The sequence below is a fragment of the Zonotrichia leucophrys genome, chromosome 1A (genome assembly GCF_028769735.1).
Source record: "Zonotrichia leucophrys gambelii isolate GWCS_2022_RI chromosome 1A, RI_Zleu_2.0, whole genome shotgun sequence".
Lineage (NCBI taxonomy): Eukaryota > Metazoa > Chordata > Aves > Passeriformes > Passerellidae > Zonotrichia > Zonotrichia leucophrys.
In genome coordinates this window covers 44,353,733-44,642,090 of record NC_088170.1, presented here as the reverse complement: position 1 = coordinate 44,642,090, position 288,358 = coordinate 44,353,733, and the positions used below count along the sequence as shown (strand labels likewise).

At 38.1% G+C, this 288,358-nt stretch overlaps 5 protein-coding genes and 1 long non-coding RNA gene across 47 annotated transcripts in view; 4 read left to right on the top strand and 2 right to left on the bottom strand.

The window, feature by feature from the left end:
• Positions 1 to 8,884, bottom strand: part of DNAJB9 (DnaJ heat shock protein family (Hsp40) member B9) — a 9,284-nt gene extending 400 nt beyond the window's left edge. Inside the window, exons 1-4 of one of the 3 annotated variants that reach the window (XM_064702636.1) lie at positions 8,816 to 8,878; positions 5,472 to 5,539; positions 4,913 to 5,140; positions 1 to 3,146 (exon numbers count right to left, since the gene is read on the bottom strand). The exon at positions 1 to 3,146 is cut by the window's left edge and continues 400 nt beyond it. In XM_064702636.1, coding sequence (XP_064558706.1) covers positions 2,716 to 3,146; positions 4,913 to 5,129 — 648 coding nt within the window. In that variant the 5' untranslated portion in view covers positions 5,130 to 5,140; positions 5,472 to 5,539; positions 8,816 to 8,878 and the 3' untranslated portion in view covers positions 1 to 2,715. Of the gene's footprint in view, positions 3,147 to 4,912; positions 5,141 to 5,471; positions 5,543 to 8,815 lie in introns of all 3 variants that reach the window. The other 2 variants (XM_064702635.1, XM_064702637.1) reach the window with 2 other exon arrangements.
• Positions 8,885 to 9,033: 149 nt separating this feature from the next.
• THAP5 (THAP domain containing 5) lies at positions 9,034 to 15,257 on the top strand. The gene is made up of 3 exons (XM_064702634.1): positions 9,034 to 9,216; positions 13,020 to 13,209; positions 13,841 to 15,257. The coding sequence occupies exons 1-3, from the start codon at positions 9,134 to 9,136 to the stop codon at positions 14,774 to 14,776; spliced, it is 1,209 nt and encodes a 402-aa protein (XP_064558704.1). The 5' UTR covers positions 9,034 to 9,133; the 3' UTR covers positions 14,777 to 15,257.
• Positions 15,258 to 32,657: 17,400 nt separating this feature from the next.
• LOC135457709 (uncharacterized) lies at positions 32,658 to 38,314 on the top strand. Its single transcript, XR_010442758.1, has 3 exons — positions 32,658 to 32,795; positions 36,857 to 36,944; positions 37,594 to 38,314. It is a non-coding gene; the product is annotated as an uncharacterized LOC135457709 (long non-coding RNA).
• Positions 38,315 to 65,915: 27,601 nt separating this feature from the next.
• Positions 65,916 to 69,198, bottom strand: LOC135457700 (arg8-vasotocin receptor-like). Its single transcript, XM_064732414.1, has 2 exons — positions 68,083 to 69,198; positions 65,916 to 67,023 (listed from the first exon to the last, which is right to left on the bottom strand). Exons 1-2 carry the CDS (start codon positions 68,996 to 68,998, stop codon positions 66,824 to 66,826), a joined length of 1,116 nt encoding a protein of 371 aa, XP_064588484.1. The 5' UTR covers positions 68,999 to 69,198; the 3' UTR covers positions 65,916 to 66,823.
• A 12,620-nt stretch (positions 69,199 to 81,818) lies between these two features.
• Positions 81,819 to 118,813, top strand: PNPLA8 (patatin like phospholipase domain containing 8). 2 transcript variants are annotated; one of them, XM_064702631.1, is made up of 10 exons: positions 81,819 to 82,034; positions 83,083 to 84,284; positions 85,187 to 85,336; positions 86,550 to 86,701; positions 87,437 to 87,531; positions 90,891 to 91,062; positions 95,760 to 95,817; positions 97,982 to 98,176; positions 115,912 to 116,107; positions 117,952 to 118,813. In XM_064702631.1, the coding sequence occupies exons 2-10, from the start codon at positions 83,175 to 83,177 to the stop codon at positions 118,224 to 118,226; spliced, it is 2,403 nt and encodes an 800-aa protein (XP_064558701.1). In that variant the 5' UTR covers positions 81,819 to 82,034; positions 83,083 to 83,174; the 3' UTR covers positions 118,227 to 118,813. The 2 variants fall into 2 exon arrangements, with proteins under 2 accessions (XP_064558701.1, XP_064558702.1); XM_064702632.1 differs by lacking the exon at positions 81,819 to 82,034 and adding an exon at positions 82,181 to 82,387.
• Positions 118,814 to 135,597: 16,784 nt separating this feature from the next.
• Positions 135,598 to 281,627, top strand: NRCAM (neuronal cell adhesion molecule). 39 transcript variants are annotated; one of them, XM_064702611.1, is made up of 35 exons: positions 135,607 to 135,745; positions 181,444 to 181,539; positions 201,131 to 201,240; positions 214,023 to 214,211; positions 216,584 to 216,601; positions 218,572 to 218,677; positions 221,501 to 221,697; positions 222,600 to 222,722; positions 223,096 to 223,266; positions 223,707 to 223,763; positions 225,745 to 225,856; positions 227,779 to 227,963; positions 229,420 to 229,551; positions 237,292 to 237,435; positions 238,445 to 238,556; positions 238,884 to 239,050; positions 239,142 to 239,289; positions 239,849 to 239,973; positions 241,237 to 241,266; positions 242,624 to 242,725; positions 245,544 to 245,741; positions 245,854 to 245,924; positions 246,869 to 247,094; positions 247,386 to 247,501; positions 250,967 to 251,171; positions 251,331 to 251,453; positions 252,493 to 252,669; positions 253,749 to 253,784; positions 261,106 to 261,171; positions 261,691 to 261,816; positions 262,852 to 263,004; positions 266,475 to 266,606; positions 269,705 to 269,783; positions 278,674 to 278,685; positions 279,248 to 281,627. In XM_064702611.1, the coding sequence occupies exons 4-35, from the start codon at positions 214,121 to 214,123 to the stop codon at positions 279,483 to 279,485; spliced, it is 3,978 nt and encodes a 1,325-aa protein (XP_064558681.1). In that variant the 5' UTR covers positions 135,607 to 135,745; positions 181,444 to 181,539; positions 201,131 to 201,240; positions 214,023 to 214,120; the 3' UTR covers positions 279,486 to 281,627. The 39 variants fall into 39 exon arrangements, with proteins under 39 accessions (XP_064558665.1, XP_064558669.1, XP_064558672.1 ...); XM_064702591.1 differs by lacking the exons at positions 278,674 to 278,685; positions 279,248 to 281,627 and adding an exon at positions 271,554 to 274,415 and having other exon boundaries at positions 135,599 to 135,745; XM_064702592.1 differs by lacking the exons at positions 278,674 to 278,685; positions 279,248 to 281,627 and adding an exon at positions 271,554 to 274,415 and having other exon boundaries at positions 135,599 to 135,745; positions 201,084 to 201,240.
• Positions 281,628 to 288,358: the final 6,731 nt, after the last annotated feature.

The following is a 288,358-nucleotide window of genomic DNA, read 5'->3' as shown; positions in this document are numbered from 1 at the left end:
GCAAGCTTGTGTTCTGAGGGCCATGAAAGTGAAGACTATTGGCTGAGGAAAGCCTGCCCGAATTTCCCCAGCTAAGGCCTATTCCAAGTAAACCCATCAACCAGAGGGACAGCCATACACTGGTTTCTGCGGATTTGACCTTGGATCAACAACAAAAACAACCAGCAGGTGACTTGGAGAAGCCCATAGAAATAATAGACAGCATTTGTGTTTTTCCCATGACAAGTAATTAAGAGAAATAATATGAAAGCAAGTTAAATTAGACTAGGCAGAAGTTTTTTTAAGGTGGATAAGCTATAAAAACAGCAACATTACTGGTTTTCTTATCAGTTTCATACTTACTTACACTTTAAAGAGATCAGGAAAACACGTACACTTTGTACTAAGTTTGGAGCATTCTTAAAAGAGGGGAAACTAGTCCAGAAGCAGCCAGGACCCTTATTTTCACCCTTAAGTTTAGCCTGAAAGATTGTGGACTTTTATAGTCACTTAAATGACTTGAGTTTTGGGGGTGAAATGTGTTTCGTACAATTGATAGTGTTCGTTTTAGCTTTCACTCCCTTTAATTCAGAGTTCAGGAAGGGACCTAAGTGAATTGCTCATACTACTATTTCCTTTTTTTTTTTTTTAATTAAGAAAATATTCACTCAACTAAGAAAGGCATTAATATTTTACCTGTGCATCCCACTTCTAGAGTTGCCTCCCACCAAAGGACATTCACAAATACTCTCATGTTTAATACTTAATCTTTGTGAGAGAAAGTAATTCATAACTTCAAGTTAACAATTTGTTCACTTGGATGCCCATATGATATAAACTGGGCAGATAGTTTGATTCATGCACAGGACTAATGGAGTATGTAAAGAAAATAAATGCAGAAATCTACAGAAAAGTACAACTTTTGCTTGACTCATATATTAATTGTACAGAAGAAACAAAAATCTCTACTTACACAGAAAAGGGTGAAAAAAACAAACACACTCAATCCAGCACTTTTCTTACTGTAAGAATATTGCACATTCCGATAATGTTGCACAAATTACTGGCTTTTAATAAAAGACCATATATGAGGTATTAGTCTATTAATAAATAAAGAAGAACACGGAAAAGGAAAAGCACTTAATATAGCGCAACAATCCATTCCAAGGATTAGGAAATGAAAACAAGTGATAATATGTACACTGGAGGGGAAGGCCAAAGTTCCTTAACAAATAGGCAGCTTTCAATATCTATCCAAGAAGCAAAGGGTTAAACCTCTTAATAAAGATTTTAAGAAGTCAAAGCCTATTTAGAACACTGCTAGTTAAAATGCTTATTTTGCTCATGCAATCAACCTGAAAGGTAAACTCTTACTTCCCAGTTCTAAATGGACAACCAATTTAACAAACTGAACCTGTATGACTAGTCAAACAGAAGACACTAGTTAAACTAAGCTACAACAGAACTCTTTGATTGACATCAGCTGAAGTATTTGGGGATTTTGTTGTGCAGCATTTTCTGGTGGTTTTTTCTTCCTTTTTAGTTTTAAGTAGTTCATACTGGTTGTGAGTTTCCATGGTGCTAAAATCAATACCCATTAGTGCTGCCCTTATTAGAAGTTTCCAGCCCCACAAGGCATTGGACGAATACAAGGATTGTAATCTTCAGTTTTACTCTGCAGTTAGGCTAAGAATTTACCTCTCAAATCACAACACTGAAAAAATTCCTGCTGACAGGTAACAAATCTGCCAATCTAAACACTGTAGCTTTTACTAAGGCCCTTTCAGGAACACCATGAATCTGTAGACAAGCTTACCCTATTGAAGTTCCTAAGATCTCAGAGGGATATTTTAGTTCCAGAAAGTGAGTTACAAAAAGTACATGGCACACACATGGAAATATAGTAAGAATAAAACAAGAGTGTTTTGGGTGTGCCCTTCCAAATCTTGCCAGAGAGATATTTGTGTTGTGGAAGGAGGGGAAAAAAAAAACCACAACAAAAACTTTGTGTGCACACAAACTTACATACATGAATATCCCTGTGTCCCCTAAATAAGTCAAGGGTTATTCAAATCCTAAGATCATTTCAGGCCAATTCAGAAATGAAACTAATTCCCACATCACTCACAGTCTTCACATATTCCCTTGCTATTTTCCAACTTCAAAAAGCAAGGTTTTTACTAATACTTTTGCAATGCTAGAGAGAGTAACAAAGACCCAGGGAAGTTATATTTCTGCTGCTATTTTGTGTAAATTATGTAATTTGCACAGTAAATCTGTATCAGGTAAAAGCTGCAAGTGCAAAATTGGAAAGAAATTATTAAAAAAAAAGCAGCACATCAAAATTAAAGTATCTCCTCCGCTTCAATCCACACACAAGTAATTCAATCAGTCCTGAACTGGCTTACATGAAAAAAATTATATTACATTTCTGAAATGAAAAATATATATCTTGTGTTCAAATTCAGGGAAAGTGTTTACTAATCTGAAATATATATATAATTTTTTCTGTCACATGAGATTATTTCTCTCCCATTCTAAGTAGTTGTTGACACATTTACTTCCCAACAGCATGTTGTTTCTATTCTGAAGATTAATTTCATCTACAACTTCTTTATAGCAGTTTAAGTGTTTTTTAGAAAATACAGTTCAGAGAATTTCTTCCATGTTAGCACAAAACCAAAAAAGATTATGAAGATGTTGAGTAAAGAAGAAAAGTTTAGAAGAAAGGAAACATTATTGTCCAGAGCAGTCGGTGTATGTGGTAACCATGTTTCCTCGTCTCTGAGTGACAGTCCTGCAGTGCTTGCTGGATCCATGAAACCTGGCATCAGTTCGCACCGCGTGTCTGTGTGCATTTTCAAAGTCACTGAAGGAAAACATTTTTTCCATATTTTCAAACACATCATCAAACAGTCCACCTCCAAAAGAAAACTCTTGGAAAGAACGTCTTTGCCGGTTATGAGCCTCCCGATGGCCTCGGAAGTGATTTTCAAAGTGCTTTTTAGACCGCGAGTTTTGACTAAACAGGTCAAAGTCTTTGAAGAGATCATCAAAGTTGAAATTAAATGACTGATGGAATGGACTTCCACTACTTCCTCTTCCTCCATGACGACCAAGCTGATCATATTCTCTTCGTTTATTCTCATCTGACAATGTTTCGTATGCTATTTATGTTTAAAAAAAAAGAAGTTACAGTTCATTTCCATTCAAAACACCAGAAAAAAAGAAAACCTTGCACAAACACAAAGAACAGCAGCTTTCTCTCCCACTCTTCCTGAACCGAAGAAATTTTAAACAAGACTTTCATTCAATGCTCAAGCCTGATCAAGAGCTCTACATTTACTTACCTTTCTCCAAACCAAAATAAACTGCATCAAAATAGTTACTTACAATAACAAACACAGCTATATTATGAGGATAGGTTACATATAATACAACAGAGTTTAACTACCAATACATATTGGCATTTAGATTTGAAACAAAATAACAGTGAGAGGCGGTGATCAGAAAGCCTGAAGGAGGAAGGATGAGTCAGATGTTCTAAGGACCTGCTGCACTCCTATCACAGAAACACAGGGCAACATCGGCAAAGCTACTTGCCAGTCAGCAAGTTCCAGATACACCAGTTACAAGCAACAACATAAAAACTGAGGAAATAAAGAAAATTAATTTCACCATGTGTCAATTCTCCATTTTTCATAAGTTCACACAAGTTCAGCAATAAACCTAGATTTCACGACTGGATATACCCAAAATGAAATTAAGAGTTCCCTCCAATCTTTGGTTTAGAACTACAGCTACTGGTATTCCAAGGCAGAAACTCTGATAGAAAATACACCCATTCTGATAAGAAAATATTTTAAAAACTCATTTTCTTACCTGTCAAAGACTTTCAATTATTCTATATAATTCAATATTTAGGAGTTCCTACTTCCTCCTGTAGTAGGTGCTAACAACTGCAGTGAGTATCTAACGGGGCTGTCACTCCCTTTCATTATATCACTAACCACTTTTCTTTCAAAACAACTCTTCTGCAGACAAGAAGGTAAAAGCCAGATATCCCATTTAGCTTAGTTAAGGGAACTACACAAATAGACAGATGTTATACCTGAGTCTACAGGGAACAGAAGTGGGTATACCTTATTTTTCAGCAAGTCTTTATGCTCTTGATTATCCCCTTGCACCATTTTATCACACAATACTTTTAAGTGCTATATTTGTAGGATCACAGATAGTTCAAGTTAGATGTGACCTCAGTCTCTACTCTAACCTCCTGCTCAAAGTAGGGTCAGTTATGAGATCAGACTAGGTCAGTCAGCACTTTACCCAATCATTCCTCAAAAGTGCCAAGGCTGGAGACTGCACAACCTCTCTAGGTAATGTGTCCTAACACTGGCCTGTAGAACAGAATCACAGAATTGTTAAGACTGGAAAAGAACTCCAACATCCTCAAATCCAAACATCATCCTCAAGGTGAAAAAGTTTCTCCCTATAACCACTTGAACCTCTTGCACCTGTTGTCTATCGTATTTCCACCATGACCCACTGAAGCGCCCTGCTGTGTGTTTTCTAATAATCTCCCCACAGTTACTGCAAGGTTGCTGCTAGGCCCTCCTGAAGCCCTGGTAGTAATCCTGAGCCACATCTTATGAAACAGACCCTAGAGCTAAAGCTGTCCTACTACCAAGTATTTTTGTGAGAAGAATATGCTAAAAGCCATATAAGCAGAAATGCATAAACTGCGTAAAAGGCCTTCCTATGTGCAAGAACACAGAAACAACTCAGATTTTGATGCTTGATATCTGACAGCAGTTAAGTGGAATTCAGAAAAAAAAAATGCTTTATACCTCTTATCCGGTAAAAACAAAATGCACTTGGGTTATAGATAAAAGACACGTATCAAATTATGACCATAGATAGTATATATTACCTTCAGCAATTTCTCTAAATTTCGCTTCTGCTCCAGGACTCTTATTTTTGTCAGGGTGGTATTTCATAGCCAGCTTGTGAAATGCCTTCTTAATCTGGCGGTCAGATGCGTTTTTTGGAACTCCTAAGATATCATAATAGCTCTCTGTAGCCAGAATTAATTCCGTTATCATTAAAATGCAGAGAGCAAATGTGAAGACCGATTGTGTAGTGGCCATTTCTCCAGTTCCTAAAAAGAAAAGGAAATATACTTGAAGAACAAGTTGTTTTACATTCCACAACAAGTTAGTTACAGCTGTAGGCTGGCAGAGGAAGACCAGCGTGTTACAGGAGTCAGTGCCAGACTTGTAAGCACACTGCTTTACACCTGTCAAACTCCATTACACAATTTTCACATTCACAAAACACGTAAGGAAAATACTGCAAAGCGACATTTCATGTACAGAACAACCACTTTAGCGTTTGTCTTTGTTTTACATTTCACTGATCGTTGTCATACAAAGTTGCAAAAGTAAATACACAGCACATTTCATTGCATCTAACATTTCACACTGCCATACCTGAACTAGCTGTACATTAATCTTGAGTTCTAGGACCCCAAACAGAGTAGCTCCGACCAGTAGTGACCCTGCTGGAAGAGCAAGTGACTGATTAGCTGGTGCAACAACAGGAGCATGAAAATACAACTGGCCTGGAGATGACTGTGAGGTGCAGGAACACAAGACTATCAGACACTCGTGCTCAGCTTCAGTTTGTTTAACCCACCTAAGGTGAACATGATAAAGAGCAACTCATTCACTTCCAGAGTTCAGCCAAGTAAAGCACGCTTTCCTCTATTTAACAACAGGCTGGCTTAGCTCATCTGCATATCAGATTGCTTTATAAAGGAAAACACCTACCATATCTTTGATACCAAAGAATTCATCTGATAAACAGCACTGCATAGAAAGGTTTGCATATGAAACCCTCAGTGTAAGAACTGAAAGCAAAAAAAGGTCTTTTATACAAGACAAGTATCTTCAACAATAATTAAAAGCTGTAATTCTTTTTCAACAACTCATCTGTCAAAAAAATATATTTTGAAACAAATATATGAGAACTTAGGGGAAAACTGTGGCATATGTAATGACTTAAAGAAAGTTCCACATAGCCACATGATGTCTCATGATTTCCATGAAGGACAGAGTGAGCTGTTCCTACTAGAAGATGAGGACAGACAATATGCCTGTGCATATTACATTTAAAACACAGAGTGCAGAAGGGCAAACACAGAGTGCATTCAAAGACAGAATGCTGGCTGAGACCTGACCAGAAGGATGTACAACAAGACCCTGAACATTCCAGATGTATCATGTCTCCCCCACCAGATTACACTGATTTAAATGTACTGTAAGAACAACTCAGAGACGATTGCTGTTACTTTCCTGAAAGCTGAATAAACAAACTTACAGTCTGAGCACCATTAAAGTCAGAAAACTTTTTTTAGCCAGCATGGGACCCAAAATTTGTCAGGCAGAATTCAAAACCTTTGAATACCTAATACATATGAAAATGAAACATTTATGTGAAAGTCAACTCCCTCTAAACAAAATAAAAAAGCAAGAACCAAAACTGGAAAAAAGAATACCATTTCCAACAGGCAAGTCAGGGGGCTAAAATGAATGCTGTGAGACAAGAGCAAAACGCCTGCAAGATTAATCTACCCATGCCCTCTTAAGCATTTATTTGGCCAGCAGCCTGAATGATATCAAGTGTTAAGGGGCAGCAGTTGAAACAAATTGTATTTTGATCAGTGCACTTAGATACCAAATGGATAGTTTGTTCCAGTATTCTCCATGCACAATATCAGACATATTTTTAGTACCAAGTTTTCCCACATACCTTCTCTCACCACTTCACTAACCTGAAATTTTATGACTTGGGCACTAAGAACCACACGCATGTACATCCTTCCATGCTTTAAGGGCTTTCTTCCTGTTTGTGCTTTAGAGATGCAGACTTATGTGTTCATCTCACACACGTGATTGTTTTAATTTACTTCATTAGCCCACACCTGCATCATGTTTGCATAATCACTGCTGCACTCTCCTAAGGTCCACCATCCTGCTTCTGCTACTGAACACTGAAAAGAGCTAAAAGGAACAGCTCACGTCCTCCTTAAGAAAGAGCATACCCCTCTTTCATAACTCATGAGAGCTGGAGATCATCAAGTTAGTCCTTCAGGTTTTCTGCTCTGGCTCACCATCTCGACTTGTATTAATTCTGACAACAAAACACACCTGAATTTTTCTTTTCTTACAGCTCTTTACATTAGGAGTTCTGTAATGAAGTTCTTTGCTATATTTGACTTCTACAGCATAGTAAAAAACGGGACTTAAGTTACACAATTTTTTAAACTAGCAAACACAGATTTAATGCTGCCCTTGAACAAATCAATCAAACTCAAATTTAAGAATAAGATGTAAATAAAAACCAAATACAAATAAAACTCCAGTATAAGGAGCATTTTAAACTTCACAGGGTTATCAGAGAGGGCAAGTCTTATATTTAGATACTGTCAATTATTCAATTTACTTTTTAGAAAACACTTATTTTATCTGCTGTTAGTATCTTAGCGTTGCTACTGCCAACGACTTCAGCCTTGCCACTCCAAACTATTTTTACAATCTCTTTCAAAATAAAGTCTCTTAAATACTTTTTTTGCTTACATCTCTTCATCCTGTGTTTCTCAATCAAAAAGGGACATGTAAGTTGCACTTTCTAGGTCATACACTGCAGCTACTTAAAGCACATTCCAGAATTCAATGAATTCTGTACACATTAAGCTCAGGCAATAATGAACCCTTCTAATAATTATCTACGTACTTGATTTAAGTAAATATATCAATGAAGTAAGAGATCTTATGCCATATAATAATTATTTAATTCTGTGGGGTGAGCAGCTACAGATCTCAACTACTATTCACTTTTGCATAAAAAGTGCACTGTCTAATGTTTATCCAAAGTACTGCAGAGGCAATAACAATGGGTTCTTCATTAGTTTATCAACATTTATCAACACCTGCACAATTACGCAAAGTTTGAGGATGATGTACCTAGAATAAAACCTGTCAGATTCAGAAAAGAAGCTACTTCATCTTGCAAAGCAAATATCCTATTCCATCCTTCTTTGAAAGTAGTTAACCAAAATCTTAGATAAATGCTTATATTCAAAGTCTCACGTACTCAGAAAACACGGAGCATCACTAGAGTTCTGCTACTGCTTTCATTACAGAATTGCGATACACTAACCTGTGGAATGCTCACGTTCTGCAATTATTTCTGCAAGCAATTTTCTAATAGTAATAAAGTTACCGAGGTCTTCCCTCGGCTCTCCTACCACGACTAATGTGATGAGTAAGCAAGTCTTCCAGTTCTCAAGCAGCTACGGGCAAGTCTGTCAAACGGAGGGGCTCATACTTGTCTTGGTCTCTCCTATACTGACTCGAAAGCAAATAGAGAAGAAGGTTCCTGAATCTTGCCCTGGAGCACAGGGAAACGAAGGAATCGACCTGACACCACCCTGCCTATGCAGACCCCAGAAGTCCTCGGTGGAGCCGGACCGCACCATCGGGTGGGGCCAGGCCAGAGCTGGGCAGCCGCTAACAGCCACATTCAGCGACGCTGTCCCACTCCAGTGCAGCCAGGCTGGGAAACACCAGGGCAGCGCAGCCCGGGGAGGCCTAAATTCCAAACGAAAGCTCCGCACGGCGCCTCAGCGGCCCCGCTCTGCGCTCCCCCGCTGCCCCCAAGCTTCCCAGCGCCCCCCTCCCGACTCGTCTGCGTTCGCCTTCACTCCACCCACTTCAGCAACCTTCCATGTTCTCGCAGCCCTCACCCAGCGGCCCTTCCCCGCCGTGCTCACCTCAGCGCCAGCTCCGCGTCCCCGCCGCCCCTCAGCGCCACCGCCGTCGTTCCCGCCCGCCCGCGCCCGGCGCTCGCGCAGTCCAGCCCCCCGCCGTTCCTACACGAAGCGCTGCGCCATTGGTCGCTGGGGCGCACGTGACGCGGTGCACGCGGCAGGTCGCAACCTCGGCGCCGCCGCCACCCGCCGCTGGGGGCGCTGTGGGGAGGCGGCACCGCCCCCGGCCTGCCCAGCTCGGCCCGGCCCGGCCCGGCCCGGCCCGGCCCGGCCCGGCCCAACTCAGCTCGGCTGGGCTCGGCCCGGCCCGGGGTTGCCGCCATGCCGCGGTACTGCGCCGCCACCCGCTGCAAGAACCGCGGCGGCCAGAGCGCCAAGGACAAGCGCAAGCTCAGCTTCTACCCGTGAGTGGGCGCGGAGTGGGGCAGGGCCTGGGCGAGCGCTGGCCGTGGCGGCGGTAGGGAGCCCCACCGCGGAAGTCAATGGCCGAAAGACTCATTGCCACGGGTGGACCACGCTGGTGGTCGCCTTGGAACCCCGCCTGCTCCCGGGGGGCTGGAGGGAAAGGACGCTGACCCCTGGGGGAAGGGAAGGTGTAGGAATAAAGAGCGGACCGCTGAGGTGCAATTGCACGCACCGTCCCTCGCACAGGACAGACGGACAGACGGAACTTGGGGGAGGGGGCGATGGCACGGCAGCGTCTGAGGACTCTGGAATAGGTGCAGAGGGTCCGTGAAGTGAAGAGCAAGGAGATTCGACTGAAAAATAGAACTTGCACTTCTGACTCTCTTTCGCTGCTGCCTCTGTGGAAGCGATGTTCCAGCAGGGCAGTCACTAGGGGAGGCTTGATGGTGAAATGCCTTGTGTATTACGGTTTATATGCCAGGAGAAGGGCCCGGAAGAGTGAGCTAGTAAACATAAAATTATTCCTTAACATCAAACTTTGCCACTAGAATTACTACCTTACCTGTGCTGTGAACAGAGGCGTTGCTGGTTGTTTGGAAGCAGCTGAGTTAGCTGGAATTTAGCTGCTTCGGTTGCCAAAACCAGTTTATGGTGGCTCATTGTGCTGTGCAGACTCTGCATGGAGCAGTCGCCATCCCAGGCCTGCAGTAACCTCTGTCCTGTTGTGGTTACGTGGCTGTCTCTTCCCAGGATGGTGAGTTATAAACAGTATTTGACAATCCTGAGAGAAGCACAGTGCAGGTAACTACATATTAATGTATTTGTGTAGAATAAAAGTATGGACCTGTTTGTCGCTTAACCGAACTTAAGCAAAATTTGAAAAATAAATTTCACAATTAGCCTCAAAATCTGTTTTGGTAAAATTTATACCCCAAACTAGGTTTCCTTTCAGTGTCTGATTAGTCATAGTTATTCCAATATCAGGAAGGCTGTGTGGGAAGACCTACAGGAAGACTACTTTGAAAGAAATTTTATTTTAGATTGAAGGAAAGCTTATTTCCCTGGCACATTTCTAACATGGAATGCATCATAAAACAATGAGGAAAATAATTTATTTTCCCTTATGCTTTAGAGAGCATGCATGTCATGTCGATAATCAAAACAAGTTTGAGCACTGAGACATGTACACATACATATTCAAATGTATGGCATCAGTATGGAGATGGTTGCCAAAACTTAGCTGGTTTATCTAGCCTTTGAGTTGTGCTCCATTCTGAGTTTCATGATCCTGTAGAAGGGGTGCTGAGATTTGATTTATAGATTGCTCTTGCCTTATACTAGTGACTGCTGCTGACATGAATTGCAAGTTTTATTCCCTTGCCTCTTACCGCCACTGAAGTCCTCTGCTGCTCTGTGGCTGGGGTCTGAGCCCCTTCCAAACCCTTTGTCACCTAATCTCAACTGGCCTGACTGCTCTTCTTTGTTTTATTTCTTCACATCTTTGACTTGTGTAGTGATGGCAGCTGCTAAATAAATTCTGTCCACTTCCTCTTTCCAGTTCCCCTTTTTTTGTGTCTTGTTTATGCTAGAGAACAGATTCTGTTGATTAGTGAGGAGTTGAAGCATGAGCAGATTTTAGCAAAGTTGCCTTTAAGCTAAAATAACTTTCACTATCAGACCCTTCTCTTGCTACAGATTATTTTATTTTCCATCTGAAGCTGGTTGAGTCTGGGTAGAACAGTGGGTCCTGTGTTGTGAGGGTAACTGCAGTGGGAGCAAGTGCTCTCAAGGCCTGCTTGGAGAGGGTGTGAGTCATGACATGACCTTCAATGAAAGGAAGCCATCGTCTTCCTGGGAGACTTTTCTGGGCCTCTGTAGTGACAGCCAGGCTAAGCTGTGTTACCGAGGAGCATGCTCTGTCATACCTGCAGTGCTGGCACTGGGTGTACATGATCTAAGCAGACAGGATTTGAAAAGCCTGAACCTTTAACTTGTTCTTCAGAGGTTACTGTGTTCTTATTCCTTGCATTATTCCTTGCATTCCTGCAGATACGCAGAGCTGGGTGCATCAAATGCCTGCTCTGTTTCCTTGGTAATTTGAAGACTTACAGGGCAAGAAATTCAAAAGATTGGGGAAGGGGTAAAGACATGCACCTTTGTGCTGTGAATTTCAGCACTCTTTCTCTCAAAATCACCTGAGTTTGCAGTTTTGGAACACAGGGCCTGTGTAAGAGTCTGCTGCTATGTGTGGCTTTTGGAGGAAACCTGCAGCTTCTGGGATTTTAGAGTGGGATAACAGAAGAAAAAATTTTTGCTTTGTAATTATTGTTGCTCACGATGCTCAGGAATATTGATTTCTAAACAGTAGTCACTTCACAGTGCTCAGAATTCAATTTATAGTTTGAATGACACTTATGTATCATATGTGGTTATATGCTAGAGTTAAAGTAAAATTGATATACACCAGAGAAACATTTCAAGTACATTTCAAATACCCTGATACCTGACTGAGAAGAGGTGAGAGACAAGAGTGGTCTGAATGTTCATGTTCCTGTTACCATCACTTCTTGACTGTGCATGCATCATAATAAGCTTTTAATTTCCCTTTCATTTGTGTATTGCCTGTCATTAAGTAAATTACATGTTGTCACACATGTCATACATTTTAATTTAGTTCTCTTTCTGATGTCTGACCATTTGCATGTATTTTTAAAGTCAATTTTTTTTTTAATGAGGGTGTATACTCATAATTTGCCTTTTCAGGTAGGTTAGATGATTGAAAAGTTAATTCTAAACTATAAAATATGATGTGGGCTCCTAACATTATGAGAAAGTTTAATTGCTGAAACACAAAATATAGAAATGCTTTGCATTTGCTTGCATTTACTTTTTGAACAAAATTTCAAACCTGTATTGGAAATATTTACGTTGCCAGATTATCTGATAATCCAGAGAGGAGCATGTATTAGGAGGTACTCTGTTAAACAGAAATTACTAGTTGTGTCTAGAAAGACAAATAAGCCTGAGAAATACTATTAATAAAATGAGGACCAGTCTTAACTTTGTTTAAATTATGTCTCAGTATTTCACCTCCCTTCAGCAGAACTGCTTTCTGAGCAAGTGTTGCAGGATCAAGCCTTTCAAAACATCTTGGCCATGGATTCTGAAATCCTTAGCTACTAGAAATCAGAAATTCTGCTTCTGAATTCCAGAGCAAATACCCAACTAGAAATAATGTATATAATGATTGGATTAACATGTACATGACATCCAGATAAGCATTTAATACTTAAAATTTTTGAAAAAAATTTATTGTAATCTTTTCTAAAGGAAGGCTACCTTCTAATATTCTTATTTAAAACAAAGAAAGACAACAATAACAGGGGGTTTTGTATATTTTCTTGTTTGTCTTTTTGGCTGCTTTAAAAAGATTCTTTTTGATGATGGAGAGAGATGGGAAGACTGACTTGGTGATCAGAATCCCATTTTATTGTGGGGTACAAGCACTTATATACTGTTTTAGGGAGACTAGTAATGTATACTACAATGATTAGGTAAGAATCACATGCACAAACTTATGCATATAGCAACATCTCTTGCTTGCAGAGTTTAATAGGATTTTCTTTTTCCGGTAAACCTGTCTGATTAAATCTTCTTTCTAGATCTAATTTCTTTCTAGATCTAATTTCTTCTATCTAGATCTAATTTTCAAAGTTCCATTTGCTTTAGCAAGGCATTTTGTCTATCAATTCTCTTATGTTAATAAGGTCCAAAGTACTCTCTGTCTCGTGCTCCCCAACAGATTCCCACTTCATGACAAAGAGAGACTGGAGAAGTGGTTGCGGAACATGAAGCGGGATTCCTGGACTCCAAGCAAGCACCAGCTCCTCTGCAGTGACCATTTCACCCCCGATTCCCTGGACGTGCGGTGGGGAATACGCTACTTGAAAAGCACCGCTGTGCCAACCATTTTCTCTTCCCCAGATGATGAGGTCATCTATTTCTGTCCTTTTTTTTTGTTTTGTAGTATGAAGCTAACCAACTGTTGATGTTATGCACATTGTCTAATCTGTCAGATAATTATATTTTATTTAAAAAAATAGAATTCCTGTCCATCAGTACAGTTTGTCAACACAAAGCATGTGTATGTGATTCCATAATGTAAAGGAAGAACAACTTCCCCTAGTTTGATTGGAGGTTCAATATCTTTTTTTAACTGGAGATTGCAGAAGCATTTACTATGGAAAATGTTAAATTTCTTATGAGAATAATTACTGTATCTCATATCCAAATTCCCTAGTTTGAAAGAATCCCACAATAAATCAAATAAAAAACTCCACAGTAAAAAAAAACAAAAAAAAACAACCAAAACTAGAAACCCAAACACTACCATTGCTTTTACAGCTTTAAAATAGTATTTTTAAATGTAGAGCCTGAAGCAAAGTTGTGAAAGATGCTTACATGAATTCTTGGGCCTCTGATGTAATTTTTAAGCAGTGCTCATCTAAGTTAGTCCTTTTGCAATATAGTGCTATGAAATGAGATCTGCATATTTTTTTAATACTCCGTGATTTTTTTTATAAGGTGATGATTTTCTTGTTTGGTTTTTTTTGTCTCCTCTAGGAAAAAGATTCTTCTCAAAACAGTTCACAGCAGGTACAGAAAAAAGACCAGGAAGAAACAAATGTTGTGTCAGAGAAAGAGTCTGTACCACTTGAACCTTGTACACCAAAGAAAAATTCTATAATTGCACAAAATGTAGAGGAAAAAGCAGAAGTGGTTTGCTCAACTGCACTGAGTGAACCTTTACAAATTCAAAACTTGAACCTTCCACATGAAGGTGGCTTTCAGGCAGACCATGTCATCCTTGACAGTTCATCTAGGCAGTACCTACATCAGCCTAATCCTATTCTAATGACAGCAGCAGTCCAGGGCATGGAGGCTACCGGTGTTCATACTTCTATAGAGGATTCAGGGGGTTGTACAGCTACAGTCCTGCAATTTACAGACTCTGACTGCTTGAATTCATCTCTGAAACTGGACAGTGCTTTAGGGTTGGTTACTGAATATGCAGTTGAGAATTCTGTCCCTCACGTGGTCTGTTCTGAAGTGCAGACAAGTGAAGATGCAGTTTTACTGAGTACAGTCACACAAACTATTGAACAGTTCAGTGGAACTGAAGAGTCTGTCATTGCTATTATTATGCCAGCTGAGAGTCCTGAAGAGCCTGAAACAGTAAATACTTCTTGTCTGCCTGTTAAGGAAGAGTTTCTTGACACAGAGGAGACAGAAGTGATTGGATATGATGGAAATGAAATACTGCAGACTGAGCATTCATACTGCAGACAAGACATAGACAGAGATCACCTTTGGCAAAAAATTTCAAAACTCCACTCTAAGATAACTTTACTTGAAATGCAAGAGGTAAAAACTTTGGGGAGACTCAGGTCCTTGGAAGCTCTTATTAGACAATTGAAGCAAGAAAACCTGCTTTCTGAAGAAAAGCTGAAGTTGGTAGAAAACTACTTTACAACACTTGAAGTGACTGTGATACAGTAAAGGCTTTCAGTTGATGGTTCCCAAATATCTTTTTAACCTCTTTGACTGTACTTTTGGACAAATTAACTTTTTTCCAGTTGTGGTGTTTTAAACATCTAATGAAAATCATGTGAATAGCATTCTTTAAAATGTTACATCAAACAAAGCTAAGTGGTAGAATGTTGTCTGTACAACATGACTGGCAAGTAAAATTAAAAAAACAACCCAAATTGGGCAAAGTTTCCTTAAATGTGTGAATCAAGTCAGTAAAAGATAATTTAACCCTTTCTTAGCTGCAGGCTTCTCTGAAACATGCAATGCCTGCATTGGGGACAGCAGTAGAATGGACAGAATAAGCATACAGGATGAACAATTATGTATGTACATTGTCATATGCATTGTCCAGTGAGGTCAAAATTGCTCTTTAGTTTTCTGTTCCTATAACAATTCTTCTGATAGTTTTTTGTATGCTTTGATTTTATTAAAATTGTTTCTGCATAAAGGGTGTTTTCTTTCCTTTGTTTCTAGAAACAAATTCTTATGAGAAAAAATTCTCATAAGAATACGGTTCCACTGGACAGGCCCATCTCTTTTTTAATTTTTTTTTTGTTATGATTCAGCTCAAGTGGAAAGCAATCTTAATCACAGATGTATTTGCTAGTTAGTAAAAGGGAAAGCTCTATTTAGTGAGTGCTGTCTGCACTGATCCTGTTCCAGCCTACAGCTTGGTAATGCAGATACCCTTAATAATACACTGAAGGAAACAATGTTTTGCAGAGCAGGTTGCTAGTGAAAGTAGCAGAATTTTACTTTGCAAGAAACAGAATTACAAAACTAGAAATTTACTCCCTTTTCCCGATTTTATTAACTATTTCTGGGGCATGGGTTGTCACTATAGTAGACAGATACCATAATTCATTTCAAGGAAAATCATTTGCTTAAATACCTTCTGCTTATTCTGTCTGTGTGCCTTGCTGTATGTTCTAGTACAGTGAAAAAGTCCTAGATTGTCTGGTTACTGACTTGGCATCGTAGCTGTGCTGGGTGATCCTTGTTACACCCCTTCCAGCTGTACTCTTGTAGTGTATTATATTCTACAACCATTAGACTGCTTGAGAATAGTTTTCGTTATTCAAAATGGTGTCATCCCCACCACCTTAAGTTCAGTCTAGGATTGAAGCAAATGGTTCCTTTTCAATATTATTTATATTGTCTTTTACACACTTTATAAACTGTTCATAAGGAATTGAGAATCAGTTCACACTAGCTACAAAGCTGTACTCCAACTACATAATAAGTTCCAATTTCAAAATTTTTGAGACTTGGGGTATCTTGAAGTGCAGAAGTTGGGCTGCTAAAGCACAGTGCTGTAGGAGGTTAGTCTGCATTAGTAACCCCTGGATTAGGCTTGCTTTGTCCTGCAACTCCTTAACTTCTTTCAGCTTGAAGCACAGGCTGTTCTTGGTAAAATTGCCAAAGGACAAAGGTCCCTTACAATATGGTGAGTTATTTACCATGTCTCTGACTCACTCATTTTGCCCTCCCTGGAACAAGAGAACATTCCTGTTCTGCCTTGTGTGCTATGAAATCACAAGGGGTATCCTGTGTACTGTGGAAACATTGCTGCTATTTCTGATCCCGTCTCGGGAACATTGTCCAGGTGGTGTCTCTGAACTGCACATTTTGTAATGTTTTACAAAGTAAGAGATCTTTCTAAGTGATTTACAAAATGCTATATGAAACTCCTAAATTATTTGGCAATTTTAGAAGTCTCATGAATATACTACAAACCCTTTGCTAATGCTGTATATTTTAAGACTGACAACTCATTTCAAAAGTTTACTGTAGTCATTAAATGGCAGGGAGAACTCAGACATGGCAAAAGAGTTGCAATACCATGAGCTCTTGTCTCAGCAAAGCTCTATTCCCACCAAAATTTGTGGGGTTTAACATGGGATTTTTATTGCTGATATACTTCTGCTTTTACTAGTGGCTTACAATATTAAAATTGAGAATACTGTTCATGGCATAGATTTCTTTAAACATGGGGGGAAATCAAAAATGCCCAATTTCCCTTTCTTTTATGGAGTTTCTTGAGTTGACTTTGGCTGGATGCCAAGTGCCCACTAAGCTATTCTATCTCTCTCAGCTGGACAGAGGAGAGAAAACAAGATGGAAAACAACTCATAGGTTGAGATAAGGCAGTTTACTAAAGCAAAAGCAAATGTTGACAGACACACAAGCAAAGAGAGAGAAAAAGAAGGGTTAACTCTCTGCTTCATATTGGCAATGACATTCAGCCACTTCCCAGGAAGCAGTGCTTCAGCACGCATAGGGGTTGCTCCAAAAGACAAATACTGTGAATAACAAATTCCTCCCCTTCTCTTCCTTCCCTTAGCTTTTATATGTGAGCTGACACCATATGGTATGGAATATCCCTTTGGACTACTTGGGTCAGCTGTCCTGGTTGTGTCCCATCCTGGGATCATGCCCACCCCTGGCCAGGAACCCGGGGAGACTGTGCTGATGCTGTGCCAGCTCTGCTCACTGCAGCCAAAACACTGCTGTGTTACCAGCACCTTTGCAACTACCAGTGCACAGTGCAGCACTGTGAGGGCTGCTCTGGAGAAATGAACTTTGTCTCAGTCCTAGATTATAGGCAGAAAAACTCAGTAACTCAACAAGCCTCTCACCAGGTCTACAGATTTCCTTTCAGAGTGTGTTTTGGACCAATGGGCCCAGAGTGGATAAATTCATTTAAAAGTATTCAGCATTGCAGTTGGCTGTTGCTGCTGGCAGGGAGGAATGTCTGGGTCCTTTGCTTCAGTTATACGCTAACCCTGAATTTATTTTATTTATGTGGGCTAATTATTACAGGTAAGGAGAAATAGCATAAACTCCTCTGAATTAGATGCTACATGTGCAGTGCAATTTCAGTGTTTCCTAACCATAGAGCGCAGCCCTGCACACACACAATTTTATTTCACTAAGCGTTATGGGCACTTGTGCTATATGTTACTCCTTAGGATCCAGTGGAAACTGCTTCTGTACAATTGCAGCTCTGCATCTGAGTAGTGCACTGAGTCATTACTCCTTTTGTAATGAATTGGGCTTATCTTGATCCAAGTCAAATGTGAACATTTATCTTTTCAATAAATATTCATTTACATCAAATTTTTAAAAAATCTTTTGACTTTCCACTTCCACTGATGTAAGTAATTACTTCAACAGTACATATTTAACAGATGCAATCTGTTTTCTTAAGTCACCTGTTGAATTGTTCAGCTCTATTTCTTTTCCACTGGCTACTGTAGTAGTTTGGCATTTGCTTTCTCCTGGGTCTTTATTTAAATCCCACCAGTTTTATTAAATATACCTACAAAAAGTGGCATTCTGTCTGGAATAAACTGGTGCCCATTTACCATGATTTTCTGTCTTCTGAATTCATCGCTCTCATTATGTGAAATTTATCTCTAATTCTGAATGCAGGGACAGCTACAGGGGATTTTTGATTCCTCTCAGACTAACAGCTGTCCAGAGTTTCTCTTTTGTGCTTTCTTGCATCAGAAGAGCAAATATTGACTGCACTCTTGCATACATCACAAGCATTCCTTAGAAGTCTGTCTAGATCCCTCATTCAATGTCTTTGATCTTTTTTCGCTTTTTTTACCACAGTGAATTTGTAATTATTCCACTTAAATCACTTGCCACTTAAACTCTGTCTGCCTGCCGATGACAAGTGGTGAATTAATTTCATTTTTTACTTGCTTGCATGTATAGCTTTTGCTTTCCCTGTTAAACTGTCTTTATAATCAACCCACAAATCCTCTCACTTTTATTCTTCTGATTCTCTCTCCCCATCCCACCAGGAAGAGTGTGCAAGTGGCAGCACGAGGCTTGCTTAGGTTCTGACTGAGGTTTAACAGTGACACACACTTTGTTCCTGATTGCTTTATGCACGACTCGATGCCTCCTCTTCCTGGATGATGCCACCGAGCTGCAGGTTAATGTCATACACACAAATCCATGTCCTGCACTTCAGCAGATCCAGTGCTGCCTCAGCAAAGCTCTAGGACAGCTTAGCAGCCTTTCCCTGTCACTGAGAGATGGTCCATCTCCCAGGGACACCACCACACACACAGGGACCCATCACACACCCAGGGATCCATCACACACCCAGAGGACCCCATCATACACCCAAGGACCCCATCACACACCCAGGGACCCATCATACACCCAGGGACCCCATCACACTCCCAGGGACCCCGTCACACACCCAGGGACTCCATCACACACGCAGGGATCCCATCACATCACTAGGCCAGGGCTCATGCTGGCAGAATTGTCTGCACTCTGTGGATTCCTACTGCCATAATTACTTAATTATGCCAATGGCAGTGGTAAGAGACTGCTTGGCAGAATGTTATTTCTAAACCCACTGAAAAAGTGCTGAAATTTCTTTGCTCTTAGACTTTTTAACGCATTAAAGTCTTACTCATAATGACAGTAGAGCAATGAGATCCAGAACTTGCTTTTGTGAGAGATTGCAGCTGCACAGTAATAGGCTCCACAAAAGACCCACCTCCTTTCTGGGCAGTCCAGGAGACAATGCGAGCAGCAGAAGGAGTTTTTTAACCACCCAGGCAGAACTGGACAAATTCCACATCCAACCTTGAGGAAAGGCATAAGACATAGGTGAATGACTTGGTTCCTTTCCATGGATTCCACAGGCAGGAAGCCTCTTGCTGTGTAGTAAGGCTGGAGCAGAACCAGCAGCTGCACACTGGGACCTGGTGAGACACTCAGGGAAACAGGAGGAAGGAGTGGGCTTTGCATTGGCACTGGCAAAGGTGCTCCTGTGGGACATCTCTGCACCACTGCAGCACCAGCTGTGGGTGCCGTCCCCCTCGTTGTGTTGCCAATGCCAGGCACAGCTCAAAGCTGCAGAGAAAACCAAGTAATGCACTGGATGTCATGATCTGCCAGCACCAAGGCAAGAGGGGAAAGAAACAGAGGAAGGGGAAAGGGCAAATTACATGCTCATGAATTACTTTAAAAGGAGCTTAGATTTGGACAAAATATATATTATCCTTTGTTCGTTTATGAGACAATTTTCTGGCTTGATAACATTAAATTTTTGCAACCTCAAGCAGATTTCTGTGAATGCTTTAGAATTTTATTCCCACTTACAAAAAATCACTGCTCTATTTTGTCCTTTACTAGAACCAGTGTAATGGATTTCTAATTTACCAGAATATTTACTGCTGCCAAGATATGAGTTTCAGCCAAAAGATTTTCCACAAAGAAAACAGTAAGAGCAAAGCATCTAAATAGATGTTTCCCAGTAAGCATATCTCTTGGCATTGTTGAATATTATGGGGTACATTGCAAAAAGTCTATCAGTGTTTAAATATCTTCCTTTTCTGTAAAGGATTTACACTTCTGATGGCATAAGAGCATTTTAGAAGCCTTTTTCATAGCTATTCAGAAAGGTTGAACCGTGGAGATGCCTAGGGAATGTATGTACATTTCTATATAAAAATAATATTTATTGCATATAACTAAAGCAGCAGTGCTCCCTCTAAACAGCAGGTGGTGCTACGGGATCACTCTGTGGACGTGGGAAAAAAAAGTATTTTATTTTATTCTGTTTGTGATTAAACATCCGCAAACAGATTAACTATGCGGGGTTTGGAGTTTTTTTCCTTATTTCAGATGCATGTTTAAATTTCAAATGTATCTTTAATAAGGAAAGGTAGCATATGAACAGAACAGTGTGACATTCTCTTCAATCTTACAGAAATAAACCTTCAGACAAGAGGAAACTAATTTATATTCTGAACAGAAAACATTAAATTCGAGAGCCTTCTGCTCAAATGAATGGCAAAAAAAGAAATGTATTCACTGTCCTTACGTGGAGCATGATTGCATTCCTCATTTGTTGAAGTGGGTCAGTGATTACTGTTCGAATCCCACAAACAGTTTAGTGTTGCTTATTTGCATATAAATCAGGATAATAGTGTGAATGTTTAATCACATCCTTCATCAGGGGTGTCTGGTTTGCTGCTCAAGTACTGCAGCCATGCTTTTGAGACTGGGAAGATGTGTGCTCAACAGTTCATGTGTGGCATCATCCCCTCTGAATATTGCTGAGAATATACAATTTGAGATGATCAGAATAGGGGAGTGTTGGTCGTACACATTCAAGTAAGTTTCTTCCTTTTTTCATTGTTACTTTCAAAAGCTTAACAAATATTTGGGCATTACAGTAAAGGTTAGAAGTACACATGTGATTTTCTGAATGAAAGGAATGGGGCAGCAGCAGGAGCACTGCAAAACCAGAGAGTGAAGGGATATGTGTCATGGCAACCCCTGCCTTCAAAAGCATAAATGATCCTCAAGGCTGGTGGGGCCACGTGTTGCAGCTTTTCTGAGTCCTCAGCAAGTGGTGGTCAGCCCCTCCACCACAACCTCCTGAAAGAAATCTTCTCACCTGAATCTGTATGTCTCCACCATGAGCTGCACCACAATTAAGTGATATTTTATATGAAGAAAAAGAAATTAACTACGTAAATGTCTGTTCGTCTACTGAATATTGCCGGGGGATGATCTAGACAGATATTTCAGATTTAGATAGATATATCTATTTTATAATTACCTAATATAATATAAATACCTAAGTTCCCTAATATAGATCTCACCTGTTTCCAAATGTAAATTACTTTTAGTTCTCAGACAGGGACTAGTTAGAAAGACTGAAGTCTAACATGAAGGAGATGGGCATGACAGTCCTTCAAAATTGTGCCTCAAGTTTCCTGTACAGCCAGTGATAAGATGGAGATCTTTGAAAAGTCTAGAAGGGATTTTGCTCAGATATTTCTTTTGTACAGATACAATCCTTTTTTTTTCCCTTAAAATTCTGAAGGACACCTCTATCTCTGTAAGAAATTTGTAGGAAAGTAGGAAAACTGATTCACCAGGGGCTGCCTTAGTCAAAGTATGTCGAAGGCAGAAGTCTTGGTGCTACAAAACATCCTCACAAGGTGCACATCAGTTATGAGAGCTCTGCCCTCCTCCATTAATAGCACAAACTGGTTGCAGTGTGATGCATTTGACCTCTGACAGCCCCTTGGGCCTGAAAACAAACTTGTTGCTGCTCCAGCTGCTCTCTGGAGTGCACAAACACCACGAGGGGTCCTTTTCAGCCGTGCCTGCTTGGGTGAGCACATTATAGAGCACAAACACCAGCAGTCTGACCTTTGTTCTGAGCCAGTAGACTAAGAAACCACTAGGCTTTAGGAGCTCTCAGTGACAAGAATAGCTACTGATTGGAGATAATAAAGACATGAGAGGGATAGTTTCACAGCAACCAAAATATATAAAGCCCTTTAGATCCTATACTTTGCAGCATCTCTTATTAATCTTACATCAAATTTCTTTATTCAGTGTTTTATGTGGTGAGAAGTCCTGTACCACGTAAAGCTGGCTCTAGCTGGAGGGAGTTACAGACTATCTCCTTTTTAATATGTCCTCCTTTTGTTTTGGCTAGACTAGAGTTAATTTTTCTCTTAGTAGCTGGTATTGTGCTGCTGAGACTGTAGTCATTTTTTGGATTCACCATGAATGATACTGTTGATATTATTACATTGATAATATAATAATGTTGAATATTGAATAATGTTGATAATACAGTGATGTTTTAATTGATGCGAAGCACTGCTTCACAGTCAAGGCGTTTCCAGTTTCCCATGTTCTGCTAGGGAGGAATTGTGCAAGAAGCTGGAAAATTTGAACTATTTCAACTGTTCTTATCTCAACCCACAGGTTTTACCTTTCCTTTTTTTCCCAGTTATCTCTCCCATCCCGCAGGGAGCCAAGGGAGGGAGCGAGCAGCTTCATGGTGCTTAGCTGCTGGCTGGGGTTAAGCCATGGCATGGAGTGACAGCCCCATATTGCCTCAGTGCCCACTGACAGACTATGAATACTCTCAGAGCACGGAATTAACCTCCCCAGGGCTGGCTCCAGCACACTGACAGACTGTTTGCAGGAAATGGTGACTGTTCTGCTGCTGACAGATAAGGATGAGTACAACTCATGGCTCTTTTCAAGCCAGAGCCCCAGCCAACATGTATAGAAAGGCATCCCCACCTCACTGGCAGTGCAGCAGCCCCTCTCTGAGCTGCAGCTCTCTCTGAAGCCCCTTAACAAGGTGGGGAATCTCTCCCAAGGAGCTCAGCCCCGCACCTGGCACAGAAACACTGCGTTTTCCCGCTGTGAGGAAAGCACACATTGAAGGTTTGGCTGGCTCAGAGGACACCTGCTTTGACCTGAATCACAGCTCAGGCCTCCAGCAGGGACTTTACAAAGAAGCAAAACCTGGACTGTTGCTGGCTTATGTTCCTTTATTTCCTCCCCCTTGCTGTAGTGAAAGAGGAACCAATAATCTGAAGCTCTGAGACTTACTGGGGTAGGAAATGCTGCAAGGAAAAAAAAAATACAGATAATGAGCACAAAACTACATTTTATTTTTGAACATTACTAGAATCAATAAAAAATAATCCCAAATAGATTTTTACTTAAAAATATAATAGACACTGACATTATCTGAGACTTGCTACAGAAATATGAGCTCAGCCAGTTTCATTTGAAATGACTAATTTCACAGCTTTTAAACATAAATCGCCGTAATGATATCACAGTCATAAATCCAAATGAAATTGTATTTTACATCTTTCACATTAAAACCGTAAATTTGCTTCTTCAAGCATCCATTTTGTGAGATTTCAATAAATTTTATTCTGTATTTAACATCGGAAATGAATTTACAGCTTTTACAATGGAGTCTGGTGTGCACTGAAGGATTGCAGACATTCTTTGTTTACCTTTATTTATTGGTTTTGTTCACCTTTTGCACCAATCTCATTTCAGGACTTCAAGAACACAACATCCTATTGCAAAATCCCTCACCAGGCTGCCAGGAGCCTGCTGCTTGTAACAGGCACTGCTTACAGCCAACATCTCTTTGTCTGACCACAAGCTCACATGTTAAATTTGTGGGGTGCAGATATGCCCATGGCTTCTTGCACTGAAATCCTCAGCTTCCTTTGACTGCACCCTACCTGGTAAGGTCAATTTTCTTCCACCAGCAAATGTAAATATGTTAGGTGTATTCTTTTCCAATGAGTAGGACAGCTTTTTAACCTACTTTATTCAAAATTAACTCTCCATTATGTCTGAAAGGATTTTGCTTTTAATAATCTGTCACTGTGGGGGTCTGCAGCTTCAGCTCCCTCATTGTTGAGAGCAGATAATATATGGAAATGGAAGAAAAAAGGCAGACTACAAACACAGCTATGGAGCTTTTCTAGTTATTTGATCTGTTTCTTCAATAAATACAGATTTTTAAAATTTGCCATCAGCAGCTGCATAGATAATATAATAGTGGAAATCATTGATCTAATCCCCAGAATAAGAGACATAAAAGATGGAAAGCTTTTGGGAGTCACTGTGACAACTGCCTGTTCCAAACACCTGCAGGTTTTTTAAATTTTGTAATTACTCACCACAGGAAAAAAAAATCTGACAGTTAAAAAAATATTGCACATTTCCCAAATGATGTTTTAGCCAGAAATGAAAGTTTTGCTTTGGCTTTTAAATAAGTATGCTTAAGAACAATTTAAAGTATGAGGTTTTAACATAAGCTTAATTGGAGATGAAGTGATGCTGTGAGTGTCATGCATTGGTATGAACACAGTGCTGAAGTGAAGGTAACTGGCACAGAGGCAGAAGAATTCTACTCTATCATACACACATGCACACCCCAAAAACTCTCAAGATACTGTAGTCACTTCATAAAGCAAAAAGATATTGTAATAATGTTGCCAAAACAAGTCCCAGACGCACTACTATTTTCTCCCTGTAAGCATGAAAACCCATACATTCTTGGTTCTCAACGTTTATTGTAAAAAATGCATTTTATTGTTTATACAACAAGTTTTTAACAATAGAACATGGAGCAGTAATGAAATATTATATGACAGAATAATATGTCCTGCCTTTTCATTCAGGACTGTTTCTAAAATTGCAGTATTTGATATCAGTATTTTATATTTGACGGGATCAATAACCTTCTGGGAAATACCCCTTACTGCTTTCTAATGAGCATGTGGATGGATTTTGAAACGGAAAGTTTATCTGTTATCAAGTTATCTTCCTGAAAAGCTGTAAATGGGAATGAACAATTTTAAATGAATGCTGACACCTGCACAACAACCATGTTTCTGCAGTTCTCCAGAGAAAATGCAGAAGCAAATAACATTTCAGAGCTGCAGGGATGTTAAAAGCATTGAACGACTGTTCATTCTGATTTTCTTCCCAAAAGGTTTATGATTTTCAAGGGATATGATTAAGACCATAAACAAAAGTAGAGTCATGAATTTTAAAAATTTGAATCAATCCTGATGTTCTTTGTTCTCCACACAGACCATTTCCTGTCCTTTGCAGCAAAAGTCAATTTCTGTTATGAAGGAAATTCCCGGAGCCAGGTTCAGGGAAGGCAGCTCTGTCTTAGATCCCCAAGCAATGTGAAGACTCACCAGAGACCTGGTCAGATGTAGGACACTTCTCACTGAAGTTGCTAAATGCATGGCTCTCTAACATGTCCCACAAATTTCCACTGCACTTTCCCCCAGCCCCCTTTCTCAGGGCAAGATGTAGGTAATTCCAAACATATAGCTTTTCATGTTGCTGCACTTTGCTCAAGTATTTCTCTTCCTTAAGAAGAAGATAAAGACTAAAGGTTGCATTTTCAAAGTATGTAGGTGTTACACATTGGGCTGCCTTTACAAATCATGCCACTAATCTTTTCTATTCTCTGCAGCTCCAAGTTGCTTGGCCAGAGGCAGGAAGTGCTGTGCCACAGCTGGCAGTGTGTGCCAGTGTCCTGGAGCCACAGCACACAGCCCAGGCACACCTCTACCTCACAAGCAGCCCTCCAAAGGGACAGCAGTAGCTGCCAAGAGGAGGTGACACAACTTATACAGACTCAGGTCTGGGAAGATGCTACAAATGCTGGAAGAGAGAGCTGATAGCTGTGTCACCTGGAGTGGTGTAATAACAAAGCACTCAGGCACTATACTCATTAAATAAATGCTGACCTGAAATAACAGAAGAACCGGCCTCAACATACTCAGTGCTTCCTCTGAAATGCTACTCCTTCTTCCCCCTCAAATATGTCAGAGCCTGCACAAAATGAAATTCCCAGTGAAGTCAGGATGCCCAGAGCTGCCTCCCAGCCAGCTGTGATCCTTTCTTCTTGCAAAGGGTTTCAGAGCAACCCCAGTGAAGGACAAATATTTGCTCTCTGTCCAGTCTATTGTCACATCTGATGTTGAAAAAGGTCACTGTACGGTAGCTCCCAAAGGAAAAAATGCAAACCTTCCCTTCCAGAGTGAAAACATTTAAAACACCAAACTAGTAACCTACCACAAATACCATAAGCAAAATGCAGCTCTATAAGAACAGGAATCCTGGCAAAGATGACCCTCATGCCTTTTTATCATTTGCAAGCTACATTATTCCTTTATTGCCAACTGCTTACTTTTAGAGCAGCTTCACCAAATCACACATACAACATGCCTTAGGCATCACACTTTGTCTTTATTCAAAACTCCTAAGGGGTCAATATTGTTCTTCTAAATGTTATATTAGTAATAAATACTCAGATGGTTTAATTTCATGAATATCATGTTTCTGTTTTAATATTTGATGCAAAGGGCAACAATGCTCTTAAAACTGATTAAAAGCTTTGTAACTAAAAACATTGGATTTTGATTTGAGCCAAAACATAAATCTAATATGAAAAACAGAAGAGAAGAGGAACTAACTTATGATCCTGAAGGGACTGTGAAACATGCTATAAAAATACTTTTAAAGGGTTTGAGAGAGTGAGGGCCAAACTAACACAAAATGTCAAACTTTGACCCACACTCCATCTCCCATGACTCATCACAACTACAATATGACTGCCCACTGGCTAAATTTCCATCACTATTATGAAGGGAGGACAGCTCAGGGGTGGTGGACCCTGCAAACACAGCCAGTTCTGAACCTAATAGAAGAATGAACTAAAAAGTAAAAGAAAGATGATTTTACCACCCCTATTGTATAGCTCTAGAACCAGACAAGGATGTGAATGGCCATGGGAAAGCTGAGAAAAGACTCTGCATCTTCCAAGCTCTAGACCTAGTTAAGTATCCACGCACAAATTACAAAACCAGAAAATCCCAAAAATATGGATTCTAGCAGGGCTCTGGAGGTCACTTACTGTGGTTCCCTCTCCCAGCAGCCCCTCCCAGCACTGAAACAATGGAATTGTCCAAGCTGGGCAGCTCCCTGCCAGGAGCAGGGGGAGGGAGCACAAGGGTCCTGGTCCTTGTTCCCACAGCACCACCCTGAAACACTCTTCTTTCTGCCAACAAACACTGCCTGAAACAAACGGAAAGTGCTCCCAGTTATAACTTCTGATGATAATACCGGCTCAAAGATGTGCTTGTGTTCACACAGGAATCTACAGACCGGGCAGACATTGTTCTCTGGTGGAAGCCTTTTAAATTACTTTTGTAATAGTAGTAGTAGGAGTAGAAGTAGTAGTTTTTCCTTTGGTTTTGCTACTGGTGAAAATTTGTCATCAAGGGAGAAAAAAAGATATGGAACAAGAATTACAATGATTCCTATCCATGTCCCAATTATACTCTAAAGCTGCAAAAATGCCATTTTTATTTTAAGATTGCATGCAGAGCTCTGTTTCTGCTGAATAGGAAGTGAATCATCATGATGCAAAACACCAGAAAAAATGGAGACAATGCACTGTACTATACCTTCTCCAGTCAGGGGGAAATGCAAAGAGAAAATGTACTCTAGTCTTTGACACAGCTTCTCAGAAGTACAGCATATACTTTGGTGCTAACAGTTTATTTTTGCTAACACATAGATACTTTCTAATATTTCTGCAATTCTTTTATCATCCTTCCCATTGCCATATTTAGCAGGAAATAGTAGGGGAAAGGCTGGAAAACAAGGGGGCAGCAGAGCCTCTTTCAGGCTTTGAAATTACAATGGCATTGGAGACACCCAGGATGATTAAGGGAAATCCAGGAACATCCATTTGAATCAGTGGCAGTGGAACAGCATAATCCCTCCACACTAAGCTCTGCTTTGTTTTCAGATTGTGCTGCTGATCCTAATGAGAAATATCAATGGGAGAGTAAAAAGGGGCCTGGATATCAGTTTATATTCTTTGGAATAAACAGGGCCATTCCTACTTTTGATAGCATCCCCCAGGGCTGCCAGTTGCCTCTAAACTCTGCTTTTATTGGCCAGTGTCTGAAATCAGTCTCAGAAGTCAATCACCAAAATTGTCACCAATCATTTATATCAGTATATATGTATATATATTTCTGTACAAGTTTAAGTTTGTTTCCTTACAGGTTAAAATACCAAGGAGTATAAAATCAGAAAGCCAACCTGTGAGTGCCATTTTACAGGCTTTATTATGGATTTTGACATTCTCCTATGATTCGAGGCAGTCTCAGCATATTCTGATTAAAAGTGAGAAAATATGTTCTTAGGGAAGAAAAGTGTCAGATCCTTTCCCCAGGGAAGTTGAACTAATTGGCACACTGTTTGCCCAGGAATGCCTGAAATGTAACAGAGAACTTAAATTATAAAGAAATATCTTGTAATTGATAAATCCTCTTATTTCCCATATGCCGTTCCAGTTATTTCACTGGGTCACACACTCACAACTATTAATAACTTTGAGCACTTGATTCTAAAGCAAACCTCTGCTTTTAGCAGCATGGCAATTACAATATGCAAACTGTCTCACTTGACAGCCTGAGCTGCCCTTGCACAGTCTGGTAGGCTGCAGACAGACACTATTTTCCGCACAAAGAGCCTTTCTGCTTGAGCAGCTCCCATCAGACATCACCACCAGCAGCACACCACGATATCCAAGTGAGCAGCTGCCACTCTCATCAACGCAGCATGGTAATACCCAAGCATAAGGAGCAGAGAGGAGCTTACAACCTCCAGCAGGCCAGGGGATCTGTACCAGGCTGATGTGGCTAGGCTTTGGCTTCTGACAATTTGCAGACCCCTGGGAGATGGTGTTTCAGTGGGCACTAATTATATGCTCTCTTTTGGTTGAATTTTCACTGAGAACAAACTACCTTGCAGATGTCTTGGCCCCTTGTGTAAAATTTCATTTATTTTCTAGTGTTTTTCTCTATTCTTTGCCATTGCCATTTAAGTGTAAATAAAGTTTATACTATGAAGAGAGGTACCTAGGGAGTGCCCTGTTATTTTCTTCACCATCTCAAAATGCTTTCCTAGGATCAACTAGGAGTAGCTGACTTGCTAAGACTTACCACTACTACATTTTCAGCTAATCTTCTTACTTGGTTACCCCAGCTGTCGTCATACTGAATGGGATTTAATTTTTGTAGCAACTTGCTTATCTTTGAAGTCAGTGTTATGCCTTCATAAAATCCTTTGTGTGCCAAAGATTAGAGGAGCCATTCTTTAGCATGCTTAGCTTTTGCAGCTCCTGTAGGCAACCTAGAGAGTCCTATAAAATCACTCTATCTAGAAACATGTTAATTCTGATTTGAGAATCAAACATGATGTTCAGAAGCCCAGCTTAGCCAAAAAGGAAATCAAAACAGTTTTGGACACTGCTGAAAGCAACCAATATTTTTTAGAACTTAGGGGAAATGAAGATCACTTTTGACTACCTGAACCAACGTTATTCTGGTCTCATTCTACAGTTTTAACTAATTTGTTTTCTCATTGTTCCAAAAAAACCCCACTACATTCACTCCACTACCTTCTGCATTATGGGTGGTACCCTTGTTTTAGTCTAACAGACATGCTGGAAGACTAAAATATAAACAAGAGTTTTTGGAATATATTTCCATTCTAACATCTAAAGGCAGATTTGTTATTGAAAGAGTTACTTTATTTATCAACCTGGCTTACAACCAACCAGTTTCATGGCTGCTAATCAGACTAGAGCAGCTGCCACCTTCAGAAGAACATGTGTGTGCCAAGATGTCTGCTGACTGCTTTGTAATTTCCCATTACAGCTCCACAGGCTGCTGAGTCCTTCCTCTTGCATCTGAATCTCATGACCAAAGAATAACAACTTTCGAAAATGAGAATTTGTAGATCTAAAGTGCTATCCACTTTTTAAAAATTGTGGTTTATAGCATTTTATTAGATTTTGCATTAATTCCAGCACCCAAGTTTTCCCCACCCCTGAAAAGCCCCAGCACTTGCTGGCAGCAGAATATGCCTAGCAGAGGCCAGAGAGGGATCCATCTGTACATGGAAAGGAGAAGACCACTCATTGAGACCTGCTCCAGCTGGTGCAATAGGCCATATGGGTTTTTTCCACATGGGTCAAGATTTGCTTTTTGTGTTTAATCTGGTGTCACAGGCATCTTTTCATAAAAATCCTTTCTTTAGGATTTTCCCTTCTGGGAAGCTGTGGCCTCAGCAACAAAGTGTAAGCAATGGTTATCTGCTGCTGTGGAATGCAACAGGTGGATCCGTGATTGGTCTCCTGTGGATGTTTGGATTTGCTGACCACTCACGGCAGAGCTGGGTCTCACTCTCTGCTGAGACACAGAACTTTGTTATTCATTCCTTTTCTATTCTTAGCTTAGCTATCTTCTGAGAACTTTCCGTCTATTTCTTTTTAGTATAGTCATAATGTAATATATATCATAAAATAATAAAATATTGCCTTCTGAACATGAGGTCAACATTCTGGCCCCTCTCTTCATCCTGCAACCCTTGTGACCACTGTGACAATCTGGACCATTTCTTTTGTTATTTGGAAAAGTAGTGGCTGCTCAGATTTTATGTTGGCCATGGAGATACATATTGAATTGGTTGAAAACTCTGCAGTGTAGGACAGGTTTCTATCTTACAGGTGTCACACCATCCAGACATCAGTAACAACAAAACACATATTAGAGGGTAAGATTTAGTGACATTTTTCCATTAAATTTTCTGTTGAGCAGGCATTCCTCTCCATAGCTTACAAATGTTTGAACTCATCAGATGCAGGGCATCATGCAAGGAGGTAGAACTTTTTTAGAACTGGGAGTTTCATGAGACTTGGCCAGAGGACACTGTGGGTACAAGTAGTCAACTTGGCTCAGGAGGAGTCGGATGATGAGGTGGAAAGGCACCATCTGGGCACTTTCTACTGCTTGGACTCATTCAGTAAGCAAAATACATCCAGAAAGGTAGGAAGTGTCATCTGCATTTGCCATGGTCTTGTGCTTTTGACCCTTGTTGAGACAAAATGGCAGGCTAAGTGGACCTCTGGCCTGAGCTGCTACAATCATCTGGTGTTCTGACACTGACTTATGGTAATTATTTTAGTACCCTGTAAGTTATTATTCAAATGTAGGGAACCTAAAAGACCTCTGCATACATTGAAGTTAATAATTATTAATAATGCATTGTTCAATACATTTAAGGATTACTCCAATAGGACTATTTGTGACAATGCATGCAACCTTTAAAAGAATATTTGTAGGACAAAACTTGGGGGCATGTCTTCCATGCTTTTTAATGAGAACAACTCACTTGCTTTATCTGTAAGTATGACAGCAATACTGAAGATGCTTTGTTAAGGAGCCATAAAACACAGCTTTATTTTTCACAGGAATAAAAATTTTGTCTTGTATGCTTTGGAATATGGAAAAAAGTGTTGTGTGCATAGCGTTAAACCCATTGTATTGTCATAAAGTCTTCAAGCTGGCAAAACAATTATCACACAAAACTTGAATCAAAAACAGGCAGAGGAAAAAAAATGGTGCCATGAAACTGAACAGTAATAAGCTCATAACTGTGTAGTGTGCTTCATCACTTTCCATGGAAGTTTAACACACAACCATTAGGACTAAGGTTTTCTGTCTCTCACAGGATACACCCTTGTCAATTTTCCATGTATATTTTACTTGAAGGAAGCAAACTTAGTGAAGTAGCATTTGAAGTTTGCTACAGTCACTTGTAAATTCCAAGTTGTGTTTTCACTTACTTTTGCTGATACAGCCTATGATGAAATAGGAACATATCAAAGACTACTAGCTAAACAAAATATTTTCTGTGATAACATTCAATTTCCTGAGGACAAAAGCTTATCTTTTCTTTAAAACAGGGCTAATATAGACCATAAAAGAGTAACTGTCAGGGAACAATATAGCCCCTAAAATCTACTTTAGCAAAAACTGACAATAGTCTTGAAGATCAATTGCAGATATAAAGAAAATAAAATAATTCTCATAAAATTGGGAATACTGCCTTCTTTTGCCTTATAACCCCAATCCACAAAACCAACCAGAAAAGTGTGCACCACTGGGCATTATTTGACCACCCACTCCCACCACAGCCAGCCATGCTGGGCATTGAGGCAAGTGGCAGAGTGACAGGTTCCCTCCAGACCCTTCCCCATTCCTGAGTGGCTTCATCGTGCCAGTACAACCTTCAGCATCTTTCAGAGCAAATTCCCCTGCTCCCTCCCCTGGGGGCCTCTCCATGGATCCATCAGCTGCAGGATGTGGTCCCACAAGGGAGTGTAGCTCTAGGTCACACAGTGCCCAGGCAGCAGATCCTCTGAGCCCCCTGCCTTTTTACTCTCAGCATTCCTCGGCTGCTGTTTGTGTAGGGGGATAAAATATAAGAAAATAAAGATAGTGTAGAAAGTAATCTCACCCCTAAGGAGTTGCAGCTTGGCCAATTAGCAAAGATTAGGAACAGGCCTGATGTTAACAGGCCACAGCTGTAACCAATGAAAAGAAGAGTGCTATAGAAGAGTGGGATGGCTGGTTGAGAAAGGAATTGGAGTCAGTTGGCTGCTTTGTGAAGAAGAAAGAGTCAGTGCTCTGAGGAGAAGCCCATGAGAAACACCTACAGGAAGCTATGAAACTTCTGTGATAGGAGCCAACAGAATGGAACTCCTACAGTAAGTTGACAGCATGTTTGTGTCTCTCTCATACTTGCTTGTACTTTTTTTTTTCATTCTTTACCTTAATATTGCGTTTTGAAGAGTCTTACAAAATTGGAACAGCATAAATAAAGTCAATGGGCTTTTTCTTTATTATTCCCTTCATTTTTCTGTCTGATTGCTCAGAAGCAGTTTTTGCTGCATGAAGGAAAGGATTGTACTTTTGCTTTGCATCTAAATATCTCATCCTTAAATTTTTAGTCATTGGTTTATACAACATTAAATGTTCTTTGAGATTCTTTTTGAATAATTTACTTTGGCCATAATATATATTCTTTTCATGTAATTTACTGTGTTCTCATATTTAGAAGTATTTTTCAGCTTTGAGGTGGGTCTTCATTTCAAGCTGTTGAAACTGTATCTTACCTAAATGAGATATAGGCCAAAGATTGCAGTTTCAAGGAACACTTTTTTTGATGCTCTGAAGTGATGACAGGTGCTAAGCAGGTGCTCTCTTTGATCTAACATTCTTGGCACTTCCTTAGCGTCAAGTTAAAATAAGAAAGTTACTCTTTGCTCAGTAATTAAACAGTAACAGTTACCACCCAAGTGATTGACAAACTAGATTTATTTGGCAAAACAGAAAGTAAGGTAAGCAGGTAAAATTGCTTTACAGGCTCAATTGCAAAAAAAAACCACTACAGAAAACTGCTTTCTGCTACTTGTCCCACATGCATTAGGGGAAACACACTGTTGGTTGCATTTCTGGAGGTAGAGAGGATTGTGCTGAATATATAGTTGAGTCTTTAAAGGTTTTATATTCCATAGAAAACCTTTCTAACAAGGTCCTAAATGCATTGTGCCAAGTAGCAGCTCTTTTGTCAGTCATGCAAAACTGACTGCATTTTGCAAGAAGGAAGATGTCCCACCATCTGGGAGCTCCCCCATTAACAAGGACTGATGATAAATGATGGAATGTGGCCTGGTGAGCTCTTCCAACAGCTCCCTCAGTGCCCTTGAGTGAATCCTATCTGGCCCCATAGACTTGTGAGTGCCTAAGTGGCAGAGCAGGTTGGCACTTTGTTCTGAATTGCAGGGGGCCTGTTCTGCTCCCTGTCTACCAGTTCAGGGGGCTGAATTTCCCTGAGGAAATTCATTTTTTCTGTTAAAGACAGAGGCAAAGACATGAAGTGCCTCAACATTTTCTTTGCCCTTTGTAGTAATGTTCCCTTTCACATCCGGTAAAGGATGGAGATTTTCCTTAGCTCTCCTTTTAATAAAAACACTTTCTATTATCTTTCAGAGCAGTGGCCAGATTGTTGAGCTTTTGCTTTTCCGATTTTCTATCTATGTAATCTAGCTACATCCTTGTACTCTTCCTGAGTTGCCTGACCCTTCTTCCAAAGGTCATAAACCCTCTTTTTTAATCTGAGTTTCAGGAAAAATTCCCTGTTCAGCCAGGCTGATCTTCTGAACCGATGGTTCATCTTTTAGCACATAGGGGTGGCCTGCTCCTGCACCTTTAAGATTTCCTTCTGAATGTATGTCCCGGCTTCCTGGACTCCTTTGTTGTTAAGGACTGTTTCCCAAGGGAGTCTCTACAGCAGTGCCCTGAACAGGCCAAAGTCCTCCTTCTAAAAGCCCCAAGTAGACAGGTTTTTGACCCTTTTCCTTACTTCACCAAGAATCAAAACTCAATCTTTTAATGATTTCTACATCCAAGAAGGCCTCTGACCACCACACCTCCCACCACCACTTCTCTGTTTATAAAGAGCAGGTCTAGTGGGGCTCAGTTACCAGATATGTCAGAAGTTCTCTTCCACACACTTCAGGAACCTCCCAGGCTGCCTCCTCTCTGCTGTGTTGAGTTTCAGTTTTGTGAAATATCAGCCAGCAGTTTATAAAACACTTCATCTACTCCTTTGTCATGGTTGCGTGGTCTGTAACAGACTGCATGATGTCTGCCTTGTTAGGCTTCCCCCAGTCCTTACCTAAAACAATTACCCTTCTTCTTTCTGAACAGCCATGGTTATAATGTGTGGAAGTGACTGACTTGCTCTGGGCAAACCCCTGGATGACCTTCACTGCCATTTCCCCAGCCCTCAAGTGTCAGAGATTCATATCTATTCCCATACCTGGGGTGATGAGGGAAGCTGAGAGGGCATTACTATGGCAAAAGTGATTTGATTGTGACTATTTGAATCTTTTAGACCTAGAGGAGTCATATAGCAGCAGACCAGGGCCAAAGGCAGCAGAAGGAAGCAGTGGGTAAAATTTACTTTATCTCATGCATTAGTTTGTTTGCTTGCCTGCAGTTTTTAAAAATGTTAGCTAGTGGTTTTAACATGGAAACTCGTGGCTGTTAGAAACTTAAAAAATACAAAACATATTCTTGATAAACAGCCATAAATTATCTTTAGCTGGAGTAGTGTGAAGAAGCATGGGAACCAGCTGGTTCTGCCCAGCCTGCCTATGCTCTGTTTGGGAAGCTGCCAAGGAAAGGGAACTGAGCAATATTACGAATTACCAAAATTGAGTTCCTCACTCAGAGGTTCCAGACTTTTAAAGTGCACTCCAATGTCCTTTCTTTGATGCTCAAAAATATAAGGGATAAGCCAATGGGGAAAAATGCAACAGAAGATTTACAGCTGTCTTCATGTGTGAGTTGCTTTCCTACTTTTATTTTCCACCGTTTTTGTCTTTTAAGCCAAAAAAAAGAGGACTAGATCTTCTAGTTTAAGACCCTACATGTTACGGTTTGATAAAACTACTCATTCTGCCAGAAGGAGAGTGTGGGTGTAATCAGAGTGAGCAGCAAATCTCTGCAAAGGAGATTTCCTTTTTTCCCACCAGTCTTGTGTTTCTGGGACACAGTTTAGCAGCTGGACATGTGGGTGCAGCATTCACCTTGGGAGTTCCAATATTTGATTTGCATACATCTGTACACAGACTGATTTTGGCAAGGAAGACACATATTAGAACAAGGAAAAAAGCTGGTTCACAACATCTTCAGTGTATGGTAATCTGGTTTGCAATTTTTTTGGTTCCTACTCACAAATTTTTAACATCCTTGTAATCAATTCCAAGGGTTCTGCTTTTAAGACAGATAGAGAATGCCTTTTTATTAACTCAGTGCATTTGAACGGGTGGTTGTGGTTTTTTTATAAGAGTTTTCTCTAATGCTTTACCTTGCAAAAATATCTGCTGCTGCTATTTAGTCATCTGATAAAATGAAATTCTGATCTTTGCACCCTCATGTCTGTAATGCTCTAGGGCAAATGAGAACTAAGTACAGAGTTCTCCCACCAAACAGGGCTTGGCAAGATATTGTTCCTTATCCTGTGGCAGCACAGGGACAGTATTTTGCATCAAAAGGAGGCAAAGGTAGCTATGTCATGTGCCCTGGTGTTCTGTTTGACAATTTGTCATCAAAACAAATTGCTGCAAAGCATTTTATATATAAAAACATTGGAAGAGATTTGTATCCAGGCAACAGTTGTAAGCTACTAGATAAACTGCCTATTACTCATTGCTTGTAAATTAGTTCCAGCTAATTTCTCCTAGCAAACAAGGGCTGCACAGACCTGATAAAGGGAATTGATTAAAGCATGTTTTAGGAAAGCTGACAAAACATTGTTTTACCAGATTCTGGCCCTAATTTTCCTGTGCATTATGAATCTGAGGAGGAACCCCATGTGGTATTCTTAACAGTGCTGCAAATTCTGACCATAGCAGAGCTGCTGATGAGGTCCCATGTTTCTTGTCTGTAGATGGAAATGCTGCCTGTTAATTGCACCCTTAAAAATTATAATGATAATATTAAAAAAAAGGATAAACCAGATGAAAGAGAATCCCAATAGAACAGAAGTAATAAGGTGAGTACAGACCCCCTTAGCTGTAGGAATGTGCCCCAGTGACTCTAAAAGTCACTGCTAGATATCAGAATTATGAGAGCAGAGTTGAGGATTTTATTAGAAACTGAGCACAGCTATCTCTAGCTTCAGTACATGGTTTGTGGCAGATGTCTCCAGAGGACAGAGATAACCCACAGCAATTTAGAAACACTGTTCTGTTTGCAGGCCAGTTGCTGGATGTGGTCACATCTCTAATGGGAGTAAAATGAAATAGCAGCTGTTCCTCAGTTCTGAGACAAATGCTACAGTGCAGGTATACACCTAAACCCTCTGATTACCCCCAAACAAAGCAGTTATGTAAGCATTACATAGAGACCAATATTAATGTACTATCATATTATTAGATCTGATTATTATTAACACATTGATAGATCTTTATAGCTATATAGTAATTATCTGTATGATAATTACTAATAGTATTACCCTATAAAAATAGTATTTCTATTAAGCTAGTATATAAATGTGTGCATTATATAAATATATTTATAAATATAAAATATTTACTATATTACATTTATAACCTATAATAATTATAATATATTTATAATATTACATACGTAATAATGTACTAATTATATTATATTTATAACATATAATTAATATAATATTATATTTATTACATATGTAATAAAAAATGTCCCAATATTGCTATCACACATACAATTTAATATATTGGCTTGGCCCTTTGCTGGGTTGTGGTAAGCACCTCAAGTGTTTGAGAAGCACTTAGCTGGCCGAAGACAGAACTGGGCCAAAGTCTGTGCAAACACTTTAGCAGATGGTGAGCACATACCAGAGCTCAGCCCTGGCCCTGTTAATGTCCTAATGCACACAAAGCCTATAATTCCTTCAGCCTGAAACAAATGCCTTATAAAAGACAGATCTTGGCTTTAATCCTCCAGGATCAGTATGGCTTTCAGGACACAGCTGCCAGGAGAGCAGGAGGAAGCGCTGCTTGGACTCGTGGCTCTGGAGAGGGAGGCAGGCTCAAGGCTTTTCCAAGTGACCCCATATTGCAGTTCTGGGGCAGGACTGGCATGGAAGGTGCCAGAGGTGAAGCACAGGTCATGGCCTGCACCTCCTGGCCAGGGTCAGCCAGGCTGAGGATGCTCACTCCTCCCCTAAGGCTGGAACACAATCACTGCCTCTTTGGGCAGGGCAGATCAGCCCTCTGAGAGCAGCTTGTCTGGAGACCTGCACAATTAGTGTTTTAAAGGAAGGCGCAGGGATCTGTGCAGCAGGCAGCCAACAGCTGGAAATCAGAATCCTCTTGTCTGCAGCTGGTGAATATGCATTTGAGGCTGATAGAATTTCAGAATATGCAAGAAGGAGCAACCGAGTGCTTCTGCATGTGTTCAGCTTCTTTATTTTTCTCTCCTGAGTTTAGATACTTTCATGTATTAGCTCTGTAGGAAAACTTTTCTTTTTATATTGAAAAATGATAATTTGTAGACACTTTTGATTAAAAAAAAAAACCAAAGCCTTCATGACAAAAAATCCACTTCAATTCACATGAAAATGAACTTATGAAGGATGGCAAGAATAAGGGTTTTTAAAGTACTGGAAATATATTGAAGCCTTTTCTTCCCTCTTGAATTAATATACCATAATATTCACAATGAAGTCTAAGAGTGCATTTTTTCTCTATTTAAAAACATTTTCCCGTTGCAATTATTCAGGTATAATTCATTTAGATTTAATCTCTATTTATAAACCCAGATAAAAATTGTAATGTGGGAAGTGTTATATTTATAGTAAGCTATTAAAATACCGAAAAAATTATTCACTCACAGAGACATGCTGCATCTCACAATAGCTCTGACTGTAATTAGGGCCTTTTAACATCTGATTTTTAAAAGCTTTCTTTTCTTTTAACCCTTCAAGGTGTTACACATTTTTGTCTCCTACTAGTTCCATACAAGACTGTAATAGAAAAATATCTTCATTTTTACAGAGGCACTTTCAAACATATACCAGAATCTGAATCAAAAATATACATCAGACAAACCAAATCATTCCTGAACCTGAATTGATTTCTATGTTCCAGGCCAATATTCTCAGTTATGAAAAAATATTTACATCTAAGTCCTGAAGTTAAAACTATTTCCAATGGCTCTAGGAATTTTGGATGAAGTGTTAAGGAAAAAAAAAAAAAAAACACAAGAATAAATTCTCTATATAGTTTGTTTCACCCTTTTGGGTTTTTTTGGCTCAGTGAACACAGGTATGGCAGAACCTATCCACCTGTCTCCTTCCTTAATACCACTGGTGGTTGATATAGACAAGAACGCCACTGAGCTATTGCTCATGGGGAGCTGTATTCTAGAAGGGGGGACTAACAACACAAACTGGCAGAGAAACCCAGGTTTTAAAAGCAAGATGCATAATTCACCTTCTAATCAGTGACACAGCAGTGTAATGTTTCTTGAAGGTCCAAAGAGCAATAGCAAAATCCTCATTTCTTCCATCAGTTTTAAAGACAAGAATGCCCTCCCAGCTGCAGGCTACTCTTTTAAAGTGAGTTTGGATCTTTTTCCTAGTTGGAAGGGCATATTAGAAATACCCCTCCTAACTTGCTACCTCTCCAAGCCTTTGAGACTGATTTTCCTGTTCTATATATTTTAGCTAATGTATATGTAGGGACGTCTTTATCAGAAACTTTGACTCAGTTCACTAGTTTGCCATGGATGATCAATTTCCCTATCCTGATTCCTATCCTAAGAGCTAGATTTGCCAAAGAAGGGGGAGAAGGTAAAAATAACTACTTTGTTAAATAAGCTGTAATAGTTGTTTCACTAAATAAGATGCATTGTGCTTTGGAAGAAATATTTTTCCTGCTCTCACATTCTTTTGTTTCAGTTCTTTCCACTCTGCTTAGACACCAGCTGTGTTTTCTTCCTTTGTTATGGACTATTTTTATTGAGATCTTTAGTTTACCATTCTTATCCGGCAATGTATCTGTAGGGCTTCTATGGCAGCTATTAAGCTGCTTTAGAAAATCCCTTCCCTTAAGCCTCTTCACAAAAATAAAACAAGTGACATTTATATAGATGGATGCTGGAGTTTTCCCCTCAAATTTTCCTTGGGAGGTGAAAAAAAATTTCATCTGTATTCTGATAGGAACAAAAGAAAGGTGGCTATAGGTGTGGGCTTTAATCACCAAACCACTCTCCAGAGAATAGTCAGGGCTGTTGATTTCATGTGCAAAAAAGAAGTCTTTTTACTAGAAACTTCTTATCCCTAAGTCTGCCAATGTACATTTAAGGAGCATAATTTTTGATTTCAAAACAAATTAAAGATGGCAGGCTTTGAGGAGGAGGCGAAGAAGCTGAGGAGGAGTGTTAGCACAATTGACCCTCAAATTCATATTTCAGGATTTTCAGGGACCCACTCTGTACTTTGTGTATTGTGACATTCTAACCTCCATTTGCCATTCTTTTTATATTTCTGATTTCAACAAGTGCACCAAGAAACACCTCTACAAAAATGCTGGTTTTAGCCTTTGCAACATTCTTGTCAGTCTGGTAATAAATAACACACTAAAGCACAGGCTGCAGTATTTAAAACATTTCAGGAGAGCCGTGTACCACAGTGAGGGAGTTTGCAGTCAGCTACAGGTCCTGAGTCAGGCTGGCATCCTCCTCATGCTTGAAAAGTGGAGAAAAAGGAAACATTGAAGCTGATATCTGGCTCATCATTGTTTATGAAGAAAATCCTACAAGATTTCCAGTCTTGGGATATGGTTATGGGGTGTGCAAGCTGCTGTGCAATCACATTGAGCCTTAGTTTGAAGGTTTCAGTCAGGAAGATCCAAGACAGAAGTGAATGCTGGAGGCTGGCTGGGCAGGAGCCCTCTTTACTTATCTTCTTAGCCAGACTTTTCCCAGATCCCTGAAGCATCTATCGCTTTAGAGTTGACAGGGAAAATACCTCTAGATTGAGTAGTCCTAATCTTCTGTTTGGCACCTTCAAATGAATACAGAAAAGGAGTTAAGCACAACCTCAGTGGAAAGCTGTACTTTTAAAAGACTTTTAGAAGGCATTCAGGTGAATTAAGGACATTAACTACACTTCTCTTCAGTCTTTGGCTGTTAGTAATCACTGAATCCATGATCAGGGGTGTCAGGCATATGATCTAACAGGAATAAAAGCAAGATAGTTTGCTCATTCTGGCCTTCCACTCAGGGAACTTTCTGCATAAATGAGGAATAGTGAACAATTCTAGAACACAATTGAAGAAGATTTCAAGATTTGCGTTTTGGTTTGTGTGGGCCTTGGCACATGTCCTTTGCAGTCTACTGGGTGCAGAGGTGCCTCATACCAGCTCTCTGTGGTTCAGGTTTCTTCAACCACCTAACTCATAGAAAGGTCTGCAACATCCTTCAGTGGGTCTTGCTCTTACCTGTAATTCCCCATGTTAAAATGAGTTCTTGTTTTGCTTACTTAGCAGAATAACTCAAGTGCATTTATATGGCCACAAAAAATTAACTGGACAAAAAAAACCAGTCATCCCTGCTGAGATCAAGTATAAAAATTACACACCCAAAGTCCAGAGAACCTCTTAGTTATATATGATTTCTTCCAGACATCCTTCTGAATAATTGTCATATCTTGATACTTTCCACATTTAAAAACAATCATAGCAGAATTAATCATACCATCTGGTTTAGATGATAAAAACCTTTTTAGATTAGAACATTTGCCATCTAATGGAGCCTAAAAGACCTAACTATGAGACAGTTGTTGTCAGAATGGCACCAAAGTTTACCAAGAGTTGATGCAAATGTGAAAACAAGATGATGTGTGTTGAACAGGTCAAATCCTTTGGTACCTGTGAATGAAGTCACATCCTTCCATCCATCCTGAGCAACAACAGGAGCAGATGAACTCAAATGAATTACTGCTCCTAAGGTGCACTTCAGCACAGGACAGGATCGATCCCTCTGCCTCTGTGGAGCTGGCTTGAGCTTTCTCCCAAGTACAGATTTGCCTCTCACAACACATTTTGCCCATTGAATTTTGACCAGTGGCATACTCATACTCCTTTGTAGATGCCACCCTGTTCTGAAACACAAGAGATGATGTTAGCTCCCAAGGAGTGCTGCTGGCTCTTCACTTTAACTTCAGTCTGTGAGTCCCAAATGCTTCTAACCAGATCTACTGCATTTACCTTCCTGTATATCAACGCTCTTGTAAAAATAGCTTCTAATGATACTGCTGCCTCCCTTTTACTTTCCTTAGTTGTGTGCAAGAATAAGAGGGAAAGAAAGAAAGAAGTGGTTGTTTGTCTCTTTGTCCAGCTCCTCTAGACACAACCTTTTAAAATCCCTTAGAAATCCCTCATACTCAAGTGGCTACATTCTTTCCTGCATTCAGCCCTAGAACTAATTTGTCCAAAATATGATTTATTTTTGGGAAAGAATGTTGTAAAAATTATACACCATATTCTCACATCCTTACTTCAAACTCTTTGTTCAGACCATTGCGATGGTCTTCTACAGCAAAACAGGTTTATTTTAATTCCTGCCCTCATTTACTGCCAACTGGTTGCAGCTATCTGAGAAGGATCTGAACCCCACTGTATGTCATTGTGTATGAACAACAAAATGGCTCATTTACATCTAGATTCTGTCAGGGTGCCCTCCCTTCCCCCCTTCCTTCCTTGCCCCCTTCCTTCACTCCTTCCCCCCTTTATTTGTATAAAAAATTAGATTTTCAAAAATAAAAAAAAAGTCATGACTGCTTGGGAAAACACTGCTACTCAATTAAGGGAACAAATGAATGGTCTTTGGATCCAAAATACAAGAGGTATTATTTTAGTTACTCCATGGTATGCTCCTTACTGACATTATCCCACCAGATCTGAAGATCATGTTAGAAATCAGCAAGGCTCCCTGGCTGACATGAAAACAGCCAGCAGATCACACCCCACGGAAACTTTTACAATGGATTCTGCTGATGTTGATGGAGATGAGCAAGCAGGAGAGCTTCCAGTTTAGTTTTACTTCTTCTATCTTCAAAGTATTCATTGAAGCACATCTGTGTGTCTCTAAAAGCACCACAATGTTGGATGATGAGCCTGTTGCTAGGCTACTAACAACATGTCCTTTTATATGTCTAAAAATATATTTAACTCCTGTATTTAATGGTGGTGCTTCTTCTGTATTCTAAAGCATGCATGATTATTGCAGACCACCTTGAGGCTTCATGGAGATGAGTGTTTTAGTCCTTGTTATACAGCCCTGTTATTAAGATTGTTACAGATTCTGGGAGGAGGCATGAATGTTCCTGGCTCCTAATTCATACATGCTGTTCTTTCCTAGCAAGCACAAGAAATAGAAGTGGGAAGGACTTTAAAGGTCATATTACTTATCTCTCTGTATAACGCAGGATCAACTAAATAACTCCTGGCAGACATTTGTCAAACAAGAGTCTGCAAGTTTATAGAGATGGAAATTCCTTTACCTCCCTAGGCAACCTAATCCCATGTCTAAATATTCCCACTAGAAGGTATTTTCACAATAACCACCCTAAAGTTCTCTCACTGCTCTTAAATCCATTAATGCTTTTATTAAATGCATTCATGGGTGCTGTCTGACTAGACATACTGAAAAAAACATAGCCAACAAGAGCAAAATTAGATACCAGGTCTTTTTCAGACTACAAAAAGACAGTTATTTCTAATAAATAGAAAAAAGGCAGCTGCTGCTCCTGCTGCAGACTGAGATGCAAGTCTCTAAAACAGTTTAAAGGGGGAAGCTTCCATATGTTCAGCATTCTGTATCTGGTTTCTTCTCTTACTGATGGAAAGAAACACCACAGGAGAGATCTGATATGAGTTGGGGGCATTATTGAGGGAGGTCAATGTGGAAGCCATGGTGAAAATTACTGCAGCTTTATTTACCCACTTGCTGCACATAAGTACAAGTGAATAGAAGACTAACTCCTTACAAAGTCAAGGCCTTGGCTATTATGGGCTAGAGAACCAAGTCTTTGACAATAGAAGTGGATAATGAAAAGGATCTCACAGTATGAGTAAAAGGGCAGATTTTCCCTACCACAACAAGGAAAACTGCAACAACCAGCTTCAAAGGATGCCTGCACAAAAACACAGGCACATGCAGGAGATGGATTTCCAACACTACCACTGTGAATAACACATTTTGAGCAGCTGAACCAGAAGAGGAAAGATCAGAAAATCAAGCAAAAAATAGACAAGTGGTAGTACTAATGAAGTCTGATGCTTTATAGATTTGTATCTAAGGCATGGATTCTCTACAGCCTCTCCATCAGGTCAGCAGGACAATGTCTCTCCGCTGTCAAGCTACTGACATGAAACATGTAAGACCCTATCTTTCTTTCAATAATTTGGTCAACCAAAAGTTATTTCCATGACAGACAGGGATATTTCACCTGCCCTGATCAGGAAGGATTCCAAAATCAGGTCGATATTAAGATTATTATTCTGATGCTAGCAATAAGCAGCACTTTGAAAATAGCACAATGAAATAGTATGGCATTTTAAATATTAATGAAAACCACAGACTCAAAACACATTAAAAGTGTTAAAATTAGTCCTTATTAATGAAAAGAAAAAATAAAAAAAAAGCAAACTACCAAGAAAATGGCACTGTCTAGCTCTTGGCAGAGTGTCAGTCCTACCCTGGGAAATGACAAAAGAAAGTGAGAGCTCATAGAGTGTCCAAAAAGAGAAGACCAAAAATACCATAAAAGAAATAAATGTGTTGGAAGATTTTAAGAGGTGAATGATCCTTTGATAGGGCTCACTCAGGTTTTTTTTTTTTTTTCTGTTTAAGAGTGGCTAGATGGAATCTATATGAGAAAAGGTTCAGGATTAATTGGGGGTTTTACTCAGAAAAGACATTTCTTCACAGGAAAAAGAAATAGAAAGCTCAAAGCAATGGCCTCTTCATTCTTGGTGTAGCACAGATCTCTCCAGGCTCACAACACTCACACTCCCCCATAGCTACACTTCCCAGGCTCTGTAATCCCTAAGTAATCAAAGCCCCTTCTGTTTGTTCACTAATTGTCCACCACACAGGTCTCAGAGATGTGAGATTACAGCCCCCACTGGAAGGACAATGGGATAGAGTGTGGATCCTCTTTAGTACACACTCACTGAACCGTGCACATTTATTTTTCATCACTTTCAGCAGTGACTTATCGCTGGAATAGATCAGGTATGTCAATGTTGTCTCTAATAAAGTCTTGTGTTAGTTGGAAAATGATGTCTTGCTGAAAGGGGCTATTTCTGGAGCCAGAATCTGCTACAAAGGGTGCAGGTGTGGCTGATGATGACACAGCCTTGTAACATCACCTGGAAGGTTTGAACTGCACTCAGTCAGGCATATCATGAGCAGCACTCCCAGATACCCATTCTTCCCAGTACTGACCAGTAACAAACAGCTGGAGTTTGGGAGAAAAGTGGTATTTTCAAATTCCACAGCTGTTTCTAAACTGAGAGTGCTTTTTCTCTTGTAAAACACACCAGACAGACTTTAAAACATTATCAGTTATTATTTTTGAATGATGCCACTGCAAAATAATGTCAAGTTTCATATGCACAAAGATTTAGTAGGGCGGTTCACATCTGGTGCTGTACATCAATTACAAGAATGCAAGTTACTTCTCAGATAGAATAAAATCAGGATGATGGAAGCAGGGTTGAGGGAGGAGGAAAGGGAAAGCACAAGGGGGGAAGACAGAAAGAGAGGGAGAAGAAGTGTGAGGAAGGAAGGAAACAAGCTGTACATGGAGGCAGAGAGGAAAAGCAGCAACAGTCCTCTGGATTCTCTCTTCAGTGCAGCAGGTAGCAACACTCAAAATGTCTGGAAGGATGATTTCCATCACACTTTTCCCCTTGGTACTTTCCATTGTGCTTGGTTCAAAGCTCCTGTTACTTGTCTCAGTTTATGATGATGTTGGTACTGATTGGAGCATGTTAATTAAGGGTAAGTAATGCATAACCATTGTCTGTTAAGTTCATATGCACAAATATCATTGCATAATATTTCTCCCATCTTTATACAATACTATTGTCCTTGCTGTGATCTGTGTCTGCTTTTTCTCTGCTATAAACAAAATCTGCAAAGTGAGAAGACATGGACAGAGGGAAGAGGGAGAAAAAGGAGCAGATCTCAGGCTGGTGGCAGCCACCTCCCATGGGAACCCAGCCTAACAACCATACAGAGGTCTCCAGGCACCAATTTCTGTTCACAGACAGCAGAATAACACATGGGGAAATACTGCCACAGTGACTATGGAAAAACAGTGCCCTGGCATTTCTGAGGAGATATTGTATCAGTAAATCTGAGATACAAAGCAGTGCTGGGATACCAACCATCTCCAAATCAGAACAGGATTAGCAGAGAAAAGGTTGATTTTCAGTTTCTTCTGTGAGAAAGATTAGGAGCGAGAACATAACCCTGGAATACAAATATACAAAACAATATAAAGTGAACAAACAGTCTCTCCTTCTCTGATAGCAAAAAGAAGAAAAAAAGAAAAGGAAAAAAACAAGCAAAAAGTAATAATAAATGAACTTGCCAGCATACACCTGTGGAGTGATGCAGATTAAATATTGTCTATGAGAAGAAATCATTAATATTTATAAAGAAGCTCAGCAGCAGCTGCCAAAGGATGAAGGGAAATGTTCAGGAAATTTCACACTGGAAATAAAAAAAGTAAGGGTTATAAGAATGGCAAGTTTGCATATGAAAGCAAAATACATCGATTTACTGAAGGTCTTGTGATATATGTTCCTCCACTGGCCCAGTATTCCTGCACTGTGAGTGAGCAGACATTATTTTGAATAAACTATTGCACTGAGATGTGACAGGTTTGGTGACTTGGGAAATCATTCCTGGGAATCTTTAGTGAACTCCTGCAGAATATATCAGGTAGTTCAACTAAAATACAATCAAAATGAGTCCACAGACAAATCTTTCAAAAGAAAAATTACTTGGGCAGGTAAAAAAATGTGCAAAATTGTCCCCTCTTTCCTACAGAACTGCTTCTTGTAACAGACAGAGTTGATGAGCACTCAGATGAGACTCCCACAAGATATGAAGCAGAAGGAATGTTCTCCTCTATAAATTGTTCCATGCAGTAAATTTTATATATAGAAGTTTTATAAACTGAAAATACTGAAAAGATTTTGCTGTATAAAATGCAGTGGAAAAAAGATTGTTCTGGTGTTAAAGTCTGTAAAAGTCACAAAGAAAAAGCAGCTGACAAAAAAGCTGAAGAAGGGGTCACTTCCTCTTTGCGAACATTTTACTGCACTTGAGTGTCAGGGTCCTTTTATTAATGAAAAATTAAATTAATGCATTTATTAATGAAAAATTAATTTCTATGTTTCTAGAAGGCTATAATTTTTCCTAGAAAAACTTTTCATTTCCATTTAAACATGTCTTAGCAATAAAAAGGCACAAGTCATACATGGGCATTCCACCCTGGAAACAAATTAAGCCTGACAGAAAAAAATGCTTTTGTGTAGCTGGACATTTTTCCTGCCTTACCTCCTGTGCTGATACTGTCTGCTTCAGGCACCTGTGTTCTGTCCAAGAACCACGTTCTCACCTTGCTCTGTAGCCATGTTTTGCCCCCAGCATATCCCGCTCCAGACACAGACCTCAGGCTCTCCCAGCTGCACACCACTGCATCCAGAAAGGGAAAAATACTGCCAGGGACATCAGAGTAAACTCCTCATTCTCCCTCAGCAGTGATGAACACTATCAAAACTTGTATCAGAGAGGAATAATACAGGGCTCTTCTCAAATCATATTGTTTTCTGAGCTAGGGCCAACTGAAATCTGAATTAAATGGATTAATGTTACAAGAAGTACAATAAAAAATTAGTTGCTGTGAAAGTGATGTCTCCTTCAGAAAAATTTCAAGGCAAAGATAATTTTCATGTCTGACTAAAATGACTGTTTTGGGTGGCACAGTTCTTTTTTTTCTGAGACACCATGAAGAATGCTATAAACTCTATAGAAATAAATAGATGCAGATGCAGGACAAATGTGCAACTAAGAAATATTAATATAATTAAGCTTTTTTCTCCACAAACAAATGGCATCAGACATGGGTTTTAATTGCAGTATTTTTAAGCAGATGGGATTGATTTGTTTCCCTATAGTGCACACACCTGACATAATTGAAAATAAAAATGTAATACCACTTTGACTTTCCAAGGTCCCCAGCAAATAGCACCCAGTGTCTTGACACCAGGATGTATAAATTGTTGTATTGATGGCACAGTGTCAGAGGTAAAGTAACATCTTAGATTTTGGAAGATCCAAAGTCATAAACCAGGAAAATACTGAGCCATCATTGACAGGCGTGAATTTGAAAATATTTATACATCTTTTCAGGGTGAAATACACCCAAGCAGAGATGCATTTGATCCTTTTGTTACAGATCCTAAGTTCCAATAGTCTTCATTAAATTTCATTTCCCCACCTATAAGGACATTTTCAAATAAAAGCACATACATTCAGGTCATACATACATCCTGTCAGTATCAATGAATACTTTATTGATAAACCCTCCTGCGCCATGGAAAAATACTCCAGTCTCAGTGTCTTGGAATTGACTATATTTGACCAGAAAGAATTTCTCCAAAAGAGTTTACAATAATTAATATCTCAATAGTGATGATTTGGCAATTAATTTTTGAATCTACTAAATCTTGCTATGAAATCTTTGCTAGAGCAATAATAATTGAACTAAATTTAAATGGCAGATCTACAGCTGATAACAGAAAATATTAGAAAAATAAAACAAAAGAAAACAAACATTAGTAGAGCCAGAAAATCATCAGACTGTGAATGTATTTTTTGGAGACTATGCTTACATTTGGCTAGGTAGTGATGAGAATAATCTCGACACAAATTGCAAAACTGAGAAGGAACATCTCATCTGGATATAGTCCCTTACATACAATGACAGTCATTTTATTCCACTAAACACATATACACACAGACATGAAGGCTAGACTACAAGAGCTTTAGGGCTTCAAAATTAAATGAATGAATGGACTAGCTAATCTGCATAATCATAATGCACACCATGACACACATATTGGTAGACAATGTAGAAGTCTGTATCTTTCCTGTGCCTATAAAAGGAATTAAATTCAATGTATGATTGCTACTATTTTTTTCTGAGATCTCTGTGTCATTTGACACATAGAGTTCAAAAGCTTACTGTTTGATGATCAGCTTAAAGCTTGAGGTGTTACACACCAATCAAACTTTGCATTGAACATGGGAATTCTTCATAGACTTCCTCTGTAGTATTTGTCTTTCCAGTATGTGAGCATTGTTTGCATATAATTGCCTTTTCACAGCATCCTGTTGAGATAGTGGGTGTTAGAAGCCCTCCTTTAGAGATGTGGAGCTGAGGCACAAGGAGAAAAAGAGGAGAAATAGGCACTAATTTTCAAAGCCTAGTTTGAGTTGCCTGAGTTTTTGAAGTATTTACCATTTTGCAAAAAGTTTTGTCTATAAACCATGCAACACAATACTTATGCTGCAGCACAAAAAGAAGGGCAGATGTTTTTACCCATAACCTTTTGATGTTATTTCAGATTATCTGAACTTAGACCTTAAAGTGTAATAAGATAAGAACTAAAACCACTTGCAGTGGCAAGTGAGTGTAAAGATCTGAATGTCGATCAGAAATGCCCAAAGTGGCCTGTGCTGCTGAGGAAGGCATGATCACATTGTGTGCTATTTGGAGTTTTCCAAAAGTCGTAAATCTCTTGGCTAAATATATCCAAATATAGTTTTGTGCTGTGTTTTCCACTGTGTCCTAGTGGGAAATGATTAAGGAATAAAAGGCTGCCTGGGAGCTGTATTTTACTCCACTGTTTTCCTGCAGAACTTTCAGGGAGAGATCTCAGCCATAGCCTCACTAAGGACTGCTGAGGAAGCAAGATAAGTCTACAGTGATGCATATTCCTATGTGAAGAGCCAAAGCCTTGCATTTTATCTGATTTCCTAGTCCTAATTAATCACTAAACAGCAAATCCTCTACAACAATCTACAACACTTAAAACATCAGTAGGTGGTGTTCATCATTATTTTAAATTCTGCACAACAGCCTAATAATAATAATAATGGTAGTCAGAAATAAAATTATAGTTATTGGTTAAATGGTTGACTGCAAAACTTTAATTATACAAGAAGAATTTTCTGTCCTTTTGAGATAAACTCTCGGTATAAAAATGAACAACTTGTGTGGTTTCTTTTATTCTCAATGGCTTCTAATGAAATGTTTTTAAGAAGGATACTCAATTCAAATTCAAATAGACTTTAGTGTTCATCATTGCCTATAAGACAGGAAATATTTTCAGATTATAACTGTAGTTGCAGTTTCTAGTTAAATTCTGAAACATTTTATATCATATCTATGCAGTTCATGTCAGTGCCACAGGCTAATAAATAGTGTATTTTGGGGTGTTCATTGCTTTTGGGCAAGCTTTAGTCATTCAATTTCTAGTTAAACATAAGAAATTAACTTTTTCTGCTATTCATCACCCATGCAACAGAGGTATTTATGGAATGTTTTAAGGAAGATTTTTTTCACACATGGGAGGTACTCTTATGGATGTTCTACTCAAAACCAAAGAATAATTGTTCGGAGATATGGAAATCGAGGGCAGATTTGGGCTGCACTGACCACAATGTGAACCCTGGAGCAAGTGAGAATGCTAACAGAGTAACAAGTGCAAGAGGTAGGAAAGATGTAGCCAGACTCTTACAGAAGGTATTCAGTGATAAGATGGGAGGCATGGGCCACAAGTTAAAATAAGGCAAATTTTGAGTAGATAGACAGAAATATTTTTAACTCTGAAGGTAGTCAAACACTGTAACAGATGGGCCAGGTATTTTGTGGAACCTCTGTCCGTGGTCCTGAGCAGCCCAGGATAGGTTGGACCCAGACTGGGTTTGGGAGGAGACCAGATGATTTCCAGGAGGTGATTCCAGACTAAATTATTCTAAAAAACTGTGACCCTGGACTTCAGGATTAATGGAGTTATGCTTGTTCAGGGAAGTGTTAAAATGGTTGTCCTGGGAGCCTGTTCTCACAGGCAAAAATGCCCAGGGGAGCTGGTTGATGTGAAGAACAATTTCCATGATGTGGTAGAGCAATTAATCCTGGCTTGCAAGAAAATGGTTAGACAGAGGAGGAAACTAGCTAGCCTAAATTCCTAATTGAGATAAATAATTACCAGACTGATGACCAGACAGAGGCAAATGCCACACATATCTTCAAAAAACCTCAAGAAAGAAAGAGAATTTGGAGAATGATATGCTGGTCAACCTATCCATAACTCCAGGATGATTCTAGAGTAAATTGACATGGAAGTCATTCTACATGAGATAGTCTCAAATTAGCTATGAGAGCTGAGAGGTGAAAGAAAGGAAAATTATTATTCCCTGGAAACCGAGGCACCAAGTGACTAATGATTTCTTCATTTTTAACTTCTTAAGGGTTGTGGATGTTTAGTTCCCACCAATTTAAATAGAAGCTGGCTTTAAAAGCATGAGAAAAAGCTCTGTAAACCCTACCCTGATGGGATTCCAAAAAGCCTCCTTGAAATTCAATGTATCTATTTTTTATAAGCATTTGATGTAGCATTTACATATGTGCCTGTGCCATATCTGTCTGTGCACTCTCTGGCTTTCCTCAAGCAGCCTGCACATCATATTTTTGCCTGAGTTGGATTTATTTGTACTGCTCTGTAGAATATCACATAATCCATTTGCAGAACAGTGTGTAAATGTTTTGGGCAATATACAGGCTGAACAGTTTATCCTTATATACTTTTCCAGACACGGACCCTGTTAACCATTCAGAGTGCTCTATTGACTTAATTTTCTAAATGTCATTGTCAGCTGTTTTAGATTCATAGGACACCACAGGCCAAATTTCCACACAATTTCAGGGCCAATGGTCCCTGGGAAATTTGCTCTTGTTGGGTATGGCTACTGTCCAGACTGGAGGTATAAGCAGGCTCCAGACTCCACAGTCACCCATTAGCCTTGGGCAATCCCAGAAATACTGAATGCCAAAGCTCTACCCACTCAGCCACTGTTCCTCACACACCCATGCATAGATAGGAGACTTCAAGTAGACATGCACAAAATAGACCTAAAATCACAAGAAGGTTTGCCTTTTTGGTTATCCAATCTCCCAGCTTCACTCTTTCCTCTCAGTCAAGCCTGCAATCCACACAAGACATTACTGCCTGGAGTATGACTCACATCTGTTTCCACCAAAACCCCAGTGGAGATTTCTTAAACACTGACAGTGAAATGAAGTGAGCATCTTCATGGTGCGTGCTTAGATTAAATGAAAGGTAGGTTATGAAAAGACATCCATTAGAAGGCTCCTCTGGAGATGTTTTGAGCTTACGATCTAAGGCTTAGACTAAGAATTACAATGAAGACAAGAATATGGTAAAAGGCAGTCAAAAGACAAAGACCGACAAAAGAATCTGATTGTAAATAGGTTGACTTTAAGCTAGTAAATTGAAGAACCTGTGGGTGGAAGGAACAAAGAAAAATAAGTAGCAGAGGCAGCCTCATTTTCCTAAACAAGCCTTGGCTGACTGAGTGAGAGGGATATGACTGGGTGGACTTGGCAGTACTAGGTTAGACATTGGACTGGATGATCTTGAAGGTACTTTGCCATATAAAAGGATTCTATGATTCTGTGTAAATCACCAAAGCCATTTTTTTTATGTTTAAATGCAATAAAGGTTTAAAATACTTATCATCCCTCCTTTGTTCACAATTCTATCCCAAAGAAACAAAGTCAAGGACAAGGAATGATCTGTCACTTGCTTGTCAAAAGGATATAGCCATCTCAGTATCGCTCCTCCATTTGTAAAAATTTAGCCTACTTGTCAATCAGTGATAAATGAGTCCTCTTCTAAGGCTATCTGCCCCCATAACAGAAAATAAATGTTCTCTGTCTCTCTCTCCTGTCATGTCTTTTCTCACCAAACATTTAATCTTATCCAGACAAAAAGCTCACTTTTATCATCCACAGTATTTTTTCTCACTCAGGGTTTATGTGGATCCCTCAAGGTAGCATGCATACCAATCCCTTACCCATCTTGCTGTTATTTTGTGCAATATCGAGACACCTTTTAAAAGAATTATATCCCTCTGTGTGTGTAGCAGAGAAGTAATACAGGGCAGCTCTAGATAACTATATTAGTCAGCTAACCTGCCTTTTCTGTCTGAACAGTTAACAGAAAGGTGATTTCTCTGGAGATGACCTCCAAAGATTCGAGATTGTCTCCTGCTCCTTCCCTCTATTGTGCCCCTAACTGCATACAAACCCTCCCAGCTAGGACTCCTGTGCCACCTCTTCCACAGGGCTGGTGCACCCTCACCAGCCTGATTCTCCAGCCATCCTGGCGTGGTCATTTGTCCATGTTGTGGATGCAAGGACACCAGTGTGGAGATAGGAAGGGTGAGGAGAGTGTGGCGTCCTTATCCCCTCACCTCAGTCAGATGTGTCTGGGTTCATACCCAAACTGAAGGCTGGAGCCAAAATCAGAACCCCCAGATTCAAGAGCAGAGCTGTGGCCTAAATTAGATATTGGCTTCCAAAATGCATGCCAAGCAGCATGAATTTTTTTGTGGCCATATTCAGGCAATCAGGCACAAAGAGTAACTCCAGAGAGTTGAATGTTTTCACTTTATTCACTAAACTTCCAATCTAGGAGTAGGGAAGTAGCAGGCCAGCAGTAGTGATGAACTAGCTGTGAGAATGCATCCAGACCAATCATCCCATCCTGAAAAATCCTTGCTGACAAAACCCAGAAAAAAATAGAAATGGCATAAATTGCAATCTGAGAACAAAATAAAACAAAAGGCTTTATAGAGCTGAAGGATCTGTAAACAATTTTCCACTACATTGTCAGAACTTTGCAGTATACTAATAAATAATTCATGTAACTCTAGTTCAAATGCAAAAGTAAAGAATAAGTCATGATGTAGTCCATTACAGCAGGAAGCTTCTTAACAGTTTTTGTATTGGTATAACTTAAATGTGCTTGGGAAATATAACAAGCAAATATTATGGTTTTAATAAGTGAAAAAATAGACTATATAAACTTCCTTAAATTCTCCATAAGTAGATCTTGCCCAGTTACAAAAACAGGGATTTGAGTTCAAAATAAAATGGAAAAAGTTTATAATCTCTGCTGCTCACTCCCCTAGACAAGTCCCTGAGCAACTTGAACTAATTGTACTTATCCTGAGCAGGGATTTGGACTCTATTTTTTCCAAGGTCTTTTCCAACCTAAATAATTGTATGCTTCATGATACAATATCCTCCTCATTTAAAGTCAGTATAAATCCTTGGTTTTTCATGGGCATGTTCCTCATAAAGGAGCAGTGTCCAGTACAAGATGAACAAATTTCTGGAGGAAATGATGGCATGTTGCAATGCAGCACTTACCTCTCAGTGATGTGCCTGTTCATCAAACCATGACGTTTCCCAGGGGATGCCTTTCCTGTGGGAGGAACATCAAGCCATTTTCTTTATTATAATATGAAGTGTCTGTGTGCTAAAAATTACAAGGATCCTCAGTTCATACAGCTAGCAAGTCACTCGGTATAAAAAATTTCAAAACATGAAGGCATTATTTATGCCCAGAGGCTTTTCTATATTGTTCTTCCATAAGAGATTTATGATTCAGCGATTGCCTGGTTATTAAGTTCTTGCTCATTTGCATTTGAAGTCCAAGAAGTTTAACTTCAGTATTCTTTTTTACACAATGCAGGTTTTAATAGCTATTCAGAAGGACAGTACACCTTGCAGAAATATCCTTTGGAAGCTGAAGTGGCTGTAACAGTACAAAGGAGGCACAAAAACTGACACAGACCTATAGTTCTAGAGGGGCTACAATGCTATCTATATTTGCAGAGTACCCACTCAGCTCTAGTATTTTCAAGAGCTGGTCCAAGGTTTGGGGTGTGACTACCCAGACAGTGATCTGACATGATTTTGAAATCTGTGCATACCCAGTTCTTTCGTGTTTGGTAACACATTGGGCCAACTGTTTTCTCAGATACAGAATTGAGTAACTAAAGCATTTTTTAAAATAGGACATTGAAAATAATATTGAGATCAATTCAAAGCAGAAAGACTCTTCCAATTTATTGAAAAATTAAATTGACTAATCATGTTTAATTTTTTAGGTGAATCCTTATTTATTTTTTTTTATAAATTGATAGCCTTTCCATGAAAACTGACCATTTTGTCATAGTTCATTTTTTTTCTTATGCTTCTTTAGCTGAAGCTTTTCAAACAACTTTTCACTCAACCTGAATGAAATTCTCCAACTGATTTAATTGTCTCAGATAAAGCCAGCAGAAAAAATCCATATTAAACTTCTCTTAGAGTGTAAATGAGGAATTTCCAGGGACTCCTCTAAATTCCTTTATTATGACACCTACAAATATTTGAAAAAGTCAATACTTCACACACATTTCTCTGACAATGCTAAAGGAAAGTTAAAAGTAATCCATATCTCAAATCTGAGGAATAACCAGGTATGGAGGATGGAAGGCAGCTGCTCTCATGCCTACTCAAACCTGCCCATTTTCCTCAAGCAATCACATGCTAGACCAGGAATCCACAGCAAATATTCAGCCCTGCTACTGACCTTGTTTGGACAGTTGCTCTGACTCCATCTGCAGCCAAGCCTCAGGGTCTCTACCTCCACACTGGCCAGTGTCTGAGCTAACTTGTGATTTCCACCATTATTTCTTTCCATCTTTATCTCTCCTTGGTGGTGGAAATGGGATGAATATCACTAGCCATCTACTGCATTGCTACCAAAAAAATCTAACCCATTCACAAATTTAGGGGTAAAACTACTTTGCACAATTCACTTTCTTCAAACAAAGATCAAAGAAAAGCCTTCAATGTGTAATTGGATACTTACTGCTTTGAGAAGCCTCTGCTCATCTAATTGCCATTCCATAAGAAAAGTATGGCATGCTTAATGAATACTTTTACTTAACACCCAGTTCCTTTGATATAGGCTGGCTTGTTAGGATATTAAAATTACATCTGAGACAACTTTACTAGTTCCATACTCTTCAAACTTAGTAGTTCCCATTTAAGAACAATTTATAGAAGAACTAATGTTTTTGATATATTATGTTTCTCAGAATAAGCCACCAATCTGCTTTTACAATAGACATAAATAAATAATGAGATTTACATGAAAAATTGTATTTGAAATTATGAAGCTACGTTGAACTTCAAGTGTATTCACTGATATTCCTTGGCCCCTTTCTGTTTATTCTCCATGATTATTGTATTCACATTTTTATAGAATATTTTAAAGGCTCTTACTCCTTTTCCCCTGTCTCATTTCATTTTTTCCTATCCATTTCAATCTTACTGTTTTCATATTCAGCTAGACAAACAGAAGGACCTCTAAGAATATACTATAACTGATTTGTATTTAAAATGATATCTGTGAATTAATCTCTGTTCTTCAATAAACAAGCTGTTCTTTTAGACTTACACTTCAAAGGCTGCCTTTTCTAAAAAGACACCTATCTTGGCCTCTTCCTCTAACTACACCACTATGGGTATCTAAAATACATATTTTATATTGCATTGCATTGTCACTTGAAGATCCAGAGCTGTGAGTAGCTGATGAAGGCAGAAAAGATTTCACTCATTTACTTGCTAGAATTAATTTTAGGTAATGTTATTTGTGAGGTATGGTTTTGTATCTGGGCTGAAACTGCTGAAGGACAGAACAGCTGGAAGGCTCTGTGTTCAATAGCTCATGCATAGAGTGAAAAGCAAACAAACTATGTTAAGAAAATAGTCACACTTTCAGATTACTGTCTGACTGAAAAGAGTCCTTAATTTCTATATTTGGCCACCTACTAATGTGGTATTTAGTATTAAAAATGTGAATATGATGTGGAAGGAATGGTTTATCTGTTTGTAAGCACTCAGTATAATCATATTTAATGGACTGTTTCAAACGTCTTTTTTCATAGTGTATATGATAAGGGGACAATGAAAAGAATAACTGGTTTGTATAATAATCTCTCCCTGTCTCAAAAACACATTAGTGTGGACCAGAAATCTACTTATATGGCCACATATCTCTTGCAGAAGAAGAAAATGTATATCACCTCTTGCTCCAGATATTATGTAGAGAATGCCAGGGACCTGAGCAGCCCCTGAGGACAATTCACAAGGGTTTTTTCAGACCTTTGCAATACATTGAATCCTAATGTTTTCATCCAGACCTAAGATTAGGAGACCCAAAAGATGGCAGGCTGTTGTCACTCACTAGATACTCATTGGCTCTGACATTATGATTTAGTCATTGAAACTTCATTTTTGAACAGAACACTATGAAACTTCAGAAAAAATTCCCAAGACTTAGGAAAAAAAAGGTACCAGCTGTTCAAGTAGCAATCAACTTCAAACCACAGACATTTAAAAAAAAGTAATATAAACAGCTTAAATTTTGAATTGTTCTTCTGCCAAGGGGAAAGCTGTAAACTTTAATAGTTATTATGTAATTTGTAGATGTTCTCACGGGCGTAGGAAAAAATTGGCACAAAAGCTTTCGCAATTGTGTCATACAAATTGGCATTGTTCACTGACCCTCAAACCTATATTTTCATCTCTCTTATAGTTTTGCTGTTCTGTAGCATATCTGCTGCACAAAAGCTTGGCTAGTGGCTGCCTGCTGGCTGCCATCTGTTCTTCCTTAAATGTATCTGCTTGCTATTGAGGCAGGCTGCAAATGTGCCACTCACGCTGCAACCCAACAACTGCCAGCACACGTGGATGTGGTTGTGCTAATGTCACATAGCATGGAACTGGCTCCTAAACATCATTCTGCATGTGACACATTAAAGTATTTGAAAACATTGTTTTAAAGCTTACTCAAGGACAAATAGTCCTATTTTCCCCAGAGACCACAAAGGAAACCACAGATTTCCACATAATGCACCCTTTGGCCAAAACATGCTTTAATACAGACAAATGAGACAAAGTTTTGTTTATAGGGATGTTGTATGATTGAGCAATCATCATGTTTGCACATTACTGTATTTTTATTCTTGTAGTAAGTGGTTTAGTCCTAAATAGCCTAAGACATGAAAAAGCTTTTTAAGTACCTTCTCCTGAACGGCAATTTCTCCTGAATGGCAATTTTGCTAAGTGGAGGATTTGTTTGTTTCTATGTCTAAATGTGCATATGCACCGGGTTTCGATCCTTGGATTTGATAATTTTTTTAAAATCAAACCATTTTTCTGATTTATCATGTTCATTACATGAAATACATTAAGCACATTCATATGTGGATGATCTTTCTGAGTGAGCAGTATGTCTGGGGGTGGCCAGGTTTGCTGTCAGGACTTGTGACCCTGCAGAGAGCCCACACTCCACCAGTCTGCTCCTGGAGGACTGACTTGGGAAGGGATCCTCACTGGAGCAGTTTGTGAAAACTGCAGCTCAAGGAAAGGACTCACACTGGAGAGCTTCCTGAAGGACTGTCTCCTGTGGCAGGGACCCCATGCTGCAGCAGGGAAACACTTGTGAAGAGTCCTCCCCATGAGCAGGAAAGAGCAGCAGAGACAATGTGTGATGGACTGACCACAACCCCCATTTCCCTGCCCCCTGTCCTGCTTGCAGGGAGGAGGGAGACAATCCGGGTGTGAGGCTGAGCCTGGGAAGAAAGGAAGAAAGGAGGGAAAAAGGTGGGGCTTAGGATTTGGGTTTTTTTCTCATTACCCTTCTCTGATTTTGATTGGCATAGCACTGAATTAATTCCCCAAGCCGAGTCTGTTTTCCCCATGACAGTAAATGGTGAGTGATCTCTCCTTGTCTTTATCCCTACCCACAAGCCTTTCTATTTTCCCTCCCTTTTCCAGCCGAGGAGGAGATAGAGTGAAGTCTAAATATTTTTGCCACTAATGAAAATTCTTCTAAACACTTACATTGCCTTTGACACCAGAGAACTGAGACACTTTAAAATAACTTGAATTAATAAAATGAACATATTAATTTTGAGAGTTCTGGAGCAATTTGTGAAGAGCTGAATTTAAAGAAACAGAGCTCAAAATAATTTTCAGAAAAGAATTTTCACAATTATTTCTTTTTCATTTTTTCTATTTTATTATTACAAGGTGAATAAAAATTGAAAAAAATGTGAAATTATACAGTGCCAAAAATTAACTAGGAAGGTAAGGGATATTTATACACTACCAAATTATGACACTTTCTAGCCACTTAGCATACTAACAATATGTTTTTATAACATTCAGTGTTAGAGAAATGTTGAAGCTTCTACAAAAACTGCTTGCACAATTCCTTTCCCTTACAGATGCAAAGTGTTCATGAATAATTTGAATACAATTCAGTTCTGAGACTTTTGTCTGAATCAACTCCACATTTCCCTCCAGGACAAAATTGCATTTATAAACTTGTAATTGATTTCTTAACCTGAAGGCAGAGAAAATATTTCATCTTCAGAGCACAGTTAAAAAAAAAAAAAATCAGAGTATTACAAGATGCAGTTTGCATCAAATCACAAGATTAAATTTTACCATATAAACATATCTATATCTGGCATGGATATTTTTATTGTAAAATTATGGACTTACCTTAGAAATTGATCTATAAAACAACATTCTATAGCTTTCTATGGATAGTCCTTTTGTGCCTCCAGTTATTTTACAGATGGTGCACATAAAATATTGTATTTATTTTAAATATCAAAGTCTCAAGATAATTCTTTGTCTTCTATCAATGATTTAATTCTATCTTGCAGCCTTGGCACAGTGTAAAATTCAATAGGATTGGACTAATTTTACATTTATGATATTCCTCTCATCTGCTTTAATTTACAGGAAAGAATCTTTATTAAAGGAAAATCTGAAGCTACTGAATTAATAAGTTAGCTACTCAGTCTGGTTTCTTAATTTCAGTAACTGAAAGTCTAATTTTTAAGTGTCCCTCAGGTAATTAATACAAAATTCAGCTCTTCATGGTCCTTGCTTAAATTGCAAGTAAGATGAGTTCCACTGTCTCATTCTTAGCAGAGCAAAACCTCTATCACACCTTAATTCCCTTCTCTTGAAGAATCATTTGGGAGCAATGCCAGAAGTATCAGACTAAGGTGTCATTGAAGTAAAAGGAGTCAAAAGATGAAGATATTTACACACCTATATGTTTTTAAGTTGCAGAGATGCAACTATGTGCTGTGTCTTCCTTTTATGCTCATGGAATAAATAAGAGGTGAAGGTGTTTGGCCACAAAGCACCTCTGCCCTCTGAACTCCTGAAACAGGCAGGGGCACCCCAGCAGGACTTGTCCACAATGATGTCAGCTTTCACACACTGATTGCTTGTTTTGGTGTGTTCATGTCCAGCTGGATGCTCAATGCATTGTTTCATGACACAAAAAAAGCCCAGGAAGCAGCTATGGATGTGCCTGTGCTAGTGCCTTCAGTATGGACATGCACCTGAGCTGCTCCTTGGGCACTTTGCCTGTTTGTGTTCATATCTCCATGGGCAGATAACCTTGTTAATAACACAAATGGTCCAGTTCTGGTCATCTCTTTGTCACCACTGTTCACAATATAAACACAGAGTGCTTCACTCTTACAGTATGCAACATTAGCTCATGAGCACTCCTAGTGCCATCTTACTCCTGCTTGGGGAGCATTTGGGAGGGAAATTTCCTATAAACTGTGTGCAGAACATGCTGGGGATGCTTCATCCATGATGCACAGGAGCAGCTGCAGAGCAGTCCTGTGTCAGATCTGTGGCATTAGCCTGGTGTGTTATGCACATGCATGCTAGCATTCCAGCAGGAGGGAGGAACAGTCTCTTTTCCAAGGTAACAAGTGACAGGAACAGACTAAATGGCCTCAAGTTGTGTCAGGGGTGGCTTAGATTAGATATTAGGAAAAAGCTTCTTCACTGGAAGAGTCGTCAGGCATTGGAAGAGGCTGTGAATGGCAGCGGTGGAATTATCACCCCTGGAAGGGTTTAAAAGGCATTTGGATGTGGCACTTGAGAATAAGGTTTACTGGTGAACATGGTGGTGCTGGATTAATGTTTGAAGTTGATGATTGTGCTGCCTTTTCCAACCTTAATGATTCCATGGGTCTATGAGCCCAGAGCTCACATGTAAGGATCATACAATCCAGCATTAATTCTTTGTGTGAAGGCAAACAAAACAAACACAAATGCTACAATAATGTTTTTAACCTCATCTTTCACAGCAAAGATTTTTGATGCATTGAACTCGAGATTTGGTACAGTGGCTGAGCTAAAAATTAACTTCTTTTCTGAGGTTTTTCTCTTATATTTTTTGGGAAGAGATAGTTAAAGATAAACACATATCATCTCAGAACATGAGTCTTGTCAAGAAAGGATCAAAAATATGAATCATATTCCCAGCAGACTGCAATTTGTATTAAATGTATCAATAGGCAGTGCATTCAAATCATGACTCTGCTTGCCAGAAGGCTTGTATTCTCCATGAAAAAGTACAATTTTTCCCATCAGTAAGTCAAAAGCTGGAGCTACTCAGCATGAAATCACTTGAGGTCAAACATCTATTAAACACATTTAGACATGGGCAAATATTTCCAATGCACTGTGATAGCTAGCAGATAATTTACTCCTAGTATCTCTTCAAAGGTAGTGATAGAGACAATAACTGAACTCATGAATAAGGTAAGGAATACAAGAAGAGCATCTGAAAGCAAAAATTTTGGTTTAGTATCCAAGTAAATGTATAAACATGAAACAAATTTTTAACATTTTGTACCGAAATTCATCTCAAAGTAGTTTCATGGAATTCAATGCACAGCAATAATATTGGAACTAAAAAAATTATTTCTTGGGTCTTAGTATTTATTACTACACCTATTGTCTTGACAAGTGGCATGTAAGGAGATGTCTTTTTAGTTATATCCACCTCCCCAGCCATAATTTCCAGAGTTCTTCAAGTTAAAATGTTTTTGTTTGGCCTTTTTTAAAGTTCTTCCCCAGATGGCAATGTAATGTTTCCTCCAAATTCCTACTGTTTCCTGCATTACCACAGAATTCAGAAGATTTGTAGCTAAAGTCCAGATAACACACAATTTTAACGATTTTGGTATACTTCAGTATGGATGCAAGAAACACAAATTCAAAATGCTAAAGACCGTTCAAAGTGTGAGCCATGATATAAAAAAGCTCCTGATGAATACAATAGCACTTGGTTTGCTCTGTATCTCTAAGAAAAGATTTGGATGGAAAGGCAAGAAGTCTTTGCTTAGAGTTTCATTGCCCCCAAAGTTCATTATGGAGATGGACGATATAGCTCAGTTAAACTAGTTGCTACAACCTACTGGCAGAAAGCAAATGCTTTGGTCTCCTGCACTGGCAGAAAAGGAGGCACGAGGGAACGGGTATGGCTGCCTAGTTTCACTCAAAGTCTGTTTTTTCTTTGGCTCCTAAAGAGTGAAGTGCAAATTAATAACAGTTTTTGGAGGGGTTGTAAAAATGCCCAGAATCTGCCCCCTTAATGAGAAGACCTTCAGAAAGTCCTCAAGTGGTAATTGCAGGAGTGTCATATAAGCTCAGGGAAAAGACAGCTTCTGTCCTTTTGTTTCAGAGAGGCAAAGTGGAGATAACCTTTGCTACCTTAGCAAGAGATTAAGGCAGGTAGTTTGGGAAGTATTTTGCAGATCATGAAGTTCTGCTGGGGACCAGGAGAGCAGAGAGGGACCTGTTTCTGGGCACAAGTAGGGCTGAAGAGGTACAGTTTGGAATGGCAGTCAGAGTTTTCATCTGGTAGGATAGATTACATCAGTTTCTATTTGTGATTTTCTAATAGCATGATTTCCTTTTAATTCAAATCTATATGGATCAGCTATGGATCATCATAAATAGATCCTCAGTAGAATATAAATTTTTTGTGGCTGCATTACTACAAGTAACACAATTCCTATTTGAACTGTTTTCAATCTTGTTTTACAGCTGTATGAAAAATCTGTTTCATAATCATGGATGTTTCCTGTAGATAGCCAGGGCATTGAGGCCCAAATCTCTATCTTATGAAGCCAGAAAACAACTTTCTTTCTTTTTTGTTTTTCTACTCTAAAGAATCCAACGCAAAATGAATTTTCCTAAATGAACTGATTAGCTGGGTTATCCCGTTCTGCCTTTGCTAGTTCATGACACCCTTAAGCCAAAAGTAGCTAACACTCACAACCTCTTGAGGACCCTTTTGTCCTGGTCTTGTGTTTGACACTAGAGATTACAGCCATGTTTGGCTCACAGAATAAACCCTGCCAGCTCCAATTTGTGTCTCCATATCACTCTGCCAGTCCTCCCCCAACAACGCAGACACAGCAGCAGTTTATTCCACTCAATAACTCTTTCCCTTGTGAGAATTAAATTATCAAAGTGAAATTTTCAGGAAATTATTTGGGTACCATCTTTATAATTCCTCAGCATTATTTCACTGCAAGATTAAAAAGATTATCTTGCACCACTTCTGTCTTCAGTATTCACCATTTACAAGAATGTGAACTGGGACTGGCTATGAAAATACATAAGCAGTTCTGTAGAATAAAAGAATGATCAAAATATTCTGATAATAATGTAAAACATGTTGGGATTTTCTTTTCATTCTACTAGGTTGTTTTTGTAGTTTCTTTTTCCTATAATAAATCTATACAGAACCAATAGATTACATTGTCTTTCATTCTTCTTATCTGCACCACAAAGCATAAACTACTAATTTTTAAGCAAGAATCTAATTCCTTTTAGTGAACTGTGCCTTTCTCAAGTAGTAACAAAATCATGGAAAATAAAAAAAAATCCCCACCCAGATAACCAGAAAGCATGTCACAGTGCCAGCATCAACAACATAGTCATTCATTTCAGGACTGGGAACATTAGGGGTTTTTTTACTCAGAATTTATTTGTGTGAGAAAACAGAACCTAGGCTTTGATGAGAAAGGCTTTCATCTGATAATTGGATTTTTTCCATTTTTATGGGCCTCCACAGTGCTCCTAGGGACTCATATGTTTGAGTTAGTGACTCTCCCATATGGATTAAAAACCTTGGCCAGACTACACTGTTGTGCCAAAGTCAACCCTCTCTCTTAATGAGATACTGCAATACCTGCTGGAAATCTAAGTGCAGTGAATTGAAAAATATATAGTTCAGACGAAAACTCAAAAAAAGTAGAGCAAGGGCACAAGATGTTCAAACAACAGCTTCCAAGAGCATTGATGGATAAATTTTCTAAGAGAAAAATTTTATTTTAATTTTAAATTACTTTTTTTTTTCCAAGAAATAAGAGAAGTTCTGAAAGGTGCACATTATAAGGATTTTTAAACATAAAAAGGGAAAGGAAAAAAATTTACCGAAATGAATTTCTCATCATTTGAAAATGAGTTTTGATGGAAAAACAGTGGACCTGAACAAAACTCCCCACTGAGACTGTTAGTCCATGCTACCCACGGGGTAGGCAGGGCAGGGCATGTGGAATGAGGACATACATCTGGAAAATGAAGCCCACTTCATTTTCCTAAGAGAAATACCTGGAATACCTGTGTTGAAATATCTCCTGAGAGACTGAAACTACAAGTATCCATAGCCTGTAGTTTGCACTATAGTGCAACCTATAGTTTTCTTTTTAGAAGCAGGACTGATGTCAGAGGAAGAAAAATGAAAAAATCAGAAAGAAAACACTTGAGAGACAAAAATATAAGTGCTTTGAACATTACAGATAGTGAAAAATCACCGTTGAACTTAAGAAATTCTGATATTTCATTCACTGCCTGATTAAAATATCTGAGATAGGGGCAGTTAACATTTCTCTCAGACTTTTAATGAACACATTGAGGTACTGTTATTTGCAAAATCCAACTCCACCAAATTATTTATAGAGCTGGCAACAAATATATCAGCAATGCAGAAATGTAAATAGTAGAATTTATACCTTTAACATTCTACCAGAGATCAGATCAGGTGGTGTCAAAGGGCACAATGACTCCACCGTAGCATCTGAACAGAAGTCTGTGGCTTCCACCAGTTCTGGATCTGGATGACTGCACACAATCTGAATGCCTGTTTTCTTTGTGAATTAGTGCCTTTTGAGGAGCTTTGCTGCCAATACAGTCGTGAGTGACACGGGTGATTCCTTGAAGCATTTCTGTTTTCAGTTCCTTTCAAGTCTGCTTATTATGCTGTGTAACTAACTACAATCAAAGGAAACGGAAAAAAAAAAAAACAAAAATCCTACCATTAACCATTGGATTAAGTCAAAAGGGAAAACTTCACTAAGAGCTAATTGACTGAAAGTCTTAGGAAGTCAGTGAGTGGCTGTATCAATATCCTATCAATAGAATGGATTGTATCTTGGATATTCTTACCCCGGATAAGGACATTCACCTGAGTTACAGATTTGCTCTAACAGGAAACTTTTTGTGGGGTAGAATTATTAACCACTAATTGAAGGGAGAATGGAAAAAAAAAACCAGTAAGAAAAATCTACCAGTTGTAATTATAGTAAGACCTTCATACAAACCCATTCTTGCTCTGGTACTACTTTCACCCACCTTCTTCCTCTTCCTAACAGATAGAGACCTGTACTTGTCAGCTGAGCTGGGGCATTGCTTTTCCCATTATAAGGAACAGCAATATTTGGTTCTTGCCCTTATCTGGTCTAATTATACAGAGGATAGAAATCATAATATATGCAGTCATTTCAGAATAAATTAACCTGAAGCATTACTATTCACCGCACAGCAGAATTTCTCACTATGTAGTCAGTATTTAGCTAAAATCAATATTTCTTTGACTACAATTTAAAGACCATTAAAACCCCACAATTTTATAGCTTTTCTACTGAAATTTGAGACTGCTAGCACTCAGAGAACTGAAATGTGATGAAACACAGTATAATGCAAACAGCTTACATGTCACCAGATGTAAGTGCCACAGAGACCCTGCAGATCCATTCTCACCTGAAAGAGCCTTGCCGATATTTCTTCCATATTCCTCTGATCAGATTGCAGACATTGAAAGGAAATAAATAGCTACCTGCATATAACACCCACAAACCAGCAAACAAATGGCATTTGAAATAAAGATATGCAGATTTATTTTTACAGCAAAGGGAAATATTTGAATTTGAACCTAAAGGGATACTAAGGAATAAAATAATAATTGGTTCTCTGTCAATAAATCTCATGCTAGAACAAATGGGTCTGAATGCCAAATGAAAGCGTCTCTCTTAGCACCCACTTTTATTTAGAGTATGTATATGTGTGTGTATGGGGTGTGTGTAGGTGTCCAGTTAACTGCTTACACATCAGGAAATGCATGGAAAATCAAATCCCATGGAGTGAAGCCAAAAAACCTGAACTGCCGTTATGCTGCTGATACCTGAAATCCACAACGGAATTTGAAACTGAAGTAGGGGTTCAATGTCACAAGCACACCAATTTTTATTTTTTTTAATTATATTAAGCTGCTTGGCATTTTATAAATGTACATAAAGAGTTAATTTAAACCAGGTGCTAGTAAGAGCTGGCAAAAGCTTTTTCTGACTTTGTGCTGCCTTCTCAAGATTTGTGATTGTCCCTCAATCACACCAGAATGATGAACAATTCATGGTTCAATCTGAAAACATATTCAAGGTTAATTAGATCAGGTTTCTTTTTAATTACGTTTCAATTTGTTGAACCAGTTAGTAATAAAATTTTACTTCTTAGAAATCCAGAATCACAGAGGGGGAAGTACTTTAGAACAAAAAATATCTAAGATACTTTTATGTATATTTGTCAGTCTTTACAGGAATTCATTCTTATAAGACAGTGGCGATTGAAGCACTGAGTCAGGCTTGCACAACACAGAAACTTCCTGAATATGCTACAGAACTGCAGAGAAATATATTTTTACAACAAAAACCAATTTTTCAGCTTCCTTATCCACAAAATAAGGGGTGATGGTAAAATATCACTATGTCTTGTGAACACAGGGAATGTAACAAGACAACAACAAGCCCTCAGCATTTATGCAGAAGTGCTGTTCTCCTCAGGGTCTCTGTCTGCGAGATGAATGCTGCCTGTGAACACGGATTCCTCTTGAGCCGAGGTATTCTCCAGCTGCTTGCTTGTGCAATGTGGAATCTGGCCACAGAAATACATGTAAATCCATGGGTTGGCACAACTATTTAAATTGCCAAGGAGCATTATAATGGTGAATGCTGAACCTAGAAGAAAGCAGTTAAAGGAATGAGAGACTAAATAAAGCACTCTTATAAATATAAGTCACATTTTCACAGTCTGCTGCTTTCTGCTGTATCTATTATTATGCTAAAACCAATCTAATATTTAGGAAATTCCCATATCAATGCAATTTGAAATTGCTGAAGGTATAAAGCACACTTTATTGTATGCATTCAGAGTTAAATAGTTTCATATAGCTCTTTTTTGATGCAGTTGCATTAATTTTAAAAGTAATTACTAAGCTGTTAAACAGATACAAGTAAATACAGGTATATATTTTGACATAAATGTATGTAGAATAAGACTCAAATTCACACTGACAGGAGGAATTCTTAAAACAAAGTTCAGAAACTACTGTTTTTATCAGGCAGGACTATTATATTTTTATCTCTTTTTTTTCCTCTTTATTTAGACTAGGTGATTTTAAAGTCACATATAGAGTCTGCCTTTCACAAAGAGGCAATAGTATAAATTTGACAAGCCCATTCTTGTTTACAACATGGTGTTTGATAACTCTCTCAGGCTTGCTTTTTTGCTTTATAAACAGATGGTTGAAAACTTTTGGCTGTTTCATAGTTTACTACAGAGATTTCATCAATATGATTTCAATAGTAAAAAAATAAGATGTCTTATAATTCCACTGTTCTACCCAGTAAATAAGAAACAATTTTATTACTTTGTATAGTCAATTGCTCCTTTTCACCTCAAGAACCCAAAATACTGCTATTATACCTAAAACCTCTAAAAGTCTGAGGCTTTGCTGAAGCACATGATACTTTTCCCCATGCTGTTCATGAATCTTTAAAATGTTAATTACTCCAGACACACACTCAAAGCAGACGCATGATGTTTTGATCACATAACACAAGAAGCTCCCTGTACCTAATTAAATATAGGAGATAATCAATCCAGGTATTTCTTTTTATTCCTCCTCAAATGACCACACGTAACCTTTACACAAAAGCAAAATGCAAACATAAAGCACTCGAGAGCAGCGTGCCAGCCTGCTCTGCAGCTGTGGCTGAGGAGGGAGAGCATCTTACCTTCGGTCAGGATGCTGGGGAACCACACAGACCACAGCTGGGCAATGAAGAAAGGTGACCAACACAGAACATAGGCAACAACTGTCACCACTGTCATTTTTACAGTCTTGATCATAGCCTTTGAAATACAGTTCACACTGCTTGCTCGGGATGGCAGGACTTGATTCTGATTTGTTGCTTCACATTCATTCTGTTTTTTCACGTTTATATTTCTTCTGATTATTTTGCAAATCTTGACCTGGCATGTGATAAGGATTGCTGAGGGAATGAAGAATATAACTACAAAAATCCAAGTCACATATGCCCTTGGCCCCCAGGGCTGAATAAATTCACCCCAACATTCAAAGACACCTGGAGATATTTCAGTCTTAGAAAAGATAAATACCTGTGGTAGGCTAAGAATCAGTGCTATAGACCAGCTGCTGCAAATGGGGAAGTTCCAGAGAGCTCTCTTCTTTTGGAAAGTGACCATAGGGTAGCAAACAGCTTGATATCTGTCCACTGTCATGACCACTATCATATAAGTAGAGGCAAACATGCCCAGCAATTGTAGATACTTGATAATTCTGCACAAGAAATCTGGCCCTATGAAAACATCTGTAATATCCCAAATGAGCTGAGGTAGCACTTGGAAAAAGGCTACCACTAAGTCAGCAATGCTGAGGTGAAGCATGAACACATACATCCTAGACAGCTTCTTTCTTCTTCGCCACAGCACGAGTATGAGAATGAAATTGCCCACAGACGCTGTCAGAAATATGACCCCCAGCACAGCAATCTCTACTTGAGCTAATTGCTCATCTCTTTCTGGTCTTCCAATAGGATCTGACTGATTTGTCAAACTCAGGAATCTGTGAGGAGGAGGACTCTCGGTCTGATGTGTGTTATCCTGCACAGGAAATGAAAAATTCTTCATGATGCACAGAAGCTACTCACGGTAGCTGCCACTTGCGACTGAGGTTGACAGCAGTGAAGCACTGGCTGGCAAACAGACCAGCCTGGGTTCCAGTTTCAGGGTATCTTCGAGCAAATCTTCCTGCTCATGCGAACTAAAGCAGTGGGACTTGGATCGTGGTAAGATTCTGCCTCTTGCTGGCATGCCAAAAGGCTTTATATAGGCTCCAGCAGACAGAGCCTTATGTAACTGCAGAGCCCTCGGGTAGGCTGCAGGGACAGCAGCCAATGGCAGAGCGAGCCACACAATTGGGGGAAGATATAAATAAAAGGCAAACTTCAGAGGCTCAATGTGATTCAATTACTCACTTCAGTCAAAACCCGAACTTGTAAATAGCTGTGGCCAGACTCGCACTCAAATGCCCTTACTCGGGAGAGTTCTTGCAAAAATCTGTCTACGCAAAGCAGAGGAGCACCCTTTAGCAGAAGTGGGAGGAAGGTTTATACGTAGATAAAATTGGATCCCTGAGCACATCATAACAGCAATCTCCAGGCTCCTGGGGCATGACCACATCCTAAATGCAGCACAGAGAAAGAAAGGCATTTTTCCATAGCCTTTTTTTCCTTCTTCTCTCTTTTGGAGTCACCTGGTCCTAAAATAAAACGAAAAATATTTGTACTGCCCTAAAAATAATATTTTTATTTCAAAACATGGTCAAGACTTAGAGTTTTTTTCTCAGCAAAATGAAAAATAACACATGTGAAATAAATTACTTGTAATAGGACTGTGAGTCTACTGAGAATTTAATAAAAAAAAGTGAAAATTCAGTGGCAAATCCAACTAAGGAAAAGGTCTCTATGATGAAACAATACACAAAGGTCTCTATACTATTATAGTGCTAAAGTCTGTGAGATCATGTTTCAGTATCTAAACCTTTTCATTTTTGTAAATGTAAATTGAATTATGAACACAGGAAATTCATTGTTCTCCAACATTCCCATATGATTTTGCATAAAGTTTATGGCAGATAAGAATAGAAAATTTAAACTGATTTCTTTTTTTTTTTATCTCTCAGCCTGTCCTCTTAATCATAAAAGAGAGAGATTAAATAAAATTGATCAGTTTAATATGAAAAATAACAGATATTTGTATGCAATCTTACTTGAAGCTATGGCACGCATATCCTTCTGGTTACAGTCAGGACGCTGGTAGTTTGAAGTCTTTCTCAGCAGGAAACCAGTAAGGTGAAAAGCAATATCCATGCTGCATATATAGTACATAACACCAAACCTAAGCTGATTAATCACTGTGATCACAGTTATGTTAGAAGACCAGCTCAGGAAGCTCACAGACAGACTACCACTTCTATGCCACTAAAGGTTTTCATGTACCAACAGTAGTGGAGGGCAAAATTCATAAAGAGGATGCTGAGGTAGACTACAAAAGTTTGGAAAACCTACATGACCTGTTTGCTCTCCCTCTTTCCCCCTTATCTGCCACCAGGCAATGGATGTTAATAGCTCATGAAAGGGTAAGACTGTGAGAACATACAACAGAGAAGCTGAACAATCTCAGGAAGCTTTTCCACTGACAGCAGCTGTAAGTATCCATTATCTAGACTTGGCTGAACACTGCTGCAGCTGCCTGAGTCTACAAAAGCTTTTCTCTAAGACTGTGTTGCAAAGAGTAAGAATCACAACAACTTAATCTAATATACCTGATTTTTTTCCCTAAATTAAGGCCTATTTGTAGGAAACTTGGATTCCTGAAGTTGTTTCCTTTTAGTTTTCCCTCTCAGTTTGGAATCTAGCTCAATTAGCGGGAAATAGGCTTAGCAAGACCATAAGGGAAAAAATGGGTTTGCCTTAACCCTCACTCTCCCTTCACCCAGCAACTTGCAGAAGAGTAACTGAATTGACCACAAACAATAAACCCCTGGAAATGCTGCTGATAGCAAAAAACTGCTCTGGAGAGCAGCTGGGCTGATCTCTATCCTTCAAGGGAGACTAATTTTAAGGTGTGTGCTTCAAAATCATTTACCTTGACCATCTTCACTTCACAACTTAACAAAAAGGCAAGGGGGATCTTTATTCTTCCAGCAAGATATGATGTAAACACATTCATCTCAGCAGAGCTAGAATTAAGTGGGTTGAGACAGGAACATGTTGAACAGAATTTTAAGTTCGGGATCAGGCATGGAAGATAAACATAAATTTATATTTCATTATTATATTTCAATATCAAGAAATTATATGCAAGAAGCCCAGTATATGCAACCAAAGACAATTCTGGGATAGTGTTGGAAGACTAACCAGAATATCATAGTTATTTGTATGATTTTTCACAACACATAAGGTATGGATAGACATATTTCAGGCAAATATGTTTTTTCAGCTATGCCTAGAATGGTCCAACAAGATCCCTGGGAACACACAACTCTTCCTCAGTCTACACACGCACACAGCACACAGTGTCTGGGCAACAGCCCAGGTGTTGGATCCAGATGTGGACACAAGCTAAAGGGCAAGCACACTGTGAAACAAGTAACCTTCTCTATGTTTATTAAAAGGGTGGTGGCCCTTCTTGTAAAAATTGTCCTAGTGATGTAAGACTCTATTCCATCTTGCATATAATCAGTACAATATGTGTTAATGGTTTCATAGCTTTATGATTGTTCCCTTTCAATCTTGTTCATCCATGCAAGCAGATAGTCATGAAAATGTTAAATTGAAATTTAATCCACTCTGGGAATATAACTTGCTGAAAAAAGAAAATTAAGATAACCGGTGAAAATGGTTAAGCAGTCTTAGCTGTTCATTTATGCCAATATTTTCCTCCCATTGCCCAGCTTTGCTTCATTGCAAACTGTATCTGTCCAAGTTAAATTCTTTTCCTAAATTATTTTAATTAACTTCTACTGAACTTCTCAGGGTGGACTGTCATCTAATGTTTGTTAGTTAGCTAGAGATTCAGCTCACAGATTAGGACTCCAATTTAGCTATCTGATCTGAATTTCAGAATCACACAGCTGCTCAAGGCAGGGACAACACTGAATTGAGACCACTCCACCCAGGGTTTGTCCAGTCAGGTCTTGAAGACCACCAAGAGCTTAGAACCCCAAACCTCCCTGGGTAACTGGTTACAAATGCTAATTTCCATTGTGAAAAAGCTTTCCTTACCCTCCCCTTATTCAGGCCACCTTCTCTCATTCTTCTGGCATGACTTAAGTAAAAACCTGGCTTGGACCTCTTGCCAGCATCCTCCTAGGCACTGCATGGGCACTGTTAGTGCCTCTGAAGCTGTCTCTCCTCCAGGCAGACCAAGCTACACTGAGAGCATTGTGGAAAATGTATTCAGGGAGTTAGTGATCTTGAACAGTACATGTCTGTTCTACTGAGCCTTGTACTTAAAGCCTGTGCTGACAGTGGTGAATATTTTGAATTAGATAACATCCCAGCCTGATTGTTTGCCACACAAAAGAAAAGGCTCCACATTGTGGGAAGAAGGTGGAACCCCTCCACAGATGGCATCTGTGCAGGGGAAGATCCATGTAATGTCTCTCAGATACTGCACAAAAACAGAGGTCCCAGCATTGGAAGGGACCTAAGATTTCCTCACTACCCATATTTCAGGGGTTTACCCTACCTTAAGAAAACAGCTATTTTATTATCCTCTTTATTCTTGCACCCCCTGGTGCAGAGTACAAGCCCAGCTCACTCAGCCTCCCCCACTAGGCTACATCTTCCAGCCCTCTGATCATCTTCACAGTGCAATGCTGAGCTCACTCATGCTCATCAACACCTCTCCTGGGCAGGGGCTCCAGAGGAAATATTCCACATGTGGTGAGTGGGGTGTGCTGAGCTGGTGGGGAACAAACACTTCCCCTGACCTATAAATTCCACATGACCTGTGTGTGTGTCAAGTCCCATCACAATCTTTGCCTTCCAAAAACTGCATGAATTGCAGTGCATTGCAGATTATTTTTGCCAAGTCAGGTGAGGAATATATGTGGAAGCAGGAATATATGCATTTTAGGGTTAAATGCCTTTGACCAGTTTCTAAAACTCAGGAACTGTTTAATTTTTGACAGACATTACTTATTAAATACAACTTGTGAAGGAAGAGGTCTGCAGTCTTTTACTTTGAAATGGATAAGCAAGTTCTAAAATGTTCATATTTAAGAAAAGATCAAGTGGAAAATATTGTGGTCTGCTTTTGATGTAAGAAACCCAGGTCTGCCTCTTTTCTCAGTAAGATTCTGCAGATGTGAAGAGCTAGTAGACTATCATTAGCACACTTGACAAGTCATGAAAACCAGCTAACTAAGAAAAACAAACTTTTGCATGATTTGCTACATATTTAGAGAATCTTAGAAAAATCAAAAAATATTTCCTTACTGCTGATGTGATTCGGTTTACTTTCAAACATTAAAATGTACAAAGAGCTTCCATAGGCCTTATAGGGAGAAAAGGACTAGACTGTGCAGTAAAAAACTCAGTTACCAAGAAGATGATAGAAACATTTACTTCTTAATACTTTTTTACATAAAATACTTACTTAGTAGTATATTCTGGGGTAGATAAAATGAGTTGCTATAGCATTGCATTCAAATTGCCCTATTGTTGTTATTTGAGGAGATGGATTAAGTAATGAAAATACATATCAGTAGCATAAAATTTTATGAGAACTGCTTCTGGGAGTAGTGCAATGGATAGCAAATGGATTCTTTCCTACAGGAGATAGTAACAGTTATGCATTAATGCTGTTCAATACTTAGCCTGTAGCACAGATGCATTTACAGCAAGGTAGGTCCATATTTTTCACTAATGTAATTCTGCTTATTTCCAGAACATGATGGATAACCTACTTTGCTGTAAGTCTTTTTTACTGAACTAAAATTATGTACACCTTAGTGATGCTGTACAATCTCCTACAGTTCTGGATTCTTAAAAAAAAATCCCACCATTAATATAGTAGTTATATTAATATACAAGGTTCTTTGGACCCAACTTAACAGTACACTTCAACCTTATATAGTTAAAAAGTTACATCTAAAGGCAATGTGCCTAGAGAAGACAGAGACAAATACATCACAGACATTATTACAGACAGCATATAATGAGTCATGCAGTGTAGGCAGCTACCAATGCCATTGTCACCACAAGGAGACACAAAATGACAAATAGCATCAATAACTTTATTCCTCAGAAAGAGTTAAGCTTTGATTCAGACAAAACCATTTCTGGTCAGGAAGGAGAGCTCTTAGTGAAGCCAAAAGATTATAGAAAATGTCAGGACAACCCGAAATCTCATCCATTTCCAGTCAAGATGAACTAGACACCACCCTTAACTTTTCCAATCAATATCATAATGAACACAGGACAATATTTTGTCCTGCTAGTGCTGTTTATACACCAGAAGGGAATTGTGCACATCTGTGTTTGGTGTACATGTGTTATGTGCGTGTAAACACTGCTCTCCTGCACACACGTGACCTGGATGTCTGCCACTTTATAAGAAACTCTGTTCATTTCCCAAATGAGTAAATTAACTGTGTATTTAAAGGAAGAGGGTATTGCTTTAGTAAGATTAAAGGCTACATCAAATCAGATGCAGGTCTATACAGCCTTAGAATGTAGGACTGCAACACATCAAACAACTATACTTACTGTTAGGCAATATTTTGGAACTAGACCTTTTTAAATTGAGTGCATCCTCCAGTAGGAATTAGCTACAGGAATGAAAGCCAGAGGGAAAAAAAATGTGTATGGGCCCCCTGTGACTTGTAACTAGGCACATCCCAGATGCTCACCACAAAACAGCACCACTAGCTACGCAGAGTACTACGTGCCTCTTTTTAATCCCTAGGGAGATTACGTCTGAAACAATAACTTTTAAACCTGTTTTAGTAAGAACTTTATTATTTGCTGTTGCTGGCCTCATTCACTAGGTAAGTTTCTGATTTTACAGCTGTTAATGACAGCAGTGAGTGAGGGTGCTACTGGGTCCAAAGCCTGGAACCAGTTTGCTTAATTCATGTTCTTATTATGGTGCTAGAATTATCTCCCACATCTGTAAGCCATTCTCTAAGTAATGCTTCTTTCCTATTGCTGCTGTAAAATTTCATGCAACTTTAATAAAGTGTTTGCCCATAGAGTACAGAGCTTTTACTCTTTCTCATACAACTTCCATCAGGCTATTTTAAGACAGAAATAAATCATTATAAATCAGTTATATAGGCTTCTGCCAAAAACTGTCTTTTTCATTTTCAGCATTCCAGACAGTCTGGGTTCTCTATTAGGATGTTAAATGGCCTGAGAGCTCACCTGCCACCAGGGTCGTGGAAAGCAACTGACAGAAAAGCAGCTTCACCAAGGCTAGTCAGAGTGAAGAAAAATGGACAAATATGTGTAACTTTAGGAGAAGAAACTATGATGAACTGGTTTTGATCAAGAATAACAATGCACTTTTTCCACAGATATGAAATTAAAAACATAGCTTTTTATTAAAGGAAAAAATGCTTTAATTTTTTTAGTACAACACAGAGAGGTCCAGAGCAAAGATCAACCACATCAATAATTTAATTAAAAGACAATGTAAATAAAAATGACAGTCAGTGTCTCCAGAAATACTCAGTAATCAGTTGCAAACACTATGGACAGTGAATTAACACCAGCAGACCTAAAGGGACCCTGCATTTTGATCTCCTTCCATTTATGCAAAAAAACCTTGGGTGACACTGTGGAGGGATAGAATGTAAGAGAATAGTGCAGAAGGTGTCTCACCCCTGAGGAGCTGCAGCTGCACCAATCACCAAAGATCAGGAACAGGCCTGCCCTTAACAGGCCACAGCTGTGTCCAATAAGAGGAGTGTTACAAAAGAGTGGGTTAGCTAGGTGAGGAGGGGGATTGAGTTTGTTGGCTGTGCTGTGAGGAAGAAGGGGTCAGTGCTGCAAGGAGTGCCCATGAGAAATCACCAAGAAGGTATGGAATGTTTGCAATAAGATGGCAACATGACACTTGCACAATCATACACTCAACCAGGTGCTGCAGTAACAAAATTCACATCTATCACTTTCTGAGTGATGAAAGGTGGCAGAATGACTCTTATGATAATCACAGGGGGCTGAAGAGGAATTCATAATATGACCTCTAACACAAGTCTGAATTTTAAATTCCAGGTAATCAACTACATTATTCATATCTAGTTTACAATAATTTGATTGGCATACTCTTATTTTGGCAGATAGATTTCTAGAATGCACAAAAGGGCAGAAACCATCCGCTATGAGCAGTGTAGACACAGGAAATCAAGCACTGAGGAAGAACGACAAGGTGGGATTTGGTGGCGTTTGTTGCAGTTCTAGTACTGTGTATGCACATCACAATTAGCTAGGAGAACTGACATTTTAGAGTAAGATTCAGAATCTTGGGGATTCTGACCCTTATGTTCTAGAGGTTGTATCTGGGAGAGGGAGGGGATAACGATACAAAATATTCACTGGCTTCTAGGTGAACTGTTTACATACTATTTGGCACACTATAATATTCTATGAAGAGAGTTGCTCCCTTAGCAAACTTGTTACTTATACATTGTCTAAGATTCAATGACAATAAGGAGCAAAGCAGCCTGATTACTTTGGGTAACTGAAGCAAGTCAATGATACTAAGCAGCTGCAATCTAAGTCTTACATCATTTGCTCTTTGGATTTACAGAAGACAATTTCACAATGATGTGACTACCTGGCAAGGACAGTTTTTTTTAAAGTTTCTCTCTTATTTGAGTTGCTTAACCCTATCTAAGGCTTCTGAAATTTTCAGCTTTTTGAAAAGAGCAAAATATTGAAGTGAAGTAACAGATAAAAAGCAATACGAAAATAATGCAGGAAAGTTCCACTTGATTATTTTCAGTGTTTGTGCCAAAAACCACATCCAAATGAAAGGTTGCAGAAAGATCCATTCTGTCACAACCACGTGTTCAGTCGTCTTAATTCTGATTACTTCGGGAGTTTTCAGTGAATGTTCATTCAAGCTGGCAATTAACTATTCAATATTCTATCCCTGAAAACAATGAAATATTTTCCCATTTTTGTCTGCCATCTAGTGTTAAGAGGCAGAATACTTGTGTTTGCAAAGCCTAAAATATTTGCTAGCACTACACACTTGCTAGCTTCTGTCCATGTCATATTATGCTGATGAAAAAACAAAACAGTGTTTCCTCTACACCATTATTAGTAGAATACTGCTCTACTAATATATGTTAACTTGTCACAGTGCCTTGAAATACTTGGGTTTTTTTTAAATGCACATTTTGTCCATTTGTTTGAGTCTCTTAGGTGATAGTTTTGTATTTTCAGAACACCATCCATAAGCAATATGACAAGTAAAAAGTAAATAATGCTATACATAAAAATGCTATTCATATAATATCTTTTTATCAAACATACAGTGAGAGTATGTGCAAAGCTATTTTCTCAAAACAAAAACTCCCTCATTTCATAGATCAAGACTGAGAATCCTAGACTGACAAATTTTAGAACCATTATTTCTGATAAATATCCAATTTTTATCCAACTGCCTCATAACCCATTATGACTTTCCCTCCAAGCAGCAGTCCAAGACAAACATACAGCTATGAATGTTAGAAACAATTAATGGCATTGAAAAGTATAGCATGCACATAAATGAACACAGGTAACTCACCTGAATTTTGACACCACAATACTTTGGCCATAACATGACAAAAATCACGTACACCAAACAACTCTCTTTCTTTAAAACAGGAAGATTCACCACAACTGATGTGTAACTTGATTTACAAGTTTTCATTCTACCTATAAAATCATGTAGTAACAGGTATAATGAGAAAATGTTTTGAAAGCCTTTGATTTTTTGGAATTTAGTAGCAGAGAAAGAATGTATTAAAATCAAACCACTCTGTGTTTTCCTAAACTGAATACAATCATGTTTTATGGGACCACTCTGAAAGAGCTTGAGTGCTGGGTATGCAACCTAGTAGAGATCAACAAAAACCAATCAATAATAACAACAGATTTCTCTCTTGATACTTCCAGGGAAAATACTGGAATGGAAGTATTTTTCAAATAGCCTATATACATCCTATTAAAATTTAAATATATTTCCAAATAATTTAAATGAGATTATATGTATATTAAATGAAAACAACTACAGAGGTAGCTCTGTCTGAATACCATATGTGAACTCTTCTCTCTTATCTAAAAACTAGGTATTCAGTCAAACACAATGAACTCATCTTTGACTACTAAGAGAGCTTATGAAATCTATCTTTTACATATATTTGAGATAATTTCTTCTTAATGTCATGACTACAGTAAAGAGAATACTAAATTGGCAAAACATTTGAGATGATGCAAAATTTGTGCCTGGGAATACATATATTTATCTTTTCCTGTCCAGTGTTTTTCAGTTCTTTTGTATTGTTTCATGGTTGTTTTGAGAAGCTGATGGATCACACACCTCTGAACATGCCAGATCAGACAGGTCTGCCCATCCTTGGGGAGAGCAATAACACATGGGTTTGTGATTGGGCCAGAAATGCAAAATCCTTGAATCTTTTCCTTAGTAATGGTGTGAATCAACACACCATTCATTGTACATATCCCAGTGGTGAGACAAATGTCTGAGCAGGCACAGGAGACAATTTTACAATGAGATTATGGGATAAAGTGTGACTGTTAAGAAAGGACGTACAGCTAAAAGGGATCAGTTGCCTCCTAGCTCAAATACCTTATTTGCCAGTCAAAGGGAGGCAGGATGTGCCCTGGCAGGATGAAGCTTATCATGTTCAAACTTCCTTCTTACTGAAGTTGTAGGTGTTGTTTTGCCTTAGCTTTTGTTGCTGTAAGAAAGCAAGCCACCCTGCTTAAAGCCAGCTCAGACTGTAGCTTCAGATGGGTGACTGCTTCTTAAGTCATCTGATGAGATGCAACTCGGTTCAGCACACTGGCAGACACACTAGAGCCCTGGGGCTTACAGGAGAGCAAACACACCCAGGGAAGCTGCTAAAGCTGACACTGCTACACATTCTAAAACTATCTGTACTGTGTTGCTCTCATAACAGCATTCAGGCTTTTACATGAAGTAACTCATACATCAAGAGGAAGTGAAACCTCCCTGCTTAGCTGCATCTGGCACCGAAGGCAGACCCCACTACTGTTTGAAGTATTTGGTTTAAAAATAAACTTAAGCATATATAATGAAATCCTGTGAAAAATTAAAGAAGGTTAGATGAATCTTGAAAACATAAGTACACCACCCCTAGATAATACAAGCGGATGTGCAGTAATCTACAAACAAGGCAGGCAGACCATACCAGCAGAACAGGACAGAAGGCAGCAACTCTGGAAACATTAATAGGGAACAGATAAGCACCTGGGTATGAACTGCCACTGTAATGTGCAAAAGGATCCTAATCATACATGGCTTGTGAGTAATTTGTGGCCACTGAGTGCTTCACCAAGGAAGCTACATGCCTTGAGTGTAAAATTGTCATTGCATTGGGTTAATGTGATAAGGTTTTGGTGGGGAAGAATGGGGAGTGGGACTACAGGGGGGGTTTCTGCAAAAAAGCATCAGAAGGTGCCCCTGTGTTGGAAGGTGTCCATTCCAGCAGGCTCCAAGATGAACCTGTCACTGGCCAAAGCTGGGCCCATCAGCAATGGTGGGGTGCTCCTGTGATAACATGTTAAGAAAGGGTAAAAGCTTCTGTGCAACAGCAGATGGAAGAGAGGGGTGAGAATATGTAAAGGGAACAACTTTGAAGGCATTTGGGTCAGTGAAGAAGGAGGGGAAGGATGTGCTCCAGGTGTTGGAGCACAGATTCCCCTGCAGGTCCACACCAGAGCAGGCAGGGGCCTATGACCCCATGGGAAACCTGCACTGGAGCAGGCTCTTGGCAGGACCTGTGGCTCCATGGAGACAGGAACCCACACAGGAGCAGGTCTGCTGTCAGAACCTGCAGGAGACCCACTCTGAGCAGTCTGTTCCTGAAGGACTGACCCTGTGGAAGGGACCCTTGCTGGAGCAGTTTGTGAAAATTGCAGCCCGTGGGAAAGACTAACACTGCAGAAACTTGTGGAAGACTGTCTCCTGTGGGAAGGACACCATGCTGGAGCAGGGGAAGAGTTGAGAAGTCTCCCACTGAGGAAGAAGGGGTGGCATAGACTATGTGTTGAACTGGCTGCAGAATCCATTCCTCATCCCCCTGCTCTGCTGTATGGGGATCAGGGAGAGAACCTGAGAGGGAAGTTGAGCTTGGAAGAAAGGGAGGAGTAGGAGGAAAGTTTTAAGACTTGATTTTTTTTTTTTCCTCATTACCCTACTCTGATTTGATTTGCAATAAATTCAACTAATTTCTCCACACTAAGTCTGTTCTGCCCATGATGGTAAATGGTGCGTGATCTCTCTCTGTCCTTATTTCAGTTCACAAACCTGTTCTATTTTCTCTCCCCTGACCAATTGAGGAAGCGTGTGACAGAGTGACTTTGGTGGGCACCTGGTATCCAGATAGGGATGTCCTGCTCTGGGAGATGTGACGAATTTAACCTGTGCAATTTATAAAAAAATACATGATAAAAATTACAATATGTAAGAAGTATAAATTTTCCTTTGAGGAATAAAATTCAAGGCAAGGAAATTAATTTACTTCTTTAGTTATGAGGAAGAACAGAAGCAGACAACTGGGATCTGAAATTGTGTGACATGACCTTCTTAACCCTGATGGTAAGGCCTCCATTGTCCCACCTGAGCACACAGTGCATCCATCCTCTCTTACAGTTGACACCTGAAGTTTTAGCAACTTCATTAAAGCTGTGTTTCAAGCAGGCCATGCAGGCAGGAATCTCAGGGCCTGCTGCTGCTCTGAAGTCCAGCTGGGGAAGACCAAGGTGCCCCCTAATGCTGTCCAACCCATGAAAAACATGCTGTCATTGCTGTCTAACCATTAAACAGGAGATTGGGGGGAGCATATTTCCAAGGCACCTGCACTGAGGAGCTACAAAGGCTGGCTAGGGACCCTTCTCTTCCCAGCCCCTTGCTCCCGGTGACTGCACAGGGTGCGGCATCAAGAGCCCAGCGCTGGCAGCAGCGTGGGGCACAACCTGATCTGCTGTGCCCGGCCTGAAAGGCTGTCCTGGGCTGCACCGAAAGCAGCGCGGGCAGCAGCACGAAGAGACGGGATTCTGCCCCTCTACTCCCACCTGCACCCAGCTCTGGAGCCCTCAACATTAGAAGGACATGGACATCCTAGAGCAAGCCCAGAAAAGGCCCATGAAGCTGGTAAGGCAACAGGAGCACCTCCCCTCAAAGGACAGGGTGAGAAAGTGCGGGCTGCTTTCTGGTTCTGTGGGGACCTCAAGTACCTGAAAGGGACTGACGGAAAAGGCAGAGAGAACAGAAACTATAGTGACAAGACAGTGAGAAATGGGCACAAATTGAAAGACGGGAAACTGAGGTTATATAGTAGGAAGAAATTCTTCCCTGTGAGGGTGGAAAGGCACCAGAACAGGTTGCCCAGGATGTGGATGCCCTGACAGTGGCAGTGCTCAAAGGGAGGCTGGACGGGGCTTTCAGTGGTCCGGGGCTCGGACATGGCTCCCCGTCAGTTCCACCCCCGCCCTCAGCAGCCCCGCCAGCGCCCGGCGCCGCCCCGCCCCGCCCTCCGCGTGCCGCGCCGCACGTCGCCACCCGCCCCGGCGCGCGCGCAGGCGCAGCAGCCCCGCCCCGGCCCCGACCTCGCGCTGCCCGGCCCCGCCCCGCCCCGAGAGCCGTCTCGCGTCACACGCGTCACCCCCTGAGCCCCCACGCGGCGGCGGCGGTCCGTGGGGCGCTGCCGCGCGCCCCAGCTGTTTCCGGCGCGCGGGGCGGCGCAGGCGCAGTGCCGCCCGCCGCGGGTGTTGTGGTGCCGGGCCCGGGCGCCTCCCGCCCCTCCGCCGGGGCGGCACCGCTCGCGAGGGCGCGGCCCCTGCCTGCCGTTCGGCCCGGGCAGAGGGGGGCGGCGGGAGCCGCTGTCCAGCAGGTACCGCCTCCGGCACGGGCCGCGCCGCGCCGCCACCGGGTCGGGCCGCGTCTCCAGCGAGTCGTGGGGCAAATGAGGACGGGGGGAGCGGGATGAGCGCGTGCCGGGCACGCGGGGCTCGCTCGCGTAACGGGAGGTGGGCCGGGGACAGCGGGGCCTGGACTCGGTGCTTGTTTACAACGCCGCTCTCGGCAGCGTTTCGGGGAAATGGCGCAAGGCAGGAACAGCGGCCGCGCCTGCCCCCGGGACAGGCGGCGCCCCCGTGCTTATATAGCCCGGGCCGGCCTGGGGCCCGCAGCCCGGCTGCGCGGCGGTCACCCGGCGGGACGGGCACGGCGTAGGCAGAGGAGACTGTAAGTAAGGGTGGTGCTGCCGGCGGGGCTTCGCCTCTGCTCTCACTGTGAAGTCGGCCTGCCCAGGAGTTGGCCTGCGTGCCTGCCTGGCATCCCTTCTCGGCATTTGTTACGGGCGCTGGAGGAGCCTGGGCTTGCTTTTCCGGCCGATAATGGTTTTGCTTCTGCGATATCAGCACAACTCTGGTGTGCTGTGTAAAACGCTGCTCCACCAGTTGCACCTTTCTTTGCAGAGTAAGGAGTATATCCTGCCCTTGGCTCTTAGGATGGGCACGTTTTGTTGAACTTTGATCAACACTTGGTGTCACTTCTCTCCTGTGAGGAATGCTGCTAAGGGGTGGTAATATAATGACATTTGAAACGTTGTGTCTGCATAAGATAATTTGCTGATGAAACTGCAATCAATTTTCTATATGTCATTAAGTACTTTTGAGAAGTGTCACATATTGCTCAAGATGAGTTTAAACTGTCCTTTAGGGAGTACTGTTTTAAAATGTTGGGGTGAGCTACCAAATGTCCTGAGCAGTGGATTTTCCCATGAGATTATTTTATTTGATTTGAATGTTTATCTGTCTTTGCCAAAAGAATACAGAAGCTTCATCTGTTTTAAACACCTCTGTGATTTTAGTTTAACTTGTTTCTGGTTTGGGGTCTCCATTGTTGGTTTTAATTTTTGTTTTGTTTTTTTTTTTCAGACAACACTACATTACGGGACTTACTTATTGACATATATTTTTTTGGAATGAAGTAGAAAGCAACGTAGAAAAGGTGCAATTATTTATAAGTTATGACAGTTCATTTATCCTTGGATGCATATTTATTCTTTTTGATTAACCCAAAAAGTCTTTGGTGGAAGCAGAGAAACAAATACCTGTGTTTCTGTAGACCTAAAGCCTGCTGGAGGACAAATCATGCTGCACACCTGAGAGTTTTTCATACAAGTCAGCCTTGGGCCAAAAGCAGAACATTTTGGTATAACAAGTACATTAGTAGCCATGAGTTTTTATACTACAGAGTTTCCAAACTTTTAACTTCTTCTTCTAAAGGACTTGCCAGGGTGAGCATTCGCATGTCACGAATTAAGAGTACGATAGAATCTGTTTCGAAGGCAGTGTCTGGCACTCACAGTGAGCTGGTGTCACGGATAGCTCGATTAAAGTCCCACTCAGGTACTTTGGGTAAAGCAAATAAAAGTAGTGCAGATGCAAATAACATCAGCACAAATCTAGAAAATGATAAGCAAGTTACAGATGTCAAAACTCAGGACGATTGCAACAGAGGCCCTGCAAAGAAATCCACTTGTGCAAGTGAAAACTTGGAATCTGTGTTAGTAGGTTCAAACGCCACTTGTCAAGATACCCCAGAAGTTTCAGCAGCTGCTAAAAGCCACCTTTTTCATGTAAGCTACTTTTCTACAAATTTTGGAGAGACTTACAACTTTGTCGCTGATCATATCAACTCTTACTTTAACAATTCTGTTATGGAGCATGGAAGAAAAAAGAATTCTTTATTACAGGACTCTGAAAGAGAGGAGAGGAATAAGCTTGATTCATCAGCAAATACTGTAACAAGCGAAGAAAAGAGAGTGAATTCAGCAGGCACTTTAGCTCCTGAAGCAGAGATCTTGGGTACTGAAAAGACAAATACTGCTCTCCCAGTTTCCACTAAAAAAAGTTTTACAGACTTTCTTTCATATCCCAGTAACAGCGTACAAGCTTTTGTCGACAGCTATATTGGTGGGTTGGTTCCAAAGTTAAGATCTGATACAAAAGTTGTTCCACCAGAAAAGACTAAACAGCAGGAACAAGAAGTGTCTGAGAAGAGTGATGAGGACAAAGCAAAAGAGACCAAGACTGCAGAAGAGAGGGAAAGGCATCTGTCTCTTCAGAGAGAAAAGGCAAGTCTTTGTTTTGTGTTAATTTATGTATTATTTCTGTGTGTATTTTATACAAGTGTGTATGTGTGCTACTCTAGTGTATATGTCTATATTTAAGCATAGACATGCACACATTTAATTATGTAAATCAATATATACCCATGTATATACTTACATACATATATACACATACTTCTACTTATATATAAGTATGTATGTGGTGTTCCTGCCCACAGCAGGGAGGTTGGAACTAGGTGACCTTTAAGGCCTCTTCCAACCCAAACTGTTCTCTGATTCATTCTGTGCACTTTTATAAATGAATACATACATAAAATGATATAGATTTTATCTATATGTATGCATACTATAGGTAAACTTACAAACATATATATGTACTTAAAAGTAGGTATAGATACATCTGTGTTTAAGTATTCAGTGTTTTATGCAGGTATAGATCTGTTTATGCAAGTTTATATATGAAGAGTGTCTAAGTATGTGTATATATACACACACCTGTGTGTGTGTGTGCTGTAGGTACATATATTTAGTTCATATATGCATAGAGTCCATAATTACAGACAGATCTAATTGTGGTATTTTTTGTAGTTATAGTAATTTTAAAGTTTATGGTTTGTTAATGGTTTAAATACAGAGAGTTGCCTTGAAAGTCCATCTGAATACATATTGACCTATTTGTTTGGGGTATTCTTGCTGTAAACTTGATTTTGTTTTCTACTAAATAAAGAATCATAATATTTTTGTTGACAATTTAAGCAGTGCTTACTTGGAACCTATAGGAGCTCTCTAGTACAACATGCTGTTCATTGCTTCTGAGAAATCTTAAAATAACACTTGGAAATTAGTCTTGACAAATTTTACACATTTCTCAGAGTAGTTTTATGTTGTCTGTTTGTCTTCTTTAGATCATTGCAAGAGTGAGTATTGATAACAGGACTCGAGCTTTAGTTCAAGCCCTGCGGAGATCTGCTAATCTAAAAGTCTGCATCAACAGGGTTGAAGAACTGACCTATCATCTTCTAGAATTTCCAGAGAGCAGAGGAGTTGCAATTAAGGTGCCAATAGTTTTTATACTTACATAAAAATCAATCTGACAAATGATTGATACAGAACAACATAAAACCTCCTTTTGTGCTTTTGTGGACTAGTCATATTTCCTGTTTGCAAGTATTGTAGTTTGAGTGTCTCTTTTTATAACTTTTTTAGCTGTTTGAAGCAGATGCATGTGCAAGCTACTGTGAGTTTAGCTAAAGGCTGTTAAGATTGCAATGTTTAATTTAGAAGCATACGGCATGGTCATGTGGATAGGAGGTATAGCTTTTTCCAGTGGTAGATAAAGGTCGTACACTGTGTCCCCTGTGGCAGTTGACCAAATGGCAATGTGCTGTACAGTTGATCTGTAAATGCACAGTACTTTCCATGCTTGTTTACATGCTTTCTTCCAAGAGAGGTGGCAGAAGAACTGTCAAATAAGTTAATGCAATCTAGTCCTACTTGTTTTCTTCCCTGCATTGAGAGGGCTGGAGGTGGGTGGTAGACTTCTAGAAGTACTAGCTAATTCACAGCATTTGTCAACTTTGTGTCTTTTTCCACAAGATGTGACAAACCTGTGACACAGATTGTAGAATTTCTGGAAGGTGTAGCCTTTGGTAATGGAGTGCAGGGCAGATGAATCATCTGGGCAGGGTGTAGGTCAGGCATTCACATAAATATATGTGAGTAACTTTATTATGGAAGAGTGTATTCACTACTCCCATTTTGATTGCAATGCTGTGTATCTTTGTGGCAATGTCCATTTAAAAAATACTCTGTGTGGGAACGCATTTTAGATTTTGTTTTGGTATTAGTGTACTTAGAAGGCATTTCTTGGTTTGAAGCAGTGCAGTACTTACTAAGCAAATCTGGGGTTTTGCCTGTACTTGGTGTGCCTCATACTCGAGTCTGCACTTGGCTGATGTGATAACAAGTCAATAAAACAAAACTGGTACATGTAGCGTTCCTAGCTATTAAAAATATTTACATAACATCTTGCTTGTTTAATTCTGATAGGTAGTAACTATAGCAGTGAGGTGTGTACAGCATAATATTGACATACTTTCTTTCCCTTGTTAGAGAAAAACATGGGTAAATACAGATTTGAAGACATTTTCTTCCAATTTTAACTGGTATATTACTTCTGTGCTTTAACGCTGTGCTAGTAAATTTAAGAATGCATTCTTTTGGTTTAAACATATAGTTAGAATGAAATATCCTTGTATTTATCAATAGGAAAAATTAATCTCATGCCTGTTGCGACTGAGACAGATTAATGATGAAAGTCTTCAGGCTGCTGTTAGAGAAACTTTAGCTCTGATTGGCTATACAGACCCTGTGAAAGGCTGGGGAATTCGAATCCTCACCATTGATGGAGGAGGAACAAGGTAAAACTTTGGGTTACTACATACTTGTAACCTTTTTCATACTGTAACTAGAAGTAAAATTCCAGTCTCTCCTTGATAGATAAATGCCCAAAGAGGCAATTTATGAGTTACCTTTCTGTCACATTTGACTATCTAAGGGATGGGTATTATTTTTCTATGCATTTCTGCTTGAATGGTGTTTGTTTTGGTGCTTATTTTGCCATACACAGTTATCTCACTCTATCCCAACAGAGTTCACACTGCTGCACTCCAGGTACTGTTTTGTGATAAAGAAACACAAATCTGATGGTCTCTAACTAATCTCTCCCATTATTTCAGATACATTGAATTGAGGCCAAGCAAACCTCATACTGGAAAATACTATGCCCCAAGGGGCATTATATAGCCTTGATGAGACCAAATTTAAGTGCTGTGTAGTGGGAATGCAACTAAAATCTGTCCTTAGTCTACATCCGCAGAAGTTGATCACCTCCCAAGCCTTTGCTGTAAAACAATATGGCTGTAACTGTTGAATACTATTTTTGGTACGCCTGAGTATGTCATTCATATTTATTATTCATCATTCTGTTTCAACTGTGTTCTGCTACTCTTTTATTTCCTGAAATACTCAGGATTCTTACTGTTGCAGTTATGCAATTATAATTAGTTATAATGAAGCTAAAGGTGATTGAAAAATTATTAGAGCTATGTAAGATAAGACTGCCATTGTATGTGAAGGGGAATTTTGTGTTTCAGGGGTTTAGTTGCACTTCAGACTCTACGGAAACTAGAAGAATTAACTGGAAAGCCGGTTCATCAACTTTTTGACTACATCTGTGGCGTAAGCACAGGTAATTATTAAGTCACAAGTTGGAGTTTTGCTATCAACATCTGAGAATAAATAGAGATTTTTCAGTTTCTGACTTAGAATGTAAGCTGAGAAAGTACATTTGTGATTTCCAGAGTCTTTTTGCTTCTGAAGAAGAACTTTGGGCAGTTCATGACAAACTTTTGGCTTTAAACTGATTTGTTATTTTTTCAATTTATGTGAAATCTTCAATTTGCACATAGAAACAGTTATCTTAGGTATTTATGGAGCTTTACAGACTGCTAAGGTAATAGTCCTCCAGAACTGGTGCTGAGTCAGTCATGTTTCCTTTATTAAGTTAACAGCAATGTTTCATCTTTATTAATTATCTGCCAGAAGGACAGAATGTGCCTGTAGCAAGATCTTGAGTGATCTAAATTAGAGGAAGTGGTCGATGCTGTGGTGTCCTCCCTTCATATGGGTCTGTACAGGCTGGAGAAATGGCTTGGCAGGTTCAGTAAAGCCAAAGGCTGTCAGGTGGGCTGACAGCCTAGAAACCAGCTTTGCAGGAAGGGACCTGGTCTTGTTTGGAACAGGTTGGTTGTGAATCATCACTGTACTCTAGAGCCAAGAAAGCTGACCACATTGACTTGCATGGTTGAGAACGTACCCAACAATTAAAGTATCTCTGTTTGGCCACAAAGGTCTTGTTATGGGCTCCTCTAGAAACCCTTAATCTTTTGGGTGTGTTTTTCTACTGGGTGCATCTGGCAGAGAGCCAGGGGGCTGGAGCTCATGACATGTAAAGGAGAGAGTGCAATAACCAGGTTTAATTGGCCTTCAGAAGGCTAAGGGTGGGCCTTTATCCTGGTTCAGCTAATGGGAAAATAAAGAGAAAATGGATCTAGAATAATTTTTAAGGTGTACAGGGGTAGGGGAAAAGCCAACAGACAAGTTGGAGTATGGGAAGTTATAATTAGATACGGGATTATGTTTTTCTTGCAGGGATGGTCAGATGCTGGAAAGAGTTGCCTGTTCAGACTTTGTAATCTCTGTCCATGGAGATGGCTGAGCAAGTCCTGAGTAACCTCTTCTAATTATACCTGTTGGGACAGGAGGTTGGACTAGATGATGTCTACAGGCCCCACCCAGACTTATTTACACTTGTGACTCAGTGATAAGTGACTCCTCCCTAGAAAGCAGGAGACTCCAAAGCATAAGTTTCTCCTTTAAAGACAGTAATCTCCTTCAGAAATTGTTAGACCAGTAGCAGCACAAGTATGTTTTTCTAACATAGGAGGTATGCTGTAGTTTACTAGCTCAGTTTCCTTTAGAAACTCACATTCTTCAATTTTTTTGTCATACTTATATTTGATCAGAAACTATATTAAACACAGATCACCCTGAGTAGATGAAGTATGTTTCAAGAGATTTGCTTAATAGACTGAAAATAGCAGAGGAGAGTGTTTAGGTCTCCTAGACAGAATCTGTTTGTAGCCACAATATAGTTCCCTGCTTTACATTTTTAATACTCTTCCAAATAAATTCTTCATTATTTAGTGTAGCAGTAAGTGGTTTCTTTGGAGGACGGTTTCCCTACAAAGCACTTCTCCAGTGTTGTCTTCAATGAATAAAGGTGTTTTACCTTGGATAGAAAGGCCTTGTGTTCTTAATTTACTCCCACTACTGTCACTAGAACTAACTTGGTTTTTAATTCTTCCTCAAATTTTGGAATTTCTGAATGACTGCTAGTAAGTACTTAGCATATTCTTTTAAATTTTATTTACGCAATTAAGCTTTTGTCTGCAGTTGTCCAGTTTGCAGTAATAAATGGAAAGACATGTCTGGGTGAGGCTGTGCGTGTCTGTCAGCACTGCTGGCAGTTCTGTTTGTATTGACAGTACATATGCCAATGGTCTTGCGGTTGAATGAATTGTGCTTTACAAGAGTGATGGATTAAATGGTAGGAAGGATGCTTCTTGTGCACTGCACTTCTCTTTTCTGCTGCAGTTTTTGTATTTCTTGCTATTGTTCAGCTGTTTTGCCTTTGAAGTTTGGAAATGCCCTTGCTGTGAATGCAGCGTCACTGTCTTTGTAGTTATCTTCCCCATGCTTCTCTTCACTGGAGGGTCAGAGGGTATAAATGCAGGCAGTCACAGAGAAAGATCATTGCAATGATCTGCATACTTTGAATCTGCTCACCAAAACAGCAAATGTATATTATTGCAGAACTGGTGCTGGAGAGTTTAGAAGAGAATGTGGCAGAGCATTTGCATGACTCAGGAAAATGGTGTTTCTCTGCTGTTAGGTGTTAAGTCTGCGTTGAATACAGGCATCTGGTGATTTGGCAATTGAGATTGTTTCTCTTGGTGAAACTTTGTGTCAAGTGTGATGAAACTTTGTGTCAAGTAGGCTCAGGTTGCCTTAAGGATGTGAGCTGCCTTTTAAGAAGCTGAGACCATCAATCCACTAAAGCTCAGCTCTCACAGTTGGTGGGCACTGTGAGAGAGAGTGAAAGAGGGCTTGGAAGTCATGTTTCTTTTAAAGCCTTCTGTTACTTCCTGCATGTAGTTTTTTTCTGCACATGCATTGTATTTTTACTCTTTCAAAAATTGGCACCTTTTAAAATTAATTTTATTCAAGCCTATGGCATTTATTTCCAGATAGAAATAATTAGGACACATGATTTTTTCAGATTCTTAATTACATGTTCTCACAGTATGGCACAACTAGATTTAAAGTTTTGTGTGTCCCTTTTAATTTAATATATTTGAGAATTGTAATAATGCATTAGTTGTATTTTTCCACAGTTCTTTTAAAGGTTTTTTGCAGCAATGCTTTTTGAGTGCTGTTATTTTGTTCTTGCAAGGGTAGGTCATAATTTTTGTTAGGGACACACTAGATGGCAGCATGTATGAAACTAATTATAAATGGTTGGAACCAAATGTAATCCAAACTACTGGAATCTCCTTTATTTTTGCAGAATTTTCTTAGAATATTTTTCTGTTGACTTAAGAGTTTGCATGGTAGCAAATAATGCTCCAAATAAATTTTTAGTACCACAGCAAAGATTTCTCTTACTCATTTCTCTTTCCAAGTAAAGTAGTAGATTTCATTAGCTTTCTGCCATATGCTTGTTGTAATCTGCAAAATGAAATAATACAATGTTTTAACTTCTCATATTTCTGTTTTTCAAAATTGACTTTTTCGGTATTGTGTATGTTCTTTTAAAACATGGTTTGTGATCTCTGAGCAGGAATTTAGTGAAATAAATGTCAGTTGGTCTTGCTGTTTCAAGACAGATATTCTGTTAACCTATGAACTGCATTAAGTGGTAATCCATCTTTGTAATCTTACTCCAGGATACGTTTTTGTAATATTGCAAAATATTTTTTTTTTCAGGAGCTATATTAGCTTTTATGTTGGGGTTGTTCCATATTCCCCTGGATGATTGTGAAGAGCTGTACCATAAGTTAGGATCAGATGTTTTTAAGCAGAATGTCATTGTTGGAACAGTCAAAATGGGCTGGAACCACGCCTTTTATGACAGTGATATATGGGAAAAAATGCTCAAGTAAGTAAAAGATAATCAGATAAAAAATAATTAGTGCAATGGCTGAGTGCATTTGATTTTGTTATTGCTTCACTGGTGTGCAGATTCTTAGAACAACTAGAAGGGATTAGCATATACACTCATTCTTTTGAAATAGCTGTTTTCATATTTACCAAGATGCTGGAAGCTTTTAATGTAATGATTTATGTTTCTGGGGAATAAAGTAAGCTTTACTGCACTGATTTCTGATTATATTCCTGTATGCTTGCCAGCTCTGCTAGATCTGACTCATTACAGATTTACTACAAATTTTACTAACCACCTGCTGTGCCCTTTTTAGTAAAGGAGATTGGTGAGAAATGAAATAATATGCTGTAGTAGAGATTTTTAATGTTTGCTGCTATGTTGGAGGCCTTTGTCCATTGCCCCTTTCTTTGAAAGGGAAATGAGCTGTAAGGGTTGCAATGAAAAATTATCTGCAGTGTCAGAGTTGCCTGTGAAGTGTATTCACTTGCATTGATGGCTATTCAGGAAAAGCCACTAGAAAGAATTATTATATTACAGGTTTTATTTCTTAGTTTTATTAATCTGTGTTTGTACTGATAGTTCAATTGTTTATCATTTTTAGCAAGCTAATTTCATAGCTTCCCAACCAGCATAAGTTGACCCTGCCACTGAAAGAACTGAACAGTCTTTTCTGAGAGACAATGTAAAATGGTAAAAGGTTCCTCCTAATAAGTAATAGCAAGTTCCTTTGGGAATGCAATTACTGTGTTTTATGGGATTAAAAGAGTTTTTATGACATAATAGTGGGACTACCAGTAGTGTCTGAATTTTAAGCTTCTTACTTCTTTGATGAAGTGGAGAAACAAGCTTCTAAGCACTTCTTCTCTGTGCTCTTGCGTATTTGTAGAAATAAATACATTTATCAAGCTAATATCATTTGCTTTTCTTCTCCAGTATCTAAAGGTGTTTTTTTTAGAAATTGGATTTTTCTCTGTGTTCCCTCATTTCATTGCCCACCCGATTAAATGAAGTCTTGTGAAAGTCACAATAACCTAATATGAAAGTACTTTACATGGCTTTAATTAAAATACTATTGTTTTTCTGCAGCTACATGTAGCACATGAGGGAGGTAAAGAACTCTACTCCTGTGCAATAGACAAAAGCAGGCAATTAATATATTATTCATGGAGTAAATTAAAAAATAAATTTGCTGATCAAAAATGACTTCTTGGTCACCCGCAATGCTGAGATGCTATACCTGCACAGCATCATTTTGTTGAAGGGATTCCTAGAGGCTTCCCTGTGGTGTGGGGATTTGTAGGGTTATATAGTATCTCTTTACAGCAATATTGAAGGTCAGGTCTAACATTGTTACAGCATGGGGAAACTGCTGTATGCTTTGTTTTGAATTTAAAAGCTTTACTTGTGCTGTGTGTGTTTTTGTAGTTTAAATGGTAACTTGTCAGCCTTGCTTAAAATAGAGACAATCCATTGACAGTGTACAGGCATGTAATGTATGTTTAGTCCTACCACAATATCAGTGGTGTTATTGTCTGTCAGAAGGTATTCTTGCTGAAAATAATTAAGTTGATGTTTCATTGGTCTAATGTTCTATGCATTCATGGGGTATATTATAACTTGCATTTCAGAAAATGAGAGCTAATTTTGGCTAACTGACATTTCATTCAGAGTACTTTAGGAAATTGGTTTCATATGTTCTATGTATGTCTGTTTTAACTCTTATGTATTTCTTGAGCAGCAATTTGAGGACTGGTTTTAATGATTTACATTATGCAGAAGATTTTACTTACAACATATCAGTATATATAATGCTATATTGAATGCATTTGTAAGAACCTGGCTTTTAGTTCCAAATTTTCTCTTTTCTTTTGACTGTTGTTGACATATAAAATTTTCTTCTTGCATGCTGTCTTAAGAAACTACTGGAGAAATTTGGTGAGCAGCTAGGAGTTTTCACAAGCTAGCTAAAATCTCATGTTGGTAATTTATAGTCTTGAGAAGCAGTCACTGTATGAAGTGTAGAATAAAAATTACGTGTTCTCCTTTGGTAGGAAAATGGATAATGCATGTGTTTGGGAATACAAGTAATAATACTTCAGTATTTGTTTTGCAGAGTGAAGTATAAATTGGCACTGCTCTCTAGTCACTAGATGGGTAACACATTCCATACCAGCACATGGTATGAAAGTCTCTTCTGTAGATTTGGTAAAGATGTCATAGTTTTCTGGTACTACTGTTGCTGTTAGAAGAGGGTGAAAGTTACAATTTTGCCTTTTGCACTGAGTGCTCTTTGTCCAAAATGTTTGCATCACTGCTGTAGCCCATTAGAATGTTTCTTCCAGCATATGGTTGACAATATGTTCTTCATAACAATATTGAAATAAGTGTTGCAATATTAGTGACTTGAAGCAATGAAAGAGCAATGTTTGTGAAAGAGACTCGTTGTTTTAAGTAGGTCATGTCTAGAGGACATAGGTCACAGACACAAAGTAGATAAATGGAAAAACAGGATGGCATAATAAGTGATGAGTGGAAAAATGTAAAATGCTTACAGGATTTAAAGTGACTTTAATATCAAAAGTGATTTGGGTTGTCACGGGCAGTTTAATGAAACATCTGTATGCTTGTGGTCAGACAAGATGATTCAGTGTGTGACAGTTGAGATTGAAAATACATAAAATACTATCGTGCCATTTCATTTACAATACAGTTTCATTTAAAGTATTATTTACAGTCCTACTTTCCCCATTTTAGAGAATATTTCTGTTGCAAGATAGGGGAAAAAGTAACCAGTGTCCTAAAGACAGCACATATTAAGTGTCTATTATTAACAAAAGCAAATGAGTTAAAAGTGGTAATTTGAGATAGTAAGGCATCTTGAGAATTACCAGTTTCTTGTTTTCTTTGAATGAAATAGGGGGACTATTCAGTAGTCCCCCTGGATAACAGGGGACTATTCACTTTCTTTTTTAACACAGTATGTGAATAAACTGTGGAATTACTTCTGCTGTGACTTCATAAAAGAATATTAAACAGTGAGACAAATACATTTATTTAATATGCAGTTACAGTATTAATGGTAGCAACAGAACTAAAGTATATGTGGAAGTGATAGTAAACTTTTCTCCTTAGACTGCAATGTCTGAAGTTGCACAGTAGTTGAAAGGATTTCTTGTACCTACTCTGGAGTATCACTTTCTGGCCTTCATAGAAAATAGGATGTGATAGTTACTCAGTTTGATGGTTCCCATAATTAAGCAGAGGATATTGCTTATGCATTTTTTTAATCTCTGCATTCAGGGTTTAGGAAAAATACTCAATACAGACATTGCAGAAATAAATGAAAGTGATGCAAATCAGTAGATGGCTTTGATATCTCACCTCTGTCAGTCCCATTTCTTTTATTCCTACTTCATGGTTCCGTGTGCCTTCATCTCCTTCTGTAATCAGTTAATGAGTGCAGATGTCACTCTTCCCCTTCTGGCTGGTGATTCTGAGACTAGAATCAAAGCAAAAACAAAACTGCTACAGGTACAAGAATTGTGTCAGCAGGAGTTTTCCATCGCAGGACTGGAACCTGTCCGCCTTCCTACCTCCCTGTCAAGGACACGTATGCAGCCATCCTTCAAGCACAAATAGCCACTAGAAGAGCAAATTGTCCTAATTGCACATACAGTCTACTGTCTGCATGGAGGACTGCTGCTATGGCAGCCTTTAAAGCTTCTTTTGTCTTCTGACCTGAGTAGATAGATAGAGATGTTGTTTTTAACAGTGGAAGTGCTACTCCCTCCTGTCATGGGTGCAAGCTGTAGATGAATGATCTTATAATAACAGCACATGGATTATCTTTACTTTAAAAGTGTGGCAGTATAGAAAACCATAATTGCAAAGTAAGACAGATGCACCACCAGTGTTTGGGAGGAAGAAAGCTTGCTGATTTAAAGGAAAGCCTGTTTGGAATAATTACTGGTGACCACCCACTCTCTATTATACCTTTATACCTTTATTGCAAGCAAATCAAAGTTGAAGTAGATGGTGAGGTGAGATCACTGACTAGTATGCAGATCTGCTCCAGTCTCCTCTACTGTGCAGAAGGACTATCTTCTAGTTAACAATGGGAATACTGACCCTGATATGATGAGAAATTACAGTGCTGACCATTAGCATGATTTATGAAAATGTATTCATGTGAACAAATATTAACTCAGAAAGGAATGGTAAATGCGTATTGGATTACTGTTATGGAAGACTATATGTAGATGTTTTAACTTTCTTCTAAATCTTATGGAATCACATCTTTCTCTCTGTAGCTTTTGTTTCTGTAACTACAGAAGAGTAATTTTTCATTACTGTAGAACCACTTAATAAGGATGTTGACTTTTTGATTTGTAAATGTGGTAAAGTATTTTGTCTAACTATGTAGTTGAGTAATCGTAATGATTTATGGTTAGGTATGTGAACTGAGTAATTTGAATCAAGACCTCTTCAGTCACTCTTCAGACTTACTTCCAGCAGGCTAGAAGGTTTGAAGTGTCAGTCCATTGAAGTCACTTGTATAAATGAGATTGTTAAATTGAAATACAAACATTGGTTCTTTTAAATGCAAAGGTCTCAGAAATAAAGGTGATAAATTGTTTGTCTTGTTCATGCTAAATTGATGGAGCATTTTCAATTTTTTACACTTTTTTTAGAGAAAAAATGGGCTCAAATCTTATGATTGAAACTGCAAGAAAGTCCAAATGTCCAAAGGTAAGTACAATTTTCTAAGGTAAATACTAATTGTATATTTCACAAGTACTCTTAAGAGTTCTGAGTAAATTCTACACCTAGAAGAACATTGGATAGACAGCATGAGTGTTGAAGTGCTCTTTAGGCTTCTATATGGGATAACCCATCCTTTTAAAGGATAAAAATTAATTAGGTTCTTAAATTTTGGCAGCAATTTCTGGTATTTTTATTACTTGTAGTTGGAATATATTGCAGAGATTTTAAAAAAACTTGTAAGCTTGGAAATACTGGGTCAACATTTTGGTGTTGTGCCCAGTTCATTTTTATCATGTAAAAATTCTAGCATCAGGAAATTCCGTCCTGTCAGCTGTGATCTGTGTTACTGTATTGGAAGAGGGCAGGGTTTCTTCTCACTTTGTTTGGAGTACCTGGTTTTCTCCATTCACATTCTTGGGCCCCAAGATCTCTTCCTGTCTGATGGAAAAGGCACTAAGTCATAGGAGGGGTGTTACATACAGCAGCATGAGAGTGAAAGATGAGAAGGCAAGGGTATTTTATTTTTGGTGAAGGATAGGGTGTGAAGAAAGAAGCGAAATATAATAGGATATATTTCAGAACAATCTGTAATTAACAGGTGTTTTGGTGTCATAGCACTATATTCAATGCTTTACTGTTAAATGGAAGATATTCCCATTTTTCTAAACATAGAAACGTGTGCCTTACTGACTGCGTTCCTAGTCCGTGTCTAAAACAAGGACATGAAAAGGCTGGTGTGGTATGTTGCTTTCTGAGAGAGCAGCTATCCTGTGTTGACTTGAAAGTTATCTTTGAACTGGGATCTTTGGCTTCCTTCCATGTTCTTCAGAAATAAAATGTGAATATAAATAGAGCTGAAACTAGCTGTTCCCACTAATCTCTTTAGAGTGCTGTCAGTGGTGGCACTCTTTACAAGGCACAGCAAAATCAAAATAAACCACAAAGTTCTGTGCTCTGCTGCTGCTAAATTCATTACAAGATGGGTTTTTCCAGAAGGTGCTGAGCACTTTGCAACATAGACTGCATCATGGAGTGTATATGGGTACTGTCAAAAATGAAAGCATCCTTTTAATAAGTTTTCTATTATATTTTCTGAAGTTTTTTTCTTACTGCTTCTGGTAGTGCTTAGAACTAAACCCTCCTTTTGAGAAAAACAGGAACCTTCCTCCATCAAATGATGGAGGGTGAATCAGGCAGTTTTGCTTTTGCATTGTAATGTAGAAGTTACACTTTTGTTTTCTATGAGGATGAATTTACATTGAATAAAATTATTTAAATTAAGTAGATGAAGAGTGAAGATGCATACAATGATATCACAGCATCAGCTGTGCTGTTGAGTAACGTTTCATGAAAACACCCTACTCTGTAAAACAGTAAACAAGATAGAATTGAGCACCCACTTGGCTGCTGCAGTGTTGTTCTGGCAGTGCCAGCCAGGCTGGCTGCATCACCTCTAAAGGTCTTGCACATTCTAACACTCATCCATCACTACATGTACTTTCTCCTTGTGATTAGATGTGTAAGATACATTCTTTTTGTTGTCATAGTTGGGTTTTTTTCAATGGAAATACCATTTTGGCTTTTCACTTAGATGAACATATGTGATTTTTGTTACTGACATTTTAGTATCCTTACAAAAAATCCTTGAAAGACTTTGATTCTTGTGCAGGAGAGATTCTTACTACAATTTTTTAACTCTGGTTGCAATATAAAGTAATCATTTTCTTGGAGAAAGAAATGGATTGACAGTTCTGACATTCATATTTAATGGCAGTGTTGTATTGCTGGTTACAGACTTCTGAGAATGAAATACTATTTCAAAAGGAAAAGTATTTAAAAATCACATAGTTGACACCTGCATTTTGTTTAAATATTGTAGATATTCGTAGAAACAGAATAACCAGTGGAAACAATTAATTGAAGGTTTAAAATAGCATTTTATTTAGGGATTTGGGTCTCTTGTTTGTGTTTTACTTTCCCTTTTAAAATTTGGCTAGACATTAAAAAATGTAAATAAATAATGAACCGAGTAAGATTCCAAAAGTGCATTAATGTAAACATTGAATTTCATATGGTGGGAAGCTTTCATTCTCATATTATGGTTTATTATCATCATATATAACTAATTTTTTTCCTCCTCATTTGCTAGGTAGCTGCAGTAAGCACCATTGTAAACAGAGGAACACCACTGAAAGCATTTGTGTTTAGAAACTACAACCATTTTCCTGGCATTAAGTCCCATTATATGGGAGGCTGTCAGTATAAGCTGTGGCAAGCAATTAGAGCATCATCTGCTGCACCAGGTTACTTCCAGGAATATGTTTTGGGCAGTGATCTTCATCAGGTGAGTTGAAATCTTCTCCTTGAGTAAATATTTTCCAGTTTTACACCTGAGAAAAAACATGGTCTGAATCTCTGAATCAAAACTAAGCATATGAGTTGGTAGTACAAAGGAAATCTAGGACAGATGGAGTAAGAAAAGATATTTTTAGCTTCTATAGCCTTTACAGAACTAGAAAGGCTTAAAAATCTTAGTCTTCTCAATATAAGCTGTTCTGCTATTCCTTTCTTTGTCTGGGAGAAAACCTTATATGAGTTGTAAATTGCCTCTGACTTCCTGCTTGCAAATGGTATTTTGGTGAGCATTATTTCACTAAATAGGTGGTGTAACTTAAAAATCTAACAGTATTGTAAAATGTGAAAAAAACTGATTATACACTTCAGCATTCTTTTTATTAGTGCACAAATTCAGTTTATGGTCTACTTTTTAATTCTTTCCATTGATAGCTTATTCAGCTTTACCCTAGTTCTGAGCTAGTAAGAAGAGTAAGAGATGCCACAGAAGTAAGATTAAACCGAGAGGACAACTGCAAAAGAAATTCCCTTGAGGATAAAGCAGTGTCTCCTATCATCACTGCATGCTGTTTTATTATATTACAGCCTCTCTTGGTGACCCTGATAAGTAAAGAACAAAGCAAATTAATTTCTTTAGTAGTTTTTTAACCATGGGGTTTTAGTCCTCCAGTGCCCCTGTATTATTCTGCAGTTCTTCAGGTTTTCAAAGAATACATCTTGCAATGCATACTAATTAAAAACTATTAGTATTTATTTTAATAAATACCCGATGCAGATCTGTGGCAGAAAAGACTACAAAGGGTGACTGAACCAGAGACCTTCAACAAAGAGAGCACAGGATTGACACTTAAGTTTAATGGAAGCATCTGTTGCATTTCTGTTGTATTAATTCATATGATGGCAGTAGTCTCAAATGCTGGAAAACAAGTAGCATGTTTTGAGTAATAAGATGTACCTGGATCACATACAGAATTTCTGATGGTGTCCATTAGAACACTGTGTAATATCCTTAGCATTGTAATGTTCTTGAGTAGTCCTGAAATTTAAAGGCTAACAGATAAATGAGTGTAAGATGAAATAGAAAAAAATTCATTAGATTAAGAGGCGGTAAAAAAACACCATGTGTACAAGTGAACAAACAGGTAGAATTTTATCTGAATAAAGACAGCATATTTCCATATTTTGATTCAACATTTATAAGGTGATGAAATAATTCAGCTATCTAAAAGCTGCATAGAAATTAAGGGGTGAAGGGGGAGGCCTCAGCTTCAGGCTCAGGAAGGGAGACTGAAGTTTCTTGCATTTTATTGTTTCCCTTTTTAGTTTAGGACACTCTTCCTCCCTCCCTCCCTTGACTGCCCCCCACAACCTTCCTGGTACAGTGCATCTTGTTAGCCTCAAAACATTTTAATCAACTACTATCTGAAATAAGCAAATAAGTTTTGACAGGTTTTTAGAACTAAAAGTGGAATAACACATCAGATTCCAAGCCAAAGCTCTGCTTGAAATCCTGAAGTGTGTTCATCTTCCATCTGGACAAGCAAAACTGGGAAGGGAGCTACCTTAGCCTTGGGAGCTGTTCCAAGCTGCTCCATAACTGATTGGATGGGTCAGTGTTAACCTATGTAAAGAAGTTTTCTTTCTCTTTCACCTTTCCCCCCTTTCTTTCCTTGAATTGAAAGTACTTGGAAATTGATCTGTGCTTTTACATGAAGGATAGTTAAATAAACAACATGATTTTACAACTTCTACACAGTGCTTTACACAGTTCTTCATCTTAACATAGTTTCTGAATTGCCAGACTTGTGTGAAATGCAGTAAGGCTGGTACTTATTTCATCTATTTCACTTTTACATCCAGTTTTCTGGACTAGGAAGTGTATAATTGGTGTCAATAGAGATCAGATTCAGTATTTTCAGACGCGCAGAACTGGAATGAAGTCTACTTATTTTTTTCCTTACTCAAGAGTCTTTGGACAAAGCCCTTCGGTCTGTCCTTACAAACCCTGTTTCCCAAGTTCACCATTCTTCTCTGTTTGATGTATTGTAATTATTGAAAGCTACTGCTTAGGATGTAATTCACCTTTCTCAGCCGTAAAGAACTAAATATGTTCTCAGTACTTAAGCCCTTTATTGTAGTAGAACAAGTTGCTAAATTTTTGGATTCAAACTTTTTCATATAATCTGAAAAATCTTTTTTCCCCAGCCAGGAATGTTTCAATATATTTGAGTTCTTATAGAAACCATCTTTCATGTCTGCCATGCTTTCTTTCCCCAGATTACATTTTTCATACCACTTTTCTTGCCACATCTCTTTTTCCATAATTATCTGATTTGTATGGGGGGTACGTGGATGTCCAAGTACCATGTACCAAGTTGCTACATGGCAAATGCTCCATAACTGTCTTCATGCAGCTTTCTAGCAGAGATTATAAATCCACTGCACACTCTGAAACAACCTTGAATTGCCTTGTTTTAACCCTGGGGTAAGAGCCTCTGTGCATGTAGCAGACTGCTACTTTTATTTTCCTGGAAATTAATGGTAGCTCATAGGAAAAAGCAAGATATTCAAAAGTATTACGTCTGCTGAAATAGTCAACATGAATTGAAAGAAATACATAAATAAATATAAATATATTTTAAATAAATATGTTTTGAAATAAATAGAATCCCAAATGCAGTCATATTCCTTCTTAAAATAGCTTTCTTACCAATATGTTAATATTGGTAACTCTTTGTTCTTATAGTTCATATCATAAATATGGGAATAGTAGATTCTTGTTAAGCTTCTTTATTCTGAAAATGCACTGCAAGTGTAATTTTAAGTTCCTTGGCCAGTAGTAAGTATGTAGTGTATATGGAAATTCTTGCTCTTTTCTGTATGTACACTGCCTAACAGATTGAACTGCTTTTGAACTACATAAATAAATGAAGCATAACATTGTTAGATGTTTTTGATAGTACTGTGATTTTTGAAAAGGGCATCAGCACAGTGTGCATTAAGTGTAAATAATGCTTTATGCCAAAGGCTTCAAAATTGCAGTATAGTGTCAGAAAGATGGTGTTTTAAGAATTTTTTCATTGACTGGGAACTTCCATTAATCATCATAATCTGCTTTCTGAACGTTAACTATGCTAGTTTCTTACTAGTTTATATATAGCCTTCCTCTGAAGTGTTAATGTTTCTAAACAATTCCAAGAACAGAGTTATCCAAAATGTATGTGAAAATTCAGAATACTAAGTACAGTATTTGTTTCCTAGCTTTCAAGTTTGTGACTCTTTAAGCATTATATAGAGACTGTGTTCCATGTTAGCTTTCAGTTGTGCCTTTAAATGAGAATGAGAAACACTCTAGCAGTTCATCTGGCTGAAGACTCTTCAAATGTGTGAAAATACTTATTTTGATAATGGAAATTTAGTGGATTTTTTAATAGTCATCCTGCATATTCATGTCTTATGTTATCTAGCTTTTATTAGAATCAGAGTCCTTTCACAAACTGGATGAAGTGGCTGAATGAGAGTTATGTATAGGGTTGAGATGAATTCTTAAAGTTCTTAGATATGACTCCAGATGTCTGTGATGGAGTCATGGCTGAACTGAACTGTTGGCTTTGACTTGCTTTTCCATAATTGTAGAGTTACATGTGAGTGTGTATTTGTGTGCATATACATGCCCTTTCACTGAAACATTTCACTTTCATTTCCTGTACTGGGCACTCTCAGTGTAAAGCATGTTATTTTGTTAATAAGGTAATAAATCAGTTTTACAGTTTTTCTGATGTCATTGTTTAGAAAGAGGTTTCTGGGTGCCTGAACACTTATTTATGCTGCAGGTGAGCTGTTGGCTTGGTTTGTTAAATTTCTGCAAAAAGCCATCAGTTATTGCAAACAGCAATATTTACATTTGGGTCAATCATGCCATGCTATCTGGTTCTGCTCTGTCAAGTAAGAAAAAACATTGCAGCTGTTGGTAGATGAGGGGAGTAGGATTAATATTCTTTGTGGTTCAAAAGAGGAACACATTAACATTCAAAGGGATTTAATCCCTGTAACATCTCCAGGAACCCTGCAAGTTAAGAGAGACCAAATCATGATGTTACATTGTAGAAGCTGTATTGCCACATGTTAATTCCTTTATTTTAAAATGTATTTTTGAAGTACTGAAGGCTCTTAACCTCAGTCCTGCTACATCCAGTATTTTTCCCCCTCTGCTTCCCTCAGAGGGGTGTTATTTCTTGTATCTATCTTGTGTCCTTTTTGCCTTTTTTTTTCTTGTACTGTGAAAAATATTTGAGGTATTCAATAATGTCACTTCAGTAGACAATAAAGTATGCTGAGGAAATTATTAATTAAATTCATTAAAAGAGCAATTTAGAATTTAAGAAAATCATTATGCAGACTTCATTTAATAGCTTTTACAGTACAAACTAAATTCGCCCCACAGGATTAATTCAAAGGGCAGCAGGGATTGTGTATGTGATGGTGGTAAATTCAACAAAACCACGTATTTTTCTCAAATAAAATACACCAAAATTAATGCAAAGGACTTGATCACTTTTTCCTTGATGGCTTCCCATGAATCCATTGTTGTATTACAATTCCATTTATTATAGTGCTGATGTTGATATATAATATTGCTCCAATAACTGTGTTTTCTTTGAGCAAGATCAGATAGTAAAGCAGTTAAATTGGCACCTGGTCTGTTAGTGGAGTTTTAATAAAGCAGATGTAACAGGATATGTGATGGGAATACAACCTAAAAATAAAAAAATATATGTAGTACAATAATTATAACTAAAATTTGAAGTCACATCTTCATTGGAAAAAGATAATTCATGGTTTCTGCATATTTTTCAAACTTTTATCTTTTTAGGTAACAAATCTGTAAAGCCAATTCATCCTTATAGCTTGTTACAGGAGAGGCCTTCAAAAGTGATTCACTTAGTGCACCCTACCCTAATTGGTTTTACATGGTAGCTTTTAAAATTAGATTCAAGGGTGCTTCCCAGGCTCTGAGAAGACATAGAATATAGGTCACATTGAAGTTCTTTTCATTCTTAGGATATGCCACGGTGATCAGAATGCGCCAGAGCTTTTGCAGGCTGCAGTTTAATAGGTGTATCTTGTTCTCACAATGATAGAATCAGCTCTTTCTTTGTTTCTCTGTCTACTTTTTGCCATGCACGTTTGCCTACAGCAATCAAGGCTGTGTTGCTTACTGTTTAAGGAAGAGGGAATTTACTGGCACATGTAAGTTACATGGGTATCTGTGTTTCTTTCTCCCTTATGGATTCCATCGGTTTGGATAACAGCTCTGAAGGTGGACGTGCACTGTGCAGTTTACCAGCCTTTGTGAAATTGCTGTGGTTACTGTACCAGTGGTATTTTGCAGAGCAGACTGCTTGTAAGATTCCCTGCAGGGGCTTGCTAAGTGACATATTATTGGCAGATTTGTTTAGTATAATGAAATTGAGAGTGTCTGTTGTTTAGGCATATAACTTGGAAGCATTCTAATTTTATCTCAATTGTTTCAGAGTGATCTTTTCCTAATGTAGAGGGCTTATTTAAAAGAAGAAACAAAACCTTGCTCTCGATAAGCTGTACTCATTTAACTATTTTTTTGCTTAGACTTTTGAGTCCATCTTCAGCGACACTGTTGACCAGCTAATATTTGCTGTAAAACAAATCTTGTTAGATCAGAGGAGGCTGTGTAGAGTGGAGGATTGTGAACGGAGTCCATTCAGTAAGCTCTGTACAGACAATCTAGGTTCTACACTCATGTTCTGATGTTGCAGCCACCATTTCTTAGATCAAAAAGAAAACTTTATCTGTATTTTATAGTTTTCATTTTCTTAGGTTGTGTATTTGTCACACAGACTTAAATGGGGCCATATTTCCAAAGAAAATAGCCTTGTGATGTTCATTGCAAATAAAAGCCCAAGGATGTAGTGTGGTTATTGATAAACTTTTGCCTCTTCCCTCAAGGAAAGCTTGATTTTGATATATATAGTGGTCTGGTGCTTAATGTGTCTGATGCTTATATAAAGACACTCATCTTTTTTAAAATTTTTGTAGTCTAAATACTTGAGTCTGTCTCAGTTTTTCAGAACAGACTCTGTTCTTGTTTTTTATCCTAATGGTCTTGTGCTGCACCTGCTGCATTTTGAGTAATCTTTCTTGCAACTGGACTATTCAGTGTGTTTTTTGCATGACCCAAGACACATTTCACAACATTGAATTGGAGTCAAAGTTAGCTCTTCTAAATCAGAAACAAAATTCAGAGGCGTTAACTTGGTCAGGCTGGAACCCGTGTTACCTTAACAGTATGATGTGTTTCCTATTTCAGAGGAAGATACAGCTTAGAATTATACTTGCCTTTATATGTTGCCTTACAATTTATATGTTGGTGGTTTAAATCATTGTGTGATAGTTCCCTACTCAGAGCTTTTTCATGATGATTCTGACACCAACTATATTTTGTCATTTAGCCATGTACTTTTTAATTTAGGGGACTTGAGAAAGTGCAGAACTTTTCCTTCAGTCCTTACTCCCCATCCACCTGCCTCCACTGTGGATACAGGTACTAGGTAGTTCATGTCCAAATCCTGAATCTTTCATAGCAATTATCTTCAGTGAATTCACATTATCTCATATATTTTTGTCCATTTTAAGATCAAATCCTTTAGCTGCAAGCATACATTTCAGTTGCAGTGAAATGAAATGTAATGTTTGAGTCAACATGTAAAGGAGAAAATTGTCTTTAGAAATTTAGGTAGCTTGCAAAATTCTATAAATAAAGGGCTATAATTGGAAATCCAATTTCAGTTTGGAATTGCAATGAAAAGGTAGAAATCAGTGGAGTCTGTAATATATTTAGATTTGACAGTTGACTGTAGAATTAGCTTTCAGCATTGATTGTTATATGGTTTTGAACAGATGAATGACCAACATGTTTTAAGTAACATTTTTAATTGACATATCCAATAATGAGCCACCTACATTCCCTATGGATCACTGCTAGTCTTTCTGTATTTTTCTCAATGCATTTTGAAGTTCCTGACATTTTACTGTTGTTTAAAAAGCTAGCAGCTAAAAATGTAGACCAATTAATTAGGAAAACTAATATCAATATGTAATAACAATAACATTGATCAAGTTCCTGATGTAAAAATGTATTGAGTCTAAATATTTCCATTTTTATCTTGGGAAATAAAATTTAAAGAATTTAGAAATTTTGAAAATTTAACATGGTCACATTTCACAAAGATTTGTCTATCTCCATATCTGGGATTCCTTTCTCAGTTGTAGAGGTTTCATATTAATGTAATTGCGTGGTGCAGCTTTCTCCTTAGTCCAGTATATTCTGCCATAGCAAATAGAGTATTTACATGCTTCCTAAGTTGAATGTTGTCAGCAAGGACAAAACTTCTAGACTTGAGTATCCTGGAGTTATCTGAATATAGCATTTTATTCAGACCCATGGGTTGGGGGATCTAGTTGGTTGTTTTGGTTTTGGGGTTTTTAACTGTACTGTTAACTTACCCATGCTTCAAAGGTATCATAAGAGACCCTGAGTTTGGGCCTGTGTCTGGGGTCAGTTACACACTCTGATCTTTGCTTGTAATATCACAGCCAATTCATCATTTGGGAAGCATGGTTAAAATACATACTATTTTTGTGATGTGTGCTGTTGTTAGCTGCAGAATTAATGTAATAAGATCTGTCATGCACAACTTATGCTTTTAATGAAATGCCTGAATATATATTTTATTGCCAAACAATTCTTCCTTTCATGATGTCTACTAATATTTAGTAAACTTCCTCAGTACCCCGTAAGGATACATTTTCTGTATCTGACATAAACCCATAAATTCAGTGATGTCTTCAGAGCAGCAGGTCATTTTCTGTGAATTAATGACTCACTAGGATGAGTTAATAATTCAAGATAATCACCTAGAAGTCAACCTCAGCCAGGCATTCATTCTAGTGAATGTAAAATATATTATCGAATATTTTGCATTTTAGAGCAATAGTATTGGCAGTTCTCGGAAGCATTGATCATGACATTTGGGTGTATGCCAATTGTATTATGGTGTTGTTAGTTATTAGGGGGAAAAGTTATAAATACTGTATGGGAAAACAGTTGAACTGAAAAAGAAGCTTTTCAGTAAATTTTCAAATGTTATCGAATTTATTTTTTATATTTTGTCATGTAATCTTAGTATCATGTCTCTCTGTAACTGCTGTGGCAGGAGATACAGCTAATGCACCTTCATATTTTCTTTAAAAAATAAAAAATGTAAAATAATGCAGTAATGGAAATTTAGTATTGGTGTCATTCAATAATATAAATGCCACTGCATCTAATTTTCATGTTCTCTACAAATGTTTTTCCCAATGCCTGTTCAAGGGAAATCCCTTTTTCACTGCACTCTTTATGACAAGTAACTTAAGCGTTTATTTTTCTAGTAACTTAAGTGTTTATTTTTTTATTTAAACATAAATCATGATTTTGAGACAGCATTTGAAAGTAATGAGCACAAGGTGCTTATTTCAGGAATCTAAAGGAGCACTCTGGCTTTCCCTAAGTAAGGGAATTAGTTCTTTCTGTAATTGTTAGAAATTTGGTGTGTAGGAGGATGGCATTTATATCTGTCACCAATTAGGGCCTCTGCTGGGAATCAGCATAGTGCAGAATATATTATAATTGTATGTAGTTGACCCCAGGAGTTTGCTTCTTAGCATATTATAAAGCAAGGGTGAATCTTCCTGAATAAATTTGATTAAATATTTGTATAAGGAGACAACTGTAGGTCATTGTGTGCTTTATAAAAAATGACTGAAGTTATTTAAATAAGTTTCTCACTCAAACAACAAAGTGAAACATACTGTTAGAATGAAGCAAAATCTAATTGTTCTTGTTCACTGTACATTTTAGACAGAGATTTGTTAGAAATATTGACACCACCATCCACAGCTTTTCAGCAAGATGAAAACAGTTCTGCTTCTGTCCTGTTTCATGTTTATAAAACTTTTTGTATTTTGCCAAATAGTTTTTTAAGGAAAATAAAGATTGCCTGTCTTACTGGGAGCTTCTCTTCACCAGTTTTGTCCTCAGTAATACTGTGATCAGTCTGACTGATTACTCCCAAGAGGAAAGCCGTAATTCATGTATATTTCAAACATATTTGTATATATGCAACAGAACAGCATAATCACTTAATCTTTGTATTGAAAAGGTTATGTTTGTGCTGAAGCTATAGGGAGCTAGTTTATTGTACAGTTAAATCTGAATGTATAGATTTCTTTTTCACAGAGCACTTGTCAAAAACTATGACTTTTTAGCCCAGTGATGCTTTACTGAGCAAGCCTTGAAGCTTAGGGTACAATTACTGACATTTTCATAATGACACTGGATGCCCAGAGCAGTGAGAGGACTAGGCTGGGATGTCAATCTTGAAGTTACCTGGATTGATAGACCTTCCTACCTTAGGTAGGGAAAGAATTCTCCCCTTTCTCATTCCTGTCTTCTACTCTGAGGATGTTCACTGCTACGTACATAAATGCATTGAGATGATTTTACAGAATTATTTTGCCCATTACTTCTGGGAAATAGAGTAAATGTTTTTAAAGCAGTTATTTTAGTTTTTCTAAGAAGTAATCCCTTATTACTATGCAGCAACTCCTCAAACTCATTTGCAGCAACTAGACTTATCCTTAAGCTGCATATTTATGATATTTATGTTGACTTTAAGCATAGAATTTAAAAAATACTTTTGAAAAGTCCACTCAGAGTCTTAGCCTATTGTTTCCTGTGATAGCTTTGTACTAATTCTGTCTCTGCTTTTTCACAAAGACAGTGAAAGTAAGCAACAGAGCAAGTCTGTAAGAGTGAACTAAAATGCAAAGCATGTCTGCATAGGCAGTGAGGTGAAGTGGTTACTATGGAGCCAACAAACTCAGCTTCCAAATCTCACTCTTGGCTTTCATACATTATATATCCTTCATTCAGTGCTAGATTATTTTATTCACAAAGTTTAGGATAATTTAAATGAAACCGTGCAGCACACAAGGTGTTATACAGAACAGTTACAAGGCTCAACTTGAGTCTGACAGAATTAGGAAGTGCAATGAGAGCCTATGAATGTGGAGAATGTTCTTGTGAGAAACAACTGCTCTCCCATGGTATAGTATAATTTTTGAATTTTAGTATTTTAATTTCAAATAATTATTTTCAAAGTATTGACTTAAGTATATCACTGGTGACTTCATGCCCATTTACCATAATAATTTAAATAGGACAAGATTTTCAGAAAGTCCTTTGCTACCAGGCTCCCATGTGCTCTGGAATACTTTCTTGCAGACTTCCCAGTCTCTTTTCCTTCTGATAATAGAATTTGCACTCATCTGTTTCACAGTGTTTAACCAGGCCTTTCTTTACCTCTCAAACTGTGCAAGCAGGGTATCTCCATCAGAGTTTTTATTGGAGCATTTGTTTACAAAAGGTCCATTTTTCCTGCTTTAAATAATTGAAGATCTGTAAGTCAAGTAACAGGGGGAGTCTTGCCTGATCATTTTGCAGCTATCAAAATACTGATAGAAAATACTAGCTACAACTTTAGACTCCTTGTTACCTACCAGAAGCTCCAAAAATATGGTTACTGTTGTATTAAGGAATTTTTGTGAAAAAATCTATGTGAAAAAATTTCATTGGCTTCATCTGGGAATAAGATATTAAATAAAAAAGAACAACTGCATATTTACCACCTGCAAAGCATTTGACAAAAGACTGAAAACAATGTCACAGTCCCTGAGTTCACTGCTTTGCTATCACTAGCAATTTTGCAATTCTATTATTATTGTGTTCCATTTTAATATTAACTTACTTGATTGTTTCCATTAGTTTTAATTTAGAAATATCTATTTTATTATTTAGAAATTTTTAAGAAGCCTTTTTCTTTGCTACTTGCCTGCCTGATGACATTGGGAGAGTTATATCCCCTTTTCTAGTATCTCCTTGCATTAGCATTCCTACTCCAGCACTTTGTCTTTGGTGTACTGCCAGCAAATTAAGTCGACTCAAGTGTAGAATGGTTTTGCAAAGTTCAGCAGATGAAGCAGTGTCTGGCACTTGCCACTGCACTGAGCATAGCAGCAGAGAAAGGAAGGGATGACAAATGTGTGTTTGGGAAGTGAAAAAGAGAGTTTGCGATTGGTTTGAGATCTAGCTAAATGAGAAGAGAGGGTGAAATGTAGGGAAGGCCAGTTAATGCAAGAATGAGAGAACAGAAAGAAAAAAGGGATCTGCCCTGTTTGCCCAACACTGAGTTCTGAGTCAAAGCTTGGGCCAATTCCACCTGTTGTGGATATAGGTCAACAGTTTAGTCATTTGTAAAGTTCCTGTAAGTTACCCTTTCTGTTAAAGATTGCAAGGTGTGAATCATAGACTCATTTATGTTAGAAAAAACCTACAAAGTCCAGTCAATAACCTCATACTGCCCAATCCACCACTAAACCACATCCCTATGTACCAGATCTGAATGTCTTCTAAATACATCCAGGGATGGTGACTCCACCCCTTCCCTCTTCAGTGTGTTCTGATGTTTTCTGGTGAATACATTTTTTCTTAAAGGGCCAACCAGAACCTCTCCTTGCACTACAAATTTTGCATTTTCCACAAGACTGAGACTGGACTGACAAAATTCGAATTCTAATAAGAATAGATTTGGAGATGTAATTTTGTTTAAAAGCTAAAATTACATACATCTGTGATTCATGCAGTATTTCTTTAAATAGAGTAGAGCCTTAGGAAAACTAGAGGAGGAGGAGAGAGCCTCAGGTGGTTATCTGTTCCAGCCTCCTGTTCAAAACAGGCTAAACCTCAAAGCTGGGTTGGGTTGTTCAGGACTTTGCCCAGCTTAGTTTTGAAAATATCAAAGGATGGAGATTCCACAGATGCTCCAGCTCTTACTCTGTACTTTTTGAAAGAATCTGGGTATTTCTACTTTAGATAGTGGAACACTGTGATTAGCTTCCTCCTTGGCTTTCCCTTTTCAATGGGGTAAGCAAGCCTACTTCTCTGCATCTCGTCTTGTATGTTACGTGCTTCAGGCCCCAAACCATCTTAGTGTTTCTTTACTGCATGTGTTCCAGTTCTTCAGTACTTTTTAACTGGGTGTCCAAAGCTGTACAAAGTATCTGTCCCTAGTCTGGCCCTGTGCATACTGAATAAAAGGGGATAAGCGCTTCTCTTGATCTATTGGTTTTGCTTTTAGACCCAGTGTATGTCAATAATGTGTAATTTATTGAATATTCTGTTTGTATGGGCTCTCTGTGCACACAGGCAGTACCATTCCATAGGGTCATAGCTAACAATATAGAGGAAAGGAGTGACACATTGAAGACATTCCATCTGTCCAAGAGGAATTGCTAAACTTAATAGGAACCAAAAAGGTTTAGGGCTGTGCATAAAGTTAACAATGCTTTGTAGAATTGAATTGTAGCTTGAAGCTTATTCTATAAGTGAAAATATCACTTTATATCAACATGATTTTTTGCACCATCATATGTGGTATAAAGATCCTTATTTTGTTTTCATTATTTTGTTTTGAGAAAAACAGGGATTGATCTTGCATCTCTGTAGCCATAGATCAGATAAATTTACCTTGTTTACTTCAAGTTGTTTAATTGCACGGAAGTTCAGAGTGGCAAGAAAGCTCATGGAGTCTAGCATGGATGAGGAAGCTTTTGTTAGTTACCAAGACATTCCATACTACTGGCCATCACTCAGTATTTAAGTTTATTGCATTTTGGTTAATGTTTTTTTATAAATATATTTTAAAAGCCCAATGCTTACAATAAAATATTGTAATTAGTAAGTTATAAATAATTTAGATGCATTTATATAGTATTTTATAGCTATAGAATAAGTTCAACAGAATGAGAAAAAAATTAGACTGCAGATTTAGCAGCTCTCCAAAACAAGGATCAGTGAAGTTTCTTGTGATCTCAGTATCTTTTGTACAAAACTGTGGAGTCAATCATTTGGGAATTCTGTTCATGTGTCTCAAGGGCAAGCATGGAGAAGCATATGTCATGATTTCTTAAAATTAATTTTTAAATATTTAGATCTGGCTTTCATATTTCTGTATTTCTAGTTCAGTAGACATCTTGGGATGGGCTTTTTTCCAGTTTTATGAAGTTAGAGGAATTATTCAGAAACAGAAGGGTTAGCTTCTGTTCTTTAATTTTCAGAATGGAAAATTCTTTATTGTTTACATTTTCTTTGAATGCACATAAATTTAACTAATTTTTAAAATGGTGAAAATACTTTTTCACAAGAATTTCAGCTTTTTGCATTACTGTATTGTTTCTGGAGCTGCAGATTTAAATAAATTACTGCAGTATTTCCTTCAACAAGTCCTTAATAGTACAGTTTAACTAACAGCATTATTTGCTCCTTTAGTAGTTGATCATTGTAAGCAAAAGCAGTATGATGAACATTGCTTTTTAACAGAGTAATATTTGAAGTATTGATTAGGATGTGGTTACTATCACTCATAATTTCTTTGGAGGAGAAGAAACAAGTCAGTTGCCTTTCTTAGTCCTGCTTCTAACTTTCAAAAATTGATATGTGTCTATTATCTGTATAAATGCTAGAGGTTGTGTCTAAACTGCAAATCATTAGGAATTTACTGTCATTACAACAAACCTAAATTGGAGAACATTTAAATATGGAAATCATCGCACAAAGCCATTAGTTATCATCACAAACACATTTGGTACGTATATTTTATGTTCCTTTGATCTTTTATTTATCAGCATTACAAAAGTATTGTAGTATTCTAGTATAAGGGTATACCCTCAAACTTCTGATAACACTAATTTTCCCATGGTGTAGCAGTCATGTTTAATTATATCGACAGTATCAGTGGAAATTATTTTGTAAGCATGTTTTAAATCTAGGATTTAAAGAAATGATTAAGCAGCACTATAATAATTATTAAGATTTTATATAAAGATTCATGGGGAATTATATAAAGGACAAAAACATCCTTGTATTTAGTTTGCTAGACTAAACATGAGCAAAGGATAATAGGCACTGAAGAGATCGTTCATGTTAGCTGTGTATTTAGTGTTTTGAGCAAGGTGAATGGTATCCAGAGAGGGTTCAAAGAGCTTTTTGTAGGTTGAAATGAAAGGTTAATTAAAAGAAAGCAAACTCAAAAAACTAAGCTCAGTAATCCTGGTTTTACTTATCTGGTGCAGCTGTAGTTACAAGGAGTTTCTATAAAATGTTTTTCATCTCTAAAACCTTTTATATTCTAACCTATTCCTGGGTAGAGTTGCTTTTCCTTGTTGTTCTAGTTATGTGATGGTCAGATATGGTCAGAAAAGGGAACTTTAGAATATAGGGAGTGCTTGCATTTTACCTATTATAGTAAATACTCTCTTTTATACTCTACTTGTTTGTATGGATTCTGAATGGATGCAGCTATCTTCATCTCTGCTATTGGTAATGTTCTCAAGCTTAAGTTTTGTCTTTGTAATTGCTGGTTTTAAGGCATTCCCAGCAAAAAAAAAAAAAAAGTTCTGTTTAATTCAAATTAATCTACCTCTTGGTTGGAGTTAATGTCATTTTACTTCCAGGAAGTGCTGAATGTACTTCTTGAGATTCAGTGGATCAAAATCTCATTATCTGAATGCTTCTCAGGCTTACTGTCATTAACACTGATTCTTACTACTCCTGAAGTATTTTATCTCAGCCTCATCACCTACACTTTCAAAATGTTGCTAGCGAAAGATGTCTCTCCTCAATTCCAGAGTGGCATTTGTTCCTAGTAGTATTGGGCTGAAGTCTGATCTTCAGACAACTTAGAAAAGCCTCATATCCTCAGGGCTGCTCCTCGCAGGACCTTGAATCATCCTGATTCCTAATGAAAGGACAGTACAGCAGAGCTTAAGCCACCAAGGAGATCTTTCAAGTGCATTGGTGACAGCAGCTGTCCTAGTTGATGGTGGACCAATAAGGAAAGGTGCCTTGCTGAACCTGGTGATTATGAAGAGTAAAGAACTGGTCAGGGCTGTGAAATTTTAAGAAAGCCTTGGATATAGTGACTGTGAGATAATGGAGGTCAGGATTGTAAGGGGAGGAAGCAGGGGGAAAAAACAGGACTAGAGCACTGCATTTCAGGAAAGTAGACCTCATTCTCTTTAGAGCTCTGCTTGGAAGAATCACATGGACTATGACCTTGAAGAGAAGAGGGGTCTAGGAGAGCTGGCTGATAGTCTGTAATCACTCCCTCCAAATTCAGCAAAGGACCACCACCCCAATAAGCAGGAAATCAAGCAAAGATGGCAGGCAGGGATGAGCAAGGATATCCTAACTGAACTTCAACATAAAAAGGAAGTGTACAAAAGGTGTAGGAGGGACAAGTGACCCAGAAGTATAGATGTCTGTCTAGTCTTGCAGAGGTGGGGATAGGAAAACAAAAGCTGGTGTGGAGAGGGATATAAAGGGCAACAACAAAAGATTCTATAAGTTCATGAACAGCAAAAAGACTAGGAGAAAAGTGGGCCTGCTACTGGCTGGGACAAGAGAGCTTGTGACAAATGATTTGGAAAAGTCCAAGATGCTTAATGCTGCCTTTGTCTCAGTCTATACCAGTAAAAATGGCTTTCAGGAATCCCAGGCCCCTGCAGCTAGAGTAAAAGTCTGGTGCAAGGAGGACTTGTACTGGAGGGAGGAGAGCCATATTAGGGAGCAGTTAAATGACCTCATCATACGTAAATTCATAAGGTGTGATGTGCTGCACCTGTGAGTGCTGATGGAGCTGGCCGATGCCATTGTGAGGTGACTTGATTATTTTGAAATTATCATGGCTATTGGGAAAGCAGATACCATTCATGTCTTCAGGAATAGTAAGAAGAAAGCTCTGGGGAACTTCAGGCTTGTTGACTTCAGTCCCAGTCCCTTGGGAGATGATAGAGGAAATCCTCCAGAAAAGAACTTCTAAAGTCATGGACAAAAAGGTGCTCATGAGATGTCAGCATGGATTTATAAAGTAGTTTACTCATGATCGAGCAACCCTGGCAGCCATCTGCAATTGGTAGACAAGTAGAAGGCATTGGATATTTCAACTTTGTGAAGCCTTTGACACTTACCTCCCATAATACCAGAGACAAGTTGACAAAGGTGGTTTAGGTAGAGACAGTGAGGTGGATACAAACTAGCTGAATGACTAGGCCCAAGCTGGGGTCAGTGTCACAAAGTCCAATTGGAAACAAGACACTAGAGGTGTACCTATACTGGGACAAATTCTATCTAGTGTCTTCATTAATGATCTGGATGATTGGACAGAGGATACTTGCAGGAATTCTGTGGATGATACAAACATGGAAGGAATGACTGTTACATGTATGGTTGGGCCACCACTCAAAGGGACCTCAACAGGCTGAAGAATTCTCATGAAGCTGAAAAAGGCAAAAGGCAGAGCCCTGCATATACAGAGGAATAGCCTCATTACACTGAGTTGTAAAGCAGCTTGGCAGGGAAGGACCTTGGGGTGCTGGTGGACAACAAGCTCAACATGAGTGATGCCCATTTGCAGTAAAAAGGGCCAATAGCATCCTGGGCTGCATCAGCAACAGTGCTGCCAGTGGTCATGGGGGATGGCCCTTCCTCTCTGCACTGCTGAGACCACATCTGGAGTGCTGTCTCTGGTTTCCCAGTACAATAGAGACATGAGTCTATTGGAGTTAGTCCAGTTCAGGGCCACAGAGATGATTAAGGGACTCTCCTATGAGGAGAGACTGATTCAGCTGAGACTATTCAGCCAAGAGGAGAGAAGACTCTGGCAGGAGATGTGTACCAGTCAAGAGTGGGAGGGAAAGAAGATGAGGAAGCTGTGGTCTTCTCAGTAGTGCCCACTGGTAGGACAAGAGACTATGGTGTAAATGCAAACAGGAAATTTCATCTGAACACAGGAAAAATATTTTACTGTGAGGGTGCTCAAACACTAGAACTGGTTACCCACAGGGATTTTGGAGTCTCCATTTGTGGAGATACTCAAAACCCAACTGGACATGGCCTTGGGCAGCATGCTGTACCTGACCCTGTGTGAGCAGGGCACTTGGACCAGATGAGCTCAATAAGTTCTTTCCAACCTAAATGACTTTCCAACTCTTAAATCAAAGCTGTAGCATCTTGTGTAATGACTGTGTTTACAAAGTAAGGTTTGGCCAAGCTTAGCTCTTGTGATTTTTCTTTTTTAATTTGTTTTGGAATCTTCAGGTAGCGATTTGGGTTTTGTTACAGAAAATTTCCGTGTAATATCACTAATAAGCATTTCAAGAGGCAGATTTTTGATTAAGAAATTGTTAATATGTGTATCCGTCTTACTGAAAAGGTCTTCAAAAATGAAGTCATAGCTTCTCTAGAGAGTCCAGTGAACAGTTCTGTTTCAGTATACCACTTGTATATAATGCAGCAGAACTGAGCACAGCCCCACCAGCTGCTCTGCCAGTGCCTGGGAGGCCAAGCTAGGAAGCTGCTTTATCATACAAACAGATTCAGTTCAATTTCACAAAACTTGGAAATTAATGCTTGCAAGTTTTCATTGGTTTTGTATATTAGGGCTATGCTAGTTTAATTTAGAGTTGCAGTTTCTTTTGTGATCATATGTTATGTATAGACCAATATTTGTATTTCTTGTTAATTTACAGGATGGAGGTCTGCTCCTAAACAATCCTTCTGCGCTGGCAGTTCACGAGTGCAAGTGTCTGTGGCCCAATGTTCCATTGCAGTGTCTGATTTCGTTGGGCACTGGTCGGTATGAAAGTGAGGTAAAGACCAACGTCACACACACCAGTCTGAAAGCCAAACTGGCGAATGTTATCAACAGTGCAACTGATACAGAAGGTTGGTGTCTTAAGATATACTTGTACTGTGACTGTCTTCAGTGTTATTTGTGGTTCTTAGAATTATAGCTCCAATTCAGAGAACTTTTCAAACTTTTGTCTTTCTTCTTCTCTTCTCTACCAGCCCCATGAAACTGAATTAAAGCAGGTCTCTTTGTAACTTACTGTGTATAGTTTTAGTACCAGTATTACTATTTAGTACCAGTATTACTATTAGAATAAATATTTTTACTTGAGCTTTAGGATAAAAGGCATAATCAGGAATTCATTTTAAAATAATATTTTCTTATATTTTGTTTTACTCATAATGTAGAAATGCTTAGTAGTTAATATAGAACATTTATTTTCAACACCTTCAGAAAATATGCTTTTATATCTGTACTTTTCCAAGGACTGTACTGTATCTTCCAGTGCTGATGACTTCCATTGCTGTCAGGAAGAGCCAAGCATCTGTTTTCTAAAATAAATTCTGTTCCTAGATAGAAGTACACTGGAACTCTGTCACTAGCAGTTTACATCTGTTTTATTTTTGTAAACAGGAAATATTGATACACAGAGAATTTCCCCCTCCCATTACAAAGGAAAGTGATACTGCAAAAAGCCAGGGAACAAGAAGTGGTCTTGTGGTCTAGATCCCTTGCTTTATAGTCTCTGTCAGCTGACTGTCACTAGTAGGAAAAAACTAGGTTTTGGATTGCCTTTTCACTTTTGCACAGCTGTGGAAAGGCAGTGGGAATTGTGGGAAGCAATATGTGCTGTCCACTTTCTGTCAGAAAGTTTCATTGCAGCTGAAAAATGAGGCAAGAAATTTAAAGGGAAAAGGAAGAAAGGGAAGTTCATTGCAGAGACCAAAGGAAAAGAAATTGAAAGAGAAGAGAGTAGATTTGAGCAAATGGGAACTTGTATTACAAAGGAAAAAAGGGAGAGTATTAAATAGGGCAAGAAAGACTGGATGTGGTGAGACAAGAACAGACATAGCTGAGTAATTTGCAGGAGGAGAGGCCAAGACAAGATTATTTCAGATTTACAAGCATCTTTTGCTTTTATCTTAGACCTGATTATTTTTTCCCTTCAAACTTTTTATATGTCAATAAATGTTTAAAAGAATGGAGGAACATGTTAAGAATACAAAGAAGATAGAAAGAATGCTGAAGGAAGTGATAGAAATGGAATTTTAAGTGAGCCAACAAAAAGATCTAAAGGGAGAAAGAAACCGGTTATAAAAAAAGAATATATAAATGAATTACATAGTTTTTTGTTTTACTAGTTAACTGAAGTAATATAATTTAACTTGAATATTTTAAATCAAATGCATATTAAATTCAAGCCTCAAATATGTAGTAATATATTAAAAGAATTATTAATAGTTGTAAACAAAATAAAGCTTTAGTCCTACATATTTTTACTTTGAGATTGCAGAAGAACATACCTGTTGTTTTCATAATACCTACTTCTGTTAGTACTAAGTGTAACAAATCACAGGTATCCTGAAATGGGAATATGGAAGTTACATTCCTGCTCTTCAGGATAGGCTCTTGTTAAGGAATGGAATGTAATTAAAAATCTAGATAGCTACAAAGCTCACTTAATTGTCATACCAGTGAAGTTGTCTTGGAATAAAAGATGAATCTTTTCCAGAGTAAACAGAGCTACAAGGTCATTTACAAGTCCTCTAATGAGAAAGGGGTTTCGATGAGGCAGTGGTAGCAAAATGTTTACTCAGCAAAGCAGCACATATTTGCTCTTACTGTGTCATTCCAGAACAGTTTTTGTTCAGATCACTTGCAGGGCTGTTTGATTCTCTCATGTGAATTGAACTGTTTTCTTCATTTGTTTTCTATACAGAAGTCCACACCATGCTGGATGCACTGTTACCTCCAGACAGTTATTTCAGATTTAACCCTCTTATGAATGAAGACATACCTCTGGATGAAAGCCGTAAAGAGAAACTCAATCAGCTGCAGACAGATGGAATTCGTTATTTAGAACGAAATGAAGAAAAACTGAGAAAAGCTGCAAGAATATTAACACAAGAAAAATCAGTTTTGCAGAGGTTTCAGGACTGGTTAAAATTAAAGGCTGACATGTATGAAGGCTTGCCGTTTCTTTCCAAATTATGAATAAGTAATGCATGAGAGATAAATGTAAATCTTGTTTCAGAAAATCCATTTGGTACTGAAAAGGCAGAACGTTGATTCAGGGTAAATAACATCTTTGGAAAGCTATCAGGATTTCGGGGAAAGCCATTCAGGATGGCTGTTTTGTGCACACTCATTACAAGATTTAAAGTGTCAATTACTCTTGGAACTTAATGAATCTTTCTGTTGCTCTACTTTAATTTCTAAAGTCAGTAAAACTGAAAATTATGGAAACAAATGTGCAATGCATTTTGGGTGTATGCGCTATGATTGTGGCAGAAAACCTTTATTTATCAACTACCAGGCTTATTCAAAGTTAATTTAAAAAAAATCCTCATTCACTTTAGTGTAGGCAGTATACCTGTTAGGCTCTTATGTAGGCAGTGAACTTAATAGAAATGTAATATTCCTGCAAAAGCTCTGCCTGTGTTAATTGCACTTTTACATCTTATCTGAAAGATAACATTTAAATTTGTTTATTTTATTTTAGTGGATTTTGTACATAACAGTATTGAGTAAAATGTTTGGATGACTATAAATGGCCTATTAAATTATAACATTAACTGGTATTTTGAGAACTTTCTGCTTATTGTTTTTATGGGAATAACTTCATTGATTAATCAATCAAAGATTGATTAACTCTTTATTTGAAAGTAATCCCAAGCCCCAAAACTTCACTTAAGCAGCTATTCCAATTACAGGATAAAGGAAATAAAATATTGAAGTAGTTCATATGAATGAGAAAGTTTCTTAGGGAAACTTAAATTTTGGGTCCAGACTTGTGGTGTAGCTCTAGTCAAGAAGAAAATTAAAACTTGCAGCATCAAATTATATAAATGTCATTTTGTCTCTAACTTTCATATGTGCATTCTCCTGAAATTATGTCAGGGCTGTGAAGTTAACATTTGGAATTTAGTCCAGGCCTATCACCCATTCCTTTGGGCAAATTTCCTGCATATGCCATGAGGGATGCTGTGAGCTCTGACAACCCAGTGTCTCAAACAGCATCTTCAACAACAGGAAGGTACATGGGAGTTCTTCAAAACAGTGCAGTGAAATTTGAGGTAGACACAGCTGCTGTCACATGTTGGCACATACTTGTTAATAAGATTGCTTTCCAGGTGCCTGGGGGAATGTTTGTCTTGTAGTAGACAGCTACTGGATGAAATGTAAGTTCAATGCAGTAGCTAAAGCATCCAGTTTCACCAAAATCAGTGCATTTGTCACTTTGCTGTTTGGAACTAATCACCTGCCATTATCTACTAAAATTACATTTATTATGATAGTCACCTTCTGTTCTTGTTTTAAAATATTGAAAATGTTATTAGGCTGCAGTTCGGAAAGGAACTATGAGGCAGGCAGCTGAGATCCTTGGAGGTGCTACATCATATTCTTTACTGTGCAAGAAAACATTTGATTGAGATATTCTTTTTTTTTTCCTTTAATTTGATATATCTTTAATTTTGACCTATTCATTTTACTCAGATATTCATCCTTTTCATCCTGAGTTCTCTCCTTAAGTTTGCCACATAAGGCAGAGATTTATGATCATAATCCAGCTTTCATTTATACAGCCTCTCTTTTCTGTGACAGTGGTCACAGGCGTTTTCAGGTGAGGGAAGAGAAGAAAATGTTGACTCCATGTTCAGAAGGCTTGATTTATTATTTTATGATATATATATATTACATTATAACTGTACTAAAGAATAGAAGGAGAAGCTTCATCTCAGAAGGCTAGCTAAGCTAAGAATAGAATGGAATGAATAACAAAGGTCTGTGTCTTGGACAGAGAGTCCAAGCTAACTGGGCTGTGGTTGGCCATTAATTGTGAACATTCAAGGTGGGCCAGTCACAGACACACCTGATGCATCCACAGCAGCAGATAATCATTGTTTACATTTTGTTGCTGAAACCTCTCAGCTCCTCAGCAGGAAAAAAAATCATAAGAAAAGGATTTTCATAAAAAGATGTCTGTGACACTTTTGCATTCCAATTACTAAGAACTAAATAGTGGAATAATGAGATCAAACCTTTCCCATAGGTGTGAGATGATTTAAGCATATAAAAAAGAAATGTCAACATTATTCTGATAGAGGTACGTTGTACAAAGTTAAACCGTGTTGCACCATAGGTCAAAACAAAGAGTGTCAGATGGTCTCATGTAATAACACACATTTACACACTCCTCTGGCAAAGAGAAAAGTCACAGCATCATCCATGAGATATCAAAGGCATTATTCTGAATTTATAAGTTTTCAGTCATGGTTTTTTGGGGCAAGTATTATCTAAGGAAAACATGTACCTTTAGTGAACAAAATGATAACATTTCCATTTAATTCCTTTATATAAATAAAACCTCATGTTCTGAGGGTTTTATTTCAAATAGGGTAAGATCTGGATTTGTGATGATACTGTTTCTGCTGGAAGCTGCTGTCATATCTTCATTCACTCCTTTTTCCCTTCTATTGCCTGTATTTTTCTTAAGTGTGGCTTTTAAAACTACATTGGAAATGAGTTGAGCTATAGAGTAATTAATTCAGACTGTTTTAGACCTCTGTGGTACATTAATTCACAAGGTGCTTGTATTGAATGCCTTCAAATTAACTTGATCCTCAGTTTTGCCTGTCATCAGGGACTAATGAGGTTTTTCTCCTCTGTAAACCATTTTAAAATATGGAGATGCAATAGGTATTTCACTTGAGCTGTAATTAGTTTTTAGTTACTTCAAAAAAAAAATCAGCAATTTGTCAGAAATCCTAACTACTATGGATGTGTTCCTGCAGCACTCTATAAAGTAAAATCATTTTCAGGAAGTTTGAGGCATTGGCTGTGGAATACTGCATGATACTTCAACAGCAGAAAATGGAATAAGAACTGTACTGAAATGAAGTCTCACTAATTAAGAAACAGGATTTTAAATTAAAGGGGTTTATTGATAGGGAGCAGAGGAGTTAGCACTGGGTCAAATACAAGCAGGTTTTAAGTGATCCTTGTGATGGCCTGAAGAACATAATAATTGTCTTCACAGATGAATCTAGGAGGGATCATGAGTACTTTGAACAATATGATTTCAGTGCAACGTGGATTTCAGAAGAGAATAGACTAGAATGAAAAAGTGCCTCTGAAGAACAAAAATTTTAACAATGGGAAAAGGAATACTCTACTGCAGAACATCATGTTAAAGGAATCCTGCTTTGAAAAAGTACCCCTGGGAGTGCTGTGGGGCTATCCAGTTAAAAAACTGAAATTGGCTCAGTAGTCACAGCTACTAAAATAACTGTATCACTGCACCAGAGAATTCCCCAGACAGGAAAATTTGAGCAAACCTGAAAAAATTAGGTAAGTGTGAGTTTTGAATCTAGAATAAGCAATCACAAGAAGACAGTAAGTAGATAAGCATTCTAGGTAACTTGTGCATTCAGAGGCAACTACAAGCTTTGTCTGACCAGATGAGTGTTACCATTTAAAAATGTGCCTGTATCCTGGAAATAAAATTAGGAACTTTATTGGTGTCTCTGCTCACAGCAATGGGGATGATCTTCAAGATGATCTTTAAGGTCTCTTCTGACCCAAGCCTTTCTATGGTTCTGTGATGAGTTTAGGCTTTAGTTGAGAAAGTGAAAATACCATATTTGCAAAATTGACAAAATGTCTTTGCTCTGATTTTGAAAGGCAGAAAGAAACAGCCCAGACTAGGAAATGAAAAGGAATAGGCATAAAATGATCTCCCTTTATGCAAAGTCAGAAAGAGAAAGCCTCTTAGCTTTTCTTAGATGCCTTCTTAGGTCACCTCTTAGTTTCTAATTATCTATGCAGAAGGAGATGTTAATTGAAGGAAGTTTCACTACCAAAGGAAAGAAAATAAACTTTTATATGTCACTTTTAAGCTACTTCCTGTCAGTGTCCATTAGCAGTAAAATGAAGATACTGATTCTATTGCAGAAGCTGCAGGCAGCCACAGTTGACTATAATTATAGTTTTGGTCAGTGCTATTAGAGAAAGAGATATTCAGACTAAAACAGATGCAAAGAAGGGCTGCCAAAAGGAAGATTAGGAGAGTGTGGTTTGTTTCATCCAGCAAAACAAGGGCTCGATTCAGGGAACCTGCTGCTGTTTAAAAATACTTCAAGAAGAAAAAGATGACAGGCTAAGGGACAACACTTGCATAATACCAAAAGTGCTCAAACTTAGAAAGTAAATTTAACCTGAAAGTAAAAGGTGCTAAACGTGTTCGGAGCAAGGTTACAGAATGGCTACACAGAATCAAAAGAGCAAAAGAAACTGATTTAATGTAAATTTTAGAAATCAGCCTCCTGGAGGGGGTTCTATAATGCTTTGTGCCTACAATCCATGGCCAACTGAATCCCTCTAACCTATGTGGCAGGTGAGAACTCATTAATCCCTCCTATATAACAGAATCCATAGGCTTGTGGAAATGTCTAACAGCTTCTTCCCTTTAGTTCTAATAGATAAGGATTATGTCTTGCCTTTGATCCGTTACTTGTATTTCATTTATTTTGCTTTTCTTGCTGAGCTGGTAAAGGGAGCTGATACAGGCTGAAGTAATACAAGACAAATGAAAGGTGAAAGAAAAATCTAGTATGTGCTTACTATTTATTGGTCACATTAATTTTTCATCAGAGATTAAAATACTTCTATTCTGCTGGGTCAACAAACAGTCCTGGTTTTCTTACATTACAAGATTGTTCTCAGAATGATAAGTATTAAATACAAACATAATCTGTTGCAGGGGAGAATGTGTTAAGGCCTCATCTTTCAGCTTAAGGACTGCACCCCAGGCTGGCTGTGATACAAACCCATAGACATTTACATTCAACTACATAAGGCAAGATAGAAAACTCAGTTGTTTGGGTTTTTCACTTGGTTGCTTAAGCAAGGAGTCAGATTTTCAGACTTTGCAGAATTGGTCTGTTTGAAGGACAGTTTGCTGCTAGAAGTAAGATATGTTCTTGGTGCAGTCATACTAATTTACGAAGAAAAATAAGCATGCCAAATGCCTGTTCCTCAAACTGCAGGAACAAGATGAGTAGGCTCTTTCCTTCCTCCAGCTGCTGAGCAGTGAACTCAAGGAGGTGCTGCCTCCCAAATCCCGTGCTCACTGCTCAGCCTCCTCATTCCCATAGCTGCAGTTGTGTCTGCTCCTGGTACGTGCCTGTTAATTCCAGTGTGCCACCTGATCCAATACTCTGCTGATGGCCTTCACTGTTTGCAGATACTCATAGTTATTTAAATTGTTCTTTCTTCATGATTTAACAAGAATAATTCTGTTATTTATTTTAATAAAGTTGGCAGTTTTCAGTAAGGGGGAACCATTAGCAATTTTCAATATACTGTAAAAATTAAACACGAAATGAAATCCTATATTACTTATATCCCTAGTAATGCATGTTTAATTTATGGAAACAGTTCAATTTTGCATTTTATTTATGATTTAATTTTATTTATTAGTTTGTTATATCATTATCATTAGCAGCTATTTCCCCATATAGTTGCAATAGCAAAAAAGTACACAGGAGCATTTTGATATCTTTACCTTTCAGGAAGAAGCTGTAATATAACATTTTCACTCAAAACCACAGAAACAAACTGGAAAGATAACTAATACCTTTGAAGTGCAATGCTGAGTTCAGCAAAGTTATGCTGTTAGCATTTAAAAGCTCTTTTTTCTTTTTAAAGACCTTGGAAACTGGAAATGGAACAGATTTTTGTTCTTACACCATTATTTTGTAATTGAATGATATCATAATCATCACACTAATACCACAGGGAAATGGTCTTCTAGAATGTCTCAAAATTTGGATAGCAAATCCCCAAATGTAACTCCTTAAAAATCTGACATGTGTCCAGGGCATCATTTCAACAAAAGGTGCTGTTCCATGCTTCCTCACTGGCTGGTCTGCGGAAACCAGAAATATGGTCCTGTCATTTTGTAAACCTCATTTGAATGTATTTTCAGGTAAGTGAGTCAGGCAGTCAGAAAACTTGTAACAATGGGACAACAGGACCTATCTTGCTAAGAAAAAAGAACCAGGAATGTTGGAGAGTTTACAAGCTGGGTAGGGGATGTCTTTATCATCCTACAAGGAAAAGTAGGTATTTCAGGTACTGCTTAATATGAGGAGTCAAAGGGCAAAATCATTGACACTGCTAAATCTGACTTCAAAGCATTTCCTTATAGAATCTACTAAGACATAAGCATGCCATAACTTCCAAACTTGAGCACTGTGTCCATTCCAAGCAGGTCTAAACAATCTGGTTGTGAATACAGTAGGAAAGCCAATAATATTTCTATAGCAGAGTAAGTTTTAAATAATTTGTACTAGATATGTCAGAAATCATTGGGAGGAGCTGCAGATTAGTAAGGAAAACTTAGATAAAATTGCCAGGAAGCAAATGTGCTCTGGACAGCTGTTTATTGTGTGGGTTCATATATATATATATATATATATATATGGTTGTGTATATTTGAGATAGTAAAGAAAAAAACAAGACAAAATACTTCCAGCATGATGTTCCCATATATTTTATGCCCAGTCTGTACAGTGCATCTACTTCAGATAGAGAGAAATGGAAAGCATTTCCTCATCCATTATGCAGGGCTTAGCATACTACAGCCTCTCAGGAAAACATTACCTCTTTTCAAACCAATACATTTACAGTAGGTGCATCATATTCCACTTAAAAGAAACACTGTTAAAAAAGAGATTGGTTTCCTGAACTGCATTTATCCAGCATGCATTAGATCATGACTGTGCAATTGCTGCTGTCTTTTGTCAGTATGATTTGGTCACTGGTGTGAGATGCTGTTGCTGTGGCATGACCAGAAAGAGCATCATTCCCACACTGTTCGTGCCACATGGGAGCTTGGTCATCCTGCAAATGGGCCTGCTGGCACGGGACACTGCAGCTGCTGGACACGGGCAGCAACTGGGCATTCAACAGATACTCCTCCTTCACACTGGAGTTGGAGCCACTTCACATTAGTGGTCTTTCTGACCAGTCAGGCCTTTAGAAAGCACACAGAACAAGATAGTTCTCTTTCCATCTGGAGATAATGAGGATGAAGACTTAGTTCATTATTACCATCGAGGACACAATGCCTTTGCTTTCCTCCCTCACAATGGCTCCTTGTAAAGAAGAAACTCTTGCAGCTAGGCCTCAGAAAACAATACTCCATGGTCAAAATAGCTCACAGTCAGCTCGAAGTCACTAAAAGCATTGGAAAGGACCAGTTCTCAGGTCCCAAAATACTTGAAATGTCTGGTTTCCAGTTGGGCTTAGAATGTTAAACCCTGAAGGCATTGTGAGAGACTAATAGTGTCAAGAGGTCCCTCTGCAGAAGGTTCCAATGGTAAGTTCCCCATTGCAAAAGCACTTCAAAGGTGTGGAGTCTCCAGAAGAAATAAAATCCATCTGACAGCAATCCATCTGACCTTGTTCTAGTAACCTTTCTATGGAGAACATCCCTAACAGAGCTGGTATCAAGTGCCCAGCTGACATACAAGGATGTTTGTAAAATAAGCAGCTATTAGAAGGAAGATGGTGACAAGCCTTTTCCTTTCTGCCTGTGACAGTTCCTGAAAAGAAGAATCCCATGGCAGCTCCTGTCCCAGAGAAATCTACTGTACAATGAGACAACACATTTTCCAAGCCAGATTCAGTGCTGGGCTGAGGGCTGTTAGACCAGGTTGTCAGATGTGTATGGAAAGGAGTGTGTTTCCTGAACAACCCAAAGGATCAGCATAGATGCTGCTCTGCTAACCCTACAAACCACTTGGATTACTTTGGTTGTCACCGTGGGGTGACGTGGGGATAGGCAGGCTGCTACTCCAGATTTATTTCTCTGTTATGTGAAAGGGCACTCTGCTGCTGGTGGTGGTGAAACCTATTTGGGCCCAATACATGCCTGTGCTGCCATGCTTTTTCAGAGAAGTGCTATCTGTGACTCTATGAAAGCACACCTCATGGAGGGGGCATGGAATATGTGCTGGCAGCCTCAAATCACTGCAGGGCACAAGGAGGTGTTCTGACCGCAATGGTGAAGTCATGTTCCTTGAGGAACATGGATCCTCTGGACAACAGCTGAGTCTTTCTCCACAGCCTGGAAGCATTAGGGATGCAGCCAGAGGCATTCTAAGGGAAGATAATGAAGGAATATGAAACTGCACAAAGCAGAGCCAAAGCCTGTTCAAAGTAGAAAAGTTCTAATTAGGTGCTCAGAAATATGTACTTTTTTATGACAGTTTCTGGACAGCTTTTCTTCCCTAGTTTCCTAACAAGAAATGAGAATAAAGAGCTTCTTCAGAAGGTAAGTCACCTTGTCAGGCTGTATTTGTAAAAACAAACACACTGAATCTCATAAACCCTTTCTCCACAACAGTAAACAACAGATTAGAAAATGATTGAATGCAGTTAATTTTCTAATCTGATGCAGACATGCTCAAATAGCTTTATAGAGATATAGCACTGCAGCCTTCCTTTTGCTTAAGCAATAACTGCTGCAGCTAGCCCGTATTTTAGCATTAACCTCTGCTCTGTAGTCACTGCTGTGAAGGTCAACAAATCAGATCGCAGAAGGCTCAGTGTCAGTGTTTTACATCTTCATCCAGGTATATGTGCGAGAGCTGTGTCTTCTCTCATCTCTAAGCATATGTCTCATTACTAAAACAAGATGTCATGGAAGATGGTGGCATGTAGTCAGCAGTGCACTCAACTGCATCTGCCCTTCCTCATCACGGTGAAGATGTCTAGGATTTAAAATTTCACTCAGACAAGCCATCCTGGCTTACTCTTATCTTGCTTTCAAGGTCTAGAACAATAGCTGTTGTGAATCCAAGTCTGGATTTACTCCCCTAGGGAGTAAATGGTATGATAGCATTTCTGTAGGAATTTCTACCTGAGTACTGTTTCAAGATGTTCCCTTTTTCTTTCTCAAAATAGATCAATTTTTTTCTATGTCATTGTTCACCATTCTGAAGAACTCATATTTTTTAGCTCTGCCCTGTGGAACTTGTCTGACTTCTGACACCCTTCTACTTCTAATGCTGTGATGTAAAGTACTGTCTTTAAAGATCACATGCCTAATTTTGAAACCCAATGCTGATGTTATAAACAATTGTAAATGGTTTATAAAACAACCTCTGTGCTCATCTTTTCCTCTGTTTATTTCTGGAAAAGAGTGGGCTTGCCTAAGATAGCTCTCTTCATGTTAATTCTTGAATTTCTGCCATAGAACATAAACTGATAAAAGTGTTACAGAAAAAAAAAAGCAGTAGTTCAAAATGTCAGTGTTACAGCATTTCCAAACCTTTGAGCAGAGCACAAATGTTTCTTAGAACAGATGATACAAGAAATGAGAAAATCATTATCAAATAACTACAGTGACAGAAGATCATACGTAGATTTAAAAATCACAGCATCATTTCTAATTTGGTATTAGTTTGAGTAAACCAGGAAAACCTATTTTCACAACTCTTGGTGAATGATGGATTATTACACAGCCTGTGCTCTGTGGTCACTTCAGCCATCTGATTTGAGACCATATAGCTGGTAGCTACACTAATTTGCTTCTGAAAGTTTTCAAAATACTCAAAGGAACTCAAAGGAGCTGAGGAAACTGCTGGACTCCTGTAGCAGTCAGCATCACAGCAGCAGGGAAGCGGTTCTGGCACTGGAAGAGGCGAGTGATAATTCTCTAAATGTGAGCCCTGCCTGAGCACTCTGGAAGGAGCAAGAGTATATACAGAATGAAAGACTGTCTATCTTAGAACACAAATGGGAAAAGGGGCTCACTTCCAGTGAGTGAACACCAGGGATCATACATCATAATTACAGGGCGTTGTGTATTTGAGTGACACACAGCACAGAAACGGTAGATTTCAAACCCCAAACTTTGTGATAATTGCTGTATGTGATAATAGCTCTTCCAGTAAAGTGTAAATAGTGAGACAGAAATTTCTCTTTTTCCAGGTTCTTAGAAACTGTGTAGCTTTCCTCTACTTTGTGAGAGGAAAATGATACACTCTTACCAGTAAAGAATGGAAAAATAACAAAGCTCAGGGACTATGCGGCAAAGGGTTAGGGGGATCAAGCAGAAGAGGACATAATGAAGCATTTGGTGCTGTACTGAGGAATGCTATGCCAGTAAACCATGAATTGGAAATAATTAAACAAAACACAAAAACACAAGCAGAAGCCCATCTGCTAGAGACAGAATAGTAAAAGTAAATAGTTACACTTGCTTTTTTTGTATCAGTGCAATTTTCTCTTAGCAATGAGGAGATAAAAGAAAGGTATTCCTTCTGTTTATGTTGATGCTCTCACTGCACATGAAACAGGACTTTTGCAAATTTGTTGCACCTCAAGTTAACCTCAAAAGCATGTGGAAATTCTGTCTAGCAGTAAGTACCTGACAGCATTTGGAAAATCTCAGCATTTCAAAATCTTAAAATTCCTTTATTTTGTTAAATGTGTGTCATTACATTTCTTGTGATGCACAAATGCATTGGGTTTAATTAATTTCTTATGTTCCCTAGTTACCATTTTCAGCAATATTTTTTCTGAGTAATTTGAAGTATTTTATTCATCTGAGGCAGATTTCTTGAACTCTTCTAAATTCCCAGTTCATACCTAGAGGTCCATACAACTAGAACATTCCCATGGGATCTCAGCTCCTCTTCCTGGTTTCAAAAGGGCTACTGGTTGGCTGTTCCAGTGATCATCAATCACATCTTCTAAACACCATTTTGTGTCTGAACTATGTCAGACCCTAGGAATTATTAACTAATCCCAGTGTCATTTAAAGCTGAGAATACTTGCACACCACACAACAGTACTCAGTGTAACTGAGGGGATGGGCTGCACAAGGATTGCTTTTCCTCCTTCCTTGAGTGTTTTGTTAATGTGAATTGCACATTTTCAGAGTTAGAAATCAGGGTTTTTCTGTGGCATTTTGAACAACCATGAATAAAACCATGAAGAGGGAAACCTTTCATTTGAAATTATGCTAGTTTTCTGTACCTTTAAAAATATATTTTTATCCTAATATGGTGACCAAGAAAATCTTGGAATATGTTTGATTATGCAAAAAAATAAAGCTGACTGTTCACAGTTGTCTGCTTCAGAAAGCTACAAGGACCATGACCTGACATCCCTCTGCTGTAGAGCCAGTCAATGTATCCAGAGATTTTCTCACTGCTAAAGAAATCCAAACATAAGCCATTAGGGCAATGATGTGTTTGAAATTTAAAACTAATTTCATTCAGAAGCTACAGCAGATTTAAAGAAAAGGTGTATCCTGAGTTACTAGAGCCCTTTGGGTATTTTTGTAGTTCAAGACTAAAGGATAACTTCAAAAGGACTTAATTGACAGAATTTTTCACAAAGTTTTCCCTCTCTGTGTTCTCAGTTTCCCAGGCAAAACTTTACCTTTTTTCTAAGGCTTATACATGTGATCAAAATTTATATTCATGTATTGGAAAAAGGAGAACCCCTTCTTTTTCACCAGCTTTTCTCTTTTTCTCTGTTATCATAAAAGACTTCATTACATGCTCAGTTTTTGTGAGTGTGTGTGAAAATCATTAAGTTCATTCACATTACAGATATGCGCAATAAAGAAATGCATTAATATTTGGTGGATAGGAATAAAGTTTCACTAAAGTAAGAGTTATAGCTCTAATAGCTATTATTAGGCATTTCCAGAATCTTGGCATTTCTTCCTGGAACATTTCCATAATGGAAAAAACTCCAGTGAAGACAAAGTCTCTTAACATGTGAGACACTTTGCTGAAGGATGAAACAGGTTAAATCATAACATCAAGCTTGACTTTGGGCTCCTGCTTTTGAAAATGGAGCTGCTTAGTATTCAACACTTTAGAAGTCCTTTGGACAAATTGCTTGTGTCTGTAGACTTTTGATCTTTGTGGAGTAGTTTTTCAAGAACCTTGAATCTTGAGTTACGCTTCTGGGAGATTTTTAACTGTCTCAGCCAACCTCTTCTAATGGAAAAATGTGAAGTCTAATTATACATACAGAAAGTGTTTGGTGTTTGCAGACAGTTTAATCCCACTGCGTGTGAAGGACTTCCTTCCTTTATTTACATATCAGATAAAACACAGGTCCTGTTGAAATTAATATCAAGTTTCCATTGACTTTAAGCCATTTCACCATGTTGAACACAGCTGTCAAAAAAATATGTAGTTTCTGTAATATGACAGAAAATTTGTATTAAATACAAATTTTATAATCCTTTCTCTCTCAAGTTTCTGACATGTTCCAATGGTCATTTATATCCCTTGAAATCACCTCTTCAGCAAGGACAAAACTACTGTTGTCTGCATATGATGGTATCTGCAAATGTTGTAAAAAGTTCATCTCTCCATTTTACCCGAAAATTTTGATCTCTTAAGCATTCTCAGAGCACATCCACCTGATCAATTAAACTTGACACAAAACCAAGCTGCTGGAACTGTCTTCCTGCAATTAGAATTGTTCAGGGTGTTTGACATATGCTTAACTCTTTTTTTCCCCAGCCTTTGCTAACTAGCAGCTAAGAAATTGAGTATTCCTAAATAAAGTTATGTTCTCATCTCTCCTGAAGGTACTTCACTTTCCATGGAATTACTAAATACTCATAGGCACAAGAGAGAATGCTCTAACCATTAGTCAAGGAACAACCTAGACACTCAAGCTATTGGGGACAAACGAGGCCACTTAAAAATCTAACACAGCAACAACAACAAAAAAGACACCAAAAAAAAAATTCAGTAAAATATGTCTAGACATAGAGTTAAAATCAAGTTTCCCCCTAAACAGCCAAATACATCAATTACACTTTTCTTGCTTGTGTGATATGTATTTTATGTGTGTAATCTTACTTTCTCTCAGTGTTTAGCTATCCACTAAGGGTGGATTGAAAACTCTACCTTCATCCTCAGATGTTTTGTAAAGTTTGTGGCCTGAGAAGTTGAAGCTCATTAAGTGAAAGAATGGACTCAGCCCAGAGTCCCTGCTTTGTTTATCAGCACTCTAACGATCAAGCTAATGAAAGATGTGCTAGGTGACAGCATCGACAGTTCCTCCTCTCCACGTACTTCTTAAAGAACAGGATCATGTCCTTTCATTTTTCATTCAAGCATCTAATTCCTGAAGGAAGTTTTTGCCCTGTGAATCCCTGGCAGTATTTGCCACCAGCTTTGGTCTGTAGCATAAATCCTACATAGACATGATTCAAACCACGGCATTTCCATGTGCCTGTCTCCAACTGGCTCTTGGCTTAGCCTGCTAGCCTTCTTGGCTTCCAGGAGAGCTCTGATTTCTTGTAAGGGAAACCTAGGTGACAGCTTATGAATTGGACATGGAAGAACCCAACTCTAGTCACAAATTGTCTGTTGAGAGAATAGCTCTGAAGCTTTAAATTATTTTTCAGTTGTTGACAGCACATCACAACACTTCTGTGCAATGCCTTTGCTGTACAGTCCTCTTGCTACCCTAGTTCTCAACATATTTTACATCAAAACACATCCTCTGCCTGGTGCTCTGTGAAAGCTGATTGTGTTACTGTTACCAAAAAGTGCTCCTTTTGACATTAGACATTATCACTTAAGCTTTTAAGCTTGTCTTTGGTCTCTTTTCTACTTAGAAATATTCTAATTTTATGCTGCTGTAGTAAATAAATACTAGCTTCTGAAGAGTATTAGTCCAGTAGTTAAGTGCATTTACTTTACTACTATAGCATCAAAAACCTGCAAAAGAAATATGAAGTGCCCATAAATAAACTAGATTTAAATTAATCTCAAAAGTTGTTCAGGGTTTGATTGGGGCCCCCCAAAATCTACTGAATATAATTAGTCTAAATTTTATTGGCTTTAAATCTATTCAGTGGAGTATGTCTCACTCTTTTACTTTGTAAACTACTTTGCAGGCTACACCATGCTCCATTCACCATTGTACGGCCTCAGAACAAGCGGGACAGTGGGACAGTGGGATAACTCATGTTAAAATCACATGGATGGCATTCAGCTGAGTGCATGCAGACTCTTACAATGTAGACATTTACAGCTAAATGAGACACCCGCTGGTCCTGTTACAGCCAACGGAGAGAAACAGGCATTTCTAGGATGCAACTTGCCTTATTCTAATGTAGACATCTAAAATAGGTTAGATGAATCATACACTAGAAGTGTCTATTTCTGGTTCCCTTTATGCTCATGGAGAGACTGACTAGCTCAGATGCAGACATTCACATAGTAGACATCTAAAGTTAGGTGAGATGAACAATCCAACATGTCTTTCCACATCCCTTTTAAATGTCTGTTTTAGGAAGAAAATGTCAAAGAATTATTTTCAGCTAACACTGGCCTGTGACAGCAGCTCTATGCCCACAGAGAGAAACACAAATTTCCCAAGCATTATTCTGGGGAAAGGCTGTGAAAAGATGAGGGAAAAGAATGAGAAACTATTCTTAACTTGCTACACCTGGTATTGTGAACATGTGGAATGTGTTATGGAGATTTGTTTACCGAGGGTGGTTTTTTAATTAGCCAATGGTGATAGTGTTTAGATTGGAGGACAAATTAGGTCCACCTGTAGCAAGCTGAGGTATAAAAGTATAGGTTTCTTAATAAACATTATTGCTATTTCTGTAAATACATGGAGTCTATGTAACTTATCACCCAGTCAGGGGTCTCTTACAATGACACTAGCCTTTACCAAAGTATCATTTCTCTAAGTATTTTATTTGTAACCTCTTCCTAGAAACACTCTTCAAGATCCAGATCACAACCGATACCCATCACAGACAAGTTTTTGATTTTTTTCCTTTGTCACAATACTGCAATTGTGAATCAGTTTTGTATTTCAAATAAATGTGTTGTGTACCTGATCAGTGCTTCCGTAAACAAATACTACAAAAACTCCAACAGATCAGTACAGAAGAAAGAAGAAGATGATAGCTAATTACACCAAGGTTGGTAAAAAAGGAAAATGAAGACTAAGAGTGTGCTTGGAACTGCCCATCCGTGGATATAATTGCAGCAGAAAAAGTGAGAAGAAAGGCTACAAAAAGTAATATGATGACTATAAAGGACATAAATATTATGACTATGACTGAAAAGATGCAAGGCAGCAGAGAACTCTGAAAGCTAATATTCCTTCAGCCACAAAACTTCTACTTATCATAATGGCCATTGTTTTCTATATCACAAAGCTTACCTGCTTCTTTTTACTTGGTGCCACCATCCTACTGTCAGTATGGGTAGCAGTCATCCACACTAGCAGAAGCCACCACCAGTAGCTCCTAGCTGTATAAACCTTTCAATTTACTTGTTTACTAATAATTATGCCACAATTTCGAAAGATCTACTTTGTGCTATTGAATGTGTATATCTGTTTATCTATGCAATATAAAAAAATATAGATTCAAAATTCTGAGGGGAATCACAATGGTGTAATCATACCAGCTGCAACACTGCAGCTTCACCATTCATCAGCAGAGCTGTTTATTATCTCAGGGTAGAGTTGTTTTTTACGCCCTCCCTGCAACAGTAAAATCTCTTCATTTACATAGGTCTTGCAGTCAAATTTCCACCAAGTTTTCTGCCACAGCCCACTGGTTTGTGCCTATAAAGAATTGTAGGCTGGCCACCCAAATAGTAACCAGATCTTTGATCCTACATTTCAAGAAAGGTAAACTTTCAACCCAGATCTTTCTCCTCAAGTGTCCTGCAGTTCTGCAGTCAACCTCCTGAAGGTTTGGCTCACCATGTTGCCTTTGGAATCAATCAGGGATGCAAACAGATAATTTCTCAGCTTTCTCTCTGCATTTTATACCTATATTTTCACAAAGCCAGGAGTGGCTACACAATCTCCTGACAGAAGACAGTATCGTGGAAGAAAAGTCAGGCATTATTCTAGCATTTTAAGGCCATCTGTATATACATTTATGCACTTTACTTACACTGTAGCGTTTTTGTAGTTAAATAAATCAGCTGGAAACATGGGAGTTGTATAACGAAAAAGAAAATGTTAGCAAACAAATTAAAAAACATTGGAACACATCTCTCTCTATAAAATGGTTTTTCTTCACATTCATCTAATCTTCTTTGCATATTCTGGTCTCAGACATTAATATCCTGGCCTCAGATTGATAGGAGTTTGAATATCTCCAAAGTCTGAAGCAGTAATCTCTGACTTATTGTTTAACCCTTGGATATTTATATTCATGCGCTATATCATTTACAGAATCTGTTATTCATCTCAAGTGCTGTTTTCAGAAGGTCAGATGTTCAGATTTAACTTGCCAGAGTAGTAATGTGGTTTGCGCAGAGATGCAGAGTAAGGGCTATTTGCTCATCTTAGGCAATGCATTTTGCACTATTAAGTTATCACTGTAGAGTTCACCTTGAGAGCTGTTCCTTGAAATATATAATGGTTAACCACTGCAAAAGTTGCCACCTTGCAATGCACAATGGATATTCCTACAGCGGCTGATCCAAAGGCAAATTCAGCAGCAGCTGTTAATCACATTTGCTATGTTAAAGGTATAGTTGGATTAATTTTGAGCAATACTGAGCACAGCCCATGGCAGACTCAAAATTACATTAAAATAATTTCTGATGTCGTTCATTAAATGAACTGACGTGAAGGGGAAGGAGAGCTCTGTGAGAGGTGCGCCCAGCAGAAAGGTTTACTCGGAATAAGCCCCGTTCTCGACTTCTCGCCAAATGGTGTCACGCAAAGCTTCCCTTTCAGCGATCGCATCCAAGCGCCCGCCCTCCTGAACTTGTGAACTGCAAATTTAACGAGTTCAACAGGACAATTCTCGAGTGTAAACTAATATCCTTGTCTCCAGTTTGGGAACTCGCTGAAACCATCTATTTAGAGGGGCACTGCCGGGCTAAAATAATGCGGCTATTTAAAACACCGCCCTTGCCGGGGGGGTGGGGGGGAGCAGCTCCGGGAGTGCCGCGGGGAGCGCTCGGCTGTCCCCGGCCGGGGGAGGCACAGGCGGGGCCCGAGGGCCTGCCGGGCACGGGCGCTGCTGGGGAGGCTCAGGGCCGGCTCGGTCTGGCAGCCCCTGAGCGGTGCTGGTGTGGCGATGCCACCCCGCTTTTAACCGAGGCGGCGGCGGCAGGGAGCGACAGAGGCAGGAGGCAGGGATGCCCAAGATGGACGCGCCCCGCGCCCCCTCAGGTGCGAGGGACCCGCGGCCCGCCCCGGCCCCGCCCCGGCCCCCGCGCCGCGCGCGCTCCCCGGCGCCACCCGCGCAGACGCGCGCGCCCTCCCCGCCCCCCCCGCCCCACGCGGGAGCGCGCGTTCCCCGCGGCGCGGCGGGGGCGGAGAGGGGAGGGGAGGGGACAGCGCGGGAGCGCGCCCGCCGCGGCTCTTCTCGCCGGGCTGCCGAGCGGGCAGCAGCCGGAGCAGCAGGAGCGCGAGTACTCCCTTCACCCTCTTCTCCCCGGGCAGAGGGGCCGCACCTTCCCGTGAGTACCGACCGGGCCGTCTCTGTCACTCGTCGCGCATCACGCACAGTGAGCTGCCGCGCCCGCTGTCGCGCCGGTGTCACATCCATCCCCCCGCACCGCCGGTGTCACATCCATCCCCGCACACTGCCGGTGTTGCATCCCCCCGCACCGCCGGTGTCACATCCATCCCCCCGCACCGCCGGTGTCACATCCATCCCCGCACACTGCCGGTGTTGCATCCCCCCGCACCGCCGGTGTCACATCCATCCCCGCACACTGCCGGTGTCACATCCATCTCCGCACACCGCCGGCTCGGCAGCGAGGAGCCGCCTGTCCTCCGTGGGTGCCGGGGCTGCTCCGAGGGGGCGGGCGAGGCGGCAGCGCTGAGCCCGCCCGGTGCCGCGGCGGCCGCTGCGGGGCTTTGTTGCGGCGGCGGCCGGTGGCACCTCCCGGGGTGGGCGGGCAGGGCCGGGCCGGGCTCCGCGGCTGCGGCGCGCCCACAGCCATCCCCGGGCGGGCTCGGTCGCCATTTCGTGCGCGGCCCGGCGGGGGCGAGGGCCGGGCGTGTGCGGGGGAAGGAGCTGTCGGTGCTGAACTGCCGCCGTCCGCCTTTCGGCTCTTGCGCCTTTATTTATCGCCCGTACTTTTCTTTTTTCTTTCCCGGCTCCTCACAGTTGCGATTTCATTTAGGTATAAAATAGCTACAGTGTGTCTGAATTGCGGGCTTTTCGTGTTTTTCCCTATTTTGGCTTCTTGAAGGCGATTAATGCACAATGTCGTGGTGAAGTCTGTGCACCGAGTGCGCTTGTCTCTTTGGTTATAAACTAATAATTAACCAAACCTTCAGCTGACGCTGAGGTCTTCAGCATAGATGTGTTAGTTTTGAAGTCTGAAATGTGTTTAAACCAAGGCTTTGGAGTCTAAGTGTAAACAGTACCTGATTAATAATGCCAAGCTGTTTAAATATTTAAGATCATAGTGTGCTTCAGCCCAGTCAATAAGCCTGTTCCATACTGACAAGTACTCTGTGAAAAGAGTGCTGTTGCTTAGCTCTCTGTGTAGTTGGATAAAACAATGGAAAATGTGATATATAGCTCTGCAGTGAAACCTGTAGATCATGACATGATGTTCTTTTATCCCTAAAGGTCCAGCTTTTGTGTGTTTATTCAAAACAACCTCCTACTGAGTGAAAAAGCCAGTGTCAAACACCTAGGTTCCTTTTTTCTAATGTTCTTTATGCATTTCTTCCTCTGTCTGATTTCTTTCTCTGTTTGATTCTTAAGTATATTGTGGAAAAGGTAGATGAAACCTGAAAAAATTATTATATCCAGTAAGTGCACTATTAATAATTTTGACATCTCCCATAATTTATTGTAATAGATATGGTAATTTATGGATGGTAGTTATATGGGTCTGTGCATAAAACAGGTCAATTGTATGACATCAAAAAGCATCTGGACTGTCTTTTGGGTTTGAGAGCAGCTTATATGCCAAGAGGCTGTCTTGCTGCTGTTCTTTGGCAAAAGATAGCTGGAAAGAGAAAGGTAGTTCAGTGTTACACAGCTCAAAGGACCTAGAAATCAGAAAACTGACTTGCAGGTGCAGCACCTTTTTAATATTTGTCTAATGTGTTTGATGTTATCATTTGTGTGTCTATACCTCAGGCATTTGTTTAGTTTTGAATAGAAATTGCAATGCAAGTGACCAGAGCTCCTAATGAGTGTGATGCTGAAGTCTGTGAAAGTTACTTATTTGAATTTCAAAGTACTTTGAAATTCTCCTGTGTGTCTAAAATTAGCTGTCAGACTATATCAGTATAGAACTGGGAAAGTGTTACATTCTGAGACTATTGAATGTAAAGAAGCAAACCCAGAAGAATGCTTGGTGGGGACACTTGGAGATCCACTGAATGGGTTCACATTCTGGGTTGTGCAAAGGCAGGGTAGCTAAAGGCAAACTGTGCAGTTGTGTCACCACATCGGAGGGTGGAGTAGTGTGCACCAGCTGGTGCTAAGGATGGAGCTAAAACCTTCCTCACAACTCACAGATAAATCCACAACTAATCATACTCATAATAGTATCTTAATCATACTCATAATAGTATCTTAGCTCTGTCATTAGCATTACTGGCCTCAGCAGAATTATTCAAAAGTAATAATGTTCAAGGTGAATGAGATCACCAGAATCTGAGCCTTAGATACTGTTCCATATCTTCTTGGAGAAAGTGTATTATTTTTCCTATATACCACAGCTTGTTTGACAAAAAAGGCTGTAATAAGAAAATTTGGCTATTTTTAATGGTCTTTATTTTAAGAAAATGAAATAAATCCAGTGATGCGTACTGATACCTCCTGCTAGCTTGTTGCACTGTGGTGTTTCTCTTTGGTGCTCAAAAAGGTGACAGCAGAAGCTTTAGTAACCAAGTTAAGAGTTTCTTGGGGTTAATGAGATGTCTCTCTAATTGTCAGACTTTATTTTGAGGATTCCAATTTCAAGTCAGGTAATGCATGTTGCCTGTTCTTCCTGCTTTTGCGAAATGACTCGCCATGGTATCTGGACATAAATGATATTGAATACAATAAGGGTTTGGCATTTTTTGAGCATTTTGATTGAGCTCAAATAGCTGAATCAGCCTAAAAATTAAATCTGTTTTGACTGCACCAGTGAAATTGCTGTTATTCTGTACTTTTATTAATCTGTCTCAAATCACCTTGAATTGTGATTACTTAACTGCCATTATATTGACACAGTTCAGTGAAATTGTGCTGTTCAGTTTTCACTGGACTTGTTAATTTCTTCACGTTTTATGAACAGAGTTGGTAAAATGGGAAGGCATACAGAGCAAAGTATATCTTGGTAATGAAAGCTGAGAGAATAATGTAGGAGGTATTGTGTTGGGCAATATGCAATGAATTTGATTTTGCCTTTCTGAGTGGGCTGACAGTATTAACAGAATTTTTAAAATACTTTCTCTGCAGTGATAATTTGTTGCATTTTAAATTGGTAAGTGTGTGTATTGCCTATTCAATTCAGTATTCAGGACACTGCAACTTCTGCATTTATGAATGCTGTCTCATAAATGTGATATTAAGGGAATTTGTAAAGAGTTAATCTCCAATAATAAGATTACATGATGCACCGTAAGTTTTGTCCTGCAGTTTGTTAACCAGGAAGGGATAGTTGCAAGCTAGCTATCTTGCTTTCTTCTGAGCTACTGGAGGCTGGCTGAGCTTTCAGTTATTTACCTCAATAGAAAACTGAAAGGGAAAAAGTGAACAAAGGAGGTCTGTTTTGCCTGTCCCACTTGCTGGGCTGTTGTCTTTGCCCTTTTCAGTGAAGGAGGGGGTAGAGCTGGGTCAGAGTTGAAGAAGACTGAAAAGGAATTCAAGTCTTATATTGAAATGTGAATGATAGCTTAGTTTGAGCACCGAACACATTTGTTAGGATTGATTTTTTTCTGTCTGTGGGAGCTTTAACTGACAGATGGTGATGGACTGGCATATAGACTGCTAGAAGGTACAGCTAGATATGTGTTCAGACCCTGATTAGACACTCAGTAAACAAGTGCATATCTGATGAGACTTTTAATACTGGAGATACTGATGCTAGACACAGTGTGACACACTAGACATTTGATTGTGTGAATTAAGGGCAGACCCCTGCAGCTGGCATACATTCAGGCTTACTTGTCTAGCCTAATTGCATTGCAAATACTCCTCTGGATTGATCTTTAGCTTCTCCCTTCTAGTAGATGTTGAATAAGTGCAGAAATGTTCATCTGGATCCTCTATTAACTGTTGTTAAGAAGCTTTCAATTTATCTTTTTTTGGTTTGCTGTATGAATTGGGATGTATCTTAGCATTCATTTTGTGAATACACTGTTTTTCTACACTGTTTTGGTTTTGAAATGGCTCAATTCATAATGTGGTTACAGCTTTCCCCTTGTTAACTTTTTAGTATGGAAGCATAACAGCTTGAATTATAAAATGTTTCTGTAAGAGCTCACAGTACCCCCATTCTCCTTTAAGCAACTAAACTTTATATAAAAAAAGCAGCATTTGAGGCAGAGCATTTCAGATGCATAAAAATAGCCAAGAGAGGAAAAAAAAGGCTAGTTCAAGTTATGAGGACGTGATAACTTTAAAAAACAACCTCATTAGAAAGGAACTAGCTGTCTAAATTGTCAGTTACATCAGACAGAATTGGTACAGATGTTGTCTCTCTAAATTCTGTAAATACTCATGTAAGACTGCTGAATTTGGATGCATCCCAATGGGAATTGAGTTGCCCTTATACTTTGTCTGCATCACTAAGTATACATGGCTTTTAATTTCCTTGGGTTTAAAGTATGTAATTGTTTCTGTTCAGCAGCTTGTTTGAGGAAAAAAAGCTGATCCATAACTTCCCGGTAGCGTGAGTTAGTCTTTGGCCACTAATTAGGTTTTTCTGGACAGCCAACCAAAAAATTAACTCACCATTTTCCTTTAGACTGTTACCTAAGTGAGGACATGACTGTTTATACACGAGTACGGATTGTCTTTTTCTGATCTGTGCCCCTGACTTCAAACTTTATTTTCTCTGTGTTTTCAGTGCTGCTGTGTTTGTCCAGCCTGATTCTGAGGGTTCATGAAGAGGAATCCTTTACAATGCCCTTTACAATGTGACAGCCCTGCAGGGCTGTGTGTGTGTCTGTGTATTTGCAGAGGTGGTGTGTAAGCAGTGAGTGCAGGAGCCAGCCTTTCAGCACCAGACCTGGAGTCAGGAAACAGTTCTGGTGGTGAAGGACAATTCCATGGAGTTAACTGACCAGAGCACAGGGGCTGGCCAAGGGGAGCCTTCCCCACTGAGTGCTGCAGCATGGGCAGGGTAGTAGAAACCAACAAAATTCAAAAGGCAAGGAAAAACAAATCTTGAGAAAGACCACTTTTCAAGAATGTTTAAAAGTTCAGTGGTGTTCATCAGTAGGCTTGTACACGAGTTTCTCTTTGTAACAAGATCAATGGTTCTCTTTGCTGTTTCTCCAGTTTAGAAGGACTAAAACGTAGAGTTTCCCACCCTCCTGCTGTTCATATCTCTAAGACAATCAGAATGCAGGAGGTGCTTGATGTGCATTCCTTCTTAGAATTTTGAAGTGATAGCAGGAAGAGGAAAGCTTGGGCACAGCTCTTCTTTGGGTGTGATAAACAGGTTTAGTGATTTGTTTACTGCCACTTTGAGTAAGCTGTGAGTCCCTCCACCCAGCCCCACCACCACCTGTAGACCAGTCCTGTGGTCTCTGGGAAAACTAAATAAATAATAGAAAGTTAAATCCTCTTTTATTGGTGCTCTTTTGAAATGGGAATAATTTTTAAATTGTGAGATCAACTGCATTTGGTATATTTTGTGGAATTTGTTACATGGCAACAAAACAATCAAAACCCAGTTTTCCCGTTGGGTGAGACAAGATGTTGATAGGCTGTGCTAGCCATTTTACTGATTTTTAATTTCTTCTGACTTGGTAATTCCTACTGAAGCTCAGAAAAGCAAAATATATTCCTTTTCCTTTCCCATCCTTTCAAAACTGTACAAGATTTGAGTAAGTTTGCAAGAGAGAGCTCTTCATGAAAAGAGAACAAAAATGTAGGTTTTGTGTGCAGTGCCGAATACCCTGAAGCCTCCAGGCATTCTTGAGTCTCGGAGCTGTGAGTTTTGTGTTCTGGTCCAGCTGCTGTAAAGAGCTGTGTTCTCTCCACGGAGGAAGTTTTTTACTATGAGAACAATCAGCCATTGGAATAATCTCCCCAGGCAAGCAGTTGATTCCCCAACACTGGACACTTTTAAGATGCATCTGGACAGACTTTTGGGACGTCTTGTCTAGACTGTGCTTTTGCCAAGAAAAGCTGAACCAGAGGTCCTTGAGCTCCTTTTCCAATGTGGTGTTTTTGTGGTTCTGTGTTATGTTCTTGACGCTCTTACAGACAATCCAGAGTCCTCCAAGCTTCTTTCTGCTGCAGGTGTCATTATTATTTCCTTGGCCTAGGATTGGTTAGGGCATAAAGGCAGATAAGAATTATCACTATTGCTGCAACTCAGTCTCAGTAGTACTGCAAGGGCGTTTGGGACACATTTGAGCTTGTGAAGGAACTCACCCTTCATACTGGAGCTGTATGTACCTTATGTGTAGTTTGGTGTGCTTTTTGCCTGCTGTAGTGATTGTGTCTTTATAGAAATTTCTGTACAGTGCAGCTCTGACACCTGTAATATGAAAATAGTCTTTCAAATATTCCTGCTTTCCTTCAGAAGCATTTAATGTGTTATGGACCTTGGAGTCTAGTAGCCAATATTTCAATGTATTATGAAGTGTAACATCTTTCCCAGACAACACCAAACTTATAATCTCAAAGTAAATTGAAACTTCAGTTCTGTCTTTCTTCTTTTATGTTGCTGGAGTAATTAAAAAATTATATCTAAACTTGGTTCTAGACAGGGACAAAACAAGGAATGTCTTAACTTACACGTGAGCTATTTCTGCATGATAAAGTTGAAATGTAGACAGTTGACTAACTGGAAAGCAAGCTAGTCCAAGGAGACTAAAAGCTAAATATCTATTAGACCTTGTTGGTGGTAGTTGTATGAAGTGCATTTTTAACTTAAAAAGGGATAAAAATGTTGGAACATAGAAGAAGAGTGTGACCACCAGAGGGCAGACACTGTGTAATGACTTCAACCCAAAATCCTTAGAAAAGAGTCTGTGCCTATTAAAATGCAATGAGATAATGACTGAATAAATAAAACAGTGAAAAGGCACAAAATTTCATACACTGACAGAAATATAATACTGTTTAGTATTATTTTTCAGTGTTTAAGATGAAAGTAAATACATCTGCTTAGAACTCATCTGAGGTTTTGTATTTCTACAGTGGAAGTCAGAGTAGTTCATCAGATCATGCAGTTGACCTGTAAATAATGAGTTCTTTACCTCAACTCATTTGCCTTTATATTGAGTCCAGTAATTTTAATTTGAACATGTTTTTCATTTGGCAATGAAAAGTGGACTCCTTTCTCAATAGTTTCTCCCTTGTAGTTAAAAGAATAAAGAATCTCTCTGAATTAAATTTCATGTTTTCCCAGACATACCCCAGGATTTGCATATAGTTTTATTTTATTAATAATATATATGTCCTTTAAAGTGTGTAATTTTGCTCTTCAGAGTATTATGGAAAGTATTTAATATTACAGACCTTAAATGCTTCAACAAAGTAGCCTTTTTGAGGAAAGAGGTAGTGTAGATTTTAGTGAAAAATGATTACTGTCTAGTAATTTTCAATTAGCTTACTTGATAGGAATGTAGGTGTTTAATTAAAGTAAGTGAATATTTTGGGTTTTACTGCTCATGCACTGTCTCAAGTTACAGTGATAGTGTCTTTTCTTTGAATTATTTTCCTCAAAAACCTAGACTGCTTTTGTGAGGAAAGAAAAGCCTTTAACTCCTTGTTTTGAAGCCACAATATTTTTTAAAATCATGTCTCAAAAGACCTTTGGTTGCTCTCTGGGGGTCTCAACTCTACCAGTTATGCTGATACTTTTTACTACTTAAGTTTTATGTAATTCACAACCTTCTCACCTTCTTGGCATTGAAATACAGGAGTAGGTTTCTTGTCACATCCAGAGTTGACAGGATCAGACATCTGAAAGGGTATCATGGGATTAAATATGAATACACAAATCTTAATAACTCATTCACTTGAATAATGTGTAGTAGCTTCCCCCTGTCCCCCATGTCTAGAAACCTAAAAACATAACTAAAAATGAAATCAGACTTGCAGTCAATAATTGGTTGATTTTTGCACCTTAAAAAAAAGTAAAGTGGCTAAAGTGATGAGGCTTGCTAGCTCTCTACAAGGGCTCAATTCTATCCCTTGGATACAGTGGCAGAAACACAATTGCTGAGAACATCTGCAGCATCACAATCTGTTGGAAGTTAAGTGGCTGCCAAGGCCAATGCCAAAGTTCACATTAGTAGGAAGATTAGTCTTCGTGTTCATTATGTTATCCAGACATTTATGTGTGTTTTTTTCCTGAGGTAAAGCTGTCTTAAGAGTCAAACATTCCTGTGAATTCCCCTACCCACTTAGTTTAACTGAGATTGAAAGACAGCACAACAGTTACTAATCATACTTGAGACAGCAAGCTAAAGTAAATAAATACGATTTTTTAAATTATTATAAATGGGAAAGTTCAAATTGCAAACTAATAGGTAGCTTCCTTGTTTGACTGTCAATAGAAAGACATATTTATTGAAATGGAAGGGAGAAGAGGAAGAAAGTGCTGAAACCAGAAGAAAATGTGAAGATAAAGTGAGGGGAAACAGAGCAAAGAGAAAAAGCCTAGTTAATTACATACAAATAGGTACTATGATTTCTTGTTTGCTAAAACAAAACTTCAAGCTGTAGTTTTAGTGAGTGATGCTCAAAACTCTGAAGTATTGTCTGAATTAGTTAAGAACTAAGTTTGAAAAAAAGATTTGTAAGATTCTTCTCCTAAAGGTTGTTCATCTCTTCCTTTACTTGCTGCTCACAAGTGTAAAAATGACCTTTCTGTGACAGTCTCTTGATCTATGCTCCAGTGATTATTCTGCACACATCTGAGTTGTGACAGAACACTGGAATGAAAATTGCAAAATAGTACAAGAACATGTCTCTCTGAAGATGCAGAATAATAATGATCCCTGAAATTGAGTGCCTGGATTATCCTGGATAGTAGAGAGGATGGAGTGAGGCTTCTGTTTCTGCAATTATATTTAAAAATAGTTGAATATTTGCTTTTATTAGTCAAAGATAAATATCTGTGGTAATGGGAAATAATTTATAATTCACTAGTGGTGGTGAGCTAGTGTACTACTTTAATTTTTGATCCTTTTCAAAAATAGAATTCAGATTAATGGAATTAGGAAGTGTTTGATTATAATTTCAGTAATTCTCCTCAGTTTTAATATTAATTTATTTTTATAATTAATGATGAAAGGTACTGAACTGAGGCCTTGAAATATGACTTGGAATTTAAACATTTCAGTACTTGCAGTATATTGCCATTTGAATATTACTATGGGAAATAGAGATATGGATAATTTTTAACACTGAATATCATTGGAAAGAACAACCCATCCCTTTTCAGACAGAACTGAAAATGTAAGTCAACCTTAGTAATGTAATTCAATTTCTGAACACTAATCCTCTAACAAAGGCTTGAGCAGAGCCCGAAATGAAACACTTGCAAGTCTATAAGTAGGACCCAGAAGAGCAACATTTTTTACTCCCTTTTCTTCTTTATCCCTTCATTGCTTTTTCTACCATCCAGTGATAGATTTTTAAATACCCGCTATTGAGGCATAGGCAAGTAATTAGAATGTAAATCTTAGTCTGAGTGCAATTGGGTGTTAGTAGGCGCAGAAATGTAAAGTAAAACTTATAGTTGCCTTTTAAGAAGTCTTACATACTTAATATAATCAAATGGTCAGACTTTGAAGTGTCTTAAAATCTTTGTTGTCTAATAACTTCTGAGTTTTCGTATAAAATTATTTTGCAAATTTCTGTGTGTTGTTTGAGACTGTGGCTCTCTGCCCATACATTACCAGTCCTAATGAGATTGTAATGTATGATTACAGCTTCTAGACACAATTGATGGGTACTGTGCTGTAGAGTTTTTTAACACTTAATGCTTTTCAAGAATATTAAATACTGCTCCACTAAATAGATTCATATTGGTGACTTTTGTTACTGTTTTATTATGTTACTGTTCAGTACCACAGTTTAAAAACTCTCTGTGAAAGGACACATGGTTAGCATAAATATTCCTCTTTCAGAAGCCCTTCATGTAGCGTACCTTGCTCATCAAAAGTTTCCTTTGCTGTTGGTGAAGCTGCATTTGAGGTGATTAATCTTATTGGTGATGTGGAAAGGAAAGCTTAGATTAAACTAGTTTAATTCTGAATAGTGCTTCAGTAGCTTCAGTACTGGGAAGCTAACAACTATACTGTAAAGAAAATATAATATCCTGCAGATGGCTGAGGACAATGCCACTAATACTGAGTTTGGAGAAGCAGCATGGTCAGATTATCCTCACTGACTTCAGCATGAGTGCATGATATTCTGTTGTAGTGAAGTTACTGATTAGGTACAGAGCTTGATGACAAAAGGTGATGAGTTTTGAGATTTCATTCATTTTTGTTATACTTTGAGCAGGGGGTGTGTTTGGGTGGAGCTTCCCTTGCACATCCAGCCAACTGTCCCAGGAACTGGTAGTGCCTTTAATGTTATGCTGGCAAGTTGTCATACAGTAGTTTTAAATAAAGCGCTTTCCATTATGTGTATTTCTGTTGATTCTCCAAGCTGTGATTTCTGCCAAGGTTATTTCTATTTATTTTTCAAGCTATGTATTAACTGTGCTATAAATGTAGAAGTGCCCCAAATTGACTTCTTGCGAGCAAATGTAGGTAAGAGAGCAGGAGAGTCACTTTTTGTGCTGTGCTATCTGATCTGAGGTCAGTGTTAGTGAAGGGATTTGTGTCAACTCATAGTCAGCAGTCCAGGTGACTTCCTTGGCATGTTACACTGCTGAGAGTTCTGTAACTTACTCTGTGCATGCATGTGTTATCCCTGTGGCTTTTTTAAACTTCTGGTAATTATCTGATCCCTTTACTGCCTTGGTTAATTGAAATAAAACTATGCTTGTAGGGAAGGAAATGAGGGTGAGAATGACACCTTCTGGGGTGATGACTGTGCTTGCACATCAGCACTGGTTCCCCATTGGTCCTAAGGTGTAACCTGTGTTTGGGATTATGGCTGCTCATCACTGTCATTCAAAGCAGTCATGGTTGGTCTTTAAGGAATAGGAAAACTGTTGGAATTTCCTAACGGTGTATATGAAGGAATCAGACTAAGAACAAACTTGTCTGTGATGGCTGGGTTTTTTGAGAAGCCAGAGTTGTGAAGATGATCATGCTTGGACTGACTGAGAACCTGTGATGCAAGTGGTAGGTGCAACCTTCACTTCAGAGATACTGTTCTGATCCTGTCTGGGTAGTAATTTAAAGTACTTGCAGGAATTTGCAGTGAATTCACTTCAGCTATTTTAGAAAAAATGTGTGAGAAATGACTGGAGTTCTATTTTTCCATCTGGTGTCATTATTTTAAAATTACATTAAAATCTCAGTGTTACTGGCTTTTTCTGGTCCACCATCTATGTAAAATGGGAATGATGCCTCTAGGATTGATCTGAAGCCTGAATTGGGCTTTTGATAATTTGCTGTCATTTAGTTCACTGCAACTTTGATAAAATAAGTATTTCTAGGGACTACACCAGAAACCTAAATTTGGAAACCATTAAGGAAGCAACACAGATGCAGATGAGGTAGGCTTAATGTGTTGAGAAATTCTGTGAGATGACCCTAGTGTTTCCTTGAAAAAGACAATGCAATCCCTTGTCTCCAAATAACCTTCTCAATATTGTTGCTCAGTCAGACAGCTGTTTGTTTAAAGAGTGAATGGGAAAGGTAATCAACTAGTTTCTGTTGTGGTGAGTAATGCTCATTTGAGGAATCTAATCTCTTGGGTAGGGTCTGATGGTCCTTTATCACCTGGTGGTGGAAGTCTCTTTGTCTGGATTACATGAGACTCCACAAAACATTTTCTGCTGATTATGCACGATCTGTTTCTTCCAGTTTACCATAAACTCTATTCCATTTTGTATTTCCTGGCTGTCTTGCATATACACAGGAGATTGCCGCGTAAATAGGAACAGTTTCAGCTGCCTGAGGGAGTCTCTGGGAATGCTGGATTCTTGACATCAGATGCTATCCATGCTTGCAAGCAGCTCCAGTTGGCCTGTGCACAGGAGCACAGGGACTGTCCATTATTCCCAGCTGAAGGGGTCCTGTTTACCAGCTGCCTTGTTATAAAGGCAGGTGAGAGTTTATTCAGTCATCATACTGTGCAAATGTTACAAGGGACTGATTTGAGATATTTAATTTGAACAGTTCCTGGTCCATGCTGTACTGTGCAAATGTTACAAGGGACTGATTTGAGATATTTAATTTGAACAGTTCCTGGTCCATGCTGGGGGCTGATGAGTAAGTGTGCTGGGTGTGCACACAGACACAGCCATGGTAAATGTATGGTGTTTTGAATTTAGTTTGGTTTTTCTCCATAATTATAAATTCTGTATATCTTGCTACAATATAAAATATATTGGTTTAGACCAAAATTTGGTAGTAAAATCAGGATAAAGGAATGGATACACATTTTACAAGCTTTCTGGAAAAAATGTGTGGTATTGTGCTGTTTTCCTGGAAGCAGACTGTCTTAAGTGGTTTCTGTGCTAGTGTTAATTGCTAACTTTACAGCCATTGCCACTAACAGCATGTAATATTTCAAACAGCCTGCTGGAGCTTCTGAAATGGGATGCCTTTATCCTGATGACAGCATGGTGTACAAATGTTAGTACTTCATCAAGACTGTATAGCAGTAGAGTTGGGCACTGGGAAGGTGATGAAGGCTGGGAGGGTATTGCCACACATGTATCCTTTTCCCTGAGGCACCTGCTTTTAGCTACAATCAGAGATGAGACCTTGGGGTACTTGTTACTCTGCTGAGTGTGTGCCAGACTTGGTAGGACATGCAGCACTTGTACTTTCAAATTTAAAGAGATCATCGGACTAAACTGAACCAGATCAGGGCTTGGAACCCTGTTGGATTCCAGGATATTTTTCTGACAAATGTTACTGCAATAATTGAACATATCTGTAAATATAGTATTCATTGTGTGTTTATGCATAATAAAGTGGAATCCTGTCTTCATAACTTAAACTCAGCTGTACCAGAATCTGAACTACTTGGTATAGGGTAGACCTGCCCAACAGAACTATGTTTTTAGCATTTTGCATCTTGTTGAAAAGTAAGAACTCACTGAAGACCAGACCAATGAAATCCTTGTCTGTCTTTCCTTAAAAGCATTAAGGAATCATTAGGATATTGTGTCTAACTTTGAATTTGTTCCTTTGCTGAGCAGAGTGGGAGGCAAATGTTTAAACCAGGTGACTTCCAGAAATCCTTTCCAACCTTAACTGCTCAGATTATTCTGATGTCTTCTGTCCGTTTCAGAACAAGTTTGTCTGTTGTTCTTCTGTGGACAAATGTTTCAGAGTATTGGAAAAAGAACATTTTTTTCCCAGTGACTGGGTCACAGAAAAAGTGGAGATCCTGGTTCTGTTGTGTTTTGGTTGTTGCGGGTTTTTTGTTTGGTTGCTTCTTTGTTTCTTTATGTTTGGTTTGCTTTTTTGTTTTGGTTTTGTGGGTTTTGTTTTTTGCTGGGCTTCATGGGATCTCAGTTAGTTCTGGGTTCTGACTGCCAGGACCCAGAGCATGGTATGTGAAAGTTTTCATCTGTCCTGAGCTTCTGTGCAACAGGGAACGAAAGGTGCCAGATTGTACTCTCCAGTGAGCCTGTATTCTGTAATAAACCTTCAGCAGCCCCGTTCAATCAGCCCTTCTTATGGGGAGCTTGATGATGGATCCCCCATCAATCATTAAATATGTGCCACAGCCACCTGGCTGTGGAGGAGGTCAACAGAATTATCACTGTTTGTGCTTCTCAGGAATTGTGATCCCCACCACATCTGACTTTTGCAGCTCTTCAAGAGAACTCTTGTAGACTTCAGGTGCTTAATCACATCTACTTAGAGAGCTGTAGAGTGCTAAACCAAAGCCAGGTGTTTATCTACTCAGAGTATGTGTTGTGTGCGCAGCTGGGGGAGTGAAGTTGACTCTCTAGGAACTTCTAAGGCTCACCTGGGGCCTGTGCAGTGTACTTGGATATCTGCCTGCATTCTGTGACTTTTTTATGCTACAAACTAAATTACTGTTCAAAATTTAAGTGGGATAAGGTGAATTAGCAAAAGGTTTAGTATTAACTCCCTACCATAAAGTTATCTGTTTTATTAGTGACAAAACTTTGTTTTGTCATCACATCCCATGGATGTGAGTAATTCACCAAACTGGAATATTAGACTCTAGTTTAATTTCCAAGGATAAGTGATGATAACTCTCTAATTTAATTTATATTTGTACTAAAATACTGAACTTCAGTTCATACAACTGTGCTGTTTATGTATACCACAAATGCTACGAAGACTTTTCATGAAATAAAGAAAAAGCCCCAAACCAGGTCTACTATCTGAGTCCTGGTTTGGATGCTGCATTTGCGATTAGAAGACATTGATTTGATGTCACAAGTATTTTTAACAGGATTTACAAAATGCAAATAGCATTATGTAAGACAGATTACCTATGGCTTTAATGCAGGATTGTTTTTAAGCCAGAGGCTACATTTTGCTGGGTTATGTATGTTTAAAACCAAGCACATTAGGATTAGGCTTGGCAGAATACCATTTTCCAAATCCTTTATATTTTCAGGTTAGATTACTTCAATTTTTTAATTTAAAATATGAATTGAAAATCCAAATTTTGATTGTTTTTTTTAAGTAACTTTCAAGGTGGATATTTTCTTGAGTCAGAATTGTTACAAACAATCTAATTTCTGTTGGTAAAATCAGAAATTGCTGTAGTCCATCGTACCTCCATAAAGTTTTTTTCTAAGTCAGGGGGCTACTTGGTTCCAAAACCAGCAGAAAAAACCAAATGCATTTCCTGCATAGCAGAACATATGTGGATAACGTGTCACATTGCCAAGCAAGTCAATCAAGTGTTGGCTTTGCAATGAATCATGAGGAAAATCTTACAGGCACTTGAACTCCAAATAATTTCTCAAAGGCCTCATACGTACAGTATTAAAAGTTCTTGACCTTTAGGTGAATGAGATTTCAGGAAACTTACACAGCTGGCGTGGAACAACTTCATGTGACTCTGCATTGTTGTCATTGCTTTATGCTCTGAATGCCTGAAATATGGCACTCCCTAACAGAGAGGCTAAGAAAGTCTCTGACAGTGGTAATGTTTCCTGCTGGAAAGCTGAATTGTTGGATGTACTCAGCAGCCAGGGTTCCCTATTAACAGACTTAACTGGAAGGATGCCTTTTTGTCCCCCCAGAGTAATTTCAGTTTTTCTGTTTCACATATCTTATGCCTGGTTTCATGCAAATATGTTGACATCTGGTTTGTTCACCAGATTTCCCCCAAACTTTTATTACCCTAGTGTTTTTCCCAGGGAAACATTTGGCAGCATTTCCTGCACTGCAAGGAATTGTACATACAATTTAATATATAGATGCCAAGGAAGAAAAAGTAGAAACTTAAGAGGGAAAAAAAAAATTAGCACTTGTCAAGTGCTAGTATTGCACTTAAGTATGCAAGAAAAAATCCTCAACTTGTACTTTGCGTGTAGATAGTTTATTCTTCCTATTTTAAATAATAAAAGTTCTTGTATTCTGTGACATGTATTTATATCTCTTAGTACAACTAGATGCTTTGCCCATCAGCTTAGTTGTCATTTCTGTGGAACTCTGTACTCTGAGCACCAAACTACAGCTCCCAAAAGCCACAGGCCGTAAGAACTTTAGATGTTAGGGAAATAATCAGAGCCTGTCCTTTTGGAAGATAAATTCCTGTAGTATTCTCCCTCTGCCATTTCTAGGGAGCATTCAGATAGATGCTCATGTGCTCTTCAGTGGGGGAATGATGATTATTTCTGAGACCTGAAAAGTGGATTCTGACTTTCAGAATTTTAGGATGGTAATAATTCCTGGTAAAAATTGGCTGGAAGGTACCTTAAGAAAAGCTCCTTTTAAGTGATTACCAACAATTTACATTCAAAGAGATAAAAAAAGCAATGGAGTATGAAGCTTGATGTTTCTTAAATACCAAGGAAGCAGCTGGAAAAGCCCATGGCTTCCTGCAAAGCTCAGCTTTCCCTGTACCCCTCAGTTTTAAGCAGGCAGGAATTAATCCTGGAGATATTGTACTCTCAGCTCTTAGATGACAGCCTGGTCAAGGACACAGTGGTGTTTTGCATGGCTTTTAAACCTCTGCTCTTGAATAGGTGGGATTAGTGGGGGCTCTTGGATTTAACAGCAGGAGGGGAATGGGTGTGGAAGAGCACTGTGATGGAGCAGCAGTGATTGCTTCCAGGAGTGACAGTGCTGCTGGAAGAGATGCCCCTTTCTCCTGTGCCTGTTCAGCTACAGGTGTTGGCTTGGTTTTTTTTTCTCCAGCAGGTTCCTTGTTACCCTGTGTACTGCCTTTTGGCCAAACTGAGCACATGCAGAGCACATGTGCCACAGGCAAGCCTAGGACAAAGCATGATGCAAAGGGGAGGTTTCATGTCCTCCTGTCAGAAACTATTTCCTTTTTTTTGGACTGATACAGGGAAGGGGTAAACATATACCTGTGTAATAGATACACCTTCAGAGTGACACCTGCTAGCCTCCACCATGTGGAAACCTTACCCCATAAACTCATTTAAATGAAAAAGGGCTCTTTTCATGGGTACAAATGAGCCAGAAATTGCCAGAGAATTGTTAAGCAGTGAGTTAGCACAGCTGAGGTAAATAGAGCAGATGACTAGCAAGTTCTCTGCTGTCACCATCTCACACAGGACATAAACTGAGCTGTTTCCTCTGAAAGCAGGAGTGCCAGTCCACCTGGAGAGGCAGAACTGCTGCTCTGGCAGCTCTGGAAAGCTTAAGTCCTAATGCTGAGTCTGATCCTCCTGGATGCTGTCCTTCCTTGGAGAGGCTGACACAGCACTCTGAGCAAAAGGACACAGGTTTGTTTTATGCTGGGGATGTGAGCAGGGTGATGATCTAGCCTTCTGTTTTGCAAAGCTGTATTAAACCAGTGTGGCCCAGCCTGTGTTACTGCTTGCTCAGCCTGTTCTAGGGATCCAAACAATTAGCTATAGATAATATCACCTAATTCCACTGTGAAATAAAAGAGAATGGGTGGTCAAAAACCTCCTGACAAGAGCTGTTTTGCTTCGAATAATGCAAATTAAGCTTCCTAGCCCAGTGAGCAGGGAGCTTTTTGCCTGTAGCCACAGGTCTTTGTTCCCTTTTCGGACAGACTGCGTATCCATTCATCTCTCTGATTAGGAGAGCTGCTGCTACAGTCAGTCAGGAATGGTAAGTGTGTGTCTGGCTGATGTTGGCCTCTCTTGCATTTAGGAAGTCTCTGCACAAGCACATTTAGCTGTTTTTATGTTTGGACTTGTTAATGGTGACAACTTAATATAAATTAATTTCCAGATTAATGCTTACTCCAGTCCCTTTGTCAGACATGTGAGCAAAAATTGGTCTCTCTGCATAATAGAAGTGCTAAATGTATTGCAAGAGAGGGAATAGTGAAAAGAAAATACCTTTTTTTTTTTTTTCCTGGAATGTGGTATCTTTAATATGATCATTTTGAGAAAACAGAAGTTGGACTCTATTAATTCATCATGGCTTTTGGTGAGTCTTAGTAAGAAAATATTTGTATCCTAAAGCCAGTTATTTAGACCTTTGTCTAGAAAGCCATCTATTAAAATTATATGCTTTGTTTATAATCAGAGAAGTAACAATTTCTGTACATGAGAAAAAAGAGTCAATTGGAAGATTGTTTTCAAAACTGTTTCCCAGTGTGGCTGTAGACTTTTTTCTGAGATTTAGGGGAGAAAAGAGGTTTTTGAAGGAGGAAAAATATTACACATCAGATGCAGGTGCAGCTGAATTATACTGTAAATATCAGATATGTATATAAAGTAAACATTTTAAAAAATCCTCTTCTGTTTCTGTGTTGTTTTCCCAGTTTTTGGTTTGTTTTTTTTTTTTTCACCCAGTAATGAGTGTTGCACTGACTTTGGTCTAATCATAAACTTAAATAGTGAACATAATTTCAGTATTTAATTCTAGTTATTTTTTGACAATTCACAATTCATTATGTAGCTATTTTTTGTTTGACTTTTGGTTTTGCTATTTTATTGTCTTCTGTTTTTCTGCAAGGTCCTTCTTCAGTCAGTTGTAGCCAGTTTTTATAGTTATGAGGATTTTGGAGCTCTTGAAGGCTCAGGGTTTACTCCTTTTCCAGGTCATTTCTGAGTACACTGAGCAGCATGAGCCTGAGCATGGATCCCTGCTGGACTCGGGAAAGCCTCCCTTCCCTCCAACATGATTTCCTAGTCTGAATTTTAAAGCTGCCCTTCTCAAAATAAGCAGAATCTGTAATGAGGGCTCCAAGCTTGTACTTTTTCCTCTCCCATGCTTAGTGCCTGGTCTGCATTTAGCAACCAGTGTTCAGTAGCAGTGCTGTTAGATAATTTCTGTGTCTGCTTGTTGCTGTGGTTTTAACCTGATTTGGTGTCCTAAAATACAGACTTATACTGTGGGACACCACTAACTCTAAGGTGCTGAAACTTGGAATAGAGAACAGGGAGAACAGTGTGTAAGGGACGGCACAGTTTAGATCTGTTTTATGCAGTAGCTCATTGGAAATTATTGGGAAGAAGTTCATAGCTGATTACAAATCCATGTCCTTTTCTTCAAGGTGTAGTACTCTACTATGTGTTAGGATTTTTAATTATTTTTAAATAAAGTAAATTAAAGCCTGATAATGGATTTTCCCATCTTCAACAGCAAAACATCAATTCTGCTTTTGAATTTCTGCTTTTTATAAAATAGATATGGATACTCAGACTGAATTACAATTGTTGTTTTAATTGCTTATGGTATAAATGCAGAAATCAAAAACATGTGACTTCTCTCTCCCAGAGATATAATCATTTAATGATAGTCACAATTTTGCATAATTTTTCATACAAACACTTGTTCCTCTTCAGTTGCTGAGTCAATGTATGGTGACAGTTGAAGATGAGGACATTCTGAGTTCAATCCATTATCAAATGTTACTTACCTTTGCATCATAAAAGCAGAACTAAAATGTACCAAATTTGCAAAATGGCAAGCTGTCTGTGGCACGATGGGGTATTGTTCTGGGCGTGGGAGCCAGGTCCCAAAACCAGCCTGTAGAGGTGGGGAAAGTGGCAGCAGAGCTTCTTGCAGTGAGAGGGTGGTATGACTCAGTGCTCTCAATGAGCATGCTTGACTTCTGAGTGCATTTCCAGCCTTTTCTTGGATCAGAATAGCTGTAACTTTGGGGCAGCCTGACAACATTGCCTTTCTGTGTAGTCACGTTGAGAAAGCTGACTGATTCAGACTTCTTTTTAAATAGTTGCATGTGTAGTGGCTTTTCTGGTTTTGCAGTGCGTTGGTTGTTGTGTGCTGAGTTGGACTAGCAGCGATTCCTGGCTATAATATATTCTTTTGCATGTGTATTTTTTCCCTATGATTCAAGTTTCCAGTAAATTGGAAATAGCCTTCTTTGTTGTCTATTTCTCCCCTCCTTTCACTAGTCAGTGTCAGTGTAAGGGTTTCATTGGGCAGGACAGTAAGAAAGGACAGCCAGTTGGAGGCAACAAGAAAATGAAATCTCAGAGCTCTCAGGGGATGATAAGTGACTGGTAGTGGCAAGACAGCAAGAGATTTCTTTAAAAGAGCTATATGGAAGAAGCAGAGAACTAAAAATGTTTTCAGCTATATTGAGAGAAGAAACAGATGGCAGACTAGAAAACTAGGGGAAAAAATGGCAGGAAAACCACATGGAGAGGACTGTGTTGTCTTTATGGCAAAATTCAAACGGAGAACAAGAAAATAACTTTACATTGTAACATCATAGAAGGCCATCAAGTTTCTCCGGCAAAATTTACTCCTAGTGAAGCCATGCTGGCCATCACAAATCACCCTCTTATTTTCCATATGCCCGAGCATAGTTTCCAAGAGTATTTGCCTCATAATCCTTCCAGACACAGCTGTGAGATTGGCGTGTATTTCTGTGGGTCTTCTTTCTTTCCCTCTTTTAAAAATGGGTGTTATGTTTCCCCTTTTCCAGTCAGTGGGAACCTCATGGGACTGCCATGACTTCTCAGATTAGATGGACAGCTTAGCAATTCCATCTGCTGGTTCCCTAAGGGCCTGTACATTGATCTCATCAGGTCCCATGGCCTTGTGCACCTTCAGGTGCCTTGGGTGGACTCAAACCTGATCTTCTCCCGATCTCCTTCACTCTCCGAGTCCCTGCCTTTCATGTGGGTGATGTGCTTGGAACAGTTGCCAGTGAAGTCTGAGCTCACTGAGTACCTCAGCCTTCTTCATATCCCAGCTAGCCAGGTTTCGTTCTGGAGAGAGCCCACATTTCCCTAATTTTCTTTTTATTGTGGATGTACCTGTTGAAGCAACAAAAAGTTGCCCTGGACAGATGTAGTTTTATCTGGGCTTCAGTTTTCCTACCATGGTGCCTGGTTGCTTGCACAATCGCTCTGTATTCCTCAGAGGCTCCCTGTCCCTGGTTCCACCATCTGTAGACTTCCTGTTTGAGTGTGTCCAGGAGCTCCTTTTTCATCCATGCAGACCTCCTGGTGGTTTTACCCTCTTTTTTGGGATACATTATTGCTGAGCTGGGAGGAAGAGATCCTTGAATATTAACCAGCTTTCTTAGGCCCCCTTCCCTCCAGGGCTTTATCCCATACCAAGCAGATCCCAAAGAAGCAGCCAAAATCTGTTCTCCTGAAGTCCAGGGCAGTGAGCTTGCTGTGTGCATCCCTTGTTGCCCCAAGGATCTTGAAGTCAGGGTAATCTGAAGTGGCTGGTGTTGCCCCTGTGGCATCTCTCACTCCCTGATGCACTGTTGCTCCCAGGCTCATGTTTATATACTTTGAAAGGGAATATAAAGAGTCCACATTGTCTCTAGGGCAGGAGCCTCATGTGGAAGAGGTTTTCCCTCAGCCTTTTTCTTATTAAAGAAATATGCAATTAAAACACAACAGTAAGTCCTCCCATACTCTTTTCCTGGGCTGGATTCATTAAATAAATCACAGGCTGTTGTAGCCCCGTGTCTGTGATCACAGACATGCTGGTACAGAATCGAGCTGACAGATGAAGGCAGCACGAGGCACTGCTGAAGAGGAGTCTGTCCCAGCTCTTTTTTCCCCAGAGTCCCTGAGGCAGTTCATCTCAGCACAGTAACCTATTTCAGTCTTACTGGGCTGTGCTGCAAATTTCATTAAAATACAAGTTAAATGATATACAAAAAATATTATAAGACAAGCTTGATTAGGAGATGAACTATAAAATTCATATTACCCCTAGGTGTTGTTTGATTATTATAATTTTTATTTGAATTTGAGAGCAATTATCTGTTCTAACTGAATCTTGATTTCTGAAAAAAAAAGGAATTTAAAAAATCAATTCTTTTAGTAGACATAAAAATCTTAATTTTTGTAGCTGATTTGTGTCTGTTAGAGCCAGAATTTTTTACTTTTTTTAAAAGTCACACTGTGTGTAATGTTCATCTTTTGAATTGAGTTGTCTTGGATACAGTTAGAAATAATGTTGAATCTTCAGTCTATCTGTGAGGTCAGTCTTACACCCTTGGAGTGATAGTAAATTTTTTGGGTTGATTGACTGAAATGGGCTTGTGTGTTCATTGAAAGGGGTTCAATTATTCTACCCCTTGGCTTCTGAAAAAGCATAAATGCATAAGATGAGTGTGAAACTCCCATGTTTATATGGGATATGTTCTAGGAAGCATCTGTGAATAAAGGGGAACTCAGACTGTCCTGCCTGGAGATGCAGAAGTTCAGGCATGAGGAAATGGCACTTTGTTTTGGTTCTACCCCAGAAGAACAGGCCTGTGGCCTTTCCCCTTTATTTCTTTCTCACACGTTGTCGGTTCTCACCTACGTCATGTGTTACATCACAAATTCAGGTCAGACAAGACCTGCTTTGTCAGACAGAGCCCTAATTCACCATCTGGGAGGAGAGACTTGGCCTGTGCAAGGGCAGCAGAGCTCGTGTGAGTCTGAAGGGGGCAAAGAGCAACCCCAGACTGCAGTGGGTGAACATTAACAACGACCCTTGTGTAGATCTAGTGGTTAACACTGTGAGGCTCCATTCCTTTCCTGGTGAGATACCTACCTGTTTTCATGGATTTCCATGGACTGGAATATTCATTTTCAGCAAAGCTTGGAGTTCACAGAAGGGGAAGATGATACTTATTTTAAACTGATTTTAGTCATTCTCACAAATTCCCTCATATTTGTCAGTTGCTCTTTCCATATGCACTTACCAGCACCAAGATTTTTATGTACATTTTTAGGTGTTTGCATGTTAAGACACTTCTTTTAATACTTAGTCTTTTACCTGTCTTAATGCTTGTTCAGTTTGGCAGGAATAAAGAGACCTGACAATCATACTGTGATCTATACCTGCCTGTGATCCACTACATTGTGGAACTCTGAAAAAACTTGCTCATAGATTTATGGATGTGCATGTGTTAAAGGCCATAGTGTTATCTACACACTATGACAATTTACTTACAATTAACTTCACCAAAACATTTATTTGTTTTCTTCTGAAAGCATTTGGTTATCGGTGTATACTCTTACCAGTTTTGTTCTGGTTTGACCTTTAATACAGAAATCTACTCTTCCTCAGTGCTGGTGATTTCAGAGAAGGAAAGCAATTCAGTGACTCATGAAGATGCTCCCATAAGCATTTGTGGCTTATTAAATAAGGCTTCATTTTAGTGATACTCAATTTTGATATTTAATACTGTGTTTCAGAATAAACCTAAATGGTTATTTTTCAGCTTTTTGTTGGTTGGTTGGTTTTGGGTGGAGTTTTTTTTTCTTTCTTTTTGTTTTTTGTTTAACTAATCATTAAGCTGGGAAAAAGGTGTTTATCTAGGAAAGTGCTAATCACTGAGAAGTAATTTTACTGCTCCTAGTATTATACCAGGAAAATCTGCTCTCTGTCAATCACAGTGGAAAACTAAATTATGTTTGTTCTTGTATGGTTAAATCTTAACATCGCATAATGACCAAAGGTTACTACTCTCTGAAAATTCTGCATACCTTGGCATTTTTTGTTTGTAAGATCATAGCAGCTGCTCCAGGAGTGGAAGGGTGTTAGTCTGGACAGGGGAGAGGCTGAAGTACCCACCTGAGGTGGAAGGCTGGGTAAGCTTGGTCAGGGAGGCACAAAAAGTTCCCACTCAGTGCTTGGCATAGGCCCTGCCTGGACTTGAGCTGTCTCCTGCTGTCTCCAAATAAGGCTTTTTTTTCTCTGCCATCCTCAGCAGGTGCCTGGAGTTTGGCTTAGGTTCACTATTAGATCTAAGCCAGCCATATGCATTCATGCATTAAATGGGAAGCTGACAAGCTCACTTGGAGTTCAGGGTGCTGGGTGTGTCTAAACTCTCTCCAGTAATCAGCCTGAGATCCCAGCATGAGGTTGGGAGACCTAGTCTGACTGCTCACAGCCTTCCCTCCCAGGCTTGGCAGGGTTTACCAGCCTGTCCAGGTTTAGAGCAAATTTGGGGAAGAATTCCCCACAGGAGCTCCGGTGGGAAAAGCAGATCCAATCGGCCCCTCCCCCGAACTGGTCCGGGAGGAAAAAATACCTCCTTGGAGAAAGGTGGAAAAAACTTGTTTATTAAACAATAAAACCAAAACAATATCAAACAATAAGACCCCTTGCCACTCTAAAAAAGATGACAAGCTGAGAAAACCCCGGGTTGAAGCTCAGCTCACTCAGTCTCTGGTCAGTCCCTCCGGCGCTGGAATTTTCGCAGGCCAGGCCTTGCCCGGTAGGCCACAGCTGCAGCTGCCGGTGCTCCCCTGGGTGTTCAGTGCAGAGCAGTTTCAAGAGGTCCAAAGAAAAAGGAAAAAAAAACAGTCCAGGGAACTTCTTTGCCTCAGCTAGCTAACACTAACTAAAAAGCAAAAGAAGAGCTCTGTCCTGCTGTCTGTCCGCAGACAACACAGTCCAGGAGCAGGAATGTGGAGGAGTGAGTGCAGAGTCTGAAAACAAACCGCGCGCTTCTTCTCTCCCCCCCTTCACTCTCTGGAACACTCTTAAAAGTGCAAAACTTATTATTCAACATGAAAAGAATGAGACGATTGGGGATAAAAGCATCATATAGTCAACCCAGGACACAGCCCAAGGCAGCGTGGAGAGCCTGAGTGTGCTGTTCCTCACAGGGTATCTGAAGCTGGTTATATGCAAATTTTCATACAGAGCTGCTTTACATGGCTGTGGTGTTGCTGAGCCACCTGTACCACGCTGCCTCTGGTACTGTGACCAGCAGCACAGAGCTCAGAAGAGGCCAGGTCATCCCTGTCACCGCTGTGGGAGGCAGTGCTGGGTCCCACTCTGCCCTTGAGATGGAGGTTTGGAGCACCTGAGCTGTGTCAGGTGTAGCTGTGCTGTGACACGGTGCCAGTGGAGACCCATGGGCAGAGATAAAGCTTTGTTTGAGACAGTCTGAGGCTGTCTCAGTTTTAATGTCAAACAGGAAAGTAAGTATGGATAGCTTGTAATGAGTGGGGGTGGAGGATAAAAATGAGAGAGAAGAAAAGTGTGTCAAAAGTGCATCTTCACTTGTGAGAGAGGGAAGTTTCTCTAGTGCAGGAGGAGAGGATGTGAATAGTGAGATTTTCCAGTTGGGAAACCTGCACTGTTTCTTGTGTTTCCTGTTGATAGTGGTTTGATAGAAATGATTCAGGGGCTAAACTGTGTGGTCTCTCCTTCAAGAGAAATATCTTAGCCCAGCCCAATGTCCTAGGCAGCAATAAATGACACCTTCTGGTCCTGCTGAGTGCCCTAAGGAGGAATATCTGCCTCCTTCTGTACTAGTGACTGTGTGCTGGAGCATGCAGTGACCCACCTACAGCAGAGAAGGTGACACTTCTCATACTGGTGGCTGAGATCAGTGCCCTGGGAACAGGAACAGGGTGAGTTATGTTCTGTCAGGGAGGAGTGGGTATAGAAATAGGAATGCAATAATAATAATAATAAGTGGTCTTAACTTGCATAAGATAATTGTGGTTTCCAACAGGTTTGGACACCAGATGATCCCTGCTATCCGATTATCCAGCACCAACTCAAAATGATAATAAAGTGCTACTTCACTGGGCATATGAAATAGGAAGATCCTTCCCCTCCTGTGAAGTATTTTCCTGAAATCTAGGGCAGACGTTTTTTCTCTGGTCTTCTTAGAATTGGAGTTTTAAATTTCATGTAGAAGTGGTTAAACACTTGGTTACCTAAACAAAACAGGGAGAGAGAAAAATCCCAGTTGTTTTTTGCAGTTCACACCAAATACTAATTTTGTCTAGACTTTTCAATTCTACTTAGCTTTAAGAGGAGGAGTTGCAGTGTAATATTTTGTTTGTTTCAGGCTTTTTTCATTTCTGTTGTTTCATTATTGTTCATGCAATTAGGTATAAGAAACTATAAACTCTAAGAAGGAAAGGGTTTTTGGATGGAGAAAAGTGATAAAATATGTATTTTAAAATATTTTTTTAAAGCTTTAAAGTATTCATTTTCAGTTGAAGGTTGAACAGTGGAATAATTTTTATGCTATGAGAGGAAGGTGTGGTGTTTCAGGGTGGGCTATTTTGCCATACTGAAATTTAGAACTTTCATTTCATGTTTATTGAAGTATGGAAAGATGTGGAAAGCAGAACTTGGGTGTCAGGTTCAACAGGGATTCTTATGACTTCTTTTCATGTTTCCCTCCTGCTTAATCTCTTGTAAATCAAGCGAAGTACCTTGTTATACTTTCATATAATGTCATAGTTTTCAGTCATAATTAGTGTGCTTGATAGGCATTCTTATTTCCTCAGTAATTAATAATGAGTGTCTAAAAAGTGTTGGATTTTTTCCTCTGCTGCATTTCATATGGTGCTTGTTAGGGAAAGCTAAATAACTTCACTGCTTTTGGCCTCTTTCAGTTGTCATTATTGTTCTGTAATCAATTCTAGGATGCAATATTGTCATTCATTTAAGTCCTTTCCCTTCTCTGTGAAGCCAAAGATGCCTGTGTATCAGAACCACCTTTGTTGAAATAATCAGTGAGGTTCAAGATGATTTATAGGAACCAGTGGGCGATCCCCCTTTGTTGGGGCGTCCTTTGTAATCCTAAGGACGGCAGTCAGCGTGGTGTGGCAGTGAGTGGGCTCGAAAGAGCAAGGGTGCATGTGGGGTGATTCATGGAGTACTGAAACAGGATGACTTCAAGTCAGGCTTTTCTAAGTTCAAATGCAAAATGCAGAGAAATGTTTTCTAAAAGTACAAACTTTTTGTACTTTTGTTTGGGAATATGTGTAATCATCATTATTTTGCATTTCATTTAATGTGTTAAACCAGCCCAAGACAGTTGTTGAGTTTCTCTGTGCTTTCCCTGCTGTTGGTAAGTGTACTGCCTCATTAACTTCCTGGCCTAACAATAAAGACCTTGCAAAGACTTTTGTGTATCGCCAGACAGATGATGCAAGGCATAAATACAGCCTTGGGAACATCTTTAGTGTCTTTCTTAGTGAAACCTGAACATAAAGGTTGGTGTTTTTAACTGGCAGGATTTCAGTAGACTTGCATCACTGTTGGAGCCTAAGTAAATTTTTTTTTTTCTTTCTGTGCTCTTCAGATGTGTAATGGGGGAAAAAAATTACAGCATTTCACAAGGCAAGAAAGAAAATCCTATCTGAGTGATGGTTTTGGCACTTTTTAGTAGGAAGGAGAGTGATGACAATAACCTCCAGTTCAGATAATAATTCCCAGTTATAATTATTTGTGAGAAGGTGCTATATTAAGAATTCTATGCTTTTCTGACATCATTTTCAATTAACTTAATAGCTGTTAAATTTGACTCAATCTCTCTATGCCCTGCTTAACATGTCTTGCTTTGGAAGGCCTTGTTTTCCTCATTAGCTGTCTCTATCCTCAATTATATTATTTCTGCCTTCAGCAGGATTGTAATTTAGTTTATGAGATTTCTAGCATAAGATGATACCTAGTCAACTGTCAGATGTTATTTGACAAACTTAGCACTATTTCCCCAGATGACCTCTCAAGGAACTATGAAGATATGTTGTCTTCTATAACTGGACCCATAAACTATTTTTCAAGCAGAGTGAAAAGAAGAATTTAGTCATGGTGTAAGAAGAAGCATACTCAGTTTCCTTTTTACACGAAATACTTTCAGGGTTTTTACTGGAGAAAATACTTTGCTTTTTCTTCTTTTATATAGGATGAATTTACACTGGCAAGTACCAGTGTTATTCAGATGTCACTAGAAAATGATAAACCAGAAAAATGAAAAATGCAAGAAATTATGTACCAGGCAATATCTATTAATTCTTTTAACTTGAAGGCTATCTTGGTGTTAGACCAATAATTCTTGATGAAGAAGTTTTTGCTCAAATGATGTTTAAGACAAGATTTAGTTACACAGCAGAAGGTGCTCATCCTGAAGGAAAGCAAGCTACTGTTCTCTGTTCTCCTCATTTGTATGGAATGTGGAATATTCTATGGAAATTCTGTGGAACTGTTTCTCAGTTGGGTTTTTAACTGTAATTTAAAAACTGTTTTGCAGTTTTTAATTATTTAACATTTTTAAAGTCAGTATCTTTATGTCAGCAGATAAACTGGGAAACTTACTAAGTGTTGTCTATTAGGGGGTTAAATGTTTTAAAATAGAAAAGTGGATGGAAATGCTTGATTTCTAGAGTGTGTTGTTAGCCCTCACATTGGAAATTTCCTTTTGAGGCGGTGGTGGTGGTTGGGAAATTAGCAACAATTCTTTAAAATAAAAATTTCTGCCCACCATGCTTAAACTGTCAAATATTCAAGCGCCTATTTGAAGGTTTATTGCATAATTGAAGCAGTCGTATACTTCTGTTCCTAATAATTGATGGATTTTGCTTATTGTTAAATGAGCTCAGACAGAATGTGCGCAGCTGTCTGACTTGTGTGGTTGTGCTGATCAGTGTGTACTGCAGTGTTCCTTATGCTTAAAAATATTGTATTGTAGGTATGTGGTGGAGGTTTGCTTTTGTTAAGGTCAGCCACTTGGGAGTTCTTCATTTGGTGAATCGTGTAGGATGGTGCAGTGATTAGATGCCAAGTCACGATCCAGTGCTTTGAGCTAATTTTACTTCCAGTGTACTGCTTTTGAATTAAAAGCTCTTCGTACTGCCACTGTTATGTTCCAGGCAGGGAAGGAGCTGTCCTTTAGCAGCTCCTTGGAGCGGGGTTCCTGTCAAGGGTGTGTGCCTCGCCGTGCAGGCTGCTGGCTCTGTGTTCAGGCTCTAAGGATCCCAGCTGCTCCCACACTTCTTTTAGGGATGGCATGTGTCTGTGTGTATAGGAGGATGCTTCTGCTTTTGCAGTCCTGAATACAGAGTAGGCTTCTAAAAATGTGAGAACACAGAGCCAAAAGTCAAGTGTTGCTCTGAGCAGACCAGATGCTCCTGAGCCATCTAAACTGTGTGTTGCACCTGATCTGGATGCAGCTTTTCTTCCAGTTGCTTTAAAAAGTGGTTGAGAACAACTTCCTAATTTAAACACATGGAAGGAAATTATACCTGAGAAAACTGTTATACAATACTGAGCTAAAATTAGAGCTCTGTTCAAATCTGGAAATTAGTTTTTGTTATGTATTCATTCCTGGTTTGAGTCATTTTAGTTCATACATATGGGTACAGTGCTACCAAATTGTATGAAATAAATATAACTTGTAACAGTTGATCATGTCTCACCCTTTATCTTAAGGGAGGAATTGTTAGTGCTATCTGGTTTTTAAGCTGTCTGACATTAGTGTTTGCTGCAAGCTAGTTTTGTTTGAAACATTTCAGCCAAAGTAATTCAGTCACTTCTGAAGATGAGGACGGAGTAGAAACTATTGAAATAAAAAAAAAGCCATAGTTTTTACTTAGACACCTTCCTGTATAGGATCGGTACTTTGTAATTGCTATGACTAATTACTGGCTGAATTAAAGAACCTTTGATAAATTTCAGCTTGTCTGTTTTCAGTACTAAAGCATAAACTGTAACAAATACTCTATAACTATACTGAGTGCACCCCAAATTATACGTGGAGGTGTCTGACAAGGCTTGGTACTCATAGTACTAAGCTATTGAAGCTGGCCAAGTTTGGGGCTTGGCAAAAGCACCAATGGCTTAGGGGGAAAAGGAAGTTTGCCCTTTGGTTAATAATATTGCTTGTCAGTTTTGAGGAATGAGTAGCTGGTAATGTGGAAGAGCAAGGAGAGTCAGCAAGAGGGTGAATGGTTAGGCTCAGACTCTGTGAGAAGTTGTGAAACTGGTGAAGCTGGGGCTTGGAATTGCTAGGCAAGGAACAGATCCTTCCCTGATAAGCAGCGGGGGTAAGGTGTCTGTCTTGACACTGGTAAGTGCTGCATCCTCTAATGGCCTGGGCACTCCCACACTGTGTGCTGTCTCCTCAAGTCCTATGTGGTAATCCTGTGCCTTTAAACAAAGGGTGGTTTTGGAAGGTTCAGTTCAGTGTCTGATATAATGCCAAGACTGCCAGGATCTTCTTTTTCATAGCATGGCCTTGGTTGTGTATATTGTGTGTCCTGGGGAGCACAAGACCTTACAACAGCCAGGAGCTGCCTAGGAAGGTCTTGGAGCACTGCTGGCTGAAATAGAAATGCTGTCCACTGCCAACAGCCCCCAAGTGAGGTGATAATTTGAAAAGCCAGCTGAGGGAACCAAACACTGTATATGGTCATGCAGATCAGTGCTTAAGCTCCTCCAGAGACTTTTTTTGTACTCGTGTGGTCATGATGAATATGGCAGAGATTAGGTCTCTGAAGGTGGGGAATTGGGAGAAACAGATTGACCTAAAAAACTGGAGGCTTGTTTATATGCATGCATTTGGAGGATAGAAAGGATGAATGCAGTAGGTAAGAGTAACAGCTGGGAAGTGAGGAGATATCAGAAAAAACCTGAAGGAAAAGCTGAAGCTTGGATAGCAGAGAGCATGAGATGAGATCAAGGTGCAGCAGTATAAGAAGAGGTGGGATACAGATGCACAAAAGGTTCATCCGGGCTGAAATGTGCTTGTGAACAGTATCCATTGCACAGCTTCAAAGGCTGACTCCAAAATTTTGGGGTCATCTTTCTGTTGCTGTGTATTCCACTGCATAAGCCTAAGTTATCTCTTCTGCTCATGGCGTTTTGTGAAGAAGTTTCCTTTTTTTTTTTTTTGTTCTTTTTAGATCACTTGTGCAGAGGTCAGAGCTTAGATCACTTGAAACAGATCTGAAGTTCCAGTTCGGCTTTTAAGCTATGTCATTATTTATAAGGAGGAATAGATAAAATTTTTATTCCCCAAAATTTCTCTGAAGATCTGCTATGAAAGGTTTGCTGAGAGAAATCAAAAAACTACACAATAAAGGATTCAAAAGAAACATTAGAATAATTTTGCAAATGTGGCGGGAACTTTAGTCTCACAGTACATGTGCATTATAATCATTACATGATAAGGCATGCTGAAATTGATGTAAATAATCATCTGCTTATATAAGGGGTAGGGCTGAAATTGTTGCTGGAAAATTTAATTGTTGTTATGGTTATAGAGATCAGTGTAAAGATAACAGTTCATCATACCATGTAGGGTTTATGAAATGTTCATGGAGTTGGATGGGGGGGAAGCACATGTAGAAAGAATCAACAGGCCACTCCCAGAGTGTTAAATATCAAACTTTTCTGGAGAAACATTTTGCTCCCCCATTCCCTAGGACTGAATTCCCAATTACTTCTAGCATGGACAGCTTGAGTTGTCTAATTTCAGAGACTTACTGATAGTCTTATGGATCTTTTTCTCACTTTCTTCTCCTGGAGTTGGTGCTTGCGGCGTGGCTGAAGCCCCAGCTTCCAGGCTTAGTGGCAGTGCTGTCTTTGTGGCGCTGGCAGGTGACCTGTCAGCTCTTCTGCTGCCAGGCAGGGGGGTTTGCAGCACACAGACCCCAGCTCCTGCTGCCCCTTGGGGGAGCACAGAACTCGGAGGCTTTAATCATTTGCTAGCTCACAAAAATACTTTGGGTTTTCCAGCCTTGTAGCTAAGATCAAAATTATCTCTAGTGAAGTTCAGTGTTTTTATGTTGCTAGCCTCTCTTCCTGGGGCAAAAGCAATCCCTAGGTATTGTAAGGAAAGAGATATGGGGTTTATTTTCTTCATTATTTTAGTTTTGCTGCTTATTAGAGGAGTTATGTGGTTTCTGTGGACTGCTCACCTTCTCAGCAGGTGGTGAAAATCAGTTTGAAACCCTGTAGTTTTGACAGGTGTTACCATTATATGTAGTGGATGCAAAATGAAAACATCTTGCTATCATTCTAGACTGTGTTGTTATCAGTTGTCACTGTAGTTCTGTTTCCTGTGTTTCAATACCCAGGTGCCTGAACTAGCTTCCTAAATATAAATGCACTTTCCACTTGCCTCTGATATATAAAAGGGTAAGGACATATTCCACAGGGAATGAAGCAGAGCTGATTTAGACTGTCAGAAACATTTAGCTGAAAGTGAAACCTACCATTAGTGCAGGTACATTACAGTGTTTGCTGAAAAAGGGGGCATGATTTGTGAAGATTCTGGCCACTGCTGACACTTGTAACATTGCAATTTGAATTGGATTGGGAACTGGGGTCAGGAGGATTGGGCTGGGGAGAGGGTGCGGAGTCCTGGTAGCTGCCGAGTGGGAAGGAGACAAAAAGCAGAACCAGGTAAGTCTGGTAGGCACATACAGAACACAGTGAAGAACTAGTGTCTCTTACTGTGATCTTGTCATCAGCAAAGTTCTTTGTTTTCTGAAGCTTGTGTGATTGTCACACTGGTCCATATCATCTGCACTGTAGCCCTGAGTCCTTTCAGCTCTCAATGGACAGCAGCCAACTCGACTGTGCCATATTAAGTAGTGATATGCAGCTTGTAGAATTCTCTGTAGAACAGTCTTACATTTAAATCTATATCGAAAAGATTTTTTTTAAGCTTTCATTTTCAGAATAAGTGAAGGTTCATGTACTTCACTTTATTTGTGCCCATCTGTATTTTATTAGCTTCTGTATTAACACAGAAGGGATGAGGGACTATCTCATTTCTTCTACTGACAGGTCCTGTTACTTTGCTGTTGGCCACCTAAGTTAATCCCAGTTCAACATCATTTATCAGGTTACATGGAGGATGTCATGCCTTTGCAAGGCTGGCAAAAAAGTGAGCTCTTTTAACAGAACTGCCCTTAGCATGAGGCTTAGGTGGGTTTAGTTCTTGTTCAGTTTAAACATAAAACCAAAATGACATTCTGAAATTATCAAAAGCCATTGTTATTTTGTCAAGATTTTTTTTCAAAATAGTTTTTGATTTTGACTTACAGTTTTATTTTTTTAATGCAGATACCATCTTTGAGTTGATAGTGTTGTAATTGGCATGAAGACACAGTTCTTCAAATATCCTCAGGAGCCGAGGATGCTGAAAGTTTTGCACTCTGTGCTTTAAACCTGAATCTCTATCTCACAAGAGTTCTTTAATGAATTTTTTATTTTGGTAAAATAGACATCTTGTCAGTGTTTAAAGTCAAAACAACATTAAATGTTAATAATGCCACAGCTTTAACTTGCTGTGTATTTTAAAACTACCTTAGTGCTTCGAGTCAGTTGGTAGTGCTCAGTGTGAACATCAATCAATATATGCCTGTAAATCCTTTTAAAGAACTTGCAGTGCCTATTTTTTTTCTTATACTCTTTGTTTGCTTGGTTTTTTCTTCCTTTAACCTGTTTGAATTCCAGTTCCCATCTTGGATTTAGCTTTGTCAATAGTATACACTTACTCTCTTGCTATTTGTAGTGTTTGTAGAGTAAAAGTATGTTTTTAAAATTGTTCTTTGTGGTCCTTGCCCAAGTATTTTTCCTTTTCTAATAAGGGAGAGCTGTACATATATACCACTACTGCCTGATGTGATGGATTATCCTAGACAATGACACTGTGGCAGCTGCAGAAAGTAAAAACAATCTGATTTGCAACTGGAAAACAGTTCTACAGCAACAGCAGAATAAAATACACTTTTTATTTTATTTCCTGGTTTACTTAATACGTCTTCACGTCTCCAATCTTTGTTTTTTCCATAATCATCCTTTAGGTATTTATTTGTTTTATGTACATCTAATAAACTTTACTGTTTTTTAAAGGAAAATGAAGTAGTAGCTAAAGTAATTAATATGTTAACTAGTTAATTTTAGGTTTAAGTATATTTTCAACTAAACCTCCCCAAAGCTTAGCAAAGTGAAAACAGATTTTTATTTCTGTGTTTGTAGGAAAGAATTGCTAAAAGCTTATTTACCAAGTCAAGAGGCCTGCTTGAATAATCTCTTATTTTGGGGTTAAATAATAATTTTTCATAGGCTGTGTTTGCTAAGGTAATTTCCAAATATGTTTTGCAGAATTTCAGTAGGACTTGGGTTTATCATAAGTTGGCATTTCACCCATCACAGATCCTGAGCCTAGTTTAAAAATGAAGTAACATCTCTATCATCATGCTTTCAGGGAAGACTAATAATAGAAATTGTTATGTACAGACCATAATAGCATAACTAAAACAATAAGATAAGATTAAAGTTTTTATTTTATCTATTTACTTGTTTTTCCAGTAAATAGTGAAGTTAGAGAAATACTTGAAGATTGCAGGGAAGAAGTGTAACTCATTGGAACCAGGGGTTTTCTTAATACAGAGAGGTGGTACTGAGAGAGAAGGGAATTAGGAGACCATGTGACCAAGGTATTCACATATCCCTTCTATACCATAATTTTTCTTTGTGAGTCGAAATACTGACTAATATTAGTATACTGAATAAAACAGCATCAGTTTTAGTCATGGCCTGTGGAGGGATAGAATGTAAGAAAATAAAGATAGTGCAAAGCTAGTCTCACACCTGAGGAGTTGCAGCTGCACCAATCACCAAAGATAGGAACAGGCCTGCCCTTAACAGGCCACAGCTGTGTCCTATAAGGATGAGTGCTACAAAAGAGTGGGTTAGCTGGGTGAGGAGAGAGGTGGAGTTTGTTGGTTGTGCTGTGAGGAACTGCCCATGAGACTTTGCTAAGAAGCCGTGGGAACTTTGCAATAAGATGGCAACAATGGCCATAGAAGCCCCTCAAAGGCAAGGTCCTTACTTTCCGAGTTCACATTTGATTACTGTGTATGTTGTAAATTCATCACCCTTTGAGGCATGAGGCTGTGTTTGTTTGTGCATGTGCTATCTATACTTCTGGAGGAGAACACAGCACGTTTACCTCAAGTACCTGCTGGAAGTGCATTGGTTTCCTGGGTAGAGCAATTGGGAAAACAGAGCTGCAGGCTCTTGTGTAAGTAAAACCTGTCCTACAGATGGAGATTTCCACTGAGTTTGTAAAACAGGTAGCTATTTTGCAATTCTATATATGGCATACAATTTGGTAAGCAAAAAAGGGCTTTAAATGGATTATATTTAAATACAGAAATTATATGTAAATTGCATTCCTCCTTCTACAATTGAAAAGTAAAATAATTTGATACCTTTAGACTTGTGTCATACACTCCTAATGAAAGGAGGAGATGGTGTTATTGCAGAGGGACCACACAGCCTCAGGAGGTAATCTAGCATAACTGTACCTGCTGGTGCCCCAGCTGCTGCAGTTACAGCTGTGCCATTTCCCAACTGCTCCAGTTCTGCCTGAGCAGAGGTTCTGGCTGCTGCAAACCAGGTTTGCTGTACAAAGGCAGTTGGTAAATAACTGAACTGGATGGTTGGCAACCCCAGCAGCCCCCTATGTGCAAAAATGATTCCAAACACCTAAGCTGCTAATAAAGGAGAGGTACATCTGCTGCTCATCAGGTTGTTTGATGACTGCAAAGCAGGCTTCTGCAAAGTTCAGGTTCTTGTAGAGATTTCTAGTTGTTTTTTTTTTTTTTTTTTTTTTTTTTTTAATCCTGTAGGAAGTCATTTGACAAATGTGTGAAGTAAGGAAAAACCTATAAAGGGCACAGCTTCTTTGGGATTTTTAAGCAGTGATAAAGCCAGTTTCTATATGTGTGTGAATATTTAATCCCTTACTGCAGAGAAGACAAAATCATGCAATGCATGCAAATCAAAACCTGAACCTGCTGTGAGTTTGGATGTGTGGTAATTTGGCTGCAATCAATATGATGTTAATTATTTTAATAACATTTCCATATTATATTTAATATTTACTTTATTTCTACATGAATCCTACCCTACTTTTTTGGTCTTTTTGGATTCTCTATACATATACAACCTGCTACTTTCTTCCTCCACTGCTATACAGATACTATAGTATTTGTATGGTGTATTTTCTTACTGAAACTATCTTTTGAATGTGTGATTTTATTGCTTAGTTTACTTCTGTTTCTATATGGTTTTACTGTCTTTAAAGGAAATACAAATAGTTCATTTTTTTTTCGTTGCAGAGGTGAAAAAGCTATTGTGTTTATGTGGCTCCTGCTTAATGTTCTCACAGTGGCTACTATAAAAATGAAATATTTATTCTATTCATGCAACCCAAATTCAGCAGTTAGTTGCTACATTAAAGCATTTGACAACTTACAAAATATTAATGACACAGTGTCTTTGTGAAGATGTGAAAGGCACATCTAGACACAATACTTTGAAATCACAAGTATAATTACAAAGAAAAATATCAAATGTTCTATTTCCATAAGTAATGCCGAATTATTCAAATGTATTTAAAATCAAATGTGCTTCTAACTGGACTGCAGCAATGAATGGTTTCAAGCCTTTTGAGTGGTTGTTTTTTTTTTTTTTTTATATTCAGGTCAATAGTTGAAATTTGTTCTAGATCAGTAGTGATGAAAATTAATTTGCCTATCAGCAGATTGACAAAAAATATTTTTAAAATTGAGACCTTGAAGTCTTAATTGTATAGTATGAAAGGGCTCTGCTGTAGTGAAAACATGCCGTGTTTAAGTAGTTAAACCTGAAAGCAGTTTAGTGTGTTTTTTGGGGACAGATGTTCATGTTTCAGTCTCAGAAACAGAAACGAGGTTTAAAGTGAAAGTTTGTGGAAGATAAAGCCCAGAAATGCAGTTATGTTCAACTTTTCCCTTTTGAAAATGGTCAAATTTATCAAAATGGGGGCTTCCACTCCACAGCAGCTGTTCCCAGTGTGGGTATGCATGTTCACATGTGGTATCCTGTGGAGCTGCTCAGTTTTTAATGCCCCCTTCCGTTCCCCACTTTGTGCCATTCCAGTTCCAGCTGTGCATGGCAGTGGTGCCTCCAGGGCTCTCCTCTGGAACCAGCAGTGGGCACTGGAAAAGCTGGGACACAGCAAAACTGGCACAGAATCAGAAGGTCAGGTTTTTTTTTTAATTGACTGCTTTACTGCTGAGTGCTGGTTTTTTGAATGAAGATCTTGTATTTGGAATTTACTGGAAGAATTATTACAGATTTGTGCCTTTTTTCAACAAACAGCATTGACTGCAATGCTTTTGGGAAGAGAGATTGGAGATAAAATGAACTTTTTTGCTAAGTAGATGCAAGCCCCCATGGTTTGTCTCTGAAGAAAATCCCTATTCATTGTGTTTTAGGATCTTTGGATAGCAAGGACAAAGAAAAGAATCCTTTTTTTTTTTTACTTCAATATGTTCCTCAGATATGATCTGCAAGGGGAGAGATTGTCTTCCCTGTCTCTAAACAAGCTGTGCCACTGAAGCCCAGTGCTGAAGACTGGGTGAGCCACAGCCAGTGCTGCTCAGTGTAAAGGAGAAAGCGCTGCCACACATCACGTTCCTCTTGCTTTTATTTAAAAGCAAATTACAGCTGTTTGTGCCAGTGCTTTGGGGAGCCCAGTTCCTTTGTATGCTTGGCCTGCTGTGTGTGTGTACAGTCCCTAAGGAGTTTCAGGTGGCTAAACTTAGTTTCAAGATGTCAGTCAAGTTATTGACACCATTCAAGCAGACAGCTTCTAAATTTTATCAAAATGATGCAGAGAAAGAAAGGTAGATAGCTAGAGAGCATTCAAGTAAAGTTTAAGGCACTGCTAATTTGGATGTTTCTATGTGTGATTATAGATGAGGGTGAACAGAGGAACGTCAGCAGCTGAACGTGGCCTCCCTTCCAGCCAGATTCTCTTTGGGTAGGGCAGGCTCAGGTATAGCACATATAGCACATGCAGAAGTTCAAACAATATGTGCTTTACCAAGAAAAAGAAAAATCTTGGACCCCTGCAGCCTCCCCAGAAGATTTCTACATCCAAAGAAGACTCAATTTCATTGATTTTTTTTCCTTTCCTTGAGAACAGACAGACTCTTCATTCTGTCTTATTGGGATTTTTTGTTTGCCTGTTTGAATGGTTCTATTTGAATGGTGCTTTTTGTTTTGTGTTCCATTTTGGTTGGTTTGGGTTTTTTTAACAGAATCAAGATTATAACTTCATAGCTGTAATCTTCTTCCTTTTATCCTCTGCTCTTTCTTTCACGGGCTTGATTCTGTTTAATTTTTTTTTTTTTTTAATGTGTAGTTGATGCAAATTCATTTTGGCTATGCACTTGATGTCTTTAGTTTCAGTAACTTCCAGTTAGCTACAGGCACTGCAGCACCAACAGATCTGTTTTGTTCCTGAAGCTGCAATTGCTTTTCTAGCTGCTGATAAATCTCCTCATCCTGAGGTTGGGAAGTGCACATTTGTCTACACTTACACTGTGTTTCTTTATATTTACATGGCTTTAGGCATCCAGTAATCAAGGGCACTCATTGTGCCCAAAGAGGAAGGGCAAAGCATTTGTTCCACTATGAAAAGGGATGGAGAACAGTACTAGAGAAAATCTTTGTATAATTAAAGTTAATGCTGTGAATCTTGTTATGGAGCTTCCTCATTAAAAAGTAACGTGAAAACATAAAGAAAGCCCACGTAAAATACTTAACAGGATGTACTGATAAAACAATGAGGTGAATGAACCTTTAGTTATTTGAAGAGGACTCTTGTCAGTCAGCTGTGCTGGAATCACTTCAGGGAAATCTCACACTCCTTGGCGACTTCTCTGTGTGATAAACAGCTTATGTGCCTTATGTATGTGAACAAAGGCTCTGCCTGTAAAGGATTTAGAGAAATGGGACCTGCATGAGTCTGCATCCCCAGAGTGTGTGAGAAGGGGTTTTCTGTATCTGATAGTCTGCTTTGGCTGGTAACATGAAGTTCAGGAAAATGTAGAAAGGAGACAAAAGTCTAAAAGTTGTGATCAGGACATATAGGCTACAATTATTTTGGAAGAAAGAATAATTACTTAACCTGCTTTCCCTACCATGTAGTGACTGGTAAGAAGTAACAGGCTATGTTCTTGTATCGAGCCTCCTGTTTTTTGTAGGAAGAAAACTCAAAAGGAATAATAAATGATTGCTGGAAGGGCAACAGCAATGGATTTAATTAAAGTATGTTCATGAAATTTCAGTGGTAACAGCTTAAAACCAGTAGAAGTGGTTATGATGAAGTTTTAAAGTAAATAAATAAATTCTGTAAGTCTTAGAGGGTCCTGCTCTTCATAATTTTTGCTTTGTAATATCCTAGACTTATTAGATACTCCTTGAAATTCACCTCCCAGCCCAAGTACTTAGGTTGAATTTTTGGGATAAGGATATGCAGGTGACAGTGAATAATCACCTTGCATATCTTGTTATCCCTGTGAAACTGTCTTTTTGAACGTCATCTCTATTTTAAAGTATTTTCAGACTTCATAATCATAAAGGTGTCTTTCATAAAGAAACTCAAACTTTTTGCACACAATTATGATTGCTGAAAACTTTACTGGTAAAGTAAAGGAAATTGAAGCTGGAAAATAAAAAAATCAAGTTTGTATGTGCACAAACATGGCAAAGAGAAGATGAAACTATTGAAACATGTAAAGCAAGACTATGCATTTCTTTAATTCTTATGTAGGAAATGGAAACATTTTGCCTCTTGATTTTCAAACAAACAATAGTAGTAGTATGATCCAGGATGCTTAATCCTGGTCCTGGTGTAATCATCAAATTGAAATACCATCTTACCATTTGTCATGTGGACATAAACAGTGTACATTTCAATACTGAAATCTGTACTCTAAAAATTGTACTATTGACATGACTTCAGTTGTAATTGTTAGGCATGCAGAAGCTTTAAAAATATTCAGTGTGCAAAGTAACAGGTAAAGGAAGCAGCCCATTTTATTATCATGGCATGATTGTGAGCCTTTGATCTTCTTCATTGCCCTAACCTAACTGCAGGAGCAGCTTTTATTTTGGGTCTTCCTTTGCCCCATTCCTGGGTAATTGTGAGCTATGCTGCATTTTAGAGTTACAGATCCCATATGTGTTTGCCCAGTCCAACTCCCGGAGTCCAAAGCCTGTCCCTGGGGTTAAGGGGTTGAGCAACACCATGAGGCTAGCTCTTCAGAAGGTCTCAGATGAGTATTGCCCAGCTAAATTTTGATGGGAATGTGAATTTGACCTCAGCATAAGTGACTTGTGTCTTTTCCTGAGTATTATCATATATCTGGAAAGAATTGAGGACATTTGGAAAGGAAAGCTAAAAATCTGTTCAAAAATTCTTAGGTGTATCGACAGTTCCTAGATATTTCTCACAATTTTTTTTTTTTACTTTCTAACAAGGAGATCTCAAAGTAAGGAACTGTGTGCTGTATGTGCATATCAGTTTTTTTCTGCTTAAACAGTTCAAGAGGCCCAAAAATGGTTTTGTTAATAAGTAAATTTTGCACTAAGTCATTGCTAGTGGTTATGTTAGTTTAAAGCTTCCTGAGGCTAAAATGGTACTAAGACTTTAAAGGGTAATATTATGATTACAAAAAAAAAGTGCCCATCTCAGTGAACATTTCCAGAGGCAGACATGATTATTTCTGTTGAAGAAAAAAAGCTATTGTGACTGAAAACCTTCTCCTAATAGAAATGTATTGGAAAGTAAGGGAACCATATCAAAGGCTTCTTTTTAAATCTTCACCACAAAGAGCCTGTTTTATTATGATAGCTGCTGTCCTGGCATTCAAGTGACAGATTTTGCTATGGGTTTTGAGCTGTGATTAAATATAACACCTCCATTTTTTGAATGTTGTGAGTAGCCCACAGGGTAGCTACTGTCTGAAAGATGGGAGTCGCAGTGGGAAGCTGAAGGGGACTGGGCCTCTGGAGCATTTAGTGTTTAATGGATCTACAGCTGTAGTGAAGCAGTGTGCAGAAATAATTCTGATTAGGCTTGGTCAATCAGATGACAAAATAAGCCCTGCCCTTCCATCATTCACTTCTAAAATTCAGAGGACAATTCCTGCTTAAACACAGTTAAACACAAAAACACTGTCAACCGGTTATATATGAGCTGATTTCTTGATCTAATATGCTGTCAAAGGCAGAGGGGAGCAAATAGTTAAAGCTACTGCCTTACCCAAATAGTTTTCTTCTGGGACTTTATTTTGGAAGGAATGGTTGAAACCATGAAAATAACTATTTTGAGAATTGAGCTTTTCCAAGAATTAAATGTTACTAAGCAAAAATAGATGAATACTGTGCCATGCTTGTGGCATGGTAAGTAGCTTCTTATTTACAGTTTCTTGTCTGCTGTTGTTGTTAGAATGTACAGCTGTAAATGTGCAGTTAAAGATTAGTAGCTGAATGGCAGAGGCTTTGCCTAATCAACACTGAACTATTTGATGATCAAGTTCCACGTAAAAAAATTAATGACCTGTAATGGTAATTAACCTCTGATTTTTTTTGTCCTTCTCAGCTGAGTGTTAGCAGCTCTAGAATCAAGACACATGTGTGAAGTGAGATCTCAAATTAGCATACTCTGGTTCTATTTTGTCAAGTTTAAGAGTTCAGGTGGATGCAGTCATTATTGAACCTCACTGGCAATCTGCTTTAAAGTAGATTCTTAATTCCAGCTCATGCTTTTGTGAGGAAAAATATTGTTCTGAGGTCTTAAAACTGGAATAGATTTCAAAAGGACCAGATGGAGTTATTGTTCTGAACTGGTTTTGGTGCTAATAGAGACTGACAGAATTCATCCTTCTAGCTATAAAAAGATGCAAAACCCTTAAAGTCAGAAATGTTTTAACTGGACTTAAAACCCAAACAAACAACCTTCTCAAACAAACAAAAAAGAAAAAAAGACAAACAAAACCAAAACAAGAAAATCAATCAATCAAACAAGTGAAAAAACACCAAGTGAACCAACACCAAAAAAAAAAAAAGAAAAAGAAAAACCCACCAAAAAAAAAAAAAAAAAAAAAAAAGGGAAAAACCTGGATTTGTAACAGAAGAAACTAGAAAAAAACTGTTTAAAAACTTTCTTTAGGAGTTGAAAAAATGTTAGTTTTCTATACCAGTGTTACTTCAAGGTAGTTCCTTGGAAAGGAAGGGTGGTCCAGAGGCTCATGTGGCGTATGAGATCGGTGTCTGTAGGAATGTGGGCAAGCACATTTGACTCTTTAAAATGTTTTCCTTTATTTCTCAGTACATTTTTACATTCTTCCACTGGAATTTCACCACTGAGTGCAGATTGTAGTTTTTGCAGTGATCTGTCTCTTAGACACCCTGTTGGAGATGGGGGATTGTCCCACTGGCAAGTTGTCAAGGAGAATAAATGTAAGGGAGAAATTAAACTACATCTCTGGGTAAATAGGCGAGTCACAGGTAGCTGCTTGGAAGGAGATTGTGGATGTAAGATCTGGGGAAAAATCTTAATGTTGATTGCATTTTCAATGTACTACATACGAAAAAACGTAAAAACCCCCTATATAATATGTTCCTTTTGTTTTTTAAGAGAAACTAAAAATTATAAAAACCAAAACAAATGGAAAAATGCCCTAATAGTGTGAGTGTAATTTTATTAAAAGGTTGATGTGGCTAAGCAGATTTAGCTCTGCTTTTCTGTAAATACAGGGAAATGTTTAACCCCTATTGTATGGCCACAAAGGCTGTGCTGATCACACAAAAGCTCGGGAGGGTTGAGGACAAAGCACCGGGTGCCTGGAAAGGGCCCCTCTTGTGCGTGCCCTGCCCACAGGCCAGCAGCAGCAGGGCTCAGCACCAGAGTTTTGTCAAGCTTGCAACATGGAGGGGAGCGTGGTAAAAATTCTTACCACTTACTAAAAGGAAGAAAAGGAAAAGTAACCCACCAAAATAAAAGGAAGAGGACCATGACAGCTGTGTAGCTACATGCACAAGGTAATGGCTGAGTTTCTTTCTTTACCCTGGTACTTCCCACTCACCCAAATAGTTGACATTGATCTACCTTAGTGTTAGTTAATTTGATTTATTGGAATGAAGTATCATGAAAAAATTCAGGTTATGACTTTGAACTGGAGAACAAACCTATGCTGTGTAACTTACTGAAACATTCAACTTTGATTAATAGTTTAGGAATTGACAGAATTAGGTTATCATTTGTATCCATGGAGGAAGGGCGTGGCTTTGCAACATATTAAAAATCAGATGACATCTGTTCTGTTTTGACTAGTATAATATGAGTAAAATTTGGGGATTGTCCTTACGGATGCTAATATAACCTAGGCTGGACTACCCACTCTGGGAAGTGTCTTCATGAGGGTGTGTGTATCAGAAATGAAAAAAAACCAAAAATCTACCTTTGTTGTATTTTTAGTGTATTTTTCTCCATTTTTACTTTGGCAGAAACATCTGGGGTTGGGCACACCCAGAAATAAGATAGATGACAGCAAGATAGATCACTGCCCTCATCAACCAGCCAGGGTGGTTTCTCCTTTCTGAGAACTCCTCATTAATCCTTAGCTTTGAAAGAAGAAATTACACAAGGCTGAACAATGGAGCTCTGCAGTACTGGATTGCATAGAACTGTGCTTAAACACATTAAATATCACAAAGCAAATATTTTATATTAAAGAACTTTGCACAGTTTTGTAAAGCAAACAGAAATTGAATTAAATATATGTGTATATAGATATGTTATTAATTTTATGAGAAAAAAGCAATAGTGAGACACTATGCAGCTAAGGTTGCATTAAAAATATTAAAGTGTCTTGACATTTTAAAGAATAGTTGTGAGTACATTTTATGTAAAACCATTTAGTCAATCAGATTATGGAATAAAAAATTGGTTTATTTATTTTGAATTTTTCACATGTGAACTTTTTTGCATAGTTGCCTATTCGTATTATTTCTTTTTCTAAATTTAGCTTCCATGCAGTCTATCAACAGTTTTACAAGAAAAGCAACAATACTATGTAAGTTATAGTTATTTCATTAATATCTGGACAAATAAGTATGCAGTAAGCATAATGTCAGGTGCAGAAAACTTAAAAGTGTGCTTTACATTTCCTCAATATGCTAGTGATGAAGCAACTTATAAGACCCCAAATATATCTCATAAATTTTAATACATGTTTCATCTAATCTATGGACTTGTTTTCGAACCATCATTTTTACCCTCCTCCTTGATTTTTGTTTCCTACTCATTTTTTCCTCTTCTTTTAGTGAATCTTATAAGTCTTGAAAAGATTACCCATGGTGTCAACAGAGCTGTGGTTTTCTGCTGTACATGAGATCTTATGCAAGTCATCCCTGGGTTTCAGAACATGCCTAACTTTTAAACAATGCCCTTGAGGCTACAGATGTTCTTAAATGGCAAAAACAAGAGGACAGGGACAAAAACCTGTCATTAAGGTAGGCTGGTTGGCAAGGGCTGGGCTACATCTGCATTTTAATGCTTTAGAAAATGAGTCTCTTACAAAAGAAGCCTGGCCATAATCTTGAGTGTGGTCTGGGAGCTGAGGTGTTCCTGCAGCCCTGATAAGCAGCTGGTGTATTTTAGTTCAGAGTACCTGGGGTGGTGGGAGCTGTGTTGCAGCCCACCAAAGCCATGGTGTTACAGGCTAACACTAAATCCTGGGGTTTGCTCCAGTGGGTCCCATGGACACAGGCAGAGGCTGCAAATGAGGATGCAGTGCCTGGCAGGAGAGAATTGCAGGGCTGTCAAGAGTGGAGAATCAAAACATGGGTAAGGCAGCCTTACCCATGCTGTTGTTTGGAAGGATTCTCCAGGCTGGAACATTCCCTAAAGCATGCTCAGTTTTTGTCTTGGAGACAGCTTGTTGGGGGATGGAGGCAGCGTGAATGGCAGGGTGGATGTAGCTGGTACCTTGGCGTCACGGGAGCTGTGTGGTCACTGTCAGGCTGTGCTGTGGTCAGTTTGGAACTGCACACAAGTTCTCTGCTGGCTTTGGCTCATCCAAGTCCTGCTGGTTTGCAGGCAGCTTTTCCAGCTGAGTATAGAGGCAGGGGGTTGGAAGTGATTTGAGTGCTGAATAAAGATTAGGGCAATGAAGGGAATCTCCGAAGAGAATTCCAGCCCAGTGAAATAAATTATGTATGTATGCCAAAACTCCTGATGTTACAAAGATAATGTATTGTTTCCAAGGTTTTATTATGTGAGAGCAACAAGATGTTTTGGAAGAGCATGATAAAAAGCAATTTATGAGAAGTGTTTTGTTGTTACTGAAAGAAATAGCTACAAGGGAGTTCTTGTCACCAGTTAAGGTTTGACCAGCTGGCAGGCCAATCTAACAATAAACAGGCTTTTAAAAGTATATGGAAAGAAATTGTATGACTGAATTACGAATTTGATGAGAAACTAAAAACTGATATTCCCGTGTCAGCATTGTAAGCTGAGATGTTGCAATCTTCTGGTTTGCTTTACAAAACAGCACCAATCTGCAGTTAAGACTAAACAAGGAACTTTAATTACTTTCTGAAAATAAAATGTATATGCTTTTATGTGCAGAACACAAAATAACAGGTGCTGCAGTGATGCTAATTTGTTGCTGTTTGCTGCAATTCATCACCAGTTCACTGAAATAATTGCATATTGTGGCAAGCTAAAAGATGATAAGGGGACTCCTCAGAAAGTTTTTGAAGCTCGTTTTTAAAATTCCTGGTCCTTCTTGAACCTTGCTTACTTGAAAGTTTGACTCCTCATGTGCACTACTATGGAAAGATAGGCAACGTGTTTTCAACAAAACATTAAATGTGTTTAAGATAGGTTAAAGTAACAAAAAGTGACAGATAAGAGGAACTGACTGCAGAGTTCTTGTCAATAAATGAAGAAGGTAGCAGCTGAATTCAAAACGAGCCTCTCCTGCTGTCTTCTCTTTCTTTGTTTTGTGCTTTTAAATTGGGTGAGGAGGGGAGCAGGGAGTGTGAGTCCCATCCATCCACTGGAATTTAGGATGTTCTTCTAGAAATTAGGAGTTTAAGATAAATTACAAATTTCCCTTCCCAGCCCTCTCTTTCTGGGCAAGTACTGTTTGTGACCAAACATTTCCATTTTGCAGCCCCCTCTCCCAGTGCATGTCTTTAGAATTCTGGGCACCCATAGCACAAAGAGCACTGAAGTGTTTACTCCTCAGGCACCCAGTGTGCCTTACTGGGTGTGTGTTACTGAACACTGGAAAGAAGCTTCCTAATTGTCTTGCCCAAGCTTTGTAAAGCACTGACTGTTTTTTTACCAATGGTGCAGAGAACTTGGATAAACCATGGTTGCTCTAGTTTGATCTAAGTGGCTGTTTTGGAGAGCTGAATACAAAACACAACTTTGAAACCTAAGGAGCTGCTTTTCTTTCTACTGCTTCTTGTTTTTTCTTTGGCCCAACATATTAATTAGCTATTATTAAAATACAATTTCATTTGACTTAACTGAATTTAGTATTGCAGTTTATAAAGACATATATGAAATATTTGTTGTAATTTAAGAGTGAATGTAATTATTTACCTCAATAAATATTTCATGTTGTGTGTTATTTTTTTTCAGGCAAGGCAGTGAAATAAAGAGCTGTCGTACAGGAGATAAGAAAAGAAGGAAAAGTAAAGAGAGAGATCAACTTTCTCAGAAGTTATTTATACAAAGGTGAGATAATTTTTCCCTCTAAATTTTATTTTCCCATGATAAGTGGGGGAAAAGCCCTAAACTACTGGTATTGATTTTCTATCTCTTAGGTTTCCAGGATAGTCATATAACATGTAATGCATTTACCTGCATTTTCATGTTTGTCTTAGTTAACAGTCTGTGATTTATGTTAGGTTTGTTTTTTTTTCATTTCATATCAGATTTTAACTGAAGGGCATATCAAAATATGTTAACTAGAAAAGCAGCTAAAAATATTTCATAGTTTCACATAATTGCAGGTAGCCTTAATCATCTCTGATGTTCTTTACTGGTGTCAGGGCAACTCAAGTAGTGAAACAGTGAGTCACGAAAAATAGACTTAGAATGACCATGAAATATTGTACCAAAAAATTGGAAGTTTTTTCTTCTAGCATAGATCACAGATTCAGTGATGGGAACATTCTGAAATCTTTGCTCAAATGGTTTAGGTTGTAACACCTTTTCCCAGTCCCCCTGAACTCTTCCCTGCTCTCTCAGCCTAAGATGATTGATAGCTTTACTTGAAGTGAGTAGTAGCTGCTGAATAGTCATCTGTGGTTTAGTGTCTGATTTTCTTTAAACTAAAAATCTGATTTGGGGATCTTGAATGTGGTACAGTATGTAGTTCAGTAGAACAGAACTTTTATATCTTTTACAGTATGTAGTTGTGGATGGTTGTAAAGCATTTTATCCCTCATTTATGTGGTCAAGCAGACAGAGCACCTAAAAGCATCAGTAATAGCTTTAAAACAGAGAAGGGAGGAGATGGGCACTGAAGCATTTTGACTTCTGAATTACTTCCTGGCAGTGTTACTGAAAGTAACATTTGAAGCATCTCTCTCTGCAATGAAGGTACTTTGCTTGTTTGTTTTTTACCTCTTCTGAAGTGGTTCTTGTCTTAGTCACTCAGGAGTTAAATGCTTTATTGGATAAAGAGAACTGTTACTGTAAGGTTTTTAAACTAGAGTGCTCTGAAGAAAAAGAAAAAGACCAAAAGACCATTGAGGACTCTGAAAGGCTTTTTGGATGGTAAACAAGTTTAGGAAGCTCTGAAGTTCTTTGGCTTTGCTACTGGCTGCTCTCGCTCACCAGGATCCTGGCACCCTATCACTGTGCCTTCATTGCCTCCATTGCTCCAGTTCTCCTGTCAGGGAATGCCACCATACAATGCATCCCCTGGGGCTAATTGGATGAGTGACAACCAGCCAGCTCCAAAGTGACAAGTGTTTGAATGCCTAATTGGGTCAGTGCACAGGTGCCTGCTCTTCATGAATGAGATGTTCTAGCTTTCCTCTGTGACGTTCTCTTGGTTCCTCTCATTTTTCCTGCAGTTGTGAAACAAAAGTGTCAATACTTTGATGTGAGAGAAAAGGCTTTATCAAAGGAGAAGGATCATTTCCCATTGCCCTGCTTTGGTTAAACTAGCTTTAATTCTTGAGTACTGGCTGGAGGAGACACACAGAAATTCATTACAATGATGGAAGTTTGCTGATACAAATGGACATTTCAGTAGACAATAAGGTGAATAATTTGACTGGTAATGACAAATACATTGCCTTAATCTCTATGTTAGATGGTTCTCATACTGTTTAGACCTGTGGACTTGGGCATCAGAAAAAGTATGGGAGAGAAGAAGAACTTATTTTGTTGTATTTGCACAATGAGGCTTTTCCTTAGTCAAATAAACAACTTGCCTTCATATAATGAAGTCAGACACAGGCAACTTTTTTTTCTTATTGAAGGCTTGGTGTGTGCATAGAAAACACCTGACATTAAGCCCATAGTCTATATTACTTAGATATATTTGCCTTCCTTTTGTCTCTTTCACAAAGAACCATAGGATACAGCCATAGAGTAGAAAAGGGCTTTGTTTTGTTTAGGTGGAATTTCATCTGTTTTAGTTTGTGGCTATTGCCTTTTACCCTGTTGCTGGGCACCACTGAGAAGTGTTGTTTACCTGTGTCCCCCTGAGGTATTTATACATGTTGATAAGATCCCTGGCAGCCTTCTCCAGGCTGGAGTCTCAGTGCTTTCAGGCTCACCATGTCAGATGCTCCAATCCCTTAATCATCTTGGCAGTCCTACCCTGGGCTGCATTCTGGGATTTTTATGTTTGCTTTTACTGGGCAGCCCATGAGTGGACACAGCCCTACAGGCACATCTCAGCAGTGCTGAGTGGAGCAGAATGATCTTGATCCTGACCTGCTGACAACATCTTTTCCTAAGGCAGCACAAGATGCTTTTGGCCTTCCCTGCTGCAAGGGTCCCCTGCTGCCTTATGGTCTTGCTTGGAGCCCATGAGGACCCCCAGGTGTTTTTCTGCAAAGCCCTTTTCCAGCTGATGATCCCTCTTCCTGTTCTGTTTCTTGGGGTTATTTCCCCCTAGGTGCAGGACTTTGTATTTCCCTCTGTTGGACATCATAAAATTCCTGCTGGTTTATGGCTGAGCTTTTCAAGGTCCCTCTGAGAGCAGCCAGCTGGTCTGTGAGCTGCTCCTCCCAGTTGGTTTCATCAGGAAACTTGCTGAGAGCACGCTGTATCCCATCATCCAGGTCATTAATGAGCCAGATAAATGGAACTGGCCCTAGTACTGATCCCTGGAGTACACCAGCAGACTTTTCTCTAGCTAGACTTCATGCTGATCACAGCCCTTTGAGCCCAGCAGTTCAGCCAGATTTCTGTCTATCCCACTGTCCACTTCTGTAGTGTGTACTTTATCAGGTTGTCTATGGGGAATTTATGGGACACCATGTCAAAAGCCTTGCAAAAGTCAATATAAACATCTGCTGCTCTCCTGTCACTCAGAGCCTGCCATTAGCTGGTTTGTTCTGCCCAGGGTGTCTCAGTCCCAGCAGGTGCTGCTGGCAGGGTGGCTCCAGGAAATCAGTGTTTCCCCAGTTCAGGGTTTGTTTAAAACAATATTCTCACTTTTGCTTTGGCTGACTTGAATGTGTATTTCCAAAGTAATGCTTTTTCATTGGTGTATACTTAAAAGTGTGAAGAGAGTTATTTAAATATTGTCAAGTTTGAAAATACTCTTAAGTGGTGTGAAGTCAGCTAGGTAACTACTGTCAACACTGTTTATACAGCAACTGTTTATGTTCCTCACTATTCTTACTAATAAAAATACCTGCTGACAGAAGTGGAAAATAAAGAGAAGAAAAGGCTTGACGTGGCATCTCACGGCTGTTTAAGATAGACTAAGAAAGGGTGCTTTTTATTGGTAGGAGTCAGAGGAATTGTTTATAATAACAGAAATACAATTTTTCAAGTTTACATTATTTCTCATAAAATTTTATTCTGCAAAACACCCTCATGCTAACAAGACTGGCATATCATCTAGTTAAATTTAAGAAACTTGATAGGAGAAATTGTCTGCAAAAAAGCAGCATATTTCAGTAATCTGTAGTTTCCTAACATCAGCAAAGAAAGGATGAAGGGAGGTTTGTATTCAAGAACCAAATGTAAGCATTTTACAGAAATTATCCCTAGAAGTCAGAGACATTTTTAACAGATTGGAAAATGGAAGGGTCTAGAAAGAGAACTATTCTATTTTGATTTTTGGAATTTATACATGTTAAAAAATACCTCACAAGGCTTTCATTTATTGCTACTAAACTGATATGTTTCATAAATGTGTTTACAGCTAAAAAGAGTTTAAAGAGAAGTAGCTGTAACTCATGTAGGGATCACAGCCGCTCTAGTTCTACTGAAGCCTGCCCAAATGTAGTAAGGGTATGGGGTCTAGGATAATTTTGGTGTTCATACAAAACATCAGGTTTTGCCCAGCTTTTTTTCTCACTTCATATAGATTAAGTGGACCTTTTTAAGCGCTTGTTCTTTATTTAGATGTCTTGCTATGTGTTTTTTCAATATATTAAAAAAGGACAGTGTTTAAGCTGTGAGTTTCCCGAGTTTCTCAGCTACTGGTGCGTGCTCAAGAACTTTGGGTGATGATTTCTGTGGGATAGAAGTGATACTCCTACATCACTGCAAATTTGAGTCTGTTCCTGTGGTAACTGTGCATGCAACCACTGATGCCATAAAGAAACATTTTATATCTTTTTTTTTTTAGCATATGTTAAAAGGGTAAAGGAAATAAAAGAAACATTATACCAAGTTTTATTCGTTTGAAACTTTCTGGATCACTAACAGCAGCATTTAAAAGTATTTCAAATGTTATGAAGTCTGTTAGATGCTTCTAAATATGCAATCAAACATTTTCTGAGTGTGTCACTAGTTAGAAAGAGAACCAAAAGCAAGTTGCAAGTTTCCCAAGTCAACAGTACTCTCTGTAGCTGATTCTGCTTTAATTATAGGACAACTTCTAGATTGCATCTAGCTCTTGCTTAGTTAATGCTTCAATAGCTTGGTTGTATCTTTGTTTTATAAAGAAGCATGGAGGGGAAAATAGAGGAGAGGTATTGAAACAGTAAAGTTTATAAATCTGACACAATTTAGACACAGATACTGTATGATGCAAAAGATGAGCTTACAAAATCATTTAGGAAAAGACCACTGGAAGGGATTACAGCAAAACATAAAGGGCAAAGGGTAACAGTTCAACATAGAGAGGGATAAATTGTTTTTTAAATAATTGTTGAGTTTAAATCACTATTTTTTATTACTGTCTATAATAAAGGAAAAAAGACAGTTTTTTGTTTTTATTGTAAATTTATAGAAGAGTTAGAAAACATAATCAGCATACATAATATTATGGGATAATCTGGACAGATTTATGCATCAGAAAAATGTAATGGATGTAATGAAGGCAGAAAATGTTGTGCATTTTAATATCTGGAAGGCTTCAGCATTTGCCGAAGGCTGATGTTGTTTTGCAGAGTCTAAATGACCCTTTAATTATCTGAATATTTTTCTACTGTTTTGCAGCAGGACTGTATTTTGTCTAAAGGTATGTGAATACTGATAATGTATTCAATGAATGTAGATCTTCATTTTAGTTTTGTCCTATTTCTATCAAGGAATTAATATTCTAAAAGCATTGAGACAGCAAATTCATTTGTGTGTTATTGATTTAACTACATGTTCATCTCTGCAGCAAGATGTTCATGTTATCAGTGTTACAGATTGGTAGTACATGGAGAGGTATCTGGAATGTGTGGATTTATTTCTAAAAATGTAATATGCTAGCAAATCTAGATCTGTGCTTTGGATAGAATGAATAAGGCAAGTATTGTGTTGCAGCTAATTTCTCCCTTCTCCTAATTTCCCAATACATTTCTATGTCAGTTAGTTCTCCTGTATCAGAACCATATAGTAGCACCAGGGGAAGGCACAGAATGGATAGAAAGTAATTTTCTCCTGAAAATAATAGTAACTGCTCAACTGAATGGGCTTTAATCATGATTTTGCTGCAGTCTTCAAATTCTGAAATATGTTTTGTTGATCAATCTCTAGGAAAAAAACAGTCCCTTCTCTGGGATCGGAATTGCTTATGATTTCAGAGCCTCAGTTTCTTTTGAGTAAACTGAAACAACCTTCTGAAACTTGCAGAATCGTTCAGAGTAGCCAGGTAGAAGCTGCATTTACTCTTTATGGCCCTCACTGCTCCCAGCAGAACACTGTGTGTTCGTCACCCAGAATTAATTCCTCAGTGACCCCTATTGTCTTCAGAGGAGGATGAGGCTGGGGCCTGACCTCAGGACAGTTTTCCATGAGGCTCTTTGCCTCTTCAGTAGAGGAATTTGGCCTATTTGCAATTCAGAAGCTCAGCAGGGACAGAGGAGAAGCACCTCTACTATCCCTGGCTTGTTTTTGTGAACAGAGGGAGCACTGTTGGTGCACTCCAAATATGCATCACATGTGCTTCTGCAAGCAGGTCAGACCAAGCTTATAATAGCAATTTAGCTTCACTACAATCTTAAGGGTTATTTTTAATGAAAACTGAAATAATGCCATTAAAGTTAACCCTTCATGATGATGTATTCCAGCACCATTAACTGGCCTGAGTATCTTGCATGTAAAAGTCTTGACTTTTCTGAATTGAAAATTTAAAGAATATTCAGTAAAATAATAATAGTTAAATGTGTCATGAGTGATTAACGGTCTGTAGTCTGGCATAAATCTTTTTTTTTGTAGAGGACTTGTTTCCAAACAACAAACCCTAATATTATGCAATTCATATATAATTCATTCTATGCTAGGCATTGTTGCATCTCAGTGGTACCTCAGTTTACATTTTCCTGACAGATAACACATTTTCCAGAACTGCATGAGCTATATAATTTACAGTATTTTGTAATTAAATTAAGTCAGCACTTTTAGGATATTTGCTGAAGCTATTTGGCATTTTCTTTTAAAATAAATGATTCTAGTTTAACCTCCATATTTTTTGTCTTGTGAGAGAGTATTTTTGTTTTACTATTGACAATTACTTATTTTGAGAAGGGTTGAATGTGAGACTCTACAATTGTTTCAGTTACTAAAAAAATTTTTTTTGCTAACTCCATGTTCTTCTTCACTGTATTTCTTACATTGTGTCATCATTTGAACCTTGCTGACCTGAAATGTGTGGTACACAGTCAATTTGGAGGACCTGCCAAGAATGGAAAAAAACTGTATAAGGGGGCTGAATAACTGCAGAAGTTTAAATTTCTAAGACAAATATTCAAACAGGAAAGACTGTAGTTGTATTGCCAATGTAGTTAGACACTAATTATCTGAATATCCCAGTTTTCAAAAGTATTGTTCAAGTGGAATGTCAGATTCCACTGAGAATGGTGAGAACTTCTGCCTCCTGTATATGGCTGTATTTAGCTCAGTAAATTTCATCCAGTCAAGTATTGATTTTTATGACTGAAGGGCAGCTCTGCCCTCCCTGCTGACTGTGGAAAGATGAATTTCAGGCTGCTTCCCAGGAGTCTCTCAGGGCTGATCTGCGCCTTGGAAGTTTTGTTGGCAATTTACTGGGCAATTAAATTCCCAGGAAGTACTTCAAAGGAAAATGGATCTTTGGCTGGCAGGAGTGGATGTTTTCCAGCCAAAGAAAAGAGAAAAATGTTGCAAGAAGATTTAAACCTCTAGGTATATATTAGATAACCTAACTTTCAGGCCTTTCTGATAGCTCAGGTGTGTTCAGATTTCTCCAGCAGCTCTCAGGCCACACAAGTTTGGAAGGCATTGAATCCTTCACATCTAGAACAGCAGACTGCAGAAGGATGATCTGCTTCCACCCATTAATGTTGTTCAAGTAGTTGTAAAAGTTATGAAGTAGAACCATACATTGAATGGTGGTGTGGAATAAAGCAACCATTCATCCAAACAGTTGCCTTGGACTGCTTGCAGAACCCTGAAGAATCTGACAGCTTCAGTTCATGTAAATTAAATGGATTAAGTTTCCTACCATTTTTTTTAACTTTGTTTTTTTAACAATACTTCTCCATGTCTCATCGATTCAGGTAGTAGAGTGTTTGCTGTTGAAAGAGTAAACAGTAGTTTGTGGGTTTTGGGCCTCTGGGATCCTTTCCAGAACAATGAGGTGGTTCAGGAATGTGGAAAATTGATATATTCATGAATTATATTAGTTGATATAAAACACTGGAAAGACACAAAATATTAATGCAGCCTGCAGATGTTAAAGTGGTTGTGGGATTTAATGGGAACCATAAAAGAGTTATTTCTCTACATTAACATTTGAATCTTGTTTCTTTCCTTACACAGTTCCCAAAAAAAACCCTACCTGGTGTAAAATACTATTGGGATTCTTAACATTTTCACGTGAATCCTGCTATCAGCTTTTAACTTAGTTTATAAGTAAGCTTTTAATCTGAAGGTTTGCTAAAACCAATTTGCTCACTATAGAAGTATCCTTTGTTCAGGCAGTTGAAAATTAACACAAGTCAAGAAAAGCTGATGGAGCATTTTTTGACTCCTTTTTGGAATCAATGCAGGAAAGTGATGAATAGCTTATGCCTAAACTATAAGGAATTGGATCCATGCCTGTTCTTTTTAAAACCGAAGTAGTTCTTCCAAGGTGTTTGATGCTTATTTGCTGGTATCAAAGAAGTAAGTTATGATGAGGATTTTGAGAGTTGATTTTTCATACTGCTGTTCCAAAAATTGTGCAGAAAACCTGTATGAAATTGCAGAAGGATTTGTCATTGATGCAAGGTAATTTTCATTGGTGTAACCTTTTCACTTAGAGGTCCAAGAAGAATTCTTGCTTTTCTCTTTTCACAAGCACCTTGTAACACAGTGCTCTGTCCCACTTGCTAAAGGACCAGGGACAGCTTCCACAAAACAGAAACTGATGTATCAGAGGTTCCTGTTAGAGGGCAGCCCTACACAAGACCATACCTGGAGTTCGACACACAGTGTACTCCTTTTTACTAACACTTCTTTGCTGTACTTCATACCAGCAGTTAGGTTTTTCTTGAGAGCAGAGTCCCAGGTTATGGAGTAATAGAAACTCCCAAGAGTCTCATGTTTAGGGCCTTTTGCTAGCTTAACCATGAAATGCTAAAGGCCTACTATAAAGTTTTCCTCCTGCTCTGTAGTTATATGAGCCCTGGGACAGGCTCCCTATGGAGGTGGTCACAGCACCAGCCTGTCAGAGTTCAAGAAGCATTTAAAAAACACTTCTAGGCACACTGTGGGATTCTTGGGACTGTTCTGTGTCAGGCCAGCAATTGGACTTGATGATCCTAATGGGTGCCTTCCAAGGCAGCATATTCTATGATTATTGGTGTGATTCTACCACACTAATGTGCAAAGTGTTGCTGCATCCTTTTTCCATATTCAAAGTCATTATATGTTCTCATCACTGCACAAAAGGTTTGCAGTTCTCTTTTCTGATTCTATGCTGATATAATAGTATTTTAAACTCAGGAGAAAGAATTTAAAAACTTCCATTAATTTCTGTTGTCTAGGTAGGCATTTCCTCACTGAGATAAGTAGGTGTTTGAATACTGTGCAATAATGTCTTTTGTGTTCAGTATAATAGGGGACATAGATGCCCAAACCAGCAATGTGAATTACTCTTCTTATGGTGTTCAGGGCTTGAAAACATGTGTCTGTTTTTTCTGGGTTTGGTCCAAGGTGTTCAAGTAGGATCTTGTCTTGTGTATACAGTATTTAATCTTCTCAGCTTGTTCATTGTCAAGTTATTACATATCCCTGAGTTTCATAGGTGCAGCATTGAATGACCTAACCAGTCAAGAACAAGGTTTTCTTCCTTTGAAAAGTACAAATATACGAATATTGGAACAGGAATCCCAATATTACCAGGTAGATTGTGCCTGGGCCAGTCTGACTCTTGCTGCTAGGCCAAAGGCGGCAACTGTGCCGTATCACCCCAGAGACACCTTTAGCTTGGTGGAAGTTGCAGCTGGGCAGCTGAACAAGTCCAGGCTTGTTAGGAACTCCATTTACCTCAGGAGAGAAGGCTTCAGGTGAAGGTGAAGAGGAAGGAGATGGATTCTGCCGGAGGGTTGATATCCAGAGCTTTATTCCATGGTCACAGAGGTCTGAATCTTGGAAATAGCTCTAACAGAATGCCAAGCACGTGGTTTGAATCACCTTTTAAGCTCCGGGACAGGGGGAGGGGAGGGGACAGGTGAGCCACCAACCAGGTGGGAGGGGCGGGGTCTCAGGGGAGGATGACACCTAGACAGGCCAATGACCTCTGGGCGTAGGGGCATCTTTTGAACTTGACCAACCACACGATGACCTTCCTGGAATGTTAAGCCTGATTGACAGGACTCACTCAGCGAGGGGGAAGGGAGAGAGGTATAGGCACACCTGGGAAGGGACCCGGCAGTTTAAAACAGGACATTACAACACACCGCAACATAGGAACACTGAGTTGCAGATTGTAGCAGCAAATGTTCCTGCACCCATGGTTGTTCTTGCAGCTGCAGTAGCACATCTTCTCTTGGAAGGGTTCAGCTCTTCTCCTGCACCTGTGGTTCCGTGGAGGGATCCACTGTTGGTCCTGCCTTCAGGAGAGTTTTATGAAGAGGTATTGTATGAGAAATGAGCCTGTGAGAGAAAGGTTACAAAGAGCACAGGCTTAGGGCCCAAAGAGGCTGCAGGGCAATATGTTGTGTGTGCACTGCACCCTGGCAGGTGTCAGCAGTTATCTCTGTTGTGTGTGCAGTTACCATCCTTGTCTGCTTGGCACCATGACTGCCTGGGACATGCTCTGTCTGACAGTGGCTTCTGTGAGACATGGTTGGCACAGCACCTTTGATCTCAAGCGCTCTGTTGCACCCTGCTTTCTTCTCACAGACCTCAGGAAAGCTGATTACTTGACGTGTACTCCACTTCTAAATTTAAATCACATTGGTTCAGCACACCTTCCATTTTATCTCCAGGAGGAACCCATTTTGTACCAGGTTATGTAGCTCCTTCGTTACTTGTACTCATCTGGGTGATAACCTTATTTGTCTAATTGAGCTTAGCAGCAGAATTCCTATTGACCTTACCAAGTTAGGATACTATTCATTACCTATGGGTGTCTGTGGTGAGGTTGCATTCCTGGTGATATAGGAAAACTGATAGAATTAGGTTCAGAATATTTGATTTCCTTCTCTAGTTAATTTCTTGGAGCTCTTTTCATCTGTGCTAGTCTACACAAGTAGGTAGATCCGTACAAAGATGATAATGCTTTTTTCAGCATAAATAATTTGAAAGGAGATACGGAAAGCTTTCTGTGACACATTGAGTTCTGATTTTGTCTTGGAGAGAGTTCATTTTTTTCACAGAGATGGTATGGGGCTGTCTTTTGGATTTGTGCTGAATGCAGTGATGTTTTTTGTTACTGTTGAGCAGGGCTTACACAGACCCAAGGCCTTTTCTGCTTCTTGTTCTGCCAGGAAATTAGAACTGCATGGGAGGTTGGGAGGAGACACAGCCAGGACAGGTGACTCCAGCTGACCAAAGGGAGATTCCATATGACACCATGCTCAATATGTGCAGAGGGGAGAAAGAGGAGGAACAGGGGGAATATTTGGAATGATGGAGCTTGTTTTCCCCAGTAACCATTACACATAATGGGGCCCTGCCCTCCTGGGGGTGGCTGAACATTGCAGGGCAGTGAATTAATTCCTTTTTGTGCTTTGCATGGGTTTTGCTTTTCCTATTAAGCTCTATTATCATGTATGCATCTCAGGATAGAAAACTGAAAGTTCTGGCCCTAAACTGGTTAGACAGAGGCAGGAAGAAGGACCTCAGCTTTCAACAGAACTGAGGTAAAATCTCACTGACCCTATAACGTAGCTGTGTGGGCACTATCATCAGAGGGGAAAAGTGCTTACCGTATCACTTGGGATCAGTATTAGAATAGTACAAAGTAGTAGGTGATTTCAGATTTCTAATTAAACACCAGGGATTGCATTCTCTCTGTTTTAAAAGGTGAAGTCTAATATTTATGATATGAAAATTCTCCAGTTATTCCTTTTTCTGCAACCCTTGTAAGTCTTTTGTGAAATAGAAAAACTGTTACATTGCAAAAGCATCTGTGGAGCATCTTCTTTTTCAGGCTTTTATTAAATGGTTAATCTATATGGGATTTGTGGAATCCAAAGCAGAAACATTGTTAAATAATGCATGCTGAGGAAAACATAATCTCATATATCCCACAGAGGCTTTTGGTTTTGTTTTGGGATTCATGAACTCTCGTGGGCCTTCTAAAAATTAGCAGATCTGAGTACTGTAACAGCTCAATAATGTAATCTGTCTGGCATCAGGAACCCTCTTTTGCAGAAGCTAAGTGTCTTTTGATATGTGATGTGCTCTGATAATGTTTTAAAGCTCTCTGGCTTCACCAGAGAGTAAATGACTGAGTATCAGCAGTTTGTAAAGCCTTTTAATACTGCTGAAAGAATAGATAATGACAGTGTACAGTTCTAGAACAAAACAATAAAGACTGGGATATACAAAAGTTGATGGCCACTTAGATTCTAAAATAATTACAGTTCATGGGGTTTTGGCTTTTACAGCTTTTTGAGTATAAATTCTTTTTCTTTTTGTTGAATTTCTATGAAGTGTTATTCAGGAAACACGTTTCTGCAAGAAAACTGTCAAATGTTTAGCCACAAAAAGCAAAAACAGTTCTTTGAAATCTGTCATCTAGTCATTTGTCTGTATATTCATTAGTTTTTGAAATGCCACCAAAACAGACATGAATTAAAAAGGAAAAAAATTTTTTGAAATGATATGTCCTTCTCATGTTAAATTTTATACTCAAGCTTTGTAAGGAAAATACTGACCTAATCTAATGGCGAGATAACAGAAGAAATTGAATATTCTACCTGGCAAAATAAAAAAAAAATTTAATCCATTAATTACTCACTAAAAACTTTTGTTTTGTAATTCCTTTAAAGCAAATCATGATAGTGTAAAAAAAAGGATGGGTAGACTCCTGGGAACAGTACCAGTGTCTTTTGTGTCTGCCTACTGCACTGCACTCTGTCAAGTGGCAAAAGGAAAGGCTCTACCTACTGTCACTGCCAGTACCGCTGTATGAAAATGTGCTTTCTTTCATCAAGAAAGGTTAATGTGCTTTTCATTGCATTCTGTAGTCAATAAGATCATGTGTAAATTAATTTGGAATTTCTGTGTACAGCACCTTTAAACCTACAACTCGCTTAGTAGAAAACTTCCTGTGAAAGTTCTTGTGCCCATTGACATTCTTCTATTATTGTTAATAATGCATGTGGTCCCTTTTTTCATGTCTAAAGTACCGGTCTACCTTTAGAGAACAAAATAAATGGTTATTTATTTTTATCAGAGAGCTTCCTGATGCTGATAGACTGACTTAGTCACTGCTGTTTGTATTGACAGAGCTAAACTGAGATAAATGCTTTTCCACTCAGAACCAATTGTCCATTTCTCTACAGAGAAACTTCCTAACAAATAAAGGATTCCTACAGATTTGAAAAGATGACAGCTGGCATGTGTGTTCGCACTGACAATGCTGAAAGAGAGGGAGAAGCTTAAACAGAACCTGAACAGTGTCAGTGGCCTGGGCAAAGTGGAGGCAGTGAGCTGCTCCACCAGGGCGCTGCCTGAAAAGACCATGAAGCTTTGAACACAAAAATAGCACTGGATTAATTTTTGAAAGAATGTCACATTGGACTCTCATAGATGAATTAAATGCGTTTTTAAAATCTCCTTTTTGGAATAACCTACTCAGTGGGATGCCTCTTGGTGGCCAGCATTCCGGTCAAAAGCAGTATTTGTCTTCTTTTACTGTATTGACAGTGTTTTGAAAGTTCCTTTTTTCTTTTTTTTTCTTCCTAAACGGATACCAACAGTTGAAATGAAATTAGTAGCCAGAACCTTCTGCAAATCTTTATTCTCCTATGAGCTTTTCTTTAACATGGCACACAGTTTAGTTTTCTGACAAAAATAGATTTTAAATTCTGATATTAGTTCAATGAGTTCTGATGGAGAATGTTGGGTTAATTCTCCCTATTTGTCACATTCCAGAATATTATATTAACCTAACAAATTTTCTGTCAATGATCTGTCTTTGTTTGCACCCCTTTTTCATAAATACCTTAAATATAATTTTTCATATTCCTTTTTAATAGCTGATTTGACTATTGGGTAACAATGATATAATTTGCAAACTAGTGTGCAATTTGAAAAGCTGTGTTGTGCCAGAAGTGTTTAAGATTCAGTGAGCACAGAAATTGCAATCAGGGTGGTTTTTTAAAGAAGTGTAGTCATCAGAACAGCAAATTCTCATTCTCTTGAGAAATATAGCTCTAATTTGTGACAGAACGGACTAAATATTATTTTCATATGTGTATGTGTGCATATGTATATATGTATATATGTATATACACACACATATATTATTAGTTTTATAAGTATAAAATGTTAGTAACTTTATCACTTACACAATAGTTTTTATAGAAAAATAGAATGGTTTGGATTGGAAAGGTCCATGTTCAGGGACACTTTACACTAGACCAGATTGCTCAAAGCCCCATCCAGCAGGGCCTTGCACTTGGCCTTGTGGAACTTCATGAGGTTTGCACAGACCCCCCTCTCAATCCTGTGTAGGTCCCTCTGGGTGTCACCCCTTCCCTCCAGCATGTTGACTGTGACATTCACATTTTCTGGGAAAATCCCTTTGCCCAGGATTTTTCCAGAAAATGTGAATGCCACAGTTGACCACACCACACAGCTTGGTGTCACCAGCAGACCTGCTGAGGTGCACTGGATGGCAGTGTCCGTGTCACTGACCAAGATGTGACACAGTCCTGGTGCCAGCACTGGCCCCTGAGGTACACCACTTCTCACTGGTCTCCACTTGGACATCGAGTCATTGACTACATCTCTCTGAATGTGGCCATCCAGCCAATTCCTTATCCACTGAGTGGTCCATCCATCAAATCCATTTATCTGCAGTTTAGGGACAAGGATGCAGGACAGTGCAAGGACAGTGTCAAATGCTTCACAAAATCCAGGGGGATGATGTCAGTTGCTCTTCCCTTATCCATTGATGCTGTCATCCTATTGTTTGTGAGGCAGTTTTCTCTTAGTGAAACAGTGTTGACTGTCACCAATCACCTCCTGACCATCCATGTCTCTCAGTATTCTTTCCTGGAGATTCTGCTCTCCATGATCTTGCCAAGCACTGAGGTGAGACTGACTGGCCTGTGGTTCCCTGGGTTTTCCTTTGTTTCCTTTTGTAAAAATGAGGATTATCTCTCCTCCTTCCCAGTCAGTGGGAACTTAACTGGGCTTCCACAGCTTCTCAGATATAATTGAGTGTCTTAGTCATAATTTTCCTATCATTAGAAATAAAAACGTTCAGATACAAAATTTATGCTATTTATAAAATACATTCTGTTAAATGTATGTGAAGGATGATACTATTTTAGAATTATTTTGCAGAAAACTGCATACATTGGTGTACAGTAGTTGCCTACACTTCCTTGAATTATTTTATTCCCGATAAACCAAATACACTAATTTATTCAAGTACGATTTAAAAGGCTGGTGGATATAAAACTCAGGGAAATGCAATAAAGGCTTGACATTTCTTTTTACATGACTTATGGAGTCTGCAGAATATATTGCTTCTCTTCAGAATTAAAAATTCACATATCTAACAGCCTACACTAGGAGCAATGCTGCAACTCATTAGAAAGAAATACAAAGACATGCTTTGAATCATAAAGATGGGAAAATAAAATGTCAGTGTTTTTTAATAAAAATGTACAGTGAAATTTATGACATCTTATGAAAAGTGTCTGAGATATGGTGAGAGAAAAATCAGTATGGACTTTATGGATTGCTCTGCTGTTGTGATACAGACATGTCACAGGAGTTATGTGAAGGCAGGAGATCCAATTTGTTCTCTTCTTCCCTGTGTGCTTTAGAAGAAATTCTGCAGAGGATAGTACAATTCTGTGCACGTGAAGTGATATAAATAAAGTAGAACTCAGTCCAAGTTAGTGCTCTTTTTAGCTAAATTGTTACAACTGAAGTCAGTTTTCTGAGGTAGAAATTTTAGTGCAGGATTTTTCATGTTAGGAGTACTGTAGGATTGTTTGTGGCATCCAGCAGTTGAATGTATTTAAACCTGAAAGTTTTACAATCTGGAAGGAAATGGGATGCTATAGTGAAAAGTGGTTTAAAAAGAAAGTATGTTTGTGAATCCCAGACACTGGAGAAACTGTGTCCTTGCTGAAGGTCATGGAAAAGAATGTCTGAATGAAAGTCATTCAGAATAATCAGCAGTTCAAAATACTGGATGGTTGATTAGTCTGAATGAAAAAGCCAAGTATAAACAAAATATGAAGACTGTGACAGAATTCCTTGGGAAAGCAATAAGTCTGCAATTCTGAGAAGTTCCTGCCATAGCAAAGTAGGTGAAAAGAAAGCCTGTTTGCGAGGCTGTGTTTGAGGAACATATTTTAACTTTTATGTACTTGGTAGTGATTTGAAAAATCAGTGGATGTTACTGACTCACTGTTCTCTGAGTCAAATGGATTAAGTCAGAGATAGTAGGACCTTTATTTGATTTTTTTAAATCAATATTACATATCCGTTTTCAGATGTTTGACTCTACTTCAGAAGGAATTGTCCTTGGCTTTGCAGAGTATTCCTTGCCAATGCTTATGTAGGAAGGAACAGAGTTAGTGTAGAGCGATGGGAATACTTCAGCATTACATTCACCTCACATCCATGACATCTTAGGCTGGGGATACAGTTTCATGTGCTGCTTTACCTTCTTTAATTTCAGGCTGTTATCCCAAAGAGGTAGTTTCTTTGAGGAAATCCCTGTCATGTCAAAACCTAATCTTTTCTTGCAGAGGTTTGCAGTCTCTTGGATCAATGAACTGACGTACCTCTCTCGGGATACTACAATTCTTAAATGTGAGGGGAGAGGGCAGGAGCTTGCAGTGAGGAGCAGAAGAGCTCAGGACCTCTTCATGTCTTCTTGACAGCTACTTCTCTTTAGATCAGAGCAAGTCCAGTGGGAAAATTCACCCTTAAATGAAGTACCAACTTTTTCATTTAAGTAAAAGGAAATGCTGGAGAGACTGCTAAGGTCTGTTGTTGCAAAAAGAAAGTAGTATAGCCAGTGAATGCGTGGTATAATTCCACCCCTTCGCACACACACACACACAAAGGTTCTGTTTTAATTTGTGGAAATAACTTCCCTACGTAATTCTGTGACTCCACCCAGCCACCCAAAGAAGAAAAGTCATTGTTCAAGTCTCTGTGAAGCTTCCTTTTTCCATACCAGGAGTTGTTTAGGGTATATGAAAGATTTAAGTACTGAAAAGTACCTTATGATAAAGTACTTCAGTGATCAAGAGATTACTGTGATTGCTGGCAAATAAAGGGGAAACTACTTTTCTAACCTGACCCTTAATGCTTTTATAGCAGCAAAACCAGTTGTATAGATGAGTTCATTTATAGACCCAGCAGTCAAGTTTGTTCAGGTTTAATTTTATTTGTTTTCTGAACTCAGATTTTTGAAATGGGAGATTTGTTTTGGTGCAGGTGTCTTGACTCATATACACTGAAGTGATTCATTTTGTTGAAACAATACTTTAACTACACTTCTGTCCACTTTAAATATTTGAGACTTTTCTTCCTCTTTCTGTTTTCCCCATGACATTCAATATCTCTGCCAAACCAGCATAATGACTTAGGGTAAACTTTCTCTGATTAAATATGTGAGAAAGCTTATGTGTGAAGTTCAGAGAGTCTTGGTCATGCCAATCTTGATTTTATGTCTGGAAATACTGGTTTTTGACATTAAACAAAAGGTGTATCATACTTTTCCCAGCATATACTGATGTGAATACATCTTGCAGCATTGAAAATAGCCAAGATTATCAGCTGCTGTTGAAAAAAAAAAGGAATGTGGTTTAATTAAGGAGAAATTTATTATCTTACCTGGCAACAACCCACCAGCAAGCATTATATGTGAAAATTAATTTAAACTGTTGGACCCAGCCTTATGCTGGGAACTTACTATCAAGATTAAAGAAGAATGAGAAAAGATCTTATTTCATCTTTACCCTCTCCATGATTTCACGGGCAATGCTTCCAAGTGACTCCTTTTTAAAGGAACCAGCTCCTGTTACAGAATGAGTTGTGAAGTTAAAAATGAGTATGAATGCAGAGATCCCTGTGATGCGCTGTGAAAACTTGTACACATTTTTAAAACAATGAGATGGGGTACAAAAAGCCTGGTTGCCTTTCGGTTCCATTTGCATTTCAAATGTGAGAAAACCAAAGCTCTTCAAGATATGACTCTTAAAGAAGGCACAGATTTTTTTCCTTTTTCTGCTATTCAGGTTTATAGGAAAAGTATTCATATGCTGAAAATCCCTAAATATGTTGATGCCTGTTTTCTGCTTTTTTCCTCCAGGAAGAGGAATCTTGCAATGGTTTCTTTGCTCATTGCTGTCTAGTGACTGCTGCACAGGCAGCCAACGTGATATAACCCCTTTCAAAATTTGATTCATTTCTGCATAAAACTTAGTGCAAGACCCCAACAGAAGAAAGAAAACCCCAACCAAACCCACAAATGTAGAAAACCTCAACGCATTCCCCTCACCCCCATCCTTAGAACTTTTTAATATGTCTTGAATGAGAAACACTGTTTTCATGCATTTAGAGATGAAAGTTGATTTGCTGCCTTAAATTTGACTCTGACAGGAAGTGAAGCTTTTAATTTCAAGTTAAATGTTGCCTGGAAAATTTGAACCTAACTGAATTGTAGAGTATAGTTATGAATTTAATGTGTTGTTTAGGCTAGAAACTGGTGAACTACTTCTCAAATGATTACAGTGAAACAGCTTGAGTCAAGTTCCTGTAAGGAAAGGAGGACTAGGAGAGGGGTGGCCCTAATTTTGCAGCCTGGATTTGCCAGCCAGTCTTAGCTATTGTAACTGATTTCTGTGTGAGTGTATAATTGATTTATTTTTTTATTATTCTGACTATAAGAAAGGGCACATCTGAAACCCTCTTCTTCAGTATGAAATAGACTGTTCTTATTCAAGATCTGGTTGAGGTTTTTTCCCATGATGGGCTTTATTTCCCATCACCCTGTCTGGTCACAGATGGCTGCACTCAGCAATGTGGAGAATAGCTTTCCTATCAGTCTGATGGTGCTGCCCAGCTTACAGGTTTTGTGAATGAAAAAAGGCTGCCCCTTTCTATTTCTAGAAGGAAGGGTGCTTAGGAGAAATCAGGGTTAGGGAAGGAGGGATGCAGTCCATTCACAACTGCTTGTCTAAGGAAGGTCTTGTCTTGATTTCTTGCTCCTTTTTGGAAGGAGGGCCTCCAGTTCTGTAGTGTGCTCATATGGTGGCACCTTCATAAACATCAGGAACCTACCTGGTGGGTAGAGCTGCCTTTTTGTTTGTGCTATGTCACATGGTCTGTGAAGCATTTCCCAGGAGCCCTACCTTAGGTTTCAGCTTCTTCCCATAGATCATATGGAAAATTTGGTAAGACATCCCCATTTCCATATGTTTTGATTTCCAGAAGTACTGCTTTGAGACACATTATTCTCTTGAACAAATCTGAATTGGGAATTGAAGCTGTGGAACCCTAGGGAATAATGCCTGAAGGGAAGTCAAAGGTGAGACTGCAAACCAGGCTGGTTTCAGAGATGTAAGAATAGAAGATCAAAAAATTACTTTCTTCCCTATGGTGCAGTAGTTTCTACATGTCCTTACAGACCCAATTAAAATAACATTTGATTAAAATGAGTACAACAAAGCACAGTTTTTAGAGGTACTATATCTCTGGATAAATTGAAAAACCACCAAGATTTAATTATATATTAAAGATTAAAGAGTACTTTCTGGTTTTAGTTAAATATAGTTTCTCTGGTGTATAAGCAGTAAGGCAATTTAATGTAAAATTAAAAATCCTGGGACAACAGCTTCTCTCTCAATTCAAATTAGCATGTCTGAGAAAATAATTTTGGTCTTTAATGTTGATTTATAGCAATTTTTCATTCTTTATGTGCTGAAATCCAAAATAATGTTATGTTAATATGGCTGTATTACCTGCAGGTGTTGCTTGAGAGTTGAATGAACAGTCCTTTGTACTTTCTTTGAAGGATCAATATTTCAAGATGTGTGAAGGAGAAGGGTCTAACTGACAAGCTGCCTTGATGCACTGGTATTCTAACTATGACTGGATTGACTGAAAATTGCCTCAAAGAATAAGGTAATTTATTAAAACTATAAAGCATAGCAAAGTGTTTGAAGTAATCAAAGTTAATGAGGAGTGATTTATTTTCACTTTTAAGATGCCTGCACTGTTATAGTTTCTTGAGTTTTTCTTTCTGAAATGCTCATATTTGATACTTCATTTGCATGAAAAAGGTGCATTAGATGTTACAACTACAAAAAAAGGTTAGAACTGGCAAAATTGAATGAAATAATTTTTAATACTTGTGCTGTGAGAAATTGCTCTTAGTGTACCTGGGTAATTGGATAGAAATTAGATTTTCATTTTTTGTGCATGTGTAGAAATTGAGCAAATAACCTGGCTTAGGAGAAAATGGTAGTTTGGAAAGAAGATGTATACATGGTTATAAACCAGTTCCTTTTCATGAAATAGGAATTCAATTCATTTCAGTGCTACCTTGTTTCTCTGCCTAGACATACTGTCATAACAAGCAGGTATTACTTTGGAAGCCTCATTGTGTAATACAAGTATTATATATGTATATATGTAAATAAGCTCTTTTTATTTTTGAACCATTAAATGTACTCACTCTCTATTGTGGATAAAATTATGTACTTATCGGTCTACTAGTACTAATTTACAGTCTGGTTTACAAGGTGTGTAGTGAAGTGCTTTTGCAGTACTAAATACAGAATTTAAAGTTGGTTTTTTTTTTTTCTGACTTTGTATGGTGTTTTCCTCTTACAATGTTCTTTTTCCTTCACCTTGAAGAATCTTTCTGTAATTCAATATTTAGTATTTTGTAGGAGGATATCATATATGCTTAGAATAGTATTCATATGAGAGAGAGCACTTCTAATGGAAAAAAGCTTTTTTTATCCATTGGTGTGACTACGCAGAACTGTGATGGGCTCAATTTACCCAGAAAAAAGTACTATTCTTGCAATGTGTGCTGTTTCCGTTTGAGATTTTGATGTAAAGAATAAATTAGTTTTGAAACGGTCAAAGAAAATAATAGTGAGCATGGCAATATGAAAGAAATTCCCTTTATCTCCTCAGTGGTAAAATGAATGTGAAATTCAAATGATTCTGTGAACAATGTAAATTTTTACATCAAAATGTAATATTTACTTATGTAATAGATCTGAAGTCCTGGGTGAATTTTTTTGTTTCATTAATGAATAGCATAGACATACAAAAAAAAAAAGAAAAAAAATGTTCCTAGTTAGGGAACAAACTGGATTAACTTCTTGATGAATAAATGAGCTTTTTTTACCCTTAAGGTTTAAATTAATGATTTTATAAAAAGGCATACTCAGGCTCCAGTTACTTGCTTTGTTCTATTCTGCTTGCTTAAATTGCACCTGAAATTACGTTATTTCAGTGGTGTTAAGTGCCTTCTCCGATTCTTTTAAATGAGAAATCACAAATATTCCTAATGTATAAAATGTATTTCAAATGAAAGAGCAACAGCATGGAAATGTAGGTTAGCACATCCCATTTAGGTTTCAGGTTTTTAATGATGTCTTGAAACACTATTAGAGAGGTATGATTTATTGTGAGAATTAAGCCGCTGGGTTTTATTTTTGATACATTAAACTAAAAAATACGTTCATTTAAAAGCCATACTAATCCTTTAACATCACATTAGCAAAGAAATTGTTCACATTTACATTAATGTGAAATGCATAAAAATAGACTTTCATTTATGTTTTTGTATAAATTCTCTTTTCTTGGCCTTTGATAATGAAGATACAAGAAAATGGCTGGAGAACAGAAAGTTAGCAGAATCAGCTGCAGCAAAGATAGAACACATCTTAATCAAACCAAGATTTAATTACACCAAATGAAGCCAGTCACAGATTTAATTGAATAACACTGGCAAAAGGAAGGATATATACTAAAAATACTATATCTGTTATTTGAAGTCTTCCCACTAAAATAATATAACAACATGGGTCTATCCATTTGAACAGATGTGGTTTAATAGTGTCAGTAAAACCTACTAAAATCACATAATTTCTTCTAAACAAGAAGAAAAATATAGTAATAAATGCAAAGCTTTCTGGATAGCAGTAGACTGTGGGGGGAAGTAACAACAGGTGCAATGCTGGTTCTTCCAAAATGTCATCTGTTCTTCCAAAGTTTTGATCTGAGGTACTTACCCTGCTGTGAACTGAAAATGTTCATTTTTACAGAATAATAGTATCATGGAATGGGTTAGGTTGGAAAAGACCTCTAAGATCATCACATCCAGCCATTAATGCAGCACTGTCAAGTCCACCACTAAGCTATGTCCCAAAGTGCCACGTGCACACATCTTTTAAATACCTCCAGGCATGGTGATTAAACCACTTCCCTGGGCAATCTCTTCCAGTGCTTGACTGCCCTTGCAGTGAAAAAATTTTTTCTGATATCCAATCTAAACCTCCCCTGGCACAACTTGAGGCAATTTCCTCTGGTCCTATCTCATGTTCCTTGGGCGAGGAGGCCAACCTCCACCTTGTTGCAACCTCCTTTCATAAGGTTCCACTTCAGCCTGCTTTTCTCCAGGCTGAACAGCCCCAGCTCCCTCAGCTCCTCATCAGATCTTTGCTCAGACCCTTCATCAGCCTCACTGCCCTTCTCTGGATATGCTCCAGCCCCTCAATGTCTTGCTTGCAGTTAGTGGCCCAAAACTGAGCACAGGATTCAAGGTACAGCTTCACCAGTGCTGAGTACAGTGGAACAATAGCTGCCCTGGTGCTGCTGCCCCACAATTGCTGATACAGGCTGGGTGCCATTGGCCTTCTTGGCCACCTGGGCACACACTGGATCATGTTCAAATGGCTGCTGGCCAAAACTCCCAGTTCCTTTTCCACTGGGCCCCTTTGCAGCCACTCTTCCCCCAGCCTGTAGTGCTGCCTGGGGTTGTTGTGACCCAGGGGCAGGACCTGGCACTTGGCCTTGTTGAACCTCATACAATTGGCCTCAGCCCATCAATCCACCCTGTCCGGATCCCTCTGCAGGGCCTTCCTTCCTTCCTTGCAGCAGATCAACGCTCCCACCCAGCTTGGTGTTGCCTGCAAACTCACTGAGGGTGCACTTGATCCCCTTATCCAGGTCATTGATAAAGGTGCTGAATGAGCCCCAGTAGAGCCCTGGGGAGCAGCACTGCCAACTCACTGCCATTCCCCACCACTCTGAGCCCAGCCATCCAGCCAGGCTTTTACTCAGCAAAGAGTCTGCCCATCCAAGCCGTGGGAAGCCAGTTTCTCCAGGATGATGCTGTGGGAAACAGTAATCCAAGGCTTTACTGAAGTCTAGTAGACAACATTCACAGCCTTTCTGTCATGCACTAAGTGAGTCACCTTGCTGTACAAGGAGCTCAGGTTGCTCAAGCAGAACCTGCTTTTCCTAAGTCCCTGAACCCCTGGTTGTCCTGTATGTTACACATGATGGCACTTAAGATGATCTGCTCCATGAACTTCCAATGCTCCATGAACATTAATGCTCTCAGTTGTCCCTTCTCGAGGCTGAACAGGCCCAGCTCCCTCAGCCTTGACACATAAGAGAGATGCTCTAGCCCTTAACCATCTTTGTCTCCCTCTGTGGCACCTGCTCCAGAGATCCCATGTCTCTCTTGTCCTCAGGAGCCCAGGACTGGGACAGCACTCCAGATGTGGCCTCACTGGGGCTTGGTGGTGGTTCAAGAAAAAAAAAAAAGAAAAACAAAGGTAGCAGAGAAAAAAACCCCTGAATTCCAATCTTTCCTGCTTTGTTTTATCTATAGAATTGAGGTGTCCAGCTGCAGCAGGAAGGTTTTCTAATGGTGATGAAGTTAATCAGAAATTTCTGAGTTGTTATGAATTATTTGAGAGTGAGGAGAAATTAGAGTTGCTCATTTAAACATGTGGTAAAAATCACTTCAGAAATGACTTTCAGAAAGTCTTGAAATAGGCAAATTCTTTCTAACCATTACTAGGACACTATTCACCCCTTCATATATGGTGCTCAGCAGCATTCGTGAGTGTAGCGACCTGGTTATGAAGTGTACCACAACACTGGGGATATCTGCAAACAAATTATAACTTGGTTCATTTACTTAAGTCTCACATAATTCTGTTGGGAGCAGTGGCAGCTTGAATTAGTGCTGTATAAAGCAGGAACAGACTTGATTTGCACAGGTATAATAATTGTGAAGATTATCAAGTCTCACTTTTAGACAGAAAGCTAAGAAAATTTCTGTGGTGTTGAAATGCTTAAATCACAGTTCTCTGTTCATTTCAGTTTTTAATGGTGGGCAGATAAGAGGTGTAATTGTAACTACTTTAACAGAATTATTTAAAATTAAATGAGCAAACAGACTAACTTTTACCTCTTAAATAAGTGTTGCACATAGGTGGCTAGTTCCTTACACCCATCACCAAAAAATGTACCCAGGGCAGCTAGCTGGAGTTGGTTCAGTTTATTCCCTCTGCACTGTTTACCCTCCTTTGTTCATGTACTTGTTAAGGTTTTATATCTGACAGAATGCCTTAGTCCTCCATTTCTGGCAATGTCCCTATTCTGAGTGACCTCCTCTTTAGCATAACTATTCCAGCATTTCATGCCAGTATTAGTGGTTTCTGCTCTACTTCCCCAAGGGAGGAGTTGCTCTGTCTGTGAATCAGATCCTGCTCTTTTGCACAGTATGGTTTTCTCAAAAGTATCTCCAGGATTGCAGGAATACTTCTGGACAGTCAGTGCTTTTGGGGTTAGCTGTAGGGATGCAAAGAAGATAATTAACCAGTGTAATACAGAGTGTATTACCTTCTCATTAGGTAGCTGTCTGAAACCCCTGCACTGAATTTTTATAGGTAGAAAAAAAAATTAGGAAAATAGAAAAAAAAAGTCCATTTTATCACATCTCCCAGGTAAAGAAATTGATATTTCAGCTGAGCATCCTCTTTGCATATTAACAAGGAACTGAACTGGGAGTCCTCACTCAGAGTATGGCTCCACTTACCACTTCACTATGGTATGGCTGTGAAAGTAGGCTGATGATACATTGATATTTTTTCTTATAAGCACTGTTTTATTCTATTGCAAAACCTTTCAGAGGGAAAGAGATGGGCTTCGTGAAAATGTTTTCCTTGTTGAAGTTTCTGCTGAATTACTTGTACTTAAAAAGCGACGAGATCATTTGCATGGTCTAAAAGTGTCAAAGCATGAACTATCCTAATGATAGCATGATCTAGGTACCTGTTTTTACCATCCACAAGCTGTAAAAATGTGTTTTCTTAGTTTATTTTCTCTCACTTACTCTGAATTCTTTCTAACTTACTGAGAATTTTAATGATTAAGCAGAATTCTTTCCTCTCCTTGATCTCCATATTTAGTGATTTACTTCAAGCCAAACTAGCTCCCTAAATTTATGCAAGTTACATTTTCACTCCCTCCTTTGTAAACTTATGGTCTTCAGCATGAGTAGATCATCATCAGCAGCAGCAGATTTGCAAAGTACACTCAACTCCAACATCTCAACCAAGTCTTTGAAAGACAGTAAAGTATGTATACATGTATAAAAAATTATGTGTATTTGTTCAGGCTGTAATGACTCTAAAGGACTGTTGAAATAGGTGTCACTATACCATTAGTTTTATGCTCTATTCCATCATTTTTACATGAGGGGATTAAAAAGGTAAGAGAATCTGAATCCAGTCAAGTATTTAAAACACCAGAAAGGACCCAAGCAAGACCCAGACATCTGTTTAAATTTGCAATACAAAAGTGCTGTTCAGATGCTGATTTGATTCTGGGGGCATCTAAACTTGCCAGGCTTACTAGGCTTACCTACCTATTTGAGGGCTATCCACAGCTTTGCTTGGTCATGTCTATAGTCACCCCAGCCAAAGCAGTTTATAATTTAAGCTGAGCAGGATCTAAAAAGTAAGTGCTGCTCTGTTTAAATCCTCAAAAGGGCCAAATCCAATATAGCCCTTAAGGGAATATGTAAGACAACTGTAAAAGCACAGATTGGCCTTGCTCCAGTGTTTTAAAAGTCAACCCTAAGTGGCTACTTTAAGGTTTCAAGTCTGTGACACATGACTGAATTTACAGGCTTACCTGCTGCCCTTAATTAGATATTTGACCTCTGTGCTTAATTGTTTGGGCTTTTTCCCCCTGCATTTTCTGTGCTCATAGATTGTGTTTCTTGAGCAGACAGTTGAAATAAGAGTGGAATTTTTAAGGACCCCTATCTCTGCTTTTTTATCTGCATCCCAGTGTTCATAGTAATCTACCAAAGAGATCCAGTTAGCAGCTATGAAATTTTAGGCATGTTCTCATGGCAGGGGTGTTGGTCATTTCCATGATGGAGACAAGCAGGCAAATATTTGGGGTTTTTTAATAGGACCGTGTCTTAGAAACACTGTTTTCTGATGTTGTTATATTATTATAAGTAACATGATTAATTGGAAGCAAAATTATGATGCATCATATTAGGATGGAAAGCGTCTTTAGTCATAGTAACCATTAGTAGATATTGAATAATATGTGTTGAAGATACATAATTTTATGTCATTTAGCAAGCCTAGGTGACCTGTAAGCTCCAGAGGAGCCAGTGGGGAAGATGTCTGGTTCACAGGTTTTTGTTTTTAATATGTTCCTTAAGACTGGGAGATAGCTGGTGTTGTGCCCAGATTCAGAATAGACAAGCAGATTGAGCAGGGTAAGTATAGCCTGATATAAATCACAGTGAACATATGGAAAAAGCTGATTGGGGACTCAGCTGATAGGGAATTAAAAGCCTTGAGTAAAATTGATTCTGCTCAGAGTTTTATGGAAAGTAGAGCTTGTACAACAAATTATTTACAAAAACTTGATTTTAATCTTTTAATATCTGGTAAAATTACAAGTTTGGTAAGATGATGGTAAGATGACTGTGAAAGGCATTTGAATTAATTGAATTAATTGTGAAACCAATTAATAAAAACTTGAATTGAACTATGTAACGAAACAGGCCCGACTTTGACGAATAACAAACCAGTTGGCAGGTCTTTATGTAGGATTGTCAGTAAAGAAGTTTCATGACTAAATGGCTTTCCCATAGTTGAAAATAGAGTGACAGTAGAGAGACTGTAAATTATGTCTGGATTGTGGAAAGGAAGGAGATCACTACGAATGCTTAAGTACATTCTTAGAGCCAAAACAGTAATGCTGAGTGTAGTGGCAGTTCAGGAGTGTAACCAGGCTGATGATTTTTTTTGCCGTATATAGAACTGCTGGGAGCATTTAGAGTATGGCACACAAGACCATCTGCCTTTGTCAAAATAGCTTGAAAATGGCTAAGTGCCATTTTCAAACATTTAGCCCTAATAAGTACCTGAAGCATCTGAATTAGTCCTGAGGAGATCTTGTTGAATTCAGGATTTCTGTCTCCATAGTTCATTTTTCATCCAGTTCTCTTTGAATGGATATCCCTATAAAATTTACAGTGTAGCCAAATCCAAAGCAATGAGTTTAAGCTTCATAAACAGGAGATCACAGAAAATGATTTAGTATTTCCTGATGACTTTAAAGGATAGATTTGTAGTAGATTGTGACAAATTAAAAACTTGGAGGAAAGCAGTGTGATGTTTTCCAGGGTTCTAAAGGATGAGAAATAGTTCTAATGTGGTGTGCTTTTAGAACGTTTTAAAAATTATTTCTTTTTATTGACACCTATATTCAGACGCTCTAAAGCTATGTGTCCTGTGCTAGTCAATTCAGTTGGGACTGAATTGACTACAAGGTTATTCAAGAGCAGAATTTTGGCTACTACTTCGGTCTGTCAGCACGTACCTGGGTGTTTAGTCTATTATGTCATACTACCTCCATAAAAACAGTTAGAATTATTCTTGTTATATAGCATTATTGGTTCTAGTAGTGCTGTGTCTGTGCCACTTATGTAGTGTAACACTAAGTGCATTGTTATCTATTTCTATTTGAAAGATTTAAATTAAATATTTATTCCTAATTAGTGTTTTTATGTGGCAAATACTAGATAACCTGAAAAAGAAGGGTGAAATTTGAAACCATTTGTTCAGAAATATTTTAAATAACCTTATTAATACTTGCATAGTTAGCATACTTGTGTAAACCACATAAGTCCTGTAAAGACCTTCCATTAAGTGATAAGGGTATTGCTGTTTTCCTCAAAAGCAAGCATTTTGTGCTTTTTGATTATAATCTTCAACACTTCTTTTCAATGTATAAATCATTAAATACATTTATGCCATTTAAAATTGCTTTTAATGTTTCTGTGGATGTAAGACTGCTATGAAACAAATTTCCTTGAAAACTATTTATTTTTCCTATATTCTAATTATGTCTGTCTTTCACTGTGAGAAAAAAATAGAGACATTAGACAAATGAAGCAGAGGAAGATTTTTGCTAAGTAATAATTTTTCTCTAATCTCCAGTGTCTAACTTGTACTGCATTAATTTAATCATGTTTAGATAGAAGATAATGCTTTTTTCCCTAATGTCTATGAAATATTCCAATTTTTCTGTCTTGCAATTTAATAACCCTTTCACATTTCTTACACTGACCTTAGTTTCCATTCACATTTCTAAAGACTTTTTTGTCTTAAAAATAACATAATTGAGTAGAAATGCATAATCAGTGATGCATCAAATCTCTGTGAAACAATATTACATTAGGAAAATACCGTCTACTTTGGACTAGGTTAAATTTCAGTAAACACACTTCCTTACACTCTTACATCCTAAAAAAGAAATATTGCAGCAGCATTTACAAGGAAATTAAACATGTTGTATCCTTCTGTTGAAGGAGGAAAAAATGGGTCCTCTCTGGCATTTGGAGCCTCAATTGACTCACCTTTGAGGTGTGTCAATTGATTAATTGTATTATTATTGTCTGTATTAATATTCCAATCAGAAATCAGCATTACTCAGTAGTGGTATTGCATGGTAAAATACCCCCTGTGTTTTTGGGTGTGTGGGTGTTTGCTCTACAGTTGTGGATATTGTTCAGCTGTTAACACTTTCTTTGGCAAATACTGGCCTGACCCAATTGTCATTTTGCGGTGCCTGGACACAATTCAGGGAGTGTCAGAGTGAGTAGGCAGGATGGATACTCCTTCAGCAGAGGGGAAGGATGTAACCCATGATGTACCACCGTCTTCTCCCAAGTAGCAAGCAAAAGGACAAGAGGGAACAGTCTCAAATTGCTCCAGAGAAGGTTTAGATTAAATATTAAGAAAAATTCCTTTACTGAAACAATTATGAAGCACTGGAACAGACTTCTCAGAGAAGTGGTTGGGCTCTCATCCCTGGAGGTAATTAAACACATGTATCTGTGGCACTTAGAAACATAGTGAAGTGTCAGACTTGGCAGTGCTGGCCTGATAGTTAGGCTTGATGATCTTAAAGGTCTTTTCCAGCCTTAACAATTCTGTGATTCATTTGCTCTTGAGCTCTTAAAATTGAGGAGATCCTTGTCCCTTTTGATTTACAAAAGGAATCTTGAATTCTGTCTTCCAAATTATCCCTTCCATATACATGTTGTTTTTCAGAGTTTTGCTGTTTATAGCCAAATGGTCCCAGTGAAGAGACCACTGGGAACCAACTGTGTCTTGATCTTCTGCCATATAGTCTACCTCAGGCTCCCCTCAGGTGCCTTCATTCTTCTAATTGTGTCTTTCTGTGGGTCATTTTTAAAAGTAATTATTTGTTTGTTTTTTTTTTTCTCAAGTGAAAAAAAGGTCGACGTCTCTCACTTGATCCTGGTTCTGTTGTAATACCTACATAAAACCCTTGCCTTCTGAAATTATACTTTATGATGAAATACTATTGCACTTTGCTTATGCATTTTTATTTAACTGAACTCCTGTTTGCTATCCCATACCTTCAACCCTTAGTCCATGTTGTTAGTCACAATCAGCATCTCATCAAGAAGCACATTAGACATAACAAATGACATTTTGTGAGGTACATAGGAGGTATGCAAGTGTAGAAAATCATATTTTGTACAAATTGGTGAGCAAACTCCTGACCAAACTGTCACAATATATGTGTTTTCCTATGAAAAGAGTAGGAAAAAATGTCTCAGTTACAAGAGATTGTAAATAAATTATCTGGAGGAAAAGGCAATCTGCTGTATAAATATTTCAAGTTTTGCAATTGAAGCCTTTACATTGATCTGCGCTTAGAGGCCTGTCCTTATTTTGTAGCAGATAATGTTATGTCAAAGCAATGTTTAGTTCTACATAGCAGCTGTTGTATTCATACTTAATTATGCCAGATTTAATCTTGACTACATTCAGCAGGAGCACCCAGTTGTGCTGACAAATCTAAAATCATTTTCAGTAATATTCTGTCGCAAACCCCTTGGGCTCTCTGAGAGTTCCCATATTATACCCAAACATCCCAGCAGTAGATTCAATTGGTGTCCAACTGGAACTCTGCAGTAGCAGAGGTAGACAATATGAGACAATTTCTCAAGAGTATTACTTTCCTAATCATTTTAATTGCCCCTGCCTGATTCACCAGTGCTTGTGTATTCATTTGTACTTGTTCAAAGCAAGTGCAATTTGATTTTACAATACTCTCAAATCGCTGCAATACTCATTTTACATGTCGAAAGAACAAGACAATAAAGTGGATAATCAGGGTTTCAGGGTTTCAGAAGGAGAACTGAAACCTTGCATAGAGGAGAAGCAATAGAAGTCAAGGTTCACTTGTGCAGTACTTCAAAGTGTATCCTGTAAATCCCAGGTCATGGCACAGAGAGGGCACCTTGATAATTGCAGTGATACTGTAATGAGGAGATGGCATATTAATCGGGAGAACAGAGGGTGAGAACCTAGTTTAACGGAGAAGAACAGACAGCTGTGGTTGCTGGAATAAAATCAGCTTTTCTGGAGAGCACTTCATTGCAGGAAACATGCTGGAGTGTTCTCAGGCACTCTTGACAGAAGCTCTACTCCTTCCCCTTGCTCACTGCAGAAGGAGTGTAGTGAACTGTATGTGCCAAAATGGGATGAGGAAAGCACTTCTCACCTTTCCCAGCTCAACCTCCAGCAATTTAGGGTGCTTATTTAAAACGTAGCAAAGTTCAGTTTGTTTTTCTAGAAAAGTCTGATTATCTTTCATGCCTTCCTGCTACATGCCTGAGCTCCTTTCTGAGTATTTTAGGTTGGCATGCCACCTTCTTGACTGTTTGTGCCGTTCCAGTTTATATAAATAATTATGCTAAGGCCATAACTATGGTGTCATCTCTTCTGATGTGTTTTGTAATTTTTCTAATCTGCCATAATAAATAATTAATCTTTACATTACAGTATGAAGTCCTAGAGATAGTTTGGAATGTCAATTAGCAACTTGCCCAACAACTCCAAGTAGTACATGTCTACAACTTTAACCTACTAGAATATTCTTATTTTGAAAGAAAAATCTGTTTTGCAGATAGTAACAGTAAGAATCAGGGAGTTTGATGTCCTAGGTTAGGATGAGAAGTAGAGCTCCACACCTCAGTTCTAGTTTCTAATTCCAGTCTTGCTCAGAGGACTGTACAAAGAGAAAGATAATTTACAGCAGCAATTAAGAGGCATAATTTCTTCTGTAATGTGAAAATTGAGGGAAATTCTTACCATAGACTGGCTTAAGTAACTTCAGGAAGCACAAACAAATCTTAATTTAACATTTGTAAAGCAGGTGCTTCTTTGTAGCTTTAACTCCTTGTGGACTGGATAGCTTTGTGTTTCTTATCTGTAGCCAGAGCTGGGCAAGTGTGCTCTTCAAGGTGAATTAATGCTGATCACTGTGAACTTCCTGATCCATCTGGGCAGTGCTTTCTCAGTGGATGTTCATTTACTGGGAATGCATTGTGCAAGCACCGTTTGGATTTCTAGGGCTGTGCAGCTCTTTGTAGGTCACTGGTGATGCTGATGGGGCTTGCAGGCAGTTTTCACTCCTCCAACATTTTTCTCAGCTAGAGCTTCGTCCTGGATGCAGAAAATAAGAAGGGAACCAGAATCATTCTGCATGGCTAATGTGATCTCTCATGCTTGGCTGATGGGGGAAATCTAACACATTTCCAAGAACTTAAGTTTCATTTCCAGCATTTTGTCACATATGAAAGGAGGAGAAGAGTGTTTGAGAATATGCTGATAGTTAATTACATTTTGGTTTCAGGCTAGAAATGACAAAGCATTTTGATGTTACCTATTTTGAGAGGAATCAGATATCCAGAAATAGGAACCTAGGTACAGTACTCAGGATAGCACCTTCGCACCTTCACGAAGTTGTGTGTATTCAGTCTACAGCTGTCTTATTAGAAAGAGTTCCAAAGTGGGGAGAAGTTGGGATACCTAAATCAAAGCTGCAGAAAGATTCCACAGTTTACTTAGCAAATTCATGGCTTGACATATTTTCCTTGGAGTAGATGCCTAAAATGCCTCTTTCCAAGAATGGTGCAGGGTGCTTGAAGGAGAGACTAGGTGGGCATTCAGAGCTGTAATCCTCTAAATCTACTTCAGAGGACTGTTATCTTTAGCATATACTCTTTTTTAACTGGATGGACTGACTGATGCTTTATCCTGCTTAGGAGAGGTATTTGTATTTCCGTTCAATAAGGTTGTGGGATTTCTTCATTAGCTTCTTTAGGAAAGTGTTATGATCTAGATGACCTAAGAACTTGTGAATTTCTTGGATTTCAGTAGAATACATGGTCTAACCCTTATCTTTAGATATAGTATTTAGGCTGCTTGTATTTAATAATATTATTAAGATGCATGTGCGTTTAACTCTCCATTATATCTGCATATCATTCTTTTGGTTTTTTTATTTATCAGGTTTCTTGTCTATATTTACATAACTACTGCAAGCTATCTAGTCTTACGAAGTTGAACTTCATTCTTCAAGTGTGATTTACTCAGTACAGCTTAAAATCATGATGAAAAAGATGAGCATATCTACAAGCAAAACTTCCCTGGTCCTCTTTCTGTGCCAAATTATTTCTGCACTGGATGTACCTCTTGACTGTAAGTATTAACCTGATAAATAAGTGCAGAATGATGGAAGAATAATTAAATAATTTCTGTAGGAAACTGAAGATAACTCCAACATGGAGCTAAAAATAGAGTGTGCTTGGTCACTTCAATCAGAACATTATAATTATGAATATTTACACTGACTTACTGAAGATTTTCAAAGCCTGTGCATATAAAATTAGTTGCACCTGCTCAACTGAACAAGGTAACACAGGATTGTCACAGAATCCTAACTACACTTTAGTGTGCCTTTGTTTCATCAAACTGAGGAAAGCCAGAAAAGCCCTGCTAAATGTTAATTAGTTGTGAAATTAAGATTACATTGATATCTTTCTAAAAATCCCAGGACAGTTCCTAGTGGCTGTAAACAATCACCCTTACCTTCAGAGAAGAGGTTCCCAGAAGCTGGTATGACAGCTAGTAAAAAATTCAAATACCTAAAATTCAGACACTCAAAGCATCTTTTTTTTTTGATGCAAAAGGGTAAGTAAGGCTCTTAGATTTCTTGAGTAGTGCCTGAAAACAGTTAAGAAATTTTACTTAAAAACGTGTTAGAAATGTGCTGGGCAGGGAACTCCAGCATTAACGCATGAGGAAACGCCTGGAGGAGGGGAAATCCCATGATCTGAAGTTCTTGTCTAATATAAGACTCTGTTAGTGGGGTACCTTGAAGATAGCACTCCATGCTGAGAAGGAAGCAATGGTAGTTTCTGTGTTTTACATTCTCAATAGCTAATTTTCTTAAATTACTCACCTTTCAGGTTGCTCTTTTCTTTCTAAGATAAACATAATCACATTTTCAGAATTCAGAATTCAGTTGAGCCATGTTGCACCTCTCAGTGATGATTCATTTGTTAAACTAATTTCCAGGGAAGGGAACATTAGGGCTGGTGTTTAATTGATGGATTAATATATCAGTAAATTTGCCTGTGATTCTAATCTGCATGGTTTTCTTTACCCTGTGGTTTTGATACCTTCTTCCCTTCCAGAAATGCATGTTTTTCTTTAGTAATCATTGACATACATTACAAGTGCTTTGGTGGTTTTTTTTTCCCCATGCATTTTACAAGCCTATCAAACCAATGACCTGTATTTATGTAACAAAATCAATATATCTGAATGACATCCAACTTGTTGTGTTGCAAATGCTTTTAGAGGAAAAAGCTGTGGGTTAAGGAAGGCTTTGAAAGTTCGATGAATGTGTTACTTTCAAAACCTAATTTTTCACCGTAAACATCTTTGCAGGCTATAAATAGTCTTTTAAATCTATCTTGTAGTTTAGCAACTAATATAGATTCTGTACCTCTTTAATATTGTTATCTTAAGAAGATTTTGGGTTTAATTTACCAGAAATGCATCAATAGACAAAAATTAATAGCCCTTTTGGATGTATCATTTTAATTCTGTACTGAGAATTTAATTCCCTTCTACTTCATTCTTAATAACTTTGTGAGGTCTGATAAAGTCACATATTTGAATTTTTAGCCAGAAGTTACATCTGGAATGATGGTATCGTTTTCATAACTAATGGTGAGAATGGTCTCTGGGAGAGCACCACAAGGGGAAGGACTTAGATTTTTTGTGGGTCCTCCCTGAATATCAACCATAGAGACCTGGTGGTGAGAACCTACTTGATTAGCTGAATATTTAGGTTTCATCCAGGTTAGAAATTTCTATTCATAGCAAGTTCACTAGTTGCTAGCTAGTGTTTCCTCAAAGCAGGCCAGGAATGACTGAAAATGTAGGGACAGAAGGACATTTGGCCTATTGATAAAGAGAGGTGTTTATGCAAAACATTGGAGTTAAGCAATAATTCCAATTAACTAAGATGATTATTTTTTGTTTAGGTGTTTTTCAAACCAGAAAGGGTTGCAAGCCTGTTGAGTAGGATTAGATGCTTTTGTCTTTACAAGAGTAATTTTAGCCTGAAGCATTCTCTTTGTTCTTCCATGTGATCATATGGGTGGATTGATTTTGACTGCAGCATGAGTGCAGTACACTCCATTAGTTCTGATTTGCTGCTGTCACCTCAGTATTTGTGTTTTATGGCCTTGCAAGGCCAAAATCACATAGCATGGTTGCCATTAAAAAGTCAACACTTCAGGAAAGTTTCTCATGCCAAGAGCTTTAAGATAAATGTAGTAATATCTGACACAATGGAAATTGTGGTTGGAATTTCAGGCATTGCTGCATGGGTTGCAGTGCTGAATGTTTTAAAAGTTTTCTTTGTAATGGTGACCAATGCACTTGTCAGAGACACTTATCTTCCCTCTCAAAATTGCTAATTTTCTCTTCACTAACAAATGTTTCTCTTTAATCTCCATTTGTCCATTCAACTGCTGATTCTGATGTGGGAATAAAAGCAAAACTTCTTGAAGAATGTAAGTTACTCTTCACTAAAAATAGGCTGCGTGCTGCTAAAAATTAATGCAGATTGTGCTGCAAATTGAATTTGCATTCCAAAAATGTGTGATTCTGACATCTTGTTGATAACTTTGTTTGCTGTATCTAGATGTTTTTTGCATGCAGTGTTCAGAAAATACTAATGTACATAAAACAACATTCTGATATTCTGAATAAATTAATTGTGTGATTTTTGATGGTGTGCTATTTGAGCATTAAAATCTTCACTCAATATCAGCATGTGCAGTGTTTTATTACAACTTTCAGGAGTAAATATATTTGATAAAAATTGTTGGAATATATGTACTTTTGTACTATGTTACATATCTGATGTGGACATATTTTTATATCCACAGTGGATATAGCTGTTTAAGTAGACCTCATATTTTATGGATTCTAACTTAGCTTTAGTTTTATGGTGAATTTAATCCGTTTTAAGTGCAGTCCATAACACAGGAGTGGAGATTTCAGGTCTTTGATGTGTATCAGATGGAATATCCTGTAGGCTGGGCAGTGTTTGTGTCATATCCTTTTTCAGACTGAATTTGCCATCTGATGCATACTGACCCTGAGAAATGCCTCTGAGAGGGAAAAGAACTGCCTTCAAAAACTCCTAAAGAAATACACATGAAGGCATCATGTAAGAATGTTGCCTTCCTATTTCAAGGATTCTCCCCTGTGCAGTGAGGAGCAGAACCCAGTTTTCCATGGCCTGTTTTGTTCTGCTTATCTCCTGTGGTTTTTTATGATTCCATGATCTGATTTCTTTTCATCACTGTTTCTTGCAGCTAGGGTTTTACAGACAGCTACCTCTGTCTGTGCAAAGGAGCACTTTATGTGTAACGGTCTCCTTAAGGAAGACTTAAATAAAAATCCCAGTTGTAGAATTTTAACTGTCTAGTGTGAGACATGAGAACAAAACTAACTCTAATGATGGAAATATTTTGTTCCAGTAGCTAGAAATCACCCCAAAGCACAAGCAAAGGGTATTGCTGGACAGGTGATTTACAGCACTTAGACAGGGATGTTCATGGGCGTGTTATTAAACAAATGTAGTTAGGTGACACTAAACTATAAGCATATGAATAATGTTGATTACAACACCTTTCTCACTATCTTGATATCATAAACAGTGTTTTTTAATGCAAAAATGGGCATAGATAATAGTAATAGGTTATAAATTACCATAGGTAGACACCAGCTGCTTTGTCAGGTGAATCAATTTTGTTCTGTGCTACTTGTTTAATATTAATTGAAAAATGACAAATGTTAGATGATTGGTTGTCCTGGGACAGTTCCAGAGACTATGTTCTTAATAGATTTCTTAAGGAGTGTTGGTGCTTTACTTTTCCTATGTGTTTACTTTATTTGGAAACTAGATACTATTTTTGTCATTTGTAACAGTGTCTTTTGCTTTTAACACATTTTTTACTCCTGAAAAGTAGTTCTTAAAAGCATGCTTTATAGATTAATGCAATATCTTAAACAAAATAAATGTGTGGACATGCAGAGAATTTGAAAATATACAAAATGTTTAGAAGCACAAAGCAATATATATTTTTCTTTCTGTGTGGTACAAAACCATTTTGTGGAGATGTATGTCTTGCAGCTCTTGAATTCAGATTTCTTGGACTTAGAATTTGAGTGTCCTTTGGTTTTGTAAAAATCTGTTGAAATCTGAGGTATAGAAATGATATTTTCATTAAACATTTTGGCCAAGATCTTCATCCGCTGTAAATCAGGATAGCTCAGTTGGAAGTTAGCATAGCTACACTGATTTACAAGGGTAGAGAGCTTCAGCCTCCTGATACAAAGGATGCTTTAATCCCACTCTTCTGTCAATGATGTGGTTGCTAAATGCAATTCTTTCTCTGCTTACAAAAGTGTCTTGATGGTGCTTTGAAAATATTGTTGAAATCCTCTCTCTTTGTTGTATTTCATAATGAAGTGTCACAACCTCCTACGATAACTCAGCAATCTCCAAAAGATTACATTGTTGACCCTCGAGAGAATATTGTAATACAGTGTGAAGCTAAAGGAAAGCCACCTCCTAGGTTAGTAGCTTTTTTTTTTTTGCTTTTATTGGCCTAAGAGTATGGGAAGAACTACGAGAACATACTGTAATTTTTGTAAACTAACAAGATCAAGATTATATGTATGAATGTGCTTGCACATGCAGGAACATGCACACATCTGTACCTCTGTAAATTACACAGCTACCAGATAGCAGCACAGTTTTGACTCTTATCACACTTGACATTTAAATGTTTCTAGAGTCATCAAGCAATTGTAGCATTTTTTTCTGCTCAAAACTCAAATAGTAAAATAATGCTTGATTATTACAGATAGGTAAATGCCCATGGAACACACTAGGAGGCATGCTGTACTATGAGCTGGATCATGTGCCAGGTTCAGGCATAGTCTTTAAGAACAATGGGCGTTAAATAAAGTCAGGCTAACACTAATGCATTCAAATGTAATGTTTTGTAAATAATTCCATTTAATGAGGCTGATTTTGAAATACAGTTTGTCAGAAGTTATGTAGTCTGTATCAATCTTATTGATCAGCAGCCTTGTGTATTTACTAGCCTTAAGTTTTGGTTTTGGCACAAATGGTTCAGATTCCTGTTCTTTGTCCATTTTAAGATTATTTTTCAGCATCTTGAAATATTTGACAACTACTCCTTTTAAGTTACTGAGTACCTGCACTGGAAACCTCAGTAGCTGTGATACACTCTGGCATTGTTAGTAACTGCTGCTGATTGCAGAGACTGTGAACATAAAAATGCCCTTTACTCTACTCCAGCAGTGTTATGCTGCACTTTATTAGCAAGGTCCGTCTAAAACTGCTCATTCAGACACAGACAGAGCTTGTTAGATGTATTTCTTCTGAATAACCAGTTTTATTTCTGTGTTACTCCTGCTGGTTGCCTTGGCATCATGGTCATTATCATGCTGGGCAGCAGAATGGAGAAGATGGAGATTATGTGGGATGCTCTCACCCTTTCTAGTGTTCCATTAAGGACAGGAATTCCACAGAGCTGCTTTGTTTGACAGCATTTTAATTTTGCTGGCCCAATACCATTTTTAAGAGTCTAGGTCTTTACCTGAAGGATCAGATTATTATTGTCCACTTTGGGGCAACAGTATTGCTTCTGCAGATGTTTCTCTTGAACACTTGGTTGGAATTACCTGAGAGAAAAAGAGTGCTGCCTGTGAGACTGACGTATCTGAGCCATGTACCAAGGCTCTCTGCTGCACATCCTCATCTTCCCCATCAAACATGGCTTTTTTTCTGTGCTACAGAGGAAGTGACAGGTTTTAAGTAAAGAAATTTCTAATGAGTTTTCTAGGCTAGTGCTTAGTCTTGCTTATTTTTTAAGATATGAAATTTATTTAATTTGTATCAATAGTTAGTCTGCTTAGTCCATCACTCTTGGTAACCTGCAAATGCATATTGGAACTTGAACTGCTTCAGAGCTCTGAAGTCAAAGGTGGACTTTCTCAGCCCACAGTGTGAATTGTGTGATATCAGTGAGATAACAACTTATCGGTGAGAGCACCTGGCATAAATGTTTGTGGATGTGCTGCTACCTATAGCTAGAGCAGCAAAGACTCTGACTGTCACTCATCTCAAATTCAGGGGTTTGTACCCTTTTTCCACCTCTCATTTGAATCTACATTACACTTTCTTGCATTCTTAATATTATTGGTAGCAGAAACCCCACATTCTGAAACTTCACCTGCAAAGCTGTAAGAAAGAGGTTCACTGTTAATTCACTTTGCATGGTAGTCCTCTCAAAAGCACTGCATTGCTGCAGGTCAAGTTCTTCTCTCCCCCAACACAAGGTGCAAATATCATGTCCAGTCCTGCTGCAGAGGGTCAGTGCACAATTTAATTCAGTTAGAATTTGAGTTTTTCCAGTGCCATTTTACATTTATACTTTAGGAAGCATTCTAACCAGCACAAAGGGTGTTTGTACTTAAGATTCTGAAGCTGAAATGTAACGAGTACAAAAACTGCTGTTCACAGTGTTTGGAGCTGTGAGTGCTCAGCACATCATAGATGTTGATCAAGCTCTCTGTGACTATACTTCTGACCATAAACAGGGCATAAGTAAGAAAGTGGTGTTGATGGTCTAAGTTGCAGACTGTGAATCTCTGTTTCTTTACAATTTTTTATGAGTTCTGTCAGTCTTCATTTTTAAGGACTACTTTTCAAAATATCTCTTGTTTTGAGTAGTATCAATATAAATTTACTGGGTCAAATAAAGGCTCTCAGACTATATAATTTCTATTAGAGAATTATGTTTGCATTAGAATAGTGAAAAGGACTTGGACTCAGCCTCACCACAGTCTTTAATTCACTTGCATAACTTCAAAATCACCAAACCAATTAAAAGAAATGGCCTCCTGCTGGGGCCTGAGATGACAGATTTCAGCCCTGAGCAAGTTTTTAAAGACAGGTTTATAAAGCCTTTCAACAATAGGTTTTATAATGGAAATGCTAATGCAGCTTTAGCAATATCAGTTCTTGCAGATGTTTCTGCATAATTTTGAGTAGGAAGCAAATCAGTTATTTTCCATGTATGATTAACCTCAGAAATTTTTAATGTATTTTTTTAAAAAATAATTCACTTTGAAATAGCTCCTGTTAACATGTTTAGCCAAATCTTTTATTGTAAAATATTGCCAGGTTTCTTAGAGTAAAATTTCTGTATTGCTTTATTAGTTGATTTAGTTTGGGAACAAGTCTTACTTATCTGCTAATGAAAACATAATATGTATTTTTGTTAATTATTTTTTCTTATTTTTCTTCATACATCTACAAAAAGCAGCTAAGAATAAACATTTTATTTTTTTTTATATTGTTTTAGCTTCTCCTGGACGCGCAATGGAACTCATTTTGATATAGATAAAGATGCCCAGGTAACAATGAAACCAAATTCAGGGACTCTTGTCATAAATATTATGAATGGTGGGAAAGCAGAAGCGTATGAGGGAGTTTACCAGTGTACAGCAAGGAATGAAAGAGGAGCAGCCATTTCCAACAATATCATTGTGAGGCCTTCTAGTAAGTAAAGCTCTTAATTTTCATAAAGTGTGAAGCACTTTGTTTTTCTTATTTGCTTATGAACTTTTTGCCTTTTTGTTTTCCTGTCTTTAAACTTCAGTCATCCAAATGACCATGCTAGAAGTCATTGCCCATTTTCTAATACTGAGGTATAATACTGTATTACAGGTTCTGTCAAATATGGTTTTTACAAAAAATTAATTTTAATTTTTTAAACTTTTTAAAATTTATTTTTTTATCTGGATAACCTTATAATACTTAAAACTGAGTTGTATGTATGACACCACTGCTAGAATTAAATATGTACATCTGTAAGGCTTTAAGGATAATTTGTTGACATTGATGGTATAATTGATGACCACAATTTTTATTGTTTATGAAGTCTACTCCATAGTTTTTGTAATAGCTTTAAAACATAACAGATTTGAACTAAAAAGAAGATAAAATTTTTTGAATATAGGTAGATCGTTTCTACAGCTTTTTATCAGCTTTGTCTCAGTTTGGTTTTCAGGCTTCTCAGCTTAATATGTGCTGTTCTCACATCTTAATTAAAGAGTGCATGTATAATACTGCTTCAGGAATGTCTACCCCTTTTTCTATTTTAGCACATCACCTTCTTTTCAGTATAGTTAAAAATTTGCAAGATATTGCTATAAAACCTTTAGTGAGTAGACAAAATAATTTGAATCAGTTGATCATACTTTCAATAAATCATTGATGTACTTTTCTTCCAAGAAAACAAAAAAGAACAAAAATAAAAGCTTTAGCAAACATGAAAGGACTTAACATTCTGATGGATGTAGTTCTTTCATTTCTCTGGAGTACTTTGTGCATTTTCCCTTAAAATTTTTGACTTTTTGCCAATCCAAAGTTTGTGTATGTGTCCAAATCCCTTTCTGCAGGATCGCCTTTGTGGACGAAAGAAAAGCTGGAACCAAATCATGTTCGCGAAGGTGATTCCCTAGTGCTGCACTGCAGACCTCCTGTTGGCTTGCCACCACCTATCATATTTTGGATGGATAATGGTGAGTTTGTTTTTTTATGCAGTTGACTTTTTACTAGTTTTTCTAGTAGATCATTGCTTACCAAAACCACAGATGGTGAAGTTTCCTTCTAAGTTAAAATTCAGTGAATTTCTATTTCTGTAGAACAGAGGAAACAAGCAGACATATAGCCCAAAAGCATGAAGCCAAAAGCAGCTGGGGATCTTGATGTAAGTTTTAGATTAACCCACTGGGGAAGAATGGGTAGACAAGGGATCTCATCAGGAAGCTTAGAAATGTCTGTACATGTACCAAGGCACAAACAAGTGTAATTGAATGAATGTGGAGTCTGCAGATCATAATAATAGAGTGTGTCAATTATATTTAACATAAATGTGTGCTTTCTTTCCCTCAGCTTTCCAAAGGCTGCCCCAAAGTGAAAGAGTTTCCCAAGGTCTAAATGGAGATCTTTATTTTTCTAATGTACAACCAGAGGACACCCGGGAGGACTATATCTGCTACGCAAGATTTAATCACACACAAACAATACAGCAGAAACAACCCATATCTGTAAAAGTCTTTTCAAGTAGGTATTGCGTCACCAAATTACATACTTACACAGTATTTATCCAGAGTTCTCAAGTTACATGTTAAAGTTAAGTAGTGTTATGCTAGGGAATTTTTTCATTTCAATTTTAAATAAGAAATTACATTACTGTATGAACTTGAAAAATAATCTCCAGTTTTCTTGATAGATAATTTATTTTAAAAGCTATAATTTTTCACTTTATAAGGCGTTGTGTTTTGAAAAAATGTTTAAGATTTGATATTTACAGTGTAAAAAATAACAGTTTTCAAATGTTTTTCCAGTGCAAGAATATGAAGTTATTATGATTATTGTAACTATTGAAGCAAATTAATCAATCACTTGATTAACTCACCGTGGCCATGTCATCACCTTTTGATTCCCAGAACTTTTATTTATCCCTTTTTTATGCTTTCTTCATGATATTCTGTTTATTTCAGTGGATTCATTGAATGACACTATAGCTGCTAATTTGAGTGACACTGATATTTTTGGTGGTGAGTTACACTGGTCCCCACTGATACTCCTTGTTTTACAGTAGCATTTAGTTAACTAACTTCACCTCCATGGCTACTTAATCTTTTGCTCCTTTTTCAGTTTCTAATAAAGGTATCAATTAGTGCTGGTGATAATACATACTTTACAAAGGGACTGCACAGTGTGATCCTTTCAAATATTTAATTTTTATATAATCTTGTAACATATAACTCATAGAAAATATAAACACTTATAATAAAAGACTGCTTTCACACTGGTGCAGATTTTAAAAACAACTTCTATACTGTGTTGATTTTTTTTAATATATTTTTCTCCCAATTTACCTAGTAGTTTGATTATGTTCATTATCACTAGGACTATTCAATGTCATGTGCTGCATAATAAATAACAACAATTAAGCGCCTAACAGATCCACTTCACATTTAATAACTTACTGAATATACCAATAAATTCATAGTGGTAGGATAAGTTTTGTTTGTTTGGTGTTTAAGCTGGTCTTTCCATTAATCTATGTTGAATGGTCTTTTGTATGTTCTGAATTAAATCCTCCTGAACAGATGTATGTGTGTTTAGCAAGGCTGACTGTGGAGCACCACTGATTCTAGACTCTCCACTTGATTTTGGGTGACATAGAAAGTACTTGATGTTTATTCTATTTTTTGTCTTTCTCTTGTGAAATGGGGCTTTGTGCATATTAAACCATAACTTACATTATCCAATAAAACATGGGCACAGAATATATTACTTCTCTACATAAAAATTGCATGTTATTCAGGAGGGACAAACAAGAAATAAGTATCTGAACACAAAGTGATGTGTTAGGTACAATTAGTGAGGAGAACACTGTTGGGTTGGCTCCCAGCTCAGAACCACCCTGGGTTATTGTTCTGAGCACTCACAGTCTGGCCAAGTGAGTCTGCAGCCCCTGGATAGGTGAGCTGCTGCTGTGACTGCCGGCTGTGTTCTTGATTCTGGACTGCTCTGTTCTCCCACAGCTTTGAGTTGATTGTGTACAGATTATTAAGAAATTCGCAGCACATACTGGATTAAAATGAAGTGTTGTATTTATGCTAATGTATCAGTAAATAATGTACCCTAACAAGCTTTGAGTTTATTGTGTTTCTAATCCCAATTTTAAAAAACAAAATTATTTATTGTAATGATTGAGACTCTTACAACATTTCAGAGCCATTTAATTCTATATATTAATATTGTTACAAGAGAACATTAGACTACTTACAGAAAACAGTATAATTACAGAAAACTCTTATTCTAAATTCCATGAAGACATAGGAAATGCCATATTCTTCAAAAGCCAACAGAGTGTAATATCAGAAATGAGTCTTATGTTTATAGCTGCCTGTTTACTGTGTTTATTACTTACAGGTTAATCAAGGTTCTATATTGCAAGACTGGGGAACAGCTTAAGTTAAAGTTAAATATAGTAAGAGGAAAATACCGGGATTAATTTCTGAAACAATGCCTCACATGGTCTAGAAAATATTAAAACATATTCCGAAGCAGACTGTACCTTCCACTCCCTTGGTTTATATTTCTGATTAAAAATAACTTTGCTTTATTTTTATTTTGATGGAAGCCCAGGAATTTTCAGTAACACTCAGTCTTGCACTGTGCCTCACACCAGTGGCCTTACTCTCCATTATAATTCTGTGGAACGAAACAGCAGCTATTTCGGATTAAGACTGCACAGTTGCCTGTGTAAAAGCTTTGTATCAATTGTTCCTGTCTTTTAATAATAACATTTCTCTTCTATGTGTTCAACATTGTGGCATTTAACAGATGTGTTATGTCTGTCAAAAAACTAATGTGTTCAGCTTTGTAGTTGTGCTGCGTAATGATTTTTAATCAAATGGCCAATGTGGAGCAAAATCTCTGTTCAAAATGTGAAAATGGATGTATGCATTTATTGGTATCAGAATAAAATTTAGAAATTAATTGTTTTACTACTTCTTGTTCCAGCAAAGCCAGTTACAGAAAGGCAGCCAGTTCTTCTAACACCAACAGGTAGCACAAGTACCAAAGTGGAACTCAGAGGAAACGTGCTTTTGTTGGAGTGCATTGCAGCAGGATTGTGAGTAACTTTTGAGACTTTTTTTTTTTCTAAATAGAAATACAGAAACAGAGGGAAACATTTCAGACATGCTTAAAAACATGGCTGCTGTGTAAGCTTATGTGTTTCGAAGAAGCAGAAGTGTAAAATGGAAAGAGGTTTTTTAAGGAGCTCCATCATTTACTTGGGCATCAGCAGACTTTGAAACTGGCTATGAATGTGTACGGCCTCTGCCTTCTCTTATCTCCAAACTCTATGCACAGGATATAGATTGGGCCATTGTTTGTAAAGGACACAGACAAGAAATGCTATAGACTAATCTCAGACATATATCCACAGATTTGCAGTCAGGAATAAAGCTTCTGTTGTTTTCCTAACTTTACAGTCATTAGGTTCTCAAATTATATAAAAATAGATAAGAATTTGCTGTTTAATCCAAGAAAAATGCTTATATGTGGTAATAATTGCTTAGCTGTGCTAGATGGGAATTGTTAGAACAAATCTTCAGGTCCTTACATCTATTTTCTTATTGTACTTGAGCTTAATTGGTACTTGTTTCTTCAGTGCAGTGCAAGTTTGCTTTTGCTGGTTATTGTGCAAAAAGAAAATTACTAAGAGCAATTGAACTTCATGAGTTAGGTTGACCTTTAAATCAGTTTCATTCTCAGGAAGAAATCTGAGAATAGATTGGTTATAGAATAGAAGCAGAAAACCTTTAGTGCCTGTTTCAAGAACTGTAAACATGTTTGCAGTGCACAGAGGCAGGGTGCTCTCAGGTAGCCATGAGGAATGCCAAGCATTGCAAATCATGCCCCACACACATATATTTATTTGCATGAGCTCCACAGGGCGTGCTCAGCACAGCCTGATCTGAGCCTCAGTGCAGTATTTCTCTCTCAGCTGTGCCCTGCTCAGGTGCCTGCCCCAGCAGCACCAGCAAAACCACCCCTGTGAGTGGAATTAGCACCAGCCCAGGTAGTCTGCATCTGAAATATAGTTATATGCCTTTTGACAACCCTGCAATGAAAGTATTAGATGATCCAAATTCCAGTAAAATGGCTGGATAAAACCTGTAGAAAAAAAATTGACTATAATATATGGCTTTGTGTCTTTAGCTGTCATGTAATTAAAAAAACCAAGTAATCAGTGAGGGAATACTTGTCTACAAAGGGCCAGATGCAGATTTTATTTGAAACAACTATTCCCAATCACTGACATCATACTAAAAGTCATCTTTTCTAGGTGTCTGTGCTATAAAATATGTGATATTAGACTGCTAAGGGAATATTTGCTTAGATCCATTACTATTTGAGAGACCATATTCTACTCAGTAAGCAACAAACAAAAAAAAAACAAAAAAAAAACCAAATTTCTTGTAATTTTCAAAGTATATCTCCACGTGTTTGAACAGCTTTCAACTTCTGTGGACAGTATGGGGCATAGCCAAGATTTAGACTCAGTGCAGTGACAAGAAGTTATACTTGGCTAAATACTGACAATTTTTCTTGATTTCGCACAAGAAATGTTTCTGTCTCCTTACACGTCTTTTGTGAAGTGTGTGGTGTTCATGAAGTATTAGGATATTGCTCACACAAAGGTTGTCATTTTATGGAAGCTACCTTTACAAGCACCATAAGCATCAATTTGAAGTAGAAGCTTGTCTTCATTTATTAACCATCAGGTTTTTAGGTTAATCAGCAGACAAATGTATTCTGTAATTATTAATCCTATGAACAGATGGCCATTGACAATGTTAGTGAGACTTGTCGTTTCCCAGAAACAAATGTTGGCATATTTTCATATTTGTTGGATGTGACCCAGAATCTGGGTAGAGGCTTTTAAAATAATTATTTATAAAACATATATTAAAAGTATTAACGTACTGAACTCTTACCTCCCTTTTCTTCAGTCCTTAAATTTGATGTGTGTTTTTACTTCTCCAGACCCACACCAGTAATCCGCTGGATCAAGGAGGGTGGGGAACTGCCAGCGAACAGAACATTTTTTGAAAACTTTAAGAAAACTCTCAAGATTATAGATGTTTCAGAAGCTGACTCTGGGAACTACAAATGTATAGCAAGAAATGCATTAGGTTCAGTTCATCATGTGATTTCAGTAACTGTGAAAGGTAATACTAAAATTATCCTTAATGGAATGTTATCAAGGGCCCAGAATGCAGGAGGGAAGCAGGCTTTCTAGGATGAAGTACAGCTAAAAGGATGAAGGATAATGGTTAAAAATCACCCTGAGGAAACATTCAACTGTCTGAATTCTAACACTGGAAGAGCTTTGCTATCTATAATAGCTTTTTCATCTTTTAATGTTACTTTGTAAAGCATCAGGCTAAACTGATATTTTACTGTAACAGTTGTGAGATAATGCCTTAGTTTGCACAAGTACTACATTTATTTTAGATCCTTTCATTATCTGTCATTTAGATTGCTTCTTTCTCTTGCTTCTATATCTTCCTCCTTATCCCTCTGTATCATTTCATGCCCATTTTCTCCATTTTTCTTCATTCATACAACCCAGATTATTTCTTTCCTCTATTTTACTATTGTCTTACAGTCTTGTGATTTTCTTGCTTTTTCTCTTTTACTGTTATTTCTGTTCCTATCTTCTTCATGTTTTTTACCCAAGATGATGCCTTATAGTTCTAAAAACATTTACAACATGTTTGTCTAAATAGGAATTTTAAGTATGCTGTGAATACCATGAAACAAAAAACTGTAATGACAGTTAATTAGTCATTGAAATAATCAGCTGTATTGCTTAGTTTGCATGCTAAATAGTCACTTGTTTTGTTGTAGATCAGCATCTTTTTATGATCACATTTATCTTCCTTTCTAAGAACCGAAGTTTAATTTTCTGTTTGCATCTGTCCGTCAATCCCAAATCTGACAACTATTTGCAAGATGTGATAATATATGCTGTTTGTGGTGGTTGTATAAAAGGATGGAGAAACATGTGAATATCTTCTAGTAAGGATAGTGTTTCGCCCATTTTGATCTCTGTGTTTTTATGTCTCAGGTACACATCCAGCCCCACTGCAATCAGCCATTGAATTGAGTGAGACGAAGGATTTCTTAATTTTAAAATTTCACCCTTGATATGAAATCTCTTTTTTGCAAGCAAACCTAAATTAATTCCTAACAACCTAACTATTAAGAGCATGGACATCTCTGAAATTAATCAGAAGACCACTGTAGTGTCTGCAAATGCCATACACAGATAAATACTGTTTTCTTTAGGAAAGGCAAATTAGATTCAAAGCAGGCAGCCCTAAATAAATCAAAGATCCTCTTGTTGTTTTTCTCAGAATTTGAATGCAGTGGGTGACCAGGGGGTCGGTTTGGCCAATGTATGATCTATCACTGAATTGAGTATCACACACACACACACACACATATATATGTATTTATATATATACACATATATATGTACATATACAGTAACAGTATAGCTTTAAGCCTATATCTACACATAGCTTGTTTGAATTATCTTCTGATTACTGTGCCTGAGCCTTATGGTTTTCTGTACATAATTTTGGAAAATAATTGCTGTCTTTCTTTTCTTAAACCCAGCTGCTCCATACTGGATAACAGCACCCAGAAACTTGGTATTGTCTCCTGGAGAAGATGGAACATTGATCTGCAGAGCTAATGGCAACCCAAAGCCTAGTATAAGCTGGTTAGCAAATGGTGTTCCCATAGCAAGTAAGATTCTTAATTACCTTAGAGGAGCATGAGTAACAAAATGTGAGGAGTCTCAGGGTGGTTTTTTTGTCAAATAGATGTGAAGAGCCTCTATTTGTGTTGTTTTTTTTGACAGGTAATGCTAAATCATAAAAGATGTGATGAAATACTGTGGTTCACAAAAGCTGAACAACAAAATGTGCCTCTAATGCATTTGAGAGAACTGAAATGTGTAATCATGCTCCTGGTTCTTCTGTCTGGCGTTCTGCTGGTAGTGTCTTTGTGGCTATTGGATGGTGCCTCTCACAGGGCCATTGCTGGGGTGTCACTGTTACCCCTGTGTTTCTGTGGCAGTCACATCTGCTGGGTCTCTGCTGCCTCGCTGCAACTCTAATGCTGCCTAGGAATCCTAAATGTGACATAAAAAGTGAACTTCCCACGTGTGCATATACAGAGCACTTGTAGGATTTTCAGGATTTGCAGTACACTGCAGGATTTGCAGCTTAGTGTATGCTTGAGCCTTCCAGGCTTCATCTCTAAGAAGCTGCAGCAGCAAAACTGTCTGAATGTGTCAGCAGCTACCTGGCAAACAGTTTGTGCCAAGTTGGTGTCAAAGAAAAGGAACCCCTGAGGCAGTGGAACAGCTGTTTCTGTGTGCAGGGTAAGAAAAGCAGCCCTGAACTGGTGATTGAGCCACTTAATTGCTGCAGTGTTAGGACTGGCAATGCTGTATGACAGACGCAAGGTAGCTGCTATATATAGGACAACTTGCCTTGGAAAGAACTTCCTGGAGGACACTGCAGTGTTTTGCCAGCTGGGTTTGCATACTGAGCATACCCTGTACTCTAAAGTCACCACCCTTGGTTCTTCTACCTTTATCCTTCCCCTTTCTCAAAACAATAATAAAAAACCAGTCTCACCTGTTGGCTCATGAGAGATAATGTACTCTGAAATACTGGTCTGTTTAAAGTATGACAGTGTCCCTTCTGTCACTTTCAGAAGATTAGGAGTTGTTCAAGTCTGTTGATGCAATAAAATTCACCAGGTTTGGGACATGGAGAAGGATTGTCTAGGGTCAGAATCTAGGTAATAGCAAGAAGTAAACAAGAACCCTCATTAGATATATTTGAACTATTTGGTATACAAAAGAGATTAAACATATTTGTAGGGGAAAAATGCAACTTTGGGAGGCAAAATATGGCTATATATAGAAACAAATAGAAATATTTAGCAAATAACCTGTTTAAGGAATCCTAATTAAATGGAAGGTGAGATCTACAGCCTGAGACTTAAATTGAGAAGTTTCTATTGGTAAATAAGTTATGTAAACTGACATTTATCACCTCATCAAACAATGGTAAGACAGGAAAACAGGAAAACATCAGTGTAATTTTGTATATTATGTATTTAAAAATAAATACATCATAATGATTTGTTGTCATCAGAGTTTGGTGCCTGTGTTTCACTTTCCATTCTAGGTTTTTGGTGGTCTCATCTTCCTTTGTTGTTTTCTGTGTACTCACCATTCACTTTTTGTTTATTTGTTTAGAGGGGATTTTTATCCTGCAGTTCTTGTAGATTAACTATTATTTCAGGCCTCCTGACTAGTAAGATCTTTTTCATTTGGCTATGAGTCAGCTTTGCGTTGCTCTTCTTCCTTATCAAAGCTGGTAGGATCAGCTGTTCAAACAACCGACAAGTACATTTTCCAGAAAAGCAGTGATGGGTTCTGCTTTCTTTCACAGTAACAGTAAGACATTAAGAAAGAGTTTCCAGAAGCAGCTGCAGGATGCCATGAGATTTCCTAAATACAAGGAAGCATATATTGGACTGGCCTTGAGGAATTGGTACACAAAGTCTTGTTGAGGGTATTCAGTAAAAATTAAAAGACTTTAATTAAATTACCCTCTCAAACTCAGTAGGGGAAAAAAAAGAACACAGGAAATAAGTAAAGCTCAGCCTTATATTAAAGGTCACTTTCACTGCTGAGAAAAACTGAAGTCTTATCCACATTAAATATTTAAGTGCAAGCTCATTGGATGCTCTAGTACACTGCATCTCTCAGGGCGTCTATGAGAGGCATCATGATCACAGAAAGTGCAGTTCTTAAGATTCTTGTGATTTTTTATTATTCTGAGTTATCAAAAGCTGTTCTGGAAATTACCAACTACAGTGTGCCTTTTTGTTCACTTGTTACTAAATTATAAAATTGAGCCCCTCATCTTCCAACTGAATGATTAGGAAATCACTGTAAAAAGAAACTAAAGCAGCTGTTTCTGCTTCAGGGCAGTGCTGAGAGAGCTACACCCATGGCAGGATTTCAAAGAAAAAGAGCTACATTTGAATTTCAAAGCCCTGCTGTCATCATATATCCCACAATGTGCCTCTTGTGGCCTAGTAATCTGTTTGCAATACTTTAATTTTCTGTTGGAAAGCACAACTGGGAGATACTTAATTCTTCCAGTTTTGTTTTTCCATAATAGAGTCAGACAAGGAAGGAGGAATGTTGAAGAAAGAACCATTTGTCCGTATCTCAGTCAAAGGCTGAGGTTTAAATATCTATAGGGAAAAGGCAAAAAAAAAAATTGGATAAAAATGTAGTGTGTGTTAGCAACTGTAAAATAAAATTGCAATGGTGTGAATTTTGTTCAATATTCCAATAATCTGAGTAAAAAAATATTTTTTGTGTCAGATTCTAGGTTTCCCTGAAATATTTCAATTAGTTTTCTTCAACAGTCATGCTGAAAATCAGCATTTTTTAAAAAAAAACCCTGCTTTAGATGTGTTGGAATGATAAGGACCTATCCTAACCTCCTAATGTTTACTCACAGGAGTATGTTGAACTTATGTGCCCAGTCCTGGTAAGGTCAATTAGAATTACTTTGGCAAGTAGCTGTTGAAAGTTCAGGCCATGACTCTGTGTTGCCTTGTGCTTCAATTAACACTCAAGATCTGCATTATTTATATCACTGCATAAGCCATTGTGTCTTACTGCTTAGATATTCAGCATGGTTTTACAAAAGGGAAGCCGTGCATAAAGTGTCTCAACTTCTAAGAAGGTAACAACCCAGACTAATTGGGAAGGGGAAACTCTTTCATAATTGGACTTTAGAGAGGCATTGCAAATACTGTACAAAAGACTGGGTTTTTTTGGTCCAGTGGTTTATAGTTCATGGTGAGCTATTAAATATTAGATACAGACACTTAGATTTATACAAAGTAGTGCAAAGGTGCTGTTTATCTCCTTTCAACACATTGTTCTCTTCTTATATTACATTCCACGTTGAATCTTTAGGTTTGAGTTAGTCTCCATTAGTACTCACACTGAATTTAAGGGAGGAATATTAGCCCTTAGATTTCTTTCATGAAAGGCCTTGATAATCCCTGGCTGAGAGATTCATCATCCATCATTTTCTCTGAGAGTAAAAACCAGAAGCTGTTCACTGCAGCCATGGGAGCGTGGGAAGAAATTTGCTGACCCTAATGCCCCCAGTATTTCAGTCTTGGAGAGAAGACTCCATGGGAAGATGTTTATCCACTGCTTCTGCTGTTTTTGTGTTGGAACTTTGCATCTGGCCCAGGAACTTCAGCAGATGAAAAACCTTTGATTATCAGGTTTTTTTCAATTCTGCACAAAATAATCAAGGGTGGTAATAGTTAGTGCAGGTAATGCTGTGCCTTTGGAGACAGCAGAACTGTCAGAATCAGAAACTCAGCAATAAAAGGATTTCAGTGATCACAGGAGAATAACATGCCGAGCAGCAAGCCAGATTGGTAAGAAAAGGAAAATTATATTCTTTACCGTTTCAGTTATCCATGGTTTTTTTGTCCAGATTTTTTCCCTTCCAGTTTTAAGTGTAACAGTATGTTTGAACTACTTCTGTTCAGAGAGAACATGTCATTCTGTCTTTTTTTTCAAGAAAAAAAAAGTAATAATGGTGCCATTGTGGTTATTTGAGCATACTAGCAAAAGTCATACTTAGGCTGTCAAAAGTTTATGAAACAGATGGAAGTATGCAATCAAATGAACAGAAGTTATTCACAGTGCTGATCTCTAACTACAAGAAGAATATTTGATGGAGGCCTTGCCTTCTCTGTTTAGGAATATGCTGAACATGGCTAGAGTCAAGAAGCTGTATCATTGCACAATGTGATGAAAAAATCACGTGAAACCAGGTCTTTGTTCAGAAAGGACCAAAACACATTGATAAGCTGAGATTCCATGTTATTGGGAGCAGATGTTGGCTGTTAGATGTCACATGTTTACCTGTCTTGTTACAGCAGCAGAACTCCTATAGCAAATCCTTATAATTCATTATCCTATTTGTACAAGCTCATTTTTACTATTATATAGGTTTTTGCTATTTTGCCTATCAGTGCCAAATTCAGATCTGTCTAATGTGTCAAAAGCATTTTCTCCTTCCCATGCCACTATCGTGTAACGTGACCAGAATATTCATACATACAAACAAGCAGTGCTTGACTGGCCCTGCCATCACTCCTTTTCCCCAGAAAAGGATTTTAAAAGATTTTTTTTAAAGTGGTAGACTGGTATATGGAATGGGCTGAAGTACTGCATGCTATTTTTCCTCAGGTTTTACTAGCAAGACTGAGCTTCAGGAATCCTAGGTCCTTAAGACCAGGGGAAAAGACTAGAATGAGATGTACCCTTGGTGGAAAAGGATTAGGTCAGGAGCAAACTGAACATACCTAAGTGTGTTCAGGAGCCCCTGATGGGATGCAGCCACAAGTGCTGACTGAGCTGGCACTTGTCATTGCAAGAATGTCTCAATCTTTGCTTGATCATGGTAACTGGGAGAAGTGCCTAAAGATGGAGAGAAAGCAAATGCTACTCCTGTCTTCAACGAGCCAGGAGAGACCAGGGAACTACAGTCACCTTTATCCCTGTGAGGTTGATGGAGCCGCTAATTCTGCAAACCATTTCAAGGCACATTAAGAACAAGAAAACTTTCAGGAGCAGTTTTCATGGCTTCACCAAGGGGTGACCAACTTCATACATTTCTATGATCAAATGACTGGCCAAATAGATGAGGGCAAGAGTGTGGATAATGCCTGGACTGCAGTGAGGCCTTTGACCCTGTCTCCCTTTAGATCCTCATGGACAAGCTGTTGGTGTAGGGGCTGGATTAACAGCAGACAGGTGGATAGAAAAATGGTTGAATGGCCAAGCCCAGAGAGGGTGATCAGTGGAACAAATTCCTGTACCTGGGGAGGAGTAGCCTTAGTGCCAGTACCTGCTGGGAGCCATCCAGATGGATAGTGCCTTAGCAGAACAGGACTTGAGCATCCTGGTGGATGCCAAGTTGACCATGAGCCAGCAATGTCAGAGGCTAACATTATCCTGGGCTACATGAGACAAAAGTGTAGCCAGCAGGTAGAGGAAAGTGATCCTTCCCCCATCTGGACACAGTTCTGGATAACTGGATCCGAGTGGCCCTGCTTGAGCAGGGGGTTGGACCAGATGACCTCCAAAAGTCCCTTCCAAGCTCAGTGTTTCTGTGTCTGTGAGTGCAGCAGCGCATGCTTCAGACCATTAAGGAAGCTGTATTCACCAGACAGTTAAATAGATGTCTGTCTTAACAGGAGCTTTTGAATCAGTGCCCTTCAGCATCCAATTGGCTAGACCAATTAACAGAAAGCACCAGCTAACCTGACACTTCTGCCTTCTTTTCTCTTGGGACCCCAGCTTGAAGCTCTTTCCAGAGAACAGGCACCTCCTTTCCTTCAGATAGCTGTAAGGGGTTATCTCCTTTTTTCCTTCAGTACAGCAGTGGGAAGGGAAGATTCTGCCTCTCTTTTTCTATAGTAATTAAGTGGTTAGATCATTCTTTTCAATGCAGTTCCTTCAGCCATAGAAGATTGAATTAATGGCTTCCATCTCTTAGGAGGGGCCTGCCATCATCCTGTGAGGGATTATGGCGTGTGAGGGAGGCAGTCTGTGCACCCATTAATGACCCACCTGGGTGCAGAAAGGGCTGCAGGCTTCAGAGGGAGAGGGCAGAGGGAAGCCCAGAGCCCAGGGCTGGAACAGCCATGCTTGGAGTGGCTGTGGGCAGTTCTCCTTGCTCGTGGGAGAGCAGTTGTGCCTGTCTTCTGCTGAGCTGTGATTTGTATGCAGAAACAGACTGCTTCCCGCAGCTGACTGCCCTGCCTGCTGCGCTGCTCACCTGCTCCGGCTATTTTCAGCCCATGAATCTTTTAATGAAAATGGCATTTACGTAGAAAAGGAGGCAATGTGAAACATGGAACACAATAGGAAGTAAAGCAAAAGAGAGAAAAATATGTGCCAGCAATCCAGAAGTCCGGAGAATAAGTATTTAAAATCTCAGTAGTACCTTTTTCTTCCTTCCCAAAATTTTTGAATTTGTGATGTTGATTTGAACTCAGAGTGATGGAAGATGAGAAAAAACAGGAATGGAAATCTGTTCTTGAGGCAGCTGTTTGGAAATTGAGGTATTTACATGAAAAATGGCCTTAGATTTTATCCAAGCTGGAAATGCCCTTAAGAAGCAGAAGCACAGAACTGTGGTCCCCTTCATCTGGTTTCTTTTGTAGAGAATTCAGTAATACATACTTTAATAAAATGCAGGAGAAATGTCTCCATTTTCTTTACAGATGGGAACTAAGGCATTGTCTGAATCAAAAGGTTCCTGCCACAGAAAATGGCTGTTAATTTACTTGATTGATCTTTTTTTATGAATTCAAATAAGAATTTCCTTGTATGAGAATGTGTTCCACAAATATTCTTTTTCAAGCTTCAATAAGGGTGTCAATTTTGATGATGCATCCAAACTACGATGCATTTATGTCTGTATAAATGCATCTATTTTTCATGTTAGTAGATCAGCAATTTTACCAATAATTTTCATTATTAATAATGCTTGTGCTTTTTAATACAACAATAATATATCTGGTCTTATTTAGTATGTTCATAAAATATTAAACTATAGATTGTGCATTTTTATGCAGTGTGGTGTTACAAGCTGGTTTTTTTTCATTATACTTCTTTAATGCCATTCAGTTGTATCAGAACTGACAGCTATTACTCTTCTTCAGTATTTTCTTCCAATTTTATTTTCAGTTATGTCTTGGGTGCTTCTGAGGTGCAGAAGCTGTTTGACAGCTCAGGCCACTCCAGAGCAGTTGAGGAAATGGCATTGTGTAATTCTTACATAAGGGAAAGAGTGCCACCTACTGAAGTACTAACTCTGCTCTTGATTGTTTCTTGACTTGGTTAGAAAGAATGCTTGTTCTTTACTCAGAGATAATTTTCAACTGAGTATGGCCAATTTTATATTTGGAAAATTATTTATGGTATATCAATTTGAAACTTTAAAGACACAGAGGACTATGTCATTATATCAGCATTTTCTTTTGACATTCAGAAATATTTCTGTAATTTTCTAGATATTGACTGTATTTGCCCGAATCTTGTAATATTGGTATTTTTCCTCTGTATTCTGCGCAAAATACAGTCTCAGCTTCACTTCGTTAGAAAACAAACAAAAAACCTCTCAAAAAATGGAAATTCTACTATCCTGAGTTAGTACCTGTAGAATGAGAGGAACTTTTTAAACTGTATTAAAATTCACATTTTTGCTAGTGATCAGTCACCTGGAGGGGAAAAAAATTTAAAGGGTATATTGGTTTTTCACATTCTTCCTTCTTTTCAGAAGTATGAAACTCACAATCCAATAGCAGTTTAGGGAAAGCAATAATTGTTTTTCTTTACACCAACAGTTGCTCCAGAAGATCCTAGCAGGAAGGTGGATGGTGACACCATTATTTTCTCACATGTGCAAGAAAGGTCAAGTGCTGTGTATCAGTGCAATGCTTCTAATGAATATGGATACTTGCTAGCAAATGCGTTTGTGAATGTTCTGGGTAAGAAAAAGACTTCATATTTTTCTGTTTTCTTGGGTATTCTGTTGTCTTCTGCTAACACACAGACTCTCTGCTCAAACCTTGCTTGAGGTCTTCATTGGGAATTGATTTATTTCCTGGCCCCTGTAAAGAGCAAGGGTATACATAGCTATTTTTTTAGGATATTTCTGAATTTCACTTTCACTGTTCCAAAGTGAGAAGGATAGATGTGAAAGCTGGGAAAAATTGGAAGAAATTTTATCTCTCTTTTGTTTCTTTTTTTGTTGTTTCTGTAAGTCAGTCAAACAGAAGCCCGACAAAGAAGGCAGGAATTAGTGTTGCTTAAGTTAGTACATTTCAATACAGTTTCATTGAGTCTGGATGTTTTGGATTAGTGGAATGGATGATCTCCAAGTTACTGCTGCAAGGGACATGATTATGCATTTGTCTCTAAAGCTTCCCTGGCATGTGTTTCTGATTACATTATGTTGTGGCCCCTCTAATTCTTTTCACTGAATTTAAAAAAGCTAGTAGCAAAATCCTAGGCAGAATGGCCTCTAGTGACTCTCTTGCAGGAACTGGCAGGATGTGTTGATTGACACTGTTGTTTAAAAGAAAGAAAATGTAGGTGTTACACCAAAAATGCATCCTAGCTTCTTTCTGCCTGCAGGTCTATTTGGAATTAGATAGTTCAGTCTGCACCCAGGAGATTATCTTCTTGAAGTATATACCGATTTAAATTTTCCAATTGAAATCATTGCCTTTGGTGCCCATCACTATTGCTTGTAAATAGGCACAAAACAGTTGTTTTTCACAAGATAATTTCCCTGCATTAACTTTTCCTCAGGCTAGTACCAGTAGAATGTATTTGAGCCCAGACTGAGACCCAAAATCATCCCAGGGAAAAATGTTTCTATGTAATTCTTTAGGCTATTCTTGATGTCTTTGTATTTTGTATTTGTATTTATACTTTTTATGTATTTGCTATTTGTAACTTTGTAACTACATGCAGATCTCTTTGTCTTTTCAGCCGAGCCACCAAGAATTCTAACTCCTGCTAATAAACTGTATCAAGTCATTGCAGACAGCCCAGCATTGCTAGACTGTGCTTATTTTGGGTCACCTAAGCCTGAAATTGAATGGTAAGTTCCAGCTGTGCTTATGGCACAGAAGATGAGCCACTTACATCTGTGGAAACAAACACTTGAAGCTTTAAAACTCTTCTAAATATATTTACAATTTCAAAATAAGGTTTTTTAAATATATGTTGTTTACAGTCTGCTAATACAATATTGCATGTACTTAATGAACCTGCAGTAAAGTTACACCACAGAGTCAAGTTTAAACTTCTTTGAGTGCTTCTGTCTCTGTTTTCTAATGTGGCAGTCCTAAGTTCGTATTTTATTGACAGTAAAACCGTTCAGAATTTAACTGTGATGCTGGCTAATGATATTACTCCTTGTACAAAGGTTTAAGGGAGTGAAAGGTAGCATCTTGCGTGGAAATGAGTACGTTTTCCATGATAATGGAACCTTGGAAATTCCAGTGGCTCAGAAGAATAATGCTGGTACATACACATGTGTAGCAAGGAATAAATTAGGAAAGATACAAAATGAGGTGCAGTTGGAAATTAAAGGTGAGAGATTAGTCATTCTTTGATTATTGATTTTCCGAATTTTACAGAACTTCAGACTTTCTGGATATCTAATTTTAATTTTAAATTTCAGATCCAACAATGATCATTAAACAGCCAGAATACAAAGTGATTCAGAGATATGGCCAGGTTTCTTTTGAGTGTATAATAAAACATGATTCTACCTTACTACCAACAGTTACATGGTTGAAGGACAATGATGAACTGCCAGATGATGAAAGGTAAGGACCACATAGTTTTCCTTTGGTTTTAATTTTCTAGGTCCTTTTGTCTGCTCGTTTTCCTGATCTTTGAAAAGAGCATATTGACCTATTGACATATTTTCAAAAAACTGATAAACATCATGGCTATCCAATATTTGGTGACTAAAGGACCTACCTAGTGTGATGAAAATATCAAGATAGAATTAAAAATAAAATGAGATGTAAACATTCATACAAACTCTGCACACTGACCTTATAGATTAAGTGTAAGATAAAGATAATTGACTTAAGAAGCTAAACAGATGGCATAAAACTATTTTGCTCTGGATCACAAATATTTAAAATTTGTTTGAATATATTTGAAAATAAAAGCAAATTGGAATAAAAATCACTGTGGGAAGATGGTCAAGAGCAATGAAGAAAAAAAAAAAAGATGGTGCTGTCCCATAGCTTAACTTGGGTAAATATAGCTGCTTAGATATGTACAAGTATATGGGATTTGATAATGTTTTATGCAAGTTTCTTATAACAGTGCCAGTTATTGAAAAATCAGTGGCTGAATTTATTGTATTTACAGGTTTCTAGTTGGTAAAGACAACTTGACCATTATGAATGTAACTGATAAAGATGATGGAACATACACTTGCATAGTTAATACTACTCTGGACAGTGTTTCAGCAAGTGCTGTGCTTACTGTTGTTGGTAAGAATGCTCTCAAACTTCTACTGTTAAGTATGAAAGCAGCATTAGATTTAAAGTGAAAAGCACAAATAGAGTTTTGGTTTTTAGGACAGGATAACAGAAATGCCACCTAAGTGTCAATGTGTTTCAGTTTTTAAAAAATGCAGTTTCACCTTACAGTTTGCATTTGAATCAGCTGCTTACAAGATGACTGAGTAGCTATGGGGCAGATTCATGCTGTAGAGCTTTTTATTTTTACCATATCTGTTACTACAGGAAATGAAATTTTGCAGAGTATTTGAACATGACCATGGTAGAGTCACAGAATGGCCAAGGTTGGAAGGTACCTTTTAGGTCATTTAGTTCTAACCCCCCTGCCTTGGGCAGGGACTTCTTCCACACAGCCTGTCTGGGCATCCTGTTCCTGTGCCTCACCATAAAAAATATCCTCCTAATTACGTAACATAAACCCACTCTGCTTTAGCTGAAGCCATTCCCCCTTGTCTTACCACTACATGCCCTTGTGAAAAGTCCCTCTCCAGCTCTCTGGGAGCCTGTGTAGGTGCTGGGGCTGCTCTAAGGTGTCCCCAGAGCCTTCTCTTCTTCGGGCTGAACAGCCCCAACTCTCTCAGCCTGTCTTCAGAGGAGAGGTGCTCCAGCTCTGTGGTCACCTTGGTGGCTCTCCTCTGGACTCCTTCCAACAGCAACATGTCTTTGTGGTGTTGGGAGAGTGTTATCTCAGAAATCTCTTCAACAACTAAATTATGCTTCGTAAAGACTGAGCAGACTTGGCTGTATGACTTCTCGTGGATTGTATTTTTAGCTTAGTTCTCTGTTACGTTTTTATGACTGCAGATTCTTGTCAAATATATTACTTTTCTCCAATTTTTAAGAAAGTTTTAAGAAAATTTCCTGAATGATTCTTACATGAGTTCAGTCTGAGACTCAGAGCAAGTATGTTTGTGTTTTAAAATTCTGCTGTGATCTTAAGCATATCCAGGAATGACCTAAGCCAAAAAGCTAGCACTCATTTAGGAATTTTTATAAGATTGCTTACTTTATTTATTTTCTTGATCTGTCCTTATTTTAAAAATGAATAAAGTATTCAAGAATGCTTTTTTAGCTCTTCAGTGAAAAATTATAATGTGTTTTTTTAAATTAACTGTTTAATCTAAATAAGTTAACTTTTCTTTGTCTCTAATAACTATATTCTTTAACTACCTGCAGTATTCTGTTTCTTTGGCTACTAACTGATTAAATCCTTTATATTAATGTTCTTTTCAGCTGCTCCCCCAACACCAGCTATCATTTACGGTAAACTAAAACAAAGTTCTCTTTCTACATCATCAGGCAGATATATTGCTCATTTGCCTGTTGCAATTTCTTTTTGCCTTTTTTTTCCCCCTTTTCCTCTGTGTGTGTCTGTGTCTGTGTGGTTTCATCCCATTTTACCCACTACTCCATTACTGTAGCACAGAACTTTAGAATGTTGCAGTGCAGGCTGCTTTATATTTAGGGAATAAGTGATTTTCAGAGATAATTTTAATTAAGATGGGGTATAGGATGGCCATGTTTTTCTCATAGACCACACTGTAATACAAGTTAGCTATATAGTAAATGAAATATCTAAAATGTAAATCCAATTCTTTGGTGAAAGGTAATTCACTATTAAAGACTTTACACTAACCAAATTATGTTCTATGTTAATGTTGGTTTTGCAGCCTTGTAGTCCTGCTCTATTTTATTTCATAATTTATCTTAATTTTACTCCACTCATAAGATGAATATGCTCATATTGACCAGTTTGACTTATAATTGATGAAATCACCAAAATTTTAAAATTCAAGTTAAAATTTAAAAAAAATCTGTTAGTCAGGCATAGTCTTATATTTGATTGTATAGAGCCCTAAATAGTAGTATGTTTTCTGAATTTGGGGGTTCAAGTGCAATATTATAAGCTAAAGCACTTATAAATGTGAGGAGTTTAAGCACTTTTGTGTAAATCCTATGAGTGAAAATGCTTATGTATTCTTACATGAATCTACTTATTAGTTGTGATTTTTGTGTAACAAATCATATAATAAATTACCTTCATGAATTTGGAACAGATAATTACATCTCTATGTATTATAAGGATTTATAATAACAGCTTGCATGGTATTTCTGAGTCTTTTTAAAGGAACAACAGAAAATAATTTAATAACTTGCAATTAGTTTCTATTTGAAGTATACTTGTTTTGAATTCACATAAAAATATTTGTAATGGTTCTAGAAAAGCTTCTTTGATATGAATGTTTCTTTATTTTCCATGCTGTATGAGGTATGTCTGTTGCAATAGATAACCACTCATAATCATTCAAAGATAAACTAAAGAGGCATTTCATAATTCCTTGCATCTTGTCACATTTTTATATCACAGTGCACTCAGACATAGCTAAAAATAAATATCAATTCTTGTCAAGGAATAGAAGTTTCCAGGTTACATCAGTTCTCCATTTTTGTCTGTTTTGTAATAATTGCATGCTATTAGTCTTTAAGTCATGCTTACATAAGTGAGTAGAGCTGCTCTGCTGTATTTGTGGAATTCTTTAACTGGAATGTAAGGATTTTTTTCAAATATTAAGTACATATTCTGGTGTGGTTACTTACTTTGTGTTCATTTGATTTACAGCTCGGCCAAATCCACCCTTTGACTTGGAGTTGACAGGTCAGCTAGAAAGAAGCATTGATCTCTCATGGTTACCAGGGGATGAAAACAACAGTCCCATTACAAGTATGTTTGTTGGCATCTACTACACTACATTGAAGGTTTTGTTCTAATTGTTCCCACATTACAAAAAATTTCTCAAATAAATGTTGTGCACAGCATGGGGAAACAGAAATTAGTTCTCTACAGCCATCATTTATTTACATAACATTCCCTTAATAACTACTGTACAGCCAAGCAGGAAGACCAGAAGAGCTGGGCTTTTTTATTCAAAATCTTGTGCTAGATAATATAGAAGTTATATATATTGATATGATGTCTGTCTGACAAGGTCAAATTTTATGAATATGTAGAAAGCAGTCTAGTTCATTGCTTGTATGCTTCTGAAGGAGAGAGCTACTAACATCTTGCATTAATTCTTTTGTAATTCTATGAATTTGAAATAGCATCAGTCCCACCATTGTCAGTGATTATCCATCTCTACTGGTGCAGAAGCTTATTCTTCATGAGAACATAAGATAGTTTTTCTGGTGTTTTTTCTAGTCCAGACAGTTAAAAGAATAAACCACATCCATAAAACTAAACAAATAAATATCTATACAATTTTGAGGCAGTAAATTTATCTTAAATGCTATTATTCTTCCCAGTAAAACATAATGAAAACTCTTGTTTATATTGAGCAGAGAGGATGGGGGAAGGGTGTGGAATTTAGGAGCAAGGAACAAAGATATTAATGGTTTTTTTCCAAAAGATCATGGGATGAAAAAGACTTTTTGGCATTAATTTTTCCCTATGAGCAACTTAATTCAATTATTTCATTATTTATGCAGTGTATTTTCAGATAATAACTGCCACAAGTTATTGCTAAGACCAGTGTAGATCTTATGTTTGGAATTAATTAGTTAGACTGACTGGGTGTTGCTCTCCAGAGTTTGATGGTGAGTTGGTATCAGCACTGAAAACAAACCATAAGGATCAGGCATCTGGAAAGGAAAATTTGTAAAAGACAGTGTTTCACAAGTTTCTGAACACATCAAAGATTTTGACTGCATTTTAATGAAACACTAAGTGATTTTTCTGAAATTTTACGGTCTCAGGCATCTCAAATGTATATCAACTAGTAATATACCTTAAAATATAATATATAGAAGATCAATGGAAATAGTTGAATATTGGTTTATTCATGCCAGAAGTGTTGTCTTTCTGCAGGAATGAGATCACACTATTGCAAAACAGTTAATACTAGGCAGTGTTGTCTCTTGTAAGTTTTTCTTGAGTGATCTACTGCATGCACTCTCATATTGAAAACTGAACTCTTCTAACTAAATAATGCTGAGTTTAATTATAATACAATTTATATTGCTGCATGGTCTTCTTAGATGCTGCAAAATAAGACATTTGCTTCCTGAGTAAGCCTATTTCTTTTGCTGCTGCTATCACTTCAAAGTGCAGTTGAAGACTCAGGGATTGCACTTCATTAGGAGTGATCTGTTTGCACAGTATGACTGGCATGCTAGAATCTCTCTGAAAGCTCAGATAGTTTTTTTTTTTCCTTTGAAGTTTCCTATAAATTATTCTACTAGAGTTGCAGGCAGAAGGCTAGTGGCCAGGGAAGCAAAAAGCAGTAGTGAAAACCTTTTTGGCATGTAATATTCTCACCTTTTCAGCAAGGCTTTATCCAGGAGGCATACCATCCCAAGACCTGTGTCACTGAGCACACAAATGCAGTGGTAGCTCAGACAGTAATTTGGGGTCAATTATCCCTCTTTCTCTTACTGCTTAGGTCAGAATGAAATCTGCCTGCCAGAAGGCTATGATTAGTACTACTTTCCTCTTTTACATCTTGCTCCTCAAATTGTTGTGCATTTTTCTATGTGGTGCTGTAAATATTCTTCTAAAAGAAATTTAGAAGAATTTTTTTAGTAGTCTGAACAGGATCAATCTTAAGTCATATTCTGTCTCCACCCACACATGAGATAGAGGAAATTCTTGTTGCACAACACACAAATATTTTATGCTCCAGGTAAATATTTGATGCTCCAGGTTCTGTGGAATGTACTCAGACTGTACATTCTTTTCCCATTTTTTTATTGTGTCCTAAAAATTCCTCCTAAGTCTTTCCTCCTAAGAATTCATATCTCATATCTTACAGCAAGGTTTTTTGGCTGTTTCACATCTGCAAAAATATGTCCTTTTGTCTTTCATAATGAATATGATTTTCTTTGTGGAATTCTACAAAATTATTTATCCCTGAAGTTATATGCTTTGTAAGGTCTTAACAGTAATCATCATAATGTTCACACAGAGTACTCTCAAGAAATTTAGTTTCTGAACATACATTCTCTGGTTTAATTTGAAGATAATGAAAAGTGCTCTCAAAAACCTTTCTCAAGTATAGGTTCTTGACTTTAAATAGATTTTCATTATTCCAGTTTCATTGGGGAAAATGGAATATTCAGGGAGTTTTAAATTTGTGCAGATATTGCCTGCTGTCTGCTTGATACAACTAAGAACAAGGCATTTGGCAGTCAAATTCCCCTTCCTTACTGTGATAGTTCAAGGGCTCCCATTAAATTAAAATCCGGTACCTGACAGAGAGCTCTTGTAATAATGTGTTGCCTGAGGGATAGCTGCATTAATGACAGTAGCAAAGGATAAAATAAGAGTTTATTTTTTAATTTTTTATGTTTCACCTTTATTTCTACTTTTGATGTCCACATTATAGATTTGTTTTAGGTTTATGTATTTGCATGTCAAGTTCCATGATTTTTGAAAGCCCTGGTTGGAGCAATCCCTCCTGGCTAGCTCATTCAGAAGCGCCTGTACTTGTCTGGGGGGCTGTTTGGAGTTGTGACGTGAGGTTGGATGTGATTGCTGCTTGCAGGCTTTGTGATCGAGTTCGAGGACGCGCTGCACGAGCCGGGCGTGTGGCGCTACCAGACGGAGGTGCCTGGCTCCCAGACCACGGCGCAGCTCAAGCTGTCTCCCTACGTCAACTACTCCTTCCGCGTGATCGCCGTCAACAGGATTGGCAGGAGCCAGCCCAGTGAGCCGTCTGAGCAGTACCTGACAAAATCTGCAAGTAAATAATTATTCCCACCTCCCCGTGATTGATTCCTGCTATGAATAGCGTTGAGTTTGCTTGGAATCACGCTGCAGCCATTCTTGTTCACGTGTTAATATTTTATTTTTAGGCCCTGATGAAAATCCTGCTAATGTACAGGGGATAGGCTCAGAACCTGATAATTTGGTAATAACATGGGAGGTAAGATGGGTCTTTCTTCAAGATTTCATTTGTTTTCAGGTTTGTGAGTAGCTTTTTTTTTTTTTTTTTAGAACCAATGTTGAGAAAAGAGAATACCCAATTACCTGCTTAATATATTCTTGAAAAAGGATTAAATTCATACATTCCCCATCATAATTTTCATGAAAAACTAATTTTTTTTTAAAATATGAAAATCAGTTACTGATTGAAACTGATTCTGAAAAATCAGAAATGGATTTTTTCTTTTTTTAATATGAAAATAAGTTAAAGGTGGAGGGCATATTTCCCTGCGTGATTTCTCAAGATAAGCCATTAATTAGGTAATACAGGATGTTTTGCTGCCAGTTTAGGAAAACTTCAAAATATAAATGGAGGTTTATGTCAAGGAGAGTCTAACTTTTAGAGTGAATACTAATGTGAATGTTACTTCTACTGTCACCTATTATGATAAACTAATCATTGTGCACTTTCCCACTAGAAAGGTTTGGTTGAAGTTTTTTCCATCATGCCCTTACCATCATGACAGGAGCTCAAGGAGAGCCATGTGTAATCAATTTGCCCTCTCAGGCAAGAAATATTTATATCCTCTTTACAAGGACATGGTGCAAATCTGGTTTTCTCTCTTCCACTTCTTAGGAAATATTTGAAAACAAAATTTATATTCAGAAGTCACAATTCTAAAAAAGTGCTATTTGTGTAAGAATTAGCCACCAACATCACTCAATGTGCTTTTTACCAAGAAGTGAAAACTGAAAAAAAAAATGGTCAATTGAAGTGACCTCCTGTAAAAACTGAATTGCAGAACTTTCAGCAGTGCTTCTCTGTTGCAGAATACAGATGTAAATTTTCAGTGACATTCTATAAAAGAAACAATGTACTTCTTTCTAATTTATAATTTTTCAGATGCTTCAGAATATTTTTAAAAATATTTCTTTTCATTTCAGCCTTTAAAAGGTTTTCAGTCTAATGGACCAGGGCTTCAGTACAAAGTCAGTTGGCGCCAGAAAGATGTTGACGATGAATGGACATCTGTTATAGTTGCAAATGTATCTAAATATATTGTGTCTGGTACACCAACTTTTGTTCCATATGAAGTAAAAGTGCAAGCTTTAAATGACTTGGGATATGCACCAGAGCCATCAGAGGTGATTGGACATTCAGGGGAAGACTGTAAGTTTTGTAGTTTGACTCAGTTATCCTAATTAAAAGGAGATAAATGTGTAGCCTGAATGGTTATTTAAAATACTGAAATATTGATATGGGGAATATAGTAGTTATTTTTTTAATTGAAAGGAAGTAATTCAGAGATAGTAAAGGCTTCATGCTACTCTGTAGTATCAATACTGAAAACATAGGAACATTTTAACCTGTTCCATGAGTACAATACAAAGACTCATTCTAAAAAACTGTTTGTGTGGTTTCTAATTCTAACTAGGTGCTTGTTGCATCCTTTCCACACAGTGCCAATGGTTGCTCCAGGCAATGTGCAGGTTCATGTTATTAACAGCACATTAGCAAAGGTGCATTGGGACCCAGTTCCACTAAAAAGTGTCCGAGGACACCTTCAAGGGTACAAAGTAAGTACGGTCATTCTCTTCCTATTTGTTAAAATAGATGGTCTCCCTGTATGAGATTGTATCCAGATTGAAGTAACTGACACGTGAGGGGACTCGTGCTTTTCCCAAGTTCTGCTCACAAGAGCAAGCCTTGATAAAATTCATACAGACTTCAGCAATGTTCCAGCCTTGTAGCACTAGGTTCCTGTGACATTGTCCTTGAAGAAAAATGGCATGTGTTTGCAATCAAGCTTGCACATGTTAAACAGGCTAAGAAATGGTAAGAAATCAGTTTTACAGATCTTTTTCCAAAGTAATTTAGAGGATGTGAAGAACTAGTTTTGGTAGGACTCTCTTCTAGGTGTAATGCTACGGTTACTCATTTTCTGCTTCAATATGATCAATCATATCTTTAATTCAGAGTAACTGGGCACTTAGTAGCTTATGCTGGATTCTGTGTCTTTTTGGAGGCCAGGAAAAAGCTCAGTGTAAAAGCTCAACTTAAGGGCAAATGAAATGGCAGAAGATTTGGAGTTCCCATATAATGGAAGGAAGCATATTCTAAGGTAGTGTGCTGCCTTTGGTCATAACTGAAAATGCTGTGCTGGAGAAAAAAACTGCATTTTAATAGAGAAGGGGAGACAGAATGACCTCAGGATTTGAAACTGATGTCCCTGGAGGATAGGGAGAAGTTGCTTCAGTGAGGATATACTGACATCCTATGTAACAATAGAAGAAAATCAAAGTAATTCCTTCTTTGCTCCTCCGTAAGTATTCTCATAAGGATGTTCTAACAAGACAGATTACTTAGCCCAAACTAGATTAAGACTAATTTGAACTACTTCTTTTTAAGTGAAAGGAGGTAAAAGAAATATTTGAAAAATTAAACCAGTAAAGATTATTTGGAGGAGAACAAATGCACACCATACTTATAAAATTGAGCAGTTAAAAACGTTGAAACTGAACTTCAGTTGGTTACCCCATGAATGTGAGCTCCTGGTATCTGGGTATCTCTTTCCTGGCAGAAAATACCACCATCCAGGGAGACTTAGACTGTCTGACATGTAAGTTCTGTATGTCATAGTATGCATATTTGTAGCTTGTGTGCTACTTTGCCACACTAACACAATGAACTCAGTGAGAAACAGGACTTCACTAGTCTCTTAAATGTTTATCTGTTAGATGACAGCTTTACATCGACCTGGTATCTCATGTAGAAATGGGCAAGCAAAAGAAAATGTCTGTTATGTGAGGATTAAAGAGTTGGAATCTAGTGAAATTAGTGGTAGTTATTAATCAAGTTACAGCAACACTAAAGCTCTTAATCCAAATCACAAAATTTCTATTAAAGATTGATAATGATCCCAAAACCAAAATCCATAGACACACTTTTGCCTGTACATCAGGTGTTAAGTTCAACAGCATGGTTAGAGTGAATTGGCATAATCCAAAATTTAAATGGATATTTCTTTTTTTCCTCTGACTTTCAGTGTCTGAGGGTTATCTTTTGGCCTGTGATCACTAATGGGATCACTTTCTTTCCACGTCATCTAGGGGTTTAGTCATGTCATGACCACTTCTATTTAATTTGTTATGCTTTCTCTATATAGGATATAATTTTTTTTTTTCTGTAGGGAGGAGAGCCATACAATTACACAATGCTAAGCAAAACTGAAGGTCAAATAAGTTACTTGATAATAATAAATAAAACAAGCTCACAGCCACAAGATTGACAGCAGACTACACCACTGAGTTTTGCTGTTCTGGCTAGGACAGATGTGACAATGATATTTCCTTGAGTAAGTTGCAGATGCAGCAAGAATACCTTAAATAATTTTTGCAAATACAGCTAAATCAAGCCAAAATAGGTTAAAGACTAGACAAGGCATGAGAAATCATAAGACCCAGTGGGTAGCTATTATTAAAAAGCTTTCTCTCAATACAAACTGAAAACTTTTCATGGATGAAGCATCTTCATCATTGACACAGCTTACAAAGCACATGACCAGCCCTTTGTAAACACAGAAGCAAAATCCTACCAGCATACTCAGGCTTTCCTAATTAATAAAATTATTTGTCAGTAGCCAATATACACAATATATAGTGTTGCACTGAGGACAGATTTCTTAACAAAGAGAGAACTAAGAGAGTGACTAAAGAGTCACATCTTGAAGGCAAATGTCTGAACAAAAAAGGAAGATGTGTAACTAAGCAGCAATCTGCAGCACATAATTCATATTTTGCTCTTGTATTAATCTAGCTATTACTCAATATACTGCAGTACTATAAAACTTTTCAAACTAAAGAAGAAATTATTGAAAATGTGATGCACTCTATTTTACTATAGCTTTCAGTACCAACACTTCAATTTTTGTTAGCTTGTAAATGATTTTCTACACTAGCTAATAGAGAAAGAGCTAAAGGATGACAGCTAGAGATATTGAAAAACATTAACTCAAACCATGTAAAACATAGCGACATTTAAAACTGATTGGAGTGAAATGGTATGTTAAAAGCTGACGTAAGTGCAACATTGCTTTATAGCTGTCTAGCTGGGCTTTGCAAGTCTTAACAGCTCCTTTTTTTAAATCCTATGTGAAATCCCAGCTTCCTAAATTAAATAAGTGTGTTGCAGTTGGCCTGAATAGGAACAGATTTTTTATTCATTTAGATTTCTTAATGATCTTTAGCTTGTGATGATATTTGCATGATAATGATGCTGTGAAAAATAAACAATTATGTATTTGAGGCTGACAATCTCAGGAGTAACACAAGTCTTTTGGAGGGACAGCTGTTAATATCTTTCGATTTACCATGGTAGAGAGACTGTGTAGTAAAGAGAGTGCAGGGAAAGCACCTCTAAGGCTCATATGTGGTTTCTTAGAAACTCAGCTCAATGGACACCAGAATCAGCTTTCTCATCTGATCAAATTGTCACATAATTGGAGGAACAGTGTTCCCATCCCTGGGTGGAGATATTTCCAGTACTGTTACCTTGGAGTAATTTCAGAACTTGTGTGTTTTTCCAGCCAAGTCAAAACTTTTGATTTCTTCCCCATTTATAGGTAATCTGACATCAAGGACTAGCATGGTCAGGGATGTGATCTAACAAGGAGCCAAAGTCCAAGTCTGCTTGGAAAGGCCTGTAGACATCTTACTGAAAGAATGGAGAACTTCTGCCTCTCAGAGAGACTGGATAGCAGGAGAATGATCACAGACCAAAGTAGTTCCCAACCAAAAGTTGTATTAAACTGGTTTTGAGGATTGGCAGAACTGGCAGGTGGTAGTGTGCACCCAGTTGTGTAGACTGTTTCTGGACAAGGTCTGTTTCTGGAGCAGGAAAGCTCTATGCTGTGTCTAACCTGAGCTTGTTAAAATTGCAGTTATTTCTACCTATAATTCATGGACACTCATGGAAAAGCTCGGAGTTTAGAAAATCAGAACAGCTAAGCAGTCACTGCAACTTTTTTTTTTTTTTGTCTTTAGGTTTACTACTGGAAAGTGCAGAGTCTATCCAGAAGGAGTAGACGACATGTAGAAAAAAAGATCTTGACTTTCAGGGGAAACAAGACTTTTGGAATGTTACCAGGGCTAGAGCCCTATAGTTCCTACAAGCTGAATGTCAGAGTTGTTAATGGTAAAGGAGAAGGACCAGCAAGCCCAGACAAAGTATTTAAGACCCCTGAAGGAGGTATGAAATGAAAACCCTAGATATTAAACTTAAATGGGGTTTACTTGGACTTCATGAAATAATAATCTCTCTCAATACAGTAATATTCTTAAGAATTCATAATGAATGACCTGTTTAAAGTTAATCTACTTTGTATTTACTCTGTGTTCTTTTTAAAAGTTCCTAGTTCACCTTCCTTTCTGAAGATTACTAACCCAACATTGGACTCTTTGACTCTGGAGTGGGGTTCACCCACCCATCCAAATGGTGTTTTGACATCATATACACTGAAGTTTCAGCCAAGTAAGTTAAATATTAATATATTTTGGGGGTTGGACTTCTGATCTTTCAAGTCCTTTCCAACCCAAATCATTATTTGATTCTGTGATACAACTCTAACTTAGGCAACGTATCTACCAAATAATGATCCATTTATGAAGAAAAAAATATGTTAAATTTATAATGTACAAAAGATATGATTGCATTGCAAATGTCAAGTTTGAAAAAGACTAATACATTTTGATAATATAGATGACTGTACTTGGAAATCTTTTCTTGCTGTAGTACAAGGTTAACATTTTTATTACTTTCATTACTTCAAACCGTAATTCACAGACAAATGAAGGTGAGATCCTACATATAAGTGGCATCCAAGTTAGATGCAAGATACTACCTACTTACAAATTCTGTATTCTAACTGCAGAAAAAATGTCATTAGAAGTAAACCAAAGTATGCCAAATTATATTGTTGTCTGCTTTTCCAATTTTCTTGGTATAATAATCTTAAAAAGAAAAATTTATAAATATGCCATTTACTCATCTCAGAGCTATTAAATCACTTCTTTTATATCCCAGCTGTTTACTTAGCCCAGAAATTACTCAGCAGTGACTGTGGTAAGGAAAGAGTTTCATGTGCGTGGAACAGATAAAGGAAATTTACTTTCTTCCACTTACCAAGTCCCACTGTTCTTTGGCATTAGACACAAGGAGCTTCAATGTTTTCTTTTCCTAAGCATACTGAGCTTAGAGTTTCAGAATTTTTCAGTGGTCAGGGAGGGCTTCAATGCTGCATAAATTCAGGTGATTTGAACTGAACTCATTTGCCGTGGATTCAGAGATTTATGAGAATGAAACCTGGTCTTAAAAAACTTGCTGGTGTTTCCTATCTCCCAGTTGGATTTTGGCACCTTTATACAAAGGTGACTTTCTTTTGAAAGTGTAGATGCAGAGACAAGCAAAAAAAAAACCAAAAACATACAAACCAAAAACCTTTTAAAATACAATGACAGTGTGTGTGAGTTTCCTAATTTTTTTGTATTTTCTTTTTTTTTTGTAACAACAGTCAACAACACACATGAATTGGGTCCCTTGGTAGAGATAAGAATTCCTGCCAACGAGAGCAGCTTGATATTAAAAAATTTAAATTACAGCACCCGGTACAAGTTTTACTTTAACGCACAGACTTCAGTTGGATCAGGAAGTCAGATAACTGAGGAAGCAGTAACAATTATGGATGAAGGTAAGATATGTATGTATAAGGAAAGTCTTTTGAGTTTAAAAACCACTACAGATTGTATTAAACATCTAAAAATTGCTATTGCTTCCTTCCACTAAGGAAATAGGGCCAAGTAATTTTTTTTTCCTAGAGCTTTCCTAAATGTGTCATATACCAATAAAGTATTTTAAATTTTTTTAAAGAAAATACATGTAAAGGCTTTCTGCTGTAGCGGGAACCCCCAAGAAGGTACAAAGCCTTTTCTTTTAGTATCAACCCGCAACCTCTAAGACAGGCCTTGGCCTTTCTGTGCTTCAAGCTTCGTGTAACTTTACATTTTTAGTGGTTATTGTCTATTCACCTGTTCTGCATCATTGACCAGCTTTGGTTACAGAGAAAAATACTGGAATAATGCAGGTTTGTGATTAGAGGAAGTTATTTACTTTTTTTTAGTATGCAAAAAAATCTAAATTGCTTTCACAGAACTGGCAAAAAACTGTGAAACTGTTGAAATAAACTTGTCATCTATGGCCCCAAGTAACTGTATAGTATTTAAAACCTACCAAGTATATTGTCAAATCCTATCACAATTGATTTTTATATTTGTAGCCATTCTAGAGCTTTGTTGAAGTTTTTTTTTTAATTAAATATGGATGCTTAACAAAATAAGAATAATTGAAAGCCAACAGGAAATTTGGAACTTTTTTTATCATTTTGATCATCTTAATATTAATAAGTCTATTTTGGTAACATGTTTTCACATATTTTTATGCTCATTAAAATGATGGTTTATTGGAAGTGCCGTAGATGATTTGCTATTCAATGCAATTTCTCTGTGAGGGTATTAAGTTTGCATATGAACTGTATTTATTTTAAATCTTGCACCCTAACAAGCATGACCAATAAAATTTTGTAAATGCATGTACAGCCATTTTGTCTTGTAGTCTGTCAGGGTTCAGCATAAATGGATTGTTTCTAATTTATTTGAATTAATACATTTTATCTAGTCTGCATGCTTTTTATAGTGAAATTATATGTGTCTGTTTCCTTTGGTGTTGTATCTAATTATGTAGTGTTCCTATTCTTGTTTTCCTCCACTAAAGCTGGTATTCTCCGTCCTGCTGTAGGTGCAGGCAAAGGTAAAATGAAACTGCATGATTTATTAATGTGTGGATTTTGCAGTGTTTCAAATGGGGAAATTGCAGTGGTAAGGACAGACAATCTTGGACTACACATTTTTGTACAAAGTATAATCAGGGCTGGAAGAAAACAGTTGTGGAGGTTTTTTGTTTGGGTTAGTTGGGTTTTTTTTTAAGGAGTCCAGAATGCTTATGAACACCTTTCATCTGTTTGTTTTGCCACAGAGTTCCAGGGGAATTCATTAGCTTTGCTTTAGCAAAGTCTAATTATTTCTGAACATCTAACAGATGTATGTTGCTGTCATAAATATTCAGGATCCAGGTGCACTAGCACTGATTAGCTGGAGTAGAAAAAACAGCACTTTTGCAAAGGAGATTCATTTACTGCTTGGGCCACGTGCATTTTTTTGTTTCAAAAAACTATCTGCAATATTGTTCTCACTGTGGATTACTGCTACCCACTTGAACACATTTACTTCATTTGAAAGCCAACTGTGCATAGGAGACAGATGACTGACAATACCCTCTGTCTACTCAGTTTGAGTATCAGAGTGAATAGACAGGCAAATGTCTTCCCACTGTTTTAGGTTCACAGATCTTGTGAGTGAGTACTGGAGGATATTTTAGTTAGTACAAGGTAGTATCATTCTTTTTCATTAATTTTGGTAATATTTAGTTCTTTATGATGAAGTTTTGCACACAGTTTTAATGAATTTTGATACCTTCATTGTCAGAAGCATAAGTTGTCCTGAGGTAGCTCAAACTCAGGAATATCTCTCTATACAGAGGTGTCATTGAATAACAGGTGTCATCAACACTAATGAGTACCTGTGCCTCAGATTCTCAGACCATAAACATCACAAGTCAAAATCTGTACATGAAGTACCGAACATTTTTAATAAACTTGGAAGAGACAGCATAAATTATTTTACATATAGTTTCTTTTCACATGATTATCAGGTGTTGTGAATGATGGCCATAAGAAAGAAATTCATTCACCCAGTCTGGTATAAATCAGACAATATATAAATATATGTATGCCTGCATTTGGGCATATATAATATATGCTTTTATATGAATATATATAAAAGTGTATTCTGATATCAGATGTGTTTCTGGCAAGTGTGTGAAGTTGTGGAATTATTTTGATGGCAAGTCTTTTTTTACTATTTTACTCTAGCCGTAGCTGAAAAGTCAGCACAGATTGGAACAATCAAACTGACTTTAGTCCTGGACATGCACAGCAGAAATGTAAATTAAGTTGTCATTATTTATAGCTGACTCTAAAAACTCATGCAAGGAAAAATGGATTCTCTGTGTGAAACTGGGGTCTAATTATAGCTCTATGTGGCTATCAGAAAGCATCTTATTTGTAAGATTAGCTGGAGCAGCTCACATTTCAGAGCTGTCATCTCAAATTCTCTGAAAACTAAGCAGATGTCTTTGTTTGGTTCCATGTTGTTTATGGTTTCAAAGTTTTCACATATTCCTGTAGCATATAGCTCTTGCAATTACAAAGAAGACTTTGGACCTGCAAACAGCACAGAACCAAAGCCATGGCATCTGTTAGGACATCTGAGTTGCTGCAGGTCTGAGATGAATGTTCTCAGTGGTTACTACAATACCATGTTAACTGCTTTGCCACTGGTCAGGGACCACGAGTAAGGAAAAGGAGGATCATATTATCAACATCAAGCACCAAATTAGTTGGTCTCATGAGTGGGTGGATTTGGAAGGTAGAAGTGCTCACCCCACTCAAAAAGTAGCTGGACCCAGCAGTGAACTTTCCTTTTTCTGTTAAGTGCAGGAGGGCCTATATGTATATACAGTTCTTATTAATTTCAACCCAAAGCCAGAACAAATTTAAATCACAACCATTTTGTGGTCTATCTAAAACATATTAGGTTTTTAATCTTGGAGGGCAGAACTTACCAGGAGAATGTAATTATCCTTTTTTTCTTTTGATTGAGCACACTGATCCTGGAATTTAAGTAGACAGTAGGTCCCAGATTCAGCTGGCCTAAACTGCTGAACTGAAATTTCTGCATTTGGTGTTTTCTACTGGATAGCTGTCTGTGAAGCCCTGCAGCTTGGCCAGCCATGTACATTAGACACACAGTCCTGGAGGAATTCAAATGATTTAAACCTTAATGAGCTCTGCCACTTGGGACATACTTAGTTTCTCACACTAAAACTGTAAATTGAAGTGCAGAGGGATATATTGCTGTGGTAAATCTAAGGATCTTAATAGATTCAATATTTTTAGTGTCCCAAGCCTACATAAGTAAATCATTAGATGTTATTTACCAGATGTAAAAGCTATTATATTATGGTTGATAATCCTATTTGACTTGCACTGTCATTTCTCCTTTCTAATACTGTGATGTTATGAATTACTTAAAATTGGTCAAATTAATGGTACTACAAAGAAAAAAAGATTTTTTCTTAGCAAGCTATATTCTAAATGTGTCTGAAAACTTCATATGCAAAACAGAATTTATTATACCTAGTGTTAGATACTAAGCATGCCCTAGTATTACCATTAAGATATTGGCATTTAACTACAGGTATAAGGTAACAGAGGTGTGAGAAAAATGGGGGAATAACCCAATTACATATAAAATAATTATAGTAGCACCTGCAAGGTGACTCAGGTGATCACAGGAGTCAAGTCTTTTCTGTCCTTTTCCATAAGGAGTTCCAAATACCTGCCCTATAGAGGAAGGAAGAGAATTCCAGTTTGGCCGGTGGTAGAAATGAAAGTTGCTGGTTAAAATAGAGTCATAGGGATTCATGGTTTTTGTAAGCAGAAGTATAGGGAGTCATGGCATGGCATGTCAGCCTCATTCCACAAGCCTTCTCATTTCACTTTTTACTTTCTCTTTGATTTAGTCAACATTTACACTTGAAAGCAAGGACTTCTAATCTGCATGCATGCCAACACTGGTATCTGGTAGTCTTGAAATGGAATCAAAATAAGTTTGTGAGATCACAGTAACCTTTAATTGTAGCTAGTGCCTCCTGTCACTGGTACTCAATCTGATCTGTCTTCTACTGAACTTCATATCTCAAGTACCAGTGACAAAAAGTACTCCCTTTTGTTACACAGGGGATAAATAAGTAGTCTGTCCTCTGGGTTTGAAGCTATTCTTTTGGGGTTTTTGAATGAATCACCAGTATGTAACTCCTCACTGTGGGCTGGAAATCAGTCTCAACTGAGTTTATGTCTCTGATCTCTTTGTAGAAGATCATCTCAGTTTTCTTTGTTCTGTACAAAATGCAGTTCTTTAAATCATTTTCTCTGCCCACCATTTGTTTTCCCTCTCTCTTGAATAATTTCACATAATGTCTCCATGTCTTTTGCTAACAATTTCAAGCTGCTTTTACAGTCAAGTGAAGTGTAGTATTTTTGTATTGCTCCTTCAGCCACTCTCCCCCTGTGGACTCCTTCATTATGTATTTGTGTGATTCTTTCAGTACAGCCTGCTATGCAGAACCACTCTTTTGTCCTCTTTTAAGTTCACTGGGAACAATGCTGATTCTTTGCATGACTAGACTAGAGAAAATTATTATTATCACTGTGCAAAAATTCCTGAAAATGCCTTTGCTTTGTAGATGTCATGCTATATGCTCATCAGTGACATAATTTTTTGCATTTCTTCTTTGGCTTTTGTATTTCTTATACTACAGAAATGCTCTTGCAATTGATCTAAATAATCCCAGAAGTGACTGATGCACATTTCTCACTGCCAGAAATGGAATTCTCTCCTACTGTTATACTTATAACTAGAATTTCATACTACAAATGTTTAAAAGGCAAAGGAATGTAAACCACTTTTCTGTGTCTGACAGGCTCTGACAGAATCTATTGCCTTTGTCCTTCATTTTTTTTCTTTTGTGGGTGTGGGTTTTATCCTTTAAATTAACTTTTCTCTTTATATATGCATTTTAACTTAAATTTCTATGATATATTATTTTGTGGGGTTTTTTTTCCCATTTGACACTAGTCTTCATTTATGCTTGGCACTCAACGCAACGTTTTTTCCTGAGTATCGGGTGAATTCCATGAAAATTCCTAAACTTTAGTCACTTTGGGAATTATTTGATTTATTGTTCTTCTGGACAAAATCTTGAGAAAGAGTACAATTTCATTGTTAAAATACCTTCCAATCTCAAGTCCTGTCTTATTAAATTCTATTGATTCTGCAGCCTGGCTATAACTGTTATTTGTAGGAACTGTGTTCCTGAAAGGCTGAAAAATTAAATAAAACTCTACCAAAAGACTACAGTAAAAAAGCACTGGAATTAATTTGAGAATAGAAGAAAATTTAGCTTCAAGCCTAAGCCTCTTTCTCAACAATTGGCAAATGCTTTTATATGGTGCTTTTATGCTTTTATATTTTATACAACATGAATGAAACCATACTTGGAAATGCCAGCTGAATTTTCCCTGATGTCAGGGCAGGAATGAAATAGCTTAATTAAGGTAGATGAATAAGAGTGGGTCTGTATAAAACCTGTAGCTTACTAGCAATCCATTCCCATGTATTTTAGAGTGATGCTTTTGCCAGCAGTGCTGCACAGTGTGGGGCATGGTTACAGACGAGAGAGCACAGTACTCTGCTCTCCAGTGCAGAGTTTCCTGCCTGCTCCTCTCCCCTCCTCTTTCCCAACTGGCGCTTGCACATGCTGGGAGCTTCTGCCAGCTGACAATTACACATTTGCCATTTGTGAGCAGTGCTGGGAAACATACTGAAGAACTGAGAGGTTAATTATAATTAGAGGTGTGGTGATTGGGGAGACAAAAGAGTCTGAGTGGATTGACTACAAGCTTTAAATGTCGTAACCAATTCACCTCCAAGTTTTCATCACCTCAGGATCCATCAGCCTTCTTTTATGTGCTTCTGTGTGTAGTCATGTTGCAAATATGGCACATTTAACAGACTTAAGTAAAGCTTGGCAGGCCTGATGGCAAATGAGATCAAGCAATTATGCAAAAGAATTGCAAAAATAATAACTTTGCAAAGAAGCACACTACTGAACAAATTTCCTGGTGAACCTTATTTAATAGTTAAAACTCACAGAATTTAAATCTGACCAAATACTACATGTGGGTAAATCTGTACATACAGCTATTGGTAAGAATCAGATATGAGTACATTTGATAAATATAAGCATAAATTAGTCACTTGAGAGAAATTTGAAGTAAGATGGCAAGGAAATTATGGTAACTTTCAGAGGAAACTTGATTGTTTGATCATAGGAACACATGATCAATCATATGAACAGAAAGACTTTTACCAGATACTTTAAAATAGCAGGCAGCTCTTGAATGAGAGCAGAAACTGGAAATTGGGCATGGAAGAATACCCCACAAGATAAGATCTAGTGATTATTGAATTTTCCTCATAATTCAGAAACTCTCCATAATCTGGAGTCTTTCACAGAAGATGAGACAGTTTCCTTCATCCCCAAGTGCTCGAGCATGAGAAGGAAGAAATTAGGGGCAATGCTATGGCATCTGTTTGCAGGAGTACAAAAGATTATTGCTAACAGTTTGTTCTGTCCTTAATATTGGGACAAATATTGCTTGTATGGTTGGGCTGCTAATTCCCATTCCCATTTGGGCTTCCATTCCATGGAAGACCAAAATTCAGGACAATATGACTTTGAGAAAATGCAATTTAATGTAACAAAACAAAGTCATATTTCAAATACAAACCACTTGTTTTCTTGGCACAGCACAAACACTGAGATTGTTATTGAAATAAACACCTGTTCTTATGTCTAAATCAGGAAGGAAGTTTATACATCCTGTCTGCAATCTCAGACTCTGCACCCTCCTAAATTTAGAGACTGCTTTTCTTTCCTCGTGCTACCTCGACAAGTGGCACAGAGAAACAGAATCTAATACCCTTGCATTACCATGTTGTGTATTTTGATACACGCTAGATTTCCCATAGACAGCTCTGGCTTTGGTATTTCTTAGGATGGTTGTTGCGACTTAGAGACCTAGATGGCTCTTTTTTTTTTTTTTTTAATGTAGTGCTTTCTCAATTATTTTGTTCAGGTGATTTTAACAAGAAATTAATCCATTCTTTATTATTTAAATAATATATTCCTTATTATTTTGGTTGGTGATAAAAAATTATTCTGTAAAACATTGTAATAATCAGAAAACATTATCATAAGAATCGATGAAATTTGCCTAACTTAGGTATTAAAAAAATACTCAGAAACTATAGTTTTCTAGACATGGTACTCATATTATTTCATCTGTTCTAGGGGCCCAAGTAAGCCATTTTCTCTGTGCATATAACTTTGAACTTTTTCCAGCTGGCCATATGGACAAAGCCAGCCTGATAGAAGAAGAAGAATTTAAGTGGATAGATAAATTCTGTGTAGCCTCTTTTGCCTTGATAACAGGCTTTTGCTCATTTTATTTTCTTGTGTAGATGAAGGCATTGGAATTCTGTAATTTGTCTTTACTGAGACTAGATTTTTACCTCTGATGTTTCATGGTCCTTTGGGAAGCATTTTTAATGTTCCTAATAGAAAAGCTATTTTTAGTAGGATAGAAAAATCAGTGGCAAAGTGAAGCATTTTCAGTTAAAGCTAATTTCATACCTCTGAGGAGCATCATCTTTGTATCTGCTGTATACAGAATTAGAACTATTAAAATCTATTTTTTCATTAGTCTTAGGAAAGCAGAGACACTGAGCTATATGTTCATTTGTAGCAAGCGTTACTAGCTTGTTACAAAGAATGAAGGTATGAGCAGAGAAGTGGCAAAGAACGAAGGTATGAGCAGAGAAGTGGCTAATTTCAGAATGCTGAAGAGAGAAGCTCTTCTTTTCACAGATGTGGGCATTCTGCATGTGTGTGAGAAGTGCTGTGTCTGACTGGAATGGCAGCAGGGAGACACGGTGCCCTACAATGGGCAGCTCCTTGCATTCCAGTCCTTCGTGTCCTTCACTCCAGAGTACTCTGATATTTGCTTTCCAATATCAGATATCTAGTTTTCCAGCGTCTAAAGGTGCCATGAATGCATAATATTAACAAAAGCTGATTTCAGGAATGTCCTGTGAAAGCAAAGCTGCCAGTACATACATACTTCAGTTTGTTTTCAAATACATGTGTATCACTTAGCTGTTTCTTGTTATTTTAACATGTAAAACTATTTGAAACCTGCATGATCTTAGAATGTGCATGTGTTATTTATTTAACAGGTAAGGTTTTACTGTATTAGTTAATTGCTACTTTTTGATGCAAAATGTTTTTACTCTTTATTTTTTCTTTCCTACTATCTCTGATGGTGAAGGATATTCAGAAATCCTTTTTGCAACTTCCCCAGTCATGCATACTGTCCGTCCAACATTCTATAAGGGTATTGTCTTCCTTTTTTATCGCTATCCATGCAATAGAGCCAAAATCCTGTAAGGGCTTGCACTTGGGGCATTTGCAGTCCATTCACTGCCACATGCCATAAAGGGAGGAGCTTACCACCTTCATGCCTCCCTTCTGTCCTACCATTTCCCATTACCCTGACACTGTTCTCATCTCTTTCCAGCTGTCTGCATTTTACTTCCAGATGAATAGAAAAAATGTTTTTTGGAATTTTGGCAGTTAGGTACTTTTTAAGTATTTGGCAGTTTTTATGGTACAGAGCATGCTCAGTAAAGTACATACATTTTACTTTCTAATTTCTTAGTGTAGTAACTTCCTGGGATTAAATTTCAAAATACATTACTTTAATCACTAATTTCCAGTAATGGAACCAATGAAAAATGTGCTATACTTTCCTTCTATATGGTCTAAATTAACATAGTAACTTCTTTTAATACTTTTTTTAAATGTATGAAGTCACAACTGCATATTCTGCTTTGTTTTTCTGTTGTGTATTTAGTTCAACCACTTTATCCAAGGATCAGAAATGTTACAACAGCTGCTGCTGAGACCTATGCCAATATCAGTTGGGAGTATGAGGGACCAGATCATGCGAACTTTTATGTTGAATATGGTGTAGCAGGCAGTAAGAAGTCATTTCATTAAATTCTGATAAAGTTTTGAGATGTATTTTGGATTTTTATAGTAAATGGGGTCTTAAATTGACCCAGTGTTAATGATAGCTCTTAAATGTCTTAAATTATTTTATAATTTGATCAGGAAGATCAAATAATTTTCATTTGAATAAACATCAATGCTTAGCATGTTTTTGATGAATAGATAAACATGAACCTTTGTTCCTTTGTATTATTTTATAAATTCTTTTGAACGCGAACTTCTAAAAACATAGTTTGCATGAAGTTGTTTATCATGGAGCGATTACATGTGTAAAAATATGATTACTTGCATTAAAGTAGGATACAAGGATTTTCCTAAACTATGCCTAATTCAGGGAAAAAAAGATTAAATAAGATATCCTTTGTTAAATGAAACCTTAAAATAAGATATGAAACAATTTATGTGCCCTTATTGCCTAAAACCATGTTTAAAACTTTGATAATACTGGTAATAATTAGAACAGAGTTAGCTAATAAAAGCAAGATACTTCTTTTCAAATGCCCCATCCTTCTAAAGTTATGTCAAAAGGTGACTAATCTGAAAATTGGAATACAAATGCATTTTTCTGGATATTAGCCAAGAAATGATTGTCCTAGAAAAAAGATACAGAGGAGTTTCAGATTTTGAAGTAGAACTTCTTGACCAAAATAAATATGGGCTGAAACTGCAAGTGTCATTTAATAAAATGTCTAAAATCTATTTTAATGTATCTCATAATTACAGGTTCAATAAGCATTTTAAAAATAAATTAAAATTGTATTTCTTTAGTACAATGGAACAAATGTTTAAAATAGTTTCATAATTACTGTACAACGAATTCTTTAATATGTTGCATGCAATTTATTACTCATAATTTTTTATAATTATTTTTGAGACAACAGCTATTTGTCTCAGATGATCCATAGATTAGTCAAGTAACTGTCAGTAGTATTTTGTCTAGAAACTTTCAGTAACACAGATAAAATTAAAATACCAATTTGTTGTTTTCCTAAAATTTTTATAGGCAAAGAAGATTGGAAAAAAGAAATTGTAAATGGTTCTCGAAGCTTCTTTGTCTTAAAGGGTTTAACACCAGGAACAGCATATAAAGTCCGGGTTGGTGCTGAGGGCCTGTCTGGTTTTAGGAGTTCAGAGGATGTGTTTGAGACAGGTCCAGGTGAGGCACACTGTACCGCAGTACATTTCTGTATCCTAGCCAGAATCGTGTTAGACCAATGCTGAAATGCTGAACTGCTTCTAGCCAAGAGATGTTGCAGCTAGAATCTTTGCATGTTCCTTTCACAGAGCAATGTTAAATCATTTTATAAATGCCTAAATAATGCCAGTTTATTTATATTTGAATTATGAATGTTACTATCCCTTCAAATCACTCTACTTGACTGATGTTTGTACTAGGGGCAATATATGCCCTGTTCACACTCCATCTGTGTGCTGTGCACTGAAGATGACCTATTTCTAATATTTCCAGTTAGTATAATTACAGGGCTGTATTTAAATAATGCTGCTTTTTATAGGGCTAAAATATTTGCATAATCAGAAAATGCAGATTCGATTTGATGTCTCATGTAATCTATTTATACCAGTGTTAAGACATTCCTACTTGTAAATCTCTTTTCCTGCCATATACTAGTTTAATATGGATTTTGATGTCACACATATATCCCAGGAATTAGTAAGGCTGTTTAAGTTTCTTATGTTCATACTGCAGTCCTATTTCTTTGTAAGCAAATCAGCAATGCCTGCCAGTTGCACTCAGGAAAAAAGTTCAATTGGAAGGTTCTTTGATGTTGTGCTGAATATTGTGTTGCCATCACATGCCATGCCATCATCATGTTCTTGATGAGCTGTTATTATTTTTGTTTTTGCCAGCCACTTCTGCTCATTCTAAGCATTTTAGCCAGTGCATAGTTAGCAGCAGTAGCCCCACCAACTCCAGAATGTTATGTTATAAGAAAGTATTTTAAATATGAAAGTACACTTGAACATTATGTTATATTTATCAGGCAACAATATAGATAATGGGTATGCCAGTTTGAAAGTGAGCACTTTCTAAAATCATCCTTTTTTCCTTTGATTTGTTCAATTTCTGTTCACAGTTTATAATGTTGCAGGAAGGTTTGAAAACATAGCACTGAATAACAGTGCCAGGCAAATATGTACAGGCTGAATACAGAGCCAGGAACAGCTAGTGGTGCAAAAGCCTACCTGTGAAATGCTATGCATATACACATCTGAAGCCTAATGGAGCAGAAAACAAGGATCAAGACTGTAATATAATTCAAAACAAGTTGCATGGAAAGCTTCCCAAAAGCATCTCCCTTCATAAAAAGCACTGAGCCAGTAGATAAGGATTCCTGTACTTACCCAGTCATGTTAACTCATGCCCTTGTGTAGTTAAGGAAGAAGGGACTTGAGACACTCCATTCTCCTTTCTAGTGGCAAGTTGCAATGTCCAGCATGAAATTTTAAACAGCCTGTTTCTTACAGAAAAATCTTCTGTCACACTGTCTTCGGTCTTGGTCAAAGCTTTTAAACATTGCAAAAAGATGGAGTGGACAAAGAGGCAAACACTGGAGTATGTCCCTATTAGGAATAAAACTGATATTTCAAATATGAGGCTTTTCCCACATATTTTTCTCTGACAAGCATTCCTATAGAGCATCTTCATAGTGTGCAGGTTTATCCTTTTGGGCATTCCTGGTACAGTGTTCTGCATTGACTCCTGCATTTGTGGTTTGCCAAGATGCAAGGTTGTCCTGCCTGAAGCAAATAATTTGCTTACCATAGGCAGGAAATGTGCCATTTTTAAAGATGCACAGATATCTAGAAACCCTTTCATACTGGAAATGCAGTAAGTTAATACAGGAAGCTGCATAAGTAAGTTTTTATCTTCCATCTATCTTGCATATTTTTATGCATGAGTTTTTGGCTTGATTCTATTTCTTACTACATTTGAATTTGAATTGTGCTTTTGCATTTTGTTACAGTATGTATTATACAACATCTGATGTCCTATTATGAATGCAGATGCACAAAACTCAAAATAATTTTAACCTTAAGATGAAAACAAAATTTTCTTTTATTTTCATTTGTAGTTCAGAGGAAGATTCCTTTTGTGATTTTAATTGCCACTTTTTAATATTTTATGTGTATGTATTTACGTACGTTTATATGTGGCACAAAGAGTATAAATATTTAGGTATATAAACTATATATGAGATGTGGAGACTTCGATGCAAAAATAGTTTCAATTCTTGTGCATATAAGAGTCACTTTCTAAAATATCAGAAAATATTAAAAGGGACTGAGAAATCTTCTGACTGTATCTCCAAAATAACCCAACACATTAACTCACTGAATTATTTAGATGAAAATCAAGTCATAGTCCAGTGAGACCAAAAATAAACATTTAAAGAAAAAGGTAATTTTAGCATAGTACTTCTAAAGTGGAATACACACTGGTCTTCTGTATGGAGTGGATTGGAGATACTGTACATCAGAAGAACTTTGTGTTTCCATAGAATCCGTCAGGAATGTGAGACCATTGCTGTTTTTCTAACATACCTGTCTCACACTCCTTAACTAGAAAATGACACTGAGACATTGACTTGAATTCTGTCAGTTGAGCAGCTCTTCACAGAGTTTCAAACTCTTGGGTTTTGGGTCTGGAGAAGAAGTTGAAGAATGAATAAGACAGGTTTGGATAGATGTTCATCTTCCTCCACTTCATTATTTTTTTGTTTGGAGCATGTATCCCTAACTCCTCTCACGCTTCCACTTTCTCCCAGCAGCTAATCCTAAATCAGGTTGCCTGTAGTGTATTTCCAGCAATAGAGGACAAAATTAGCTTCACCAGAATAATCCTCCTACTGTGTTGGAGACCAGGAGATCCAGACCTTAGACCACATAGTTAATTCTGTTCTTCTTACTGCCTGTAGTGTTTTCTTTGTAGTTTGCTTATTATTTACATTATCTTCCAACTAGAGTCAGCATTGGGAGAGAAATAGTGCCAAGGGAAGGCTTCCCACCTCACTAATGCTAAATCATGGCAATCATGATAAATTAATTGTAGGATGAGGTATGGGTTTGAGGAAAGAAAGAAAACCTGATGTTTAATAAAGTTTTAAAGGATGTTTCATTGTTGATATTTAGTTGAAATTTAATGTTAGGGCTCTTGAATGATCCATCTGTTTCCCCATTTCAGAATGATGGAAATACATTAACTTATCAGTATTGGCTTTTTATTCATCTTGAGAATGCAACTGACATATTTGTGTAAACTACAACTTGCAACTTTATTTCAGGAGTTTAATTAATTCAAAATGGTTGAGAATAGTTTTGAGATTTGTGTAAAGTAATGTAGCATGTACAGAGATTTTGCAAAGTAGTTGCTAAGCTTAAATGCTAGCAGACACTTTATATACTGAAAACTAACTTCTATGCATAGGTACTTGGAAATATTCTGAATAATGAAAATACAAAATACAGAATAGCTGTTTTTCTTAATGCTATCTGTTTTTCACAGTGAATGTTATTCTTTAATGAACATTGTATTTTCTATTATTTATCTGAATTAGCATAGCATTTAAATGCAGCAAAACACATTTTTTCTTCTTTTATCTCTAGCAATGGCAAGCCGGCAGGTAGACATCGCTACTCAAGGATGGTTCATTGGTCTCATGTGTGCCGTTGCTCTTCTGATCTTGATTTTACTGATTGTTTGCTTCATAAGGAGGAATAAGGGTGGCAAGTATCCAGGTATGCTGTGTAACCAGGGTAGTAAAATTCATCTGCTGGTAACCCATTAAGACAGATCTCAGGCTTACTGGAAAATTACATTTGCTGCTGATTTACATTTACACTGTGTATATGGCAAATTGTTGGGCTTAGCAGGAGCCATCTGCCTTTTGGGAGGAAACCTACATCTATTTCAGCATAGGAGAAGGACCTTCTTCATTCCCAGAGGGTCCTGTCAGTGCATGTCCTCTCTAGAGAGGTTGAGCTTTGTTTGGAACATCACCACCACTGCACATTGCACTTTCTGAAGTCCAATGCAGATGAGTTTAATCCATTAACATGATGAGAGTTACAATTTTTTTGGTCAGAAAGTCCAAATCATAGCTACTGGTTACTTTAAAGTATGGGGAATGCATGCTGTAGGACAAATCTCTTCATATGTTATATTGTTTCCATTACCTTGAGTTCCTTCTCAGAATCTGTGTCATCTTCAGCCTCTGCAGTTTTTCAGCTAAGTGCAAAGTTACCATTATTCAGTTAGACTGGGATTTTTTTTCTATATTTTTTTCGTTCTAAGAGGAGGTGTAAAATAAATGGTTTTTTATAGTATGTTTAGGAATTGCCAAGTATGTTTAAAATTTTTCATTAAAAATTGGAACTAGACAATGTATGTCTTCTATCAAAACACTCATCCCTCCTGCTGTACATTACAAAAGGCATATATAATGTGTGTGTATGTATGTATGTGGACATACAGGTATCATATATATCTTTCCCTAGTGTTATATTTCTTTCTATGGAGTAGCTCCATAGACCAAAGCTCTCTTGAAAAGGATAGTGAGAACCACTGTAGCTTGCACAGTACTGCTGGATAGGATCTCAGAGCAGCTGTTGAGGTATGAGTGACTGTGAATGAACTTCAAGTGAGCATCCAAGGATAATCTGATTTTTCATTCTCCTATTCTAGCTGCAATAGAAAGTACAGTTGCTAAGTTTCATGTAAAATCTTGATTTAATGAAAAAATTATTTTCTCCTAGGGTTTGGGAATAAATATCTAGACTCTAGAATGCTTATTTAAATTCAACTCAAACTTCTTGAAGTCCATACTGTTAATTTGGGCATGAAAAAGATGGATGCATTTAGAAAAGTATAAAAGAAAAATCCACACTTTATTTTCTTCTGCTTATTTTGATCAGTGCACTTTTAAAAACTTTGTGTCAGGGAACACCAAGAACTTCAGCTCCTCAGAGAGAAATCAGCTGGAATAGAATAGCAGATTATTTTTATGAGAAAAATCATGTTATTAAGTACAAGAATTCTATTCTGTTAGATTGTTTTACAGAGAGAACAAAGATCTGTAGTGACAGCAAAAATTAGCTAAGATAAGTTTCTGTTCCAGCTGCCTATGCCTATGAAGAAAACAGATGATTAGGGAACGCATAGTGTTACACAGAGTTATATGACAGGCTGAAGACATCCTCTTAGGTTTTTTTTTTTTTCATAATATTTTGATTTTTTTAAAGAGAAATGACATAACAGAGGATATAAAAAAATGATTCAGGTGACTGAAACAAGTGATGGAACTGAAAAGAGTAGGGAGGACATGGAGTGAACCACCATCCAGAGGAGGGTAAAACATAGATTTTGACTAAAAGTGTGGAGGGCAGTTGGATGGTAAGGTTGTAATTACTTTGTGGATCCTTGATATTCTGTCTTTTTTGCTGCTTCTGCAGAATTATTACTTGCAAGGTGTATGTTTCTTCATGCACAGGTACCTATGCATATACACACACATATATAAAGGTGGACCTGGACTGTTTTTAAGATTCCCAGAATCAGTATGTACCAGTGTTTATAGCAGTGACTCTGTATTTCTTAGGTCATTGCAAATGTACTGTTCCACAGGTAGTGACAAATGGAAAGCACTAAATTATGACATCTATGAAAATTTAAGTTATTAACTCTTTTTCATCATAATTTTTTGCATGTCATCCTGAGGTTGCCTGTAGAAAGTACTTCATTACTTCAGTATGAAATTATATCAGCCTGATACATCTCAAGGCCTTATGTGTTATGTGTCCTGCAGTTAAGGACTTAGTAAATACTGTCAGGAATGATTAATATCCTCTTAAATAATGGCACATAAATCAGTGATGTAAAAATAAAGTGTGGAAATTACCAGAGTAAAAGACAAGAGATTGTGTATTGGATTATATAATTGTATCTGCTAGACAAGGGAAAGATTTGAATAGATGCCAGAAAAACAAAAAGGAAAAGTCAAAGGGCAGAACCATAAATAGATTTCTTAAAGTCAGTATATTGTTTTATCCTGTGAACAATCTTAACTTATAGGAATACATGTCACCTGTAAATACCTGACTCCTCAGGTGCTTGTGGGTTTCTGTGTCAATGTGCTACATTTATTATGTTATAGGGACAAGTTATATGCCTAGATTTATTCCCACCAGTGAACAAGGATTAAACCTAAAATCAGAATGTGCGAGAAATACAATTGTGTAAAATTTAGGTTCCAGTGTATGTGACTTTGTGTTGGGTTCGATCATGTTGTAGAAAAAAAGAAAGAAACCACAAAGAAGCCTAGTATTTTGAGAATTATTAATAATGAAAAAAAATCTAAAATTGGAGGTTTACTACATGAAATTAAAGCAGAAAATGTACAAACTGACAGTGAACAAAAGTGAATCTGATTCAGTTTTATCAATCAGTATGAGAAAAATATCAAGAAGAAATAGAGAGTATTGTTAAGCAGAACTAAATAATTCAAATTTGATTAAGCAATAACTCTATTAATAATCTAACTAAATATGTTATTTTAGTAGGATTTTTAACAATTTTCTCTCTTTAGTGCTAGAAATAAAAGAGAGAAAGTTCTGCTAATGCAAAATGGCATACAGTCATACTTGAATGGAAATAAAATCCTATAACTAATTAACAGATCTTTTTCTTAAAAAAAAAAGTAATAGCCTAAGGCCCCATTTAAAAAATAGTTTTTATTCAAAAGACATTCCTGCCAAATGTTATCAGTTTTAGAAATTAAGGTCTTACACTTTCTCATCTTGCAGTTTCATGATAAAAATTATTATTTCAAATATTTTAGTGAAGGAAAAGGAGGATGCACATGCTGATCCAGAAATACAACCTATGAAGGAAGATGATGGAACATTTGGTGAATACAGGTGAGCAGCTGATGTGGTTTGTCATGTTCACTGTTGATGTCACACATGTACTGTATATAGTATCACACTTATTAATTTAAGACTAACTTTTTTTTCCATTAAAAGATTTTGTATCCTGTATTATTTAGAACTAAAAATAACATTTCAACCACAACATTAGAAAAAAAAAATTATCCAAGCTTAGTATAAGCCATTTGCTAATTCAAGGTGAAAACCACATTCAAACACAATTGTATGCGTTTGAAAGTCAAAGTGTGGAATCTTTATTTACAAAGCCATCTTTCAGAGAGTTCAAATACCAGATACAGTGCCCTTTCAGTTAGGGCACTATGTTGAGCATTTCAGTTTTTGAAAATAAATTTCTAACTGAACTCTAACAAAGACAATCTGGTGTTGACTGGAAAACAAATGTGTTTAAAATCGCTGTCAGTACTAACATCTAATCCAATAACAAAGAAGTGATGTTATACACAGAGGTGAAGGAGTGTCCTACAAAGAAAGCAAATGTCCCTTTCATGTATTTCAGTACAAGATATGTAGCAAGCAGCTTCAAAGCATGCAGCACAGCTCTTATTCTTACACTCTTCTTTATACTAGCCAAATCTGGCATTACCAAAAGCATGCCTTGGCAAGACTATTCATACAACAATTATGAATATAGCTTATTAAAAAGCAGTTTATTTGTTTTTTGATTAGTACAAAAAATAATCTTACTGTTTTCTAAATAGGTCAATAAGATTATATTTCACGTGGGTATGAAATAGATTTTGTGGTACATTCCTGTGTCAAAAGCAGCGTAGAAGTTCTTTATTACTGCAAAGATTTGGCATTTAAAAATGTACATAGAAAAAGCAGATTTTTTTTCAAGAAGGATCTACTTTGTTGCCATAGCTTCTTCACAGAAGGAGAAGTTACATCCTGATCTGACACGACTAGATGTACAGTTCTGAATGCTAAGGAGCAGTTTCTGTTTATTCTTCTCTGATTAAAAACAGTATACTCCATTCTTAGGTTCATGAGATCAGTATAGTATTCCATTACAGCTGTAAGTTCATATGAATTACCTAAATTCAACAGATAAAAAGGGAAGTATGGAGCAATCTTTGGAAGGAGAGTTTAAGAAGTATACTGTGTAAGTTTTTCTGGGAAGCCTAGTTTGCATGCTCCTTTTTTGCTCCACTGGTTCTTGAAACTTGGAACTTCCAGCAGCAGAAACTGACCTTTGTACAGAATTGTACAAATGATGTGACCTCAATGCATGTTTTCTCAGGCCTGGAATAAGTATTCAAGCCTGCTTTCATGTGTGACCTGTAGCAAGGTTTGAATTTATGTCTCCATGTTTAGTGGTTTGAGTTAATCTGAAGAATGATCTAGAGCTTTATTAAATATTTTTATAATGCATTCATTCACTCATGTCTAGTGAATATGGGCAGATGCATGCCAAGCTTTCACACTTATTCAATGGGAGAGTTCTATGTACCCTGCAAAACCTCCTTTTAAAACTGTATTTCTGTGTAATTAGTCTATATTGGGCTTTCCTCTTTTTTCCTTAGAGACAGGGCAGGAGCAGCAACCAGTCAGATTACAGAAGATACCTTGTCATCCTCTCTGCAGCCCAGCATCACTGCAGTCACTCAGTTCCCAGTTTGTCTGCCTCACATGATGCGGTGCTTCTTTGAGGAAAAAGGGTATAGGGTTTCCCTTGGAAAAAAATGTAATTTTTGAAGGATCTAGGAATTCGAGTATTTTGAACTTTTTTCATCACTTCAGGTCCATGTCTGCTTGGACAGGAAAGAAACTGGACAAGGAAAAGAGAACAAAAGGTAGCTGTGCCAATTCTGCTGAAGCAAACCCTGTCTTTACCAAAGCAAAGTCTGTGAGATCTGACAGACCCAACTTCTTCAGAAGGTCAGGGGATCAATACTCCAGCACCAGATCAGAGACCTCCTACACCAGGAGGAGGGCTAGGCAGTCTTCAGAGCTTACAAGGGTTAGTTCTGTCTCTGCTTCCCTCTGCCAAGAGGAAAAGAGGTCAGACAAATGGAAGTACAGGCATGGCTCTAGACATCATGCTTCTGAGCAACACATAATGGGGTCGGAGGAGGGCTCAGATTCTCAGTCAGGACAGCCATCCCCTTTCCAGACACCCCTCAGCTGCAACTCAGTTGGTGGCTTACTGGCAAGGCAGCATTCTTCTCTCCAGCACTGGTGCAGCCAGACCCCAGACTGCAGCTCAGACTCAGACGACACACAGAGCTCCTGCCACAGGAAGGTAAGACCTTCTACTGCTACTCACTTCTCCGAATCTGAAAAGAATTCACTAATGAAGTCTGTAATCTTGCCTGAGCTGGCCACTGTCTTAAAGGATGCTTTGACAGCAGCCAGACAAAGCATAACATCTGTGGCACAGGCTAGGACCCATTCAGTGAAGCATCCCAGGATACCAATTGCAGAAGTTCCACTGGTTCCTTTAGAAGCATCTGGGAGCAGTTCCCAGATTTCTGAGTTTGATCATATGGACAGCTTAAAATATCAAACAGCTCCTGGGAAGGAGAAACCTGAGGCTGACAAGGCCTTGGAGGTTGAATCAGCCCCTGAAGATGGGGAGGTGGCATCTGAGTCCCCTACAGAAGATCCAGAAGGACCAGATCCTCTGCGTAAATTTGACATGGAGAATCAGAATTACCTTTTTGAACACATAAAGAGGGTGCTAATGTTAAAATCTTCCAAATCTGAATGTGCCTCTGAAGAACTATTTATTCCCTCTGAAGAAGGCAAGGTAGATAATGCACTTCCTATCCATTCTGCTGTGGAAGATCTTGTCTGCAGGATTTGGGGAAATCCCGAAGGCAAGCATGAAACCCCACCAGTCCTACATAAGCTCTATCCTTTTCCAGTGGATAAAGCTGCTTTGTGGGGGACCTTGCCTGAGGTGGACAGAGTATTGGTTACTGGTAATTCTGTACTGTCAGTGCCTGATAATAGAGATGCTCTCCCTAAAGATCCTACTGACAGAAAGATTGAGGAAGCAATTAAAAGATCTTTTAAGCTAGTTGCAGCCCAACTTGGAGTATCTATCTACTGCACTTATGCTTCTAAAGCTTTACTAATATGGTTAGAGGAAGAACGAGCTAGATTCAAAAAGAAATGGGTCCCATCTGGTGCCATGCAGAGAAAACGCAGGCTGTGTAAAATTGCAGCTAATTTTATCCACGATGCAGCTGAGGATTCTCTCAGACTCACTGTTAAAAATGTGGCATGCCTCACTGTAGCCTGGAGAGCTCTCTGGCTGCGTCCTTGGAGCTCATCACTAGATCTGAAATGTAAACTGCTGTCCTTGCCATACACAGGGGGCAAGCTGTTTGGTGAATCCTTAGTCCAGATCATGAAGGATGTCTCAGAACACAAGCACTACTTACGTCAGAGGAAAAAAAAGAGCTCGGCTGGAAGCTCTTCCTGTTCTCCTCACAAGGGTGTGAGTTCCTTGCGTTCTCCTCCAAAGTTCAAAGGAGGGAAGGGGAAGTATAAGGTCTCACAGTCATTTCATGCCAAGTACGAAAAGACATCTCACTTTCAGAGAGATATCAGACCATCAAGAGGAACTTTCTAAGAACATAGACTTGCTTCCTAGTTTCACAGGAGCCGAGAAGCATGGAAAGACATGAAAATGTTTCAGTATTTCTGGACAAATAAACCCAGTGCTTAGAAAATTAGTTGTTTCCAAGTAAGATTTAAATTATGAAGTTACTTAAATCTTAATGACTAATTAAGCTAGAGAAATCATAGCTCTCAAATCCCCTCTCTTTAGGGGAGGCTTTTTCCCCATTCCATTTCTAGGCTTCCTAGTGGTCTTGGGATGGTTTGGATTTGTTTGAAGTTTTGCACTTCTCAATGTCAACTAAGAGAATACTTTCTGTGTGAGAGCTGGCTGGTCTGCAGGACCAGACAACAATCAGACTTTTTTTGCCATATTGATCTAGTGAAGGAAATAATGCTTTAGGAAATGCAGGTGTTTCAGGAACTATGGAATGACTATGGATGCTATATTCCTGTGATTGGATGGATTCCTTCATTTTTACATAATAAGGGAAAACAGTGCCTCTGTAGCAATTTTCTCTGCACTCTCAGTGGTTTTCTGAGTTGTAGAAGACTGAGACAGTAAATTGTGGACAGTCATTGTCTACACCAAGAACCTGCAAGAAACAGAATAACTACCACAGATGTGTGTTGAGGTCAGTGTAGGTGTAAAAATCAGCCTAAATTTTCCTCTTGGTCCATAAATGGAGAGAAATTAAGGAGTTATGACAGCTACAGACCTGTGAGCTCATGGGTAGGAAGACTGGAAGCAAACAACTACAAGTGAAGGACGAAAGTCCAGTGGTCTGCAGAATGTTCTTAAGAAGATGAAACAGGATAAGGCAACTACAGTGATTGGATTGATAGTGTGGTAACACAGGAAACTTGCACATTTTTTTGCCTCTTTTCTTCAATATTTTGACACTGTTATTTTTCCTAGAAATTCTAGGATATGCTGTGAGACACTGTGGCAGAGTGTTCTGGGATTGCTAGATAATATATTACTCTTCCCTCTTCTGAGCTATCTAACAATGAAAATAAAGTTTGTAACCACAATTGTGGGGGTTTTCTCTTGTAGTTACTTAACTTGCAGCTTAGGTGTGTTTCCCTAGGGACCTAGCCATGATTTGTGCCTCAGAACTGTAATTCTAAGCTTGGTCCCTTCCAGAACAAGAGGTTATCTCAGTGGACTGCCTGAAGAACTGAACAGTCCAATTGGATTTGGCAGTAGTCTTACTGTATTCTAATTTAAACACATGTACTTTCTTTGACAATTCTTTTTTTAATTCTTGAATACTTGTGTGGTTAACAACTTTTTCAGCACATTGCTTTTTAAAGCCAGGGCTTTATCACCCTGTTTTTTCAGCTTCTGTCAGGATTGAAGATTGAGTATTACAGAGATGTTAATGAAAAACTACTCAGAAGTCTAATATAGGTGTGCTTAAATAAGAAATAGTAAAATGGTTTGAAGTCTGGATTGGCTGTAGTAATATTAGGACTCACAGTCCTAATAATTTAAGAGTGTCAGCAGAAACCTCTTAAGTATAGGGAAGATTCCCCTGGAGTATGCAGGGAAGCCATAGAGGAAGGAATTTCTGTGGCTTTACCTAATTGCTTTTACATAAACATTTCTGGGCTATTGACCTGAGGTCACAGTAAAAGGAATTTACTGCCAACAGTTTTCATCTTCTGCATCCACTTTCTGTGTCTCACAGCCCAGAATGTTTTTCCCACTTTGTTGCATGTTGCCTTTCACCTGACAGTTGTGCTGTGAGGAAAAGTAGTATATTGCTAACCATATATTGAGTCTTTTTGCATGTCTAAGAATGTGGCAAAGTTTAGTTGGGAACTAGTTGCCTGCTGGACTGCAGAGGCATCGTAAAAGTGTCTTCCCCATTCTGACTGGTTGCTGCATGTACCCATGTCTAAGGAAGAAAAATTGAAAAGTTGAAAGAAGAAAGGAGATTTCAAGGTACATATTTCTTTCAATAACTGATAAGCTTGTGAAGTGGAATTACTTTTTTTAAACAAATAAATTTGTACTTTGCACTAATATTATTGTTACCTTCATACTTCATATATCTCTTAATAATTAACTTCAAGTTTGAGATGTGTTTCATTAAACTAAGAAGAAAAAGAAACATTCATATAATAGCAATCATTAATGATTTATATTTAAATCATGCTTTTAGAATATGCTTTAATATTAAACACTTTTCTTACTGAAAAAAATGTGCATGGTACATATAAGTACTTATCAAAATGATTGGTACATGTGAATCTTCTTTGAGAAATTTGCATCCCTTAAAAATGCTAGTATGGAATTTATTTTTACAGCAAAAAATAGTAAAAGTATGGCTACACCTAACTTCCATGGCTCTAAAAAAAGCATACCCATTCTCACCTCATGTTTGGTTCCCATCAACTATTGTTTTCTGACTATTAATTATATGCACTGCATAAATGATGCTTTAAAAAACTTCTTCTTTACCACTGTAATTTTAGTCAACCCAATTTGCACTTTATTTTTTAATATCACAATATTACATTAGGTATGTAATTGAAGTCAGCAAGCAAAACCCCAAACAGAAACAGAAAGAAACTATGATTTATCCTGATTGCACTTTGGAATAGTTTTATGAACAGTTGCAAGCAAGATTGGCAAACCTTGTGGGTACAGTATCAAAATTTATGGCTTTACCATGTTTTGGCAATATAATATTATATATTCTACTGTCTAAAGTGTTCTATAGCTCTTCCTAATGTAATTCAGCAGTTTTTGTAGTTTGCTTCTTGGCAGGAAACAGATAATACATTCATTTTGCCAGACCACCAGAGCCCCTCCTCTGTTTTGAATCCCCAGGGTAGCAAAAGTCTTGTCCAAAACATTGATGTGTTCACTTTTTTCTCCTTTTCCTATTTGTTTGGGTTTTTTCTCAATTTCTTTTTCTTCCACCCAAAACACTGTGTTCATCTTAAGAGTCCTAATCCAGTTTGATACAGAAAAAATGGTACCATGGCAAATGTTACCTTTTCTGAACCAGGAGTGTCAAGCATCTTGGATAATCCACTTGTTTTTCCTACTGCCAGAGTCCTGACAGAACCTCTCTCTAGACTTATATAGTGCAACAAGTGAAGGAATCCCCGGGTTCAGATTTGATTTTTGCAATTCCTGTGACTATGCTCTCACACCAGTACCCACCTCCATGTAGTTACACTCCTGGTAAATCTGCAGTTTTGTTTGCTTTCAATTATAGAGATTGTGGAATTCACATCCTGACTAAAATATAGAAAAATCTTATACTCAGTGCAACTGTGTAAGTATTTCTTCATTGTTTGTCTTCTACATAAACTTCATTTGCAAAAATATAAATAAGAAAACCAGAAGAGCAACAGAAAGCCGAAGTTCTCATACTCAGCTTTTTCTTAATTGTAATGGCAAATCAAGCTTTTCATTGGATTAAACACAAAAATGTTGGTGTATTTATACAGTACTGGCATATTGTTTATATATGTATATTCCAACCTATTGAATTACACTGGCTAGAGTCATACTTTAGAATATTTGCACAGAGATTCATGACCAATCAGAGTATGATACAACTGCAATTTTAATTTATTTTAATTTCTGCATATTATGGTGTAAAGAATTATGAAGTTGTTCGCCTGAAATTAAACAGCAAACCATATACCAGTGCTCTTTCCTTAACAGACTAACCCAGAAAGCAGATCTTCCCTGGGAGAAGGACTGGTTACAATTTCAGCAGGAGGGCCTGGCCTTCCTTTGACTCGTGCAGTCTGTTTTAATAACTGTTAATACCCTCTGATGGGGGCATTGGAGAAACTACATTGTGTATGACTATTAAATACTCAATTCCATCTTCAACATTGAAATATGGGGTCCTTCCAAAATGGACTCTCTTCAGTAATGTCTCTGTAATCTGCTTGTGTTCACAGTGTTACAAACATTTTCACTTTGCTGCTGAATTATTGAAATTTTGGACTACAGTCTTTTAAATGTTATATGCCTGTATGTTTGTAGCACCAGTGAGCACAGATCAATGACATTTATCCTCGTGCCTTGTACACCACAATAAGGAAAACATCAAGCCTGATACAGTCACATTTGGAAGTTTTGCTTTTGTGTGCTTTGAGCATGAGGATTTTCCTATATGTAAATAAGAGAGATATTCCTACCACTTTTTTTCTGGTGTATATGCAGAATGATAAAATCTCTGGTATGCTTTTCTGTAAGTATATGCATATTAGAGGTGGCCTTCTTTTAGAATTTAATAACTTAGTGTTTTCCAAAACAAACAAAATAAAGTGATGAGGAGAAACAGCTTGTTGGAAAATGGCAGTAATGGTTTTCTACCAACAGTTTCCCACCAGGGCTTTTGTAGGCTAACTATATGATCTGATGTGGCCTTGTACATCCTGTGTTTTATATATATATATACACACACCTATATATATATATGGTTTCTCTGGGTGCTTAAAGGAAGGTATTAGAAAAAAAAATTATTCTTTTATAACATACTAGGTTTTAGGAATTAGAGGATTAAAAAATTTGCTGAGTATATATTCAGCCTAGTGTTCTAGAAATTGCAAAATGTAATTTTGTTTCTTTAATATTTTATGTGTGTTTCTTTATATTTCCCATAAGCTGTGAATCTAATAAAACCCCCAAACCACTTCATTTTTTTGTACCCTTTATGCAAATCAAGTCACATGTTCTGTTTAAGACAAGGTATATAATTGCACCCAAAAGTGCAGCTGGAAATGGTGGGTTTCAATTCAAAATGCTTTGGAGCTGCTGCTGAAATCCTCATCTTGACACTGAAGTGCAATGTAAAGGATTCTGAAAAGAGCCCAACTATATCTATTTCATGAAATACAAGCCTACCACAGCTGCAAATTTATTTGAGGATGTTGATGGTGCTGCCTTTTCCACTGACAAAGGAAAGACCACAGTACTTTGCTACAGGGATCTCCTCCACTGGCCTTTCTTTCCTTTCCTTTTTCTGTTGTCCTCCAAATCACCATCATCATTTTCAGAACATTATCAGTCATGGAGTAGGGTAGGGAGATGGATCTGATAAGCAATGAAAAAGGCTAAGCATGCTCTCAACTCCTCAATTCTAGCTACTGTAAGCTAAATTGTTGCTTTACCTGTAATACAGTAAATATTGTAGAAATTTTAAGAGCAACTTATTATTGATACAATACTGATCACTATCAGGATATGGACTTTGCTTTTCTTCTTAGGCTATTTTCATTTGTTTCTTCTGCACCCATTTAATGGAATATGTAGGTCTCTTGAAAGGTAAGGTTGAAAATTGCAAGTCTGGCCTGCATTATGTAACAAATTTTTTGAAATGCAGCTCTTTTATTTTCTTTATACTAGTAAAGAAAATCAATATATTTCATTTAACCAAATTCATTCCTCATTCATTTTCAAGGAGTCAAAGAAATTAAGAAGTTTAACAGACTAACTTCACGGCACATCATGAGCTTGTTACTTTGGAGAACAAACAAATTATTTTTTTATAGCTTTACAACCCACTTCTTAATGCTTGCAGTTGCATTTACATGACCTTCAAGGGCCCAGGTCTTACCACTGAAAAGTCATGCACGATGGGGGAAAAAAAATAAAAGAAACTACAACTCCCCCTCCCACCACTGAAGACATTCTCTGTTTAAACCATTCCTACACCATGTTTCCATGTGAACTGCATCATATTGATTTGTCTCTACAATGTGATGTGGGTTTACTAAAGGATTATAGGGCTGCACACATGCTTTTCATAAACTCTGCATGCATGGCCGATTTTGTCTTAATAAACAGTGCATCCGTTAATCCCATGTTTGTTTGTTTGTGTCTGCAGCGATGCAGAGGACCATAAACCTCTAAAAAAAGGAAGCCGGACACCTTCAGACAGAACTGTGAAAAAAGAAGACAGTGATGATAGTTTAGTTGACTATGGAGAAGGTGTAAATGGTCAGTTCAATGAGGATGGCTCCTTTATTGGACAATATAGTGGTAAAAAAGAGAAAGAACCTGCAGAAGGAAATGAAAGCTCTGAGGCTCCTTCTCCTGTAAATGCCATGAATTCATTTGTGTAACCACAGAACTTGATCCCCTTGTATCTCCAGTTTGCTTAAAGCACTTGTACATCCTCCTTCTCATACTATGAACACGCAGGTATCGGAGCTCCTCACCACCAGAAGTTAATGCTATGAGAACATGCAGGTTAACACCAGTACACAGCATAATGACACAGTAAGTGGTATGTTACTATGAATCAAAATAGAAAATTCAAATTTTGCTCAAAACTTGGGTATTTTTACTTTTTTTTTTTAAAGGAACTGACACAAACAGTAACATCAGCTTGTAATTTTGTTTCCTGTTGAAAATACAGTAAAATGCATGGAAAAAAAAAACCCCTACACAACTCACAGATAATCTCGTGTACACTATAAAAACATGGTTTGACAATTTGTTATGCAGTCCTCAGCTGAATCCCTGGATATGAATTCCGTTCTCAATGTCAGAGTGTTATAGTAGTATTATATAGAACTTCAATGTCTTTGTGGACATTGTTGTGAAATTGGTGACTTAATGTCTAGCTATCATATGTCTTTTTGCAAGACAGTTAGGAACAGTATGTACAGTATATAAATGCTAAATGATTTAAGTATGACACTTGCATTTGCTGATGCTTAATGAGACCCTGTTATCTGCTCTTTGCTCCTATTACTTTATAGCCTTTTTAATCTGTCAGGTATTACGGCAGTACAGTGTTCTATTTTTACATCAAAACATATTGAATTGATTTTAGGGCATAAAAGATATGCATTGCAATGCATTTTGAAATTTTTACAGTCACTGAAAGAAAAACTTTAAAAATTAAGGAAAATATTCCAGAAAACACAGGGCAAAGTACATTCAGTGCCTTTATACGATATGCATTCCGTAATGTGCTGTACTACTAAATCAGTTAGTGCAGTAAACTGTGATCAGCAGACTACTGTCATTGCCAAATAAAGTAAAAATGTGAAGAAAAAGAAGTGTTATGAAACTGTTGTGCTAAAAATGGAAAGTTTAAAATATTTTAAATTGCAGAAAGAAGAGTATGATTCTTTTCCCTTTAGAAAAAGCTTTCTACACAGTTACAGCACAACATGTTTTCATGGCTTTAGAATACTTAAAACAAAAATGAAAACAAACAAACAAACAAAAATCCCAAAACACAACCAGAGTTAAATTATTTACTAACACAGCAAGGAATAAGCTCTTGTAAAATAAATCATTAAAAACCCAAAGCAGCTGACTCCATCATTTGGTGAGAATGCATTTCTCTCTGTGTCCCAGCCTGATCAGTGTGGCAGCTTTGTAATTATCTCCAGCCTGAAGCAGTGTGGGGGTTGCGCTCGGACCACAGCATTCCATCTGACAAGTGCTAATACAGTTTATTGGTAAAGGATTTCCCTTATCAGTTAAAAAATTATTTTCTCGCATACTATATCAATCAAATGTTTACCTCCAAATAGAAATTTTTATAACAACCTATGGTTGAAGGAATGCTCAGTTTCATTTGCCAATAAATTGGTTTTTCATAACTTGCATCAAGTTTAATTTTAAGTAAGCTTTTTATATGTAGATATTTTGTTGAATTTGTAAATACACTTAAAGCGTAGATGCTATATGCTTCTAGGTGTTACAGACAAATAAACCAAGAAAGCTGATGTTGTACTGTGTAAGAAGTACTATAGGCAATGGTGTGCATGGTATTTTAAAGCATCTACTTAATTTTTTTTTTTTTTTTTTTTGTGGAAATAAAATAGTTATCTGGTCATTTACTGCAGATTCCAACTAAACCATTCAGAGCTTTTGCCAGTGCACTACATTAGTCCATAGGACACCTTGCAGCTTTCATGTATATATTTTAGGTAAAGCACAACTGAAGTAATCCCAAATGTAACCCAGCTGTAATAAGCTTCTTTCGCACCTTTGAGCTTTCCATTGGTCAGTTTTTTTAATGGGAACTGAAATACAAAATGAATTCTATGAACACTGATTACAAAGCACAAAGAGAACATTTCTTCACAGGATTTGCCAATGGTTTTGGTGAAAAAAATATCATTTTACTCTTATTTAATTGTAGATGCTGAATTATCTGTGCATGTGGGGGTAAACATACAGGCTCACTTCTGTAATAGTGCAACGGATTTTGTATTAAAAATAAATGTGGTTTTAAAATTTCACTGTTTGGTCTGTTTACACTAGCAGTAAAAATCACATCGAATTAGTCTTGTAATTAAGAATTCAAAGTAGTAAAACAGCATGAAAGAGCTCTGACAGAAGTTGTCCCATGATGTTGCAGAACTTCCATTACTGCCACCAAATTATTTACAGAAACTTGCATACCTTCACATGCTACCATTTGAAAAAATGGTAAATTTGTCTGACCATTTCCCATTGAAATCTGTGATATGCATTTTACTTCTCTGGATGTTTTTATTATTTATTTAGTCGTATTACTGCAAATAAAAGAACTGAAGCAGTCATGTTCCATACCTGCAAGAGTGAATAAGAGAAAGTAATGTTGATTTGAAATTAAGAGCCTTCAGATAGGATCCCAAATAAGGATTTTGTGTCCTAAAGGAATCGTCTGACATACAAACTTATGGTTATCTGTTTTTAAATATGAAGTGAGGAATTTTTAGTCATCATCTTTTACAGTACACAAAATCCATTGCAATGCTCTTTTCGTATCTTATCTATCCTATATGTGAATGGAAACAGACTGGGCAGGAGGGCAGCTGTTCTGCATAGAAGACTGCAGGAGAGCCATGGATTCCAAGATTCTGTGCTTCAGGAGATGTATCCAAAAGCTGATGAGTGGGCATGATACTTGAAAGAGGGATCTTATCACTGAATCAGAAGCCATTCTGCCAGCCTTCCCATATTAAGTGGAAACTCCTGGATATTTCTGCTCCTGTCACCTGCACAGACTCAGTTCTGGCACTTTTATCTTCAAATATCTTCACAATATCTTCAGATATTGGCTGCCTTGGTTTTTGTACAGGTATCTGTTGATTTTTGCAGCAATGTAAACTGTCTGGGAGATATGAAATACAGCTGTTTCTGTTTCAATTAAAGAATACTTCCTGAAAAGAGAGATCTGAGTTCCCTAGGCATAGTTGGGGAGAAGGATTTCATACAGTAACAACTTTTGGAGACACACATACATTATCTGTGCATGTTCCCCAAAGTGTACTAATACATATAGTTGCTACACTTTTCTTTTACTGATATACCTTTGCTTTTGATTTTATTCTCACTGAAGTGATTGTATAAATCCTGAGGGAATTAAAGAGGATACCCCAATCGTAATTTTTCTTGTAATCTATTTTCACATTGTTCCTAGGAAAATACAATTTCCTCTTAGCAGAGGCAAAGTGGCAAAAGATTTGGGAACCAAATTCTCTTTTCATGATGTCTGGTCTATGTCAAAACAGAAATTCTAGGAATTATGTATGAAGAAATATTATCTACCCTCTGGAAGTGTCTTCTTTTCTGGAAAAAAAAAAATGGGGGAGGGGGGGAGAAAATCAGAAAGAGAATGAGATTCAAATAATTTCTGAAAAGCAATTGTCATTTGTTGTGTTTCTGTCCCACTCCCTCTCTTTTTTTCCCCCTTCATCTACCTTAGGAAAGAACATTTCAGAGACTTGGCAGAAGCAAGAACTGGTTTTGTGGGAAGATGGAAATAACCAAATGTACTACTTGTAGGAATCTACCCCCAGATGATGCCCCTAGAGTGAAAGTAAATCCAACTGGCCATCATGTTTTAATCTCTGGCTGCTCTTTGTACATGAGAAGTGGAAACTTTAGATCAAACTGTCAAGATAAATACATGTCAGCAGGACTATGATCGACAGTAGATGTGATCTGTTGTGACTGTAAGCAAGGAGAAAAATGGTCATCCCGGTGTTCTCATGAGTTTTGGCAGCAAAAATATCCACAACATTCCTTACTGTGCTCACATGTAAATGAGCTGATAAAAAATTGTGATCATGTTCAATACTGAAGGATGATTCTTCATTTGGGTTTGGAGAAGTTTGTGCTGTTTTGTATTTGGCAGCGCTGGCTTTGTCCCTCCGGATAAATCTGAAGCCAGCTGGCAGGTAATAGGTTTGCACATGTTTAAATTGGAGAGAGGCAGGGCAGGAGACAGCTCCTGTCACCTGGACCCAGCCAGCCTTTTGACCTGTTTTGTCTTGCCCTAAGGTGCTCAACTAAAATAAAGAAGTTTAGGAGGTAGTGTGGTTTCCCTGCCAGCTGAAAAAAACCCATGGCATCATGTCAGAAATCTAAGCCACTGCTTAGATTTAATTCTGCCTGGCTTTCTGCACATTTTGGATATAAGCAATGAGGAGGAAACATACCTTGTCCATGCTGTACAAATATGGGTTTCAGACCAGACCTGAGCTTTCTAACAGGGAAAGTTTAGTCAGTCCAGTTCTGGTGCCAGACTTTTTAAAAATTACCAGGTCTTGCACTACATTGACCTTTGACAGTAAACTGTATTTGATATGTATCTTCCAGAGGGTGCTGCTACATTTCCCGTGTTCCCAAGACTTTAGAAGAGAGATGTTTTGGTTTTGAAACCCAGCATCTTACCTGAGAAAGGATAGCAGCCAACTCCTCTGCCCTGTGTTTGCAAAGATCTAAAGGGTTTCAAGACTTCACAGGACTAAGGGAAAAGTTTTCCAAATGGCAGTGTTCAGAATATATTTCAAATAGACCTTCTGCAATATATGTACTGTAATGAAAGAGAGTTATGGCATGAAAAGTTTGCCTTCTGGTGTGGCAAGAAGAGGTAGTGAAAATGAAGCTGCTGGGACTGAGAAAAAGCAAAAGTATAACATCTGAGGTTTCTTGGAAAGAGTTGACAAACAGCCAGTAGGATAGCTGGCCTGAATGGCAAAAAGAGAAAAACAGACAAATGGCAGAGGCAGCAGGAGCCCTTGCTAGTGTGGAGCACCACAGCCTGCTGGGTGCAGACCAGACTACCTGTTGGTGACAAACAGCATAAAATAGATCAATAGGACATCACTCTCCTTCCTGATTTTTTAAATTATTATTTATTTATAATAAGTAGTAGGGGGAAGTAGTAACCAGCTGGACAATCAAGCAGACAAGGCCATTGCTTTAATTTTCTTACTTTTTGAAGTAAGCTAAAACTATCTCCTGGAAAGCACCCGCTTTCTGCAGGTATAGGACAAGGCAAAATCTGAAGAGATACTTTTCCCTGTTCTTAGGAACTTGACTAGTAGTGTTCCAGTAATATGAGGAAAGTGGGCATTCTCCTAGCTGTTGAGATAAGGAAGATACAAGGGAGCCATACAAACTCTTTGATAGATGAAGAACCTACACAATGCAGTCTCCAAACATGGAATACCAGAATTAATGTTTTTAAAGAGATTATCAAGAATAAAACTGAAGAGAGGGATAAAAAAAGACAGCTAGTTGCAAGTTTCTGGACAAGTCAGAGGACAGATGAATGTAAAAGAATTCTGGCATGGACAGGAAGAGTTTGATTTCCAGTAAGGAGAGGGAAAATTGCCTTTGCTAGGCTATATGATGGCCTGTAGGCACAAATACCACATGAAGAGCACAAGAAAACTGGTTACCCTGCCTATAAGCAAATACTATAGCTTTTATTTTCTAGCAGTATAAACCACAATTTTTTTGTATACTTACATCACTTGAACAATTATCCAGCAAGAATTTCTATTTAACTGAGATTGTTTTTCCTTCCTGTCCTTTTCACTACAGGGGCTTGGTTCCAAAGTTTTGCTCGAATAAGGAACCAGCCTATGCTGTTCTACTACAATTAGGCAATGACCATAAACTTTACCAAAAGGGGGACTCAGATATATTTTTCTAAAATAAGCTGATTATCTTTTTTATAATGAGAGGCAGATGAGTCTTCAGTCACTAGCATTTAAGCAACAATTGGCCACTAGAGGGAAGCTACAATTGCTGGTTAGCAGAAGCCCAAAGCATCTGAAGTTCACATCACGTGCTAATGGATAAAAATGTGTGTTTGTGTGTGTGTGTATCTATAGATATAAAGACACTATAAAATAGTGGTTAAAAAGAATAAGACACAAGTTCATAATAATTTGCTTGTTTTGCATAACACATTAATTCTGGTTTTCTATGCAACAATAACCTTATTTTAATTCAACCATTTGTTATGATTTTAAATTGCAGGGATATTTGGGGCAGAAGTGCTGTTTGAGAAATAAACTGGCAAGAACTATGGGACAGAGACGCTTGAGATTTGGCAGATAGCTGTGTCCCAAAGGCTTTTTCGAGGCAGAATCAGAAGCAAGACAAATGTCTTGTTAGGCTGTCAGTTCCCAGATATGTGTCTGTAGGTATGTGTGCCTGGAAGCTGAACAATAATAAAGATTTTTTAAATGCTGTTGACCTGGTTGGTGTGTAGCCAACTAGCTCAGCTGTTGCAATTCATGTGAAGCCTACACTGCCACAATGGGTTTGGAAAAGGCGCTGCCTGGGGCTGCTGAACCTGTGCAACTGGAGGGGACAGGTTCCCATGAGAAGTCCAGGAGTGCAGCCCGGCTGGGCAATTTGTAGGACAGTGGTTCAACTCACTGAGGTACCATACTTGATCCGATTTTGAATTTGCCAAGATTGCCCTTAATGTCTGTGTCAAAGAAGAAAAGCTGAAGGTTTTGATGCAGGGGATGGGAGCATCTCTCTCGTCAGGCAGCAGATTGCTCTCCGGCGGGAGCGGGGCTCGGCGCGGCGCCCCCGGCTCTGGCAGTCCTTGGGCCGCCCCTGTTTGAGCATGTCCAGGGCAGTGACCATCGTTAAGTGTTTTGATCAGGACGGGTAACACACGGCACATATTCAGTGTCGCAGCCCCAGGAGTCCTGCTGCCCTGAAATGAGATAAAGAAATGCTGGATTGATTCACGTTGTCAGGCAGCATCATCTTCAGAGGGACTCTGCCTGCGGGAACCGGCTCAGCACGTCAGGGCCCATTCGTGTGAGGAGGACAGAAGCTCTGCCCGCTGGGTCTGCCATCACAGCAGCCTTGTGGTGGCAGTGAGGGTGGAAGGGGGAGGCATCTGCAGGGTGTGCAGGCTGTGCATGGTTTTGTAGCAGGAGACTTGTTGCCTGGATCAAGGCAGCAGAATAAAATAAGAAAGCCTGAGGTATGAAGAAAATAACAGAAGCTTTCAAAACACTACTATAGAATAATCATCATATGTCAGCATCATACCAAACAAATAGGTGCATGCTGCTTTAGAGACAGGAATGCAGCCAGAGGTTAATGATTAATAATGCAGAAAATTTAGCAAGACTTTTCTTTTTGCTGGTGGTGAGAGCAGAGATGCTGAAAATGGGAACCCAGGACAGATGTTTTAGATAGAGCAGGCAGTCTCCACCCTGACAAAGCCACTGAAGCTGCTTTCATTTACACCAGCTGAGACTACTGCTTGTGGCATTTTAGGCAGGTCTTCAGGCAGAGTTTTGAATATAATGAATATTTTTGAGTAACTGTCTAATAGAGTGTCAAGGTCTCTCCACTAATGACAGCAGCCTCAGCCTCCAGGGGGGACATCACAGCCACAGCCAGCTTATGTGTTGGAGATAGTCATCTAACAGAACTGTGATCTGTTTTTCTAAATCAATTTTCTAAATTCAGCTTGCAACTGAAAAACATTCTACTAAAAAAGCAAAACATTAATTATGTACCTAATTTTGGTGAAATTATTACTCATCGCTTGTTCATTAACAATATGTAATAATGAAAATAATGCAACACGCCCATTGCAGAAGCTTAGTCCATTTTTATGGACTTAGTCTATTTTTATGAGGTTTGCTCTCAGGGTGTACATTTTAATTCTACACATAAAAGCTTGGAGAGAATCACTGCAATATCCTTTTTACTTGTAGACAAAACTTTCTATTTTAATGGCTGGCATTTGATGTTCCATGTAAAAAAATAGAAGAAACAGGATAAATTTCACTATCACTCATAAGCTTTTCTGCAAGTTTAGTTCTGGCTTTTGTTGTGTGTCAGGCTTTTTTTTTTAAATATGTCTAGTAGAATAGATTTCAAGAGTGATTTGCATCTATTCATCACTGGTTGATGAGGTTTTCAGCAAGATGTTTGGAGAAAGATTGTTGTATACCATAATGTCTATCAAAAATCTGATGTGACAATCAGTGCAACCTAGTCCTGCATTTAGCAAGTCTTTCCCTGCAACTCAGATTTTAATGTCAAAGCAGCTTTACATGTCAGACTTGAATTGGTATAAAAATACACAGATACTGAATTTGAAATGTTTAGCTACCTCAAGTGACAAAATAAAAGCTAATGTATGAAACACATGGATTGCTCTAGTTCAAGACAAATTATAAACCAGTAAATTATGGGGGGTTAGGGGATTGATTTCTATTGAAGGTAACATAAAATGAAGCATATAGGAGCAGAAATTATAGCCTTGCTAAAAGTCTTGCCATTGGTTTATGTTCTGGTCTCACATCAAGAGCTACAATTCCTCCACCCCACAGGCAGCCTTAAGGAGCCAGCTCTGCTCTGAGGCAGGGCTCCCACCCAGGGCCAAATCCTACCACCATCACAGAGGGGAAGAGTTGTGGGGCAGAAAGATCACTTAAGGAAGGCTAATCCTTAGAGAACATTTGATTTTTCCCTCCTTCAAGGTGCTAGGTGAATGTCTTGCACAGTTACCAGGCATGCTCTGGAAACAGTTCCTGCAAACAGGGTGGCTGTGGCCACTTGGTTTAACTTCGTCTTAACAAGTGTTTCATTAGGTATTTTGAATTTAACTTTTTAAAGAACTGACACATCTGGAGTTATTTATACCAACAAAAAAAAAGGAAGGAATATAGAGTAAACCAAGGCTTTGTGCACCTTTAATTCAGTC

What these genes read in the sequence shown, in the direction of transcription:
- THAP5 (XM_064702634.1), top strand. Translation starts at nt 9,134, where the DNA reads ATGCCGCGGTACTGCGCCGCCACCCGCTGCAAGAACCGCGGCGGCCAG. An exon ending in CGCAAGCTCAGCTTCTACCC is followed by an intron (nt 9,217 to 13,019) that starts GTGAGTGGGCGC and finishes GCTCCCCAACAG; the next exon opens with ATTCCCACTTCATGACAAAG. An exon ending in TCTCTTCCCCAGATGATGAG is followed by an intron (nt 13,210 to 13,840) that starts GTCATCTATTTC and finishes TGTCTCCTCTAG; the next exon opens with GAAAAAGATTCTTCTCAAAA.
- LOC135457700 (XM_064732414.1), bottom strand. Translation starts at nt 68,998, where the DNA reads ATGAAGAATTTTTCATTTCCTGTGCAGGATAACACACATCAGACCGAG. An exon ending in CCCCAGCATCCTGACCGAAG is followed by an intron (nt 67,024 to 68,082) that starts GTAAGATGCTCT and finishes GCTTTCTTCTAG; the next exon opens with GTTCAGCATTCACCATTATA.
- PNPLA8 (XM_064702631.1), top strand. Translation starts at nt 83,175, where the DNA reads ATGACAGTTCATTTATCCTTGGATGCATATTTATTCTTTTTGATTAAC. An exon ending in GCAGAGGAGTTGCAATTAAG is followed by an intron (nt 85,337 to 86,549) that starts GTGCCAATAGTT and finishes ATTTATCAATAG; the next exon opens with GAAAAATTAATCTCATGCCT. An exon ending in GAAAGTCCAAATGTCCAAAG is followed by an intron (nt 95,818 to 97,981) that starts GTAAGTACAATT and finishes CTCATTTGCTAG; the next exon opens with GTAGCTGCAGTAAGCACCAT.
- NRCAM (XM_064702591.1), top strand. Translation starts at nt 214,121, where the DNA reads ATGATGAAAAAGATGAGCATATCTACAAGCAAAACTTCCCTGGTCCTC. An exon ending in TACACTGAAGTTTCAGCCAA is followed by an intron (nt 251,454 to 252,492) that starts GTAAGTTAAATA and finishes TTGTAACAACAG; the next exon opens with TCAACAACACACATGAATTG. An exon ending in GGAACATTTGGTGAATACAG is followed by an intron (nt 269,784 to 271,553) that starts GTGAGCAGCTGA and finishes TCATCACTTCAG; the next exon opens with GTCCATGTCTGCTTGGACAG.